The sequence below is a fragment of the Tasmannia lanceolata genome, unplaced genomic scaffold, assembly GCF_043159265.1.
Source record: "Tasmannia lanceolata isolate RefF3 unplaced genomic scaffold, GAP_Taslan_0.1 ptg000005l, whole genome shotgun sequence".
Classification (NCBI taxonomy): Eukaryota; Viridiplantae; Streptophyta; class Magnoliopsida; order Canellales; family Winteraceae; genus Tasmannia; species Tasmannia lanceolata.
In genome coordinates this window covers 14,767,003-15,052,562 of record NW_027518682.1, presented here as the reverse complement: position 1 = coordinate 15,052,562, position 285,560 = coordinate 14,767,003, and the positions used below count along the sequence as shown (strand labels likewise).

At 38.7% G+C, this 285,560-nt stretch overlaps 19 protein-coding genes, 1 non-coding gene and 3 pseudogenes across 47 annotated transcripts in view; 10 read left to right on the top strand and 13 right to left on the bottom strand.

Annotated features, from left to right (window-relative positions):
• Nucleotides 1-24,806, top strand: part of SPK1 (guanyl-nucleotide exchange factors;GTPase binding;GTP binding protein) — a 55,410-nt gene extending 30,604 nt beyond the window's left edge. For both annotated transcript variants that reach the window (XM_077379824.1, XM_077379825.1), the window contains 15 exons: nt 59-96; nt 394-538; nt 5,539-5,665; nt 6,752-6,945; nt 12,620-12,750; nt 14,640-14,715; nt 14,937-15,047; nt 18,798-18,980; nt 19,387-19,530; nt 20,434-20,607; nt 21,066-21,413; nt 21,770-22,102; nt 22,444-22,629; nt 22,762-23,736; nt 24,370-24,806. In XM_077379824.1, coding sequence (XP_077235939.1) covers nt 59-96; nt 394-538; nt 5,539-5,665; nt 6,752-6,945; nt 12,620-12,750; nt 14,640-14,715; nt 14,937-15,047; nt 18,798-18,980; nt 19,387-19,530; nt 20,434-20,607; nt 21,066-21,413; nt 21,770-22,102; nt 22,444-22,629; nt 22,762-23,736; nt 24,370-24,624 — 3,420 coding nt within the window. In that variant the 3' untranslated portion in view covers nt 24,625-24,806. The remainder of the gene's footprint in view (nt 1-58; nt 97-393; nt 539-5,538; nt 5,666-6,751; nt 6,946-12,619; nt 12,751-14,639; nt 14,716-14,936; nt 15,048-18,797; nt 18,981-19,386; nt 19,531-20,433; nt 20,608-21,065; nt 21,414-21,769; nt 22,103-22,443; nt 22,630-22,761; nt 23,737-24,369) is intronic.
• A 1,508-nt stretch (nt 24,807-26,314) lies between these two features.
• Nucleotides 26,315-32,752, bottom strand: LOC143877650 (protein NCA1-like). The gene is made up of 8 exons (XM_077379823.1): nt 32,594-32,752; nt 30,288-30,566; nt 29,954-30,185; nt 29,640-29,785; nt 28,371-28,458; nt 28,115-28,261; nt 26,743-26,892; nt 26,315-26,662 (listed from the first exon to the last, which is right to left on the bottom strand). The coding sequence occupies exons 2-8, from the start codon at nt 30,548-30,550 to the stop codon at nt 26,588-26,590; spliced, it is 1,101 nt and encodes a 366-aa protein (XP_077235938.1). The 5' UTR covers nt 30,551-30,566; nt 32,594-32,752; the 3' UTR covers nt 26,315-26,587.
• Nucleotides 32,753-41,168: 8,416 nt separating this feature from the next.
• Nucleotides 41,169-51,031, top strand: LOC143877648 (aldehyde dehydrogenase family 3 member F1-like). Of its 2 annotated transcripts, XM_077379819.1 has the most exons (10): nt 41,169-41,460; nt 46,308-46,376; nt 47,329-47,425; nt 47,734-47,940; nt 48,111-48,235; nt 48,703-48,807; nt 49,236-49,408; nt 50,109-50,199; nt 50,418-50,567; nt 50,677-51,031. In XM_077379819.1, exons 1-10 carry the CDS (start codon nt 41,266-41,268, stop codon nt 50,914-50,916), a joined length of 1,452 nt encoding a protein of 483 aa, XP_077235934.1. In that variant the 5' UTR covers nt 41,169-41,265; the 3' UTR covers nt 50,917-51,031. The 2 variants fall into 2 exon arrangements, with proteins under 2 accessions (XP_077235934.1, XP_077235936.1); XM_077379821.1 differs by lacking the exon at nt 48,703-48,807.
• A 2,982-nt stretch (nt 51,032-54,013) lies between these two features.
• On the top strand, nt 54,014-55,543 carry LOC143877649 (NAC domain-containing protein 68-like). Its single transcript, XM_077379822.1, has 3 exons — nt 54,014-54,280; nt 54,459-54,742; nt 54,852-55,543. The coding sequence occupies exons 1-3, from the start codon at nt 54,100-54,102 to the stop codon at nt 55,257-55,259; spliced, it is 873 nt and encodes a 290-aa protein (XP_077235937.1). The 5' UTR covers nt 54,014-54,099; the 3' UTR covers nt 55,260-55,543.
• Nucleotides 55,544-62,869: 7,326 nt separating this feature from the next.
• On the bottom strand, nt 62,870-65,202 carry LOC143877647 (pentatricopeptide repeat-containing protein At5g15010, mitochondrial-like; annotated as a pseudogene).
• A 4,694-nt stretch (nt 65,203-69,896) lies between these two features.
• On the bottom strand, nt 69,897-72,831 carry LOC143877646 (uncharacterized). Its single transcript, XM_077379818.1, has one exon. The coding sequence runs from the start codon at nt 72,388-72,390 to the stop codon at nt 70,606-70,608; it is 1,785 nt and encodes a 594-aa protein (XP_077235933.1). The 5' UTR covers nt 72,391-72,831; the 3' UTR covers nt 69,897-70,605.
• A 4,256-nt stretch (nt 72,832-77,087) lies between these two features.
• On the bottom strand, nt 77,088-79,476 carry LOC143877644 (beta-amyrin 28-monooxygenase-like). Its single transcript, XM_077379817.1, has 3 exons — nt 78,178-79,476; nt 77,665-77,852; nt 77,088-77,553 (listed from the first exon to the last, which is right to left on the bottom strand). Exons 1-3 carry the CDS (start codon nt 79,136-79,138, stop codon nt 77,254-77,256), a joined length of 1,449 nt encoding a protein of 482 aa, XP_077235932.1. The 5' UTR covers nt 79,139-79,476; the 3' UTR covers nt 77,088-77,253.
• Nucleotides 79,477-86,826: 7,350 nt separating this feature from the next.
• On the top strand, nt 86,827-89,524 carry LOC143877643 (beta-amyrin 28-monooxygenase CYP716A378-like; annotated as a pseudogene). The gene is made up of 4 exons (XR_013250692.1): nt 86,827-87,111; nt 88,095-88,606; nt 88,731-88,918; nt 89,118-89,524. The product of XR_013250692.1 is annotated as a beta-amyrin 28-monooxygenase CYP716A378-like (transcript).
• A 1,493-nt stretch (nt 89,525-91,017) lies between these two features.
• On the bottom strand, nt 91,018-102,389 carry LOC143877642 (putative apyrase 1). 2 transcript variants are annotated; one of them, XM_077379816.1, is made up of 10 exons: nt 101,678-102,389; nt 99,810-99,938; nt 99,621-99,677; nt 98,703-98,795; nt 97,329-97,534; nt 96,714-96,805; nt 92,104-92,318; nt 91,725-91,914; nt 91,492-91,639; nt 91,018-91,211 (listed from the first exon to the last, which is right to left on the bottom strand). In XM_077379816.1, the coding sequence occupies exons 1-9, from the start codon at nt 101,996-101,998 to the stop codon at nt 91,527-91,529; spliced, it is 1,416 nt and encodes a 471-aa protein (XP_077235931.1). In that variant the 5' UTR covers nt 101,999-102,389; the 3' UTR covers nt 91,018-91,211; nt 91,492-91,526. The 2 variants fall into 2 exon arrangements, with proteins under 2 accessions (XP_077235931.1, XP_077235930.1); XM_077379815.1 differs by having other exon boundaries at nt 91,018-91,639; nt 101,678-102,384.
• A 3,933-nt stretch (nt 102,390-106,322) lies between these two features.
• On the top strand, nt 106,323-116,879 carry LOC143877641 (uncharacterized). Of its 3 annotated transcripts, none has more exons than XM_077379812.1 (3): nt 106,323-106,473; nt 106,553-107,607; nt 116,576-116,879. In XM_077379812.1, exon 2 carries the CDS (start codon nt 106,728-106,730, stop codon nt 107,592-107,594), a length of 867 nt encoding a protein of 288 aa, XP_077235927.1. In that variant the 5' UTR covers nt 106,323-106,473; nt 106,553-106,727; the 3' UTR covers nt 107,595-107,607; nt 116,576-116,879. The 3 variants fall into 3 exon arrangements, 2 of the variants coding, with proteins under 2 accessions (XP_077235927.1, XP_077235928.1); XM_077379813.1 differs by having other exon boundaries at nt 106,337-106,490; nt 106,678-107,607; XR_013250691.1 differs by adding an exon at nt 112,604-112,712 and having other exon boundaries at nt 106,338-107,607.
• A 10,981-nt stretch (nt 116,880-127,860) lies between these two features.
• LOC143877639 (zinc finger CCCH domain-containing protein 53-like) lies at nt 127,861-132,171 on the top strand. 9 transcript variants are annotated; one of them, XM_077379805.1, is made up of 10 exons: nt 127,861-128,351; nt 128,536-129,625; nt 129,768-129,959; nt 130,067-130,252; nt 130,342-130,430; nt 130,519-130,734; nt 130,829-130,961; nt 131,170-131,355; nt 131,456-131,542; nt 131,698-132,171. In XM_077379805.1, the coding sequence occupies exons 2-9, from the start codon at nt 128,625-128,627 to the stop codon at nt 131,487-131,489; spliced, it is 2,037 nt and encodes a 678-aa protein (XP_077235920.1). In that variant the 5' UTR covers nt 127,861-128,351; nt 128,536-128,624; the 3' UTR covers nt 131,490-131,542; nt 131,698-132,171. The 9 variants fall into 9 exon arrangements, with proteins under 9 accessions (XP_077235920.1, XP_077235926.1, XP_077235922.1 ...); XM_077379807.1 differs by having other exon boundaries at nt 127,863-128,351; nt 130,067-130,246; XM_077379804.1 differs by having other exon boundaries at nt 127,865-128,351; nt 130,516-130,734; nt 131,456-131,519.
• Nucleotides 132,172-146,269: 14,098 nt separating this feature from the next.
• On the bottom strand, nt 146,270-150,726 carry LOC143877638 (ABC transporter F family member 4 pseudogene; annotated as a pseudogene). Of its 2 annotated transcripts, XR_013250690.1 has the most exons (3): nt 150,570-150,726; nt 147,067-149,703; nt 146,270-146,734 (listed from the first exon to the last, which is right to left on the bottom strand). The product of XR_013250690.1 is annotated as an ABC transporter F family member 4 pseudogene, transcript variant X2 (transcript). The 2 variants fall into 2 exon arrangements; XR_013250689.1 differs by lacking the exon at nt 146,270-146,734 and having other exon boundaries at nt 146,798-149,703.
• Nucleotides 150,727-156,162: 5,436 nt separating this feature from the next.
• LOC143877637 (histone-lysine N-methyltransferase ASHH3-like) lies at nt 156,163-171,929 on the bottom strand. 11 transcript variants are annotated; one of them, XM_077379791.1, is made up of 17 exons: nt 171,640-171,929; nt 170,064-170,120; nt 169,914-169,991; nt 166,172-166,316; nt 163,396-163,507; nt 163,041-163,140; nt 161,852-161,930; nt 161,520-161,691; nt 161,291-161,371; nt 161,007-161,190; nt 160,854-160,881; nt 160,591-160,684; nt 159,736-159,827; nt 159,419-159,470; nt 159,251-159,336; nt 156,596-156,684; nt 156,163-156,494 (listed from the first exon to the last, which is right to left on the bottom strand). In XM_077379791.1, the coding sequence occupies exons 3-15, from the start codon at nt 169,950-169,952 to the stop codon at nt 159,252-159,254; spliced, it is 1,263 nt and encodes a 420-aa protein (XP_077235906.1). In that variant the 5' UTR covers nt 169,953-169,991; nt 170,064-170,120; nt 171,640-171,929; the 3' UTR covers nt 156,163-156,494; nt 156,596-156,684; nt 159,251. The 11 variants fall into 11 exon arrangements, with proteins under 11 accessions (XP_077235906.1, XP_077235905.1, XP_077235908.1 ...); XM_077379790.1 differs by having other exon boundaries at nt 169,914-170,120; XM_077379793.1 differs by having other exon boundaries at nt 156,163-156,468; nt 169,914-170,120.
• Nucleotides 171,930-175,849: 3,920 nt separating this feature from the next.
• LOC143876688 (3-oxoacyl-acyl-carrier synthase-like protein (Protein of unknown function DUF455)) lies at nt 175,850-178,311 on the top strand. 2 transcript variants are annotated; one of them, XM_077378375.1, is made up of 4 exons: nt 175,850-176,409; nt 176,496-176,615; nt 176,914-177,147; nt 177,597-178,311. In XM_077378375.1, exons 1-4 carry the CDS (start codon nt 176,221-176,223, stop codon nt 178,074-178,076), a joined length of 1,023 nt encoding a protein of 340 aa, XP_077234490.1. In that variant the 5' UTR covers nt 175,850-176,220; the 3' UTR covers nt 178,077-178,311. The 2 variants fall into 2 exon arrangements, with proteins under 2 accessions (XP_077234490.1, XP_077234491.1); XM_077378376.1 differs by having other exon boundaries at nt 175,866-176,409; nt 176,917-177,147.
• A 1,624-nt stretch (nt 178,312-179,935) lies between these two features.
• On the bottom strand, nt 179,936-193,673 carry LTA3 (Dihydrolipoamide acetyltransferase, long form protein). The gene is made up of 19 exons (XM_077379789.1): nt 193,488-193,673; nt 192,316-192,372; nt 190,184-190,238; nt 190,072-190,105; nt 188,557-188,606; nt 188,398-188,442; nt 188,184-188,257; nt 187,640-187,709; nt 187,033-187,443; nt 184,583-184,643; nt 184,466-184,510; nt 184,291-184,374; nt 183,236-183,312; nt 183,089-183,151; nt 182,860-182,930; nt 182,689-182,749; nt 180,533-180,593; nt 180,361-180,441; nt 179,936-180,277 (listed from the first exon to the last, which is right to left on the bottom strand). The coding sequence occupies exons 1-19, from the start codon at nt 193,595-193,597 to the stop codon at nt 180,219-180,221; spliced, it is 1,569 nt and encodes a 522-aa protein (XP_077235904.1). The 5' UTR covers nt 193,598-193,673; the 3' UTR covers nt 179,936-180,218.
• Nucleotides 193,674-195,234: 1,561 nt separating this feature from the next.
• LOC143877635 (UDP-D-apiose/UDP-D-xylose synthase 2) lies at nt 195,235-203,798 on the bottom strand. The gene is made up of 9 exons (XM_077379788.1): nt 203,371-203,798; nt 203,130-203,222; nt 202,898-203,005; nt 197,596-197,710; nt 197,222-197,355; nt 197,034-197,135; nt 196,826-196,918; nt 196,605-196,740; nt 195,235-195,775 (listed from the first exon to the last, which is right to left on the bottom strand). The coding sequence occupies exons 1-9, from the start codon at nt 203,653-203,655 to the stop codon at nt 195,660-195,662; spliced, it is 1,182 nt and encodes a 393-aa protein (XP_077235903.1). The 5' UTR covers nt 203,656-203,798; the 3' UTR covers nt 195,235-195,659.
• Nucleotides 203,799-205,769: 1,971 nt separating this feature from the next.
• Nucleotides 205,770-217,259, top strand: LOC143877634 (Lecithin:cholesterol acyltransferase family protein). The gene is made up of 6 exons (XM_077379787.1): nt 205,770-207,100; nt 207,379-207,601; nt 208,527-208,810; nt 209,416-209,761; nt 216,330-216,595; nt 216,681-217,259. Exons 1-6 carry the CDS (start codon nt 206,649-206,651, stop codon nt 217,162-217,164), a joined length of 2,055 nt encoding a protein of 684 aa, XP_077235902.1. The 5' UTR covers nt 205,770-206,648; the 3' UTR covers nt 217,165-217,259.
• Nucleotides 217,260-220,494: 3,235 nt separating this feature from the next.
• Nucleotides 220,495-228,024, top strand: LOC143877633 (F-box protein PP2-A15-like). The gene is made up of 3 exons (XM_077379785.1): nt 220,495-220,940; nt 221,574-221,692; nt 227,389-228,024. Exons 1-3 carry the CDS (start codon nt 220,644-220,646, stop codon nt 227,843-227,845), a joined length of 873 nt encoding a protein of 290 aa, XP_077235900.1. The 5' UTR covers nt 220,495-220,643; the 3' UTR covers nt 227,846-228,024.
• A 4,459-nt stretch (nt 228,025-232,483) lies between these two features.
• On the top strand, nt 232,484-234,380 carry LOC143877632 (homeobox-leucine zipper protein ATHB-22-like). The gene is made up of 3 exons (XM_077379784.1): nt 232,484-232,620; nt 233,028-233,323; nt 233,896-234,380. Exons 1-3 carry the CDS (start codon nt 232,569-232,571, stop codon nt 234,124-234,126), a joined length of 579 nt encoding a protein of 192 aa, XP_077235899.1. The 5' UTR covers nt 232,484-232,568; the 3' UTR covers nt 234,127-234,380.
• Nucleotides 234,381-237,268: 2,888 nt separating this feature from the next.
• LOC143877631 (bark storage protein A-like) lies at nt 237,269-240,639 on the bottom strand. Its single transcript, XM_077379783.1, has 6 exons — nt 240,272-240,639; nt 240,110-240,177; nt 239,272-239,427; nt 238,043-238,252; nt 237,786-237,965; nt 237,269-237,547 (listed from the first exon to the last, which is right to left on the bottom strand). Exons 1-6 carry the CDS (start codon nt 240,507-240,509, stop codon nt 237,392-237,394), a joined length of 1,008 nt encoding a protein of 335 aa, XP_077235898.1. The 5' UTR covers nt 240,510-240,639; the 3' UTR covers nt 237,269-237,391.
• A 1,701-nt stretch (nt 240,640-242,340) lies between these two features.
• Nucleotides 242,341-244,809, bottom strand: LOC143877630 (sequence-specific DNA binding transcription factor). Its single transcript, XM_077379782.1, has 2 exons — nt 243,808-244,809; nt 242,341-243,126 (listed from the first exon to the last, which is right to left on the bottom strand). The coding sequence occupies exons 1-2, from the start codon at nt 244,594-244,596 to the stop codon at nt 242,548-242,550; spliced, it is 1,368 nt and encodes a 455-aa protein (XP_077235897.1). The 5' UTR covers nt 244,597-244,809; the 3' UTR covers nt 242,341-242,547.
• A 3,669-nt stretch (nt 244,810-248,478) lies between these two features.
• Nucleotides 248,479-248,551, bottom strand: TRNAR-UCU (transfer RNA arginine (anticodon UCU)). Its single transcript has one exon. It is a non-coding gene; the product is annotated as a tRNA-Arg (tRNA).
• Nucleotides 248,552-249,771: 1,220 nt separating this feature from the next.
• On the bottom strand, nt 249,772-268,141 carry LOC143877629 (pyruvate kinase 1, cytosolic). Its single transcript, XM_077379781.1, has 16 exons — nt 267,818-268,141; nt 267,568-267,664; nt 267,174-267,271; nt 266,596-266,751; nt 265,132-265,209; nt 264,681-264,812; nt 262,569-262,649; nt 262,266-262,337; nt 262,044-262,133; nt 257,044-257,188; nt 256,765-256,853; nt 253,375-253,470; nt 253,172-253,239; nt 252,906-253,005; nt 251,124-251,183; nt 249,772-250,238 (listed from the first exon to the last, which is right to left on the bottom strand). The coding sequence occupies exons 1-16, from the start codon at nt 267,884-267,886 to the stop codon at nt 250,086-250,088; spliced, it is 1,584 nt and encodes a 527-aa protein (XP_077235896.1). The 5' UTR covers nt 267,887-268,141; the 3' UTR covers nt 249,772-250,085.
• Between the last annotated feature and the right edge of the window lie 17,419 nt (nt 268,142-285,560).

Sequence of the window (285,560 nt, the reverse complement as noted above, 5' to 3'; positions counted from 1 at the left end):
ATTATCCTTATTTCATCTCTTCTTCCTTATTACTTTTTTCACTTCCTGCCACTTGTAGGTTGCTGCTTTTCGAGCCATGGTCAATATCTTAACCAGGTATGCTTTATTATTCTGGACTTTTACTTTATACGGTAATACATACTCCCATTTAAATTATTGCTCAAATAAATTAGTACCATTTTTTATGAAAACAGTACCCCTATTTTTTGATAAAATGGCAAACATACACCTACGTAGTTGCACATGTCAACATTTGGGTGAATTTTTGAGACACTTCTAAAACTGGCGTGTCTTCACATAAATTTTTGTTAACTTTTTTGTTTCTTATAATTATTTTTATTGCAAATCATCCGATCACCCTTTTTGCGTTTGATATGAGAGTGAATTCTGCAGGGTGCAGCAGGAATCATCTGATGCAGCTGAAAGAAACCGTTTTCTCGTTAACTATGTGGATTATGCTTTTGATGACTTTGGGGGTCGGCAACCACCAGTTTATCCTGGCTTATCCACAGTGTGGGGAAGCTTGGCTCGGAGTAAGGTATTGCACGACAACTTCCTTTGTGATTGATACGTGCTTGCTATTGTCATGATCCATGTCCGCCCTCAAACTTGTTATGATATATCGTTGTAAAATAATTTACGGAGGACTGATAAACTGAAAGGCGCCCTTGCAAAAAACCAGTTATAAGGGCGGCCTCATTGGTCCATATAAGCAATGTGCATTTGATTTTGTTGTTGCCAATGCCATTTCCATATTTTTTTTGTGTCCTTGTAAATACACTTTCTTGAACATCTTGTTTATGTTTTATTTGTTATGAGGAAAATGATTTCTTCTTTATTTTACTAGATTCATGGACTATTACAACACATTCTCTCAATCTGTTGTTGTGAGGCACAAACTTTGTTAATTATTGTACTAGAATGTTGGTTGCTAGTACCTACCAACATAGTTTTAAATTTCGGCCGAATTACCGAAATTTCGACTGAGATCGATATTTAAAACCGAAACCGAAATTTAAAAATTTGATCCAAAATTATAAGATTTTCACTGACATTACCATCGAAACCAAAATCGCCACCGAATTTTCGTTTTCAGCTGAGGCCGAAACCGAAATTTCAATCCTTGCGTACCGTGCCATGTCAGGCATACAGGCTTCATTTAGAAACATCTGAATTGCTTGGCTTCTTTCTCTTTACATTGTTGGGTATAACCTTGTTTCTAACCCCTTCACTTTCTTGAAGCATTGGTCGTACATTTATACAAGCAAAGTTCATTAACAACCTATAATTCAGCAACAATGGTTGAATAGAAGAATTGGCTCAACCGAGATCCAAAACTAGTCCCTAAGGAGATCTAAAAATTATGCTAACATCAATGGTGGGTCCTACATGGCTCTATTCATCAAGAAAAATGGCGGATTTTCGATTAGAACTATCTGGTTGCATTCTTTTTTAATTTTAAAAAAAAAGAACTATCTGGTTGCATAGCATCATCATCCACTGTTGTGTGCAAAAGCCAATTGCCCCAAGTTGGCTTGCCATACTTGCCCAACTACTTATCCAAATTAATGTTATTATGACAACAATTTTTTCACATTTCATTAACCCACGACCTCGACCATGTCCTCCCTATGTATTTCATTGCCCATGACCTCTATCAAAGGTTTTACCGTGGCCTCTTCCACTATCTACTCTGTCTGTAGAAGTTGTCGTGGCAGATCCATCACCAAAAACTGGGAATACCAATGAGTAATAGAAGGAATCTCTTTACCAGGTAAACCCTGTCCATGAAATGGGTGATATTAAAGGTTAAGACACGAGAGGAATTTTGCTACTCTAAAGTCATCTTGTTGTCTCTTTAACTACTCTAAATCATTGGGCAAAGGGTTAATATACATTCAACACTTCCCACATAGCTCTTAGAGACTATATTACTGACTGATGTTTTTATTCCCCTATCGCAGCATTAAAATATCCGTGAACAATTCATGAACATGGCACCAATTGTCTCCTTGAAAGGATCTCTAATTTCCCGGCAATGTTAAAGACATCATACATGCATTCACTCGTGATTCCGTGTTGTATCCTAGGTTTTAAATTTCGGTTCCGATTTTGGTTTTGGCCAACACAGAAACGAAAACGCTTCGGTTTCAGTTTGAACTTTCGGTAGAAATCCTGTAAAATCACGAAAAATATATGGAAACACATGCAAACGATAGAATTTGAAGATGAAAGTTCATGAAATGCTAGAATAGGCACAAATACACACTTGGAAGCCATCATATAATCAAGACATGCATCCATCATACTTTAACAACATCAAATACCTAGTGACATGTACTGTTGCGCATGTATGATAATTCAATACATACCGCATTTCACATGTAACTCAAATTAGAGAAATTATATGGTGTAAGCCCTTATAGTCGAGTATTTTTCAAAAAGTACTGTACGAACCACACTATAGGATGATCCAAACCGTCCATGTGATAGGCCACAACGTAAATAGGTTGTGCCCAAAAAGTCATTTCTATAGGATGATCCCAACCCTCCGATCTATACAGGAACTGCATATTATGGAAACCTCTATAGATCGGAGGGCTAGGATCATCCTATGGATATGATTTTTGGGGAACAACCTATTTATGTTGTGTTCCATCACATGGACGGTTTGGATCATCCAATAGTGTGGTCTGTACATTACTTTCTGGAAAATACGGGACTATAAGGGCTTACACCATATAAAATCTCAATTAGAGAAATATTTACATCATTTCATTTGTAACTCATATTAATATTTATACATAATGCATACACCATATTTCACATGCTATTCGTATGAATATAATTATGTAAAATCTACTGATATAGCATACCACTAATACACTAACGATTTTGTTTCGGCATGTGTTTCAGTCGAGGTGAAAACAGAACTATTTTGGTCGTTTCGTGACGGTTTCAGTGGAAATTTAAAACCTTTGTTGTACCCCCAACCAAGTCACCATCTTGTACTTTTATGTTTGCCACTTTTAATATCTATTATCTGATTCATCGGGACCTTCCTCAATAAAGGACTTTAATTTTTCTCTGGCACCCAAGGCTACCTTTATAGATTAGTCGAAAGAAGATAGTTGGGCCTTTTAATTTAATCAATGCGAGTTGTAATCTTAGCATTTCCATAATATTGGGAGGGGTAGGTTTTTTGTCATTCTCCATATCACAACTAAAAAGTGCTAAAAATCACATTGTTTATGAATCATAGACTCATAGTTATATCCAGTGGAAATACCACACACTTGAGATCAGAATTTGGGACCATGTTGAAACATGATCTCGTCCACACGAACGATAAGAATACATTTTAGTGTCCCAGATGTCATGCATATAGGGATACATACATGGGATTGGGAACTAACGAGCAACTCGAATCTCTACTTTTGATCAACAGATAACTTCTCGCACTTGCTTGAACACACCATCATTGTTCCTCTTTGACTTGATCTCACTTAAGAGGAACAAGTTAATTTGGACACATTCAGATGCACATATGCAAAGCTCCTATCTATTTCTGTGCATAACAATAGATCTTGTGCTTATAAGATTAGTAAATGAATGGAAGAAAAGAAGAGGAGAAGAAAATATGGAAAAAGAAAGGAAGGGAAATTGGAGTGAAGAGAGAAAAGTCGTGTGCTTGGAAGGGAGCATAAACTATAGTTATTAATTTCATTTTTTTGTCTGGAATGGACAATTTCGTTCTGTTTCAAAAAATAAAAAATAAAAACAGAGATACGGCAGGCGAAGGATTTCATTTGAAAATCCAGTATGATTTGTTCAGCCGGATGAAAATAGAGCAAAACACCCTGTTATGGACGAAACCACATGGAAAATTGTCAAATTTTCCTGTTTCTTATTTTTGCGGCAAATATTTTTTATTTTCTATTTTTACTAACCGTTTTATGATTGGTTGAAGGGCAATTGATGTTTTTAACCCTCCCAAACGAATTGTAATTTTAAAAATACATCAAATCCCCTCATTTCTATACTTTTGCAAAACCCATTTCTTCCAATTTTTTATTTTTTAACTGTTAAAAGTATAAAAGATAAATAACGCCTTTCTCCAACAACTTAAGATTTTGGAGAAGTTGGTAGGTTAACATGGTATCAGAGCCAAAGGTCTCGATTTCAAAACCTCCCGGATAGCAAAAATCCACATGCAATGGTCGGCCCAAAGTGGGACCACATGTGTGCCATGTGTTTGCCAAATAGGCCACACTGCGGGGGAGTGTTAACGTATAAAAGATAAATAACGGCTTTCTCTAACAGCTTAAGCTTTTGGAGAAGTTGGTAAGTTAACAAAATCAAATCCACCAGTCATAGTTTCTTTTCTAGAACAGAACACTGACGCATTATTTCTTTTCTAGAACGGAACACTGAAGCAGACATAGCACTGGAATGTTCCGTTCCAGTGAGCAAAACAGAACTGCCATTTGACTGGAATTAATAACTAAGAGCGTAACACACCTTGCTAATTTTCTTCTTGTATTTGTTCAGTAATAAATTATGACTATTACAAGTATGCCATCAATAAGTGATAAGAAAGAAAAAAAGCTGTTCTACCCTTATACATACAAATAACCATAGTAAATATAATTAAAATAAGCTTCTACACATGTATAGTCCATTAATTGAATTTGATGTTATTAACTCGAAAATAACTAAATTAACTTTATGTGTACATCCATATACATTGCAGATAATATACGCAACTTACACGTGTGTGTACACGTGTGCGCGCACACACACACACACACACACACACACACACACATATATATATATATATATATATATATATATATATATATATATATATATATATATATATATATATATATATATATGAGAAAACTGTTGGTGAGCTTAAGCGCACCAAACCTATGGTGCGCTTAAGCTCCCCAATCGCATGGGGGCCCACTTTGTTAGGTGATCCAAAGCATTCATTTTAAAGGCCTTATGATAGATAGAGGGTGTACCAAAAATCAGCTCCATAGGATCATCCTAACCCCTTCATTTGTGGAGGACAAAAATGGGCAGATTTGTGTCTGTCCATTTTTGTCCTCCACAAATGGAGGGGTTAGGATGATCCTATGGAGCTGATTTTTGGTACACCCCCTATCCATGTAAGGGACTTTAAAATGAATGCTTTGGATCACCTAACAAAGTGGGCCCCCATGTGATTGGGGCGCTTAAGCTCACCAAAAGTTTGGTGAGCTTAAGCGCACCAACAGTTTCCTCTATATATATATATATATATATATATATATATATATATATATATATATATGAAGGTACCTTATATTTTCACCCAAACTTTTTCATGGTTGTTACAGTTCCCAAGAAGCAATTGGAAGATTCTAACCATCTCAAGGAGTTTAAAATAAAGCGAGGGGTGTCTATCTAAGATAGGAGCTCTAAAATCAGTACATTTACGTAGTGTTTATTTCTTGTGATCATTTCTGTTGCATGCTTGTTTTGCAGGCTAAAGGTTATCGTGTTGGACCGGTTTATGATGATGTTTTAGCAATGTCATGGTTTTTCCTGGAGCTTATTGTAAAGTCCATGGCGTTGGAGCAGACTCGCCTTTTCTATCATAGTCTTCCTTCGGGTAGTTGTATATTTGCATCTCATGTGGGCATGATTAAATATAGTTTTCATTGGGGTCTTTAAGTAATATCAATATAATAGTGGTACCGCAAATTCTGCATTAAGAAATCTTACATTAGATATTAATAATTTTAGCTAATTTTTGTTAATAGTACCATACACCACGAATGAATTTTTCCATGCATCACCTATGCTACGTTATCATACTCCTCCAAGTTTCTCCAACTTCTTAGTTTCATTTGAATTTTCTTAAAGGTCTATAGGAGCTATATCTGTACTTTTTAGCTTCTATACCTTATGGGAAAGTTAGTTTACTAATTGGGTGCATCTCGGCCCAATTTGGTTGATTGGGTTTGTACTTTCTGTTTTCTTCTAATCTTCTTGTCTGTAATTGTTTAATGATTTTCTTGTGTTCTGCGTATATATTATCTTATTGATAAGCACTAAATTGGGTTTAATTTGTAGTATTTTTCTATATCAAGCAATAGTTTACTGGCGTGTTTCAAATTTTCATCTTGGATAATTATTTCATTGGGGTAAGTTCATGTGCATGTAATGCATATCACTATATGTAAAAAACTTTGGCACGATCATGGGTACATTTTTTGATACATGTGACTCGGAAAATTGAATGTACATCTGTACAGTGGAGTGATTATATTGATAGAACATAGTATTAGCTTGCTTTTGTGCAAAACATTCTATAATGTTACATAAATAGGCATACATCTAAACTTTGTGATTGGAACTCCAAAGTAGAGGAGAACTAAATTAAAGATTTGACCCAATAGCTATGTCGATGAGTGTGTCCACCATAGCAATTTATTAAAAACAAGGTGTTCTTTTTAATTGATGTATGAGTTCTGGGCTTTTTCCATATCTAGATTACTGTTTTGTTATTATGACATTGAATGCCAGGGGACATGCTAATATTTTGAGACAAGTTTGTTGTAAATTAATAACTGGCTTTAATCCTGCATCTCAAAATAATAATAATAATAATTGGCATTAATCCTGGCTTGAAGTCTCTATTTGTTATGAGTGTATCAAGCTTGCTTTCTTTCTTTCTTTCTTTTTCCTTCCATAGGTGAAGATATTCCACCATTGCAATTAAAGGAAGGTGTATTCAGATGTATTATGCAGTTGTATGATTGCCTTCTCACGGAGGTACACGAGCGCTGCAAGAAGGGTTTAAGCTTGGCGAAGCGTTTGAATAGCAGTTTGGCCTTCTTGTGTTATGACCTTCTATCTATTATTGATCCTCGCCAAGTGTTTGACCTGGTACACTTGTTTTACATGGAAATTTCTTTTAAAATTTTGATAGATTTTATTGGTATTATTTGTTGAGATGTACGTTGTAGGGCTTTTCATAGAAAATTTATTGAATAGCATGATGGGGAATCCAGTCATTGACCTGATAACACAGTATAGAGAAACTTTGTACTTCACAATTTGTGATCCTGGATACTGGGTGATTGAATTTGTCGGATTCTGTCCATCTTCAATTGATTATTATATCACATTCTTGCTTTTGAAAATCCATGCACCTACAGATATACTCCTGTTCTATTAAATTTTTCAATAAATATCATCTGGATTTGTGAAAGGGTGGTCCCAACATTTGTGAACTATGTTGCTAGAATCATGAACTAGTAGAAGTAGAGTTTCAAACAGTAACAACATATTCACAAATCTGATCTTTGATAATTTTGATGGTGAGCTTGATTCATGCCTTGAAAAAGTAGAGTATTTTGATTTGAAAGGTATTGTAATTATTTAGCTAGTTTCTTTCTATTCTTTTCTTGAACCCTACACCTCATGACAACAGAGCATCTATTGGCTCAAACCACTGGAGCATGTAAGAGATTGGTTCTTTCTATTCTTTTCTATTGATAAATTATTTTGTTCCTGTTCACAAAAAAGAAAAAAGGAACAGTTAAAGCATTGTTTTTAGTTTGTTTCAATCTCCTTTCTGTAAATATGAATTAAGTACCTATTTGGATGGTAGCAGATGTTGATGTATTTAACTCAGATATTGCAAGTTTATTTTTTATTTCATACTTTGTTGTTACTACACTATCTGCAAATATGGAAGCATGGTACGCTTACACTTGTATGTCATAGTACCCAGAGTAATAAAAATTAGAGATGGGATAATCCCTGCTCGACTCTCTCTCTCTCTCTCTCTCTCTCTCTCTCTCTCTCCCCTTTTTACTTTTCATTTTTTGGAACGGTAGTGACAGATTTATTATTTAAATAAGAGAAAATCTTATTTGTAAAGGAGTGAAGCTCTCATTTGTAATTCCTGAAGCAATCAAATATAAAATTGTCTACCATTCAAAAAAAAAATCTTCAAAGGAACCGAGGTGGCTCTATGGAATTCTCTGGTCCTTCATGGAAAGCAATTTATGTTAGGCAGAATCATTAGCTCGTCTTCAACCTGCATATAAAACTAACTCCACTTCTCATCCATCTTAACCATTGAGTGAAGTCCATTCAGTCACAACAGACTTCATGTTCTCCTTTCTGGTTCTTCTTTCCTCTCTGCTTTCAACCTTGCTGGACCACCCTGGTCCCTGGTCCGAATTACAATATCCCTTTATTCAACATGTTGAAACAGTCTTCTCAGATTCTCCTCTAGCCCAGCATAGGATATCCCCAAAACTTTACTAGTCTCCATAGTTTGGTTCACGAATAATTCCATTCTGTCCCCTTAGTGAAGCTGCCAAGCTAAGTTGTTGATCTGTTTCTCTGACTACTGACAGTATTCTCGTCATACTTCCCTTCATCTTCTTCCTTCTGCCTTGACTCCTTTAAGCTATCTCTTCTTCCCCTTCCTTTGTGCACCCCTCTCAAACTCTCCCATGTCCACCCATGGGTGTAGATTCAATCTCTGCATTTGGTTTGGATCCAGTTGGCTGCCCCCGTTCTTTGATTGTGCCACGGACATTTTTAGTGCTTCCTCCGGTTTCACTCGTGACTGCCCGAATCCTGTCCTGAGATCCACCTTATGTATCGACATTGATCAGGCTTACCCTGGCAATTGTCCCTCCTCCACGAGCCACTGGACCAGCTATCACTGTCTTAACTTGCGCCACCACCCTGCTTTTTTATTGTTCTTCCTTCACCTTCTACTTGCGCTGGTAATGGTTCTACCCATAGAATTTGCTGGTTTGCAGAAGTTATCAGTCCGTCAAACATTTCTGGCCCAACTCTCAGTCATTTCGGAGATCTTGATCTTTCCTCCCTACAACGATCACCACTGACCATTCTACATCACCGAGGATGGAATGAGTTCCAGCATGCTCTCCTGGATCAAAGGAGATCATTTCTCCAATGATATGAACTCTCTCAACCAAACCTCCAGCTTCCCTTCTATTCTCATGCATCGTAGCCGTTTGATCACAAGTAAAGGAACCAGAATACCTGGTAGCCAACCCACTTAGAAACCCAGTCCACCACACACACAGCTGAGTCGAGCCACCCAGGAACCGCTCCCAGCCCATGGCACCTTGATTTTGGGCCCACCCAATCAAACTCAAATCATCATCCACCATTTTATCCCTTCTTCCATCCACATCTCCACATTTGTTCTCATCTATCAATGGGTTTCTGCTCTTTGAAACTACCTGCCACTGGTTCTCGCCATGCGTCCTTGACTTATGCAGAGTTCGGTCAGATATCTCGATTTCACTCCTCTTGCCCTCACGTCATTGGTTCTCCACACGTGTCCAGCAAAAGTGATCGCACCGCCGACTCGTTCGAGCTCTGCATGTGATTAATTTTGACAGGCTATCGTTTCGGAATCGTTTCCTTCCGTTTCTCCCGCATAGGATAGCTTCAAGCCTTAAGGATTTTGAAAACACCTGGTTCCACTATCGTGCGGCTGCCGAACTTCCATCGCCGAGCTGCCCTTTCTAGTCCTACCACCCGGTGATCTCATTTCATCTCCATTGCCCCCAGATCCACCAACTGTCCTGCCTTCCTCCTTCCCTGCATGTGGTGGAGGATGGACAATACCGGCTTTTATCTAGTATCATGTATCATCGATTATAATCGAGACTCTCAGCACCTTCGGCGTCTCCTTCGTTGTTTGAAGCATAATCCCCCCGTCTTTATAACCTATTCCCGCTTCGCATGAGGGTTCCAAAGCTAGCACTTTCCCAATCTTGAGGCCGATATCTCTGAAGTTATTAGCACACCATGCATGCGGCAGAAGACCACTGATCTCCCACCAATAGGCTTTGAGCTAGTTTGGAGACCTTAAGAACCAGAGATCCATTTCAGCAAATGGATTACCTGACCTGCGCATCCAGAATAATTTCAAGGCCTTCGCATTCTGATCTGTTGGAGGTATTATCAAAGCTTCCAAGTAATCTATCTGATAGATCGGTAACGTGCCCTGGAGACCACTGGTGCTTTCCAGCCATAACTTCACTGACTCCAAAATTGCCATTAAACCTTGCTTCCAGCTTCCCTCATAGGCCTTTTTTAGCATTCAGTATTGATTTCAAAGGACCCACTTCGTCCCCACGTTGCTCATGGTAAGTATTCAAACTCTCTTCAGCTGGAGGTCTTTTTGGTACGTGTTTCTGCATCGTATCTTCCAGCTTCCGTTCGTAGTGTTTCCACCATTCCTTCTTGAAGTATTCTGGTAAGATGCCAGATTCTGGTCAGCCGCCGACCAAATTTTCCAGCATTTCCAGCATTTCCAGCATTCCGCCCTCCTCTTGAAGTTGACGAATGCACATTTTTATCATTTCCAGGATCCCAGTCCATCCTCCTTCCTCCTTTCAGCATTTACCAGTCGTCTTCCTCTTGTTCCCCCAGCTACATCACAGTCTTTCTCTTGCCTAAATTTACTCTGAACTGTTTTTAAGTCTCTCTCGGGTTTCAGTCGCCATTCGAACCTCACCCAGATAGCCGTCTTGCTTGTGCAATGTTTTCTAAATGTTTCTGTGATTATTTTGGAATTTTATGATGTTTTATCTTAAAATTCTATCATTTGTGTAGGTTTCCATTCATTTCTGTGATTTTATAGGGTTTCCACCGAAATTTCCAACCGAAACCGAAACGTTTCCATTTCTGTGGCGACCGAAATCAAAACTGAACCGAAGCTGAAGTTTAAAACCTTGCGCCTTGCTCTGAGAACATGGAGCCTGTGACTAAAGGGACTTCACTCAATGGTTAAGATGGATGAGTGGAGTTGGTTTTCCATGCAGGTTTATAGACATTATTGTGGAAATCATAGATTGTGGCATGGTCATCCAGGTCTATTTCAGTCGGTTCTTGATGGAGTCGATACGAGTTGAGAAAACTTATTTTATGGGTTGATGCCCAAGGTAGCGAAGGGGAAATTACCTTGAGAAGTTTGTAGCAGAGAGGAGATTTTTTGGATGAGTGGAGTTGGTTTTCCATGCAGGTTTATAGACATTATTGTGAAAATCATAGATTGTGGCATGGCCGTCCAGGTCTATTTCAGTCGGTTCTTGATGGAGTCCATACGAGTTGAGAAAACTTCTTTTATGGGTTGGCGCCCAACGTAGCTAAGGGGAAATTTACCTTGAAAAGTTTGTAGCAGAGGAGATTTTTTGAATGACAACCCTTGACATTCTTCTGCTCCATTTTGTTTTGTTTTGTTTTTTTTGTTTTTTGTGGCTAACACAGGCTGCTATGGAGTATTATCACAAAGAAATAGTTGAGCATTACATAGGAGTGTGTTTGTAATTTCTCTTTTGAAGAAATTTGTTGTAAAGGTTGATTTCAGCACTTCCAAATTCATAGATTCGAGATGCTAAGTAGTTAATGAGACGAGTAGATTTTTGTACAATCATATTTTAAGCCCCCAAATGAAGCTTTCTTTACTTTCAATGGTCTCTCTCAGAAGCTTGCACTCATGGTTGCAACTCACAATATTTTTTAGTGTCTCATACCGTAGATGCTTCAAAGTTGGGACTGTCAATGGGATGGGTACATGTTGTGTAAGAAATCCTATAGCTGAGGTCAAGAATGTCATAAAAAGACAAAATAGCATGGAAGAAGCTGTGGAAAAAATTTGCTACTTGGTAAATGGTAAAAAGAGATGTAATATGTCTTCTCTTGCCAAAATGATAGATTAGTGAAAGATGTACTGTCTTTTCTGTCTTTCTTTCTAGGTCCTACATTGCACACAGACAAACCTATTTATGAGGGGTTGTTCATGGGTGTTGGGATTATTTAGATGATCTGTTACAATTGTGCTAATACCAATTAAGAAATATAATGAGATGATACCTTTCACTTGTGGTATCCGTATGGCAGAGTAGGACAGTAAAAATCCTACACACTAATATCTGTCTTACCGTTTAACATAATTTAGTACTTATCATAATATCATATACTTTCACTGAAAATAATCAAGAAGAGAACCCAAATTAGGGGACATATGACAATAAATAAATGTAGATGTAATCCTAATTTTTTGCGCTATCATGTTTCTTGATGGTTTTTGTTCTTTGGAGGTTTCTATCTTGTTTTTACTGGTTTAATTGGAGTGTTCTAGTGCTGCCCTGGAATTTTGGTTGGCATGATATGATGTTCTTATCTCATTTTTTCCTTGTGTTTTGTGGTTCATTCTTTTTAATAAAATCTTATTATTGATAAAAAATCGAAAATGAAGGAAACATTATTGCCAATAATTCTTGACGGACATTATTATTTTCAAGATGATTTAAAGATTTCTGTAAATCTTTCTTACAAATTTACTATGTTTTTTATTCTTTCGGGGGGTTAGGCTGTGTTTAATCAAACTTGTGACCTCATTGTTGCAACTCCAAATTGCTAGGGCATGAGGCCGCTTGATTGTGGAATTTGATGACTATTTCATTTTCCATCAAAGTATTATAGAACTCTCTGCATCTTGTTTTTGCTATTCCTTTGGGTTTCATTTAAATAAAAATGTTATTATTTCTTGCAGGTATCCTTATACTTGGACAAGTTTGCTGGCGTTTGCCAATCTGTTCTACATGACTGCAAGCTTACATTTTTGCAGATTATATGCGATCATGATCTTTTTGTGGAAATGCCTGGAAGGGATCCTTCAGATAGGTATCAAGTTGAACTGTGTGACTTCGTAGCAATTTGAAATACCAACAAGTTTAGTCAATTTAAGTCTGTAGTGTGCTTTTTTTTGAATGGTATCTGTAGTGTGCTTGTTTTGAACATTCATACATATGTGTACACGTGTATTAGTGTATGTTTGTATATGTTCTCTCTCTCTCTCTCTCTCTCTCTCTCTCTCTCTCTACCTGCATGTGTAGGTATCAAGTGCGATTTTGTAGCAATTTGGAATACCTACAAGTTTAGTCAATTTTGGTCCCTAGTGTTCCTGTTATATGTTGATTTTTACATTAATACATGTGTAGATGTGTATTCGTGTATGTATGACATTCTCTCTCTCTATCTGTGTGTGTGTGTGTATTCGTGTATGTACACACACACACACACACAGAGAGAGAGAGAGAGAGAGAGAGAGAGAGAGAGAGAGAGAGAGAGAGAGAGAGAGAGAGAGAGAGAGAGAGAGAGAGAGAGAGAGTCTAGCCACTTTCACAGCCGTTAACTTCCCTGCCAACTCATTGGGACAAACATGTCTCCTAATTTTTATATGACGTGGCAAACTTTATATGCAAAACATCCCCATGAAATTTACTATATTCAATTCTGGGTTTATATGTTTATAGATCAACATAGAATACAATGTTGCACTAATACTATAAGCCTGAGAAACGAGCTAAAATGTTCTTTAAGTATTCAACTTTATTGTATGCATGCTTCAAAGCTACATTATTGGAAGCTTTTAAATGAAACAAGAAAACGGTGAGCAGATGCATTTTACCAACAGGCCTCTAGAGCACGAAGCTTTTGAACATTTCAAGATATTTATCTCCATTACCTCCCATTATGGACAATATTATAATTTTGATCCTTGCTTCACGGGTTAACACCTAGAGAGGGTACATCCATGGTTTTAAATTTCGGCCGAAACAAAACAGAATGACAGAAATATTTCAATTTCGGCTGCCACCAAAACGAAATCCACTTGGATTCGGAAAATTACAAGATTTTGCTTGAAATTTCTGTATGTCATTAATGTTTCGGTCAAAACATGCAAAACGTCCAACCATTCAAAAAGAACAAAAAATGCGAAACATGCAACTTTTCATATAAAAAAAAGCAAAGTCCCCATCAAAATGTCGACCTTTCGACAGAAACCTTTACAAAAATCAACTCCACTCGCAGAAAAGAAAAGGACAATGAGACTCCTTTAAGATATTTCTAAAAAAACGACAAAAAATAAAAAGAAAAACCAGTGGCGAAGAATCTTACCTGGATTTCGTCCGTGATTTCGTACAGAAATGTTTCTGTGATTTTACAAGGTTTCGGCCGAAATTTCGGACCGAAACCGAAATGTTTCCGTTTCGCTGATGATCGAAATCGAAGCCGAAATTTGAAACCTTGGGTACATCCTTATGGTGGTTACCTCATGGATGAACTAGTCGGATCTAAGATGATCTATTATGCCCCTTTGTTATATTCAACTATGTTAACTAACCTAATACATGCAATACCTGAAAGAGGGAAACATTATGCTTCTGATATGAGGAAAAGGAAGAGCAGAATCCATGGATGAGAGAAGTCCTCAAGAATAGAATCCATTTATATTTTGACAACATATTTGATTTTTTCATGGACCAAAACTGTTTGATCTCTGGTTTGTAATTGGGGCTTTATATTCTTGGTCTTGGTCGATGTTCGAGAAGTTGAAATCTTGTCACAATAAATTTTCTTAAGCTTATGTTTCCTGGTCAATTCTTTCCAATTCATGTTTTGTTTTTTTCTTCTTTTTGCCAATATGCCAAAAGTTATGGTTTGTGATAGAGCAGTTCACTCCTTATGACTGGATATTTCTCTTGCTTAAGTGCTACATTTTTGCACAGGAACTATCTTTCATCTGTCTTAATACAAGAGGTTTTCCTCACTTGGGACCATGACGATTTATCTCAGCGTGCCAAAGTGAGCCATTTACCTTTTATGGATATGCTCTTTTTTTTCTTTTTTCTTTTTTTGAAAAGTATGGATATGCGCTGTTGTAGGCAGTTTTGTTTTGTACTTGTCAATGGGTGAATTTATTCAATAAGATATTGAGCAATTCTCATTGATATTGTTATTTTCGTGTCAACATTATTTGATGTATGTCACATCATTCATAACACCTGTTTTTTTGCTTCTAATAGGCAGCTCGGATCCTGGTAGTCCTTATGTGCAAGCATGAATTCGATACTCGGTATCAAAAGCATGAGGACAAATTATATATTGCCCAGCTATATTTTCCACTTATTGGACAGGTACAGATTTTGTTTATTTTTCCTGATTTTTTAATTTATTTTCGCATATTCTGAGGTTTAGCTACCCAATGGATCTCTGCATGTTACAAAATTTATAATTACAAAACATACAGTCAAAATATTGAAGGCTGTGACTAGGATACACAAGTCAGTGGCAGGAACATACACAAGGTGCCCCTCATTGCCCTTCCCTGGCAAACTTTCTGTGCCATACTTCTGAACAATTATTTGATAATACAAAGGGCATACTATTCTATAATCGTAGTTCATGTGTATAAAATATGGAAAACGTACAGAAAAGCTTAAGTAAAATTTCTTTAAGTCATGCTAACATATGTCTAATGCTAAATGACCTCTTGTTCTTGGTGATTTCTCGCCGCGTGAATTTCTTGATAAAATCTCAAAATTTTGCTTTTTTCTCTCAGGATATTATTGTTAATTATCTGGATCGATTCACTCTTCTTGTTTTTTGGAGGATGGCAAAACTTTAGCTTGTGCGGGAATACTTGGCTTTACACCTGGATGAGTTTTCTGTTATCCAAACCCTGATACTTTTTTTTTAAAAGGTAAAACCCTGATACAAACCCTGAAGCTCAGACACTCCACCCTCTTCTTCTGTAATCTGACACCTTCTCTTTGATCTTCTCCTGTTATTCTTTTCTACAACATTCCCAGCAGCAGATACAGAGATCTCATTATTTTCATCACGAAAAGTATCAGGGTTTGGATAACAGAAAAAAAGGGTTTGTATCAGGGTTAGAAGTGGAATTAAAGAGGCTATTCCTACACGTTGAAATCAGAGAGAAGCAGATGATTGACTCTGAAGAGGAAGCCAGGTCGGAGGGTTCAAGTAGATATATTAAAGAAATCAGAAATGGTGCGGCTTCATTTTTCTGTCACTTTTGATGGATATTCGACTGATAGAGCAAAAGGTTGACGTAGAGATAGAGGGGGAGACTCCAAGGGGGGTCTTACAATTGACAGAAGCCTCATGAAGATCCTGAGCTGAAATGTGAGGTATATGGGTTGCAGAGTTAGCTAGGATTTTGCCGCTCGTGATGCGGTGGGATCGGCAGGTGGTATACTTGTTATTTGGGATAGCTCAGCCTTTGATCTATTGTATTCCCTCAAGGGGTCTTTTTTCGATGACGGTGGTGGTTAGAAAGATTGCGGATCGGTCCTCTTGGATTTTCACAGGAGTTTATGGGCCAAATTAGGGGGAGGGGTCTTTTTTTTACGACGGTAGTGGTTAGAAAGATTGCGGATGGCTCCTCTTGGATTTTCACAGGAGTTTTATGGGCCAAATTAGGCTATAGACCGTTCTCGTGTTTGGGAGTAGTTAGATGATACCAGGAGCTGATAGTCGTTCCCTTGGTGTCTTAAGGGGACTGTAACGTTACCAGATGGTCCAGATTCATTGAAGAAATTTCCAGGAGTAGGAGCTACTCTGATATGGTGGCTTTCTCTGACTTAATGAGCTTATTGCTCATCCTCTCGGCTCTCACTGGTGCGCAGTACAATCGGTCTGGAAATCTCGATATGATTAGAATTAACAAATTTTTCATTTGCCTGGAGTGGATTTCTCGGCATCCTGATGTATATCAGTTTTGCTTTGCATAGGTTCATCTCATATCACTCTCCCTTAGTTCTTGACTGGTGGAGAGACTTAGGCATCTGGTATGGGAGATGTAGTGATTCATAAAAAGGTTCAATATGTAAAATCAAAATTAAAGGAGTGGACTAAGGAAAATCATATGACAATGGCAGGAAGGAAAGCTTCAGTGTTATCTCAGATTCAGGATTTTAATAAGGGGCTACTTCCGTTTTGGAATTCTCACTCCTACCCAACTATTGGTGTAGATTCTACTATAACCTTCTTTAACTCATAGTTTTTGTGCCATTCATAGTTTTTGTCATTTTGCAGTTTTTGCAAATGCGTCACTAAATAAGTTACTTTTAATATTTTTAGTAAATTAAATTCATATTTTCATATATTAAATCTAATTTATGTAGACTCCTGCTAGAGCTTCCAGTCTCTGAATTGTTTATAATAGATGCCTCCCACACCAGCATCCCAGTCCACTCTTGCACTCTTTCCCACTGTGTGCAACTAAGAGTAGTCTAAGTGATATAAAAGCTAGGAACTGCTTGTTATTATTTTTATTTTTATTTTGAAAATTGACAATTTCATTGATACTACGAAAATTACATTGGGGACCAGGGGTCCCTACTTGCATTACATAGAATCAATTAAGGGTGGCTAGGAGCATGCTCTTAGACCAGTAAAATGCCAAAAAATGATCTTTTGGGTCAACCACTACAACGAGTTCTACACTTACATGTGCTGCCAACCGGCCGAATACCTACTTCACTTTCCTTTCGAATTCTTTATCTACTACGACAGCTGAAAATGCCTTCACCATTCCCCCTTCCTTTCCTTTACATTGCATAATGGTCTCATTTGAAAATGCCATATTTGTGGACCCCATCAAATCATAGCCGTGACCTGCCACGTCACTCAAACTGCTCCACCACTTTCTAGCCGGCTAATTCAAATTTTAAAAATCCCGCTCAACGGCCAAAAGCTATTGTGGGCCTCTAAATGTGCACGATAGCCAATCCGATCATCGACGGTCTCCACTTTGCGCCACCGCCCGTTCCGGGAGATCCCCATTAAACCACCCAGCCAAAAATCCTAATTTTTACCCTAACTTCTTCCCCTTCATCTTCACCAAAACCTGAAATCCTAATCCTACCCTTATTTTCACCTAATCCTAGAGCCCACCATTGTTCACCCTAATCCTACCCTTCTAGCCCCAACCTTGTACCTCAGTCAAACCCCATCTTTATCCTCCACATCCAACCACTTCCTTTTTTTTCCCCCGAATCCGACTACCCTTTTTCACACTCCTGCCATGTCCACCACTTCCGACAGCTCATCGGCCCACTTTCTCCATCCGCCCAACCCAGATCTGATCCTTTCCCCAACAAATCCGGCCCACTCGGACCCAGATCCTGCCATTTCACACCTCCAGCCACCATTGCTGCATCCCCTGCGAGATCTGCCCAACTCTTGGCATTATCCGACCACTAACACCTCTCTTGCCCATAAAGGGAGAGAACGGGAAAGATCAAAAAATAGGAAAGATCTAAGAGAAAGAGAGACCAGAGAGGAAGAAAGAGGGGGGAGTAGAAAAAGCAGAAAGAGAGAGAACAGGAAGAGATAAGAAAAGTGAAAGAAAAGAAGATAGGGGGAAAAAGAAATATCAGGAAAAGAGAGAGGGAGATCGATTGAAGAGAGAAAGATCAGCGAGAGATGGGGGAGAAAAATAAAAGAGAGGGAGATACGGAAGAGACGAGAGGGAGAGAGAGACGAAATAAGAGAGAGAGAGAGAGAGAGAGAGAGAGAGAGAGAGAGAGAGGGAAGAAAAACGCCTCCCTCCCTAGGGTTTCCATCGACCTAGGGAGGGAGCTCCAAAATCGCCTAAAAATCGCCTTCAAAATCTAGAGCGTTTTTGGACATGGCCACACTTATTTATCGTTGCACTAAGGCTTGAATAGGAACTGCTTGTTATGAATTTATGATACTTTCAGATGAAACTCAATTTATCCATTATCATATTTTTTGAGCTTTTTACATGGAAATACATGAAATCCCTTCCAAGCATTACGTATTGTAATAAAGTAAATTGATATTAATTTCTTGTGGTTCGATGTGTAATCAAATCTGACTTGTTGTGCTACTGGCAGATACTTGATGAGATGCCGGTATTCTATAACCTAAATGCAGTCGAAAAGAAAGAAGTTTTGATTGCCGTCATGGAAATTGTACGCAATCTAGATGATGCATCCCTTGTCAAGGCATGGCAACAAAGCATTGCTCGAACCAGATTATTTTTCAAACTTTTGGAAGAAAGCCTCATTCTTTTCGAGGTTCGCATACCGAAAACTGCTTAATGTGCAAATTGTTTGCATTCTCTTTATAATCACTCTATTGACATAATTTATTTAGAGAAGGGGTACAAAAAGGAATCAACTTGAGACTGTTGATTCTGAAGTTTTCTTGTGTTTACGATGATGTAGGGTAACTTTGGGTTACTGTCCCATATAATCTTCTGTTATAGGCTGCCATTAAAATACATGACCAGCCTCTATTTGCCGTGTCTTCTGAATATTTAGTGTAAAATCATGTTTTTACAGTATAGCTTTGCATTCAGTTCCATTCAATGGCTTTGTGTTTTTAGTTTCCTGCAAACTGACATTGACTTTAACCGTCTCTTCAATTTTTTGGTCTATGTATGATTATTATCATTCTAATGTCATATATCATATATTACAGCACAGAAAACCAGCGGACGGCATGCTTATCGGCTCTAGTTCCCGCAGCCCTGATGGAGAAGGCCCAGTTTCCCCTAAGTATTCCGATAGGCTTTCCCCTGCAATTAATAACTATCTCTCTGAGGCATCTCGGCAAGAAGTTAGGGTATGCTTCATTTTTTTCAAATCCTCTTGTATAGTTCTTTCTATTATTTTGATGCTGTTTTTTAGATTGAATCGTAATGCCCTTGGCGTGTGGAGTATCAGGGTAATTCTATATGCTATATTTAGTTTCTTCTATGTTACTAGCTTCTTGAATAGGTGTCGTATCCACGAGTAATAATTTGATTTTTAAAGTCAAGCCCTCAGAAGATGCTGTTATTTGTAACTGTATTTGGATAAGAATAGTGATGGCTCAAGTATTTATTTATTTATTTTACAAATTCTCGTGCAGTAGCCACCTGCCTAAACTTCTGGTTTCAACTTCCAAGAACTTTATTAATCTATTACATCAACAGTGATTAAGAACTTTGGTAGCGAAGTGCGAAAGTTTTATTAAGAACTTTTGGTAGCTACACTCTGAAATCCTCAGAAACTGAGTGGGCAGCTATCTCATGCACACTAACGGTCATCCTTAAAATGAGAATGGGAAAAGGGAAGGTAAAAGACTAAAATACATTGATCCTAACTATTCAGAGGAGCTTTGATTGGTGAAACTCGAGTGAGTGCTACCAACCTCAAAAGGACTAATATTCAATTGAGATCCAAAAATGAACTCACAACTTAATTGTAAAATGATAAATAATAAACCTACTACCCATGTATAAGAATCACTAATGACCATGCGTGTTTAAATATGTCTATCTGTTTCCCGTTGCATCAAATTACTTGAACTCTTACAACAAATGGATGCTATTCTCTTCACATAGTTTCTTAGACTTTAGTGGTGGTTGATTATCATTACTTGCTCAGAAAATCTTACACCTGTTTCCCATTGAGTTTAAAAGGCTAGCACGTTAGAAGTCTCTCATGTAATAGTGATGACCATTCCTTGAACTCTCTAATGCAGTCTCAGACAACACCAGAGAATGGTTATTTATGGCAGAGAGTTAGTCCGCAGTTAAGCTCTCCTAGTCAGCCATATTCTTTAAGAGAAGCACTTGCTCAGGCACAGTCCTCTCGCATTGGAGCTTCAACCCGAGCACTAAGAGAGTCTCTACACCCCATATTGAGGCAAAAATTGGTATGTTTCTCCATATTGTTCCTTTAAAGTTTACCAATATGTTGTTCATAAAGTTGGGTTGATATCTTATGTCAAAACAACCAATTACTCCAAAAGTTTAAGCCGCTGGAAATGGCGTTATTTATTCTTTTATACTTTAACACCCCTCCCCCTCTCACATGTGTGTGGGGGTGGGGGTGGGGGGGGGTTAAAGTTGGGTTGCTATCTTCTGTGAAAACAACCAATTTCTCCATTTTGTTCCTTTTGGGTTTGGCTTACATGTGGCCCCTCTTTTGGGTTTGGCCATTGAATGTGGATTTTTGATATCCTGGGGGTTTGAAGTCAGGACATTTGGCTCTGATACCATGTGAAACAACTAATTACTCCAAAAGCTTAAGCCGTTGGAGATGGCGTTATTTAATCTTTTATACTTTTAACACTGTATGAGGTTGGGTTGATATCTTCTGTATTTCATTCAGGAACTTTGGGAAGAAAATTTGAGTTCCGCTGTCAGTCTCCAGGTTTTGGAGATAACTGAAAAGTTCTCCATAGCCGCAGCTTCCCACAGTATTGCTACTGATTATGGAAAGTTAGATTGCATTACATCCATATTTATGAGCTTCTTTTCAAGAAGCCAGCCGTTAGCCTTTTGGAAAGCTTTATTTCCTGTGCTTAACAATGTCTTTTATCTTCATGGAGCAACACTGATGGCAAGGGAAAATGATCGCTTCTTGAAACAAGTTGCTTTCCATCTCCTTCGACTTGCAGTTTTTCGAAATGATTCTATCAGGAAAAGGGCAGTTATTGGACTCCAGATACTCATCAGGGTAGGCTTTTACTTTGTTCAAAGCAAGGTTAAAATTTTGGTTTCAGTTTCAGTTTTGGACATAGCCAAAACCGAAATTTTGACCGAAATACCGAAATTCGGTTAAAAAACACAAATTTCATTATTGTGCCGAAATTTTGGGAAAAAAAATTAAAAATTCTCGAAATTTCAGCCGAAATTTTGGATTCAGGCTGAAATTTCGGATTTAGGTGATTTAGGTGATTTCGGTGTCAGTCCCAACTGAAATCTGAAATTTCGGTATTTCGGCCGAAATTTAGAACCATGGTTCAAAGGATGTTTTACTTTAACCCTGCTCGTGCCACTGTTTTCCTGTAATCTTTGTTTTTCCTTTTGCAGAGTTCCTTCTATTATTTTATTGACACTACACGGTTGAGGGTGATGCTGACAATTACACTGTCAGAGTTGATGTCTGATGTACAAGTAACCCAGATGAAATCCGATGGATCGCTCGAAGAGAGCGGTGAAGCTCGGCGTCTTAGAAAATCTTTGGAGGAAATGGCAGATGAGGGTAGGAGCCCTGACCTTTTAGGAGAGTGTGGGCTTCCAGAGAATGCTCTGGCAGCATTCCTTGAAGGTTCAACAGACAACAGGTGGTCCTGGTCAGAGGTGAAACATCTCTCTGACAGTTTGCTTCAGGCCCTTGATGCAGGCCTTGAGCACGCTCTTTTGGTAAGCCATCACATTTTCTGCACTTTTTCAATCTTGTTGGAATATGAATTCAGTTATATTTTCTTTCCAAGAAAGATAATTGTGCTGGTATTAAACACCTATCCGGATTTGGTAACCACATATCCCTAATAAAATTATTTACTCTCTCTCTCTCTCTCTCTCTCTCACACACACACACACACACACACACACACACAGCTGAAAACAAAAGAAAATTATAAAATTGTTATTTTTCCTAATAAGCGCACCGATGCATGTCTTTCTTGGTGTGGCTTTTGAAGAAATGGAGTGTCCTTGTTACATAGGTCATGATGAAAGGGGCTGCATTGCCATTTTTGCAGGGTTCTGTGATGGCTGTAGATAGATATGCGGCTGCAGAGAGCTTTTATAGGCTTGCAATGGCATATGCACCGGTCCCAGATCTTCACATAATGTGGTTGTTGCATTTATGCGACGCACATCAGGAGATGCAGTCCTGGGCTGAAGCCGCAGAGTGTGCTGTTGCTGTCGCCGGTGTCATTATGCAGGTGATTTTTTATTTTTTTGTGCAGAACCAAACAAGACATGCTCCCCTAAACCTACCAGACACATATATGGATACATACCTGGAACGACCTTTTCAGACCTTTGTAACTTCTACCTTTAATTACTTTATTCAGGCCCTTGTTGGAAGAAACGGTGCTGTTTGGAGCAGAGATCATGTGGTAGCTTTGCGGAAGATCTGCCCCATTGTCAGCAGTCCGATTACTGCTGAGACATCTGCAGCCGAGGTAGAAGGATATGGAGCATCAAAACTCACAGTCGACTCTGCAGTGAAATACTTTCAGCTTGCAAACAAACTCTTCTCTCAAGCAGAGCTTTTCCATTTCTGTGCCAACATTCTGGAACTCATAATTCCAGTTTATAAAAGCCGAAGGACATTTGGGCAGCTTGCAAAATGCCACATGTCTCTCACAAGCATCTATGAATCAATCTTAGAGCAGGAGTCAAGCCCAATACCATTCACAGATGCAACTTACTACCGAGTGGGATTCTATGGAGATCGATTCGGAAGGCTGGATAGGAAGGAATATGTTTACAGAGAGCCACGTGATGTCCGCCTTGGTGACATGATGGAAAAGCTGAGTCACATATATGAGTCGAGAATGGATGGAAATCACACCCTGCATATAATACCGGATTCTAGACAAGTCCATGCGGAAGAGTTGCAGCCCGGAGTTTGTTATCTGCAGATAACAGCGGTGGACCCCGTCATGGAAGATGAGGATCTGAGTAGCAGAATAGAGAGGACCTTTTCTCTCTCAACTGGTGGCATCCGTGCACGTGTGTTTGATCGTTTTTTGTTTGACACACCATTTACAAAAAATGGAAAGACTCAAGGGGGGCTAGAAGATCAGTGGAAAAGGCGCACCGTTCTCCAAACTGAGGGCTCATTTCCTGCTCTAGTGAACCGGCTCTTGGTGGTGAAATCCGAATCTCTCGAGTTCTCTCCGGTAGAAAATGCTATTGGGATGATTGAAACCCGGACAGCTGCACTCCGCAATGAGCTCGAAGAACCCCGCAGCTCTGAAGGTGACCAACTCCCTCGGCTCCAGAGTCTACAGCGGATACTCCAAGGCAGTGTTGCAGTTCAGGTGAGATCCCATGTTCTTATTGTTAAAAGTGGTGGCTCATCTTCATTCTTGGCTACAAAACCCTGGTACCACTTGGATCTGCTACTTGACAGCTGGGTTTGGCCAAGATCCAAGCATGGGTTACCACGCTTGGCACTTCTACCGATTTCATTGAAAATGCCTTAGTCTATCAGCCATCCACAACTTTTATAAACTCATTCTAGTTTAGGAAAGGTGGAAACTAAAGCACTATCTGTTTTCCCACTTGATATTTTTTTGATTGCTTCTCGTTGGTTGTGGATGTTTTGGTGATTTTAGACTCTTTAAGAATCCCCTCTAGCCACTCATTATCAAGAAAATTATAATGTTATGTTTTCCTTCTCACCTTTCTTAAAACCCATCCCTATTGATCTACTGTTTTTTATTCAAAATCTAAAACCCACCAAAATTGTAAACTATGTATTTTTCTCCAATTCTTAACCAATCCTACACCCTAAGCTAAGCATTAAGCTCGACTGATGTTTCTAGCTTTCTGAAATTTCATCAGTTTTCTCCTCCCCAATTCCACTTTGCATTTTTTTCTTCTCCCCAATTCCTCGTTGCCAAGCAGTTCCCAATTGTTTGAAACTGATTTAAGCTATTCACTTTTCACAGGTAAACAGTGGAGTTCTTAGTGTGTGCACTGCCTTCTTATCGGGTGAGCCTGCGAACAGGCTCCGGTCACAGGAATTGCAGCAGCTTATAGCTGCATTGCTTGAATTCATGGCGGTGTGCAAGCGGGCTATCAGAGTCCATTTCAGACTGATAGGGGAAGAAGATCAGGACTTCCACACACAGCTCGTGAATGGGTTTCAGTCCCTCACCGCGGAGCTCTCTCACTACATCCCTGCCATCCTCTCAGAGCTCTAAGATATGCTTCTTTCAATTGTCCATATGCTTTGTATTCTTTCAGGCTCTGCTTGTTCTAGGCCGGTGTTTGTGTCATTTCTCAAAATGTTTTGGTAGTGTACATGTCAATTTGCATGGCCTCTGAGATTTGATCTTGTTGTAACAAGTGCTACGTTTAATTTAAATGTTTTAAATCTTATTTTTTCCTTTTCTATGATATTTTTAGAAAGTACCACCAAGGAGACGAAGGGAAAGGATTTATTAAGAAAAATGAAAATTGGGAATTGGAAAAATTATGGTTACATTCAACAACCACTCTCCGTTTGGTTGCCGGAATATTTTTGGTTCTTGAGATTTTTGTGGAACAAAAAACTTCCTGGGAGATTGGTGGGGAAAAAAACTCCCTGGAAGTATCACGGTAAATTGAACTGTTGGGAAGAAAAAAAATTCTTCTCACAAGCTTATTTTTAGTTCCTGGAGTTTGTCTTTTTCTTCCTTCCTGGGGTTTCGTGCGGGGTTATTTTGGTTCCTGGGATTATTTTGGGCCCACCAACCAAACATGGGTTTCCTGCGGAAATTCCACAAAAGTCCCAAGAATCAAAAAAATTCTGGCAACCAAACTGTGGCTCAGGTGACCCGCTTTGCTTATTTCTCCAAGACACTGCAAGGGCAGTGGAGAATGAGATTTCTGCCCTTTTTTCAGAGCCATTCTGAGTATGCTCTTTTTCGGAACCCTTGCAGAAAACGATTGCCGAATTAGCCCTTGGGAATGCTAGTTATCCAGATAAACAATGTGCTCAAGTTCTCGTAGCGAGCTATTTGATATGCTAAGTGTGTTTTATTCATCAATTGCCACGTACACTACTGCTGGGTGTCCCATTGAATCCTTCTGACGTGAAGTACTTCAGCACCTCAGCAATCATTGATACACTGCTGCTGGGTGTCCCAAGTAACCAAAATGGGTGGATATATCACTTCCCAAAACAAAATATAATGGCATAAAAACTCATGATAGCCTATGGATTTTTTTGTTGGTTTTTATTTTATAGAATAGAGGAGATGAGGTTAGTACATGGGAAATTAGGGGTGCAACTCGGGCCGGGCGGGTCGGGTTTTGAATAACCCAACCCTCCCAACCCTACGTGAGAAATATCTCTCGTCTGGTTGGGTTTTTTTCCGGAAAACTTACGATTCCCAAACCCAGCCCTACCCATGATAATTCTCCAGTCGAGTAGGGTCAGGTTTTTTCACATTGAAGCATTGTAGGAAAAAAAAACAAATCTTCACACCAAAAATCTCTAAATTTATGTAATCAAGTGTATAAATATAAGGAAACTATATTTCCACATCACAAACATGATCACCTCAATGAAAACAATTATATCAATATATTGAAAAATAATTTGCCATGTTAATCAAGAGATAATTAAAAATGTCATAGTACACCTACATAATAAGTACATAAGTAGGGTCAGGTTTCGAGTTTTTTTTTCTTTAAATCCGACCCTACCCGAGACCCATCATTTCTAAAACCAACCCATGCTATTATCAGGTCGGGTCGATGCAGGTTGGGTAAAACCCGATCCAAGTTGCACCCCTAATGGGAATGCTGCAAACATTCCATAAATTAGCTGAAATTGATGTTGACGGTTAGATTATGGTAAATTCGGCCATTTTTTAAGTACTCTCACTGAAATTCCAGAGAAAGAGAGAAGAAAAAAAATAATTCAAGATTTTCGAACTCCTTAAACGTTTATAAGATTGTAAGAAGCCTTCATGGCTTTAGCCTATTCATTCATCCCTCAAACAGTAACCTTTGTACATATGGAAAACTAATAACTGCCAGGGGAACCAGTATCAGCTGGCTAAGGAGCAAACAATGTGAAATCACGATTTATCATACCTTTGGCTTCTCAAATACCTGTGGAATGATATCATGCTTATATATTACAAGTACATTATTCATCTGTTCAGCAAGGAGAACTCAGACGGATGAAACGTTCACTGGGTTGGGATCTACTGCAAGTTGGCTGTGAAGAAATTCGAGCACTGAAAGGCGCTGTGTATGAAACTCATAAAGAGTCAGTGGAGATTCAAGGAACTAACAGAACATAAACTACAACAGTAGGTGAATTTTACCCGTTGCTCTAGAGCAGTATCTTTAGGATCCAATGTCAAGGACTCCAAGCATTTTATGGCTTCTTGGAATCCATCAACGGCTGTGCCCTCATTGCCAAGATTCCTGTCAACATCAGCAACTTTGGCGAGGGATACTGCCACATCTACCATCTGAATTCATGAAGAACTAATGAGCAATGGATTAGGAACAAAGAGAACAATAGCACCTTGCATTAGCAGAAATTTAATGTGCATTTTCGACCAAGATTATTATTCTTCTTTTTTTGTTGAGTGACAACTAAATAGTGTTAATAAAATCAAAAAGTACATTGAGAAAAATGAAGAGAGGCCAGATAGGGACGAGCTGTCCCCTTCTATTATAACTAAAAAAACAGCAGCACATTTACACTAGCAGTTATCATGGGAATCAACTTCCATTTACAACCTCCGGTCTTTCCAGACTCTCCTGTTAGTTCATCCAATCCTTGGCCCATGAGAAAGCATTGATGCCCATGACAGGACGTCACTTGAGCCCCCCTCCCCCAAAAATTTACTAGACACTTCCACATTAAATACGATGATCAGAGAGAAGAGCTTTCACCTTTGCTTATTTTGAATTAATGATACCAGTCGGGGATCAGATTATGAGTGAACTCACCCAATCGAAATTTAACATTTTTTATCCTGTATCAGTGGTATCACATGTCGAGTTTGCTCGCCACCATCATCCAACAAAAAGCCGCACTTCCAAGAATGCCACACTCTTGCAAATCGCAGATATCAGATGCATCAAAAGGACTTCACTAGGAAGAATCCTTGAGGATCCAGAGCCCACATTCTATTGTAAGGACTAGTTCCTGCTTAAATTGTTCTAACAGTCACTTGGAGAAGAAAATAAAAGCAAACCAATTGCATGCCAACAGGTACATAAAGTGTTTAACGTGGCTTGAGGTTTCAGGTGCAATTTATGAAACTGAAGCACCCATTCAACTTAAACAACATCTAGCACCTGCAATAGCATGTGGCGTGATACAAGTTATTGACAATTGACTTCTGTTAAAAGTAACACCTTCAACCTTGTAATTGGACCGGCCCTGGCCGGAATCGTCCCAACAGTTTCTCTAGTTAAAAAATGTTATGTAGAGTAGAACTGGTTCTTGGATTTCCTGATGTAAATACCAATGGCAAATATATCCTTCACCTATCATTCATCTACTTTCAGCACCAACAATGGTATAAAATAGTCTTAACTTAAATCCAGGGATAAAGCCAGTCTACTGGAAGCATGCCAGTGTGTGCGCGCGCGTGTGTACATATGCTTTGTGTATTGGCAATAACCTCAAATCAAAGTAAATACAGATTTTAACTGGCTGAAAAGTGATAAATTGCGAACCTGAGACGAGACATTTGGATTATTTTTAACTGCATTACGTCGGACATCGAGCGATCGAAAATAGTAAGATCTAGCACTTTGAAGATCTTCATCATAGTATTTAAGGTCTCCGATTTTATTAAGTGAGACAGACAGGGTGTGCACCACCTGCAGTGAAATATGTTCCCCAGGAATTAAGCAGCAGCATCTAGAATAGTTGAACTAATTCGATGTCTCTGAATTTTGAAACAATTTAGAGGCAAGCACTAAGAGTAACCTCCAGATCATGCGCAGGTAATTTTGAAAGGAACTCGACACTCTCTTCATAATAACTAATTGCGGGACCAGCATCTCCCATTGCACGACTGCAATTCCAGCACACAAGCATGTAATGAAACAGTGTCATTATTTTGCAATGGAGGTAAACACACAGATATTTAGGTTTTCCATAAAGAAATAAATAATACAAATGTCAGGAATGAAGGTGCATTCGTATAAAAATCATTAGGTCAGGAAGGAATTCAAGATGGAACACAAAGAATCGCTCATATACATCCAGACTATATATTATAGCCAAAATTCAAAGAAAAATCACATTTCAAATAAGATGGAAAATATTTGGAGATTGTAACCAAATATAATTGACCAGAAAAAACGTGAAAAACCTAGGGCAGTTTTCTATGATTTAAAAGGAAAGTAAAGGATGATAGCAGATATGGGAATTACATTAGAGCTAAGAAAGCCATAGCATAGACATCTGCAGCCAATGTTGGAAACTGGTCATTGCATATGGGTTGAAGGGACTCCAAGGACACAATTGATTGGGCTTGTACATGAAGTGTGGGTTCTCGGAGACTCGCAAGTGTTGTTGATGAGTGTAGAGACGAGGACATTATCTTTTCATCATATTCCACAATCGGGATACAGGATAAGTTGGCCAAATCTGGATCTTATAGAGATAAATTGTATACAGGGCAATCCCCTTGTAATCTTTTCTAGTTTTCTTTAATAGAATTGTTATTTTCTTCAGAAAAAAGAAAAAGAAAAGAACACCCAGCTAATGTTACAAACATCAAGCAATATGTTGCCTTTGGAAACTCTTCTGAAATATGAATAGGTGCAGAGAGTTGACAGTGACACTCAACGTAAAGATACTGTGAAAATCGGTAATCATAAAAAATTGCTGTTTCGGAGTTTGGATGTTTATATTTACTATAAAAATCAACTTATAATGGGTAAAGAAGAAAAATCACCAAATAATGCAACTGGATTGATCTAAATGGTGATTTTTCTAAATCATATGGCACCGGGCCGGACTAAAAGTTCGTTGCATAAATATTATGACAGGAGTATTTGGATGAGTTAGAATTCAAAAAACAATGACTGAATAACCCATCAGGTGCGCCATGAAAGCCAACTCTTTGGAAACTGAATACTGAACACCAATATGCCATTTAACTATATAGATTGGATGCCTACGGCACCAATGCTTCATAGACTCATGGAATACATGCTCTGCAATAAGAAAGAACTGAAGAAGTCATACCAGCAGTCACCTAACATTCCAAGAGCTGCACCAAGTTGTGAGCATAACTCTGAGGTGTTACCCGTCCTTTCCAGTTGCTCCCGCATATCTTCTACACAAATACTAAGCCTTGATTTGGCACTTCCTATATTCTGGGCAAGAAATGCCTACGCAAGAAACAAACACCCATCAAACTTTATTAATCTGGCATGCAAACGTAGTAAGCAAGTAGCATACCATCTACCAATAATTTACATGATGACAAATTATTTCACTAAATTGCTAGAGACCTCATAGAGAAGGAAAGGCACATAACTCTCGAGGAGCAAACTCACCCTCATAGCTTGTTGCACCAAGAAAGCTCCCCTCTCCATGGAAACATCCTCATATATCACATTTTTATGCTCACCTCCTCCTTCCTTTGGATCAGTATTAACTTGAGATCTCTTGATTCTGGCATGTCCTTCAATGAAGCGTTCAACGACTTCTTGAAGATCAGTATCGGGCTCAATTTTTTCTATGTCAGCCCCACACAACGGGCAGTCCTTAAAGCGTGATATACATGCTCTGGTAAAACAAGAAGGTAGCAGGCAGTAATGACCAAAGAAGCCAAACATGGAAAATAAACAAAGTAAACAAAAGGAGGGGCTTGCTACTGTAACTACTCACTTGCAAAATTTATGGGAACAAGGCATGCATTTGCTACTCTCAAATAGAAGGGCGTGGCATACCAAACAGCTGAGCGGTCCCAACTTAAATGACTGAGAATCATACCCAAAAGGGCATTTTGGAGATAATACGGCAGAATCATCACCATCCTTTTTACCTGTGTCACCATTCTCTGCCTGATGGTTATCACTGTTTTCCGTAAATTTCATAGGACAGACACCACCGGCATTTCCTGCTTTAGAGAAAGGACAAGCGGAACTCATCTTGATCAACGACTCTCTGTTACAAAAATACATTATGGTAAGTAATAGTGAATTTGCAAGAGTGAGATATGTAAACCCTTCAAGACTATGAACATTACAATCTGAATACCAACTACCTCAAAGAATTGCAATTAACAGTCAAATGTCAAACCACACATCAGCATATATAATAGGAAAATGATATGGAGACGGAGAGTACCACCTAGCAGGGGGCCTGCAATGAGAACTTGCCATGTGTTCAAAAATATTTTACTTTTTAGTGATTTCTCTAAAATTAAGGGCTGGCTCACGTCACTTCTTATGTTGTGGAGTGAATCTATTTATTTGGTCCCCTTTTAGGTCCGACTCTCGGTTTCCCTAGCATTATCTTTGTAATATGCAAAAGATCTTTCAGTAACAGACCCTAACAACATAGAAAAATCCAACACATATGTAGAGATCTGTAATAGAGATGTGCTTCATTTTCAGTTTTGATGTGTCTTGTTGTGTGGAAGAAGTTTGTTGTATATTACACATCAAAAGTAAAGTGGAATGTCTCTACTTTACTAGTTCAATTTAAATTTCCAACTTGTAGTCGGTATCTTTTCTCTTTTTAAGACCGTGTTCTTTCCTTCACGCTTTTTTTTTTTTTTTTTTTAATGGCTTTCCTTCTCACATTTTCTGTTAATAAATGCAACAACTTAAAAGCATATTTTCATTAGATAAAGAAATTTATAAAGAGATGACAAATATCAATTAGGGCATATAATTACAATTCAAACACAGTGCTTGTGCATTTCAATTCATGGTTTAACCTATATATGGTCAGCTAGAGATGCAAGTAGGCCAATTTAAGGCAGAAGTTTAATTGGTGATCAGATCAAAACCAATTCTTTATTTTTATTTTCAAAACAAGCCCAACCCACCAGCTCACCTTGAACCCCCCTACAGATGACAGAACAGCTCAGGTGGATGAACAGATCAGTTCAATTTACTGACATTTTGGAAAGAACTACCATATAGACGCAAAGTACTCATTTTCAGCCAACATATTGCATTGAACTAATTGCCCTCAACCCAAACTGTCATGGAATAAAAAGTCTTCTGTTTTTTACTTGAAAGAAAAGGTTACTTGACCATCTCTTTTTTACAATGTTTGGTCCACAAACATTCTAAATTGGCACGTATATTTGCTAGTCTATCAGTCATATAGCAATTTTGCTACTCTATGTACATGAGAGACTTCCACATCAGCAAAAGAGATGCTCATTTCAAAATTACAATGCTACTTAGCAAGGTGAATTATACATCTTCGCATATGTTAAAAATCTGACCTCTTGAGAGGGAAAAAAATCCTTAATGCTACCATAATGCATCATATAATGAATATTTGAAGATCCACTAAATTAGCTTTCTTTACTGATATACGCGGTGTTCCGAGAATCCAACTTGATTTTAAAGATGTAGGAGTACCAGATCTACGTGACGTGATCACAAAATTGTAGAAAAATATGAAGAATAATTATAATAGCCAAATAAAAAATATTCTAACATACCACATGAGTTATTTTTACATTCAGTTCATTTCCAACCATAATCCAACACGCAATATAAATCATACTTAAACCTGCTAGAGATTAATTATAAAACCCTAAAGCGATTCCAAACATAGGCGAAACGAATCATTTGATGTGATTTGAATGAAAAATTCAAGTTGAATCTCGTTAGGTTTTTAATCATATTTAAAATAAAATAAAACGTAGCGATCTAGAAGAAGAAAAAAAATCTAAGAAAATGCCCCCATGGAATTACTCCGATATCGTGTTTAGAAATCAAATAGAAAGAGACAAATATCGGAGAGGAGAAATAAGAAACTTATTTCTGAAGAAAGAATCGAATCAGAAGGAAACCCTAACAAGACCTAATTTCAAGTGAAAATGAGAAAGGGGAAATCTGAGAGGATGAATAGAGGAGAAGAGAAGAAAATCAAACATATACCGGAGAATAGAAATAAAAAAACACTAGAGAGAGAGAGAGAGAGAGAGAGAGAGTAGTCGGTGGTACCTTCGAGAACGAGGAGAATGAAGAAAGAGCAGGTGGAAATTTCGAAATCGAAGCTTCTTCTTTTCTTTTTCTTTTTCTTTTTTTCCTTGTTTTTTTTGCCTTTCGGGGGAGATGAGTGGAAGTGGGAAATCTCGGCCTCTTTTTTCCTTTTTTTTTTTTTTTTTTCTGTTTTAATCTTGTTACGTGATTATGTCTTTTTCTGCAAGGAAATCTGATTCCCCACAAATCATTTTTACATGATGATCCTAGCCCTCCAATCTATGGAGGTTTCCATAATATGCAGTTCCTATATAGATCGGAGGGTTGGGATCATCCTATAGAAATGATTTTTCGGGCACAAATTATTTACGTTGTGGCCCATCACTTGGACGGTTTGGATCATCCTATAGTGTGGTCTGTAAAGTATTTTTTGAAAAATACTGGACTATAAGGGCTCCCACCATATAAAACTCTTCACACAACCTGTTTAGATAACAGCACGCCATACTTTATTAACCAAATTTCGGATTGGTTATTGGGAGCATAGATTTAAAACTTCCCCACGTCTTCTTGGACTCCCCCAAGTAAACTCTCTTTTCCCTTGTTCTGCGCTTTGCCCTATATAGTCAATAATAACTCCTTCGATTCTCTCGAATTATGACTCTGTCAACTGAGTACTCAGTCGCGTTCTGAGCTATGTCTGCACTGAGTCGACTAGGATTTTTCTTGGCCGTATTTTGACCCCGCATCTACGTTTTTAAACACTGAATTATAAGCATTTTGGGAATCATATAATCCTCTGAAAGCAAATTAGAGAAGTGAACAGTACAGATTGGAGCGCCATTATTGAATGTCATCTCGTCTCGTTTCAATCTAGTCAGTCGTATGGGAGGAAAATATTTTGGAAATTTGAGTTGAGCTTTTACAGTAAAATTGTAACGCCCCGGATTTTTAGAAATACCAACTCGGTGCGTAGAAGAATATTACATCATCTTTCTCAAAAACTTTCATTATTCCCAAGATCTCAAATACAACAACTACGTTTAAAGGGTTTACAGAAATTAGGTTTAACTTATTACATCTTAATTCAAGACATAGTTGATACATATTTAAAACATATTTGTCCTTTAGAACAGTTCTGGATTCAACTCTAGCATTTCTCATCTTTCATCTATACTTCACCTGGGGGTTGGAACAATAAAACAAGGAAAAAGGGGTGAGCTCAAATAGCCCAGTAGGGTATAAACAACAAGTGATGTAGAATTGTCAAACTCATAAGAACATGATATTTTGCAGATAGAGCATCTCACATTATAAACATGGAAAGAAAGAATAAGCACAACATACTTTCCAAACGTATAGAGAAAACTTACAGAACTTGATATCAAGAATTATATATAGAATTATATATATAGACTTCATTAAGCATAGATGCTTTCATTCATAGCCATATCTCGGCCCATTCATAGCCATACCTCGGCTCATAATCCTCTAGATTTACACTCTCTAGAGTCGTCTTTACCCACGTGCACATGGAGGACTATAACACGTCCACCCGTCATCATATCATAACTCAGTCCATATTCAGAATTAGGGTATCACAAGATAAACTCTAAACATAAACATATCTCACGGAAACAAGTTTCGAGGATACAAAATATAATTATAGCTTTATTAGTAAAATCATTTATCTGAAAGGAATGAGGTCTGAAAGAAAGGATTCCTCTTGGATTCTCATCAGTTGTGGATCTTAGAATGATAGAAACTCTTATAGCAATTGCGTATAAAGAGAATCAAAGAATATGAAATATTCACATCCAGTATATCAAAAGAGAATCAATGGAAGAAAACCCTTACATATAGCAAAAGAGAATCAATGGAAGAAAACCCTTACATATAGCAAAAGAGAATCAATGTAAGAAAACCCTTACATATAATTTTCTGGTCACAGGTTTGTTTGAGCTTACACCTAGGAGTGGATAACCTGTAAATATATTCTAATTTTATCAAATTCATATTTTAAGGCAGTGTCCTTTCTGTCCAGGTAATGTCCATCTATGTCCAAAATAATGGTCCCTGTGTTCAGTGTTCTTTCTATTAAATTTTTAAGATCATGGGGCCGAGCATGCATTATTCATATGGACCCCACATGTTACTATTCATGTGGACCTCACAGGTTACTATGCTCAGCAGTTCACCATTCTTTGATTTAGTTTATTTCTTGGCTACTATGCTCAGCAATTCGCCTTTCTTTGATTAAAGTTTACTTTACGGTTACTATGCTATCATTTCACCGTTCAAATAAGATGGGCTACTATGCTCAGCAGTTCGTCTTTCTTTGATTAAAGTTTATTTTACGGTTACTATGCTAGCATTTCACCGTTCAAATAAGATGATAAAACTTGCATAATCTATAGCGAGTTATCGCCTCTTATGCATGCTTTATCCTAATACTTACATAGGTGGTAGAACCAACCATATTACCCAAAATAAATACTTTAACTATCTATATGAAAGACTTACCTTGGTAGTGATGAGGTGGATTTCCTTTTCCTTCTCCTCTCTCTTTTTCCCTCTCTCTCTCTCTTACTCTTTCTTCTCTCTCGTTCTCTTTTCTCTCTCTCTCTTTTTTTTCTTCTTCTCTTCCTCTATTTATAGGTATTTTTTTTCAACTACAGTCTTAAATTCACAACTACTCTCTTAAATGCTTTCACAAAAATATAGGAATAGTAAAGGTATAAATAAATGAATAGTAAAGGCTGCTTGAATAGTAACAGGATGATTAATATTATTTAATTATTATTTTCGTCGGTGAAGCGCAACTACTCATTAATGATAGTGGTTGTGGAGTGACCCGCTTAACCAATGAGTTAATGAAAGTGGTTGCGGTGTGCCCTTCTGGTAGTGGTTCCTACTAGTGATGGGTCCCGCTGGCGTTGGGTCTCGCTATTTGTGGGTCCTGCTTGTTGTGGGTCCCACTGGTGGTAGGACCGGCTTGTGTGGGGCCCGCTGATGTGGGACCCACTGTTGGTGGGACCCGCTTGTGAATAGTACTCGGTGGGTCCTACTGTGAATAGTAATTTTGAATAGTTTATCTCAATAGTGAACTTGCATAGTATTTCTGCATAGTAATCTTACGTAGTATTTCTGCATAGTAATCATGCATAGTGACTATTGTGAATAGTAATTATGAATAGTGACTATTGGTAAATATGTGTAAGTACATACTCATTTTTAGTTGACATCTGGGGCGGTGGTTTAGTGGTAGGAAGCCGTTCAATCCTCGCTCAGCGTTGGGTTCGAATCGCGTACGCCCTATTATGCCAAATGTCCTCATGCCCGATTAACTCGGGGAAAAATGAGTAATAGCCGATGATTACCCACCTATGAGGCCATTTATATATATATATATATATACATATATATATATATATATATATATATATATATATATATATATATTTTACCGGTTATTACAAAAATCGGGGTCCGATTCGGGTTGGTTCGAATTCATTTTTTTATTAGAAGCTGAACCTGACCTGGCCCAGATGGCCCAACAGGATAACCCAACTGATCTTAGATGCTCATCAGTGTTACTTAGATTCATAGTTTCTATCTTGTGTATATGAGGCCGACTGTGATTGAAATGTCATTAACGATGTAAACCTCTTTTAGAACCTAAAAACTAGTATGATTGCGTGACCCTAATTATCAGGTCAGGATCATCCAATCATATAAATTTTTTTAGCAAAATTTCAAAACTTAAAAATTAAATCTCCTCCATAAAATTGGTTTTTAAATATAAGAGATCAATTTGTTTCCTAGACGTTAAAACCCGTTTATTAAAATAAATTGTAAAACCTTATCAAATCTTTTCAAAATTAATTGAAAATATTTCTCTAACATTCCAGTAACTGTCTCAAAATTAAATGTAATTTTGATTCAAATAATTGGTATTGGACTCACAGTCGGTTAATCTTAAGAACGAAGGCTGTGTTTGGGTTGCGGGAATCAAGAACCGGAATCAGCTTCCTATTCTAATTCCTATTTTGATTCCCTTGGAAATGGAATGAAAGCAAGTTAAAATAAAAATTTCATTACTACGGGGCACAGAATCAGATTACTGCTTCTTGGGGTAGGAAACAAGTTCCAGAATTTTCACCCTTAATTTCTTTTGGTGTCATTTCCGTCTCTTTGATCCCTTCTTTTTCTGACCCAAGCACCAGAATTGGGCGAAATCGAAATTGGATGCCGATTCCAGCGCCTGTTTCCGGCAATTCAAACAAAAGGAAGATATTCTAGTCAGGCAGGAGGCACTTTCTCTTATTTTCGTCGTCTCTAATTCCGATTCCAGTGCTGGTTGTGCATTTTTAAACAGATCTAATTCGGATCAGATCCACTTAATTATCTCTGGGTCACATCTCTTATCGGCTACATCCTATTAAGAGTGCTCTTTAGATCATATTTTCAGTGTGGGTCACGATCCATTTTTAAATGGAAAAGTGGATAGGAGTGTCCTAGGTCAATAATATTCCTACCTTGTACAGAGTATAGGATTTTGATAAAAAGGTTGAAATTTTTTGTCCAATATTGGTCTATGGGACTAATCGAGAAACTTCTAAATAAGTAAAATAGTGCTTATAAACAAATAAAGTCATGCCTTTATTGAAACATAGGCGGGCAGATATTAATGATAAGTCCTAATCAAGAGCTAATAAAATTTCCCTTTCATGGTCTTCTTCACCCACGGCGGCACGGCATACTTCACACCTAACAAGCCAAATTGGCAATCTATGAATGGCTTAGGAGATACTTATTAATTAGTTCAACTACATTGGGGGACATTTATCACAAATCATATATCTAACGGCTGTGATTCCCGAAAGGTCAATTTTTTTTGAAAAAAATTGACAAGCATTCCCTCTATTTTTAATTTTATTTTAAAAGAAATACATGCCCATACTTGGGGACGGATAAAAGCTCCACTTATGAAAAGAATACCACTATCTTTTTTATAAATTGACAAGCATTCCCTTATTTGAGTTTTTATATGATGCCCGACCGTCAAAATCTCAAGGGCTAGGTGGTCCTAGCCAAACCACCTGCCCTTGGATTTTGATCCGGTCAAAACACCTTTTGAGATTTTGACGGTCGGGCATCATATAAGTTCTCATTTGAGTTTTTAGGTATACTCGCCAATCGAGGGCTGTTTGGAACAACCACACAAGTTTGTTGGGACATAGTTTTCCATAATGTCGGTTCTTTGTTAGCCATTGCTTTAATTGTGGTCCATACCTTTTAACGAACAGGTATCGTCTAATTAACACTTAATGCCCGTTCCATCACAATTTTTTTTCGTTTCCTGCACTTACTTCCATTTCAAGCCCCATTTTCTCAAGTAAAACGAGTTTCCCTCTTCCTAGCAGCTCTTATATTGCATAATACTATATGAGAAATGTTACAGTGGTCCTTGCGAAAACCATCTGCAAGGACACCCCATTCGCTCCACTTCATCAAAGGGATAAATTATTCCATTACTTCTATATTGTTCAGTGGTAATATAATGCCACTTTGATAATGTGGATCCAATGGAAGCATCCTTGCGACTGGTTTTTGCAAGGGCGCACTTCAGTTTAGCACTCCTCATACTATATTACCCTACTACACTGTTGTGAAAATGACCAATTCATGATTTGATGAGAAAGAAATTAAGGGCCCGTTTGGATGCCCAGAAGAATTTGATTTGGATTTCTCACATTTGCAGCCGTTTTTGCACTGTGATTTGGATCCGGATCAAATCCTTCAATTTTCAAATTACCGACTCACAGTGAAAAAAAGTAAATTTCCAAATATGCTGTGGAAATAAGAAATTGGAAATCCACAGATCTGGCAGTTTCCTTCACCCTCTTTGCTCCTCAACCTCTCCCCTCCACTAGGAATTACCCCCTTCCCTCTCTCTCTTCCTCTACATGAGCTGGCAGATTTATTCATTTTGTATTCAAAACTCAATTCCAAATCCAAATACAAAATCTGAGGTATCCAAACACTCATTGGGTGTGTTTGGATCGTTGAGATCAAGAATTAGAATTGGCATCCTATTATGATTGCTATTCCGGTTGCCCTATAACTGGAATGGAAAATATTCTAATAAAAATTTTCGATAAAATGTTAATTCCGACTGAGGCAGAATCAAAATATCACCTCTTAGGGTGGGAAACAAATTCTGGTATCTTTTCCTCATCTATTCTGCCTCGGATTCCAATTCCGCCTCCTTATTTTGTTCATTTATTTGAACCAAATGTTAGAATCAGGCAGATTCAAAATAGAATGCTAATTTCAATGCCGGATTATGGCAATCCAAAAGGCACCCAAAAGGCTGTAAGGTTATATAAAACTCAACCCTATATCCAAACTAAGCATAAAAATTGTAGAGATTATTTACATTACAAAATTATCCCTATTCTATTCTGTTCTTTTCAAAACAAAATATCCCTATTATGTGCTTTGGGGGTGCTGAACAAGGCCCAAGGATACCCATATACCCTACCATCACTATCCGGGCTTTGGCAGCTAAGCTTGGCCCCAATCTGGCCAAAGTGGTGCACTCGCCCACTTATTAGATTGCTTTTCGAAACCCTATTCACTCAATGCATTCATTATAGAGGTTTTTGCAAAAAGAGTCTTCCACTATGGACTATTTGCAAATAGAGTCGTGTAGTTTGATATTTTGCAAAATAAGTCATGGCATTTGGCAACATTTTGCAAATCACATAATGCTAATTGTATCTGGACGGAATAAAACCGGGAGATGATTTTTAATTAGAAAAGGACAAAACTACCCTTTATTCCCTAACCGTAAACACCCTAATTTATTTCCTAAATCCAAGTACGAGAGGGAGACAAAGAGACGCAGGAAGGGTGAGAGAGGGAGAGTCTTTAGAGGGAGGGTGCCCATTCCCTTATAACCCATCCACATCCATTTCACATGTCCGATGTGGGACTATTGCTTTTGCGTGGAACCCCAACAACCTCTCCCTCCGCGCGGTGGAAACGTGGGAACCACGAGATCTTCTCCGAGGGAATTCCATCGTCCTCGGAGGCACACCGGAGTTACCAAGATTTTCCCGGGAGTTACCACGTCCTAGCTCTGATACCATTTGTAGGGAATTTAACCGGGTAGAACTCACCCCTAAAAGCTAGCTATTAGAAGGAGGGTGCCCATTCTCTTATAACCCAGCCCCATCCCCATAACTTTACCGATGTGGGACTATTTGCTTTTGCGTAGAACCCCAACAATCACAAATTCATTTTTTTGATTTGCTCAACTGTAATTCATTCTCAATTTCTTGAGACAAGTAAATTTTTTATTTTATGATATGGTTTCCTACAAATCGACCCAAGTTCCATTCCCAAAACTAACAACAAACAATACACGTTATTTGGATGTGGGAGTTACAAAGAATTGGCAAGCAAATGAATGCTTGTGTGCCACGTTACATCAAAGAATGCCTCTCAATGGGTGCCATTATAATAACGAAGTGGGTCACATAAGTTAAGAATGAGGGAGATGATTTTTACCCCCAAGGATGATGCAACCCTAAAGTGGGCCCGACTAATGTCCATATTGATGATCTGACTATTGAACAATATAAGCTTCTAAAGGGGGATAAAATCTTTCTTCTTTTGGCTGTCCCATGTTAACTTATCAACTTGTCCAAAAGCTTAAGTTGTTGGAGAAAGGCGTTACTTATCTTTTATACTTTAACACTCTCCCGCACGTGTGGCCTACTTGGCAAACACGTGGCACATGTGGTCCCACTTTGGGCCGACCATCGCATGTGGATTTTTGCTATCCGGGAGGTTTGAACTCGAGACCTTCGGCTCTGATACCATGTTAACTTACCAATTTGTCCAAAAGCTTAAGCTGCTGGAGAAAGGCGTTATTTCTCTTTTATACTTTAACATCCCACGTTCTACATCATCACCAAGAAGGACGGCCTCATATGCCCCTAAAAAGTAGGAAAATGCTAAAAAGAAAGTCCCTTTTATGCTCCTACACAAAGTGCCACTCGTTAGTCCATCCTTACTCGCTGTTGTGTACGAAGAGTAGTCATAAATATGGTAGAGCCGTAGTGGTGGTGGCCTGGGGAAGTAATGAGGCAAATATATCAGTTCCTTTATTTCTAGTACTTTATCGTTGGCTATAATAAGGGATGGGCAGATGATAAATTCGCACCCCTGTAGGATAATTAGCACCCCTTTAATGTGAACTGAGGTTAAAAAGCATCAAAGTCTGCCCACATACCATCCTTTAAAGGGGGGTGAATTATCCTATGGGCTGTGCGAATGTATCATGTCTGTTTGTATCGGATCAAATACCATGTTGGTTGGCCCATGGTTTTCTACAAGATCAGCGGTCTTGATTTGGGATACATGCCTCTTATGCCATATAATACAAGAAAATTGACTGTTACGGTCGACCGTAAAAGTCACTTTCTGTGGTACTAGCTCTCCGTGATAATGAGGTTTGGTGAGGGAACATTAAATACTTCCAACTGCATGAAGAGTAGTATATATGAGCAATCAGATTGAGTTGAAAATAGTATTTGTTACGTACCAATGGCTTTTTCTTTCTGATATTTACATCTTATGTGATTATCTCTATTAGTAGTTACAACGAGAGAAAAAGGAGTATGGAGTTGTTGGATATAGACCAAAGTATGGAGGAGTTGAGGGAGAGTTTCAAAAGCAGGAAGACAAGAAGTATTGCATGGAGGAGATCTCAGTTGAAGGGTCTTCAGGGGCTTCTTGAGGAGAAGGAAGGGGACATTTTTAGGGCACTTCAAGAGGATCTTGGCAAGCCCTGTGCTGAATCTTATAGAGATGAGGTCAGCACATAGTTAGCAAAACACCATTTTAAATGGCATTTTTATTTTTATTTTTATTTTTATTTTGAAATAAAAAAAAAATCGTTTTGAAGGTTATTCTTTTAATACTTCCTTTAAAATGTTTACAGCAAAAAGAAAACTTTATTTCTTTTTTAAGTAAAATGTTTAAGAGGAATGATAGATGCAAGGGCCATCTTTATGCAAGGCCGGAGAAGGGCCCTTGACTAGATCCACATCATTTTTAAAGTGGTAGAGAAATTGATCGATTCAAGGGCCCTTCTCCGGCCCTTGCATAAAGAGCCCCTCTCCGGCCCTCTTTATGCGATTAACTCGCTAACAAAACAACACAAACAAATGCTAGTGTGAGGGATAGTAAAGAGAAATGCTCACCAAAGAAGAAGAATCAAATCTGTCGTGCCTTTAATTCAAGAGGAGTTACCGAAAAGGAAATGAATGCCGGAAATGTAAAGATAAAAGATAAAATGCTGAGACATGTATGATGTTTGGTTATAGGATCTCTTCCTCTAAGGCAATTGTTCCTTTTTATGCATAAAGAGGGCCCTTGCATCTATCATTCCTCAATGTTTAAAATGCATTTTTGGCCAACTTTTTATCGTTACCCTCTTGTAGATAAAATTTTAAACATATTAAATGGATGTTTTGTGTAAGTTTGTTGAGGAATTATTGAGCAGCGGTGTAGCATCAGATCTCAAAAATAGTGAGTCCTTTATTTTTTTTGGTGGAAAATCCTTTTCAAAGATTCTATATGAATTTTTATATGAAAAAAGAGACCTAGATAGTTGCCTTTCATAAAATTGTAAGGATGGGGGAGGATACCTATGCTTCATTCTTCTGGGGGTGGGAGAAAAGATAAACTGATTTGATTATTAATCCAAATTAGAGTTTGAAACTCATGTAATTCATCTCTTCTCTTCCTCTAAGGCAGAGACTTTTGCTGTGACCGATGAGGGCGCCCTTGAAGTTAGTTTTTGCAAGGGCGCCCTTCATTCTATCATTGCTCCTGTTTATTTGACCATTGTATTTAATCCTAATTTTTTCCGTCCTTTCTTTTGGCAAAAATCACGTTTTACAAACTAGCAGTCTACCACTGCAACTAAAATTTTCTTTTTCTTTTTCTTTCTTTTCCCATTTCTTCCCTTTAAGTAGAAATTTTCAGGGCCCTTCAACAGTATTTCTACCCTGCGCTGAATCTTATAGAGATGAGGTCAGCATATAGTTAGCAAAACACCCTTTTAAATAGTTGTATTTTGTTTTGGGAAAAAAAAAAAAAAACCTTTTGTAGGTTCGCCATTCAATGCTCCGTTTTAAAACGTTTATAGCAAAATAAGACTTCATTTCCTTTTTAAGGAAAACGTTTAAAATGCATTTTTGGCCAACTTTTTATCTTTAACCTAACTATATTTTGTACATAAAATTTTAAACATATTCCCTAAAATGGGGTGGGGATACCCTATGTCATACAAAAAACAAAAAAAATCTAAACATATTAAACGCATATTTTGTGTTTCTGTTTATTTGACCATTTTTTACTACGTGTTTTTAACCAATACCTTACAAAATCCGAAATGTTTCCATCCCGTCTATTGGCAAAAATCATGTTTTACTAACTACCACGGCAACTAAAAATGTCCTTTTCTTTTCTATTCCTTTCCATTTTTTCCTTAGGGCCTGTTCAGTTGCGTGCAGGAAACGGAAATGAAAATGAAATGACGTGGCAGAAGGAAACGGAAAGGAAAAGAAACTGCTAAGAAAGCAGTAGGAGTGCGCATTCAGTTGCCAGGAAACGGAAAAGAAACAGTAAAGAAACAATAGGCATGCGCATTTAGTTGCAAGGGAAAAGGAAAAGAAACAGCACAGAATATGTTATTTACCACATATAAAGCAAGTTATGCCCCTTAAGTACTAACATAGCAGCAGCACCAGCCATTAGTAGTGCGACTGCTTGCCCAACTAGCTCATTTTTATTCTTCAACTCATCTTTTCGCATCAACTCTTTCTTCCTCCTCCTTGTAGGATGACGGGGCATCTTACTCTAAAGAAGAAGTTAATAACTCAATGGAAATAACAACACAATAAAAAACAACGCATCTTAAACACAACCACAAACAATCACACATCCATAAACCCTCCCTTGATAAAACCATCCATAAACCCCCTCCCTCCATAAAACTCTCAACAAATCACACATCCTTCCATAAACAACCACTCCATAAACCATCCATCCATAACCTATCTGTCCATAAACAACCCCTCAATAAACCATCCATCCATCCATCCATCCAAGCACATCCGAACAACACAACCACATCTACCTTAAATACATTTAACTAAATAGAACTAGAAAAAAAATAACTGTGAGTATTGATTACCTTGGAAATGATGGAACGGATCTTGACAATGAAAATCAAATGAGAGGGTGACCACCTGCAAAAGAAATGATAGCAAACCTGATTCAAAAGCCTAAACAAATAAGATCTTAAAAATTTAGATCCAAGCCATCAGAACATTCACCAACATTCACCATCAAATTTGAAAACAATCAAATATAACATTCACCCCTAGATAGTGTTTGATCTTAAAAATCAAATGCAATAAACAAACATAAGCTACAAAAATCAGAAGATTCAAAAATATGATCCAACAACCCTAGATAGTGTTGGATCAACATCCCAATAAAAATCAAATGCAATATATAACATTCACCAACATTCCCAAAAAAATCAAATGCAATAAACAAACATAAGGTACAAAAATTCAGCCAAAACCCCAAAAAAGAACCCTAAAGCCTGGAAAAACCCAAAGAAGAACACCAATATAGTAACCCTAACCCTTGAATTTTCAGCAAAAACCCAATATAGTAACCCTAACCGTTGGATCTGAGATAGGGACGAAGTTAGAGGACGAGAGGCGGTGAAGTAAATGCGACGAAGAACCCTAGACCCTCGGTCTTGGATCTAAAAACCAGCACATGATGAACCCTCGAAGAGGTTCTACAAAAAAACAAGAAAGAAGAAAGGGAAGGTACAGAGGTAGAGAGGGAGAGGGAGAAGGAGATAGAGAGAGAAGATCTTCTCTTACCGTGCCAGAGCTTCGGCGAGGCTGGGAGCTACTCGAGGATGATGAAGTTTCATTGCTGCCTGGTAGGGTTTCCACTTCTCTCGAGGAAGATGAAGTCTCGACGGTCGCTTATTTTTTTGTTTCCACAACGACGTTATTCGAAGAAAATAGTTCATTTCCGAGTCTTTGTGACGGATTTTTACTCGAGGAAAGTGGGCCGCCACGATGGATTTTACGGATTCCACGTAAGACTTTTAAAATCAGAGCATTTCCCTTTCCCGACTACAAAACGACCATTTTAATGCGTTTCCATGGAAAATAACACTCTTTTCCTTTCCGTTTCCGTTTCTAGCGTGCAACTGAACAGAGCCTTAAGGCTGTATTCACTTCTTTTTCCTGGTGCTATTTTCCCTGGAAAACAACATTTTTTTCCCTGACAAGACAGAATTGGGGTGTTCACTTCTTTTCCAGGAAAAATATTATCAGATGTGGAATTTCTTATTCAAAAGCTGAAAAGGAGGTGGAAATTGACTTTTTCCCTGTTACTCGAGATTTGGTTTCCGATTAATTATATTGGAAAGAGGCTTTCCAAGGAAAACGAAACATTTTCCTTGACAATTTCCTTGGATTCCTTTTCTTTCTGGCATGTCACATGGAAAGGAAAGGAAAACGAAATCCTTTCCTTTCCTTTTCGGGGAAAAGAAGTGAATAGAGCCTAACCGGAAATTTTCAGGGGCCCTTCAAGAGGAACAAAACTTGGCTTTAGACCAGCTAGGAGGAATTTTCCTCCAACCCCTTGCTATTTCTCTAATAGCAATTAAAGGGTGTGGAAATATCAATTCCTTCAGACTGGTTTGGAGCCAAGTTTTCTTCCTTCAAGAGGATCTCAGCAAGCCCTATGCTGAATCTTTCAGAGATGACATCATTGCATAATTAGCAAAACACCGTTTTAAATGGTAATTTTTCCTGAAAAATTAAGCATTGTAGGTTTGTCGTTTAATACTTTGTCTAAAATGTTTACATCAGACAAAACATAATATCTTTTTTAAGGAAAACGTTTAAAATGCATTTGTGGCCAACTTTTTATCTTACCCTCACTACATTTTGTAAATAAAATTATAAACATGTTAAACGCTTTTTTTTGCTACTTTTTTTAACCAATACCGTATTAAATCCGAATTTTCTCCGTCCTGTCTTTTGGCCAAAATCACATTTTACTAACTAGCACTGCAACTATAAATGTCCTTTTCTTTCTTTTTCTTTTTCTTTCCTTAACTTCCGGGGAAATGTTATTGGGAAGTGATCTGTGGGCCCTACTACACAATTAGCTGCTTGGGCCCATTTATCCAACGGTCTACATCAGATCAGACTGTAAGCGGTTGTGGGTCCACAACAATGGGATGATCCTAGGGTTGTTCTTCACGGGTATAGAAATCCTTTTTTTTTTTATTGAAATGGCAGGATGAATTCATTAAAAAGGAACGATGGCCGAGATAGACCGCAACCAAAATTACAATAAAACAAAACAAGCCTCTCAAGGATCAGATAAACCCTGGCTTACTATCCCTATGGAGAACAACCCCAGTTCGAAAAAATGATATTTTCATTCGGACCGAACTCTATTTGGGATGGGAGTGGAGCCCATATCTGGTCAGGTGGTGGTCTACAGATCAATAGGCCCAATTGCTATAGATGTCTGCAGAAAGTGAGGTCACTTTGGCTTTTTTTGCTGCTTTATATGTTTCTTACCTTGTAGTGTTCGTTTCTAGGTTGGCACTGTAAAAAAATCTCTGAATCTTTCGTTGGCGTGTCTGGAAGAATGGACTTCAAGCAAAAAGGTAAGATTTTGAGTTTAGATAAGAGGAATGTAGAGAACAAATAGACATAAGAAATAGAGGGGTGTATCAGTTTACTTTTCACAGAATTTTTATCTTTTAAGAGATACTACATTATGTTCATAGTAAAAAGGGATTTGCTAGGTAATTCCGTGGAAAGCCATTTCGCGGCTCACTTTTGCAGCAGAGAACAGCCACACACACTTTTTAGTAGATTTATTCTTATTCATTTAATTCATCTGAGGTGGCTGTTCTCTCAAGCAAAAATGAGCCGCAAAATGGCTTTCCGTGAATTTGCCTAGCAAATGGCTAGTAAAAAATGTTATTTATGCTCAAGAGAACAGTACAAATTAAATGAATAAGAATAAATCTCCTAAAAAGTAGTCTGTGCGGCTGTTCTCTCCTGCAAAAGTGAGCCGCAAAATGGCTTTTCGCGGAATTGAGTAAAAATGTTATCTATGCTCAAGAAAACAGTACTAACCATGCACAAAACACAGTGCTTAAGCACTTAAAAGATAAAAATAGAGATGAGAAGAAGCGAGAGCTTAAAGTCGTGGCTTGCTTATAAAAAATTATATTTATAAGATAATTAATAGCATTAAAGAAATTTACATCTCTAAGTTATTTAATAGCTAAAGGAAATTTATATATTTATAAGGTTTTAAATAACTTCGAGGGTGGACTGTGTATGTATATATTTGTGTGTATATAAAGGAAAATGATATCAGCACATCCATGTTTTGATAATTGCACAAACCTAGCATGTCTTTTCTTTTTAATTGACTTTGTGAAATCTTTTTGGAAACTGTAATAACCTTTGACATCTCTTTAAACAATAGAAGACAAGATTGGTTTGTGCAAATATCAAAACTTGGTTGTGCAGATAACATTTCCCTTACACACACACACACATATAGACGTGCATGATGTTGATTGTGAAGTGTCTGGTGGGCAGGTTCGACTGCCGATGGTCCTATTTCCAACATCAGGTGAACTTGTGGCAGAACCTCTTGGCGTTGTTCTCATAATCACCTCTTGGAATTTTCCCTTGGGTAAGTCAAAATTATCATTGCTTTCTTCTTCTTCTTCTTGTTGTATGAAATTTATTGACATATAACAAAAACCATTGCAAAACAATAACAAATTCGACATTTTGTTCTTTTAAATGTTAGTATCTCTAATATGATCTACATTTAGGAAGTGTGCAGATTAATCATGCCCAGTCAATTGGTGAGCATGACTAGCTGGGATAAAACATTTTTCCTTCCTTTTAAATGACAACAATGAAATCCTACCCCTTTTTCTGCTTTCTGCTCCTTCTTTATCAAGACTAGTTTGTATGGTGGGTGTGTCTCTGCAGGGCTAGCCTTGGAACCATTAATAGGAGCCATAGCTGCAGGAAATGCAGCAGTTGTGAAACCTTCAGAGCTCTCTCCAGCATGCTCTTCTTTTCTGGCCACCAACATCCCTATCTACTTGGACAATAAGGCTATCAAGGTCATACAAGGAGGGGTGTCCGTATCAGAACAACTCCTTGATAAAAAATGGGACAAGATCTTCTTCACAGGTGACTTCATTTCCATCTTCTTTCTCTCCAACTTACCAAACTATTCATTTTATTTTCTTTCTCCACTTTTGTGAGCTCTAATATCTATGTCCTTAATCTGCCTAGAAATTCAAACTCTTCTTCATCAATCAAATAATAAGTTACTAACACAGTGATATATAATTTTTCAGGTAGTGCACGAGTTGGACGTATAGTCATGTCTGCAGCCTCAAAGCATCTGACCCCTGTTATTTTGGAGTTAGGTGGAAAATGCCCTGCTATCTACGATACCCTCTCGAGCTACAGGGATACAAAGGTAGAGTCATACACCTAATGGAGATAACTAGTGACCAATACTTTCTCCCTCATTTTAATCTGGCCATATGGGCCACTTATATGCTAGAGAGTGATATTCACACTGCCGTTATATATTTTGATAATGGTACTAATCACTCTGTCTTTTACACTTCTTTGACTCGCTAATGAGAGCTTTTCGGGAATTATGATAGCTTTTGATAGCGGGTTAAAAAGTGTAAAACGATAGCCTTTGATAGCTTATTGACCAATTGGCTATTGGACTTTTGGGTGCTAATTTTTCCTTAGAAAAATATGTGCGTACTTCATATATGAACCTAGAAATAGGGGTCTAGAAATAGTCACTTTGGTAATTAGGGGTGAATTCTTGACTCCCACGTCAGCTTATCCTAGATGGCAAAAGTGCCACGTGTGCATGTTTATATCATTGTCATACACTTTTTATCATTTTTCTTTTATGTTTTGAAGATTGCCATCCGAAGGATAACGTTGGGGAAATGGGGGCTTTGCAGTGGCCAAGCGTGCATAGGAATTGATTATCTGCTCGTGGAGGAAAGAAATGCTTCTGCTTTGGTACTACTACGATTGCAAATCATATATATGCCCTTTAGGGCCCGTTTGGCTGCCGAGAAGAATTCGATTTGGATTTCTCACATTTGCAGCCCTTTTTGTGTTCTCACAGTGAAAAAAACCAAATTTCCAAATAAGCTGTGGAAACAAGTAATTGGAAATCTACACCCTCTTGGCTCCTCAACCTCTCCCCTACGGTTGGAATTACCCCTGTCCCTCTCTGTCTCCCCTCAACATGAGCTGCAGGATCTATTCATTTTGTATTCAAAACTCAATTCCAAATCCAAATTCAAAATGTGAGGTATCCAAACGGGCCCTTAATTATCTTACTAATCAGAAACAAACGTCAGTTGTCTCTCTCGTCTGTAATTTAATTACGAGTGTAATTAACAACAATAATCTACAACTTGATTTCTTTTCTCCTTTCATAGGTCAATATGTTGAAGGACCGTATCCAGAGGAACTATGGTAATGATCCTCGAGAAAGCAATAGCATGTCAAGGATTGTGAACAAGCACCACTTTCAGAGACTCAGAAATATACTAAAAGATCCAAAGGTCGCAGCTTCTATTGTCCATGGTGGTTCCATGGACGAAGACACCTTGTAACTCTCTAACCTTGTCTTGTGCATTTCTTTTTGAATGGCAGAGAATTATATTAATATGAGAAAAAGGACCATGGGAAGCACCTCGGCGATCTAGATGACCAATACATGACAACAAGTAAAGGGATAAGAAAGAAAAACATCACTAGAGATTTTCAAGGCTGCCCTAGAGACCACTTCGCTAGGTAGTCTATCGGCGTCACTATTAGCCGATCTTCTTACATGATGAAAAGAGATTGAGGATCCTGCCACTAGATCAAAAGTCTCATCTATCGAATATGCGTTGGGCTCAATCATTCTAATTTAGCCAATTTCTAACATGTCTTATTTGATTTTCTTTAACATACTTTTCTATCTATCGGACAAAATATAATGGGTCTCATGTTAATTTTAAGGGTGTCTTTAACAAACCCCTCATAATAATATATACATATAAATGGATTTGATATCCGCATTACCATATTTTGATAATGGCACTGTTAACTCTGTTTTACACTTCTTTAATTAGATTTTCATGGCTATTATAATAGTCAATATGCTATCAACATCCAATCAGATCAGAGAAATGTAAAGCAAAGTTGAGTAGTGCCAATTTCTAAATATGGTAGTGTGAATATCAGTTCCACACACACAGTGTGCGTGTGTGTTAGAATTCAGAACTTTTGTGAATCCTTCTGTTTTTTTTTTTTTTTTTTTGTAGGTTCATAGAGCCAACAATCTTGATGAATCCACCTCTTGATTCTGAAATCATGACCGAAGAGATATTTGGTCCAATTCTTCCAATCATCACAGTGAGAATTCTTCTTGCTCCCACTGTTTTTATATCATACAAAGTATTTAATTATATCTCAAATTCTCAATAGCCATTTCTTGCATTTTATATGTCTCTTTTTTTTCCATTTGATCAAGTGAAGTGCAAATGAAACAAATGGACAATTGAATGCTAAACATGTGAATTATATCATAAGACTTTTTTCCCTACTTTCTTGAATCCCTCTTGTTTTTACAGTTGAAGAAAATTGAAGACAGTATAGAGTTTATAAGCTCGAGGCCTCAACCTCTTGCCATCTATGCCTTCACAAAGAATGAAACTCTGAAGAAACGTATCGTATCAGAGACATCTTCAGGAAGCATCACGTTTAATGATTGCATTATTCAAGTATTTCACGCACTTCCCTTTCCAATTTTTTAATTTTTTTTTTTACTCTAGTGATTAATTCTTACAGAATTGTCTGAATCCTTTGTACTTTGTCTTCTCAATCCTGCAGTTTGTAGTTGATGCATTACCATTTGGAGGAGTTGGTCAGAGTGGTTTTGGTAAGTACCATGGAAAATTCTCCTTCGATGCGTTTAGCCATGAAAAAGCAGTGCTTAGAAGAAGCTTCATTACTGAATTTAGCTCTGGTAGCCCACCATGGAATGATTTCAAGCTCGGATTCCTCAGAGCGGCTTACAATTTTGATTACATTGCACTATTCCTTATGCTTCTGGGTTTGAAGAGATCATAAACAGATTGCCCTTCTTATGTATAAGCTCTTCTAGTATTAAAAATAAAATGTTTCTTGTGCCATACGTGGGCAAACAAGTTGGGATTCAAAATTGTTATAAGATGTTCTTTGTGCTTGCCTAAGGCTACATGCCTACATAGTCAGGAAGTTAGCGTTTTGTACCTGGTTTTTCTTTTCGTTTTTCTTTTCCATTTTTACATTTTGGTTGCAGCATAGTTTCATTGCTATGTTATTTCTCTGTTTATTGTAACATATTGAAATGAGAAAAGTGTTTCTAGTGCTTAGGGAGCTCCCTAAGCACAAGTGACTTAAAAAGCCACCGATTGGTTCGTATGGCGGGTCCACCTCTGTGCTTAGAAATACTTTTCTCTATTGAAATATATCTTTTACAACCTTATGTTTCTACTAATTGGTAGAACTTTTCTTTTCACTTTTCACTAATAACTTTGGGAAGTGATATTTACTCCCCTTTTCATCACCAGGGACACCCGGCAGTAGTGTATCAATGACTAAATGGGCGCTAATGTACTCGACGTCAGAAGAATCCAGTGGACTTGATTGCCAAGTACACTGGCGCTGGGTGTCCCTGATAATGAAAAGGGGCGTAAATATCACTTCCCATAACTTTTCATTGCATTTCTTCCTTCAGCTACTGGTCTAAGCTTTTTATTTTATTTTTTTAACCCGGAACTTAAATTTATTAATAAGGAAATAAAAGTCACCATAGGTGGACATAGAATCTTGCCTTTAACCCAACAAGATACAATAAGAGGAAATAAAAACAACAAGGAATACATAGTTGATCATGTCTAACAGCTCCTCTAGAGTTCCCAAAAACCTGTTGGTGTTGCAAACATGATTGGCCAAGCTGTCCTCAACACGATTAACTTCCTTGAAAATGTGAGTAACAACAAAATCTAACTAAAATAGATAAATAGATAGTATCTATTTAAGTTTGGTGTAAAAAGATAAACTCTAATTCCTAGTGATTTTGACTATGAAGTTTTTTTTTTTTTTTAATTTGATAGGTAATCTAGGATTGAACCTCAGGCATCCAAGTCAAATAATAGAGCCTTGACCATTGAGCTAGAGGCTCAATTGCCATATGAAGGTCTTTACCCCCCTCGTTTTGTAGAGATCCTGAGGCCTCTGATGTTCAACGCACATATGATTTACGGCTATTATTTTTTGCCATGTGTCCTACGCAACTGGTTGCTCCTTGTGGGTACTTCAATAAAATTGGAAGGCTGATTATTTCCATGTCAGCACTTACGTCATTTCTTGGGGGGGGGGGGGGGGGGGTCCCATTGATTCGATGGTCCCACCTGCTTTACTAATGGAGAGTCATCCGTTACATCTTAGGTGCGGTAGAAGACATTATATATGTCAAAAGTGCAAGTCAGTGCCAAATTTTTAATTTTGAAAACGGAAATGATATATTCGCCCCTTTTTCTTTCTCGGGCCACCTCCTTAGGTGTAAAAGGGTAGTCATAAATACGAAAGAGGGTGTTGCTGTCAGTGGAAAGAAAAGGGGGCAATATATCACTTCCATTTTGAAAATCATCCACATGCAAAAGTCTGTAACAAATACTCTAGAGGTGCAACTTGGATCGAGTGGGGTCAGGTTTTGCTTTTTCTCTAAAAAAATGAAATGGAAATGATATATTCGCCCCTTTTTTCATACTTGGGCCACCTACCAAGGAAGAAAAGGGAGCCAAAATACAAATAAAAGAACATAATGAATTTTTTAATTAAAATATTTATTTTAATTTTTCCCATTCCATTTACCGGAGAATCAGAATAGGATGCCAATTCACATTTCTGATTCCGGCAATCCAAGTCAGCCTAAAGAAAATCACATAGAAAGAAGCAATCAGGATATAAAAAAGGGGTCCACATTTGCCAAGGCTAACAAGAGTAATCCATGGCAACTCATTCAAATTAATCGGCCTGATGCCACTCTCATCATCTAAGAAAACCCTACCTAATTAGCCCCCTCAAAAAAAAATAAAAAAATCCTTGAGATGATTGGCCTTAATGTCCATCGACTTGAGCTCACTCAGCCTCCTGTATGTTTCGATAATTGCACTAACTCCTCATGTCTTTCATTATTTAAACAGCTGGCCTGTCAAAGGTCATTACAGTTCCTAAAACGCTCTCAAAAGCCCATTAAAGAAGAAAAACAAGCTTTGTGCAAATACTAAAACATGGTATCAGCAGCCATTCTTTTTAATCTTCGTCATCAGCATGGATTTAAATTTTGGTTTCGGTCGGGCCGAAAGCTTCTTTCTTTTTTTTTTTTTTTCCAAATTTCAGTCATTTCGGCTGAAACAACCAAAATGCAAACTGAAATCCAATACTTTCAGATTTCGGTTATATCAGTCCCAACCAAAGTTCGAAACCGAAATTTAAAACAACGGTCATCAGTATACGCGGTCTCTCATGACACACTTGTATAAGAGATCCAAGCCGCTTATCTAGTGGGCCCCACTGCCAATAGCCCTAAGTCCAAAATCACACCCATTAAGACAATCCTATCCAGGAATCCAAGGATGCCAGATGAGTAAGAGAAAAGAGTTGGCCTAAGGGCTAAGGCTCTCTGTATCTTTTGAATAAGATTCATTCAACAAGACAACATGTTTTTAATTGCTTACAGAGAGATGGAGAGATGATGACGAAGGAGGGGTGACGAGTGAGTAGAAGTCGAACAAGAGAAAGAGAGAGAATCAGACGTAGGCAGTGACGTATTTAGATTTCCAAAAAAACAAACGTGGGCATCGAGAAGATGACGTGTCTTATCCCCTCCGATTCAATGTATTTTGAATGCCATTTTTATTTTAAGATCACGTGGCTCAAAAAGGCCTTAAAATCGCATTATCAATCAATTATTAAAAAAGGAAGTAACCAAGAAAAGGGGAGATGAACGTGACCATGTGACATTGGCGGCTAAATTCGACTGACCTTTGACCTTTGACAGTCTTCTCCAGCCTTGACCCCACCCCTTAGAAAAAAAACTTTCTATGAAACATGTGGGCCCCACTCTCTCCCCACTCCCAAGATTGATATATACTCTTATATATTTATATAATCCTCAAAGCTTCTTCACATTCTCATTCTCAGCAGAAACAAGAACAAGAGAGGGTAGAAAATACAGAGATAAGAGCCAAGTTTTAGTTTGATAGAATGGGAGGAAGAAGAAGAGATGCAGAGGCTGAGATGAATCTGCCACCGGGATTCCGATTTCATCCCACGGACGAGGAGCTCCTTCTTTATTATCTCTGCCGTAAAGCCAGTAATCAGACTCTACCTGTTCCTATCATCGCCGAGATCGATCTCTACAAATATGATCCGTGGCAGCTTCCAGGTTCTAATCTAAGATTACCCATTTCTTTTGTATAGACATTTCTTCTCTATGTAGACTGATATTAAAAAAATGGGTGTCCCTATGAAAACAAGGGTGTTCTAAATGTTAGTCTGGATCTGGGTTCTCTGTTTCTACTGTGTATTGATCTTTTTTTTTTTGGTGAATTTTATTTGAACAGAGATGGCTTTGTTTGGGCAAAAGGAGTGGTATTTTTTCTCGCCTCGAGACCGGAAGTATCCGAATGGTTCCAGGCCGAACAGGGCCGCCGGAAGCGGTTATTGGAAAGCAACGGGGGCTGATAAACCGATCAGACCCGCGGGAAGCAGTAAGCATGTTGGCATTAAGAAGGCTTTGGTTTTCTACGCAGGAAAAGCGCCCAAAGGAATCAAGTCTAATTGGATCATGCATGAATACAGACTCACCGATCAAAATCGACTTTCCAATAAGAAAGGCAGCTTAAGAGTAAGCAACAGCATCCAAGAACCTTCATCTTCTACATTTTTTCTTCTTCTACTACTACTACTACTACTATAATCTCAATTGGGCTGATGTAAATCTCTGGATATTGCAGTTAGATGATTGGGTTCTTTGCCGGATTTACAATAAGAAGAACAGCTATGAGAAAATACTACAGAAAAGGGAACAAGCGTCTCCCGAAGAAACTACAGATTCATTTGAGGTGAGTGAAGACACGAGATCGGGTGATTTCAGAACTCCAGAATCAGATGTTGATAATGACCCATTTATGGAGCTCGACAATTTGGGTAGGCCAGAGGATTTCCCATCTCAGACTTTGGATGGGGTACAAGAACTAAGAATAGATGCAGCAGGAAATTTTAAGACGGGAGATATTCTGAAAGACGATAATGAATGGTTTGCAGATTTGAATCTAGATGATTTGCAGAATTCTATAGCGGTTTTTGGTGGGACAACAATGACGGATGTGATGTACCAGGATTACTATTTCTCAAGCCTCTGATCTCCACAGTTAAAGCCTAGCCAGATCAATCTGCTACCATTTTAAAAGAAAGCACCAGAACCAGTGTACAGTCTAGAACTACAACAAAAAATAGAAGAATTTAAATCTGAATTTCCTATGCGTAACCATTCAGATTCTTTTAACAAAGATCAGGAAAATTTTGCCGGGTAAGAGGGTGGCGGCAAAATATCATTAGCCAATAGGAAAATCTGTTGTACATCCTATTTTATTATATGATGTAAAAAATCATTTATTTAGAGAAAGTAGCACCACCTTAGATCTGAGCTTATTTGTCAATACTTTCATAATGCTATGTTCTTCTGTATGATAAAAAAAGAACTGTTTAGGCTCCAATTGGTAATGGAAGTATGATCAACAAGATCATGGATGACCCAAACCAGATGCGGCAAATCAACTAGCGAAGACATTGTCTGCTAGTATTCCATTGAGTAACAATGCGCTTCAATGTCTTGTTTTCAAAATCCCTAATCAAGACTATGTTCAAGTCGATTCTGTCTCTAGTATTTTCTTCCCTCTCCATCTCTTCCCCTAACTCTGAGCCAGTTCAGAATGATACATCTACTCGCAAGCAATATTTACTTAATTAGAAGTTTAGGTTAGACATGGATAAGGGACTGATTTGACTGAATAAACTGTGCATACATACACTAATAGTGGACAGAACGTTTTAACTTTTTCCAAAATTGTAACTATACACATGCACATAGGACCTAGGATGCTCTGATGGGCGGCCATGCAAAATGGATCGTGACCCAGACATAGAAAATAGGATCTGAAGAATGCTACAGATAGTATCCGACCAATAAGGGATCCGAATAGATGGTGTTTTAGACATGGATGGATCCAATCCAAGCTGAAACGGTTGATACTCCTAGCTGCATACACCCAACAATTGTTGATTAAAACGCCCTGTAACTTCAGAAGATCACGTCTCCTAAGGTGGCGGTATCACCGTCTACAGGTCGAGTCACGAGATCTCAAGTGCAAGAGCTGAATCAGTTGCAGGCTATAATGTAGAATATGCGCGGGATGCGATCCTTAATAGTTCACTGTTGGCGGAAGCCAATGTCCCGGGGTCCCGGGGACTCATTCTGACTGAAACAAGGGGTGGGTCTTTACCAACTTCAAAATCAAAAGATATTTGGTAAGAAAAAAGAGGGGCAGGGCACTCTTAATTCTTCATTCGAAACTAATGAATGTCGGGTCGGGGGTTTCTGCCTTGTTATCAAAAAGGGGAGTTGGGTAAAGCAAACTCCCTCCTTGGACGAGCACGGGGCTTAGTCAAGTAGAACCGGGTTGCGCTGCTTGATGCTCCGATCGAAAACAAATCAGATTCTTCATATTATATCTGACAGTGTTTAAGAACTCAATTTGCATAACTTAAAAACTGTGTGCGTTTACTAGACTCTATCAAGCCTAAGGTCCAAGTAAAAGGATGCCATGCTAAAAAAAAAAAAAAAAACCAATAACAGTATAAGCTTTTTAAACTTGAGTAATCAACCAAGTTTCAGGTCAACTCGGTGTCGCGTCTTCAACCTACCATGGTTGAGTTATGAATTTTTCGAACCTTGATTTGATACCAAACCAACCACAAGAGCATTTTCGAACCTTGATTTGATACCAAACCAACCTCAAGAGCATTAACTTCCACATTCTCTACTAATATGCATATCATCTCTAATGGCCATTTTTAGTGACAAAAGTACCCCTATATCTTTCATAAAATGACAATCATGCTCCTATTTAGGTACACATGGCAGCATTAGGAGGACTGTTTTAGAGGACCTTGACACAAGCATGTTTTAGGAGGACTGTGTTTTAAGGTCGTTGGAATCTATCATGTTCAATGTGTCAGAAATTCTTAATCCACGTGATTGTTATTGGAAGACTTTCTCTTTCAAGTTGCCATAACTTGTGAAGAATATGACCCAACTAAAAGAAAATTCTTCATTTCACGTGATTATTGCTTCCAGAATCTTCACTTTTCATATCACAATGAATTTCAAGAGAGGTACAGAACTTACCATTCAACAAAGAAAGCTTCGGAACTTCCAAAGGAAAAGTCAAGTCCGAATCATATCATAGGAACTCTAATCTGACCATAAACTCATGGTGAAGGAAATTCTCAAATCCATGTAATTCTTCTTCAACTCATCATGGTTTTTCAAGAAAGTTAACTAAGAGACTATTCATACACAGATCTCATACTTCACAAATCTGGATATTTGAAGATCTCAACTTTTTTTTTTCCGGTTTTCTTGTGTTTTATGGTGTAAAAGTAAGAAACTAGAAAAAAATAAATAAAGGTAAAGTATTATGCAATATAAAGAAAAGATAAAATATGACACTTGGAATTATTATGCCTATAACTTGTATAATTTTTTATTAGAGAAATAATATATTCTCCTCCTTTTCTCCCTCTTTCATCGAGACTTCCTCGGTCTCGTTTCTTAATATATTATCTATTTGCCCTTTAAAAAAAAAAAAAACTCAAAATTCTCACATTCATGTTATTGTCACATATCAAGTCCCTCTTTCAAGCTTTCATGATATTTCCAAGAAATCGAAAGCAACTGAACATGTGAAACCAGCCCTTAGGAGCTTGTCAATAGGGGCCCTTGGGAAGGAGTCCTTATTGAGCTCAACTAGACCATCATTTATCTGACCACAAACCTAAGGTGAAGAAAATTCATAAATCCGTAAATAGTATTTGGGATTTTAGTGGAACTAGTAGTCAACAAGGAGGTGACAAGGGTGGGATATGTGTAGACTTGTCTAGAGAAGATTAGGGGAATTTTGGTAGTGTGTTTGGTTGGATGTCAAAGGATGTGGAGAATGGAGGGGTGTCATTAACAAAATAAATAGTAGAAGAGAGAGAAAGAGAGAAAAAAGTAATGATTACACATGACAAGGCATATTCTACTCTTCTCCCCTCTACAATCCACCAAAAACAAGGTTTTGCATTGGAAAAGTAGGAGAGGGGACAATCCCGCCACATAGGCGCCACCTAAGCAAAAAAGCTAATAATGATCTCTCTTCCATGTCTAGTAGTCCAATGGAATTTGAGCTAAAAATTGACAACCAAACAACATTTGGTATTTCATATTCCTAAAAATGCTCAGTCGTCTACCTAGCTTTTTCCAACCAAACAGATGGGAAATTCCTTGTTCAAATCGCGATGAATATTGAAGAAAGCCACTAATCTGCCAAATAAGAGCTTGGGAACCCTTTGATCTCATTTGCACCTCCTTAAACCTACCATAACTTTTCACGAAAGCTACTGAAGTGATCACAGGAACCCGGGAGCTTCTTGGGCTTGCCGATACCCTCCATTGACCGGATTGAAAACAAAGGTGAAGAAAAATCACAAATCTTTGTTACACAGAATTCCTCTTTCAATTCACCATGACATTCGAAGAAAGCATTAAATAATCTTTGAAAGCCTGGACCTGGACATGGACTACGCGGGTTGAGTCCACCAAATAAATTACTGATGACAGTGGTTTTCAATCGACCAAGCTGATTCCTTTATTAAATCAGACAACTATTTTGAGTTTTTGATTGACTAATAAGGCCAAAACTGAGTCGACTCAGATGAGTCAATGACTGACTAGATAAGGTTTTAAAACATTGGATCAAAATCAGATCCCAAGAACCTATTGAGCTCATCGATGTCCTCCTTTAATCTGGTTGCAAACTCGTGGTTAAGAAAATCTAAAACATACACACGATTCTTGCATGTAAAATTCCTCTTTCTAGTCACCGTGACATGGCAAGAAAGCCACTGAAATTATGAAACAATACATTACTAGCCTATTGAGTTCATAGAAACCGTCTAATAACCAAAATCTCAAGGTGAAGAAAATTCTCAAATCCACACGGTTGTTATATTTAGAATTCCTTTTGTAGCCACCATAAACAAAGGCATCCTTCAATACCATTTGTTGGTCTCGACTTATAGCTACATAACTGTAACTATCACCCAACTTTTGATGCAGCCAATCCTTGTTGGACGATTTGATTTCACTAAGGCCACGTTTGCATACCCACAAGATTTAGATTTGGATTTCTCACATTTGCAGTTGAGATTTGGAACTGGATCGGATCCTTCGATTTCCAAATCAGCTACAACAGTGAAAAAAATCTGATTTTTAAATCTTTTCTGCAAGACATTATTTGGAAATCCATATTTGTGGCGATTACCTTCACCCTCGCTGCTCCTCCACCTTGCTGCAGCAACAGCAAGACGTCCCTCCCTCCCTCCCTCTCTCATACAACATGAGCATGAGGATAATTGATGTATTTTGTATCCAAAACTCAAATCCAAATCCAAACACAAAAACATGAGGTATCCAAGCATGGCCTAAGGGTACAGAAGATCCCTCCAATTCCATAGGAACCCTATTATGTTGGGTTCATGCAGCGACAATCACGGACCTTATGAAAATCTGGTGCAATGATCTGTTTTGAACTTCAGGTTTGATTCTTTGGGAGACGATTCCCCTTGCTATGATAAAGGAAATCTGGAGGGAAAGTGAACTCCCATACTTTCGAGGATAGATGCTCTTATATGGCTTCGGTTGCATGGAAGATTAAGTTCAATTTGGTAAATTGGCGTTGACATGGAATAATTTTGGGGCTATTCGGTTGATCAGATCCTTAGAAATTGGCAGACATATGGAAGGGCAATGTGCCTGAGATGAGAATCAAGGTGATTTGGACTCATCCTCTTCCCAACTCCACAAAGCTGAATCTTGAAAGTTGGGTAAGGGGGATAAGAAGTGGAGGGGGACTCATCCAGCATGATTTCATGGGCTCATTGGAATAACTTCGGTCCGTGGAGGTTAGCTAGGTTCATTGATGAGATTTATGATATGGGTAGGGGGCAGGATATGGTCTTTGCTCATATCCCGACGACCTTACCAACAAACTAAGTCGGGTCCCGGGAGTGTCTAGACAGCAGATGTATCCAGGGTTTTTACTGATCAGTGACTTATATTTGTAATCAGTTTTTGTTTCCTTAATAAAGCATTATTAATTTCTTCAAAGATAAAAAAAAATTTCATGGAACCGTACAGATAGTTGTCCCCGTGTAATGATTGAAAGCTACATTTATCAACTCATAAAGGAGAAAGTGGTATGCTTAGATTAAACACAATGGCTATGGATTTTGCCAATGAAAAACTACACAATCCTCAAAGACATGTCTTGGAAATCTTTACAAAAAAAATTTAAGAACTCCCAAGAGCTTATTGTAGATACTTATGGACTCATGTACTAGGTAGCTAACAGAGAACAAAATATTTAGCAGAAGTAATTTTGAGTCTCAGGGGGGGTGAAATTGAAAGATAATGGAGGTGGAAGCAAGTTCCGTTTATAAGGGGATGAAACCGAAGGGCTGAATGTGGGATTTGATTCTTGCACTAGACAAGAGAAAGAAGAAAAGGATATTAGGGTCCACAGGAAAGCCTAAGAAAATTCGCGGTTGCAACTAAAAACTTCATTCCTCATCCTCAAAACATCATAACATAGCCAAAGCCAATAGCATAACCTTCCTTAACCTTAATTTCCCTATCCTTTATAGAGATAGGCTTTACAATCCTTTAAAAAAATCATAACCTATTCAAATACACTTGCCTATTCACAGACACTTGCACAAAATTAGACTGCGGAACCAACAAGAAAAGCAAGAAAAGTCAAAATTAAAATTTGCTAAAACATTTCTACCGACATTGTTCAGCCTCAGTCATCAATCAATGCTCTGGTCCATTGATCAATGAAATGCCCATCAATCGCCAATCTGCATCTGTCTACTTCTGCTCTGCATTGTCCATCGCTCGACACTGGGATTTCTCAATCGATGCTATGGTCCATCGATCAATAGTGTGGCCTCTCAATCGATGATCTAGCATGTTGATCTGGCTTCTGTCCAGACACATTTAAACGACAGTTGTTTCCAATTCTTTTTCTTCACCCTCTGAGATCATTCTCCTCCGAAGTTAATTTCTTGTCAACGGAGACATCATGGCGACGACCTACGATTCTAAGTACGTCGTCGTTTTTCCAAACAAGATATGTGGAATGAGAACACTTTGAAGGTAACCCTAGTGGTAAATCATTGAGATCGTCATAAGTAACTTCCTCCAAGATTGGATGCACAATGGTTGAAATTTTGTTACAAATCTCATCCAATCAATCAATCCATGCTCCAGTGGATCAACCCGTTTTCAGTTGATCGATAAATTCCAACATCAATTGATCTGCTGTCGATTTGCTTGTTGCTGACAAAATATCTTTTGTTGTAGTTTCATCATCTCTTGTTGCTGTTGGAATGTTTTCCACAACTCTAGATGTCTGTCCACAAATGACTCTCGAACAGACTTCTTCATAGAGATATCTTCTAGACAAAGATCTGCTCGTTTCTTGGGCACCATGGCTGTGCTCCGATACCAAATAACATAGAACAAAATATGTGACGGGAACGATTTCGATTTCACAATCTCAAGGGGATAAAACCGAATGAAAATGGAGACAGAATCTGATTTTCATGTCTGTTAGAAATATGAGCATTATCTGTGTTATATGGACTACTCTTTATTAAGGGTGTTTTAGTATTTTGGTTATTGTTTGTATATAAGCCAATGTAATGATTCTGTGAAGCTTAATGATGGAATAAATGCTTTTCCCCTTGATATGAATTCCTCTCCTCCATCACTTTTCTACCATATTCATATTTTATGATTGAAGATTTCATTACAGTGTCCATTACTGTGTCTTTGCGTCCAGGTAACATAGCCTTCTCTGCTTTAAAAATATCAGTTCACTGATATTTCATCACATCGTAAACTAAATCACTTGAGAGTTGAGATAGCATGATTACAGTCTCAGGAGAATACAGATCATAACACGGTAGTGCACATGACAATTCCTTATTTTTTATCCACAGGAGCCACCAATGAAACAAAGCAACCATATTGGGCAGTTAAGCAGGCCAACCTCTGTAATTTAGACATGGACACATGGGTCGGTGTCAGATATGTGAGGAGTAGGAGGGACCTCGAGAAACCCATCCATATAGATATATGATGATATTGAATACTATATTACTGCACAATTTTGATTCATTAAAGCATAAGATACAGATGTATCTAAATAACTAAAACTGCATCAGAAGTATGTAAATAGTATATAAACAATGCTCAAACACCTCATTAATGTGGTGTTGGAATCTTTGTCCTTGAGTTCTCATTGAACACATTACATGCTCAAACTGGTTGCCCCAACTCAACATACTGCTGGAAAATTGGTGAAACCACACATAATATATTTAAGGAAAAGAACCTGGCATTTAATCAAAGGGTAACTTGAAGGGATACAAATCCTAGTTTTTTGATGGGTCTAGAAACCAAAGAATCTATAAATTGGTTTCTTCACAACAACAATTTACACACAACAAAAATTCCCAGCCACTTCATTACAAGCAGTTAATAAATAATGCGAGTGATACTACATGCATGATTTAGGGTGCCATTGGTATGGGGAACTCAGCCTAACATCTTCAACAATTCTTATATAATTTTCAGTTAATGTAATGCTAGGTGTAGCTTGATTTCTTCTTGGAAATTTCAGGTCCAGCACATATTCTTCTTTGTAACATGCCCAAGCTCAGGCAGTTCTTTACAAATACAACCTATGAGCATAATGTAAGCAGATAAACAAGAAACTATCGTCGACTTTTAAGCATAACAAACAAAAGAGTATCAGTGAACCAAAATTTCCAATCTCAGAGTTTTAGATGGGCAGAGAACCCGTCATAAGGTGTGAGGTACTCACCGATAAGGAGTTTTTTGCACTGATTGGTACTGTGGCTACCAAAACGAGAAACCTCGCTCCCTGGTGACGCTTCTTGATTCGGGTTGTTTGAGAAAATCTCTGTCATGGCGAATGGCATTAGATGTGCTTCCTGTGCTCCTTTTCGAAGGATCACTGTCCTTATTTTGTTTCAACTCTATCTGAGGCCTTGCAGTTCCCTAAGCAGAAACCCAGGCTTCAAGCATCTCATCCGTCTTCTTTTCCGGGGGAAATCCTTTCTCCTTCATTTCTTCATAATACTTGAAGGCCTCATCCAACTTCCCATTCAGAAAGAGCCCGTGTATCAATACAATATACGAGCTCCTATCCGGGCTCATACCATTTGTAACCATCTCATTCCATAGCTTGAAAACATTTTCATGCTGTTTCCAACGGCAAAATTTCCGTATCAGCATGATGTAAGTATCATTTGTAGGGTGACAACTTGTCTCTTTCATTTCCCCCAAAAGCTCAAACACGTCATCCGCCGTCCTAACAACAGCAAAGAAGGCATGGTAAGTCCTAATTGTAGGAGAGAGACCCCTGCGCAACATCTCATCAAACAGGGCTCGTGCCTCATCTATTCTACGTGCCTTACAGAGAGGTTTGATCAGAGAATTGTAAGTAACAACATTAGGAACACAACCCTTCTCCTCCATTGTCTTAACCAGTTTGATAGCTTCTTTCACGAACTTGCCTTTTGCAAGCACATAACAAACCGCATTGTAAGCCTTCCTATCCGGAGCAATGTCCAATTCCTTCATTTGATCGAACAGATTTAACACATCACGAAGGCTACCAGCTTTAGAATAGCAAGACATCATACTCCCATACGAGACAGTGTCCCGCTCAATGCCTCTCCTCCCCATATCATTCCAAAATCTCTTTGCCTGATACAGATTCCCAACCATATTGCACCATCCATTTAATATAATGTTGAAACTCTTGGTATCAAATGGGAACACACTCTCATTACAGAAGAGCAAATGTTCAGCATCTTGCACGTTCTTATACCGACAGAGCGCACATAGAAGGTCTTCAAACTCGTCAATCCCAACCTTAAAACCATACCTTTTGAAGCTATAGAAAGTGCCAATTGCCTTCCCAACATCATGAACAGCACAATATTTCCTTATTAAGATTAAGAGTGTTTGGGGAGTGACAAGAGATGGGCCATCTCTTCCACCCCTCATCTCATCAATCAAACCCCATGCCGTGTCGAATTTCCTCATTTTTCCAAGAATTGAAATCATTGTATGGTACTCGCGGATCGAATTGGTGTAACCTGACTGCTTCCCAGCCCATAGGAAGAAAGTATATGCTGCTGCCCAATCATTTCGAATCCGAGAGAGGACTTCTGATACCAATTCTGGTGAAACAGGTACATTGCATCCCTCGAGCTTGTGTTTAGCCTCAATTCCATCAGATTTGAAATCACGCAGACAGCCCAAAATTGTGTCTACATTTGGAATCAGACTCTCATCTACAATACCCAGTTCAGTCTCTTCAAAATAATTGCCATCATTATCATCATCTTCATCAGTCCTACCATCATTATCATCATCATCTACCATATGGGTACTTAAAAATCTACTTAGAGGAGAGAAAAGGGGATTGGAGAAACTAGAAATAAAAGGATCCTCGAGAGTTTTATTGCCAGAAGGTATTGAACCGGCAATATTTCTCAAATTTATGTGTTGGTTCGGTTCAATTTTCGGTGGGATGAAATGGGTTTGAAATAGTGAAGAGAAAATTACACGGTTTGATTTTCTTCTGATAGTCCACATGTTTAGAGGGAAATGGCCTTAGAAGAACGCACCTTTGAGAGAGAAAGGTAGATCTTGAAGACGCATGCCTTGGAAATTCGAGGAGAAGAAAACTAGTGAGACGGAGTGAAATGGACTGGGCATGGATAGAAAACCTCCACTACTATGCTCAGGAACTATTTGTAAAAATGACGCAACGAAGTAGTGGCGAAACCCTTTAATCGGGTCCACGGTGTGATCTGGGTATCTCATGTGAAGCTGAATACTGATGCAAATGGCCAACGTTCAATATGCAAAACCCTTTCGATGGGCGGCTCTAGTTAGAGTAGTTTTGGGCGCGATCAATCCAAAATGGAGCCTTTCACGTACACCGTCTTGGTCACCTTACATGTAAAGTGGAACCCACAAATTATACTATCTATATCGGTACGAGAATTTATATGATGGGTGGCTGTGAAAACACGTGAAGTCTAAAAAAGTAGGTACGGCTCACTTTTTTTTATGATCCAAACCGTTCATCTGTTTGGGCACAACTTAAATAGGGTGTGTCCCAAAAATCATTTCCATAGGATGATCCTAACCCTCCAATCTGAACTGATCTCAAAATGGAGATTTCCAAAAATCATTTATGGAATCTTCTACAGATCGGAGGGTTAGGATCATCCTATGGAAATGATTTCTTGGGCACAACCTATTTACGTTGTGCCCAAATAGATGAACGGTTTGGATCATCGAAAAAACTGGGCCGTACCTACTTTTCTCAAACTTCACGTGTTTTCACGGCCACCCATCATATAAATTCTCGGGATGATCAAAGCAGTTGGGTGGGTGACGTGGATCCAATGGAGAGCCCTTGTGGCTGGGTTTTTGCAAGGGCACCCTTCACTTACTTCTTGTATAATTTACTCAAATTTTCCCAATCAATGGAATTTACATGGCATTAATATGATCCGGAACGTTCATTAAAAAGGGGCCCATTTTTCATTTTGTGTTTTAATTTTGGGTATTGATTGCAGAGAAATGGATAGTAAGGACTTGACTGGTATGCTTCCCCCTAACATTGGGAATTTAAGTCACCTTCTGACAATGTAAAGTGAGGATATTATAATGCTAGGGCTCTTTGGAGTAGAGAGATGCTTAAATTCTGGTTATTTCTTCCATTTTGGTGTTCTTCACAATGATGTGCCTCGGTTTGTTGCCGCTTGTTACAGATTCCGCTATTGCTTTGGAATTAAGGTGCTGTTGAGTCAGTTGTTTAGTTTACACTGAGATTCCTTGTCGTAGGATTTGTAATTGAGCTTAACCGTTGAGGTTTGTTCAGCAGGTCATTTACAGCATGACTAGCTGTTCTTCGAAGTTTTGGTTAAACTCAGGCACTTTTAGCTACCATGAATTTATTTTTTTCATGATAAATCAGTGTCTCCAAGTGGAGATCAGGGTGACGTGGCTAAAAATGATGCAGACGCATCTTGTGCAATGTTACCGGGGTTGCCCTCCCACCCTCTGACCCATGAACCGGGGTTACCGACCCGAAACGTGGGTTGTTTGCGACCCAGATCACCAAAAATAACGACCCGGACGATCCACGGGAAAGGGAGAGATGCATAGAGAGAGGGAACACTTTGGTGGACTGGGCAAAGAGAACTGCAAACTAGTGCAGTAGTTTGTGCATGTCAGTGGCGGAGCCAGGAATTACACATAGGGGGGGCAAGCTTATACAGGGTTATACATAAGGGGGGCAGGCCTTCAAATTTTAAAGGAGGCTGGGCCCAATTGAGTTGGGCCTATTAAGGATTTGGCCCAACTCAACAGGGGCAACTGCCCCCCTTATGCTACATGTAGCTCCGCCCCTGGTGCATGTTTTTATGCTTTTATTTCAGAAATAGGTAGTTATTTCTGTTTGGTCTCATTTAAGATTGAGAATGCAATATATGCAGGTACTTAATTTAGTGATGTTTGGAGATCTTCAAATTTTATATGTTATGGATTGGATTGGATTGGATTGTATTGGAACTGGAATTTTCATTTTGAATATATATAATTGGCATACACGAGGCTTTCGGTTGTGTTTATTAAATGCATGTAGTATGGACTATAAAATGATATTCTTGTAAAAAATATACGAAATTATATAGAGAGTATCAGAGCGACCCAGATTTTGCACTCCAAATCGACCCGCGAGCCAAAATACCGAACCGACTTAACCTACACCGCGTACCAGGCTACCATCGTATCCTGTATCCGTTCCCATACCGCGTACCGGAACGGGCCGCGTTCCAGGTAACCTTGATCTTGTATTGAGATCGTTTTACTCCGAAGCTCCAACCGGAGAGAAGTATTAGAAAACAAAAATATCTAAAGGATTTTATTTAGTAATCTTTACCCCTATCTTTACCTTGGTATTAGTTAGCAGTTAAATTTTTTTAGGAAATTCGGTGTTTACTTTTTTATGGGACTTTAAATGTAGTGGTAGGTTGTAAGGAGGAATCCTTTATTAGTCCATCTTTGATCTTTGTATCTAAATAATAGCCTACCGAGAATAAAAAAATGGACATTTTCGGAGACTTGTTAATTTCTTCTTTCTTTGTGACGATTTCACTAACAGAACCCTATGTTCAAGTTGTAATTATTAGAGTTTGATCTTCCGTTAAAAATCTACTTCTCTCGTCTCATTAAAAAATCAGGAATAAAAAAACAAGAAACCAGTGTCTCAAAGGGATGAAAATTGGCTAAAAATCAGGAAACAAAAATCTATACTCAGAATAGGATCGACTTTTTCCTTGGTTTTAGCCCCTTCTTAGATTCATCTCGATCGTGCCCTCTTAAATCTCTCTCATTCTGCCACTGCCCTGCCCCTCTCTCTCACCGCTTCGATACACCAATTTATCATGGAAAAATAAATCCTGGCCGCCAGACATGGCCTTTATGTTTTGTTGCTATTACTCTGTCATGCCAATTTTCTAGGGGGGCTTAGCAGGAGCAATTTTCTGGTCTGATTCCCAAGGCTGTAATTAATCTCACAAGTCTTTCATTCTTCTATGTGGTAACATGCAGGCTCACTTATTTACAAGGATGCTGGGGTGCCTACCATATGTGGACCTCATATTAGATGCCTAGATTGCCCCATGTGGGCTCCGCATGTGGCTGAGGATAAGTAGGTGTCCACGTAACATACTTTCCGATTATTTTCTATACAACTAAATGCCCCATTTTCCTTTTGTTTATTTTCTCTACAGCTTCCTGACATAACTAAACTTCCATCTCATAGTTTTCCTCTCCATTTCTTTTCCATTTGTCACATTATATCCTTGAACTTTCCCAGTCAAGTGAAGCAACTGAACGGAGCTTAGTGATTTTCAAGCTATAGCATCTAATAATGTGGGGCCCAACAGATGAATGATCTCTATCATAGACAGTGATTCATCTCATTCAGTGTCGAAAGCATGTTCAGCGGATCACCTTCTCTAGCTATGCTCTCTGTATCGGCCAGGTTGGTCTTCCACGGATGTCGGATCTCACAATGAATTAATTCAAAACTGAGAAACAAGATTCATTTCTCAGTTTCTTTCTAATGGATTTGCATCAACTCTCAGTTACAGTGCATGTGGTAGTGGTCCTTTAGTGTTTGTCTACTTCTGCTCTGCATTGTCCATCGATCGATACTTGGATTTCTCAATCGATGCTATGGTCCATCGATCAATAGTGTGGCCTCTCAATCGATGACCTAGCATGTTGATCTGGCTTCTGTCCAGACACATTTAAACGACGGTTGTTTCCAATTCTTTTTCTTCACCCTCTGAGATCATCTTAAGGCTTTTCTTTTACCCTCTGAGATCATTCTCCTCCGAAGTTAATTTCTTGTCAACGGAGACATCATGGCGACGATCTACAATTCTAAGTACATTGTCGTTTTTCCAAACAAGATATCTGCAAAGAGAACACTTTGATGGTAACCCTAGTGGAAATCATTGAGATCATCATAAGTAACTTCCTCCAAGATTGGATGCACAATGGTTGAAATTTTGTTACAAATCTCATCCAATCAATCAATCCATGCTCCTGTGGATCAACCCGTTTTCAGTTGATCGATAAATTCCAACATCAATTGATCTGCTGTCGATTTGCTTGTTGCTGACAAAATATCTTTTGTTGTAGTTTCATCATCTCTTGTAGCTGTTGGAATGTTTTCCACGACTCTAGATGTCTGTCCACAAATGACTCTCGAACAGACTTCTTCATAGAGATATCTTCTAGACAAAGATCTGCTCGCTTCTTGGGTCCGATACCAAATAACGTAGAACAAAATATGTGACGGAAACGATTTCGATTTCACAATCTCAAGGGGATAAAAACGAATGAAAATGGAGACAGAATCTGATTTTTATGTCTGTTAGAAATATGAGTATTATCTGTGTTATATGGACTACTCTTTATTAAGGGTGTTTTAGTATTTTGGTTATTGTTTGTATATAAGCCAATGTAATGATTCTGTGAAGCTTAATGATGGAATAAATGCTTCTCCCCTTGATATGAATTCCTCTCCTCCATCACTTTTCTACCATATTCATATTTTATGATTGAAGATTTCATTACAGTGTCCATTACTGTGTCTTTGCGTCCAGGTAACATAGCCTTCTCTGCTTTAAAAATATCAGTTCACTGATATTTCATGACATAGTAAACTAAATCACTTGAGAGTTGAGATAGCATGATTACAGTCTCAGAAGAATACATATCATAACACGGTAGTGGACATGACAATTCCTTATTTTTTATCCACAGGAGCCACCAATGAAACAAAGCTACCATATAGGGCAGTAAAGCAGGCCAACCTCTGTAATTTAGACATGGACACATGGGTCGGTGTCAGATATGTGAGGAGTAGGAGGGACCTCGAGAAACCCATCCATGTAGATATATGATGATATTGAATACTATATTACTCCACAATTTTGATTCATAAAAGCATAAGATACAGATGTATCTAAATAACTAAAACTGCATCAGAAGTATGTAAATAGTATATAAACAATGCTCAAACACCTCATTAATGTGGTGTTGGAATCTTTGTCCTTGAGTTCTCATTGGACACATTACATGCTCAAACTGGTTGCCCAAAATCAACATACTGCTGGAAAATTGGTGAAACCACACATAATATATTTAAGGAAGAAAAGAACCTGACATTTAATCAAAGGGTACCTTGAAGGGATACAAATCCTGGTTTTTTGATGGGTCTAGAAACCAAAGAATCTATAAATTGGTTTCTTCACAACAACACTTTACACACAACAAAGATTCCCAGCCACTTCATTACAAGCAGTTAATAAATAATGCGAGTGATACTACATGCATGATTTAGGGTGCCATTGGAATGGGGAACTCAGCCTAACACCTTCAACAATTCTTACATAATTTTTCAGTTAATGTAATGCTAGGTGTAGCTTGATTTCTTCTTGGAAATTTCAGGTCCAGCACATATTCTTCCTTGTAACATGCCCAAGCTCGGGCAGTTCTTTACAAATACAACCTATGAGCATAGTATAAGCAGATAAACAAGAAACTATCGTTGACTTTTAAGCATAACAAACAAAAGAGTATCAGTGAACCAAAATTTCCAATCTCAGAGTTTTAGATGGGCAGAGAACCCATCATAAGGTGTGAGGTACTCACCGATAAGGAGTTTTTTGCACTGATTGGTACTGTGGCTACCAAAACGAGAAACCTCGCTCCCTGGTGACGCTTCTTGATTCGGGTTGTTTGAGAAAATCTCTGTCATGGCGAATGGCATTAGATGTGCTTCCTGTGCTCCTTTTCGAAGGACTCCTTTTCGAAGGATCACTGTCCTTATTTTGTTTCAACTCTATCTGAGGCCTTGCAGTTCCCTTAGCAGAAACCCAGGCTTCAAGCATCTCATCTGTCTTCTTTTCCGGGGGAAATCCTTTCTCCTTCATTTCTTCATAATACTTGAAGGCCTCATCCAACTTCCCATTCAGAAAGAGCCCGTGTATCAATACAATATACGAGCTCCTATCCGGGCTCAGACCATTTGTAACCATCTCATTCCATAGCTTGAAAACATTTTCATGCTGTTTCCAACGGCAAAATTTCCGTATCAACATGATGTAAGTATCATTTGTAGGGTGACACCTTGTCTCTTTCATTTTCCCCAAAAGCTCAGACACCTCTTCCGCGGTCCTAACAACAGCAAAGAAGGCATGGTAAGTCCTAATTGTAGGAGAGAGACCCCTGCGCAACATCTCATCAAACAGGGCTCGTGCCTCATCTATTCTACGTGCCTTACAGAGAGGTTTGATTAGAGAATTGTAAGTAACAACATTAGGAGCACAACCCTTCTCCTCCATTGTCTTAACCAGTTTGATAGCTTCTTTCACGCACTTGCCTTTTGCAAGCGCATAACAAACCGCATTGTAAGCCTTCCTATCCGGAGCAATGTCCAATTCCTTCATTTGATCGAACAGCTTTAACACATCACGAAGGCTACCAGCTTTAGAATAGCAAGACATCATACTCCCATACGAGACAGTGTCCCGCTCAATGCCTCTCCTCCCCATATCATTCCAAAATCTCTTTGCCTGATACAGATTCCCAACCATATTGCACCATCCATTTAATATAATGTTGAAACTCTTGGTATCAAATGGGAACACACTCTCATTACAGAAGAGCAAATGTTCAGCATCTTGCACGTTCTTATACCGACAGAGCGCACATAGAAGGTCTTGAAACTCTTCAATCCCAACATTAAAACCATACCTTTTGAAGGTATAGAAAGTGCCAATTGCCTTCCCAACATCATGAACAGCACAATATTTCCTTATTAAGATTAAGAGTGTTTGGGGAGTGACTAGAGATGGGCCATCTCTTCCACCCCTCATCTCATCAATCAAACCCCATGCCGTGTCGAATTTCCTCATTTTTCCAAGAATTGAAATCATTGTATGGTACTCGCGGATCGAATTGGTGTAACCTGATTGCTTCCCAGCCCATAGGAAGAAAGTATATGCTGCTGCCCAATCATTTCGAATCCGAGCGAGGACTTCTGATACCAATTCTGTTGAAACAGGTACATTGCATCCCTCGAGCTTGCGTTTAGCCTCAATTCCATCAGATTTGAAATCAGGCAGACAGCCCAAAATTGTGTCTACATTTGGAATCAGACTCTCATCTACAATACCCAGTTCAGTCTCTTCAAAATAATTGCCATCATTATCATCATCTTCATCAGTCCTACCATCATTATCATCATCATCTACCATATGGGTACTTAAAAATCTACTTAGAGGAGAGAAAAGGGGATTGGAGAAACTAGAAATAAAAGGATCCTCGAGACTTTTATTGCCAGAAGGTATCGAACCGGCAATATTTCTCAAATTTATGTGTTGTTTCGGTTCAATTTTCGGTGGGATGAAATGGGTTTGAAATACTGAAGAGAATATTACACGGTTTGATTTTCTTCTGATAGTCCACATGCTTAGAGGGAAATGGCCTTAAATGAACGCACCTTTGAGAGAGAAAGGTAGATCTTGAAGACCCATGCCTTGGAAATTCGAGGAGAAGAAAACTAGTGAGACGGAGTGAAATGGACCGGGCATGGATAGAAAACCTCCACTACTATGCTCAGGAACTGTTTGTAAAAATGACGCAACGAACTAGTGGCGAAACCCTTTAATCGGGTCCACGGTGTGATCTGGGTATCTCATGTGAGACTGAATACTGATGCAAATGGCCAACGTTCAATATGCAAAACCCATTCGATGGCCGGCTCTAGTTAGAGTAGTTTTGGGCGCGATCAATCCAAAATGGAGCCTTTCACATACACCGTCTTGGTCACCTTACATGTAAAGTGGAACCCACAAATTATACTACCTATATCGGTACAATGCTTCAACAGAGATGCCCATTTGGATGCAGCCTTTGTAGAGTAGTGGGGTATGTACTCAACAAGGAGACAGTACAAAGGAAGGGCGATGATTTTTTCACCCCCACTGTAGGATTATGCGCCCCACTGTTAACGTGATTTGAAGTAAACAAGCGTTAAAGTCTGCCCAAGTTCACGTTAGAGAGGGGGGGGCAGCATAATCCTACAGGGGGCGAAAAAATCATCTTCCAAAAGGGATGATCAAAGCAGTTGGGTGGGTGACGTGGATCCAATGGAGAGCCCTTGTGGCTGGGTTTTTGCAAGGGCACCCTTCACTTACTTCTTGTATAATTTACTCAAATTTTCCCAATCAATGGAATTTACATGGCATTAATATGATCCGGAACGTTCATTAAAAAGGGGCCCATTTTGAAGATATCAGGCCAAAACGAAATGAATGTTGACCCTTGCTTTATTTCTTTCAATCCTCCATTTGCAAGCAGGACTGTTAGGACCATTTGATGAGTTCTCCTTTAGAGGGTCCACTAGATAGATGGATGGTCTACATCATATTGACACAAGGCTTGTAGGCCCAAGCATACCCTTCAGAACTCATAATAATTCGGTGGTTCCTTGCACTTGGACCCAGTTCGGTTGCTCCCCTAGGGCTTTGTTATTTCAATGTAAAGTTTTTTTCTGTTTCTTTCCTTTTAATTTCAAAATTCGGCAAGCAATGTAATGGTCAAGTTATTCCTTTTCATTTCTCTTTTGCATTTTGTGTTTTAATTTTGGGTATTTTCTCTTAGGCACTTTTAGCTACCATGATTTTTTTTTCCATGATAAATCAGTGTCTCCAAGTGGAGATCAAGGTGAAGTGGCTAAAAATGATGCAGACGCATCTTGTGCAATGTTACCGGGGTCGCCCTCCCACCTTCCAACCCGAAACGTGGGTCGTTTGCGACCCGGATCACCAAAAATGGCGACCCGCGGGAAAGGGAGAGATGCATAGAGAGAGGGAACACTTTGGTGGACTAGACAAAGAGAACTGCAAACTAGTTTAGTAGTTTGTGCATGTTTTTATGCTTTTATTTCATAAATATGTAGTTATTTCTGTTTGGTTTCATTTAAGATTGAGAATGCAATATATGCAGGTACTTAATTTAGTGATGTTTGGAGATCTTCAAATTTTATATGTTACGGATTGGATTGGAACTGGAATTTTCATTTTCAATATATAAATGGCATACACGAGGCTTTCGGTTGTGTTTATTAAATGCATGTAGTATGGACTATAAAATGATATTCTTGTAAAAAATATACGAAATTATATAAAGAGTATCAGAGCGACCCAGATTTTGCACTCCAGATCGACCCGCGAGCCGAAATACCGAACCGATTTAACCTACACCGCGTACCAGGCTACCATCATACCCTGTATCCGTTCCCATACCACGTACCGAAACGAGCTGCGTTCCAGGCAAGGTTTAAAATGTCGGTTTCGGTACCGGTTTCGGACCTTGAAATTTCGAAATTTCGGTCGAAATCTGATATTAAAAAAAAAAAAGCAATATTTTATTCATTATTAAATTTTGGTCGAAATTTTGGTGAAATATTAAATTAATATTTAAAAAAAAACAGATTTTTTGTGTCAAATTTCGGAAAAACCGAAATTTCGACCGAAATAAATAACCATTTCGGTTTTGTGTAGTTTCAGTGTCGGTCTCCACTGAAATCCGAAATTTCGGATTTCGGTCGAAATTTAAAACCATGGTTCCAGGTAACCTTGATCTTGTGTTGAGATCGTTTTACTCCGAAACTCTAGCCGAAGAGAAGTATTAGAAAACCAAAATATCTAAAGGATTTTATTTAGTAATCTTTACCTTGGTATTAGTTAGCAGTTAAAATATTTTAGGAAATCCGATGTTTACTTTTTGATGGGACTTTATCTTAATGTAGTGGTAGGTTGTTAGGAGGAATCCTTTATTAGTCCATCTTTGATCTTTGTATATAAATAATAGCCTACTGAGAATAAAAAAACAGACATTTTTGGAGACTAGTTAATTTCTTCTTTCTTTGTGATGATTTCACTAACAGAACCCTATATTCAAGCTGTAATTATTGGAGTTTGATCTTCCGTTAAAAATCTTCTTCTCTCGTCTCATTAAAAAATTAGGAAACAAAAAACAGGAAACCAGTGTCTTCAAGGGATGAGAAGTGGCTAAAAATCAGGAAACAAAAATCTATACTCATAATAGGATCGACTTTTTCCTCTCTCATTCTCCCACTGCTCTGCCCCTCTCTCACAGCTTCGATACACCAATTTATCATGGAAAAAGAAATCCTGGCCGCCAGACATGGGCTTTATGTTTTGTTGCTATTACTCTTTCATGCCAATTTTCTAGGGGGGCTTAGCAGGAGCAATTTTCTGGTCTGATTCCCAAGGCTGTAACTAATCTCACAAGTCTTTCATTCTTCTATGTGGTCACATGCAGGCTCACTTATTTATAAGGATGCTGGGGTGCCTACCATATGTGGACCTCATATTAGATGCCCAGATTGCCCCATGTGAGCTCCACATGTAACTGAGGATAAGTAGGGGTCCACGTAACATACTTTCCGATTATTTTCTATCCAACTAAATGCCCCATTTTTCTTTTGTTTATTTTCTTTACAGCTTCCTGACACAACTAAACATCCATCTCATAGTTTTCCTCTCCATTTCTTTTCCATTTGTCACATCATATCCTTGAACTTTCCCAGTCAAGTGAAGCAACTGAACGGAGCTTAGTGATTTTCAAGCTATAGCATCTAATAATGTGGAGCCCAACAGATGAATGATCTCTATCATAGACAGTGATTCATCTCATTCAGTGTCGAAAGAACATTCAGCGGATCACCTTCTCTAGCTATGCTCTCTGTATCGGCCAGGTTGGTCTTCCACGGATGTCGAGATCTCACAATGAATTAATTCAAAACTGAGAAACAAGATTCATTTCTCAGTTTCTTTCTAATGGAGCTACTAACTCTCATAGGTGGATATAATTTCTCAACTATAGACAAAATGTCATCATTCATTGTCCCCAAAATAACTTTATTTACTCCCCATATACGCTCATTAATTTTGTATTATTCCTCATGCCAACTCTTACCTCTTTAAGTAAGGTGAGAGTTAGAATTGTTTTACCTAATGGGTGCTTGTAACTTTCACCCTCAAGAGTGAAACTATTATCCCTCACTTTTGACAAATCACCCTCATTAAAAATCCCTTATTAATTCTCTTACATTTAATAACTTGTTACCTTTTGAGAAGTCTCAAGCTTTCTACCAACATATGTGTGTCTAAACTTTATCAAGTTGAGTGAAAGGTTCATAAAATTCATTTTATGATAAAAAATTCAATAGTTTCTATTCACTAACATTGTCGAAGAGACGAGGTTGACGCATTCTATGGGGCTTAGTCACTTATTACCATCGAACATGTATCCTTAAGATAGGATAATGAGACCATCGTATGTTTGGCCTAAGCTAAATCACACTAATGAGGTCAAGCCATTCTCAAGGAAGAAACTCACCGATGTTCATTTAGTAATATGTCCATATCAAGCTGGTTCACCGGAAACTTCCTAGTTAGATGGACAGCTCTCTTCTGAAGCTAAGTTCTTCTTACTTCCCAAATTTAGGGAAGGTGTGCTTCCTATATGTTTCCTCTTAATTAAGAGGATGCTTCCTATTTAGGTGATTTTTTTTCCTGTAAGAGTGATTCTTTCTTTTCATAATGTCGCAGGAGCTTATTTTAAAAAAAGTGTATTTAAATCTTTAAAACTCATCTAAGTTTCAAATAAAAGGATTTTTTTATATAAAAACATAACATTAAATCTGCATGAATAAAACATGTGAAATTATAAATCCCTAAAACTTGTAATTTTAATCAATCTTTAAGTTATCTTTAGTACATGTAATCCCTACCTACATTAATCCAAGCCTACTATAAGTCTGCTATTTTTGTACATTTCATGTTAGCTTCCAATGAAGCTTATTTCATGCTTTATGTTGAATTTTAATGATGCCTCCACACGTTCCATTTTTAACTTTCTTTAGTTTTTTTTTTTTGCTTTCTGCATTTTCTCTTTTCTAAATGTCTTGCTTTCCACTTCCGCTTCTCGCACTCAGCTTCCTACCCTGACAACTATAGTTCCAGAATTCCAACACCACCAGTAACTGTAAACTGATTTAGCAAACTAATTAGGTATTTTAAGATACTTTTCTCATAGTTTCATAGCCTATGTAGCAAACATTGAATCATGTGGGTTGATAGTAAATACCCATGCATTTAGTAATACAATTCTCTTAGTTTCATAGCCTATGTAGCAAACATTGAATCATGTGGGTTGATAGTAAACACGCATGCATTTAGTAATACAAACTTAATTGTGTACAGTTACCTTATAGGTAGAATGGAAAACAAGGGTATGGCTTATGAATGGTGAGGTTGAAGGCGAATTGGAAGTCCTTCTATTGGCATAGGCATTGGATCAAATTGTATCTTCTCATTAGGAGACACTGCCTCCCATCGGAACCTCTTCACTACATTATGGAGAAACACTAGTATTTCTAGTCGGGCAAACTCGTTCCCAGGGCACATCCGAGGTCCCCCTCCAAATGGTACAAATGTATAAGGCATGGGTCCCTCCCCTTCGAATCTTGAAGGATCAAATTTCTCTGGTTCTGGGAAGTAATTGGGGTTCTTGTGCGTCGAACTAACACTCCAATGTATCTGTAGAGATGAAGATTGAGTAGTCATTGGCTCAGGGACCATAATTAATCACCCTATGAAACAAAGGATGCAGATAGTAACATTGCTCATGAAGTTATAATACTGACTCACCTTCCAATCCTTGGGAATGGAAAAACCTTCGTAGGTGATGTCCGCTATGGCAGATCTGAAAGTTCCTTGAACAGGCGGCGAGAGTCTCAACACTTCATTGGCCACGTTCCATGAATACTTCATCTTCTTTATGTCCTCCCAATCTAGCAATTGACTGGGTTCTTTTTCCATTGCAATCTCCATTTGCTCTGATGCCCATAACATAAAACAGATTCAAAACCATTCATGGGCTTCTAACTCAACCTTTCTTGAAATTTTAGAACCATTTTACAGTCAATAAGTGTTCATTGTTCCATACTTTAGTAAACTGTGTGATTTTTTGTCAAATAGGATTCAAATTGAACCACAAATCGATTTTCCAGGGAATACAACGAAAAAAGTAGGATTGAATGAAAAATGCAGAGTTTGAACCACACTTAATTCAATCATCAGTATGGGTTCGAACGAAGTAATTAATAAGAGAATGAAACAATTAAGAAAACCATGCTACCCAAAGCAGTTCTGTTTTCCTACCTCTCAAAACTTCGTCGTAGATATTCGGCATGTCGGCAAGATATTTCAGTAGCAAAGTTATGGTACAGGTGGAAGTGTCATGACCAGCAAAAAGTAACAGCAGTATGTTATCCATGATCTCCTTCTCCGTCATAAATCGTCCGCTCTCATCTGCAGTAACAAGCAAATATGATAAAAGGTCTTGTGTTGGTGACACCTTCTTCTCCAACAGAGCCACTCTTCTCTGCCCAATTATCAATTGAAGCTCTCTTCTGATTACATCTGCTGCTTTTTTAGACCGGTAAAATCGCGTACCAGGGAAATTCAGTGGTAACTGCATAATTCCCTTAAGCAAAATATTGAATTCTTTGAAAAGCTTCAACACTTGATCTGGGTCTTCGATGCTCGCAAAGAGATAGCAAGCCAAGGCAAAGGTGGAAGCCTTAATAAGATGAAAGGCTTTCACCTCGCCTTTCCCTTCCCATTCGCTCTTCATATGGCCTTCCACAACCTCATCCATTGTTCCCACATACCTCTGGAGAGCTTCTGGCTTGAGGAACGCAGTGAGCAATCTCCGCGACTGCTTACCTTGATCACCAGTTGAAGTGAGGATAGAGGAGGGAAAAAGCTTTTGAACTGATGTTGGCCACCATGTGACAACAAGCTTGTTCTCATTGGAGAAGAGGAATTTGTTACCCGCAGGGCCGCAGAATACGGCCATTGGTTCGAAGAGAAGTGAAGTCTTGAAGACCTGCCTGTGGTACTTCTCCATCCTATCTCTAACAAAACTCTCTGGCTTTCCATCTCGGCCCGATGATAAGAATTCGAAAACTTCGCCTATGATGGGCCAACCAAAGCTCCCTGGGGGGAGATTTGCAGTGTCTTTTCCAACTTTGTCTCTGTTAAAAACAAAGAAGAAGCAAAACCCAAGAGCAACAGCAGACAGAGCTATGAGAAACAAGTGATAAGGAACTAGTTCCATGGGTGCTGGTGTGATTGTAGAGATTGTTTACATGTAAAAAGAAAGATTTGTATCAAAACAAAGGTTTGTGATATTGCCACAATAAATCTTTGGAAAATTTGCTTTCAGCTGGCCAATATTTATTTTATTTTATTTTATTTTATTTTGTGTGTGTGGTGAGCATAATTAGCACAACGAAATACTGCAAAAATATCTCCAGCTCAAAACAATGCATAGGAAAAAAAATGTTCCACGTCTCCTTTGGCATGTGAGGATATGAGTGGGAGGAGGAATTTAGGCTAAACAATGAAATGAGAAAAAAGTTCTTCATATTTCAAGCAAGTTGATTACGAGTGGGATATGAGTGGTTACTGGTAGGAGTAGTGGCTACTGGTCAAGGGGTTAGTAATCGCAGTTAGATTAAGTCAACGGTCTAGATTGAGTCTTAGTTAGAGAAGGGAGTTTAGAGGTTAGTACATAGTTACATACCTATGTGCAATGGTTTGGATTCAAAAAGATGAGAACAACAAAACAGTGGACTGAAAAGGGGGTGAAGACAAAGTGACAAACATTAAAAAAGCAAGAGAAGTAATGCACAAGGATCGATGGAGATTTTGGATTGGTTTTTTGCATTATAAAAAAAATGAGTGAGCCAAAAGAGGAGAGGTATGGCACCTCATACATGGTGGCATGGTGCACATGTTGTGGCCATTTCAAAAAAAGAGTTTTTATATGGTGTCCGACCGTCTATCACCCTTGAAATTTGATCCAAGAGCAGGCACTTTTTAAGATGCTGATGTTGGATTAAATGTCAAGGTTTGTACGTTTGAGTGTTTGACGTGTGCCAACTTGACGGGACTTCACGGTCGGCCACTATACAATTTCTCTATAAAAAAAAATTGATTCTGATCTGTATTGGTGCCTGCTTTCCATGTAAATAGAGACTGATGAAAATATGAGAGAGGGAGAGAGTCACCGAGTTCACGGTCGGCCACTATATAATTTCTCTATAAAAAAAAAATTGAATCTGATCTGTATTGGTGCCTGCTTCCATGTAAATAGAGACAGATGAAAATATGAGAGAGGGAGAGAGTCACATAGTTCACGGTCGGCCACTATATAATTTCTCTAAAAAAAATAAAGACTACCAAAAGCACAGTGGGCCCACATTGTTTGAATTATCCAAAGCGTTCATTTGATGAGCCCTGACATAGATAGGGTGTGCCTAACAAATCAGCTCCATCGGATCATCCTAACCCTTCAATATGTGGACGAACCGTCAACTGAGGGGGTCTACCTTACACAAATTGAAACCACATGGGGTGTAGTTGTCACGTTTTAAACTATAGGGGTAGAAGTGGATGTGTCAGAAACTAGAGAGGTGTAAATGTAATTTTCCCAAAAAAAATTGATTTTGATCGGGATTGGTGTCTGCTTCCACGTAAATAGAGTGTGACTCTTCTTGTAGTTTCCTGATGAAAATATGAGAGAGAGAGAGAGTCACAGTTTTGGTAATTACAATGTCTCTTGTTGTGTCCGGATGGAGTAGGAGATGGATAGATGTAGGGGGGCCAAAATGCACCGCAAATAACACCGGCAATCGACCAACGACAAACACACGAAAATAACCAAGATCTTCCACAACAAGATGGAGAAAAATATATGCCAACGAACTACATCTACAGAGGGAGCAAATCACAAGCAATCACAAGAAGACAAGAATATGCGTGGTTCACCACAATGGGCTACTCCACGGACAAGGCAACACAAAAACTCCACTATTTAGAACCAATAGTACAATCTTACCTCCACCGGTAAAATCCACCGATAAAATCCTTCTCTCCAACCTTCTATACAACCGCGAAGCAACCCTCAAATCTCTACACCGAGTATGAAAAAAATCCCTTTGAAAAACCCTCCAATACAATGCTTCTCTTGCAAATAAGAAATTACTATGGAGAAGAAGAAAAATGGAAGAAGAAGAATACACCTTGATAAACAAGACGATGAGGAAAATACCCTTTTTGCTTCACCACAAAAAAAAAGCCTTCCAAGAGCCCAAGAGAAAACCCTCTTCTTGCCCTTAACTTTCTCTTCAACCTTGAGCAGAAGAACCTTACTTTTGCTTCACCACAAACGCCCTCCTAGAAGCCCCAAGAGAACCCATCTTGCCTTACCCTAGCTTTCTCCTCAAGAAGAACCTTGCTTTTGCTCCACCACAAAAGCCCTCCTAGGGGCCTCAAGAGAAAACCCTCTTATCTTGCCCTAGCTTTTTATCCTCTCTACATTTTTCCCTTCTTCTTCAAAACCCTCTCTTTCATATACAATCCCAATATATAGAGAGAGAAACACATCCCACTTAAAAGGCTCAAGTGGGACCCACTCCGAGAATGAAATACAACAGGTGATTTTGTATCACCAACTCAACAATAGAGAGACTTGGGTCTATGGCCAAATTAATACAAAGCAGTTGTGCAACTTATAAGAGAGCTTGAACATGTGGGAAGCGAAGGTGGGTTCGCTTGGACGCTGGGTGCTTTTGGGTTCGATCTTACAGACTGTGAGCATTGGGTTTTGTAAGGACTGGGGATGATGATCTAGGTTTCATAATAATCCAAGGGTGGTCCAAATACAATGGGATAAGAAAAGGTGGTTCGCTTTGACATTACGTGCTCTTGGGTTTGATCTTTCGGATTGTGAGCATAGGGTTTGTAAGAACTGTGTGTGTGTGTGTGAAGAAAGGGAGGGAGAGGGGGTGTTGGGGGATTGGGGGGATCAAGGTTTCATAATCATCCAATTATGGTGGGCCAAATACAATGGGATAAACTTGTGGTTGCACACCAATTCAGATTCCTTTGTTTCCTCATCTTTGATGACAACTTGTCCTTGATAATTTTGGATAGGGTTTCAAACCCATGAAATGTTTGATTGTGAATGTTATTAACATTATAATGTGGATGGGCTAATGTGAATGTAGATGGTTTGTTTGGTGGTTTCATTTGAATGTGAATGTAGATGATTTGTTTGGTGGTTTAATGTGAATTAACAAGGATTCTTAGCTATCTCCTCGCCTTTGCTCTGTTCGGTTCTCCTTTCTCCTGGTGCCTCAGTCTGACTTGAGTGTTGAAGGGTTCCCCCGGTGTTCCAACTCCAGGTGGTCTTTAACCTTTTGTCTGTGGACGCAGGTTACAGGTTGAGCCAACCACCGTGTAGAACCCAGCAAGAGGCAGGACCCCCTTATCTGGATTTAAGCAAAAATATCAAGAAAGCCTTGTGTAAGCAAAAATTACTTACATATTAGTGCTAACAAATTAATTTTCAAAAAGCTATTATCGAAGTGTAAACAGCCATTATTAAAGCAAGAGAACACGGATATTTAGTATTCATCTTACTACCCCTAAGAATAGTCTCCAATCATATGCTTCATAAAGATTACAATAATCTAATCACGTTTAAAAATCTATGGCAGCGATTGTCTCTCCCGCCTAAACAAACCAGCTATGATTCTATGTGAGATCAATGAACCATGGCTCGACCAAAACCGCTTTCAATCGATACCTTTGCATCTCGTCTTCGGCACTATCATCTTGCCCATGAACATAATCTAGGTACCCGTGAGGATAACAACAGTCATACTTCTGCCCCCGTATGCTTATCACACAAAGCGATATCCAGATCCTCATCTCCTCTCCAAATAGACCAAACCATTTCTTTATACCTCCGAAATAATCAATTGAAAATTCTAAATAATCCGATTAACGACCACAAAATAAGAGCAAAATTTTGGTTTTATATTTGCAAAGTGACTACAATTTTAGTGAAAGTGAAACTTTTTAAGTCCATATTTCGCACATCTCTTCCTAGAAACCCTTCCATTTGTTTTGCTTTTGAAGCAATTTTCTAACTCCCACCACCCATGGGGCCCACCCTGGTCCCTCAGATATGTAAGACCCCAATTAAGGCTTCAAACAGTCGAATAGGTAATCTAAAACACTGACTTTTGTGGGCCATAATCTTGTGGATGGAATGTCTGTACCGCATTCGATAATGCACGTGTCTTGGACGGTTATGATTTTTTTTTTTTTTTTATCAGCATTGATTGTCAATGGACCTAATACATGAAGATCATCATCCCACGTTCAAGAACTACAAAAATCAATTGTGTCATTGGTGGGCCTTCTTCATCATAGCAGTTTCCAAATCTATAAGGGAAGTGATATATTCGGCCTTTTGTTTTTACTTGGGACAACCTCATGTACTGTATTTATGACTACTCTTTTACACTAGAGTGGGCTGTCCCAAATCCCAATTTAAAAAAAGAGGTTGGGGGGCGGGGGTATAGCATTTCGTATCAATACTTTCCTAAATCTCTCCCCTAAAAAAACGAATCATACCAAGAATTTGTTTCCTAGTATGATCCAAACGCTCTGAGAATGTTCTGAATTTGTTACCTACTGGTTAGCAAAACCCTAAACCGACAGGGAAACCCTCCAAAGCTTCTACTTTTCAACAATGAAAACTTGTAACGGAGTGAATGTTTCTCCTTTATCTTTTTTTAGAGTGAGAGAATCTTAATTTTCTTTGGGAAATGATATTTCCCCCCTCTGAGGGATAAATCCCCCCTTAACATTATTTGTTATGTTTTAAGAGAAAAGCGTTCCTACTGCATCGCAGTTACGCTCTTTAGTGGTTTATAAAGCCTTTCATTCGTCACTTCTTGTGGACCCGCTGTACGTATTAAAGGGGGACCCGCTATACAAACTAGTAGGAACGCTTATAAACCACTAAAGCAAAGGGAGCGTAACTGCGCTGCAGCAGGAACGCTTTTCTCATGTTTTAAAGGCAAAGCAAAACGTTAGGGGGGCATGTCATTTCCCTTTTCTTTTCTTTTCTTTTCTTTTCTTTAGTTAGGGGGATTCAATGTCCATGAACTCATGGCATCAAAAAATACCTTACACCCAATCAAGGAAAATTAACGAAAAAAGAAATAAGTAAAGGGAAGTTATATTTTTTTTTCCCCATTTTCTTCCTTAGGCCACCTTGCTTTAACATATTTATGGTTACTTTTTTACACTTAGAAGGGGGTAGATCAGGGAAGAAAAGGGCAAGTAAATAAGGTATTGGGTAGCAAGGGAACACATCTCGTCTCGAATAGCTCACATGTGGCATGTGTCTTGGTGGTTAGGGAAATGATATCAGCTCAACTATATTTTGATATTTGGACTAACCCTTCTTGTCTTTTATTATTTAAAGAGTTGTCAATGGTTACTACAGATCCCAAAAAGCTCTGATAAGCCAATTAAAAAAGAAAAGACAAGCTGAGTTTGTGCAATTATTAAAACATACTTGCTCTATATCATTTCCCTTCTTTATAGTGGCAAAACATGGTCATAATATCCAATAATAAGGGCATAACATCCAATAATAATCATGTTATTGTAACTTAACAAAATCAAACCCTATGAAATAGTACCACATGCATACTATTGAGTCTGCCAATGATGGACCCACTTATATGCCATCAGTGCCATCGGGACCGTTCCCAATGTAAAGATGTCTTGGCCAAAACACTTAAAAGTTAAAACATTGCACATATTGGAATCTGGACCCTTGCTATTACCTGATTGCTGTCTATATGAATGCTCTCTAGTCTCTATATCATACTGACGCCACATTTGTGGGCCCAACGATTTGAGTGTGATTTATGAAGCTTCATCCACACACCCCACGTGATGTAAGCATGATCCATGCCCTTTATCTAAAAGGGCCCCACCCTGTAGATGCCATACCTTAAAATTACTGCCATCGAACTTGCTTAATCGTTGGATCAAAATACTTGGATATGTCTCACTTCTTGGTGTTTTCAGGCTATAGCGTCTATAGTGTGGAGACCAGCATATGAAGGGCCTCGATCACACCAACTAATTAGGAAGATGGGTTTTCCTTTGTTTATAGAGAATGAGAGAGGGATACTCCAATTGTACCTCCTCTCCTCACTCTTCTCCAACCCATTCTTGTCTCCATTCCGATTAAGATAAATGGGTCCTTAGGTTTAATGAAAATCGTATGAAATTAATGATATTAACTAACATGATCTCAGCCATTTATCTTGCTAAGGTCACACTCACGGTTAGGATATTTTCCTAGCATCTGTAAATTTTAATTATTTTAAATTTATTGAAAAATGAATTATTTTAAAGAGGGGGAACTACTACACCCTGCTGGTGCGTTTGGATTGCTAGAATCAAGTGCTGAATTCGGCTCTAATTGTGTCGGATTCTGATGTTTGATTCAAAAAAATGAACGGATTCAGGGGATGGAAATGACACGAGCAAAATAAAAATGACGGAATCAATTTCCCACTCTAAGAGATGGTATTTTGAATTTGCCTCGGTCGGAATGAAATTTTATTAGAATTTTTTTGAATTAAATTTTTATGTTAATTAATATTTTCCCTCTACACGGAAATAGAAATAGGATGAAATTGAAATATGATGTTGATTGAGATTCCTGACTTCAGCAATCCAAAGACGGCTGTAGGTTTGTGTTCACCTTGTAACTACAATGGTGCCAAGTAGATAAACATGAAATTTTGTTTGTATAAAGAAAAGCTTAGGAAAAGTCCCCTCTCGATAAAGTTTAATTATTAGTAAGATCGGAGGCCATATGCCTCAAATGACTTTAGGTTTTCCATTCTATTTTGTCATTTACTTATGGAATATTTTTTTCGTGAGCTTTGGAATATGCATTTGTCCCTTGGAGGCTTTAGAAGTGGTGTATTTCGCATCTCCCAAACGGGGTCTTCTGCACGAACAGTTCAAAAACATTTTCACTTTAGGTGGGGTCGTATTTCGGGGTGCAAGTTTGGCCCTGTCAGCCCTGACCCTGTTGGCCGGATTTTCCAACCCTGAGGGCGGGTCAGGGTTCATTTTTTTAGGCCATGACTCAGGTCGGGTCGGGTTCTGGGTTAATGCCTCGGGTAACCTGACCCGGCCCGACCCTAAGTTTTCTATTATAGAATTGAACCATTTGTGCATGTTTCTTTTGCTAATGTTTTCTATTATCTTGGATTGATGTTTCTTTAGATTATTATTATTAATTGTCTATGCTGCCCGTCATGTTGTTGAATTCATATTGTCTTATTTTGTTCCATTTCTCCGTTTTTTTATCATTTTGTTCTATATGATAAGTGGTTGCTTTATTTTTGGCACTCTTAACAAGTATTTGCACTAGGGTCAATTAGGGCCAGCACTGAGCCCTGTAGGGCGGGCAATGGGTTGAGGTTTTTCGGCCCTGACTCAGGGTCAGGGCCAAGATAATGGGTCCCAGGGTTGGGCTAGGGTTTTGAAAAACCCTACCCAACCCTACCCGGTTGCAGCCCTAGTCGTATCTGTTAAAGGGAAATGATATATTGGTCCCTTTTTCTTCCCTGGGCCACCTCGATGTAGTGAAGAACGAATATATCATCAATTCTCTTGTTTAAAAGATTTTCCAGAAGGATATGTTCGTGTTGCCGGGCCCACTATACACGTATGCGGCATTGCGGGGATTAACACTACCTATATTCTCCGGGTCCCACAAGGGACCGTCGATCTTGTGCCCAATATACACGTGGCATTGCGCGATTAATACTAACTATTAATCTCTCTCTCTCTCTCTATTTATGTCCGAGCTCGCATTGCATACACGAGTAACAGCTAACAACTTAGGAAAGACTTGAATGGAATCGCTTCAATATCAGTTGGTGATTTGCCTCTTTCTGGGTCTCGTGGGTTTCACATCTCTCGCACTTTTCAGACTATTTTCAACTGGAAACAGACGCGACCTTCATGGCACCCGGCTACCGCTGAGAAGCTAGGGATGGCCACTCATCTGCGAGACACCAAAATTCAAAGATCGTGTCGAGAATTCGTACTAAATCGAATGGAGAATTACTCCAAAGAGATATTCAAAACATCGCTCATCACGTTCCTCAAACCAGAATCTCTTCAGAGGTAAGCGTTATTCAATCATTTATACTTTAACACTCCTCACGTGTGTCCTTTTTTTTTTTTTGGGGGGGGGGGGGGGGAGGGGGTGGGGGGCGGGATTTCTGTAATATCAAGGAGTTGTCGCCTTGATATTGTCGCCGTAGGACCTCCTATGATCAGCCGGTTGCTCTATCGCATGTCAAACAACCAATCACTCCAAAAGCAATATCAAGGAGTTGTTGAGTTTTGAACATAGGACCTTCCGTGAGTGAGTTCGCTCTATACCATGTCAAACAACCAATTACTCCAAAAGCATAAATTGTTAGAGTTGGTATTATTTAATCATTTATACTTCAACGCTCCTCACATGTGTCCCCTTGTTTTTTGGGTTGGCTGGGTTTTTAAATAATACCAAAGAGTGGTTGGGGGTTTTATGTAAGATCTTATGTTGTCAATCATTGATCTAAGATTGACAGTCTAGATTGAATAATGAGATTAAGTGTGAAATTACTGGAATTACCCGTTTCCACAATGATCAGTAAAGGGTATAAGGGTAATCAGTGCATCTCATCCCTATTGAGAGATGAATGATTAGTGTAGCCTTAGATTCAACTACATCAGTAGATTAAATAGATTAAGACAAATAGAGTTTATTGTGGGTGGAACCCTAGGAGGTCTTTCCATATAAATAGAAGGGTTGGTCTCTGCTGCCGTCTAACCTGTCATAAGGAGATATTCCTCACAAGAGATCAGACAAACTAGAGAGGCCGTAGAAGATCATCCCATTTGATCCACCACCATGGGAGATCGAGGTAAGTTTCATATTCCTTTTGTATTCTAGTTTATTTGCACGGCTTGATTTGCATAGTTCCAAAAGATCTAAAGTTTAACATTTTTAACTCATGACCTCCCGTGAGGTAGTAGCTCTATACCATGTGAAACAAACAGTTACTCCAAAAGCTTATGCTGTTAGAGTTGGTAATATTTAATCATTTATACTTCAACAGGTGTGTAGGAACCATGGACATGGTTGCGCAACACCAAATCCAGAAAGAATGGGAAGGCAAAGGCAAGGTTAAAGCCGTTAATCTCGTGAAATCTTACACCTTCGCTTTGGCGGCTCGTCTGTTGGCCGGGATTGAAGACCCGGATCAAGTTTCAAAGGTCTATGACCAATTCTTCATCTTCATGAAGGGGTTGGTAGAGTTACCTCTGAATTTTCCTGGTACGCGATATTACAAGGCTATCAAAGCTGGGGGGAAAATAAGAAGAGAATTTGAAGAGATAATAAAGGAGAGGAGAGTTGGTTTGGCAGAGAAGAGGGTGTCGCCGACAAAAGACCTGCTATCGTATTTGCTGGTGACGGCCGATGAGAGTGGACGGTTTATGACGGAGAAGAAGATCATTGATAACATGTTGATGATGCTTTTTGCTAGCCATGATACTACCACTTGTGCTACAACATTCCTGGTGAAATATCTTGGAGAAATGCCCCACATCTATGATGAGGTCTTAAGAGGTACATCTTACAACTCTCATGCTAGTCTGTGTAAATTGATGGGGATTTTTTTTTTTTTTTTGGATTGAATGGCAACGATTTTATCAATAAAAGCAACCCTGAGGAGATTAAGATTTTGGATCAGAGCAAAGTGAGATTGCAATGTCAAAAGAGCCTGGAGAGTTACTAAACTGGGAGGACATACAGAGGATGAGGTATCCGTGGAACGTAGTTAATGACGTGATGAGAGTCACTCCGCCTGTTGATGGAAGTTTCAGAATTGCCATAGCTGATTCCACCTATGCAGGTTTCAACATTCCAAACGAGTGGAAGGTAAGTAATTCTTTCTGTTTCATGATCATTGTAACCATCTCAATACAATTTACTTGACAGTAGTCAGTTTTGGACTCACAATCGGTTCCCAAAATCCAAAACAAACAGGGCCAAAGTTTTGTTGATAAGAAAACAAGTTAATAGCTCGTGCGTAAGAACATTAAGAATGCTATTTACTAGTCACTCTTCATATTTACAGATATTTTGGAGTGTAAATTCGACGCACAAGAACTCGAGTATCTTCCCAGAGCCAGAGAAATTCGATCCTTCAAGGTTTGATGGAGATGGGCCATCGCCCTATACATACAATCCCTTCGGAGGGGGGCCTCGGATGTGTCCAGGGAGGGCGTATGCTAGACTGGAAATACTTGTGTTTCTTCACAATGATGTTAAAGAGATTCAGATGGGAGGCAGTGTCGCCTAATGAGAAGATAAACATGGAACCACTGCCGACACCAGCAGAGGGACTTCCGATTCGATTACACCTTCGTTAGTCCAATCATATATGTAATATCTACGTCTCTTTGAAGGCATTTAGCAAACTTCAGACATAAACATCCTGTTAATAACATGCTGTGACTGCCATGGAAATCCAATGCATTTTCTTTCCATTGTTTTCTTGTGTTTGTTAGTGGCCTAGTTGACATGGGTATCTTCTTTCTTTATTAGTTCTTCTTTCTTCTATTTTTTTCATCTACTTGGTGAAGCTAATATATTGATCTATTAAAAACTTGGAAGTCGAGGGGTAATGAGAGTCTGACACACAAAATCTGGCTTCACAAATAGGAGACCTAAGGCTCTGTTTGGATTGTAATTCTCAGGAAATGTTTTCTTTCCTCAGTTTAGAAGGAAGTTATTACGATTAATTTAGAGGGATATCATTATAAATTGATGGTCCCACTGATTAAAAATTGAATAGGGTTGGTTGAAGTTATGTTTTCTCATGTATAAAAAAGGAAGGTAATTTTAGAGATATTTTCCCTGCAATCCAAGCAAGGGCTTAGTGATTTTCCGGCAAGAATATAGCAATCGATTTATTTGGTGTTGAAACCAAGATTGAATATAAGTAAACTAGGAATCCACCAAAGTAGAAAAACACTAGACAAAGGAACAATCACACTAACTGACAAGTTTAATCGTCTAAAGCAGAACTAGAAGAGGTAGAACTAGGCCAGGAAGAATGACCATCGATCTAATCTAACCGTGCAGGATTAGAACTTATCTTGATCGGCCATGGTGGTTTATCAATCTGGGATGGAACTTCTACGTTCTCTCTGGATAACCTGATCTCTAATGGGAAGATCTCCTTGTGGCAGAGACCTTTTATATATATAAAATAATTGTTAGTGTTCTACTTCTATCCATCCATACTAGAACTCTAACAAACTACTACTGATGTAGTTAAACTTTGCTTTACACAAAACATTTGTCTTAATAGGATAAGATGCACTGACTACTTTTATATCCCTTAAAAATCACTTAGTCAATACGCAAATCTAGTAATTTCACACTTAATCTCACTTCAATCTAGATAATTGATCTAAAATCAATGATTGGCCACATAAGGTCTTACATAGTCGATTGATTGTTTTGTTCCGCTTTTGCATATATCAGGTTTTGATTGTTTTCCCGTTTATAGTTTCTCCTAGCTTGTGCTTTTTCTCTCTGTTGTTCTTAGCTACCTAGGTCATCGAGGTTTGCCTTTTCTCTAAGGCTCTGTTTCTTTTTACGTAAATTCTACCATTCAAAAAAATCATGATTATAGATAAGGAGGGATCGGAACTGTTTGATTTCCTCCCTCCGTGATTGTTGTTATCCCTCTTTTGCTTCTCTTCTTTTGCATATTTTGTATTATTTGGGTTGACCATCTCGGTCTTCCTCTTTTTAATGAAAGCTCTCTTTTTAACATTAAAAAAAAGAGACAGGGCTCTGGCCAATTGTTGCCCAGATCAAATCTTTGAAAGGAAGATTCTTTGATTCTTTGAAGAATTTAATGGAGGCTTTCTCATGTGTATTTTTTTCTCCAACAATTCCAGATTGGTGTTTTGATGTATTGAGATTCATTCAGAGAAAGAGATCTGTGGGATTTAATGAGAGGCTTTCTTATATGTATTTTTTTCTCCAACAATTCCAGATTGGTGTTTTGATGTATTGAGATTCATTCAGAGAAAGATGTTTTGATGTACACAACACTAGACGATACACATTGAAAACTCAATACTAATGAAAATCTGAGATTTTCATTTCAAGAAAAAAAATGACAATGATCATCAAATCCCGTCGCTTGTCTCACCTGGAAAATGGCCGATCAATCAAATCTGTCAGAAATTCTGAATTCCCTCCATCTGTGACAAAAATTACAAATGGAAAATTGATCGACTCCTATATTCTGCCTCACATTTGCAGCACCACCACTAAATCGTGCGAGATAATGCAATCTGCTTCTATAGCATGGTTTAAACTGATTCTGAAATTCTGAAGTGTATGGGAAAAGGAGTGTGGAGAGCCATTCTGAGCATTAATGAAATGGCAAAAAGCAATGCCCCAGATCTGTGGTTGCTAAAGCCACGTACCTTGCAACAAAATTGAATATGATTCACGGATGACGCTATGAAATTGACGCGACTTCAATGGCACTACCAAGAGGCCATGCGGCTTCGACTAGGGAATCCCCGTACTTCACTTTCTTTACCAATGTGATATCTTGCCAAGGATCTAAGGCTGTTAGGAAACAAAAAAAATTACTGTTAGAATCAAGATGCCCATAGAGGTCCTAATATGAAACAATCACAAAATGGTAACATACCAAATCCATCTATGAGCAATGTGTACTGATAAACAAGGTCCATGCACAAGTAAGGCAAGGTATCCTCCTCGACCTGAGGAAATGCAGCCTTTGCATTTTTGAGATTCAATTCGCAGACACGTTTGGCAGCATCTTTAAAGTCCACAGGCTTAACTTTGGCAAATGGCTTGTTGGGATCCACAAAACCAGCCTAAGCATGGGATGATATTTATAATTAGCATTAACAAGGAATCTTCTAAAATTATGGGCAAGAAAGAGGAAAAATAAGACAGATGCATGACCACGAGAAGAAAGATGAATATAGGTAGGTCCCAGCAATGAAGAACTGAGAATGACAAGAGAAGGAAAAGGGAGGGACTTTATTTAGAGATTTTCTCACCTCAGCAGCCCTGTCGAAGAAAAAGGAAGCAATGAATAGATTTTTCTGCCCATCTCCACCACCACCATTCCATACACCCCCGAATGTGCACTTCATGTGTGTACACGTTGACTCATTGACTTTGAGAGCCTTGACGGCAGCCCTCTTGCACTTGGTAAAGGTGACCCCATGCGAAGCTGATGCTTTATATACTGATCCACCATACTTGTAAGACCCTTGAGAGAAAATAACAAACTTTTCAGATAAGTTGTGATGTTATCATTTGCGCGTCACAACAAAGTGGAGGTGAAAATTGTCTAAGGGCATGAAAAACACATGAGTAGCATCTTTAGGACTTCTGATGACAATCAAGGTGAAGTAATAGAAAACTGCAAGCTGTTCCAGTTTAGCAGTTTAATTCAAAGTTGTTCTGACATGAGATTTGCCCAACTTGGATAGTTAATCATGCAATTCAATATTTAGCCAAAAAAATAACTTCATCCAAATTAACGAGCTAGGATTTAAAATCAAGTACCGAGGACCACGAAAAAGTTCAAAAACAGAACTACAAAAATCAGTAGTGTCAAGTCATGCTGGAGAGAGAGAGAGAGAGAGAGAGAGAGAGAGAGAGAGAGAGAGAGGTAGATGATTCCTCATACTAAGGTCCTAGTAACCCAAATCCTAATAAAACAATGCCATTTTTTTTCTTGATACTAAAGTTGAGTTTACAGGATGTGAATAGTTTCAAACTGCTCTCTTGGGAACCAAAGGAAAGCCAATGGCTTTGTCATGTGTGAGATGCCTCTTTGAATACGGATTTAAATTTCCATATTCTAGAATGTCAATTGTTGATTTGTCAAGATTTAGGCCAGTTGTTACATTCATCACATAGAGTATGAGTTGGATACTCCCACAAAGTGTTTAAAACGCGGATGCGGTGCGGAACACGGCCAAAGAAAAATCCTTGTCGACTCGGCACAGACGCGACCAAGAACGAGGTTGACGCGGCTAAGTACTTGGTTGACACAATCATAACTTGGGAGAGTCAAGGGAGTTTTTATTGACTCTATAGGGAAAAACGTGGAACGCGGTGACAAAATGCGGAACACAGCCAAGGGAAAAGGGAGTCAACTCAGGGGAGTCCGCGATGACGGGGGTGTTTTAAAACTATGCTCCCACATGTACATCTTCCCCAAGAATACTAATCTGAGAAAGAATAAATGTATTGGGGAATGTGTTGGACCATTTAATGGTACACTGTCCTTTTGCAACCATGTATGGATGGCCGTCATTAAAGCTTTTGGACTGTCATGGGCTCAACAAAGATCCATAAAGAATACCATCTTGGAGTGAACCAGGGGCCCATTTGGAGAGGTGGGACGGTCTATGCGGCAAGTTGGTGCCATTTGCCAGTATATGGCACTTACGGAATGAAAGGAACAACAGAATATTCGAGGACAGAAATCGCATCTGGGGTAAGATTGTCTTAGACATCAAGGTTGACCTCATCCACTGCAGTTGGAGTGGTAAAGGTGCGTCGTCTTACAGTGTTGGGGAAGTGCAAAAGGAATCATCTACCTCTTTGAACAAAATGGCATTATTTCTCTCTAGAAGCTGATATATACCCCATATGTCAGAATCCTGAATTTCGGGTTCTGGCCTCGTACATGTTGTTCAATGTTCCATACTTGCACATGTCATGGTGACATGATTTGGTTTCAGCATAAGTAGCTAATCATCTGTAACATTTCCAGATTCTACTTTTAAATGAGTGAATTATACACAAGTTTCTTAAGAACTTAGGAAGGGGATATTTGCATGAATCTTAAGCTGAGAGGGAGCAGGAGTTTGTTGTAGCTGGAAGCGTGAAGAATGAGTCGGGAGTTGACCATGGTCGGTCTCCGATCAGATAAACCTTCAAATCCACGAAGGGTGTTCGACGAATCCACGAAGAACAACACAAAACTTTGACCCACAAGTCCCTTTCCTACTAAAACTCTACTTTCTAATTTCTAAACCTATGGACTCAAATTATAAGAAAAGGGAACAAGCCATATTCGTTTAAAACTATTAATAGCTAGAATAAAAAAAGAACTCTAAGTCCTACTACAAGAAGGAAACAAATAAACTAAATAAAGAAACTCTATGGGTGCGTTTAGATTGTCGGAATCATGAATCGGTATCATTATCAAATTCCAATCCAATTCCAATTCCCCCAGTAAACGTATAACGATTTCAATTCTATTGTTTGTGCAAGCGCTGGAATTTATCCTAGGAATCAATCGCGATTCCGATTCTAGCGTTTGGTACCGTTCATAATAACATCGGAATGGAATCAAAATTTCAATAAATATTTGAATCAATAATACTCGTGTTCTTTACTAAAATGTAAAATCTTATATTAAGACATTTGACACTATATAAATGCCATTACAAAGACTACTGCCACCATAAAAATTACAAGAAGCAACTAACATGGGACTTTATTTTAATCCCATTGTCTTTGAGCTCAGTTAACAGAGATACAGAGACATTAAAAAATGAAGATATTAGAAAATGGAGATAGAGAGAGAGAGTGATAAAAGGAATTTGAAACAAAATAGCATTCTTGATGCAGAAAATTTCAATGATACGGAATGATGAGATGCATTAAACTGTTAGAAAATCTGGAACAGAAACACTAGAAGCAATGTGAAATTTTATAATTGATCACAGAAAGCCAAGACCCAACTACCAAATAAAAATTTGAAGCATTGTGAAAATCTACAAATGAAAAAACCCAAGATGCAAAGAAGGTTGAGGGACATAAAGACCAGCACCAAATGTGCTATCCAGAAGCCAATATATAGCCCATAAATCAGAATCCTGAATTTCAGATTAAGGTCTCCTCCATGCCATAAACTGTACCATTCTTGCCAATGTCATAGAGACATGGTTTGGTTTCAGCATTAGTAGCTAATCTCATCGGTAGCATTTTCCAGAATCAACAAAAAAACCTTTTAAATGAGTGAATTAAACACACCTTTATTAAGAACGAGGTACTGGGTATGTCAAACAAGTTGTCTGCTTGATTTTTAGCTATTATTGCCAAAGAGGCATTTCATCAAACAGGTACACGTCTCTTTCTTTTTTGATGACATTCTCAAATTGGGTGAGATAAGCAACAGCAAAAGCAGGAAAAAAGAAAAGACAACTCTCATTTACCACATAATAACATCACAAAGAGGCTGAAGAAATTAGCGGTGTCATCAATCTATTCCTAACTCTAGATCATCTACCAGATATCCAAGGACCATATTTCACCCTATTCCAGTCTATGGAAACCTGGAGGAACTCACCACAGATTCTGGTAGGTTTTTCCATTCAAAAGGAGGAAGAGAGGAGAGAATAGTGATTCGTGTGAGGGAACTTAGATTTTTATTTTGAGAGAAAGAGAGAGAGAGTCGTGCGAGAGAAACTCTCTTTATTTCTGATTCCGGGAATCAGAATACCACTTCATGCGGCGGGTATCGGATGACCCTCCTGACTCCCGCATAAATTCCGCCCGGATTTATCTCCACCCTCGCTAATCTGATCCAAACACCGGAATCCGAGGAATCGGATCAGGATACCGATTCCTGATTCCAAATCCCACAATCCAAACGCGCCCTATGTAGCAAGAGTGCAAGACTCTAAATAGGAAGCAAATAAAGTAAACTAAACCCACTTCCATGAATGTGTTGGACTCTTGGGAAATTTTCTTTTTTTTCAAATCCTTATCTTTAGCAACAAGGAGACATGGGAGATGTGGCTACGTCAGAGTTGGTGTTGTACCAGAACTATTAAACGAAAGCAATATAAAAGACATCCAGTTCTAGAGCACGATTCCCTTTCATATAAAATACTTTCTTGACTTCCTTGACTAAAAAATGGCCTCTCAATTTCCTTTCTAAGATCACTCTCAATAGAATCAAAGCGACTGCCTTAGGCTTTTGGAAGTATCCCCCATCTGATGTGTAAAGAGTCCCATAGAATCTAACAATCTCAGCCGAATAGCAATAAGAAACTAACACTGACTCTCATCTCTCACAAAGATTTGGATGAAATTGATTCTCCTCTTGGCACTAGCAATACTATGGAAGTACGTTTTAATTTTGATCCCCCTCCTTTTTTTGAATGGCAATGGAATTTTATTAAAAGAAGGAGGCACAAGCCCTGGGACCAGATGGTCACTAACAATCCAAAACCAAAGAAGAATGAAGTAAAAGGAAGAAAGAAAAATAAACAAACTAATATCATGGGGTATGGGGACTGAAAAATCTCCAGGCTAGCTCTGTGTATCCTAGAATGAGCCAACCTGTCTGTCTCACTATTGGTTGGGCGCCAAGTATGCTGGAGAATCAGAGAATGTACTCAACTCTGTCCAAGATATCCTCTATCACACTGATGAACCTCTAGAGTAAGCAGAAGGAGCCAATGAATCCACGATTATTTTTATTTTTTTTGAGTGGTGAACCAATTAATTCACTGTTAAATAAGCAACATTGCGGGTTTTACTAGTTTTGACCATGATGAAATATAAGATCAGTAAAGAGAATCATTGATAAAAGATCTCAGAAATCCAAATGCATGAATTACTATTTCCAACATACCATGATAGCCATCCAAAATGCATGAATTATCAGAGCCCTCCACACCCTTCAGAATCTCTGCTCGAGCTGCTAATAAACCATAGCGCAGGTAACTGCAACACCAGTGAAAAAAGAATTGCCAGGTGACGCTATTGGATACGAAATTTACAATAAGTTATGTGAAGTTAGAGAATCTTTTTGTAGGCACTGAAGGTCATCTTCATCCAAGATAAGTTGGAAAAGTTTTATAAGACAACCTCATTTTATCTCTTTGCTAGTATTGCTTACCAGTTTTCTAGTTCATCCAAGCTAAAATTCACTTGTCCCCATTAGTGGGACTGATGGGACCTCGTGATATGAGGTCAGGACCACCTGTGTAGTGGGGGGTATGGGTCCCCTCAATAACACCAATGGATGTGGTGAACTACAATTCCCGATATGACTTCCAAACAAGCATGCATGCCTAAAACTGGTAAAGGCACAAGCAAAACCAAGAGGCAAAAAAAAAAAAAGCGGCATGTCTAACACTTTCAAAACCATCTAAAATTATGGAAGCCGACTCCAAATCATGATGACATTAGAAATCAAGAATTCTATAATCAATAAATTTCATTCGCCAAGGGAGAAATGAAAAACCTGTGAACATAAAGATAATATTTGGTGCCCTTAAGAAACAATTCCTTCACATATGAATCCTCCCCATCTGTCATTCTTGGAGACTTTGCAGCATCCTTCTCTGAAATAGCATATGCCATCTGGACAGACCCACCTCCAAGATCAACCACTCCAACTGTATTTGAGTATCTCTTTCCCAAATTCCCCAACAGATAGTTTATAGTGACCTGCACAAGATGAAGTAATTTCAGCCAAAATTCCATAACTAGGACTGCTCATGTAAAAGACAAAATTTAATAATCCCATAAGAAAAATCACATAACAGGATAGAAGTGGTATCAATATCCTATAAATCAGAGTTGCAATACCAAAGAACATAAATCTGGAACAGTCAGGAACACAACTAGTTTGGAAAATCAGACTCACCAAAAAGCCCCGGTGAGTGAGGGAGTCACTTTTTCTTAATGATCAATCATTTAAAAATCAGTGAATAGAAAAAAGTGATTCTCAGCACATACTCAAATTTGAAAGAAAAAAAAACATCAAACCAAGGATAGTTAGAAGACTTCGTCTAATGGATAACTTAGTGCCCAGAATATGTTTACTAAATCTAATCTCCTGGAGCCTCACATCCAGATTTATCAGTTGATTCCTATCCATTTAGTCCAAACATAAAAAATCAAATCAGTACACACAAATGCTAACTCACCCAAACCAAGCACTGAAAGGCAACTTGGGTGGTCAGAGGAAACATGGAATAAAAAGTTACAAACCACCCCCTTCAATGGTGAAACTTTATGCCTTCAATTAAATATTTTTGAACTAAATAACTAGGCCTAAACTAACTCTACCACACTAACAAGCATGCCATATTTCAGGACGTGCAGTGGTGGACTTAGAGATTTGATTACCATAGGATTTGGAAACTAGGAGAATTTTGTTGCAAGTTGCATGTTTTTACAATTATTAATTTCATTTGGGCAAAAAAAGAACAAAGGTAGAAAAAAAAGCATTTCAGGAGGATAAGCCAGAAACAATCAGGCATCCACAGCTTATGGCAGCCCTAATATTTGAGCTAATGGTTCTGAGTGACAAAAGGGATTCAAGGCCATTAGCAACCATCCATAATCTGATCTTGTTAAGTAAGGGGGAATCAATTGGTGTTCAATAGAAAGAAAGATTATGGTATTCAATGAATATTACAACCAAAGTATATTTCACATTAGAAGATTCATGACTACTCCTTTTCCAGTTATTCCCACCAATTTTCGCCCATGGTTGATTGATAAAATGAGAATATAATGCAAGGATACATACATAAACATGTAACAAGCTGAATCATGATTCTAGAACACGAACTATGAAGCATAAAGAAAGCAAATTCAAATAACATACCCACTGAAAGGCGCCTTCCTGAGTTCCATCAAGAACAGTGACCCAGTCTGATTGGAATTTCAATGAGCTCTTGTCTTCAAGAAAATCTTTGACCTGTAGAATGGCAAGTTCTAATCAATCAGACCATGCTCAGAGTCTGTGAAATCATCCATCTTAGGCAGGAGTCATGCTATGACGATTACTTTATAGTTGTATCCCCTTCTGTTACCCAAGAACAGGTATGAGTGTCAAGTATGATAGGTATGAGTGTCAAGTATGATACTAGTGCCAGAACTTACTAATTAGACATGAAATTCCAGCACGAGTACACAAATACAGATAAGTTTATTATTTCCTGCACAAAATTTGGTAGGTTTGGAAATTTTAAATTTATGAAAATTTTTACTATAACAAACTAACATAAGTACAGAACAATTTAAATATGCCGGTTTTAAGACATTAATAAATATAAGGTATAAAGGAACAAATTGAGCTGAAGTCCAGCAAAGTAACGCAGTCAATTGAACCAGCAAACAGGAGAAAAAATAACAAATTTAAAAGTTTCTTTGTTCCCTTTGTAATTTTTTCATTATTATTTCGGTGAATAACTAATGAAAGCCTTTAATCATTACACAACCATCAAGTGGGGCATTGCAACTTGTTGTCCAGGCATAGCAAGAGAGCATTCACCACAGACTTATTCAAATATGTATAATCCAAAGTTTTGCAAAGGTTGGCAACAACATAGGTTAGTGTTTGAAAAGAAGGAAGATATTCATTACATGGACAAGATATCCTATAAATACCTTTACCCTAAACAGGCAGACACACCATCAAAAATGATGTGTTTGGACTTTGGAAAAAGACAAACAGCAAAAGAAGACACTGTTTCATTTAAGCATTCACACATAGGACTCGAGATCATAGAGGGCCAGTTACCGCTTGCAAAATCTTATCAGATGCATCACCTTCCAATGCCCTCAGACCTGCAGTTGCCTGGATAAACACAAAAACATGTACAATGGTTAAAGGTGGCCTAAAGTTCAAGCAACAACCTTAATTTCTGGACAGAAAGCAGTACCCTTTGCATAAGCTCCTGAAAAATATAATAATCTAGAAAATAATTACCCCAACTCTGACTGGTGTCTTGTGACGCAACTCTTGTGGAACAACATTTTCAGCTTCCACCAAAAGAGACTTAAGTGACTCTGCAGCAAGCTGGGGATTGCTAGCATATGCACTCAAACCTGGTTTTAGCTGCAAAAAGGGCAAAAATAAAAAGGGATGATAAGAAGGATGTTAAAGTATAAAAGATTAAATAACGCCATCTCCAGCAGCTTAAGCTTTTGGAGTAACTGGTTGTTTCACATGGTGTCAAAGCCAAAGGTCCTGAGTTCAAACCTCCCGGATAGCAAAAATCCACATGCAATGGCCAAACCCAAGAGAGGGGCCACATGTGTCACGTGTAGGCCAAACCCAAAAGAGGGGCCCCACGTGAGGGGGAGTGTTAAAGTATAAAAGATTAAATAACGCCATCTCTAATAGCTTAAGCTTTTGGAGTAACTGGTTGTTTCACAAAGGGCATTTATTTGGTGCAAACAGACCTGGCAGAACTACAAATTTGAAAAGGAACTACATTGGCATAGAAGAGATGTTTGAAACTAATTATTTGGAAATTTTAGAAGTCCTCTGTGAGTCCGTCTAAGGATTTAACAAGGACATTCCTAATTGATCATTAAATGTAGTATTTACTAAGGCTCCATTTCTTTCGACATAAAAATGGACGTAAAATTTGTGTTATGTTCATCAACAAATTTTACGTCCATTTTTAGGTCGAAAGAAACGGAGCCTAAACAAAAAACCTCCCATCAGCATTCCAATCACATGCCACCTGAAGAATTGGTCTTTATGCTCTAAGATTTTCAGAAGAAACTTTTATAACCTGATAACTTCAATTCCGCCGTACTCATGTAGATGATATTTTTGTCTTGGTAGTACAATTTTATATAATGTCCTCAGGCAGAAGGGAGGGTTGGCTCAAAGCCCACCCGTACCTATCAAAACTATATGACAACGGTTGCACCGGAATAATAAAGATCAACAGCATTGGGAACGAGCACTAAGGTTTTCCAGTTAATTTAATACAAGAAAATGTAGAAAAATTGAGGCGACGTGAAGTATACGTCTGAGACTTTTCAAAAAAAAAAAAAGTATATGTCTGAGAATAATGTATCTTGGACAGGGTAAGAGTGTCAGTGTTGGCGACAGATATAGGTTACTGGACACAGAAACTTCAAGGTGAGTGACCGGGACCACAATTTAAGGAAAATACAAAATATTTACGAAAGTAATTTATACGCCTATAGCGCGTCCAACTGTCCAAGTACGCCGACATGCATTTCAGCGAAAATATGCATAAACAGCTAAATAACACAAAAAAAAGTGGTTCTCTGGCTGCATAGGTCTGAATGGATTAATTATATGCATACTTCTGCAGCCAACTATAAGGTAAAATACGTAGCATTGCACTCTAATAAAATTCGAGAATAATATATAATAAAACCCAGCTTGTTTTCAGTTCCAATGATTGCTGGCAAGACAACTGAAATAAAACATAGGGATGCAGGATCCCCTAATACAAGAAGACTAATAGTTTGAAGTTCAGAAATATGCAATTGCAAAACAAAAAAAAACAAAAAAACCTAGAATCAAAGATAAATGTGAAAAGAATAAATGAAGGAAATGAACAGAATCTGAGACCGTGCAAAGCATATGACATTGCAAATCCATATTCAAACAAAAAGATGTGAAACAATCAGATCTGTAAATTGAACTAACACAGCAGAGACAGACTGAGAAGATTAGAGCATTCAAGACTCATCAAATTACAGATCCCCAAAGTTCAAATTTCCAAATGCCTCAATTTCGATAAAATTCCAGTCAGACTAGTAACAACCAGGAAGCCACACTTTACAAATGTGTGGAAACAGAATTACCTGTTTGAAGAACTCAAGCTCTTTGCCAATAGGAAGTAGATCCAAATTCTCATCAAAGCAATAAACATGAACCCTACTTCCAGAGCTCCCAGCATCAAATATAACAGCATAGCTCTTGGACGCAGCTCTCCGCAACGGCCTTCGGCCATCGAGGACAGACATGGAATCATCAGAAGAAGAGGAGGAGATTATACCGTCGGGAATGCGGGGCATGAGGAAGATGACAAAGGAGATGAGAAGGAGAGGGATTGAAACTACGAGGATTACGCTTCGGAATCTGTAGATCTTGTTTGGGAGGGATTCTTGACGAGATCGTTTCATTTTTTCCTGGTGATCGGAGGAGGCGAATGAGGAAGATTGAGTCTGGTTTTCGAGTTCTAAGGAGGAGGGAGATCGGTACCTGATCTGGCCGTTGGATGGAGCCTTTAGAGAATGGGAGGATTCCTGTAGAGGCTCCAGCTTCTTTCTCGGATTTTAGCCAGAGTATTGTGGGAGAAGATCTGGATCTTGAATTTTGAAATTCCAATCTCTCTCGAATCGATACAGAGAGAGAGATAGATAGATTGAAATGAAAGATAGATATTTGAGAAAGGGAGTGAGATACTGAGATGCGATCTCCCTCTTCTGCTGCAACGAACGAGGGAGAGGGGGGCGAGAAGACGAAAGCGCGTGTGGATTTATAACTATCTGTCACTGGCATTGCTCTGAAAACTTAATGTACAAGGTAAATGATATAATTTGGCCATTTTCTTCCTCCAGCCACCCTTTTCAGTAAATCAGTAATGTATAAAGAACAGTCAGTAAGGGTGGCCCTGCGGAGAAAGGGAGGCACATTTATCACTTCCCTTTTCTTTCTTCTTCCCACGCCTTCAATCTCCACGCATCACGGTGAGAAAATATATCCTGTCACTTTTTTGGGTGATCCAAACCATTCATTTGTTGGCCCTGATGTAGACAGGGCGTACGGTGTGCGCCCAGAAAATCTTCTCTTAGGATGTTCCTAACCCTTGATTTGTGGTCGTTTAAAATGCTATACACCATAAGATGATCCAAACCGTTCATTTGATCCCAACCCTCGGATCTATAGAGGTTTCCATACTGTGTTGTTCCTCTATAGATCGTAGGGATCGTCCTATGGTGTGCACCGTACAGTACACTTTGAAAAATAAAAAATACTGGACTATACAGGCTTACACCAGATAAAATCTCTGTTTCTCAGCCCAGCTTCACCTGCATGCATGCACGCCCGTCCACTAAATCTCACATTTCTGTTTGGGGCTTTTTAACTCAAGTCATTTTCAGTTTTCACGATCAATGTTAAGAGGCTACTTTTGAGTCCTACAGCAGGACAAATATGTAAAATAAGATCAACATCTTGTGTTGCATCATGAACTAACCCTGGGTCCCATCCGGAACAGACTTCCCATGCTTAAGGCTCTACTAAAATCCAAAACAAATAGAGCCTTTGATTTCCACAGTGGAATCATAAATAAGGCTTGATGGATCCAGGGCCTAAGATCATTAGATCAAGGATGACATTTTGAGAACCGATTGTGAGTCCAATTCGGGTAGAGCCTTTACCATAAAATTGGGTCTGCATGAGGTTGATTCCGATTCATTTCTAACCAAAAGCTCGAACCAACCCGACCCTAATTACGCTCCTAATGAGACTATCGTCGCTATCAATACTATCCAATGTCATAAGACAAAGGATTACAAAAATGAGAAATGAATAGTTTAGCTTTTCCTAATGTGAGAAATGCTAAACTGAAGGACACCCTTGCAAAAACCAGCCACAATAGGCCTCCATTGGATCCACATCACCAATATGCATTTATCATTTCTTTACTTTTGCATTTTCCGATCTATTACTTAATTTTGCATTTTCCGAGCTATTATAAATGCATATTGGTTACTAGGATCCAATGGAGGCACCCTTGCGGACGGTTTTTTGCAAGGGTGCCATTCAGTTTAGCATTCCTCTCATGATGGAACCCTAAATGCGGGTTTATAAATCAATTGCCTGAGATCACATAAGTCAAGGTGTTCTCAGAGGCATTTGGCCAGAGTTGTGATCTAAAATTTATGCTCACCATTAGCCTATCCGATCGATCTTGCAAGGGTGCCTTTCCCATTCTAGGGCGGGACTAATCCCTATGGATGCACGCATAAAAGCCTACCAAAATCAACGGTTTAGCCGGTTTTTTTTTTTTTTTTTTTTGAACAATGTACAAAGCTCGATCGATCAGGTGGTTAGGATTATCCAATCCATATGGACTCATCGGAATGAGCCGGACTTATCCGATCACTGGACCAGATCAAATCTACATAAACGCATGTTGGCTCCGTATGTTACTGTTAGGAAAGAGCCTAACAGCCACAGTCCTTGAGTATTCTTCAATCAACAATTATTGTTGGAACTGCTTGGAAGAAGTGCAGTTATCAAACAAGGAGTGCGAATATGATATGTATTTTTTTTGTTTGTTTTCATAACTCCTCCATGCAATTACAAGTTATAGAAGATTTGCTTCTCTTGCTCGATCGTGGATTCACTTGAAGTTCATGCACTCATCTTTTAGGTTATTGTATGGAAACTGCTAAAAGGAAAATCGGTTTCACACTCCATCATAGAAAAACGCGTATTCGACCTCACTTGTGGCTGGTTTAAGTAAACCAAATGACAATCATAAGCAATCGATTTTAGATTATTTTATGGAAAATGCAAGGGAGAGTTTCTCTTACCTTCCAGCATAGAGAAACGCTTATTGGGCTTCACTTGTGACTGGTTATAGGTAAACCAAATTCCCAAATTAAATATACTGAATAACTAATTAAACTACGTGCCCGATGGAGTTGCTCTCTCCTAGGATTGGCTACCCAACTTGGATAATTTTACCTTGAATAAAGGCCTAGAATAGGCTACCTTGCTTATATTGGAGGCCCCGATTATGAGCATGCTTAGGTCCTGTTTGCTTTGGATTTCGAGAACTGATTGTGAGTCCCAGAATATTATTGGACTTAAGTTAATGTTTAGGCCCTTTTCGTTAGTTTTGGGCACACAATTGGCTGTCACAACCTAAAACGAACCGGGCCTTAATTTTGAGTTCAATATTAAGTTTTGGACTCACAGTCAGTTATCAAAATCCAAAACAATCTAGGCCTTATAGAATATACCATTTTTGTTTGGGACCCATTATGATTGTAAACTCCGGCATATGATCCAAGAATTAATTTCTTTCTCTATTACAAGATTGGAAGGGGTCATGCACTAATCCCACCTAACCTTATGATTCGGTCTCTCTGCTTATAACATTTTTTTTTGTTACAATTAATATAAATAATTTATTCACCATATATGGACTGGGACGATGGCATGGTTTTAAATTTCGACCGAAATCCAAAATTTCGGTGGAGACCGACACCGAAATCGATAAAAACCGAAACGGTATTTTATTTTGGCCAAAATTTCGGTTTTTTCTAAATTTGACCCAAAAAATATGTTTTTTTAATATTAATTTAATATTTCACCGAAATTTCGGTAATTTCGGCCAAAATTTAATATTGAATAAAACATTGGTTTCGGGTTTTGTACCGGATTTCGACCGAAATTTCAGGGTCCGAAACCGATACCGAAACCGAAATTTTAAACCTTGGACGATGGATGGTGTTAACAATCTTATAACACTCAAGATTTAAAATTAAAAGATAAAAATATGCAAATAATTGATTTATTTTGCATATTCATCGTTCGACAAGATGATCAACAGATCATGCGACTGGCTAGATTTTACTAGAAAAGTATACATTATTACATTATTAAGGAAAAGAAATGTATGTGACATATATGCAGAAAATCTTAGTATGGAATTGAATCAAGATATATAGGTTATTACATAAGGAACTAGTCATTCGGATTCAATTCCTAACCTTACTTCATGAGCAATTTGAATTTTCCTTTCAAATATTACAAAGTGACTCTGGCAAAGCCTATCTATCATGGGGCTCCCTAGATGAGTAATTTGGATCATCAAAAGGGAAGTGATATATTCGCCCCCTTTTTCTTCCCTGGTCCAGCCCTCCCCTAGTTCATTTATGACTCCTCTTTTACACTACAAGGGGTTGGCCCAGGAATGATAAGCGAATATATCATTTCCCCTATCAAAATCCACACGGGATTTGAATATGTAATCCAGATTAGGCGGAATGGACATCTCATGCGTAAGATAAATGTTTATAAAAATTAATCGATTAGCATTCATAGGTAAAGCCCAATTTAGGCATGACCGATCAAAGCTAAAGGATCATCTGATCAAGGACAGATCTGTAGAAGTTGTATGAATCAGTGGTATGGATCACTTTTAACGTGCCACATGTGGGACCAAAAATTGACTGTTAGGAAGACCCAAAAAGCGACCGTCTTTTTAGCATTTCTTGAATTCCTCTAATTTTATGACCACATGCATGATGCATCCTTTCACCATCCCCCTTTAATTCAGGGGAAAAATGTCTAAGCTTTATGGCTTAAGCTTGAAGATTAAGCTATAATGGTAAGTGAAGATTCATTCTCTTTGTTTTTTGTTGCTTGCATTATTGTGCATCCATTTTCCACCGTGTGCGGGTCTCTCTCACATGACTCACGCTGTCCCACTTTTCACAATACAAGATAAGATCCAATGTCTTTTCTATCAAGGAAAGCAAAATTTCAACAGACGAATAGATAAACGACGCACAAAAGCCAAGTCGCGGTTGGCGTGGGGGAACTGTTCGACATAATGCCTGAAAGAACTTGCAAATTGGTATGTAAATTTGAAAGGTAACTTTCTTTGTCCCCTTGCTCTTTGTTAGTGTAATTAGTTTTAAGAAAGTTGATTTCAGATTCATCCCGGATTCTGTGGCTGGTACTCTCTTGCGAACTGATTGACACAGTTTGCACAAATTCGTTATGAAAGAATCTCTTACTTGCTTTCTACCTGCCATGATATCAACAATACAATGTCTAGGGACCCAATTTGGAGACTCTGCAGAGAGTAGGCAAGGGAATTAAGAAGCCATGGCGTACTCTTACTCTGAATTTAATGAAGTCGACTTCCCAGAATACGATCCCACTCCTTATGGAGGTGGCTTCGATCTCGTTCTCACATACGGTAAGCCCCTTTCACCATCCGGGAAAATCTGTTATCCTCGGTCGAATTCGGAGCCAAATTCATCCAGTTTGGATGGATCCTCTTATGGGTCTGTACAACCACCTTATGGACAACACCCAGATGATCACGAGAGGCCCCAAAATGGCGGCGGACTGACTCGGTCGTATGAGGAAGAAAGGCCCTCTGATGCGAGCAGTGGGAATTGGCCTCAAGGTCCCATTCCTGTTCCCTCTCATGGCTATGACTACAATGGAGAAAGTATTTTTGGGTATGGCTATGGAAATGGCTATGGCTATGGCTATGGCAATGGCCACGACCGTGACCATGACCATGGCCATGGCTATGGTGACTACAATAAGCCTGTTGAGACATATAATGGTAAAGAAGAGGGATATGGTTCTGGAAGGGAGGAACAGGGCTATGGGACTTATGGGTATGGTCTGTTTGATCCTCAACCTGCGTATGATTATCATCCGGATCACATAAGCCCTTATGCAGATCCCTTCAGTAATTGGTCCTGCGTATCTCAAGATGATGGGAAAAAGTATGATGGGCATGATGCGAATGAACAAAACTACGAGAATCAGTGGAAGGGGACTGTGGATTATTTCTTTGGATATCCGCATGCCTATGGTGAAAACAGAGATGAGAGCCATAGTTATGGGAACCCTACCTATGGCTATGAAAGGCACAGCAATGAGCAGGCCCATTATGTGCAGGATGAGTATATTGAACCGTCGTGGTTTCAGAAACCAAGCTACTATGATGATTAACCGGTCCAAATATGTGAGTAACCACCCTTGTTTGAATCCTACTTACTTTTTTTAATGGAACCAAAGGACCTTTAAGGTGATACTGGTGTGGCTCAATCAATGAAAACAATTCAAATTTGATTAGTTTGTATCCATTGAGCCACACTAGTATCCTATATTCTTTTATTTAGACATTTGCTGTTAGTTTTAATCTTTTGGCGGAAAATTCGGTAATGTGTTAAAAAGTGAAAAAATTGGATAACGCCTCCCAAGGCAGGTGTTAAGAAGAGCCTCAGAGAGGGAAATAACTACATCAGACTTGTTTTGTGAGAAAGACAAGGCTCTCTATAAAATGTTTTACACCGTCATCCCACATCCTACATCCAGAAGACATACGTTGAGATGAGTCATTTGAAATGTTCTCTATCTCCTGGAATGAGTACTGTCTCCATACCGGATTTTGATATTTTGTATTCTCTTTTTGGAAAACCAAGAAATATCTTCTCAAATAGGATCAAACAAGATGTGCAAAAAATGTAAAGAAAAAAAATGCAAGAAACACAATCACACAAAGCAAGAGCACTGGATTTATGTGGTTCGGCAGTGTGCCTACGTTCAAGGAAGAAGAGTTTCACTATTTCGATTTAGGTTACAAAACTCTCCTTCCCTGCCAAGAAATTACAAAGAAAACATTGCAAAACATAACCCTAATATGTGGCTTATATATCAATGCTACCACATCAAGTAAATTACCAAACTACCCTTTAGCGTGAGCTGACCTCGCAGCCCGACCTGTGTGTGCATTGCGCACATTAGTTCGTCGGAGTCCTGTATAATGCCACAATACAAGACATCTGCACTACATTCCTAGCCTTGTTTTTTTGGCCTTTTTCTTGTTATATCATCTATTTTTTTCTTAGTCATTTGAATTTTTTAATTTGAAAAAGGAAAAAACTGTTCATTTCTTTATGCATTATAATGTCCATGTTTTTGTGCCTTCTTTGTTGCATATCTCCAGTTTGTCACTTCTCATCATTTGTGAATTACTCATCTGTTGTTTCTTTTCTATTGATTTTCTTTAGTACTGATATGCCTCACAAAGGACCAGATGTTTTGGGTGTCAGTGAGCTCCTAAAAGAAAGAGAAGTAGAAAGTCACTGTTTTTGCAAGTGGATTTCAAATAATCTATGAATTTAGGATCTTACAGATTATATACTATCAAACACCTGATCACTACATTTTTTTGCAGCTTTTAGTAATCCTAGGGCCTTATCTGATTTTTCCTAGATGAAGTTTCTGATTCAGCTAAGGAATTGATCGTGAGCATGTACGCTCTGTATACATGTTAACCCCATTGTCTGAGAAAGAGAGGCCCTCCTATGAGGACAGTGGGAATTGGCCTCATGATCTCATTCCTATTGCCTAACATGGTTACGAATACAATGGGGAAGGTATTTTTTCATATAGCGATGGAAATGGCCATGTTTTTCGGTATGGATATGGTAGTAGCCATTGCTGTAACTATCGATATTTAAATGGCCATGAGTGATCATGATGATGACCATGGTTATCAATGTGTCTATGGTGACTACAATGAGCTTGTTGACTAAAATCAAGCTGAATAAGAGGGATATGGTTATATAGGGGGGGAAATGGTAATGTGCCTTATGGGAATGGCCCGCTCGAACCTCAATTTGCATATGATTACCATCCAAATCATGTGGAGCCTTATGCAGATCCCTTCAGCAGCTGGCCTTGCTTATTAAAGACGATGTAAAAAACTATGGCTGACATGATGCCAATGAACAGAGTTACAGAAATTAATGGAACGAGAGTGCAGAGTGTAGGGTTTAAAGTCACTAAAATCCTAATGTGAGCCTTAATTAAGGTGCACGTTAGGGAGAGAAAGATTGAGAGAAATGTAAATGATGAAACCCTAGAAAGGAATTCGAAAAGATAAAGATGGAGGGTAGGATGCTTGAGAAAGCGATTTTTTGGATTGAAGTAAAGAAAAATAGGGTTTGTAAAGATAGGTATGAATCTCGAAGGTAGAGAAAGTATAAAATGGAGAAGAGAAGAGTAATGGCTGAAGTAGGATGAAATACCACTTTTGGATCACAGATCTTGGCCTTTGGCTTTGCTCTTGATTGATCACTCCCTTTAACACCGTTAACTAACCAACTTCTCCAAAAGCTTAAGCTGTTGGAGAAGGCAGTATTTAATCTTTTATACTTTTAACACTCTCCCTCATGTGTGGCCCCTCTTTCTAGGGTTGGCCTACATGTGGCACATGTGGCCCCTCTTTTTTGGGTTTGGCCATTGCATGTGGATTTTTGCTATCAAGGAGGTTTGAACCCAGGCATTTGCTCAGATACCATGTGAAACTAACCAATTACTCCAAAAGCTTAAGTTGTTGGAGAAAGGCGTTATTTATCTTTTATACTTTAACACTCCCTTGCACGTGTGGCCCACTTGGCAAACACATGGCACATGTGGTCCCACTTCGGGCCAACCATCGCATGTGGATTTTTGCTATCCGGGAGGTTTGAACTTTGAACTCGAGACCTTTGGCTTTGATACCATGTTAACTTACCAACTTCTCCAAAACCTTAAGCTTTTGGAGTAATTGGTTAGTTTCACATGGTATCAGAGCAAATGCCTGGGTTCAAACCTCCTTGATAACAAAAATCCACATGCAATGGCCAAACCAAAAAAACATGTGCCACATGTAGGCCAACCCCAGAAAGAGGGGCCACACATGAGGGGGATTGTTAAAGTATAAAAGATTAAATACTGCCTTCTCCAACAGCTTAAGCTTTTGGAGAAGTTGGTTAGTTAACATGGTATCAGAGCTCACCACACTGTCCCATATCAACACAGCAAACCCATTGTCGATCTAAGCGGCCTTGGCGTCCGTTCGAAGGTCTTTCGGAGGTGAGCATCTCGCATGCTCCATAATGATTGTGAACTGCCATCCAAGTACTTCAGTCATTGACCAGCTCTTCACCCTGAGCATGTCTGCTAGTTCGTCGAGGTCATAAACACCTTTTATACTTACCAACTTCTCCAAAAGCTTAAGCTGTTGGAGAAAGGCGTTATTTATCTTTTATACTTTAACACTACCCCACACGTGTGGCCCACTTGGTAAACACGTGGCACATGTGGTCCCACTTTGGGCTGACCATCGCATGTGGATTTTTGCTATCCGGGAGGTTTGAACATGAGACCTTTTGCTCTGATACCATGTTAACTCACCAACTTCTCCAAAAGCTTAAGCCTTTGGAGAAGATGGTAAGTTAACAAACACCATGTAAAATCAGATGTAATATTAATTTGAAGATCAGATGAGATCTGTAGAGACAACCATACATGGGGTGTCATTTATTAATCTCGAAAATGGAGCATACAATACTGCATAAAATGACTAAAATATGCCTTCATGATATTTTCTAACATAACCAACCTTTGTCTGAAATTGTGAATCCTGAATTCTTCTTATATTTAGACATCCATTGTTCCTTTTATTCCTTTGGTAGATAAATCTGGTAATGCAATGGAAGGACAAGAACTTGGATAAAGCCTTCCAAGATAGTTGTTAAGAAGAGCCTCAGATAGGCATGAAAGAAGTACATCATACGCGTGTGATGAGAAAGACAGGGCACTATAACATGCTGCGTGCATGCAATCCCACATCCAGAAGACACATGTCCAGATGAGTCATTTGATATATTTTTCTGTTGGGATGAGTAATGCCCCTTTAGCAAGCTGAAGTATTACATAAGAATGTCAGTTGCCATGTCTTGTCCTTCTTGATGATTATTGATGTATCAGCTGATGTCCATGTTTGCTTAATTTGGCCTGGAAGTAGACGTTTGCACTTTGTTTGCTGCCCGTAGCCAGTTTGTCGCTGCTCATCATTCATAAACTAGTCATCTGCTATTTCTTTTGTCGGGATTGTCTTGAGGATGAATATGCCTCATAAAGTGCCTGGCGTTCTGCAGTGCACTGAGCTCCTAAAAGAAAGAAAACCAAGAAGTCTCTGATATTGGGCTTGACGGCTCTAGTTTGGGAAACCCTGGTCCGATGGGGATTGGTGGAGTCCTTAGAGATGATTCGGGTGAGGTTAGATGGGCGTTTGAAGGTCCCTTAGGGCTTGCCGACTCTAATGAGGAGGAGGTTGTGCGGTGCTTGAAGGTTTAAGACTGACGGCGTATGAAAATTTGGTTAAAGTGGTGGCGGAAGGGGACTCCTTTAATGTCATTCGGTGGCTTAGTGTGCCCCAAGTTTACCCTTTGAGGTTAGCTCTTTATTTCGATGAAATTCATGGCAGTGTTGGTTCCTCGTTGATATGTTTTTGCCGAATTTGGAGGTCTGCCAATGGGGCAGTGGATAACTTAGCGAGGTGTGGTGTATTGCTGGAGGCTTTGGAGCAATACGATTTCCTTCCTCCTTGAGCTCCGTTTGATTTTTTTTCTTCTTCTTTTGTACTTATATGTTCTTCTTATGTTCTTTTATCTGTATCTTTGTTTTGGACCATCTCGGTCCTTCATATTAATGAAACTTTTGACCATTCAAAAAAAAAAACAAAAAGTCTCTGTTATTGGAAGTGGATTTGGATTGATCTCTGAAATTAGGATCTTATAGATTTGTGTGGTATGAAACCCCTGAACACAACAATGGTTGGATTCACAGATTTTAGTTTGCCAGGGCCTTGTATTGTTTTTTTTCTAGATGGAGTACCGTTTCAGCTAGGGAATTGTTCATTAACATGTACATCCTGTCCAGTGTTTTACAGTTTTGCTCTCCTTCCGTTTTTCTTCTTCTCCATCTCCCTCGAAGTTTTCAGGTCATCAACGACCTCCCTGGATCCTTTTCTTCTTCAACTCTCCTCTTTTTCCACTATGCATTCCAATTCCTCTTCATCTAGTGTTTCTTGCCCCACTAAAACCCAACTGTGGGATGTGAGTAATTCTCAATGGGTGATGAGCTGTCTGTTTGGGTTATTGATATATTTTTATTGGTAGTTTCAGGTTCAAGTTGTGATGCTTTTAGACTGAGGAGTTTTGCTGGAATGTTTCCGTCTCATACTTGTCAGACATATCTAGTGAATAGGATGATCTGAGACGGAGAATAGAAAAGGTCATGACCATGTCATCTTCTTTTTCTTTTTTGAATGGTGCCCATGTCATCTCTTTTATATGCTGTTCCAAATTCTTGTTTTTTTATTATTTAGTTTGATTTTCTGTAATGAAATCCTTTCACCATTCAAAAAAATATATTTAGTTTGATTTTTTTTTAGGGTATTAGACGGCAAATAAATACATTCTGATGGAGCTCCATTGCTTATCCACAGCCAGAAAAACAGTAAATAAAGAAAAACTCCAGCCAAGTACTGCACAAACAATCTGCTAGAGGAGGGCATAGTTTTCTCCCATGTGAAGATATACCCAATTGACTCCTCTAGCCAATGAATCTGCTGTTTCTAGGAATGTGTCTAAAAGAATGATTCAAATATCTGCTAAGCTCAATACTTTATGTTACTATAGTAGCCAACTTCCTGGCCCATAATTATTGATCTTTTCGTCCTTGCTATCACATTAGAAGAGTTGTCTTCCATCAACTTCTCACAAAAAAATTCCTTACAAAGACTGCTGAGGGGGCCCCAACTCTGCTTCATTCAAATCCTTAAACATCAATCAGACTAGGCTACATCTTAATCATCTTCCCTGGTGATTGGTAATCACCACTCTGCTTCTGGCCGAGCCCGGATTTCCCTTGAACGTCCTCTTCTTTCTTTTCTTTTTTTGTTCTTTTACATTCTCATATGTGGTTGACCAATCAAATGATGTCTTGCACATGTAAATGATTAATTTTGAGATTGAGACATTTTAATACCTCGGTAGTTGATGCAAAATCTAAGTGAGCCATCATGCTTCTTTTGGAAAAAAACACTAGTGCTCCATATGGGGCCTTGGAAGGTTGGATGCATCCAGCATCCAACAATTCCCTTAGTTGTTTCTTCAATTCTTCCAACTCGGGTGGTGCCATCCAGTATGAGGCCATTGCTGGGGGTGGGGCACCGGGTATTAGTTCAATCTTGTAATCTACTTCCCTCCTCGGTGGAAGCTTTTTTGGCAACTCTGCAGGCTTCACAACTTTGAATTCTTCAATGATAGCTTTCACCTCTAGTGGCACCTCCCTCTTGTTGTGTTGCTCTTCCTCAACCCCCACCATGGTAGCAAGTTAAGTGACTATACCGTTCTTGAACCGTTTCCCAAGCTGCATGGCTGAGAGCATAGTTTTGTTCACCTTAGCCCCTTGTGTTGCAGAATTGCAGGGACCATGCGAGGAGACTTCTCCATTATGCATACTGAGTTTATGTGGGGCATAAGAACTGCCTTTACTTTATTAGAAAATCCATTCCCAGCACCACTTGAAAGTTATCCATCGAAGCAACAGTCAAGTCAATTTTCCCCTTCCAACCTCCCATGTGTCTGCACCCCACGAGCCACACCAATATTGGTTTGGCTTCAAGTCCAGTCACTTATCTTCTACTGAGACAAAGTTGTGGGTGACACCCATGTCTACCATAGCCCAGGTGCTCTTCCTGTTGATGCCAACTTGGACATACATGAGTCATTTCATTAGTTCCTTTGATTCTTCAACCGACTTGGCCGTGACACTTAAACAACTGTAGTGATCCCATTTGTGTTTCCTCAACAAAATCCTCTTCTACGGACTTAGCTTTGAGAACATTGAGGACCTTCTTCTTTGGGCAATCCTTTGCATAGTGTGGCCCCATGCACATGAAGAAACTAACCTCACATGTCTTAGAATTGCCTCCATCCTCCTTTCGGTTGTCTTTGTTAGACCTGTATAGGGATTGTTTGTCTTAGCCTTCCTTACCCTTATCCTTTTCTCCTCTACCTTTGCCTTGCCAACTCTTGGAAGACGTAGACATAGAATAACTAGTCTTCTTGAACTCTACCAGCTTTGTTGCAGCCATGGTTGAGGCAGTCTTGTACAACCCGTCTCTCTAATTCTTGCTCAGACCAATGTTGCAGTCAATCCATAAAGTTGAAGAACGATTCCTTCTCGGGCATATTGAGCACTTCCACCAAAAGTGTAGAGAATTTCTTTACATAATCTCGGATAGAGCTTGTATGCTAGAGTGTCTTCAAGTTCTTCCTGGCCAAAAAGTCTACATTTTCTAGATAGATTTGCCTCTTGAAGCCTTCCCAAGTATCATTAGTGCAGGAGCCCTTCTCAATGTCAGCATGACGCCTTTGCCACCATAGTGTATCAATGCCGTTGAGGTACATAGTGGCAGTGCGAATCTGGGCTTCATCCTCCTTGATCTTGGTAGCTTCAAAACAATGTTCCATTTTCCATAGCCAATTATCTAGCTTCCTAGCATCTCTAGTGTCAATGTAAGGCTTGGGTTAATGAGGTCTTACCTTGGGAGCATGATTCACCTTGAGCTCTCCACACTTCATGATGCAGTTCCACACAACATGGTCTCCACACTTTTCCTCCACTTAGGCTTGGGAGATAGCAACCTTCTCCATGGTAGAACTTTTAAAGGATTCCTTCTCCTTAGCTTGTTTGTCAACCCTTTGATTGAGCATGCTAAGGACCTCACCCTTGAGTTGCTCAAAGACCTCCCTTTGCTCGTTGATGCAGGTCTCCATACGTGTGAGGCGATCATCTATGGCAGCCACAAAATCCACACACTTCTCTCTCTTTTGCTTATGATGAGCATTGCGTCCTGCATCGCCTTGAGCCACCTACGAGCCACTAGAAGCCATAGCGGCCTTGTGTTACAAAGGTCCCCTTGTAACCTTGGCTCTGATACCACTTGTCATAGGCTTAGCAATTTCGTCTACTAAACCCGTGCGGACCTTGCACTTAGCAGCCCAAGGCTTAGCAGAAGTCAGCCTTCTACCCAACTTAGTGCAACAATTAGACTTAGAGAACACACCAAGAGTTCAAAAAGAGAGAGCTTTTATTACTTGGAGAATGCTTACAACTTTCTGAGGTGATCCACAAATGGGAGGTTCTCTCCCTTTTGTAGTGCTAGTACGACCTCCCATTCGGTGAAACTAGATATCCTCTCCATTGCTCAAGTTCTTTCCAGCATCTTTGGTAAGATTGTGGTTTTGGCGTTTGATCTAAGAACATGGAAATTAAAGTCACTTTTGTAAGTTGCTTATAACAACATCATCTCGTTGCTCTCTCTAGCAGCCTCTGTTTTAGTTATGAGCACTTTTTTGTAGAACTTTTAGCTTCCACATTTCGTACTTCAATGTTTTTTGTTAAAAATTAGGTTTTAGCTGTCTAATTTGGTCTTCTCCATAAAGTAGCTATATACAGTGGAGGTTGTTTTTATCAAATGTGATGCACATGAGCATATGAAATTCACAGATTTCTTGTCTTATTTGTGTGGGTTTTAAAGTTGAAGGTTTTTTGCCGATTTATTTCAGTCGTGTATTTTTCAAATGCTTTCAGATAATTACTCAAATATAATAAATTAATTTATTTCAGTCTCGTATTTGTCAAATGCTTTCAGATAATTATTCAAATATAGAATATTATGCATTATCTGATAAATTTCTCTCCATAAATTTCAAGAATTTTTTACTTTGCTTCATGATGGATGTGCCTGGCTGCATTCTGGTCAGAGATACTCTTCTTCATGGACATGAAGCCTATCGTTCTTTTTAATGATATAGGTGAAAGATTTTTTTTTATTTGTCCAAAACTGACAAACTTTCATTGGAGTCTTGTTTCCAAGAAAATCTTATCCCATTTGGGTTACATCCAAGGGATATTTCCATATCCTAAAACCCAATAAAGCTTTATGACTTTCTTTTTGACGATTAAGAAAGATTTTATGACTTAAATTCGTTTTGCTGCCTGCACTAGATACTTGATAGTTTCCTTCATATACAAACTTCTCTCCGTAAATGCCTTTTTGTGATCCTAACATACCAAATCAACAGGATGGTGGTTTGTACAGAAAGAATGATGGGCTGGCATATCTCCACCACTGCAAATACTCCAACCATGATGAATAATCTCTGCCACTTCAAGATGTCGGCGCAATAAAACCCATACATCTATATATGTTTACTCAACATTTCTTTGCTTGCAATGAACCAGTTGTATATACTTAAAGAATCTAGAATTTCCGATTTAGTTTCCAGTTCTTCTTATTTTCAATCACTAGTTTTGTATAGTATTGTTGCTATGGATATTGTCAATCATCTACTTATACACTTCAAATAGTTACAGGTGTTTCGCCTTTATAGTTGATAATCTTTTAATTCATTCTTCCCTCTATTCAGTATAGCCCTTGTTGCAGCTTTCCGGCATAAGTTAGTGGAGGCTACGGCTACCCAGGAAAAATGATAACTAGAGCTTAATTTTTTTTGGTCTATTATTATATTTGAATGGTCTATCTTATTTACTTTCTTTTACTCGGCATATTGAGGAATGAAGCTCTTCATTTGCATTATTACGTTAGTCGTTAGGTACTTATTTAAGTTCTTTCTTTCCATTATTCATGTTAACCATTAAGTGTATGAGGAGCTGGACATTAGTGATATCACTGAGATGGTCCGACTCTGACCCATTGTTAATGAGTAAAGGTTCCATGTAAAGAACTCCACCAAAGGTACAATACTCAGAGAAGGAAAACCTCAAAAGCCCTCTAGTCCTCTCCATGCTTTATGCAGCTAACTACACTGTCCACATGATTCACAATGAGTTAAGTGGCATGCTCCAATGGTCGTTTCTTTGTGGATTCTATCTAAATACCCTCCATCCTGGTTAAATGGGTAAACATGTAGCTATTATTTCCGTCGTCCATCAGTGCTGCTGTCGTTAAGTTAGGTAGACTTCTTGTTATATAGGAAATTGTGATTCTAGAGTTTTGAGGAATATTAAGTTATAATGTTATCACTGTGGAAAGTTAGTTATAAGATTAGACAGTGGAGAAAAGAGAACAGTGAATGCATGGGTGACCGTTGTTTACGTAGGCATAGTAATATATTTTTCTTGATCTATTTAGCGTAGTTATGCATACAAGAACAAGTTCCATGGATTTGCTATATATTTTACATAAAATATGGAAATTTGATTATTTTGCTTAGCAATAGGGTTTAGTCATGAACTTTAGAAATTTAATGTCTTTTAAATAACTATAGGGTTAAGTTATATACTAGAAACTTTAATTGGTTATTTAAATCTAATGCCATGTTATAAAATTCTTAATGTTAGGATCCACACCCCATGGTGGATCCCACCATTTGCATCTTAGAAAATCCACACACTCTTAACTGAAGTTCATTATCAGAAATCCTTGTTTTCCACTTTTTCTACAGGCTCTTTTCTTAATTTTCACTGCATAGAGGTCTCATATGCACAATGTGGCTCAAATTGCTGAAAGCTCTTTACAGCATAGTGTCACCACCTGGAAGCAGTCCTAGCTGCTTGGAATTTCTTTCTTCCAAGCTGTAGATGCTATTAATGTCTCCTTCTTGATAGCATGTTAGTTTCTCGACTATTTTCAAAGACATTCAAATTCTGAGATGGGGGATTAAGTGACACATTTTGTTACACAACAACAGGGCCCTTTGGCACATAACCAATGAATTAATTGCTGATTAACTATGAAGTCAGTCAAGTCACAAACTCAACAGATGGTCCCAACCCATTTCAATGTACACCATTAAATTGCTTGAATTATCAATTGTGAATCTCTCTTTGCTAGCCGTGTTCACGTATATATGATATATGCATGTGTGTTTATGTGTTCTGACTCTTTCCCGAGTGAAGATTGGAAGTGGAGTTACAGTGAGTGAGGGCAATGTAAACTCTAGGCGTTAGAATTATCGATTCAACCAATCTGATCATCTTCCATACATAAATTTATCTAAAGCACCCACATTCATTCTGCCACATTTTTTGGGTTGGTAAAAACTAATACAAGCAAGAGATAATGAAGTACTCTGTTGCTGAAAAAAAATAAAATTTGCCCCTCGGTTCAGTTGAGAAAGAAGAGGCACAATCACTCCATTCAACTGAAAGAAACCATTAAATTCATAGCTTTATGATACAAAATAACAGATTTAAGAACATTGAATTTTAATTGCCAAATTCCGGGTTAAACCATTGGGTCAGACCCATTAACTCAGCTATAACTATAACCCCCATAAACTTCAAAGCTGATTTAGAATTTATCTCATAATTGCACGGAAATTGTTGCGAATTGCAAGGCATTTTTTTTATAGAGGGAGCTGATCACGGATAAGGTAAGTGCAACCCAGTTATTGTTACATCTCTTTTCAAAGGAGCCTTTCTTTTCAGCCGAAAGCGACCTAACCATCACCCCCCTCCTGCAGAAATGCAAGTTGGGTCTCTAGTGTTTTGTCCTTCACATGATTTAATATGATGCTCAGCTCAGGTCTGTTTTCTTTCAAGAGGATCAAAAGGAGACTAATCATGAAATTTGAATTCAAATATCTGATTCGAATTTATTGCCTCGTGCCTTTTTAGATCATGATTCCTATATTGGTTTACTGGTTTACCAACTCGAGGTGAGTCACATTCTCTGACTCAGTAAAAAATAAAAAATTATTGACAGCTCCTTTTGTCTTTTTCTCACCCTTCTTTTGGCACTAGTTTTTATAGGACTCGCAATTATTTAAAAACAAATACGGTGAGGCCCACATTATTCGATGATTCAACTCATTCATTTGTCGAAACAATGGGACCCATACCACGAGGGGAGATTTAGGAACAAAGTGCTCTTTACCGAATTGAAATATCATACAACTAGGAACTTTTTCTTTTTCTTTTTCTTCTTTTTTTTTTGTGTTCCAACTTTTTCTTGGTAAAGTTGAATTAAATGAAACGTTCCAAGTCAAACGATTCACCTCCAAGTAGCTGATGCCTGTGAGGTGCAATGTTTTTTAACAGACCAACCATATTTTTTAACAACCAAAACTATCCTGGTCGACTCAGGCCTCTCCTGAGTCAAACGGGCAATTTCACACAGTAAGATGAAATGTAACCCCTCCACAAAATGGGTTTGTTTCTAAGAGAGAGAGAGAGAGAGAGAGAGAGAGAGAGAGAGGCCTTTATGCCTTGAAGGGGGTGTTGAGATGAGCATGACCTGGAACGGCAGGCTTTCTCATATGTATCTATATACTTAAATTTAAAGTAGTATTACTTAATTATGTCACCTTGCATTATTTTTCTCCTTCAAAGGCAGATGAGAAAAGGAGAAAATGATTAATCATGCATGATTTTAACTAAATAACTCCAACCTAAGATTAGATAATCTACTAAAAGACTTGGGAAAGCAACGCCAATTTATTAATACTTTAAAAAATGAAAACTCGTCATCAACTTGTTCACTTGCCACCAACAACTTGTCCAAGAACATGGTTAGTCAGCTAACTCACCGAGTCCACTCCGGAACTACCCCAACTCATCCCGGATCATAGATCTTTCAGCAAGGGGGAGATTCTAAACAAAAAAAAGGTAATATTGTGTTATGGTTTTGAGTGGGGGCCCACTAGATATGAGACTAGGTAGGACCCAACATGGTATGGGACAGATTTAGGGGGTCTTGCTTAAAGCGTTCCATCAGCTCTTGAGCTTTTGGAGTATTAGTTAGGTCTCTAACATTTGGTATCATCAGCCTAGACATCATGTCCCGTGTTCGAGACACGGAAGGGGCGGCCTGTGGAGAGGACAACATGGGTGGGACCCTGCCTTGTATGGGAAAGGTTTAAAGGTCCTTGCTTAAAAAGCGTTACATCTTTGGAGTTTTCAGCGTATTAGTAAGGTACCTAACATATTCCCACACAGTTAACTGAAGTCCTCTTATTGAATATTTGATCTTACATGGGTCTTCCTCAAAGATGTATGACTCGCTCAATCTACCCATCTAACTCGGAATCTGGTTTATTGGGACAAACGAGTTGCATAGTTTAGAGGTTGGGGGAAAAGACAGGGTCCAAAACGCACACAGATGGGTATGAGGAGCACGTTGAAGCAGAAAGAGCATCAATTGCTGTGTGATCTGTTAGGTGAAAAAAGGAAAGAAAATTGAATTTGGAGCAGACAGGTACGACAGTGCATGGTCACATCCACGAAGGCCAAGGATAGAATCAATTGTCTGCACTCGCAAAGGGTCCTCTTTCCACCCAACCAAAGGGTTAACTTAGCTCGATTCTTTTCTGCCCGTAAAATTCGGGTGGGACATTTTATCAAACATTTTATGGCCACATGGGTTCTCCAGCCTTTTGTGAATCTTTTCCTCTGGAAACTGATATTGGCACTCACCTCTAACTCATTCTGTATTTTAAATTGTTTACGAACTTCTCTCGTTGGCCCTCCTGACGGCTTGTTGGGATTTGTGAGGACTGAGGAGATGATATTTTCAATGAAGAGACAAGAGTGCCTGTATCAAAACATGGAGGCTGTGAATGTTAGGTCGCTTTCTTTTTCTTTGTGATCTGGGTTGCGTCACGGTGGACCCTACTATCTCATTACATATAAGTTGTTTTTAACTACACCATGATTTGCAGTTGGTTTTGAACCTGAGGAAGTAAAAGGGAAAAATTAGCCTTTGGTTTTCGTTATGTAGAAGCTATGAGCAGTCCAGTACTGCATTGGCTTCAATGTAGTGCATGCATCACTTTCCAATCTTCAAATTCAGAAATCATTTATTGCAATTTCCCAGCTTACTTGGCTCTTAACCACTTGTTATCAATATAGTACGTTAAAAGACTCCTTCCACCTAGAATCATGCTAAAACTCGACGGAGTCGACTCAGTAATGATTCTATTAAAACTATGTAAGCAACGATCTTGAATCATCAGATAGTTTATAAGGAAGCGCGTACTCTGAGAATTGCAATGATTATCAGAAGGGAATAGCTAGCGTCCATCGCAAAAGGCATTTCACAGCTCTGTTGCATGGCAGACCACCCACCTCGTGAATGGAGACAAAAGCTAGTCTGCCATGAGACATACCAGCTGCTAAATGCCTTTTGCGATGGACCCTAGCAAATCTGTTATCAAAATAAGGGGATGGGAATATGGGTTTCACTTTCCATGGAAAGTAGGGAATTTTTTCATTGATTTGACGGAGTCTAACTTGAAAATCAAAATCAGATTTCCGAGTTCACTCTCTAGTTTTACAAGGTTGAGATTACATATTCTTTATTGGTGAGTTGAAGGGAAATGGGGAGAGAGTGTGGAGGACATAGGCTGACAGGGTCACATGCGAGCTGAAAACTTTCCAATGCAGATGAATGAGAGAGGTGGTGGGGGCTAGAGAAAGACATTAGTTTTTATTTTAGGTTGGCATATGATACCCTTTTTCATCCTCTCCTTTATTTATGACCCCTTTGTAATTTCTTCAAATGAAAAAGACAATCAAATGATAAAAAGTAACTACCCATAGAAAGAGTAGGAGCCAGAGAGTGAGTGATTTGAATTTTTTTACCAGGAGGTGGTGAAAATAAATGAGATAGATAGAGGTGACATAACACATAAGAAGTGGGTCAGGGAAGGAGAATTCCCAATTATAGAGGCAATTTGATTGTGCTCGAGTAGTGGATCCCAACGTCTCTATTTATATTCAAACCTGACCAAGACGCTGTCTTCGCAAAGGACAAAAGTACGGTGTCATTGATGATGAGCTCCACTAAAAAACCATGGTTTAAAATTTCGGTTTCGGTAACCGTTTCGGACCCCACCAAAAACCGAAATTTCGGATTTCGCCGAAATTTGGTAATTTGGTTCCAAATTCCGGACCCAAATTTAACAAATTTTTTTTTTAATAATAATGTCTTTAAACCGAAATTTTGGACCGAAATTACCAAAATTTGGTAAATGGAGAAAAATTGAATTTCGGAAATTTTCGGTTTCGGTCCCCACTGGTATCCGAAATTTTAAACCATGTCAAAAACCCATGTGGCTCCACAAGCCTTTCTTCTCCCCCTGCTAATTCAAGTTATTATTCAATGAGTGAGAGAGAGAGAGAGATTATTATTGTTTCTTACAAGGAAAAGATTAGTCGTTGAGCATGGAAGGTTTCAAAGAGTTAACAAAGGTTTTGTTAGTCAGAGGGACGGATTGAGAGCCAACATTTAATTTAATTTAATTTATATATATATATAAGATTCGAAATTACCAGTGAGGTGTTAATGCCACAGATTTTGCAAATAATTCCGAACAGTCATACATTTTTTACCCTCACATAGATAGTATGTACAGATATGTGGGGAGGGCAAAAAACGGTAAAAATCATCCACATTGACGTGTTAAATGGACAAAATTCTCTCATTTTCTCTTCTGTGTGAGTGTGTGTGTATATATATATATATATATAGAGAGAGAGAGAGAGAGAGAGAGATCCACTTGGTAATAGTTGTGTGTTAACTAATTCAAAAATATTTTATGTAAAGCTGCACTAAAATGCATTGATTAACCTATTAGGATCATTTGATCAGTGTGAGTGTGATTTTAAGGCTATGGCCATTCAGTGGGCCCATCAATGCTGAACGGTCTTGATCGCTGTGCACGTGTGCAATTTAAACGGTGGAGATGTGCCTGAATATCGAAGATGGTTAATTGCTACACCCTCGTGTTATTATAATTTCCTTCCATTTTACCTTCTGCTTGAACCAAAATCAAATTGCATGGAAATTAAGTACTAGTTAATACTTCTTCATTGTTTGCCCAGAAGATGAACAAACCATCATCCAAACTGGAATTTGTTGCTCCTTCAAATACTGTTGAGGTAATTCTGGAGTGGTTTTTGAAGAAGATGACTCCATCGAAGCTGAATAGAGGTGGCACTTTCTGGGTAAGCGACCATACTTCATGGCCTTATGGGATCATCTTGCTAGAACTTGGAAACTGAAAGGAGACTTTCAACTCTTTGGGCTGCCTAATGGTTTTTCCTATTTAAGTTTACTAACCCAGTCACCCAGATGATTGTGATCAAGTCCTGGAAGGCAACATAGCCAAATATGGGTGCACCCTCTTCTTCTTTGCCGTTGGACTCTAGACATCTCTTTCGAGAAGCTATCTTTATCCCCAGTTCCTACATGGGCTAAGTTACCAGGCCTCCATTTAAAGTTCTGGACTCCCCATGGCATGAGCAAGATTGCAAGTCGAATCGGTCAACCCCTTTATATGGATGCTCAGACAACAGAGGCGACTAGATTGAGCTATGCCAGAATCTCCATTGAAATTGAGGCAGGTGCAAATCTACCAAATCAAATTGAGTTGAAAACTCCATCGGGGGTGATCTATCAGAAAGTAGAATATGATTGGAGTCCACCATCATGCTAGTAGTGCAAAACCTTCTTCATTCGAACTCTTCTTGTGCAATAGCTCGCTCAGAAGTTGAAAAGAACAAAAAGAAATAATGAAGACTGGTCCACCAGAAAAGCTCAGATGAAAGACTGGAGAATGTTTCAATTGAAGAATATTTGAGGGCAGATAAATCCAACTACAATGAGTCATCAAATGATAAGACAAACTCTACAGAAATCAAGGAAGAGGAGCCACAAAAGGAATCAATGTCAATTGAGATCAGGGAAACACATAATAGTCTAAGCTCTCAGAAATCTATATTTCAACCGAGGATCGAACTGCTTTATAGTTCTATACCAAGGGGAGGGCAATGATGATGATGAAAGGCTTGGGTCTGAAACACAGCACTCCCCAAAGAAGAGTCGGAATAGGAAGCTGGTGAAGAAGAACGCCCCAACAAAAGAAAACAGAATTCCTCTATTAAAAAAAAAAAGAATCCCCAAATGTTCAGAAGTTGAGGAAGAGCCAAACAATAAGGAAGTTTAATTAGAAGATGAAAGACCTCCTAGAACATTATGGGCTTCACGTATTTTCTTTTCCCTACTGGTGTAAAAGGTTGGTCTGTCCCTCCCCTAGATAAAAAACTTAAAAAAATGATTTTAATTAATCCCCAAAAAAATAGGATGGGTTAGGCTTTATATCTATTATAGATAGGCAAAACAATAGGGAATGTTGCGGCACTGTATTATTAGAGTTAAATTGAAGGCGGCTTTTGTAAAATTTCTGTCGCAAGCCTTTATCATTCTTTGAATTTTGCATTTTTCAATGTTCTGTTGCAGCTGTTGGACGGAAAAAGAAGTGAAATTTGGTACATATAATGAAAATTTTCACCATGATTGATGTTTAGACTGGCAATTGCATGGTAGCTAGTTCTCTGTAACTGTTTTATCCAGGACCCATCCAGACTGGTTTGACAAAGAAACATTAAGATTGGTCCTGACTTTGGACGAATTGACGATGAATCATGAGTTATTTGAACTTTTGATGAATTGTGTTTATATTTTAATCAAAACAAAGCAGAAATCATGAAAGAACAGATAATAATCTATGGAAATATTAAATTATATCGGAAAGGGGAAATCATTATTTCCTGATAAGTTTAATTTGTGAAATGAAATTTAATTAACTAAACCCACATAAATCAAGATAAATTATGTCTCGGAAAAACTAAAAATAAAGAGAAAGAAAATTAATAGGACCCATACGGCCATACCAGGTAGAAAGGTCCCATGTCATTTTAAGGTGGCCCCACCAGTCAGTACTGAGGGAACAGTGCAAAACAGGAAATTAATGAGCATATTTAGACAGAAAAAAGAGATAGAAAGTAAAGGAAAGGAGAGAGGGCTCCACAAGATACTATTGGAAAAAAGGGGTTTTGAGAACAGATGGAGTTTTGAGGGAACTGAAAATTTCATGCACACAAAGACAAAGACAGACCCATGTAAGAGCTATTAGATACGAAGCTGTTAAAGGCATTAGGAAAGAGATGGAGCTTTGTAACAGTCATTGTTGCTTTACTTTTCACGGGTTCTCTAATTATAACAACTTGTTATATATCTTGGTTCTTCAATGGCAGAACTAACAGTAGGGGAACTTTTAGGGCTAGAATCAGCTGTAGTTTTCGAAACAGAACCCATATTTAGAACTGCAGATTTGGTAATTCTCTTGGATAGGAAGGATTTCATATGGAGATCTAGAAGCTGGTGAGCGTGAGATAGACGGGAGTGTTTGCCTTTGTCTTCTCTTTGTTGGTTTACTGTTGTTACGTTGTTGGTGTAATTGTAGTTGTTGTGGCGTGGAAAAGTATGGGAGATCTTTCGTTTTCTTTCTATGCATGAATGATGAGGTGATGTGACTACCGATCTCTCTCTTTTTTTCTGCCTTTGAGGGGAGGTTTTGCCGTTTTGGGAGAGCGGATTGGTTTGGAATGGAAAGAAGGCTCTTTTCCTTTGTGGGGGCTTTAAATAGAAAAAGTTAGTCTTTAAACTAATTTGAATTTTGAAGTAATGGGTTGTCCTGCTATTAACACCTCAACTACCATCATTTTGTGTTATGTGTTTTAGTACAAAGCTATTTGCAAAACCATGAGGGTTGGTGGGGTTATATGAGAGACACTCAATTACCCACACTTTGGGCCCTACCCATGTTATTTGGAACTGCTTTTGGACCCTCTTATGATCACTAGCTGATCGCGTTGGGGGCCCATAGAATGAATGGTCTTGGATTATGTCGTTGTTATATCGGTGGGCCCAATTATGAGGTACATATATCTAGTGTTGGCTTCCTAGGTATGTCCTAACAATGATGAAATGAATTGTAATCAAGACTGTTGATCTTCTGATCCATCATGAGGCCCCACCCACATGGTCTTGGTCCCATGCCAAACGGATACCCCATCCGTAAGATAAAGGAGTGTAAAAATCAATGGTTATTCCTTTTCTATGTACAACAACACAGGGTTTAAAATTGAGGAGGGGCTAGGATCTTGTGATGAAGGTGGGATCGATTGAAATGAACAGAACTTCAACTTGTGGTTAGTGGGCCCGATCATGTCCACATGGCATATGTGGGCCCCAAAAGTAATCGTTGGGATAGAGGCCAACAGCCAGAGGCCTTTTTAGCAATTTTCATTTGACAAATGATGACGATAATTTTAGTCCTTTTTCCCTTTAGAATTATCACAGGGACAAATTTCATGACGAAACGAGTACTCTACTCCCAATATTATGTCATCAAAGATCACTTCTCTACCAAGTTTTATTAGAAGAGAAGTCCTCATTTATTTGTAATAAAAAAAGGCTAAATCCACCCCCTTTTCCCTTTCTTTCATTTTACATGTGTACAAAGTCAATTCAGGTTTGTTTAAAGCTCTGCTTCCGTTCTCTGCCGGAAATGATATTTCCACCCATTTTAATTGCCTTTTATTAATAATAACTTCATTTTCAGGAAAATACAAATAAAAAGACACTAAAATACAGCATTTTTTGAAAATTTTGAAAAAAAAAAAAAAGACAAGGAAGAAATAGGTGTGTCAATGGACCTGATGGTCAGATAGATCCAATATTGGCACACAAAAAAAAAAAAAGAAAAAAAATGGAATTCATCACAAATTTAGAGAGGAGATGGGCATTTATTTTTTATTTTATTCAAGCCTGAAGCTACCAGTACTGTTTTTATATACGGCTTAGTACAAAAAAAACGAAGTAAAGGTATTTAAATAATTAAAATGATAATAATAGGAGCAATGATCGAGGAAGACACGTCATCGTTGTTTGTATTATAGGAGATAAAGCTGCACCTTCCACTCAGTGGGGCCCACCGTTGATACAATCTATAGCCATCTCTTCTGTTCCTTTTGTGGGCCACTACCTTTTCTCTCTCACCTTGATTAAAGTTATTTTGGGGAGATTAAGATCTCTGAGGGGGGGGGAGGGACTTTACAGGGTGGAATGGTCATGAAGAAGTGGGACCCAAACATGTTTGTAAAACTAAAAAAATGTAAAAGTGAAACGAGATTTACGGCGTAATTATTTTGAACTGATTTGATCTCGTAAAAAATATAGTTGTAACAAACGAGAAAAAAGAGGGAGAGAGAGAGAGAGAGGGTGGGTGAGGGAGCACCAAAAGACGAGGACGTGGCTTTTGATCCCTCCGAGGCGATTGCAGGGAAAGGGGAGACCTCTCTCCCTAAGGCCAACGTGGGAGAGGGTCCACTTTTTCTGTCTCGTCTTTCTTGCTAATAACAATCACAGTAGTGCGACTAGACACATGAGAGAGAGAGAGAGGGAGAGGGTAAAAACCCATAAAGAGAAGATAAGTAAATGTGTTTCATAGAGAGGCAGCAGTCATTTTTACTTGTGGGGTATCCTAGAAACGACAGAGGGAGAAGAGAGAAACACAAGATCCATCCTCTCTCTCTCTCTCTCTCTCTCTGTGTTGTTATTATTATATAATAATAACAACGTATGGAGATGGAGGGGAATTTAGTAAGTGTGAGGGGGAGAGCATTGACCGTATGGGTAAAGGGGAACGTGGAGTAATTGAAGTAGATCTAGATCTAGAGAGACTGTTTTTTAGCAGAGAGTAGGAGGAGAAGGTTAAAGGGTACAGAGACATAAAAAGAGAGGTATAGAAATCACCCACAAAGGCAAGACTCATCTAAGCCACTCCTTAGCCTGCAGAGCCCTACTGTAGTTGGCAGAGAGGCCTTCGTTTGAGTTATGACTTATGACTAACAGAGAGATACTTCTCCACCCTCTCTCCTTCCTTGGAAAAGGAGGACCACCTGTCATCTAATGGATCCCTTTGCTTCTGTTCTACAGTGCAGTGATCAGATAGAAGAAGAAAAAGAGATTAAATTTTTAGCTGTAGTCTGGTGAGTCTACTCAGAAAGAAGCAGATAAAAATTTAATTTGAGAGAAGAGAAGGGCAGTAGGCATCTATCCATCCTCTCTCTTCTCTCTTCTCCTTTTCCCCCTTTCTCTTTATTTCCTCCTTTGTAACAAGCTCTGAAAACTTAATACTTTTCTTGGTTTTTTTGCCTTTTTTTCTTTCTGCAGATGTAGCAGGGCAACTGGGGTTTGAGTAATACACATCAAGAAGTTAGAGTTTTGTGGAAGGAGAGAGGGTTTTTTTTTTTGTTGTTGTCATGGATGCCTATGAAGCTACTAGGATAGTTTTCTCTAGGATCCAAAGCTTAGATCCTGAAAATGCCTCAAAAATCATGGGGCTTCTTCTAATCCAAGACCATGGAGAGAAGGAAATGATAAGACTTGCCTTTGGTCCTGAAACTCTCCTTCACTCTCTCATCTTCAAAGCCAAAAAAGAACTAGGCCTTCTCTCATCAACTAACCCTTCAACACCCACTACTCCTTCCTCTTCTCCTTTCATATCCACCACTAGACAAACCCAAAACTCTTCATCATCTCGCCTTCTTGGCCTTACTATACCCTATTCCTCATCTTCTTGGACTACTACATCTCTTTCTCCTTCCACAGTTTTTCACAATGATTTTCAAACCACTCAAGACGAGTTAATCAGCCCTAACAATTCCTCTTACCCTAACATCAACGGTATCCACATGGGTTCTTCTTCTTCTGCCTCAACCCCATCTTCTTTCTACGGTGGCGATCTAATCGACGAGTTTCAGCTCCAAGATCAGCTCTCTTTCCTCAACGAAGCTTCATCTCCTAATCCCATCCATCCTCATCCTATCGGACCTAAAACTGGGTCCGATTTGTTCTATCCGGACCCTGAAGGTCGAAGTCCGAACACCAACGAGGGCATGCTCTTCCCTTACACCGCAAATTGGGGCGCCAACGGCCATCGCCGGAGCTGTTCTGTTGCCGATATCTGTTTGGGTTCGGATTCCGGCGGCGGGTTTGGGTGGAAACCTTGTCTTTATTTTGCTAGAGGGTATTGTAAGAATGGGAGTAGCTGTAGGTTCTTGCATGGATTACCTGATTCCACCGCGGATCCAGTGGTCGGCGGGGCTGGAAAATTCGATGTGGTGGAGCAGTGTCAAGAGCTTCTGAGATCTAAGAGCCAGAGGTTAGGGAGCGCGTCTCAGCTCATGGCTACCTCTGCTTCTTTCCCTTATGCCACGGCCGGAAAGTGCATGAATTTTCTCCTCCAAAATGACACCCAAAGGTGAAAAAAAAAACTCTACTATTGCACCTCTTCTACCTTGAATTGGGATTGATCCTAGTGTTTTATTTAGACTTGGACCTGCCTCTCTCTCTCTCTCTCTCTCTCTCTCTCTCTCTCTCTCTCTCTCTTACTGTTGAATTAGTGAATTATGCAGAGCTGCGGCTGCCTTGATGCTAGGGGAAGATTCGCATAAATTTAGTACTAGATCTATGAGGATGGAAAGGAATGATTTTTCAATTGGGGGAGGGATGATAAACCCAGGATCTAGGCAGATTTATCTTACTTTTCCGGCTGATAGCACTTTTAGAGAAGAAGATGTGTCCAATTACTTCAGGTATATGAAATGGGTTCTTGGTCGTCTTTAATTTATTTATTTTTTTGTTATGAAGATTGATTTTTTTTTTTTTACTGATAGAAGGGTTTGTTTTGTTTGTGTTGAAGCATTTACGGACCAGTACAAGACGTGAGGATTCCATACCAGCAGAAGAGAATGTTTGGGTTTGTAACCTTTGTTTACCCGGAGACTGTGAAACTCATCCTTGCAAAGGGTAACCCACATTTTGTATGTGATGCTCGGGTTCTTGTCAAGCCCTACAAGGAGAAGGGAAAAATCCCAGACAAGTACAGGCACTCTCTCTTTCTTTTTCTCCCTCTCATCTTTGCTATGTACGTGAGATTACAGCAAAAAATGATATGATATCTCTTTGGTCTCGTAGGAAGCAGCAGCAAACCGAGAGGGGAGATTTTTCTGCATGTACGACTCCTACTAGTCTCGACTCTAGAGAGGCCTATGACCTTCAACTCGGTAAGCTTTTATTCTAACTTGAAATTAGCATAGGCTCATCATTAACATTATATTGGTACTAATGTCAGTTGGGTTTTTGGCTTAGGAGCGAGGATGTTCTACAACTCCCACGAAGCTCTACTTAGGAGAAAGTTAGAGGCTGAGGCTGATTTACAACAAGCAATAGAACTCCAAGGGAGAAGATTGATGGGTCTACAACTACTCGACGTGAAAAAGCGAACTCTATCGAGCCCCCTTCCTTCTCCTGACCCATTTAATCACTCAACCATTCCATCTGATCGGAGCAGCCCAGAAGCCCTAGAAGGTGAATCTTATTCTCACTCTTTCTGAAACTCACTCAAAAATTTCGAAACAAAAAATGTACTCATGTGAAGGAAATTTGAAATTTTGTGGTGTAGAGAACTGCAAGAGTCCCGTTGAGACTATTCCTCCATCTGAACAACACAATCATGAACAGTTTGGTCAGGAATTAAGTGGCAATGACATTGGTATTGAGGAAAGGCCTCATGAAGAAATTGATTTCCAAGAAAGGTAAAAAGGACTACTCACCAGACTTTCTTTTTTCTTACGCAGTAATGTTAAGTAGTTATTAATGCTTAAGGGAAAGAAAAGGCACAAAAAGTAAAAACTAGATGATTGTTTCTTTAGATTTAGTTTTAGTTTTAGTCCCGTTTTAGCTACTGGCTGAATTCCGTTTTGGTCTCTTGTTTTTTTCTCTTTTTCTGTTCCTTTCTACTAGTTTGGAGCACAATCTCCCTGATAGTCCTTTTGCTTCTCCTACCAAATCTATTGGGGACTCTTTCTCTGAGGCTGTAGAGAGCTCTTCTTCTACTTCTTCTAATAACCTAATTGGTTCCTCTTTATTCCCGGCAACATCAACATTGGACATGGCTTCTTTCAAATCATGCTTCTACCAGATGCCCAGGTATACTTCATTAGTACTACTTGGGTGGAATTTAGACGCATTTCTTTCAAAAATTCATGCCATATCCAATAGCTTTTTTGTGGGTTTTGTTTGTTTTCAGGTTCTCATCTGGTCATGGAGCCATAGGAATGTAGGTGACACAAATGGCCTGCTTGCAATTAGGGGTGATTGTCTTCTTCTTACTCGGGTAGTTTAATTAGCTTCCTCTACTCCCTTGGCATAAGTTGATTAGTAAAGTTAAATAGAGAAGAAAATGAAGGAGAATTTCAAAGTACTACATAAGTAAAAAACTTATCCAATGGTTTCATTTTCCTTTGTTTTTTTGTTTGTTTGTTTTTGCAGATACTTACCAGTATAATAGGTCGACTGAAAGCAGACATCATCAATACATATTACATACACATGCATACATACAGACAAATCACTGATTTCGGAAGGGCATGGTTATCCTTCTTTCTCTTTCTCTTTTGAGAAATAACATCTAGGCTCTTGTAATTTTAGTTCTCCCCTTTTCTTTACCAACTCGTGGGTCATTGGAAGAAAGGTAATCTGTGAAGAAAGAGAAGCATGTGTGCAGCAACAGTAGTAGCAGAAGCTGAGGCAGATGAAAAAGAAGAAAGAAAAAAGAGTAGAAAAGAGCATATAACTGCGAGACACGAGAAAGGGGAAAGAAAAGCTCATAGTTCCCAACACGGACAGGATTTTCCACGCCAACCTTTGTTATTTACAAACATAGAGAAACTCTTCCATCAGATGAAACAACAGATTTGAAATGGATAAAAGGCAAAAAAAAAAATTATGAGTTATCTGATTCCACCCCTATTCTCTATCTCTCTACTTGTTCTTGTTTTTTCCTTTCTTTTGTCACGGTGCCCTTTCTTTATCGGTTATTTTTATGGGGAGTCACATGGGTGCTGACATTGAGCTGGGGCAAAGTGGTTGATTATAATTCAATCAGGATGGGCCCACACCCAGTCACCCCCCCTCCCTTTCTCTTTCCCTTATAATTTCCTTTTCATTTTCCTTTTGTATTTATATTAATATTTTATCCCTTTGAAAGAAACCCCTCTCCCTCTGAAGTGGATTGGCAGGGTGTGGGACCCTGCCCAACCCCACACCAATTAAGTCCATGACACTGTACAGAAATGTGCATGTTAGGATTGTTTGGGGATCTTGCCTTGATTTCCCAAGTAAGCAAGTAGGGCATCTTTGGAAAAGGAAAATTTTATCTTTCTTCATCTAGCTTTGATGTCCTTTATTTTTGGGGAAATGATATTTTCGCGACAGCCCCTTCTAGTGTAAGAGAGTAGTCATAAATGCACTAGAGGAGGCTGTCCCAAGTTTTTTAAAAAGGGTGAATGTATCATCACTAGATGGAATACATGCTTGGATGATTGCATGATTTCCTTTGCTTTCTCTCTTGTTTTGAAACAACACCAATCTCGTCTGTTTCAAATCTTGGCTCTTTTTCTCTTTAAATACTAAAAGCCATTTTAATGGTGCCATCCTAGTGCCATGCCCTGATTTTTACAGCTCTCTCTCTCTGTCTCTCTCTCTACCTTTAACGTCCCAATGTGTGTAGATAAAAAAGGCATTCACCTGTAACTTTATTACCCGATGAAAAAGAAAAAGTGCATCTGCCACTTCACTTTGGGAGATGGTCTCTCTCTCTAATAATCATTTTCACACCCCAAATCGATTCTCAAAATTCAACAGAAAGGTCCCAAGGGTAGCTGAAGCTGAGCAGTCACGTGAAAGAGAGTACAAGTGTATGGTTGTCAGCTGTAGTCACTGCTCTGCGTTTTGGACACGGGTGGGGGTTACATGTCTCATCTCATTTTCTCCACACCAACGAGACTAGTGTTTTGACCTCCCAATTTTAATTTGTTTGACATGTTATTTCATGTGTTTACCGACCACATCGTGTAACTACATGCAAATATAAGTTTTATTTATTTTTTTATCTACATGATAATGAATGAATCCCAATGATTCCTCCCGTCTTTTCAGCCTGCTTTTTCTTATTAATATTTATTTATTTCGAGCTGTGTGCAGAGATTCCCACTCCCCCTCACAACACTGATTAGAGATTGAAAAAGCTTACGCCCATTCTCATAGAAAGTTACAAAATGTGGCCGTTTGGTTGGTAGGAATGTGGTGGAAAGTAAAACCTTTTCCAAAGTTTAATTATTTCCTTTTGTTTAGTTGCACAAGGAAAAAGATCTTTCTATTTAGAAAAGAAAGTGCCTATTTTTTGTCTTAAAATTTGTCCAGCTCTGGAAAGAGCTGGAAAACATTTGGTTCTTAGTAATTAGTATATAACTTATCACAGTATATGTTGGTTCAGATTTGCTGGGGGCCTTCTCAGAAAGACATTTCGTGGCTGGCTGTTGCTTGTGAGAGCAGCAACACAGCAGATTTTGTCTTATTCAATTAATTCATCTCAGATGGCTGCTCTCACATCAAACAGCCACCTGCAAAATGCCTTTCCACGATGGTCCCCAGCAAATCCCATGTGGGTTACTACTTACTAGTACTATCATATTTTGAAAATCGGGCGACCTCATCTTGTCTCTCTTTTTTTATAATTTGGCTGCTGAGAGCGTTCTGGGTAACAGCCTTTAATAGCTAGTTAAATAATAAAAGAAAGATAAGATTAGTAGCCGTTGTGTAGGGGTGTAAATGGATATTCAAAAATTTGATTACCGTCCGCATCCGAATCCGTTTAAAACGAATATTATCCGAATCTGTTTCAAGCGGATATTATCCGAATCCGTTTATGAGATATCCAGCTCTTAGCAGATGTAAATCTGGTAAATGGTATATCCGATCCGTTTAACATCCGAATCCGAGAAGTAATTCATTTTTATTTATTATTAATAATATTTATTTTTAGTTTCTAAAAAATAAGTGAATTTTCTTTTTAGAAAAAAAAAACAGAAAGTATTTTGGGTGGGAAATGAAGAAATGTCTCATTTTAAGGGCATTCTTGGAGTTTGAAATGACTTCTTTATAAAAGCAACAAATGTGAGCTGTAGGATGAAAGCGACAAATGGATGATGGTGATTGAAAGAAGATGGCATAGCTTCTAGAGAATTCTAAAGCAAAAAGGCCATCTAGTTCATTGATGGACGGCTTGGATCAATATTTCAACTTAGGGTTATATAAAATGCAATTAAAAGAGGGAACTTCTAAGGTTTGCAAGGAGAAGCAAGAGAGAGGAGAAAAAAAGAGGCCGAGACATCATTTCTGGCATTCCTTGGTGCCCCCAACCCCCACCAAAATCCACCGCCGCCCCTCTCCACCTTCTCACGGCCACCTCCATCACCGCCAGTCACCTCCATCTCTAACCCAATCCCTATCTCCATCCCCATTTCTCTTCATCTTCCACTATCAGCACTCCCCCTTCCCCTGTTCAAAATAGCCCAAGCCCAAGCCCATTCCATCATATACACCAAAAACAAAAACAAAAACAAACAAAAAAAACCCAAAGACCACTACCAACACCATCCATCGCCACCGCCTCTCTCTCTTTCTCTCTGTCTGGCTTTGGCTTAAAAGAAAGAAGACGATCTCATATATTTTAGGGTTTAAGAGTTAATTTTGAGAAGTGAAGGTAGAGGTCTGGTTTTAGGGTTTAGAAAATTCATTTGAGGAGTAAGGCGGAGAAGAAAGATAAAGTGCAATAAAATGTTCAAATTTACAGGATAAACGGATACAGATAATATCCGAATTTGAATCATATCCGCCGGAATTGAATTCGGTAATATATATTAAATATCAGTCAAATCCGAATCCGAATTCGGATAATATACATTGTAATCGAATTCGGATATAGCCATATCCGCTTCAAATTCGATCAGTTTACACCCCTACCGATGTGTAGATTTTATTGACCTTCGGCCACTAAAGCCTTCCATCTTATTCCCACTACTAAATCAACAATAAATATACATGTCGGGTCCATTCTTCTTTTGTAGTTAGTCCTCGCAAGTAGGTCCCAGTAAGTATATTACTCATACCATACATGGATTCTGCTGTCCTTTTATCATTGGGTCATTCAGACCCCAATAACAAATCATGGCATCTATTATTTTTCTGACCATTATGCCCTCTATGTGCAGTCCACTCGTATGTAATTCATTATTTTAGATAAGGCCTGATGGGTTTTTGTTTCAGTTACTCGACCATCCAAAACCCACTAGTAGATCGTAGATCAGTATACAGGCGGGGTTCACTATTTTAGTTGACATCACAATCTATGAGGGGTTCAGACATCACAACCTAAACGTAGTTCCATTTAGACCTGGCAAGAAGTAACCCGGACCTGCGGGTCGAAACCCCCCCCCTAAATTTCTGGGTCCAGGTCACTCATTTGTGACCAGTTTGAAAACGACCAGCGGGTCCACCCGGCCAGTACTGGCCCGGTCTGGGTGGACCCGCGGGTGCCCGTAGAGAAGTGAAAGAACATTTTATTTTATGCCTTTTTCCCTTAGTTTTCATATTTTAATGCATTTTTTTCATAGTTTTTTCATAATTTTTCTATAGAGGTACATTTTCCGTATTTTTTTCATAGTTTTTCTAACTTGAAGCCTTTTTCCAGTAATTTTTCCTCAAAACTTAGTACCTTAACCCGCATGATTATTATTGCTAGCCACCTTTGCAGAAACGTACTTCCCCCATCTAGTTTGCACCACGTCAATGAATAAGACAAATCTGAAAAAAAGTCAACATAAATGACTATCACATGATCACATGCAATTGCAAATGATGGGAGCGAAGGTGGCTAGCAAATCCCTATAAAAACAACAAAAATCTTTAAAAAACAAAAAAGAAATAGGCCCTACTATTATACAACTAATTACTATACAATTAAAAAGAAGGCTTTTTCCTTTCCCAACATCAAAAGGACAGGAGATTCCAAGCGTGGTTTTGGCTTGTCAGAGTCCTATTGTTACATGTGCAACTCCATGTGCCCTCAAAGAACAGTCACAATGTCACAGCATACTATATAATCAAATGGGAAATTATCTCTTGGGATCGTAAGACTAGACCACCCCCACTATCCACCACTGTGTTTTCTTCATCATTATTCTATTTCATATCCAAGTTTCTGTTTGTTTTCTATTATAATCAAATGTAGTTACAGACAAGGGAAGAACATCACCATGAGGCCAACAAAACACAGATTTTCTGTTTTCACGAGATCCCAAGGTGATGAGGCTTCCTTTCCCTTGGTAGGCACGTGACTCTGAATAGTTTCTATCCTAAAAAAACCTTACGGGTAACAACTGGTAGAAGATTCTCTCTTTTTAACCTCTTATTTATGCTCACTTCTTATCTGCTCGATCCATGCAACCTCATTTTATATACAAAAATATTTTCTGTTCTAAACTCTTTTTAAGTTCCCTCTTCAAGGTAACACCTTGAGCTCGAAAATTACCCATTTCAGGTTGCCATAACGCTTCACCTTTTTTTGCCCCATTACGGTCTAACACACACCATAACCAAAACACTGTTGAAACCCCAAACTATAACTCAATAATAATGATGTCAGAACAATGACACTGGTACCATAATTGAACACCCACTTGAACCAAAACTCGTAAGAATCATTGGCAAAACAATCAAAATAGCCCCATAACTGAAAACCCAAATGAAATTCAAATCAAATCAAAGAATATAAAAGACAAAAAGCAATAGTAAGTTCAGGGGGGCCGAGTTCTCCAGTGTCTTCACCTGAGAAACAGTGTTATCATCAATCAAAAGAACCAAATCGGAAACCTTTTATCCCATTTGTGTCCCAGAGGCCATGGCTGTTCGCTTTGAGGTGGGCCTCATTGCTCTCAGTGCAACTTCGATGATGATCCGATCACCATCGGATTTCTCGACGGCAAGAGCCTTAGCGATGAATTTTTCAGAGATGGGTCATTGTAGCCGTGTGATCAATGTGATTGAAAGAAATAGGAGGTGAGAGATGAGGCCACTAGATGCCGTCAACATGATGACGGATTTATTACCTCCCTAATTTAAATTTGATCGAAATGGGACATCAAGACCTCTGAATAAGCCGTTGATTATATCATCTCTAAAACTTCTATAACCATTATTTGAAAATAGTTATATTTAACTTCAAAATCATTTGCATATAAGATTATATCATCCATCTTCACACACATTTAACAATTCGCCATGATCTCATCTAAATAATTTAGGTGTAAAGAATACATTCTTCCCAAGAAATTTCAAATGTTAATTTGTGATTTCTAAGACTTTATAGACCAAGTAATAGGCCAGTAGAAATTCAGCAAAGAATTATTCAACATTTCACACTGCAACAAGTCACATCCCCACTGAGCAAGAATCTCACAGGGCTCCACTCCTGTAATTTTCAAATCCACATATTCTATTTTTTTTATAAGCACAACAACCGCATAAATATTTTATTATTATACATTAATATCATTTGATACAGGCACTTCTTAAACACACCTGCATGTGACCTCAGTAGGTTCCGTTTTCAACAAAATCACTAAGCTGTTATTACATGGGAGTTGTTCCCCATTACAGTAGGGTTCTTTTATATTGCAAGATTAAAGAAAATGTAAATAGGAATTAGTGTTTCAGGCTTTCAGCGACTAAAATCGACGGGAGCCATCATCCAATGATTCAAGATTTTCATCTTGTGAGATCAATTATAAATCGGCCTACTACACTGAAAATGAAAAGATCTTCCTCATTAGACAATCCTTACGACCATCTCTTCCTTTTTTTTCTTTTTATACCATCCAATTACAAGCAACCAAGCAGGGGTTAGCATCATTCGATGGTTGGGTGTGGGCATTTGAGGCTTGGCACATCTACAATGGGGCCAAACAAATATGACAGTTAGGATCAATGCACAGAGGCCCCCACCTCCAAGGTTGCATGCCTCAACAAAACATCATTTTGTTTTAATTGAACACAATAGCTCGTCACTAGATTTAGATGTACCCACAACATAGTCAAGGTAGGAAGCTCTACCACCAAACCTATCATCAAGAGAGCAGCAGTCATTATCACTCCAAAAGCAATGTTTAGTCCAGTGCTCAAGCCACAATTTATCTCAACGAATCTGATTAGATGTCAAAAAACGCATTCCTTTATAATCAAGAGCTCATAGGGCCTAGGGCTAACCTCCTGATCACTGACGCTATCCATCCTAACAATTTATCTAAGCATTCTTTAAAGGCTCTCAACAGACTCAAATTCCTATAGGCTAGTAAATTTTCACCAAACCGATCAATGCCCTGGTGGCAAGGTTCGAAATTTTGGTTTAGGTTTCAATTTCGGCCTCAGCCGAAAACGAAATTTCGGTTTAGGTGTAAATCTTATAATTTCGACCAAAATTTTTAAATTTCGGTTGCCGCTTTCGGATTTCAGTCGAAATTTAAAACCATGCCTGGTGGTAGGAATCTATATATCCAAGGTGCCGTTTCACCTCAAAGCTTGAGCTCTTCTAGAATCTCTGTTGGCTCCTACCACTAATTTCTAGTACAATGATTCCACCAAGAACACAATAAACTCAATCAAGTTTGTGTTTTTTCATGTTTACCCCAAATTTTCTGCAACAATCACTAAATATGGTGGTTTCTATATTTATTTTAAAATATGTAGCTTAGTATTGCATTATACAGAATAGTCATCATGAATCTGCGTCTCAAACCTTTCGAAAATTGTAGCCTCCTCCCCCATTTAAAGCTTTTCCAATTCCTCATTTGCACTTCTATGAAACCTATGTTTATTCATTGACCATCGCCATCCTTGTCGTCAACAAAGAGGGAAGTAGAACTCTGAAACTTATACTTTTTTTTTGGGTTGGTTGGTGTGGAAACCGAACTTGAATCGTTTAACGAGGCAAGTTTGCATCTATGGTCAAGGTTTGAAATTTCAGTTTTGGTCGCAATGGAAATGGAAACATTTCGGTTTCGATTGAAAACTTCTTTGGAAATCGAGTAAAATCATGGGAGCGTATGGAAACAAATGCAACTGATAGAATTTTAAGAAGAAACTTCAAGAAATGCTTGAATAAGAACAAATACACACACAGAAACCATCACATAAGAAAGATAGCCATGCATAACAGTTTAGTAACATTGAACACCGCATTCCGATAATTCAATACATGTCACATTTCATATATAATTTATATAATTAATTATACATAATACATAAACCGCATTCATCATACAATTCATCAAAATATAATTATGTAACACACACTGATATAGTATGTAACTAATGCAATTAACACTTTGGTTTCAGTGCTGTTTCAATGGAGATGGGAATGGAAACATTTTCAGTCGTTTCGTTTTGGTTTTGGTGGAAATTTAAAACATGTCTACGGTTGAGCTTGGTCAGAAGTAGTTGCCAATGAGGTTAGGGCTTCACTGACACAACCTGCCTCTACCACAGCTTGGTCATGGATCCACTATCTACCGTTGATCATGCCCAAGTAGATAGAACCATGGTTTTAAATTTCAAACCGAAATCCGAAATTTCGGTCCGAAATTGGGTATACCCGAAACGTTAGAAAATTTCGACCAAAATTTCGTTTATCCCGAAATTTCGTTGTTAAAAGGAATTTCAACCAAAAATCTCGATTTTGTTCATTATTTTATTTTATTTTATTTTATTGAGATGGTCTGTTCATTATTTAATATTTTCCCGAAATTTCGGCCAAAATTACAGAAATTTTGTACGAGATAAAATATTATTTTAATCAATGTTCTAAAAAGCGCTGGGCGGAGCTGGGCGGCTGACTGACCTCCCAGCGCCCAAACCGCCCAGGCGTTTTGAGGCGTTTTTCATTTTTTTTTTTTATTAATATATTTTCATAATATCTTGCATTTTTTTATATAAAATACAAATGCTTGAATACATAACAATCCAAACCATTTTATGCATAAGCACAAAACATTAAATAATAACAAAAAGTCAAAAACGCCCAGGGCCTGGGCGGTCGTCTCATCGCCTGAGCGGCCGCCTAATAACGCCCAGGGCCTGGGCGGTGCGTTTTTTCTACGCCTAGCGCCTAAGCGGCCTGGGCGGCCGCCTTTTAGAACAGAGATTTTAATTGATTCCATTGGATTTTGGCCGAAATTTTGGTTTGGTGAGAACCAAAAAGCATCCCGAAACTGAAATTTCAAACCATGGATAGAACGTGGCATGATGTGAAGTAGCTGCAGGACGTCCTTGATGCCTTGCGAAGTGTTAGAGCTGAGGTGGCAAGCCTCGCAACGAAGGAGCCATGGGTGCAACTCGAACCGGGTTAGGCCAGGTTAAGGCTAAGCCTAGACCGACCTGAAGTAACATTACTTCAACCCTAACCCAACCCAACCCAACTAACCCAACTAACTGAATTGGAATTGGATTTTTAATGGATTTCGCCGAAGCATTAAAAATTCACCGATTTCGAGCAAAAATTAACCCATCATCTGCAATTGCTCATAAAGTTCCGGCCGAAATATTTCAGTTTCAGCCAAGGCCGAAACGAAATTCACCGGGAATTGAATTTTTAATGGATTTCGCAGAAGGTTGCTCGAAATCTCAATAGCAACATAACTATCCACATAACAACCCCCACCGTCAGAGGTTACCAAAATATGGATTCTAAAACCCGTCGATAAATTCTAACAGACTGTATGATAAAAAGAAAAGGGTTTGATTCAAGTACCATGACTGATCCCTTTGCTCAAATCCCTCAAGTTTTTCACCCTTATTTACACAACATTTCCACCGAAATTTTAAACATTTCCATGGAAATTTTAAAAATACCAAAATTTTTAACCTAATTTTAGACGTTTCTCGTCTCTTGTTGTGAAAATTCGTTTCAAGAGATTCTCTCGTTTCCTTTATTACGCTTGGATGTGTGATTCTGATGTTGGTTGTTCTAGGCATTCCAGTCTTTTCAACCCTGGGATCTACTGCTAAGGCTTCCATTTCATCTTTGAGAGTACCAGATGTCTTTCATATGACATTAGGTCGGAAAACCTAAGACTTATGCGACCATTCATATACATGATTTCGGCCAAACTTTCCAGCCTAATTTTACCGAAATTTTTAACTTATTTTTACATTTCCACCAAAACCGAAATTTAAAACCTTGATGAAAACTTTGATTCGCTACACAAAGCACCCTGCCCTTTCATCAATTTAAATGGATAAATCAATTGAGGGGATGGAGAGATGCCTCTTGACCTAATAAAGGGGGTTGTCACAACCAGGATCAACGACTGCGAGAAGCAAAACGAAATCAAGATTTGGCAGAAAAAGAAGTGGTTTCTGAACCCATTGAGATGACCCAAGTATATCACTATTTCGATTCTGCTAATCCCTGAGAACAATGTAGTGACGTATGATTCATATTCGGAATAGCTCCAATCCAAGGGACAAATCAACGTTGGCCGACCATTTATATTTGATTATTATGCCCATCAAACCACAAAACCCGGGTTCGAGCAACCAATTTCAAGATTTCAATCAGAATTGGAAATGACACCAAAGTTCCCTGCTGCCGGATCAAAGTGATGGATGCCATGGCCCTGAAATCTACCTCTGCACTGGACCTTGCTATTGTCCTACACATCTTGCTACCTTAGAAAACTAAACATCCATTCACCATAACACAAAAAACTATAACCAATTGTATGGTGTCTAGATCTCCTAACCAGACTGCATCAGAATTTAATCTTTGTCCTGACACCTCTCATAAAATAAGCCATAACCCATAGTTCCGCTTATGCATCTCATAATCCACTTTGTTGTCTATAAATGCTCCTCTATGGGATCATGCATATGTCTGAGGCGTTAATTTACCTACTAAAATATCAAAGCTTCAGTCCCAGCGTAAACGCCCCTTATGGTTTCAATACTAGTACTAGCAGCTTCCCTACCACCACCTCGCCCAAGATCTATTCCGGTTCCAGTCGAAGAACCACCGGGCCGATTATTGACCCAGTGACCGGGGTAGAGCTAGTTGGAGAGACATTACCTAGCCTTTGTCCGCATCAATGGTTGTCCCACCACCGGAGCAGAGGAAGCTAACCGAGTTGACTAAGAAGCAGTCGTTTACCCATATGCTGACAGACTTGCAAATGTAATATGAGGTCTAGTGAAGGTAAAGGGAGAAAGAGCACACCTGCCATACTACAATACATAAGGATCTTTATCTTCTCCCCCTCCTTACTAATTACATTTTATAGCAAACAGCAGATGTACAATACATTTTCTTTGGGTCATTGCGACCCCTTCCTTGGTCTACTTAATCTCAACATCGAGGAAGTAGCACAATTCTCCAAGATCTTTCGTATTGAAATCTTGCTTCATATTCTCTTTTTCAACTTCCAGTAATTATTATATCGTCGACATAAACTAAGATGAGTGTCATACCTTATCGAGTGTGTCTAACAAATAAGGAATTATCTGATTTAGTCCTTTCTTGAGTAGTGGGAAAATTGGGATAGGTCGGGCTGAGCATTTGCTAAAAACGAACAGGAATCAACAGGAACTCGACTCTATTTTATGGTACAAGCTCAACCCGAATTCCCAAAAATCGACCCGAGTGGGCTTGAAGGAGTTCACCATATCGCGCTACTCTTTAATGTGGCTTCCCATAAAGAGAGTTATCAGTTACGCATGTTGTAGAGAAGATCCTGGATACGATGGAGGGACACATCATAGAGTTTCGACATGTTTGGAAATTGGAACTCTGATGATATGCTCGTACAAGGGTAGACTAGGAGATATTGTTACTTGATCATTTTCCTCCTTGAGGATGTTTTGGATTCCAGATTGCTCTCATTTGTCGTTCTTTCCATAGTTGTATTTTTCTTTGATTGTATTTCCCATTTTCTTCTCCTCCTTTGCATTGCTTTTGTTTGACCATCTCAGTCATTGGTGCCGTTGCAATAATGAAATTTCATCATTAAAAAAAGATGGTAACTTTTCGGTTTTAAAAAAAGATATAGGAAATAGGTGGTTTTGAAGGAAAGAGAGTGAAGGTTGGTGATTTGAAGATCTCACCTTTTTAGGGTTTCGAACTATGACAAAAAGAATTTTGGGCATTTGAATGGTAGAGAGGAATGATGACGATTTTCGAAGGGTAGAAGAAGGGGATTAGGGTTTCAAATGATGAGGAATAGAAAAGATGTGAACTAGAGTTTTTTTTTTTTTTGAAAGGATGTGAACTAGAGTTTTTGATCAAATGAATTTGAATGGAAGAAAGAAAATTAGGGCTGTTGAATTTTGAATCGGAGAGCTGGGAAGATTAGGGTTTTGGAATGAAAGATGAATAATATGAAGCTTACCTTACGAATGAGGAGAAAATAAGATTGTAGTGCAACATTTTTTCCTTAATAAGATAAGATATTAAAAAACCCAGGGGGATTTAGGACCAAGGCAACCCCATCACTTTCAGAAAAAACAACGAAATAAAATAGAGATAATCAAATGATGCCATAAGAGTCTAAAACAAATAAGCATATCCCTGAATGAATCAACTTTTTCAAGGTCGTCACCATGGCATTAGCTGAACGAGTGAGGTGGTACAAAGAAATATCAATCCTAGCACAAATATCACAATTTTGCAACATGCCCAAATATTTGTTATTAGCCCATGCAATGACACGTTTGCCAGGTCACCTTCAACCCTCACACCTTCCTGTTTGGATTCTCAAAAATAAGCTTAAGTCCTTCAAGGGGGAAGCTTAAGCCCTTCAAGGAGGTCCTTGATTTCTGCTCCGTTCGAATTAGCGATGCCTATAAGGTCGGAGAACAAGCGGACCATATCTCCTATATCGTCACTCACCACTCCACCAATTCCAGTCGGGCCAGGATTACCTCTTGAATACTCCTCAAAAGGTAATCTCATCCCGTTCCTTTTTTTAGACCATGTAAATTTTGTAAGAAGAAGACTAAGGATGCCCAAAACATGGAGCGTGAATTCTCATTTTAACAACTAAAGGCTATTACATCACTTAGATACTCACAACTTACAAATACTAAAACACCCTTACGACATATGAAACTCTAACATTATATTTGTTCTAGACCTGCTTTGATGCATAAAAGCCCACTAGTTGTAACCAGGCAAGGTTCTTGATAGGTGGAAAACATTCGGTGGTACTAAGCAACCCAATAGTTGACATCCATTGAAAAACGAGGGAGATTCTTCAAACAAAAGAAGGGCCACATCATCTTTTTTGGTTGGCCACAAAAGATTGCAGAATGTTATGATAACATGATTTCCCGTTAGTTTGGCTATTCAAAAAGTTCCCAAGATATGATCCCAAATGTCCGCTTGAGATAACAGTGAAAGTAACAATGTCCTTGCCTTGTGGCTGTTAGAAAAATATCATGCGACTTCGTGCATGTTTGAGCAGAACAGCTAAAAACTAAAGGTAATCCATCATGCCTCTAACATTAGGACATCTATTTTGGGAAGCATATAGTTTTAAATTGAAGTATTGAATAAGAGAACCGGAATGAATTAGAAAAATATTGTTTTTATTTCCAAAGTTGCTGAATATCCTTAATTGGAGATCTTTGGATAGAAATGCAATGACAACACTAAACTAAGGACTTGCCCAAACCGTATGGGCCCAGATGACCAAGATTTTGCTGCTCCAATCACTTGCATCTTACAAGGATCTCTACAATCGATCGTCCTCCACTATTTTTCGCTAAAGGCTTAATCTTCATCGTGCTCCTCAGTCACATAAGTTCACTAATTTTCACCAGTCTTCATCGAACTTTGGTCTTTTAAACCATCACCACCTTCCAATTGGATTTGGTTGTTGTTTGCTCTACTTTAAACCAGATTTTTAATTCACCCGGCTGTGGTCAATGTAAATCATATGCATCAATTTACCCATATGAAGCATTAGATCAAATAAAATCTTGCTGATTGAAATTGCACCAATTCCATGCCATATCCACATCCACTTCTTGTCAACATAGAGAAAATTGGCATAAATCACAAATTATGGATGCCAAATGAATTTAGACACAATCTAGTGTAGCCAATGGAATCAAATCGTGCTTCAACAACAAAAATGGAGCAAAACAACCACAAATATTGATAGAACTGAAATTTAAAAGAAATTGAGTTTGGGAGAGATCAAAGGTTATGACTTAGGAAGGCTTCAAGTGCTGTTAACTACATAAATTTTCTTCTCCGCCCTTATAAAATGTAATCTGATAGAAATTTACTTACCAAAAAAATCCCACAAAGCATTTGCAGTCATTTTCTTTGTTTAGACCATAGTTGCTTGAGTGGGGAACATGTACGAGAAACGATTTGGGAAGCGAGTAGTTTAGAAAAGAAAAAAAGGGTAAGCGAAAAGTTCTAAAGAAAGTAATAAGAAAACATATGGGACATCATCCAAAGTCAACATGAAGCATGTAATAAGACACATTGGAAATGAACAAGAAGTATATAGAAAGAGTAAGGCTACAGTAGGTTAGGGTTAATATTAGGTAAGGATTACAAGTAGTAAAGAAGACTTCGTGACTTATTAGAATTACCAATTTTAGGGATTCATAGTTTCATAGTTATATCCATGTAAATTTAATGTTAAGTTTTTGGAAATAGATGTATATAAGTTTCATTTGAAACTTAAGATGATTTTTTAAGTTTTAAATATTCTTTTTTAAATAACCTCCTTCGGTATTATTAAAAGGAGAAAATACTATTTTAGGAAAAAATAAGAAGTGTACTTTTAATCAAGAGGAAATGCGTAAGAAGCATGCTTCCCCTAAATTTGGGAAGCACGAATAACTTGGCCTCTGAAGTAAGCTTCCAATCCAACTATGAAGTTTCCAGTAACTATGGTTTACACAGACAATCCAAAATAGAGAAGATTGAACTATGAAGTTGAAAAATAAAACCCAACGCTAGACAATAAAAGATTTGCACGACGCGTTTCAGTATACATTACTTATGTCTTGTCTTAAACGTCATCAGGTCATTACAAATGGAGAGCATCCTCAATATTATGTTATCAGTTCTTATGAAATTACATAATGAGATCGAGTGGACGAAATTAAGTGTTACATGCAGAGGGGCATGCTACAGATAATGATTAAGTAACTCAACCCAGAAGTTAAACTATAATATAAGCAGTCAATACTACTTGCACATCAGGTTTTCAAGGAACATATCACAGACAACAACAGGTCGTACATCCAGCATTAGAAGCAATTTAGCCCCACAGTTGACATTGTTCCATCATGATGTGAAAGGTACCCCGATATGTCAATGCCAATTAGATCTCGCGAATGAACATAAAGTGAAAAGGTAATGTACTGAACAAATTAGGATTGAACCAACCGAAATCACCTGCATGATTTTGGATTTATGTTTTTATATAAACCAGACAAGAAAATATGAAAAAAAAAAGCAGGAAAAAACAAAACCTCTCTGTCAAAATTATAAAGTTTATACTTCCTATGATTCCGCACTTTGGAAACACAAGCCTCACAAATTACAACAACAAAGGTCGACAGACATGAATTATTCATATCGTTTATATAGACTGGCAATCATCAGTATTAAGTTTCCGCCAATGTAAATAGAGTTCAATATTTTAGATGAGTTGCAGCACCACGACGAAAGCCTAAAAAATACAAGAAAGGAAGGAACTGGTTATTATATAATAAAACAATAAATACCTCAGACAAATGCCGCGCCATTAATCATCGACCTCTGCTTTGATCTCTCTCTGCAACTCGTCCTTATACTCCTCAAACGTCCCTGGGAACGTCCTCACAGTCCCATCTTCCACAACCCAGATTTCACTCCTCTCTTCATCCTCACATACATGTGATATTAGCCTCGAATCATGACTAACCAATACAACTCCACCAGTGAACTCTTCCAGAGCTTCAGCCAATGCATCAATGCTCTGCATATCTAAATGATTTGTGGGTTCATCCAATAATAAGATGTGGGGCTTAGACATGGAAATTGAAGTAAAGACAACTCGCGCTTTCTGCCCCCCTGATAGTTTGGCAATAGGAGTAAGATGGTTATGGCTTGGGAGCCCAAATTTCCCAAGTTTCGCACGGACCGCCTCCTGTTTGCTAAGCCCTTCTTGGTCAGGATGAAGCCTTAGAAGATATTGAACTGGGGTCTCTTCCATTGTCAACAAATCTACGAAATGTTGGGAATACCTCCCAATCCTAAGCTTCTGACTCCTCCTCACTTCACCCTCAGAAGGAACCAAATCACCAGCAAGCAAATTGAGCAAAGTGGATTTACCTGCTCCATTAGGCCCCACAATCGCAACCCTAGTCCCCATATCAATACCCACATCAACATTTGAAAGCCTGAAATCCTCCCTATTAGGATAACTGAAACTAACTTCTATGAGCTGAAGTAGAGGCGGCGTAAGCTCAGTTGGCTCAGGGAAGTGAAACACCACACTATAATCACGCCATCTCTTCGGTGCCTCCGGCTGTATCTCATCATCATCCACCTTCCCCTTAGCCTTGCTCTTGTTTGCTTCCTTAGCTGCAGCAAATTTAGCTCTATCCTTAACCTTCTCTTGCTGAACCCGATTACCCGTCCTCTTCGCAGCCTTCACTTGTTTCTCATAAACCTCAAACTTCTTATTCATCTCCTTGCGTTTCTGCTCATACCCACTTTCAAAATCATCAAAATTCCCCCTATAAAAATGTAGCTTCTCATCATGTAAATGAATAATCTCATTACAAACAGTGTTGAGAAAATCGCGATCATGTGAAACCACAACCAAAGTCTTCTTCCACCTGCAAAGGTACTCTTCTAACCATAAAACCGCCCTAAGATCAAGATGGTTTGTGGGTTCATCCAACAAAAGCAAAGTAGGCTGAACAAAGAGTGCCCTAGCCAACGAAATCCTCATCCTCCACCCACCACTAAAAGACCTAGTAGCCCTCACCTGCATCTGTTTAGTAAACCCTAAACCCGCCAAAATCTTCGACGCCTGAGCTTCCGCCGCATCCGAACCCATCACTTGCAATTGTTCATAAAGCTCCGCGAGCTTCTCCCCATCATCCCCATCATCATTCGCATCCTCTCCTTCTAAAGATGAGTTCTGAATCAAAGCCACCTCTCGTCTAACCTTCATAAGCTCTTCATCAGCAGACACAACAGCCTCTAACGCAGACTTATCATCACCAATTACTTCTTGTTCAACCAAAAGCACATCAATATTTTTTGGCACAGGGATTTTTCTCCAAGCTAAAAGCTTCAAAAGAGTAGATTTCCCCTTCCCATTAGGACCCACAAGGCCATACCTTTTCCCATGAGATATTTTCACAGACGCGTTCTTCAGAAGCTCCTTTCCGCGAGCAGAGACTGAGAAATTCTCAACAGTGATGTCCTTAACATTAGCATCAGCCTCATCTTCACCGTCCAAAACAGAGGCCTTGCTCCCAATCACGACCGTGAACGCATCACGATCGTCCCTCAGGGCTTCTTTCCGGGCCACCACGGCGGCGTGGGCCGCCATTTGATCTTTCTTCTCTCTCTTTTTCATCTCCTTATCAGTTGTAGAAATTTGGAGGGATTTTGATGAGGCTGCTCGTTTTGTAGAAGCGTCATCTGCCCCGTCGGATTTGGATTCTTCGTCTTCTTCTTCATCGGAGGGTGGGAGATCGATTCCGTCTGTGTAAGAAGAGGGTTTTGTTTTGGGCTTGGGCTTGGGCTTAGATGTAGATCCTTTGGGTTTTTCAGTTTTCTGGTCCATGCTAGCTAGCATGGCTGAAACAGACATCTTTTCTTTCTTGGGTTCTCCTCCTCCTCCTCCTCCTCCTTTGGAGTCTTTGGTGTGTTTGGGCTTTGGCCCACTCTCATCAGTCTTCTTTTTTCCCATTTTTTGGAAGAACGGTGATTTGGATTGCAGAGATATGGAAACGAAAGTCTGGTTAGGGTTTGAGTTTGATTTGGGAGGACGAGGAGAGACCAGAGATGGAAAGATTGCGTGAACAGACGTTACACGAGGGAGAGAGTTAGAGAAATGAAACCAGAAGATGTAGAATTAAGAAGACGGAACCCAATTCAATCGAAGCCCAATCCAGAACCGATCTCAATAAAAAGTAAAGTTAGCGCACGAGTGGGATGACTTTAGCGGGATTTGGATGAAAGGCGTAGAAAAGTTTTTTACACGTAAAAGGAAGGCGTGGGCAGGTGGAACGCTGGAGTCGGCAGTGGGTCCGTTCACTTGTTTTCTCGAGAAAGGAAAGGGATCTGACGTGGCAAAAAGGAAAGGAAAAGAAACTGTGCTGGAAAAGAAATCCTGCGGCTGTTCACTTACACAGGAAAACCTGGAAAATCCAGAGAAAACGTTTATTGTGCCTGTTCACTTGCCGAGAATATAGTCCAAAATATACAACCACAACCATCAATAATTCATTCAACCACCAAAAATATACTCCAAAAACCCCAATCGCAAGAAAAAACCCAAAAAAAAAACTTCCAAAACCTCAAGATCTCAAACCCAAATTCAATAGATAAAAGGGGAAACTCGAAAAACCCCAAAAAAAGGAAAGCCAAATAAGACATGAAACCCCATCAAATCCAAATCCTATTGTAACATAGCCAAAATAAACACCACAAAATCCGAAACCCTTTTTTTTTTTCTTGCAAATCCAGCTTTTTATCAAGACATGCTTCAAAACCTAAAAACCCATTTTCTTTGCAACCCTAAAAATGGAAGATCAATATCAATAAAGAGAGGGTTTTTGCAGCCCCAAAAATGGGTTCCAGCACATACTTAAGATCAATGTGAAGATCAAAGAGAGTTTTTGAAACCCTAAATACGAAAAATGAGAATGGGTTTTGCAACCCTAAAAACGCAAGTTAGGAGAGGTTTTCTGTAACCCAATAAAAAGATCGAACAGGGTTTCTGCAACCCATTTCACAAGATCGAAGAAGCTTTTTGCAAACCCATTTCTGAAACCCATTTATCAAACCGATTTCTCCAAACCCATTTCTGAAACCCTTTTTTGCAAACCCATTTCCAAAGATGGGGACCCATTTCTGAAACCCCATTAGCAGATGGAGACCCATTTGACGAGAAACCGTAAAAATCTGAAGATGGAGACCCATTTCCGAAACCCCATTTGCAGAAATGAAAAAAAATGACGAAAAAAAGGATAGAGACTGAGAGAGAGAGGCTAAGGAAAGGTACCTTGCTTTGGGTAGTCTCGCCGGAGAAGGGTAGTCTTGCCGGAGAAGATGAACTTCCGAAGGTTGGGCCTAGGTTTTCTCTTCCTCGCGTGGGCTAGAAAAAAAGAAGCCCGACTTTTTGCCTTTAGGTAAGTTCTGAACCAAATATCAAGGTTGTTTTGTGGTACAGCTAGTGCCGACTTACATATGCATTCACCATATAATTTCTCTTGTTAGGCACTTTCATAACATAAAATTACTGGGCCCCACTTGTATCTTGTGTGTCTGATCTGATCCGTTGATCTTAAGGGTGAGCATAATTCTGGCCAACATGCCGTTGGGTACAATTTGATTGGATGATCCTAAGCCCTTGATCCTTCTTGTCTAGTATAGGCGTTAATTTTTATTTATTTTTGTTTAGGCGTTAATTTTGTAGTCCATTGTCTTATACACTAGTAGTCAGTTCAGGATGAGGTCAAGATAATGTGGGTCCCATCATGATGATCTACAAGATCAACGGTCTTGATTTCATATATGAGCCCTCGTGAGTCGTGATAAAGATGCATCAGGAAAGGCCAAAATCATAAAATCTCATTGTTTGAAGTTCTTAATTGCCTGGAGTAAGGTCATGATCAAATCCAAGGTATTTATATTCTATAATAGTATCACCATAAAGGCCATGTGTTGGCATCCATGATTTTTTTTTCATGGAATATTAGCTTACCATGTGCTGGGAGAGGAGTTGGAAGAGTGGCAGAGGGAGAGAATTGAGAGGCCATGAGTGAGGAGATGGTGCGAAGTGGCTGGGAAATAAGGAAAATAAAAACTCTATTTTGAAATCCGAGTAGAGTTTTTCTTTTCCCTGTTTTCAACCACTTCTCGCCTTCTCCTCACTAAGTGCCTCTCGATTGTCTCCCTCTCCCAGCCTCCTTATCCCTCCACCACTTGATAAACTAATATTTCATGAGAAAAACTCCCTTGGCTGACGACACATAGCCGTTAGGTTCTGTTTGGATTGAGGAAAAACATTTCTTCTAGAATTTTTTTTTCTTAGAAATTTTTTATTTCTACAATTTAGAGGAAAATTATGTGACTATGGCTTATTTTGATGAATTTCATTATATAAATTGAAGGTCCAGGTAAATAAAATCGTAACTACTTTAGTTCAAATTATATTCGAAAAGCAAAAAAAAAAAATCTAAAAAAGTTTTTTTATTTTTTTTTGGTGGACCTTTGGGTTGCATAACAAAGCCTTGAGCATTGAGCTAGAGGTTCAATCCCTGAAAAGTTATTCTTTTCATACTTTTCCAAGAAATTCCTGCAATCCAAACAGGGCCTTTGAGAAAAGAAACGAAATCTCTCAACTTCGATCGGAAATGAAATCCAGCCTCTACGGGAAAGTAAGACTTCCCACGTCATTACCACATCTGATTTTTGGGTTTCGAGTGAAACCAAGAGAACAGCGCCAAACTCAATTTCTTGGGTAAACAAGCGGAATTTTCCTTTATTTTCCTGGCTAAGAAAGCAAGTGAACAGGCCCTGAGGGAAAAGCAGTGTTGAAGGGACGAAAATACACCGGATAAACGGGATAGAGTGGGAAGATATAGGTAGACAATTGAAAAGAATTTAGGCAAAAGATGTTGAGCAAACTTGCTCCACCTATTTTAGTCATTTCACACGCCCACTTTCTGTACGAATTTTAGTTTTGACTTATGCTGAGGAGTTTCTATTTTGATTAAAATTAGGACTTCTAATCTCTGTAAAATTAATAGAAGTTTTTTGTATAAATACTCGTGAGTAGGGGTGGCAAAATTGGCCGAATCCAACTGAAACCGACCTGAAACCGAACCGAAATTTTGGTTTCGGTTTGGTTAAACCGATTCAAATTTCGGTTCGGTTTACAGAAGATCTACTGAAGATCGGTTTGGTTCGGTTCGGTTTGGGGTCAAACTAAACAGGTTGCCCCCGATTTCCAAGGGTGGCGAAATTGGCCGAACTGAACCAAAACCGAGTAGAAAACCAAACCAAAAATTCGGTTTCGGTTTGGTTAAGCCAAACCGATTCAAATTTCGGTTCAGTTCGGGGGTCAAACCGAGCTGAAACTGTACCATTGCCACCCCTACTTGTGAATCGAGACTTTCCCCGAAAGGAGAAGCTATTTTATTGGGATGAAAGTTTTATTTTGTGTTTGAGCTTCGATGAATTTTGGAGCTTGTGGCCCATCACATGGACGGTTTAGATACTCCTATGGTGTGGTCCAGTACATTTTAAGAAATACGGGACTATAAGGGCTTACTCTATATAAAAACTCCTATTTTATTGGGATGAAAGTTTAAATTTTGTGTTTGAGTTCGATGAATTTCGGAGCTTGTTCTCTCCTTTTGTTTTTTACTAATGTTTGATTATTAAAAATGGTAAGTACTTATTAAAAATAGTAAGTCTTTATTTAATAAAAAAGTAAAAATATATCTACTGAAAATAGTAAGTTTGAAAGTAAGGCGATTTAGATTAATCTTACTGTCATAGATTGAAATTGATTCATCCCTATTTTCCTTCTTACATGCAGGAATCTTATTGTCATAGATTGTAATTGATTCACCCCTTGAGTATCTCCTGTCATCGAATATGGGAATTATTGATAATAGAATAATCAGCTAAGGTCTCTCCCTCTCCCTCTCCCTCTCTCTCTCTCTCTCTCTCTCTCTCTCTCTCTCGGAAGAAGAAAACTAAATCCTTGAAACCTTAAAATCTTTTTTTTAAGCTATGATTAGATTGATAATGGTGCTCCTTGGTGCAAGTCTGCAAGACATAACAACATTTGATATGCACCGTAAGCTCTAAGAATGACTTGTCACAAACTTGAAACTTCACAACTGAGCTGCTGAAAATGTTCGCTATCACCGTCAAAATCAAGGTAAATCAAATCACTTGGGATGATCCAGTGGGTGTCAATGGACCCGGACGGTCTGATGGATAGTCTGAATCCGACGGTAATAGACATGATCTAGGCACATTAGAAGGATCCATAGACATATCTTGGATCTTCTTCATAAGATCCGAAAAATTTTCGGATCGTGATCAAGAAATGGCGAAAAAATCCGATGGATAGTCACAATCCGAAGTAGTTTTACTAAAATACCCTCAAAATATTTCTTATACTAAGTCTTAAAGGAGGGGTATTTTCATAAAACGAACTAAATATTGCTTAGCTTACGACTCTCTACTTCCTTCCTTTTCCAAACATTTTTTTCTCTTCTTTTCCTCAATCGATTTTTCTTCCTGTCTATAAACTTGCCACTCGCCCTCAACAAGGATTAGTTACTAGACAGTTTTATAGTCATGCACCCTCGAACATTGGTGTTCTTTCCAACAATAAAATCTATTCTTCATAAAAATCATGGGTTGTTATTAGATATATTGATTATTGACTAAATTTTTTTCTAAATTGAGGAAGTTTTGGAGTTCATTTCCAATGTAGAAAGCTGAGATTTTTTGTTGTTTTGTAAGTAAGGCCTTCTAGGACACTCAGATGGACAATCCAATTTGAAATGGATCGTGACCGGGACACATGAAGTAGGATCCGAAGAAATCTCCAAATCCGATCTGATAAGGGATTTGAAGGGATCATGACTAAGACATAGTTGGATCCGATCCGAAGTGGATATGTTGACACCCCTAGGATCCACAGATAGTATTGGCGGGAGAGAAATAGATATTGGAAGGAATAAGGGGCCTCGTACTCGTGGAGAGACTGTTATTGGAAGGGATAAAAGGCTCATATTCGACACATTAAAAGCAGTGAGGTCCCGTAACCTGGGTATTGGCCATTGGGTAAGCGCCCTTAAAACAGCAATTGCGCTGCGCCTAAAAGGGATAAAGTTTAGAAGCAAAAAAAGGGAAATATATTTTCACCCCCTGCAGTGAGGATGCGCCCTACTCTTAGGGCAACTTTAACGCTTTTTTTACGTCAAATCACGTCAAAAGAGAGGCGTATCCTATCTGCAGGGGGTGAAAATATCATCTCCCCAGAAAAAACTTAATTTCATTATGATTGAGGGAAATAGGAAGCAGTCGAAGGCACACATACACATGAGAGAGAAAAAAAGTAACATGAGCCACCACGATTTAAGTTTTGTTTTCAAACAAAAACAAATCACTTCGAAAATTTTTTCCTCAAGAAATGTTTTTATGTTTTTCCAGCAATCCAAACAGGGCATAAATAAACCAAGGTTTTAAATTTCGGGCAAAATTTCAGCAAAAATTTAGTTAAAATATAATTTTTTATTTGTTTACAGAATTTCAGCCGAAATTTAGGCCCAAAAACCGACATTTCGGGATTTTAGAGGAAATTCTGGGATTTCACAAATAGTATGATAATGGACACAATCACCTAAGGAATACATTAAGCACAATCAAGAGTGTCGTGCGCCTTTGCAATTTTACACTTCGCATCAAAGCACTGAGAGTAGAATACAGACAACAAACTAGAGCTCTCTTCTACTTCATTAACAAGCCCCCATACTCGAGAGATGAAGTCATGAGAAATGATAATGGCACTGTTACGATTTGTAAGGGATTTGATCTTCTTAGAGGGAAGATCAGCATCCTGACCCACTTTGAGGGAAGGGTCGTCCTCCTCTGTGCACAAAACACACTATTTTGGGATAAAATTCTCATTGAACAAAGAAGGCTAAGTACAAGTTATTTATTAAAAATCCCTAACCCAGATAAGCCTTATCTCTAAGACTCCTAACTAACTAAATAACTACAAAGCAAATCTCAAAATAACAAATATCTCAACCGATTTTACTTCAACCAAGGTGGGGCCCAAATAATCACGTAACATTCCTCCCTCCTTGAAATCAACCTTGTCCTCAAGGTTGGTTCATTGGAGAAGATAATCTCTTCCGCCAGGGTCCCAAATCTTAGTGGGCATCATCTTCACGAAATACAAAGTCGAAATCAATGGTTAAAACAACTCCATCTTCCAACCAATCTCATCGTGTAGTTCATCAAAGATCCTTCAGTGTGTTTTCCTAGAATGATTTGGATGTCGATGCATAAATGGCTGTATGTGAAGAGGAACGGTGGACTATTTGGCGACGAACTTTCTTTCATGGCTTTTTCAGCTTTTCTTCTAGCTGGTTTTTTTCTCTTATTTTCTCCTCTTTTTCTATTTCGCCGTTTCCTTTTTTTTTACCGTCTTTTCTTCGATTTGCTTTCTTTCAACTTCGCACATTTCCTTGATCAGCATGCTGATTTTGTTGAGGCCTTCTGCAAATCGCCGTTGCTCTTCTATCATTCTCGAAACAGAGACTTTCATCTTCTGAAAATCATCACACAGGGAATCCAAAATCTCCAATGATGAATCCATGGCGCAGGACCGGCTACTGTAATACCAATTGTTACGAACCTAAATCGGTTTGTAATGGATTTGATCTTCTTAGAGGGAAGATCAGCCTCTTGACCCACTTCGAGGGAAGGGTCGTCCTCCTCTGTGCACAAAACACACTATTTTGTGGATAAAATTCTCATTGAACAAAGAAAGGCTACGTACATAATTTCTAAGATGGATTTATAAATTTGCACCAATTAAGGTTCCCCAAACACCAGAATCCTGACTACCGGAGAATTTTAAGACTTTTGTAGAATACATGAGGAATTCCATTGGCTTAAAGTGCCCATACAACCAAATCATGTACAAATCAGTCATCCTGACCATCCAAAAAATGGGCCATGGCCAAAAAGCACCATTAATTAGTTTGACACTCGGCAAAAGTTACAAGCAACTAGTCCAGGATGCATAATTTAAGCACAGTTTTTTTTTTCTACACATGGCTCATGAAAGAGGTGACACCATATTTGCCTAATTTCTAGACAAAGGGACAGTTTCCATGTGCAAAACCAGCACATCCTGGGTTCTGTATTGAAGACAGTATATCAGTCCCTGTAAGATAAAAAAATAGTTAAGGGATAAAATTTCCCCCCCCCCCTGCTCTCAAGAGAAGAGTATAGATATCTAAGATGAATCATGTTCATACTTCATACCGTGAGTTGATAATACAAGCAGAGGTAGCTGCTTGGCCACCCTCTAATGTGATGTCAATAAATAGAATACAAGAAAATCATGTTGCATCCTTCAAAAAGAAAGAAACATAAAAGACATCAGCAAATACAGCACAAGGATATCTCACAAGTAAAAGGATATCTCACAAGTAATATGATGTTAAGATTTTAAAGAAATGCTGAAAAGAAATATGAAATGGGTTCAAAGTCTCATTTATGTGACTTGTGATAGCAAGAATTGCAAGCAGAAGTCTTCTTAAAAGTCATAGAAACGGAGAGATCACTATCTAGCAGATCAAGAAGGCGATAATGTGCACAGCATGGCATCTTGGATTCAAATACAATCACAGTAAATCCATGACTGCACTGCTCAGTCAAAATTGCAGTGAAGAACAAGAAAAAGAAATATTGGAGAAGTTTTGAGAAAATGCATGATTTAACAAGGACCATATCTCAATTTTTAGTAATATTACAAAGGAAAATGATATGGAATGCCCTAGTAGGATGACCAAGAACAATGGGTCATGGGTGTGGACATTGTTTTGAAAATATTACGACTTACGATTCGATTTTACGATTCAAATCAAATCTTATGCGTAACAATTTGAATCCCATGATTGAATCTTAAGCATAGAACCGATCAGAACCCACCACCTTTCTTGCACATCCCACAGCCAAATCAATAATTTCTTGAAAACTACGACTTCTTTTCTGTTTTAACAACTAAAACCCCTTCTTCTTTTCTAACCGACCACATCGTCTTCTTGTACTTTTTAAACAAACAACACCACCTTCTTCCCTTCCCTTTAACAGACCTTGTTGTTTTTCTCTTACCTATTCTAAGATCCCTTCTTGAGAACCGAATACTCCCTCAATCTCTTTTTTTTTTTTTTGAAAATTGACATATATTCATTGATACGATGAAAGTTACATTAGGGACCAAGAGTCCCAACAAAGGAAGCAGGATTCTTCCCTAGGAGCCTTCAATTCCCACTTTCGATTCCCGCTTTCGATTCCCGCTCTGGCAACCTTGAGCAGGATTCTTCCCTGGGAGCCTTCGATTCCCGCTCTGGCAACCTTGGTCCCAACTATCTTTACATAGTATCAATTAAGGCAATTCAGGGCATACCCTGAATCACCAAAAGAGCCATATAGGCCTATGAATCCTACGCATTCCATGAGCATATCGTACTCTACCGTTTAAGCAACGTAGTTTCTCCCTATCCCGTATCACTACTGTCCCTCCATACCTCCATCATCTATTTTTAATCAATCACCCGACCCCTATAATTCCAGATCATCACCTCCTCACTCCTTAGAACATAGCCAAGAAAAAGGATTTTCAGGCAACCGTGCCTTCATAAGCGAAAGACCATGGTCTCTCAAGCTTTGGAGGATCTACTTCTTTCCTCTAGCACACCTGAAGTTTGACGTTATATGGCCCAGTTCCACCTACTATTTCACCCGCATATCTATAACCAAACCTAGAACGCTACTTGTATATATTGTAAATTTGACCACTATCCATAACATCCCAAAAGTCCCGTCCTTTTCCAAAACTCCAAAACAAAGATTCCCCCAAGTTTCTACCCCAAATCTCATTGATAGAATTCTCCGTTACCCTCGAAATTTACATTCAATGATATCAGAAATTATCAGATTTTCTCCTATGGCAAATGTCCTGTGCCGCCATCTTCTTCCTCTCCATCCCCAGACCCCTAATCTTCCAGATTATGATCTTCTTTTGAGAAAAAGAGTGCCCCTCCCACAATACCCTCTAACCTTCGCGCATCGCAAGGCTTTGTGCTCCCTTTTTCCTTTTCCCAAGCTTTTTGATCTATGTTTCCCGGCTCGATCCCTGGCATTATTCATGCTCTCTGCCTCCACTGTCTAATCCGAAGAAGCTGCTTTGGATTGCATCGTTTTCCACTGTATCTGATTGGGAGACAGAGAAGCTGGAGGGACAACGCCAATAAGGGGACTTCCAACTCCAATATTCGAAGGAGAATGAGTTAAGATGGTCCGGAATCTGGATTATGGGCCCGGACCCAATAATATTAATTCTTCTCCTAGTATTCGCCATTTTATGGAAGAATTTTGTATTTCTGTCTCCTTCTTTAAGCCAATTAACCCTTGATTTTTGACGCCATCGGATCTCCTCTCTTCGTAGAATTTCTTCGTAATTTTCCAGAAGCAATAACCTTTCCATTTTTTCAGCATGCGAAAGTGAAGCAATAATCTTTCCATTTTTTCCAAAAGCAATACTCCCTCAATCTCTAGCTACCCAAAACCCTTTAACCATCCCTCAAACGTTTTGAATACCAATCCCTTTTCTTGATAACCCACATTCCCTTTAATTTTGTTTTCTTCAACCTCCCATGAATCTCATCTTGATTTGTTTAACAACCTTCCCTTAAATAATCCTTACAAAGTACATAAGGAACATTATACATAATGGTATCCTGTTAAAACCACAAGCTCAAACAAGAATAGTTACATGATATCTACAAAAAGTTAGCAAACGGTCTTCTAACCAATAAACAAAAAATGGTTTATTATGCACAATATCAAGACGGTTTATAATGCACAATATCAAGACGAATAAGTCACATAAATAGAATGCTTATTGCGACATACCTCATGATAACATCAAAAGGTCAGAGAAACTCCCAAGTTGCCTTTGACAAGTCAATAATTGCTTTACTTCTATCCATAAAGATAATCTATCATAAAACACAAGCAAATAATTTATTCTCATAAATTTCACCTAAATCTCCCAGCGACCAACACAAAATTACCACTTACAGTGTGTTTTCTGGAACTTCTGTTGAAGTGTGATATATATCCTGCATACCACCTAGAACATTTGCTATACGACTCAGCATTAAGTCATAAAATAAATGTTAAGCATGTAAAAAACAAGAATCAATTTTGAAATCATCAAAGAATAAAAGAACGTGAAAACATGTAGCTGAAGCATAAAACTTATGCTCCGTAGAATATCCTGCATACCACCTGGAATATTTAAAATAAATACTACGGATACACGTGTCAGGTGTCAACACGGATACGAGGTGTATGACATGGCAACCCCTAAAAAAACTAGAAACGGGGAGTACAACCATGTTTTGATAATTGCACTAACTCATCTTGTCTTTTCCTTCGTAATTGGTTTGTAAGAGCTTTTTGGGAAGTGTAATAACCCTTGACAGTTCTGTAAATAATAAAAGACAAGATGAGTTAGTACAATTATCAAAATATGGTTGTGCTGGTATCATTTCCCTAAAATAAATATGGTATTCATTTAACAAACAATAAATCTTCGAATCGAGCAACTATAAGTCTCAAAGAAGTGTCTGTTTAGTATGACGGTATGAAGGCTATTTGATTAATGTATAAGATCAAGTCCATAAAATTAGAAGTTAAGAAACCACGGATATTGTGGTTTACATAGGCATTATCATTGAGAAAAGTTAGGAAGGTGACCAGTTAATGTATATGATCATGTTTATCCCATTTCAAGTTGCATGTTTTGCAATATCGTATTTCTTCATATGTGCATCAACAATCAACATGAACTTTTGTCACTTTAAGACATCATGGCAAACTCCCACCAACATTGCCAGACATTCTCAAGAGATGCTTCATCTACCTTGGTAAATGGTAAAGGCCATAAATCACAGTCATATACTGCAAAAGTAAATCAAGTAGGCATTGAAAAGCTTTTATTCTTACTATTACTTAACCATCGAGAAGTAACATAATTATTCAAGTCCTCACAATTTTCTCCCTCAAGAATTAATAAAAAAATAATGCTTTACTTAACCATGGAGAGGTAACATAATTATTCAAGTCCTCACAATTTTCTCCCTCAAGAAATAATAAAAATAAATAAATAATGCCAACCTTTAATGCACGATAATTCCATTATAACATATAGAAGAAAACTGGAGAGGAGCAAGAGATTCCAGCTATACCTCTCTTCACGGGGGCACCTTACTTTAACAAACTCACCGATACAGTTCTGAAAGCACAATTCTCTTCGATAAGGCGAGCCAAAATGCGAACTCCCTAAGTATCACAAGTAAAAGTAACTCGGCATAAACGAATAATGAACTAATGATTTCAGAATCCTCAAAGCAAAGCCATCTCCTATCACTGGAAAACTTCTCTTTCTTACAGGGGATCAGAGTAATTTAATAAAGCACGACCATGGAAGTAAATGAGACAGAACAGATACCTCTATCCAATACTCCAGTTGGGAAACCCTTTCAAAACAGAAGTTTGATCTAGTTAGTTCGACTTTGATAAGAATGTTGATAAGAATAAACAATCAATGAAAAATTGTATACAATGATAACACTCATCTTAACTATATCAAGTAGCCGCTTACTTCTGAATCTTTTCGAAATAGAAGTGCTTTAACAGCTGGAGATGAGGCTGCCACCTCGCAAGCAACAAGCTTTAGTGTTGCATCAGGAGATGACAAGTTAGGCTTACCAGGCTTAGTACCCAGTTTTTGCCTGCAGCCCAAAGCTCCACAATGGCAATTTTGATCTGCTCCAAATTGAACAAACCTGAACATTCCATTGAAGTGATGAATTATTAAGGAGAAAGAATCTAGGAACATGAATTTGCGATTTGCACGATCATGAAATGCCTTATAAGTGCTCATACTGATAGTCATAGGTCACATCCTCGCCCCTTCTTATGTTACGAATTGCAAATATGCCAATTCTGGTTTCACCATCAATCCTCCTACAAAAATAAAAGTATATAAGACACACACACACAGATATATATATATATATATATATATATATATATATATATATATATATATATATATATATATATCTATCTATTCATCGTGAATAACAAAACATTAATAAGGACAGTAAAGAACCATTTTTGCATTTGGGTGTTAGGCTGGCAACTGTGATTTATGAATCTTGACTTGTTGCCCTTGTATGTGGCATCAATCACCATATCCCGATTAATTTCACATAAATAGAAATTTGTTTCCCCGCGGTGTTTCATTTTCCAAAGCCTTTCTTCACAAGTTATATCATCAATAACTGCAATGATATAAGGAAACAAAAATCATCAACACAATATAGTCCATTACGACCCCCCCTCCCACCAATCGACCCGCACATGCAACAAGACACGCACGCACGCACACTCTTTGCTTAAATTTTAACGGGAGACAACTTGGAAATAATTGACCATAATCACCTTCTCCAACATACTCTATTACAAACTCTCCTTGCTTTATATCTTCATCTGCCACAAGTCCCAATCCACATTTCTCTGTCTACAAGTAACACCATAACCAGTTAAAGAAATTATGTGTATACAGATGCTATAGAGACAACATACACATATAGCACATAAATCCAATAAATGATCAAGTAAGCATTGGTAAGTCTTTTTATTTTTTATTTTTTTGAACAATGGTAAGTCTTATTTTAGAAACAAAGACAAAGAGCCTGGGTTTTTATTCTCCTACAGAAAATAAGTCACTAAAACAATATGGTATAGGCTTATCCAGAAATGCCATTCTGCAAAACATCATTCATGATAAGATACTATCCTTTTTTTATTGCCGGGGAAGAGTAATCCCGCATCCCCCCCCACCCCCACCCCCCACAAAGGAAACCCTAAGGGGAAAAACACAGAGGAGCTGCATGGTGGAGGATTGGGGGGTCACGTGCTCTCCAAACACAGGGATATATGGGTCAGTTGTTCTTTGCTCTGTTAATTTTTCTTAAGAAGGTATCTCCCCTACCCTAGGAGGTATTACTAAACGCCAAGAGATCAATCAAGCTTGTGACTTTTACACTGTTTTAACTCTTATCTGTAGGAAACAAAATTCAGATTAACGGGCATTGGCATTCATTGACATATAAGCTGGAACCATATGCCTGATCAATAATTTGTAACACATACTTGTAGACTTAGTCGGACGAGTTTGATCTTCCTCCATGCATCCCTTTCCTCTAATGCCTTTTTTATATTCTATTTGATACAAAGAAATCTTAATACCAAAAGTTTTATGATTTTTAGAATAATAGAAGAAAAACAGATGCATGATATCAAGAGTGCAATAATGGAATTTGAAGACCAAGTGTATCATTCCCGTCCCATAAAGTACAACATCACGGGATAGTTTATCTTGTCATTACGAAGGCTTATGCCAGGACTAGCCAGGTATAAAAGCCCATGCTCAAAAGCATTAATAAATTTATATTATATCTCCCATAGTATGATATGGGCCCCACTAGTAAATCTTTTATAGTCTCTTTATAATAAAAAATCCAAGTTACTCAAAGAAAACAATAGGTACGGAAAGCATATAAACGAATCTCTCACTCCCGGACAAGAGGAAGAGAATTTGGGTAGAATCATTTACATGGAAACATACCTTCACTAGTTTCATCTTCTTCACTATACGATGTTGAAATGGTTTATTGAGACATGAATCCCCACATTTACAACTTGTGGAGCAGCTAGATAATAGCATTCTGAAAAGGGAAGAATTATTCAAAAAATGCACAGTATTTTTATGCTCGATAAAGAAGTTAAAAAGAGAATTTAGCATCTAAAGTTAAGGAAGACTTTTATATAAAGCCTTCAAGGTAAATCATGATTACATTGGATATTCCAAAATACAAAAAACAATGAAATGAAGTTAAATCCAAATGATAGATGTCAATTATCCAATAAACTTTGACATAATATGAAAGAGAGAATCTATATTTAACCAAGACACAACTTACCCACAAAGGCAATCTCTATCGCACACACTTGATGAGCCAGGTGAAGGACCGCAAGAACAGAATATCCCATCATCCCCAATGGATCTTTTGACCTTTTTAGTGAGATACACATCTTCAAATAGTCAAGATTAACAAAAGAACTCATTAACCTTGTGCTGTAAACAAAATCTAGGAATCAAGTTATCTTTTTGACCAAGAAACACGATCAAAAAAATTATTTCCATTAAATGAAAGTTAATTTATCAGCAGAAGTTAATTTCATCTCTGGTCTTTTAAAAGGTAGATAGGTACTTCATGGTCATATTGCAGATCTTTTTGAGGCTTGGATATACGCCCCTGGCTTCCTAGACGTAGAATGTTGTTGTCCTTTGGTTGACATGGAAGGAAAAAAATAGGAGTCTTTAAAGGTGTTTCTAGCAGTACACACAACATTCAAAGGAAAATCCTTTGTGCGATTATCCAATGGGCAATGAGCCTCTGTATTTCCAGCGGTTTTCCGGTGACTAGTTCTACAATTCCAGAGAAGAGATCTAGCTGAGCGGTTGCAGGAAGTAGCACCCAGCACAAGGTGGAATCCTCCTCCATGATATTTTAAATAGGCCACGCACATGTATTACAAAATTTTTAAGTAGGGAGAGAGCCTTTAAGTCATTAGAGGGTATTTTAGTCCAAAAGTGTTAGGCTTTTGTTTAGAGTTTTATAACTTTCTAGTTATCTTAGGTCATTTTAGCCCAAAAGTGTTAGGCTTTTATTTAGAGTCTAAAACTTCACACCCCCACACCCCCTCACACAGAGTTTTAAAACTTCCTAGTTATCTTACACCCCCACACACAGAGTTTTAAAACTTCCTAGTTATCTTACATGCACACGCACGCGCACACTCGCGCACCCGCCCGCACAAGCTTCCTAGTTATCTACTCCATCAGCCCCAAATTTTTTGGATGATCCAAACCATTCATTTGATAGGCCTTGACATTGATAGAGTAGACGGGTATAAACCTCAATCGATTTGTGGAGGTTTATACCCGTCCATTTTAACCTTCACAAATCAAAGGGTTGGGATGATCCATGGAGCTGATTTTTTGGTCACACCCTATCGATGTCAGGGCCTATCAAATGAATGGTTTGGATCATCCAAAAAATGTGGGCCTCCTGTATTTTGGGCCGACGGAGTAGATATGTTATCTACTCTATAGAGTGGAAACTCTCTCTCTCTCTCTCTCTCTCTCTCTCTCCTCTCTCTCTCTCTCTCTCTCTCTCTCTCTCTCTCTCTCTCTCTCTCTCTCTCTCTCTCTCTCTCTCTGTGTGTGTGTGTGTGTGTGTAGCGTCAGTACACTATTGTTTTATGCTATGATGGAATGGATGAATGGATGCTTGAATCAAGATTTTGAAACTTTCTCTGGTGTGGAAGTGATGTCTACATGGTATGATCCTAAGTGTTCCCTTGGTGCGATGCCTCAGGATTGCTAGTGTGATTCTACCATAATCTTCTTTTTCAGAGAGTAAAGCCTTGAAAACCCCTTAGTATGATGGCCTGAGTCTTGTTCAAGTGATTCTAACAAAACTATCTTGATCTCCTTCGATGTATGCCCAAGGAAAACTATTCATGTGATAAAACTGGTTTTGTTGGTGTGACTCCAATAACTATTCTTTCTATTTGATCTCACCACTCAATATATATATATATATATATGAGGAAACTGTTGGTGAGCTTAAGCTCACCAAACTTATGGTGAGCTAGCTTGCCCAATCACATGGGTCCCACATTTTGGGAAATGATCCAAACCATTCATTTGCAAGGCCTTATCATAGATAGGGGGTGTACCAAAAATCAGCTCCATAGGATCATCCTAGCCCCTCCATATATATATATGAGGAAACTGTTGGTGCGCTTAAGCTCACCAAACTTATGGTGAGCTTAAGCGCCCAATCACATGGGGGCCCACTTTGTTAGGATGATCCAAAGCATTCATTTGAAAGTCCCTTACATAGATGGGGGGTGTACCAAAAATCAGCTCCATAGGATCATCCTAACCCCTCCATTTGTGAAGGACAAAAAAGGACAGACACAAATCTGCCCATTTTTTGTCCTCCACAAATGGAGGGGTTAGGATGATCCTATGGAGCTGATTTTTGGTACACCCCCTATCTATCATAAGGCCTTGCAAATGAATGGTTTGGATCACCACAGAAAAGTGGGCCCCCATGTGATTGGGGAGCTTAAGCGCACCATAAGTTTGGTGCGCTTAAGCTCACCAACAGTTTCCTCTATATATATATATATATGTGTGTGTGTGTGTGTGTGTATTCTTTCTAATTGTCCTAAAGTATTAGTTTTGTTTTCTATTCAGTTCTCTCTTTATCTTTCATTCCAATCCTTGGTTCTTTCTTTTCTTCGGTACCAACTCCTTAGCTACGATCCGTTATCATCTAGGTTCAGATCCTACGATTTTCAATTAAAAAATCCTTCCCATAGATCGTCCTACATCATCGGGCATGCTGCTCTCAAAATGTTCCAACAATAGCAATAAAGCTCCCCATAAGTAAAAAGCATATATCATATAGAAACCAAGATAATAATAATAGAAATATGCATCATTGTTCATGGACAAACAGAAACCTAAAAGGTGGTTCAGAAAAGCTTTCATAAGAAAAAGAAAAGAGGCCATGGTAATGAGGCTCATGAACACACTATTTCCAACTTCTAAAGGTAAATTTCAACCAAAAATTATCTCACAAGCAATAAGAACTTCACAAGTACTCTTCAGATGGATACTGTGCTTTATAAATGTGTAAGACATTGGCTTCCCTTTCTTCACCCAATCTGGAAGTTGAAATTCAACATGCGTCGGAGGACAGGGAAGCTCAAAATCATGCAACATTTTCAGGAGTACATCTCCAGCACTGTTCAACTCAGGAATCTGAATAACCAAAGAAATAGGGAAATGTATTTAGAATGCAAAAACACCCACCCGAAATAAGCACTAGATATTACAGAAAATAAAAAAGAGTAGAAATAAATCCATCCAAAATGGCAAACCTCTACTAATCAGAAAAGGGAGTTAAAGAACAATACAATTCATAAAGATCCATTAAAAAAAAACTAAACCATAAAGCACTAACATTAGTAATTAAATAAGATGGCACCATTCTCTTGAGCCTTGAGGTTATGAAATACTGACCAGATAGAAGTAAAAGATAAGAGCTTGTCAGATAGAAGTAAAAGATAAGAGCTTGTCATTTTCCTCCTGGGAGATTCAGAATACAACTAAAACCTACTAGAAGCTTTAGCAACTGTGGCCCAAATTCTTAGATACATAGCACAGAAATTGCCAACAACAGAGTTGCACTCCGCTGATGAGTTTTTTTTTTTTTTTTTGAATGGCTAAGGCATTAAAAGAAAGATAGTCCGAGAAGGTCTCAATACAAAAAAGAGAACAAGCAAAAGGATGCCTAACAAAGCAAAATGAAATATAAAAAGCTGTTGAGTCCTCAAGGAGGATAAAAATCAAATATCAAAATCCCAAACCCTGTCCACCCCTGAACGGACAAGCCAATCGACATCACAGTTAGCCGAACGCCACATGGTGATATGTTGTTGGTCATGAAACTACTAATGAGAAAGTACATGGTGTTTGGCCACAGAAAACAGCATTTATGTGAGGACAGTGGGTATATCCAGGCGGGACCACCATTCAATGGTCTAGTACAGTTCATTCAATGTGCTCTGTCATGAATGAGCCATGCCCCAAAGATATCCCCCCATAAAATGATATTATCCCTTTAACAATGGACATTCCCATTAAATGTGGACTATTGGAATATTTTCAATTGTCCGTTTGGAGGCCCACAATTACACAGCAAGGGTTAAAAGGGGGAAAGAATCATTCAAAAAAATGGAGGAGATTTTGGAGGCCTGGCTCAACCACAATCCAACCACCATATGAACTGTTTGGATCAATGAACGATGGTCCCCATCCGTATAGACTGGATGGGCAAACAAAAGGTTATTTAGTGAGTTCAAATACCAAATAGATCCTTGTAATTAACTGGGTACTAATGCAGATAACTTTGACTTGAATCTAAATATTGGAGAAAACAGTTCCCAAAAGCGATTAAAAATCAATCATGAGCCAGTGAATAGACCCTTGAAACAAATCTACAAAATCATCAAGCATCATTTGCAATGGAATATATATATATATATATATATATATATATATATATATATATATATATATATATATATATATGAGAATAGAGTTCCTAAGGTTAACCTCATATAAGCTTATATGAGGTGGCGCTCACAAAACATAAGGCGCCCACTTTGTTTGGATGATCCAAACCATTCATTTGCAAGGCCCCATCATAGATAGTGTGTACCAAAAATCAGCTCCAATGGATCATCCTAACCCCTCCAAAAATGGACGCAAAAATGGGCAGATTTGTGGGCAAAAAGTGTCTATCCATTTTGCACTCCACTTTTGGATGGGTTAGGATGATCCAATGGAGCTGATTTTTTGTACACACCCTATCTATGATGGGGCCTTTCAAATGAATGCTTTGGATCATCCTAACATTCTGGGCCCCTTATGTTTTGTGAGCGCCACCTCATATAAGCTATATGAGGTTAACCTCAGGAATCCTTCTCTCTCTCTCTCTCTCTCTCTCTCTCTCTCTCTCTATATATATATATATATATATATATATATATATATAGCAGAAGAGAAAAGGAGAGAATTATTTGAATTTCTCCCAAAATTCTATGAGAATTACACATCACTTTTTTTTGACTTTTTTTAACAAAGGCACCCATTCAACCCACATATTTTCAATCCTGCCCCCTCCTTTATGCTTTTTAACAAAGGCACCCATTAAAGCCACTTAATTTCAATCCTACCCATTTTCAAAATTATTTGAAAAAGCAAATCATTATTTACTAGCCACCTTCTCCAAAGGCTACATCACGCCCATCCTTTGCAATTATTGTATGTGTTCAGAGATTTGTCTTATTAGACGTGGTGAAAAACTGGACGGAAATACTATTTCTTAAAAGGTGGCTAGCAATAATAAGCACCGAAAGAAGCTAGCAATAATAATCATTATTACGTAGTAAAGTTTTGGAGGGAAATTACGGACAACGGGTACCTGTATATGACAATTACGGAAAAAACTACAAAGAAAAGGAATCGAAATATGACAATTACGAAAAAACTACTTTTTCTTAGTAATTTTTTTAGGATATTACGAATTCAGCACACCTTTAAACATATTTACGAATTCCGGGCACCTGAAGAGGAACAACATATGATGGAAACCTATATAGATTGGAGGGCTAGGATCAGCCTATGGAAATGATTTTACGGGCACAACCTATTTCTGTTGTGTTCCATCACATGGACAGTTTGGATCAACCTATGATGTGGCCCGTACAGTTCTTTGTCGGCCCGTGCATCACACAGGGTTTTTTACTAGTGTGTGTGTGTGTGTGTGTGTGTGTATATATATATATATATATATATATATATATATATATATATATATATATATATATATTGTCAAACACAGCAAAAAGAACAAACCCAGGAGCTTACAAATATCATAATGTTTTACTAACTCATAACACAAAGATTGTTAAAGATGAAATAAAGGAAACAATTAAACAACCCAAATGCCCGCTATGGACTTGCAAATAAGAAGAAGAAGAAGCAAAACATAATTCGCACTTCTAAACCCAACAATCTAGGAATTCAAGAGCACCTGACTGAAGGAGTAATTCTAAGACATCATAATCCCAATGAACACCTTTAAAGTTCGAAGTCCTTGATTAACAGCCTTCAAATCTTCCAAAACCAAAACTGACAATGACACATGTTTCCTGGCAGGTCCTTGATAAGAACTGACAGTGAGTCATAGCTACAGGAAATCTACGTTTAAATTTTCCAGTAGGAATCACATAGTAATCCTAAGGCCTTACAAAAAATATTGGAACATAATATTTTCCATGTTCTTCCAATTCAATATAATTGCCGGATGGGTTATACGAAAAACATTCTGCATAGTCTGTATTGTCCTAATGAATCATCATATGTTAGCTACATGCATATATGTATGACATATTTATGTTACAAAGTACATGGTATTTGTAACTATTTCCAAACATGATTTTTAAGTTTTCCTTTTTTCAGATTTTTAAGTTTTCCATTTTCCAACTTTATAAAACCAATAGTAGGATCCACTACAAATCATATCAAATGAAATGCATCGATTTTGGCATGGTTGATATGTGCTCCAATATTTTAATTCTTGCTCTTGGCAAAAGTACTTTGTAATTATCCAATTCTGCCAACACCAAAGTATTTTGAATGATTCTTCCACATCATCCTTTAATGCGAAATCTTTTTTTAACAGTAATTACAACAATTATTTTCTAACAGTACAGAAAAGAAGAAATGTAGTTGGGCATCAGATTTTTCCCACCTAGAACATATAAAGAAATGGTAACAATTTTTACTTACCCTATTCATGGCTGGTATGGCCTCAAAACAATCACCCATCGAAAATGGTGAAGATCTTTACATATTGACCCATCTCGCCTAAAAAATTCAATTACCAAGGAGGTTAACGTTAAGGAGTACACATTAAACTTCAGTTGGATGGCATCATACCGAGTTCATTAAATCATTTTCAGTTATAGCGATGCAGCTCATTTTAGTGCAATTATTCTGCAAAACAAAAATTGAGCTCAGATAGATAATCACCTAAGGTAGAGTAAGTAGCAGCACACATAATCATGAGATATACTAAAGTCCACAAAACCACCAAAGGACAAAGCTGCTGTAAACATCAAACTAACTTGTACAATTATTCCAAACATCACAGCATTAGGTAACGAAAAACAAATCTATCATAACATAAAAGTGAACCTCAGGATTTGCGCCGGTAAAGACATAGCCATGATTGCAATAGAAACACAGTGGACTAAGAAAACACCTAAGCAGTGAATTAATGTTGAAGGTTATTCTCTTGTGTCTTTTATTATTTTTAAGATTATTATCCAGTGTGCATGTGTTTCGATGGGAAATAGATGATTAGTATATGACAAGTTTGTTAGCAAACAATTATTATTATGATATTAAATAATTAATCATAGTAGTTTCAATTTAAATTGACTATTTTATTATTTACTAGTTTATTTATAATAAATCTTCCGATTTACGATACGATTTAAGATCCGATACGATTCGACCTCTAAAAGATTTATGATTCGGTTCCTCCCGAATCCAAACTTCATAACTACTGTGGGTAACAATTTATTGAAGAAAAGAATGGTCATTGAAATCTCAGCTCAGCTCAGCTCCTGAGATTTCTATATCCAGGATTTTTACACAACTTTGTTCTGGAAAGTAAATCCACAGATCTGACAATAAATAAAACTCGGACTTGCTGTCATGTTGATGAATATGTCTTGATCGGAGGGCACAGTTAGGGTTCCAAAACACAAACTTGGCCAGAGATTCAAAAGGAAAACAAAAAATTACAACCATTTTCTTGATCGGAGGGCACAATTAGGGTTCCAAAACACTAAAATTGGCCAGAGATTCAAAAGGAAAACAAGAAAACACAACCATTTTCTTGATCAGAGGGCACAATTAGGGTTCCAAACATTAACTTGGCCAGAGATTCAGAAGGAAAACAAAAAATTACAACCATTTTCTTGATCAGAGGGCACAATTAGGGTTCCAAAACACTAACTCGGCCAGAGATTCAAAAGGAAAACAAAAAATTACGACCATTTTCTTGATCAGAGGGCACAATTAGGGTTCCAAAACATTAACTTGGCCAGAGATTCAGAAGGAAAACAAAAAATTACAACCATTTTCTTGATCAGAGGGCACAATTAGGGTTCCAAAACACTAACTCGGCCAGAGATTCAAGAGGAAAAGAAAAAATTACAACCATTTTCTTGATCAGAGGGCACAATTAGGGTTGCAAAACACTAACTTGGCCAGAGATTCGTTAACTTAGAAAAACTACTGCGCTTGATTACTACTTTTCAACGGAAACACGAAATTAGGGCATCCTGATGTCAAGGAGTTCGCAGCAGGATTTACAAAAAACAAGACGAGCAGATTCCTAATCGCCGAGAAGAAATGATATTTCTTACAGAAGGAATCTAGGAGAAAATAAAAAATAAAAAAAACGGAGAGAAGATCTAGAAAGAAAAGAAAAAAAAATGCTTACTTGACCGGACTTTCTTTTAGAAGATGTCCCCTAAATTCGGGTTTCAAATCATGCCTGCCCTCGAGAGGTGTCTGGGAACGGAGATTGGGAGTAAAGGGAAAAGCTTCCAAACCCTGATTCAATTTTCAAGATAAAATCTCTCTCTCTCTCGTCGTTGAAGTTCAGTTTCTCCTCTGTTGTCTAAACCGTGTGAATGTCCCAAAATTCTAAAAAGGGCAACCTTCAAAAGGCTGAGTGGAAATTAGGAAGCTACTCAAAAATGGAAACTAAAAAGATCCGTTTTGAGAAGTATTTAGGAAACTACTCTTAATATGGAAACTAACCCTGTAAAACTAAAATGCGCTTACGTTCGGTAAATAATAACTGCCAGTAGCGCAGTGATAGATTCACGGGAAAAGTACGGAATGTGGCTGATGTTTGGGGGTAATTATGGATCGCGGGCACCTTTTAAAACAAGAACAAAAAAGGGCTAATCTTCAACATGAGGTTAGAAAAATATCCTGTTACCCTTCTGACATCGACAGAAACGTCATTCAAGTTCATTTTTCATTACTGCCTATTAAATTGGCGCGCTTCACGAGGCTTCTTTTAGTTCGTTTGAATGCGTAATTAAATCGAAAAACCTTGGGTTCGTTTCTATCTTCGCTGTCGGAAATAACTAGAGATGGATGGATGCTTGACACGTGTTGAAAAATTTTTTTGAACGCTGACAATCCAAAGTCAATCATTATATTTTCTCACTTCTTTTTTGGCTTAGAACGGTAACATTATTGAATACGTCTCTTTTGGCTTTGGGTTCGTTTATATCTTTTCACTTCTCTTTTGGTCCTCACTTCTGTTTTGATTTATAACGATAACGTTATTGAATACGCATCTTTTGGCTTAGTACGGCGACGTTATTGAATACTTTATTATTTCTCACGTCTCTTTTGGCTGAGAACGCCGCCGGATTCAGGAGTACGCTAACGGAAATAGGGTGTACGCCGGTGGAAATAAAGGGGTACGCGGGCTGAAAGCATAAATAATGTGGTAAGCCGGCGTAAATAATGAGAACCAAATGAGAAGGAAAAATATTCTAAGCCAAAAAAGAAATAATGGATACGCGCCGGTAAATAATGGGGTACGCCGGTGTAAATAATGGGATACACCGGCGTAAATAATGGAGACCAATAGAGAAGGAAAAAGATTATAAGCCAAAAGAGAAATAATGGGTATGGCGGCGGTAATAATGGGGTACACCGGCGGAAAGCTTAATGAGGTAAGACGGCGTAAATAATGAGGACCAAAAGAGAAGTGAAAAGATTCAAAGCCAAAAGAAGAATAATGGGTACGCCGGTGTAAATAATGGAGACCAACAGAGAAAAGAAATGATTCTAAGCCAAAAGAGATGTATTCAATAACGTTGCCGTTCTAAGCCAAAGGAGAAGTAAGAAAATATAACGTTGCTCACTAAAGTATTCATTAACGTTAGAGTTCCAAAAAGTTAAAATTTTTCAACACGTGTCAAGCTTCCATCCATCTCTAGTTATTTCCGACGGCCAACATAGAAACGAACCCAAGGTTCTTTCGGTTCAAATACCCATTCAAACGAACAAAAAGAATCCTCATGAAGCGTGCCAATTTAATAGGCAGTAATGAAAAAGGAGGACTCTGTCGATGTCAGAAGGGTATCAGGGTCTTTTGACCACCCGATTTTGAAGATTAGCCTTTCGTTCTTGTTTTAAAAGGTTCCCATAATCCATAATTTCCCCAACATCATTCTTAATTCCATACTTATCTCTAGATTAACCATTCAAACCCTTTACCGATTGTGACGTTACAACCGGTACAACACTGTACCACCAGCTCTCTCTCGGCCCCTCTCTATGCTCTAAAAAGAATCACTTGGTTGTTAAAAAAAAAGGGTCAAAAAAGACGAGTACCTTTCTCTCGGTTGTAAATCTTTTCTCTCTTTTAAAGGAATCTGGTCCGGGTCTGCCTCTTACCAAAAAAAATATCACTTGGGCCCACTGATTAGAAGATCCAAACCCTTCATTTGTTGGGTCCCAGTGTAAATAAGCTTTCCATATAAAATCAAGATGATGTAAACTCTCCGATCAGCCTCTATAGATCAGAGAGTTATTGGATTACTGGAGAAAGGCGTACTTTCATTGGGCTCACCTTGTTCACAAATTTAAACAAATTGGACCCACCAACGGTTCATGTTGGAGAGATAGCGGGTGTAAGTCTTGTTTTATAAAAGAATTTTAAAGAGGTAGAGGGAGAGAGTGTGCTGGTTGTACGCTGTAGGGGGTGAATTTATCACCCCCAGGACCAAAATACCTTAATAAAGGGTTAAAAACTCAAACAAAAATGCCACTCACCCAATCTTGTCAACCCACCGCCGCAGGTGAAAAATAGCGATCAGAGTCCATCTGCCAGCCAATACGGCATGGAAGGAGAATCCATCCATTGGAGGCTCTGGGTATGTTATGCTCACATTTGGTACTCCTAGATTTGTTTGACTGCCAGTAAAATTTAAAACCTAAGGAAGTTTTTAGTAAAATTTTTGTCCCATCCCATGTTTGGTTGCCTTTTAGCACTAGAGTTTTTTTAATCCCACTCTTGTAATGATTGCTTATGAGTATGACATGGACTCCTTGTCCCCTCTTTTTCTTTCCTAGTGAATGATGTCCGCTCTTTCTCTCTCTTCCCTCTCTCTCCTCCCTTCCTATATTTGGTAATGACGCCCCTAAATTTTGACAGGAATTTTATGAATTGTAGGAACAAACAAACCTAGCAAATTACGTTGACTTCACTGTTGGGATTAAAAAGCTCCTAGGATGAAATTTTTACTGGCAACCAAACAGACCGAACAAATCTTGATCGAATCTATATTTGTTCAGTTGAAAGATCTTTAAAGGGTAGTGATAAATTCACCCCCTTCATGATACCATTAAAAAATGGGAAATGATAAATGCGCCCCTTTTCATCACTTGTCCCCTGCAGTTGGGTGTCCAATGTGATGAAAAGGGGCGCATTTATCATTTCCCCAAAAAAATGTCTCCCCCCTCTACCGGCCACTAGTTGTTCTGATTGCTCTCTCTCTCACACACACTCACTCAACCCATCATTGGGCCCAACTGAATTGTTTAGATCTTTGAACAAGGTAGGCCCAACCTATAATTATTCTCACAACCAGCATTCTCTCTCTTAGAGGACGAATCCTTAGTGAGGCACAACAATTCGGTTTAGATTTTTTTAAGGTGGACACCATAAAAAGTATTTAAAAAAAAAAAAATTCACCTGCGCCCACTTTGTTCGAAGATCCATACCGTTCATTTGTTGTGACCCAATGTACATAGGCCTTAACCCGAAAATTATCTTGCTAAGATGATCCTAACTCTTTGAACTGTAGAGGTTTTTATGACGTGTCGTCATGTTAGATTGAAGGGTTAGTATCATCCGATGGAGATGAATATTGAGGCACAACCTATCTACGCTGAGTTCAACAAATGAATCGTTTGGATCTTCCAACAAGTAGCCCAATGAATTTTCCAAAGAATATGTGTTATATGATGTACATAATGCCGTATAATAGGTGGCTTCCAATGTGTATTACACACCACGTCCGTTTGTAGGCGAGCCTATATTTTGAAAAATACAATAAAGCCCACCTTGTTCGAAGATCCAAACCATTAAGTAGCTGGGCCCCAATGTTTATAGATTGTGCCCCAAATTCATCTCCACCGGATGATCTAACAATCTAATTTGTAGATAAACTATACCATATAGAAATATCTATATATCGAAGAGTTAGATCATCAAATGAAGATGACTTTCGTGGGACAATGTATTTACATTGGGGCCTAACAATTGAATGGAGTTTTAACCCTTCAAATTGTATCAATATGACTATCCCTCTTATCAAATAAGTTCTCTCATGCAAAAGCCAACTGTGAAATGGCCTTACGGTCGTATGCTAGTGGGGCATCAACCCTTGATATTTGATCCAACAACACCTCACTTTTTCAACTTTTTAAGAGGCTGGTGTAGGATCAAATATCAAGGGCAGATGCCCCTTGATAAATCCCTAAAAAAGTTAAAGTTCCAGTTTCGTGGATCATTGAGGGGCAGTTTGGATACGCAGATTTTAGAATTCAGGTTTTTAGTTTGAAAATAGTGTAAAAGATGGTTCATGATCAAGCTGCTGCATGCTGTCCTAGCAACGTTTCTTGGATTTTAAATAAGAAAACCAGGTTTTAAGAATCTCATGATGGGGGAGAGGTTCTTAAAACCTAGTTTTCTTACTTAAAATTCAAAAAACGCTTTTCAAACTAAAAACCTGGATTCTAAAATCTGAGTATCCAAACGGCTTAGAGTTAAAAATAATTCAAGGGAAATGATATATTCACCAACTTTCTTCTCCCAGAGACCCTCTTGTAGCATAAAAGAGCAATCACAAATACACTAGAAAGGGGCTGACCCAGGATAAATCACCTCCCTAATTCAAAGGTCGGACTCGGCTAAACCGTTATATAGGTTGACAACTATAAAAATAAATTGCAGGGCTGTGTGGAACAAAAACAGCGGAGTAAGAAAATGAGCCATCCCAAGCATCATCAGACGCTAGTAGAAGCGGCTTTGGAAGTATTGAATGCTGCAGATCCCACAGAGAAGGCCAGTCTGGGCGAGGCCGCGGCCACACGATGGCTCCAGGGAACCATCTATGAACCTTATCACCATTCAATCGATTTCCCTGTTCCCGATCGACCCTCCCGTCTTTCCAATGTCAGAAAAATAACGTTACAATTTTTTTGTTTTCCTTCTTTTTTTCTTCTGACCCTCCACCTTTTTGATGAAATGCCTCTGTGCAGGTCAAACTCGTGTCTCCTCAACTTATGCCCAAGCTTGGCAAAGCCGGAAGTCTCCATAGCCGACAGGCCATTCTCCACAGTCTCGTTCATACCGAGAGCTGGGCCATTGATTTGTCTTGGGTATATTGCTACTCTTTAAGTATAGATGATTAAATAACACCAACTCTGACAGCTTAAGCTTTTTTGGCCTAATTGAGTTTTTTCACATGGCATCAGAGCTATTGCCTCATGGCAGGTCCCGGGTTCAAAACCCAATAACTCGATATTAAAAATCCATGTGTACGGCCACATGGGTCACGTGTAAGGCCAACCCAAAAAAGAACTTTAACGGCTTAAGCTTTTGGAGTAATTGGTTGTTTCGCCTTTGGATGCCACTAGATAAATTGATTCTATTGACTTGAATTTGGTTTCTTGAAAGCAGGATATAATCGCTCGTTTTGGCAAGCAAGAGTCAATGCCGAAGGAATTCTTCACAGATTTTGTAAAGGTAGCCCAAGATGAAGGCCGGCATTTCACGCTGCTCGCCACCCGACTCCGGGAATTGGGTTCTTTTTACGGGGCATTCCCAGCTCACGACGGTCTCTGGGACTCAGCAATGACAACTTCCAAAAATCTTCTGGCACGCCTCGCCATTGAGCACTGTGTGCATGAGGTGTATTATCCTCCCTTCTATGAGTTATTCCTGTGAAACAACCAATTGCTCCAAAAGATTAAACTATTAGAGTTGGTGTTATTTAATCATTTATACTTAAGCACTCCCCCTCATGTGTAGCCCCTCTTTTTTATTTTTAATATCAAGGTGCTGTTGGGTTTTGAACACAGAACTAGCCGCTGGGCAATAGCTCTGATACCATGTGAAAACAATCAATTAGTCCAAAAGCTTAAGCTACTAGAGTTGGTGTTAAATATCATTTATACTTCAACAATTCCTACCAAAACTAACAGAGAACTAGCACTTAATTGCTAAAAAGTTTGCTGAATTAGCTTGCAGCAGGCTCAAATTTGTCGAGAATTGTGCATTCTCATTTCGATATTTGCAATGCAGTTATGTTGTTTGCTTTGTTAATTGATTGAATGACTGATAAATTGGTCGGAAAACAGGCAAGAGGGCTCGATGTGCTGCCGACAACTATCACTCGTTTCCGAAATGGAGGTGACGACCGTACTGCAGATTTATTAGAAACAGTGGTGTACCCAGAAGAGATTACCCACTGTGCTGCTGGTGTGAAATGGTTCAAATATCTTTGCTTTAGGACTTTCATGAGACCCCAAAATGCTGTATTAAATCCTATTTGTTTAAGCTCTCAAAACATGCGGATGAAACAAGAAGACATCTTGGAAGAAGAACAAGATGGAGATTCTATGAACAGCCCTCTTGAATCTCGATATGGAGTTAATGGAAACATTGCAACAGAGGGTAGTGATGATCTTGAGACAGTAATCGAGACGTTCCATGCTACTGTTAGAACATACTTTAGGGGGACACTTAAGCCTCCTTTCAATGAGCAAGCCAGAAAAGCAGCTGGCTTTGGGCCGCAGTGGTATGAACCTCTTGCTTTTAAAGTAGTTAGACCTGAATAGGTCCTTTTTCTTTCTGGCAATCTTCCATTTCAGAAGACAGATTGCAATCCAAAGTGGTTTTTGTTGGGTGTACTACATTGCCTATCTCTGTTGTTTCATGCCTTTATAATTCTCTTTTATAAGTGCAAGCTAAATAATAAGCTGTTCACTGTTGGGACTAGGTCTGGAAGGCTGTTTGGTTGTACATTTTGGAAGATAGTCAAGCTAAGTAATAAGCTGTTCTCTGTTTGGACTACTCGAAGGCTGTTTGGTTGTACATTTGGAAGACTTTATTAGTAGTTTACTAGTAAAGTTGTGTGTCATGCTACGCTTGGCTGCAAAGCTTGGCTGCAAAACAGAGCTAAAACCCCATAAGACTACCTGTAACTCCGTTGCCTGCTGAGGTAGCACCCTTTAACTATACTACTATTTTTTTTTAAAAAGGTAGTTTTTTGGTAACTACTCACTATTCTACCAATTGCACTTGCCCACTAATCTACGAGGACACGGTGGTTATTACTCTGGGGGCCTATATCTTGGGTATATTACTCTGGCTGAGATCAGAAATATGAGATGGGTCCTAACTTTCAGCGTATAAATGTTTTTTTTTCTTAATTTTTTTAGATTATTCTAAAGAAAAATACGGGCCGATAAATCTAAAATTGCTGACAAATTGGAAATATTAGTGTCATTCCCAATGGTTGCCATGATGAATTTTACAAATTTGCACAAATATGGCCTGCTCTGAATACTTCTACTTGGGTTGCTACAACTGGCCTTCTTAACGGTCGTACACTCGTACGTTAAGTAATATGAGAAGTTGTGTTGACTCTAATACCAAATGTTAGATGTCTAATCAATACACTAAAACCCCCAGAGAAGTGGTGTTGGCTCTAATACCAAATGTTATATGTCTAATCATTACACTAACACACACACACCCCCCCATTTTGGCTAGGCCCTTAGGACACTTGAGATCATATGAATTTAACTTTTTCATTGGTAAAAAATTGACTTTTTTTCCAGTCAAAATTTCAATTTATCAGCCAATGTTTTTAATTTATTAGCCAAAATCTCGGGTTTAGCAAAATTTGCATTTTTTTCCGAGGAAAACAATTTTGTTTTCTTTCCTTTCCTTTTTTTCCCCCCCAATTTATCCTCTCAGCCGTGAGGATAAAGACCGAGACGAGATTCAACCATGGAATTTGTTTATGAAGAAGTACTGAATATAGGAGTTTCTATATGGTGTAAGGTTTTACAACTATACGGTAGGGATGCCACTGAAGAGTTATTTACCAATTTACCATGATGCAAGAATTGTTGAGGTTTGTGCAAGACAGGAACATTAAGACAAGCTACAAATCAACCAAGATGGTTCTGTATTCCTTTTCTAATACCTAATGTTTTAATCCAAAGGCCGAAAGTCTCAGGCTTGATAGAAAGCGTTGGCTACACCCTTAAACCACTTAGGATCTTAATAATTTGATCTTTTCATCGTCCAAAATTTTGATCCGCCTGTCAATGTTTACAATTTACACCAAATCTCAGGTTTTAGCAAAATTTTGCATTTGTTTCCCAGTAATTTTTTCCAGGTTTTCTCACATTTTCCTCAGCCATGATGATAAATACCGAGATTAAAAACTGTTGGTCTAAATGTCATTAAACCCTGGTATTTGTTTTTTAAAAGGTTTTGAATAGAGTATAGACCATATAGGGATCATATGCACCATGAAGCATGACTTGCCTTCATTTATTAAGCAGTAGATCGTCCATAACTGTCCCTACACTGGATTCAGTAATCCGCAGAGAATAACAAATAACTTTTCAAATGAAATATCAGATCTACAGCTTCTACTGAAAATCCTCTTCACAAAATTGGATACCTCAACAAAACATTTATTCAGGATAAAAGATACCTTGGCTAAACTTGATAATCCGATATTTCAATTCTCATTCATACCGAGCTGAGACTACAATAAACCCCCCAAAAAAATTATTAATCTAAATAACACAAGGAATGCCAAACAAGCAGAGCTTCCATCTGTAAAACAATTACAAAGTGAGATTGAAAAGACGACCTTACGCAACGAAAGGCCGATGGCTGGCATGTCTCTCTGAGTCATCTATTGACTCAAGGGCTTATAAGTTATAACTGCCGTGCTTTTATAGGAGAAGTCTCCGAATGTCTCTGAAGTTTGCAGACAAAGCAGAGAGGAACCTACCTGCAAAACGAATGCGTGTTAAAATTCAAAGGCATTGAGCCAAAATATGCAGACCATAACTTCTCCTTCTAGTTATTATATACCTCCAACATTGCCATCAAATACTCGATGATCAGCAGATAACGTTAAGCTCATTATCGTAACAACTCCAGGTTTCTCCGCTCCTGGAAAGAAATGCCACAAGCGTTATATTATACTGCAGAGAATGTAAAAATTATAGGTAATGCATAATACAGGAAATAGTGAACATCTTACCATCACTTCCAATCACAGGTTCAACAACCTTGTTGCCTCTACCCACAGCCAGGATGCAGGCCTGCAAGGCATAACAAATAAATTTCTTATTATTATATTTTTTTTAATGGCACAAATAGATTTCTTATTAGTTGCCAGAAATAGAGAAATGTGGGAGTCAGAGCAGGAGCTAGTGGCAATGTAAGTACAAAACAAGTCGGGAGATGATAAATGTGGGTTTATTTACGAGGCATGCTCTCAACAAGATCAGCCAGCTATTCAAAAAACAAATTATAAGGCATGCTCCCTTTTAGTGATATCACAAGCATCTAGGAGTTGTGAGATTCCAAACCAGAGCATTTCCCATGATAGAAGATTTGGGCAAAGATAATGACCCAATTTTGGATAGAATCATAATCCTTAAATTCATATTTGCATACCACTTGAGGAAGGACATACTCTTTCAAGAATCATAATCTCTCATTTGAATACCACTGCCTTAAAACTTGAGAAAGGAAACACTCTTTCAAGAGTCATAATTCTTATATACATATTTGTATGATTTTTGCTGAAGTCAATGTGTGTAGTGGGCCCCATCGTAGGGCTCATGCCTCTTTCTTAGATTTATTACGTACTGATGGGACCTATCCTTATATTGTTACTTATGAGTGGCATGCTTGTACTGTTGGAGGATAATGACGTATAATATATATTTTTTAATTTTCTTGGGGTACTTTGAAGTTTGAACCTCACGGAATCTCCATTCCCCCATTCTCGACTTTCTCTTCCTTGTATCATTATCATGTTTTAACATGATATCAAAGCCTCTCGATCAAAGTTAGATCCATCTTCCATTCATACAATCATCTTAACCCTAAAACCCACGATCATTACACCTTCAAAAAACCCTAAACCCTATTTCTTTTTTCCTTCGAAAATCCAAAACCTTCTTTTTCCTAGTTCGCAACCTCAAAAACCCAAAATCACCATAAACCCTTCTCTTCCCTTTCACGAATGCAAATCCTAAATCAGTTTAAATAATCTGTTCCTCCTTCCAAAATCCCAACCACCTCTCATGCTCAACCCTTAAACCCTTTTTTTTCTCTGTCTAATATCTCAAAGGAGGGGAAGGGTTCTCTAATGGGATGGGTTTCGAGTATTAGATTTTGCCTTCATTTTTTTGAGTTTGATGGGTTCTTTTTCATTAGTAAGCCTTTGGGCATGGGAATGTCGTCTGCTATGGTGAAGGAGAGCACCTCTTCCACACCTTGCTCAAGATCTACTAACTCCTAGCCTTCTTCAATTGTCATAGCTCTTTTGCAAAAACACGGGCATCAAACAACACTGACTTGCTTGGGCCTCCCTTGTCATGTCAAAACGAGGATCAACTCTCCTTTCGTTTCTAAGGCACGGTCATCATGAGCAATGAGTATTTTCATCAGTGTAATACCGGAGGTTAGTAGCAACGTGACACATTAGAAGGATTTTGTCCAATTAAACATTAACCTCTTCGCTCAAGAGCCAAACCTCCTTTGGACAAACATAAGCCCTCGGCGCCCATTGTATCCATTTGCAGCCTCAGGCTTCTTCATGTTTTTGAGGAGATGAGAATAGTATGAGAGAGAGAGAGAGAGGAAGTTTGAGAAGAGTATTTTAGTCATTATAAAAACAAAAGAAACGGACGGGCAAGTGGGTAAAATAAAAAATAGGAAGTGCCGATATCAGTTCCCTAAGAGAATAATAATATAATAATGGGTATCTTAGTCATTTGAAAATTCGTAGGTTAACAGAAATTTTAAATGATAATTTTTTTCATAAATGGAAATCCTCCTTTTGGCAATAACACACTTTCTCATAACCTATTTGGCAATGCGCAACTTTTTATGAAATAATGCCAAAGTAGATAGCTGTATATGATTTTCTTTATAATTTGGTATGATAACTTAATTATGCAACTGTGGTGTAATAGCAATTTTAGTAACACATCTTATAGAACATGTCAGATATCTGTATTCTATAGTTATCATAGATTATTAAGCTACTAAGCTAAGGACCACACCTTATAATTACTGTCCGTTACTACGATGGACATTACCAAAATGAAAAGTAACACTAAACTTGTTTTAGATATCAAGAATTGGTGGAAGGCAGCAATCTACAGGAGCAAAGCCATGTACCTGGGGAGGATTTATAATTGCACAAAAACGGTCCACTGGAAACATTCCTAGATTTGAAATGCTGCACAAAAATGTAGAATAAGAATGTAATATAAATATCCAGCTATGTCAGAAGGATAAAATGATAGGTAAAAGCTACACTAAACTAGAATAGAGGCAAGGAGAACTCACCTAAAAGTCCCTCCTTGAAATTCGCTAGGGGTAAGCTTCCCAGCCCGTGCCTTTTCAGCCAACTCTTTGACCTAAAATGCAGAAAGCAAAAATAATTAGCAAGAAAGGAAACACCATTTAGCTTTTTAGCATATGGAAATAACCATATGGTAGGGACCCAACAAAATAAATAACTTAATAGCAGAATAAACCAAAAAAACGTATGGAATAAATTCTGTTCTAAGAGTACCTCCAAGGAGATTGCTGACACAGACTTCTGATCTGCATTCTTTACAATTGGAGTCATCAACCCCTACATCTCAGAAATGGCTAATGAGATCAAATGATCTGGGTATGTTTTACTATGTCTTTCATGAAAAGCTAAAAGTAGAAGTACCTTCTCAGTAGCAACTGCGATTGATATGTCGACAGAATCACACAAAGTGGCCTCTCCTTTCTCGTCATTCCAATAAGCTTCCAATGTATATTGGTAAATAATAAAACTTCAGCATCACTCTAGGCAGAGTATAAAGTATATGAAAATACACATGAATGTTATATTTATAGTAAAGATCGACAGAAGTAGTCCCAGGTGGACGAGATTTTTCTGGATTGTAATACAATACGTATACAAGGTGCATAATAGTGTGAAGCTAGGATGGGGTTCAATACATCGATATAAACATACATATATTAAAACTTTAAAGTATACAAATGACAAATTCAAGAAAAGTCTGATTTTATGAATTGGAGTCTACTTCTGTCACAATTGCAGTTAGTATCAGTCAATGGAACAGACTGTAAAAATTGGGTTTTTAAATAGTCTTCAATTTCCATTTCGAAGGCACCACCACATCTATCCAGTACAATAACATTCCAACTCAACTCAACTCAGTACAATAACATTCCACTCAAGTTTTATTCATGGAAGGAGCTTGTATGTCTACGCGTCACAATAACATTCCAGATTGCTAGTCCTGTTATCAATCCCATCCTAAAACCTCCTATTCATGTGAAAAAAAGAAAAAAGAAAAAGAAAAAGAAAAGAAATTAAACAGAGAAGCAAGCATTTCAAGTGCAAGGCAACATTACAAAAGTATGTTTTATAAGAAGTTATTTTTCTTCAAAAGCAATTTATGGCACACGACTACAAGATCTTACTACCAGAAGTGGCATGGTTGTAAATAGTAAATTGCTTGTTATGGTGTAGAATTAAATCCATTAAAGAGCTCTACACCTGTTATCAGTGCAGATATATGCAGGATATCTGAATAACTAACTATCAGAGTATAACCACCGCAAACACAATAGTAAAATGACATGATGGAGGAAAGGTAGGAAAATTCTAAAAAAATAAGCGGGAAAAAAGAACCAATAGTACAATGTCCTTTTTTATAAAATTCCAAATCCCTCAAAAAAGTAAATTCACACTTTGTATTCAGGAACTCGCACCATTTGCTTCAGGTGCATTTCTCAGAGCAGTTGCAACAGCTTTGATGACAATGTCATTTACTGAAACTTTAACATCATGCTTCTCTGCCAGTTGTGGCCACAAAGAAAAAAGTGGTGATTTAATATAAAGCAAAGTATACAAGAGGTTAAACTTCTATAATTCCGTGCTCCATACCTTTAAGTTCCTTTCTGAAAGCAAGCAGAGGATCAAGTATAACATCTGTATCAACCATCATATATTATAAATCATTGGAAGTTGATACAACCAAGTTTTCAAGAAAAGCGTCCATACCTGAAGATAAATATAAATGTGGTATACTTTGTTTTGATTCCAGCAACCGCTTTGCTATCACCTGAAAACAACTAGAGCCCCTACAGCATCATTCACTATATATTTGCAAGCTAAAGATAAAAAAAAATAAGATGAAACAAAAAGAGTAATTCCTGGGTTTCTTATGGTTACTCAAATTTAAATATATTTGTAGCCTTTCGAAAGAGAAAATTGTAAACTCATAGTTACAACTTACAACCATGCCACTAAGAAATTAAAAAGACCATAGGAACTCCAGCTTTTAAATAAGAAGCATCAACCTGAAGTGTTTTTACTTTGGGCAGACAAATGAAAATTTATAGGCTGTAAGACCTGGTTTTAGTAGCACACCATTACAACAATAAAATTCAGTCAAATGAATATAGGCAAATCGAAAAATTAAAATGTGAAATAAATCTTGGATACTGTCATATGGAAGACGAGTGAAAAGATTAAACAAAGTTTATCATGAGTCTTGATGTGGTTGGACTTTGTAGGAAACAAGGATTAACAACAACACATTCCTTTTTGTTCCCACGGATAGAAAGTTACAGATGAGTGTTATTCAGCAAGATTTCAAGACTGAATTCTCTGTGGGCAGGAGCGGGAAACTGACCTTCATGTTAAATGGTGTACCACGACCAGATTACAGACAAGAGTCTGGAGATAACCTTGGTTGGAAAGTAAGGAGATTAAAGACAAATTTTCATTGTGGTTTCCCAATGGGCTATGAGTCTTCCTTTCTTCAGAGGAATATCAGTGTCTTTGCTTTACAGGTCCTGGGAGAAAATAAAGCTTAGTAGATATTAAAGAGAGGGACCTCGTCCCAGTTGGGACCCTACTCGCTGGGAAGTTGAATCTGAACTCCAATGGCTCGAGTTTATGAAACACAGGTCTGATTGGTAATGGGGGCCCTCTCAGAAGTCAAACAGAGAGGTGCTTCAGGCTTTCTCGGGGCCTATTGGCAAGGACTCTAATAAGGCAGATGTGCATGCGCGTCTTCGAGGGTGATTCCCTTAATGTGGTCAGATGGGTGAGAGGTGCTTTCAGTTACCCTTGACGCGGTGATTTGACATGTTTTGGAGTTCTTCCAACTCAGACACTGACTTTCTAGCCAGATCAGGGGTTGATAGAGTCGATCGAAATTTTCATCTCCCTTGAGGAGCTTCATCTTCTATTTGTACAGCCATTTGTTTTCTTCTCTGTTTTATTTTCCTTTTCCTCATTTGTTTGTTGGTTTTGACCTCCTTGGTCACTGGGCTCTTGCCCTTTTATTTAATAAATCTTCACTGTTCAGAAATAAAAAGTTAGCCAGCCTTCATGTTTCAAGGAAAACTTTCCTATTAAGAAAAAAGAGAAAACAAGCAAACTTAAAGAGAGAGCAATAGGGAGACCCCACAATAGATAAAGAGGAAGGTCACAGTAGATAAAATAGGAAGCCCATTAAGTCTCTCTCTAGCAGCAGAACAATCCTGACAAATGACCAGGGACTAAACAACTCATCAGTGACTAGATGCCTCTCCTAGCGTAACACCTCACATAACGCAGAGACAGATTACAGTATCCCCAAACAATCTGCCACATTGGACAAAACCCCAGAATCAGAAAGGTATCTATCAATGTAGTTAGGAAACACATTCCGCTTATAATTGACTGATATCATAAGCCTTTGCGGCTCCTATTCTATGTGGATGCCACCAATTAGTAGGCTTTGGCCCCTTCTATAGAAAATCTTTTCAATCTGAATAACCTCACATTTAGATCCAAAAATGATCACAGAATATGAATGATGTCATAAGCCTTTGCAGCTCCTCTTCTGTGCGGATGCCACCAATCAGTAGGCTTTGGGCCCTTCTATAGAAAATCTTTTCAATCTGAATAACCTCAAATTTGGATCCAAGAATGATCACAGAATCACATGCAGAACAGACACCAACAACCTCAGATGGATCAAAGACTGCAAGTTAACTTTTAAATCTGAAGTTCTTTCCCCATGATTATGTAGCAGTGAGGCATTGGTTCTAAACACTAGGGTAGAAAGTAAAAAGTACACAGACGTCCATAGGTTTACCAATATCAGCAAAAATGGAAGGAAAAAGGGTAATGATACAAATGGATTATTTCCAACAATTTAATTAATTGCACAACAAATAGTTAACGATGTAGATATATGCATGAAGAATAAATAAAACCAAGTTACCAAAAAAATTGTAAAAAGCAACATAATTTTCAACCTAAGAGGCACTTGATATTTGCAATTACGTTTAGAAAATCAAAATAGAGAACTTTTCGGCAAGTACACAACTTACATAAGAAGGCCATACATAAGGAACCTACTAAAAGAACGCAAGATAAGATTTTACCCTTCTTCCAAAATAAACAAAAATGCAAAAGCAGCAAGTAGAAATGCATAACAGTGCAGTGAAACCTGCCTTGCGGATTTGACTGTTTGGCAAATCTTCATAAGTATCCACAAGATGTGAAAGAGGCCTGGACTCTGAATGTGGCGTCTCAGCAGTTTTATGTGGCGTTTGAGATGGTGTAGATGCCTTCTCTCGTGAAGGATCTGAAGTTCTTGGAGATCCATTTCCAGACTTGACTGCCGCTAGTACATCACCTTTCAAGAGGGTCCCACGAGGGCCTGATGCCTTCAGTGAAGATGCATCTAATCCAAATTCGATAATCAGCAATTTTGCTGATGGGCTAATTCTATCAAAACCTGTATTCAGTGCCCTTCCTTTGTTTTCGACCTCAACATGAGGTGATTTTTCTTCTTTGGCTTCTAAACCACTGGTAGTGGGTATAGTAGACGGGACTTTTTTAATATCATCAGGATCTTCAACCTTGCAAACCAGGACACAGCAATTTCAGTATACAATATGCCTTCACATAGTTCAATTTAATGAACTCTTTTGGACATAAACCCAAGTAATTCTTACTCACGGAAGAAATCAATCAAAAAGAATGATGTCAAGAAGTACTCCGTGAGAGGGAGAAGGATGAAATACATGTACAAGCAATATCACAACTTGAACTTACGGTTATTGCAATAGGTTGTCCCACTGCCACATCTTTTGAACCTTCGGGAACTAGTATCTTAGCCAAGAACCTGTAGTATGCAAGGATAACTAAATATTATCATCATTAAACAGCAGAGACAAATTAATAGATGAAACTTCTGAAAACATAATAATGCAGAAAATGAAAGCAGGGCAAAGGGTATTTTAATATCAAGAAAAGTAGTAGGCCCTAGACAGAGAAAAATATAAAAGAAAATAGCTTCTCTAATAGATTGCTTTTTTAGCTTATAATGCGTGGAAAAAACACAAGTGTTTACCAACGTATAAGTTACCACATTAATGACTATAACCTAAGACATTAACAACCGTCAACAAAGATGGAAGAAAGCCGAAAATGAAAACAAAATTTACTTTTAGGAAGTAGCTGTAAAAACATGACAACACTCAAGTTAAAGAAAATTCTGAAGACAGGGAGCTAGGCTCACGCTATGTGTCACTGCAGTTTCCAATGTGAATCTTCATTATCTCAAGTATAAAGTCAACAATCAAGTGAACAGAATTACCCCTCTTCGAGGCACTCAAATTCGACGGTTGCTTTGTCGGTCTCTATCTCACAAATCACATCACCCACTTCTATCTGTTAGAATAAGAAAATGCTCAAGAAAAATGGACTTGAAGATGAAATAATAAGTTGTGATAAATAAGGATAGAAAAACACAGCTTGCAGCAGGGAAAGGCAACAACCATTACATGATATCAAATTTAAATATAACAGACCTTATCTCCTTCCTTCTTCCTCCACTTCGCAATGTTACCTTGATTCTGTGGAGGATCACACAAAATCAAACCATCAGCTTCTGATATGAAAGGTGAGAATCAGCATGAAGTTATTGTAGTTAAGAAATACAGGCAGAGATGACTTCATTCTCCACTTACCATAGTTGGGGACAAGGCTGGCATTTCAAGAACAATATGAGAAGGAAGTTCTGAAAGAGCACAATAGCATAATGGTAAATGCCAGAAGATAGACCATTAACAATCATAACTGTCACATGGATGAAAGGGTAACATATGGAGTTTTTGAAAACAAGTCAACTCGCACCAATCGATGATTGACTCGGGGAGTTTTTACCTTTCACACAGTGCATCAAAGCATCTTATTGATAGTAAAATCCATAGACCAAGTGTTGGAGGTAAGCTATAATTGGAGAAGCTCAAAACTTGATGTGGAATTCAAACAAAAACAGAAAATAAAAGCAAGGGATTTGCTAGCATCTCTCGCAGAAATGTTTAAGATCTCACTTAAGACTAAGAAATTGCACAAAAAGGCCAGGGTGTATTGATTCGGTGAACAAAGAAATCAGCTAGGTTGAATAAGATAATGGAGAACAGTTATTAAATGCTTAAAATTACTCTCATATGAGATAATTGGAAGGGAATTGATCTAGAGAATGAAAAGACTAAAGGAGATCCTAGGGTTTGGAGAGGAATCAGTGAAGATTAGAGGTGATAGAAGTAAAAGGACAGATCTGAGATATGAGACCAATAAAAGGGGTCCTTGGGTATGGAGAAAATGATTGAGATTTGAGAATTAGGAATACGTCAAGAGGTTTTAAAGCAGAGATGGAATTTTTTAAACTAAAGGAGATCTAGGGTTTGGAGAGGAAGCAGTGAAGATTAGAGGTGATAGAAGAAAAAGGACAGATCTGAGATATGAGACCAATAAAAGGGGCCCTTGGGTATGGAGAAAACGATTGAGATTTGAGAATTAGGAATACGTCAAGAGGTTTTAAAGCAGAGATGAATTTTTTTTTAATGCAGCAGTGATAATCAATTCTAAATCTCCTTCCCTAATGATATCAAATAAAATAACAGCAAATAGAAACATTTCTCTTCTGGTTTCTGCTGGTCATTAACTCGGGAGCTTTTAAAAAAATTTCCTAGCGGATAGAACTAGGAGTTTGGCTAAGTTGATAACGGTTCAGCTATCATTTGCATTTTACTTTTGTTAACTTACCAACTTTCTGCAACCCAAAACTTGAGTCTTGGCCAGAACGAGTAAGTCAGCTGAGTGAAATGGTGAATTTTTCCAAATTGCTCAAATAGAAATACAATGTTAACACAATGTACCAACTAAAACACTAGAACTTTTCAATGAGTCAACTTTAACACAATGTACCACACAAAAGTGGGTCTGTTAATTAGATAAATAATTTAGATCAAGCACAATTTTATAATCATTCAGGGATAGTTCTCTAGTTACCTGCATCGTAAACCTAGCAAATAAAATCATAATGGCTAATATAACGTTAACAACGGCATTCGGAAGGTGTAATAAGAATAATATAAGTCCTATTAGAAGCCAAAACATGCAAGTTTAAGTGATGCTTGCTTAAAACATTAAAAAAGAACCCATAAAGATGGGGGAAATAGAAAGGAAGGATACTATACCAGCAGATGAGAAAGATCGTACTCCAATTTTTAACTGCCACAAATAAGTGGTATTTAAGTAAAAACCTTGTTAGGGTGAATGAAAATGTAATAATACGTTTTGATAACTAACCTTGTCTGCCAAAGGACTTCTGCCAACTCCATTGAACAAGGACAATGGCAAAGGCCTGAAAATTAAGTTACGATATTTATGAGTGACACTGAAATCATAAAAAGCATCATGATTATGAATCAACCAAAAGTAAGTTCTAGCTAGGAACAGATCTCTTCATAGAAAGAAAAAAAAAACTGTTTTTTTCATTAAATTATGAGGGATTTTTAGTTTTTACAGTTTCTTGTATTTGAATTTTGGATTATTTTTGTCAGGGTTTAGAGAGTACATATTGTGGCAGTAGGTAGGATAGGATATTTGAAGCTCTAGAGTTCTGATTTTGAATTGATAAGGCTCAATTTTTCCACTCCCTACCATTGGTCCCACAGGCAACGTACCTCCCTGTATCCTCCATCTATCCTCCTCTATGGTGGGCCCTCCATTGTCTTCCTCCTTCCTCACCACTCAAGCAAGCTCTCTCGAAGTAGCCCATGGCCTTAAACCCGGCCTCTGTCCACACGCACCATGTCCTAGTTTGTTGTTTTCCTCCCAAGTCAATCTTGTGTTAGGGTTCGACCACGACCAAGTCAATTGTTGAAGTCTGAAGCTGGCTTTGGCCTCAATATTCATTCTCGCATACTCGATCTCAGTCTTAGCTGAGAAAACTCTGAAAGTCGTTCTCGAACCGGCATTCCAACCAGAGAAATTGGAAAAAGGGGAGTAACAAGAGCCCTGAACTTCTTGGATCACCTTAAATACCCCATCTAAGGATCAAAAGCTAACCAACCAGTGTCTGCCCCCCATCTCGATGTTTTAGGCAAAAAGCCTAAGAACCACTTACTATCTATCCACTCATTCACTTAAAGGCCTCCTCCCTTGACCATTCCAGATTAATAACCCCTTTAAGTAACTCAGCCCTCTAGTTGATCCCTTCTCCCCTTCCACTTTCACTCTATTCCCTTCCACCTTCCTCCACACAGTCCCATCAATTAGCCATGTTTCCATAGCAGTGTTGACCCTGTAAGACCTCATGGGATCTGAAACCCCCAATAACAGCACTCTGTTGTGAATCAAGGATTAGAGCAGCCGCATTGATTGCCGTCCTTCCTTGAGTCTGGTTCACATTGTCCCCTACCCTAGCTATCTAAACCTCCTGACATTTGTTGCAGTACTTTCTGAAGCGGAAATTGATGTATTCACATCTTGGACACTGCCAACCACCAACCCCACATCTAGGGATTCCCCCATGGTGTTAGTAAGAATCCTTTCGTCTATTACTCTTCGCATCACCATTCCAATTTGATAACCTCGACCACCCCTTTATGTAACTTAGCCCTCTCGTCAAGAAGAAGAATAACAAGGTGCGATGGGACCAAGCATGATCTAATTGATGGCACCATCAGGATGTCATGCTAATATCAATAGTGAGGCCTATATGATGCATTCTGGAAAAAAAAAAGTGAAGAAAAGCATCGTTATTTTTAATGTTCATAAACTATTCTAACTTCTTGGTTGAATTTTAGAATGCCCCTATTCTAGAAAGGTGGAACTAGTGGAAGCTTCTAGAGTTTCCTGAGGAAGTGCAAATTGAAGTAGGGAGGATGAATTAAGATTTGTTTATAATTATAAAGGGTTTTAAACTAGAAAGTGCACTTTTTCATAGAAGATTTGAATGGTTTGTGGAAAGTATCAGCTTGGAAACTTTCATGGGCTTACATGTGAGTAGAAGCTTCCTGTTTTGTTTATAGAGGTGGATGTTAGAATAGGAAACTGAATTTTAGAATAGAAATTGGAGTTGAAATAATATATAAGATTCCTGATTAAATGAGCAAGGTCTTTGGACAATAAAAGAGAGCAATAGATGGGTGAAAAAGCCAACTTTTAACAGTTCTTTGATATTCTATTTACAATTGCATTTTCCCCTGCAGGGTTTGACAGAATTGAGCAACTTAATTCTCTAATCGTTACTCAACATATTGTTTGTTTATATTCTTTTGGGGATTGTAATTTCTGTGGGTGGTTTGATTTGATTCTCTCCATCATACCAGAACTCTCTAGTCTCTACAACACAACCATATGACTGAGTACTGGGATAATGAAAAAATAAACTGGTTCAGTGGGAACCATATGAAGAAAGATAATCAGATGCAAACCTGAGTGTAATCCCACTAACAGTGTCACCGGCCAAGGAATTCTGCACACGGGTGAAGCTGCACATGCAAAATCAAGGATCATTAGTGAAATATGACAACCAGATCCATGCAACATTTCAAGAAAGAAAGGAAAAATGTTATTACTGCACATTCCAACATAGAAGCCTAGAAAAACAATAAAATTTAGAACCCAATAATTTCACAACAATAGATGAAATATTGAGAGCATCATTTACAACAGCATGAATGCCAAGATTACTTCCTAAACTTGAACTTCAGTGAGCTGGCAGTCCTGACCAACATGGCGACTATGACAACTTGGTGACAGCCATGGGAAGTTTTACTAATTTTAAATTTAGAAGGGGAAAGTAAATTTGTAATGGCATGTGCAAAACGATTCAAATTGCCTCCATTTTCAAATGCAAGTACCAGCTCCAAATTTATCATCTTTGCGGAAACAAATTTGGGAAAGAGAATGAGATACCACACAAAGAAATAAGTATTCAAGACCGTAAGGCATAGAAATAGCAATATTACATACTAACTTAACGAAATCAGTATCAGAAACTTGTGTGGCCAAACAGAAGACAAAAGCTATTCACAAATTTCGCAGATTAAAGATATGAAAATGGAATCGAAGGGGTTCTGAAAACATAATAGACGATCAAATTATGTTTGCTTGGTTCTCTTCTATCTATAGAACACCTTTACCTAACCTGAACTCATCAAAATGGGTTTGTATATTCAAAACCTAAAAGGCAAACATAAATATCCAAAGAAAAAGGACTGACAACCATCACACAGGATCAGTTCTGCTATACAACATTTGTCTCAGATGAAACAATTGAGAACATCAACGTGATTCAGATTTGCACATCAAATTCAAACCAATGATGGCCATAAGAAAGGCATTTGAGTCAAATCAAACATCAAAATTCAAATCATAGAGTATAGAAAATTAAAAACCGGAAGCTGAGGCCTGGAATTGCAGTAAAATCCCTTCGAAATCGACCTTGTCCATTTCTGTTCCTTTTCTTCTTCTTCTTTTTTTTTTTTTGTAATTGATTGATTTTGATGCTGAAATTCCCTTTTATCTCAATAATATTAAGTAGATATATAGAAGTAAAATCCAGAAATGATATAAAGGAAAGAAAATAGGGCAAAAAGCGTACCCAGCTAGAGATGAGAGGGTGCTCAGAGATCGAATCCTGAAGAAGGATGAAGAGCGAGAAGTGAAGGGATGGAGATGGCGAAGGCGAAGGCGAAGGCGAGAAAGAGACATCTCTCTCTTATTTTTAATGTTGAGATATAGAATCAAGAGGTCATGGAATGGTTTCTTTTCGGAAGAAATAGCAACGGATTTAGATACCAGGCGGCTCTGACTGGCTTTATGGGAAGGGGTGGAGGAGTGCCATTAACAAATAAGTGGTTTGTATATTATATTAAGAATTAAGAAAAACAAAAGGGTCGCAGACTATGTGGAACGTCTAACATTTTTTCACCTAACTTTTGCCCCAACTGTTTTCATATTTACACTAGGGGTGCAACTTGGGTCGGGCTCAAACCGAACCCGACGGATTCAACCCGATTTTAGCTCGGGTTGGCTCCCAACCCGATTTAATTTCGAGTTGGGTTAGGGTTGAGGCCTTGGCAACCCGACCCAACCTTTATTCAACTGAATTTTTCTGTTTTGCCCAAGGTGAACCCGAACCAACCCGACTCAACCCGACCCGATTTCGGGTAGACGGGTTGGGTTAGGGTTGAAAGATTTAGAGGCGGGTTAGGTTAGGGTTGACCATCCTCAACCCGAGGCTCGGGTTGGGTTGGGTTAGGGTTGAGGGAATGATATCTCGGGTTGGGTTAGGGTTGGCCTCAACTTGATCCAACCCGACCCGAGTTGCACCCCTAATTTACACCCAGTGAGAACTGAGAACGCGATTCATGTAGCTTTTATGACACGTGTGTACAAAAATTTAACGATTTAGATTTCCATATGGAGTAACGTTCTCAGATCATCCGGAGCCACCTGAAATGGGCTAGACTCGTGGTTGCCCACCATATCAACGGATCTGATTATGTACAAGTGGGCATCCATGGGCCTAGAGACACCCTTCTTTTTTCTTTTCTTTTCATCATATATTGACATTACATTACATTATAGTAAAGTTCATAGCTTAGGGCTTGTGCAGATTTCGTCTATTTATTTGAAAAGGGATTGGCCAGGGACCATCACAAAAGGCATTTCGCAGCATGTGAGAGCAGCCACACCCAGCTGCGAAATGCCTTCTGCAATGATCCCTAGCAAGTCCCTGAAAATAATATAGAAATTTACATTTTTAAGGTCTTTCTTAGTTATCATAGAGAAACTCACATTATGAAGTACTTAATAAAGAAGGAAAGTTTACATAGACAAGGTTTCAAAAAACATTTAAGTTTTCCTATCCCAACATTTAGTGCAGTGCTAATATTCTCACCCACGAGACCATTGACTCGATTCCCTTCCCAACTTTTAGGGCTCTTTGAATGCCTTATTCCGGACCAGCCTGTGCTTTACGATGTCAATGAGGCCGAGGTAACTGCTATGCTCTTCGGTCTGAGAAACATAATGTAGGACCTCTAATTGTGGAAGGCAACTCGGCTAATACAATAAATAACATGTGCAAATAACAAGAATTGTGACCCTAGGCATCTTGCTAGCCAAATTTGACAAGATCTGGGATTTGACCGCGGATCACGCATATGAGAAGATCGGAGAATTGCTTGGCGGATGAATTAGGGTGATCCCACAAATGACCGCAGATCATTTGACTATTGCTATCTATGTGACGGATGTTATGGGTGATCCCAATGTAAACAACGTTTGGGTTGCTTGATCTCTCTATATATATTTATGTTAGTGGGACAAACATTAAGCACTGATTCATGCAAGAATCTTTTTGATTGCATACCACATTAAGTAATAAATAATGGCACGCCCTGAATCCTGAGTCGGTCAAACAAAAATTACATACAGAAGGAAAACTGAAAAAAAAAAACAGCAAAAATATGAGGTTTCCCATGCAACGGCACCTCCACCCAAGGCAGTTACCGCTGCTCCAGTGAGACCAAGATAGCATAGGATATCCCCATGGAGTAGATTTCTTCAGTCACTTTTAGATAAACATATATGTAGAATACAAATATCCGGGCACCAAGCACTTAGCAATGGCTACCGATGCCAGGGAACTAGATACCAATATATGTGATTTATCAAAAGAATAGGGCCTCGCAACAATGCCAAGTAAAATGTCAAAAAAATAAAATAAAAATAAAAACACTAAGTCCCCTTAATGCTGGGTGCAATTTTAGCTGGATGCGACAGGTTTGGCAATGGCCCGCTTGATAGCCTCTGAATATGTCCTGTGCTGGTAAGTCAATGTTGATTCCAGCAAGTCCCACAGTGAAGTTTTCGGATTCCAACCTGAATGCCAGTGTGGGTTGGGAAAAAAAATTGTAATGGTCGTCTTTATTGTTCAAGAAAATGAAATTGAGAAAATGGGAAGATGATTATGAAAAAAATAGAAAAAAAGAAACGATAGAGTGAAAGGCACCCTTGCAAAACCAAGTTACAAGGGTGCTCCCATTGGTCCATCTTAGGAAAGTTGATTTATGGTGACACGGGAAAATATGGAAATGGGCATTACCAAACATAACGTTACAAAGACCGTAAATGCATTTGGTTGAAAAAGGACCAGGGAGCAGCCCTTGTAGCTGGTTTTTGCAAGGGCACACTTCATTCTATCACTCCTCAAAACAAACACAAGCGGCTACAAGAATTTAGATGTTTGGTGCTGCCTTTGCTGATCGATTACACAAGAAAAATCTAGGATTCAACCACAAGGGAATTGGGTTTCGGACAGGCGGCCTGAGGAAAACTATCAAAGTTCGATTTGGTGTCCACCATTCTCGCAAGTCCGGGAGAAGAAAGATGGGTCAATAGTTCCATATGAAGGGGCTTTTGTTTGATTAGGGGGAGAAAGAAAGCATAGCACAGTGACTTTTTGATATTTTAAATGACCAACAGTGATTTTTATTTTTGAAAAATGACACCACCTTAAAGCCCCCACTTGAAGAAGAGTGATTTTACAGTGGATGGATTGAGAGTTTTAAAGTAGCCACCTCCATGACTAATAAATACAAGGGCAGTCTGGAAAAAACCAATTAACTTGGCATGGGACTGGAATTTTAAATTACGATCTTTCAATCCAAGACAGAATACTAGTGGGAAACAAAATAGAGTGAGAAAGTACCAAGCTGTTTGTTGATTATGGTCATGTCGGGAATTCGTTTATCACTGTCATCATATCCTTCGCCATAGAACTCCTTGGAGCTTACATCGATGGTTGGTACCTCTAGTGAGGGTTCTCCACTGACTTTTGCATAAACCTGGAAGAAAATAATTTATTGGTGATGAAGAGAAGGGAAGCAAACAAAATGCACATAATCAATTTGCTGACGCTTGCTAGCATACCTCTGTCATCATTTCAGCAAGTTGTTTCACAGTAACTTCATTGTTAGGATTTCCAACATTGAAAATATGACCATTAGCCCTGGCAGGATTTTCCTGAAGAAATGGGAAGCATGAAAGAATTAAAACTAAATAAAATTCGCTTAAAATCATCAACAGCACAGTTTCAATAGTAGCATGAAGGGATTAAAAACTAAATAAAATCACTTACAATCATCAACAGAACAGCTTCAATGGCATCCTTTATATAAACAAATGTTCTTTGGGACACGCCACCGTCCACAAGCTTTAATGGCTCCCCGCGTAGGAGATTCTGTACAGAAGAAGAGTTTTAGTGTGCAGGAAATTATTGACACTAATAACATCTTAAACACCATCTATGCAAGAAATGGAACTTACATTACTGAAGCATGCAAGAACCCTCGGAACACCTTCAATAGGACCATCAACACCCGGGATGAAATCCATCCTTGGTCCAATCCAATTAAAAGGCCTCACGATGGTGAACTCAAGGCCATTTTCTGCACCCTCCGCTATAAACAGTACAAAAATAACAAGAAACTATCAAAAGAATACTACAAATGCATAAATACATGAAGGATCAAAGAGGAAGAAGCCACCCCTCCATGAGTGAGACAGGTCGGGGATCCACTACCATTCCGTCATTAGTTGTCAGGTTTCAGGGTTACCCAAACCGAGTTACCAACCGAAGCCATGGAAGAATACAGCAAATGCATGTCAAACCAAATACTGGGATCAATGAATGTGCCTACCGTATACTAGCCTTTCAATTAGTTGCTTTGCACATGCATATGACCACCTCTGTTTCTCAATAGGACCAAATATGCAGGGAGAGGCATCTTCTTTGAGGACATAAAAGGCAGGGTCCTATCATCAGAAAACACAAATAAATGGAGGTTAGGATAAATGGTAAGAAGGTTTTAAAAAAATAATGGGATTAAGCTTCCTCAGATCCCTTCAGACTATGATAAAAAAAAGAAGATAAACCATAAAAGCCAAGCAGTTGATCCAACTTCTATGGGCAGGTCTGAAATTTTCATACCTTTTTTTATGTTGAAGGACAGAATATTAGTGGAAGGATAAACAATAGGAAAAAACCCCTCCAGGTATAACACAAGGGGCACACTTCTCAAACATCAAATCATATTTACATAATCTCCCTCAATCATAGGGCAGCCTCAATAAGCTTTACCCAAAATAAAATGATGGCTTATGCTGACGTTAATTGAACTCATAAAAAATGGAACCCCTTCCTAGTGGTGCACCCAATCATTACCAAAAGCAACCCCAAAACCAACCAAAGTTTCAAAGAACTACACCAAAGTCTAGAGTTGCTTTCCCTATAAATTTTTTTTTTTACAATTTCTCAACCAATTTCATAACTGGCTGCCACATAAACATTTCCCAGTTTGATGAAGGAAGAATGGGGTCTGCAGGAGACTCCATCTAACAGCACGATAGTTTTTCTAAGGGAGATCCTTATGAAGCACGACTGTTGCAAAATCTTTCAGAAACTTTAAGGTGGATCAAATTCCTAAAAACATGGACAAAACCCGATCAAATGATGACATATCTGTTTAACAATTAAATCCATACAAGTTCCATAGCTGCCAACAAGGAGAAGAGACTGGCTTCAAACATGAAATCATATCTACAGAATCCCCTTCAATCTTAGGGCAATCACAAGAAGCTTTATCCAAATTAAAATGACAGCGTATGCTGGCTCTGATTGTACTTTTTTTTTTGAAAGATGACATATTTTGATTGATACTATAAGAATTACAATGGGGACCAGAGGTCCCACCTGGCAATACATAGCATCAAATAAAACTGGCCAGGGCATACCCTGAGCCAGAAAGGCGAAAGAAAAACATATCGAATACATTGCTTTCAGTTCTTACAAAAAAAAGCTTACCCCGACCGGACCGAGACAAACACCCTGCTTTGATTGTACTCATCAACAAAAGAATCCATTCCTAGCGATACACCCTCACCCAATCATTACTGAATGAACCCCCCAAAACAAATCAAAGTGTCAAAGAACCAAACCAAAGTCTAGAGTTGCTTGGCTAGAAATTCGTTACAAGTTCTAAGCCAATCACATAACAATGTGATACCCTTCTCGAAGGGAGATCCTTAAGAAGCATGATTGTTGCAGAAATCTTTCAGAAACTTCATGATGGATTGATGCATCTAATCAAATTCCTATGTGTTATGAATGAAGGGAAAACAATGCAACACAGACAAGGAACATAGCACTCATTTCCAAAGAATCAAGGATACTTGACCAAGCAAAAATCTAACTGGTAGTATATCAAAAATATGCTAAAGAGACAAACAAAAATCTGACACACCTGCATGCACAAGGTATATGAAGGAACATCTCACTTGTATTTTTTAATTTTTTGTTATAGAAGGCACAGTAAATGTGCCCTTCTATAATAAAAAAATACCAGTGAGATTGGGCAAGCCTTGGCACAACGGTAAGGTTGCTCCAATGTGACCTGGTGGTCACGGGTTCGAGTCACGAAAACAGCATCTCTGCAAAGCAGGGGTACGGCTGCGTACATCCAGCCCTCCCCAGAGCCCGCAATGGAGTAAGCCTCGTGCACTGGGCCGCCCTTTAGAAGGCACAGAAAATGCTTTTGGCAAAATTAAATTTAATCAATTGGTGGTTAGCTAGAATTTAGCTTCTCATGGTCAACCACATGAAAGTAAAAGTTCAAGTTAGAATTTGAATGAAATAAATAAAAGATCTAGACAAGAAAATCCAATGAGGGATCTTGAAGCCAAATCATGGTCTTTGAAGCAAAATCACAATATTCAAGTAAACACAAGGGTAGTTGTCAGCCAGGAAGATCAATGGAGTTGTTTCGGACCGGTACTCGTATGCAGGCCTCAGAAGTTCAAATTTCAAACCTTTTCCAAAGATGGGGTGAAGGGAAAAGCAAGAAGCAAAGGGCTCTCGTGAAACTTAGTCCAGCAAAAAAAACCATCCAGGGACCATTACCCACTCTAAAAGCCTAATCTTTAATGTTCAGGTACTTGTACATCTCTCTCTCTCTCTCTCTCTCTCTCTCTCTCTCTCTCTCTCTCTCTCTCTCTCTCTCTCTCTCTCTCTCTCTCTCTCTCGATCCTCATAATCATAATCCAAAATTCAGAGTCATCATAAGGAATACTCCACCAAAATTCACCTAAGAAAAAAAAAAACTCAAAACTCTAAGACCCAAAAGCCTAAACCACCCCACTTATTTTGATTTCTGAACCTCCTGAATCCACATGACGCACCTTTTCCCACAAGAGTTACCACTGCATAGAAGATCACTACAATTTTATAAAGTCTCTAACAAATTGAGATGAAGATAGTTTGAAGTTACTAAATATAAACATAGTAAATTGGCAAGCAATCCTAAACCAAAATCATGCATCCGGTATAGTGCAGTCCTCCTCAAATTTATTTGACTATTGAGGATCCACCTCTAAGTCCCCACATTGTGCTAGCATGCTCCCAATCTTTAAAGAAGTCCGAAGCATTTAAATGGCTGTATCATCAATTTATTACAGATACAAAGCAATCAGACAGCTATTCCTCATCCAAATACCCTGATGCCACAACTCATCGCAGTCCTAAAAGCAAAATCAATGGCCTTAAACACCAAAGTGAAGAAGAGGAGGGAGAGGATCATCTAAATACCCTAATGCCACACCTCATAGTATCTAAGGGTAGAAATTTTATTTTATTTCATTTTTTATTTTTTATTTTTTTTGAGATGGAAGAAGTGTGTAGGACTAACGAATCTGTTTAAAAAATATTAGTACTAAGTACTAACAACTGAGTATACAAATGTATTGTTAGTTTTGCCATTAAAAAAAAAAAAAAAAAAAAAACCGAGTATAAAAGCACTACACAACACAAAATTTTATATTGATCTCCCTACACCATTGCTAGAGTACTTATATCACAATAAGTCAATAATAGAACTCCAAAGATGAAGAGTTCAATAAATAAACTAGTACTAGAATAGCATAATAAGAAATGTTACCATTAAAAAAAAAATGCATAATGAGAAATGTAAAAGAGTTACCAAATAAAATAAAAGATGGGAACATATAGATATACGAATCTAATTCAATGAAAGTCAACCGTGAACATATATCAAATAAGAATGCACAATAAATATGAAAATACAAGAAAATCCACAAAATAGAAATAGGAATGACTAGAAAATCCATTAATACATGGATCCAGCTTCAAAACATCTAGAAATACAACTCAACTCAACTCTATTAAGCCTTTGTCCCAAACTAGTTGGGGAAAACATCTAGAAATACAAACAATGAAAAAAATGAATATAAATTAAAACATGAGGGGAGTAGCAAAACAGAAAGAAGTTAAAAATAATAAATGTGAACAATGAGAAATAAATAGAACTACATTAAAATATGTCTGCACCAGCTTAAGCCACTCATGCCTTAGTCATCAAGAAACTTCTTCAAGTATAAGCCACCCCAAAAAATTCCCCCCCTTTGTCGAACCTAGTCTCTAAAAAATCAACGTTTTAGCTCCCTCCATACCCTTTTATCATCAGCGAAGTCAACCATGAACCATGGTTTTAAATTTCCATAAAAAATGACATGAAATAACCAAAATGTTTATGTTTCCATCCTCACCAAACAAAATGCATACCGAAATCGAAATGCATACCAAAACCATACTGATATAGCGGTATAATATATCAGTATATAACTATATATTACATAGCCATATTTATATGAATTGCAATATAAATGTGATGTATGTATTATGTATAAATATTTATATGAATTATAAGTGAAGTGTGATGTACTGAATTATCAGACGTGCAGTGTCGATGTCATTAGGCGCTTGATGTTGTTAAACCATTGTGGATGGTTGTCTTGTGTGATTTCTAAATGTGCATTTGTGTTCTAGCATCTCATGAAGTTTCATCTTAAAATGCTGAAGACAAGTGCTTCTCCCACTCGCCAAACGACTCAGACTAGGCCTACGAACAACCATTTGGGGGTGGCGGAGGCATGATGAATGCACCTTAACATGGCATGATGAGTCAAAAAAATATGCAATCTTAATAGAATTTAGAAGGAGCTGCGCACCCCCCACCCACCCCCCCCGGAACCTAAAATCAACTGAATTTGTGTAAGCCCGAGACCTACCTATTCTCATAGAATACCGAACCCCCACCACCTCCTAAATCATTAGGAGTTAGTTAACAAAGCACACTTCCATCCATGGGATTAGACCTAGATCTACTGTCTTTTTTTTTCTTTTTGAAGAAGCAATCTTGACTGCATAGATATGACAATAAGATACACCTTCAAATACATAATCTTGTATTTTGTGTTTTAACAAGCTTTAAATTATATTGTTACAATATAACATTGTTTTGGAAAATTAATGGAGTGCTTTTCGTCCCTTTTTCATTCATTTTCCCTTCTATCAGGCCTGACAAAGGACATTTTCCTTAACCAAAACACCATATATGATATTTAGTTGTATTTTTCATGATAAATCATAGATGGAAGCCAAGAAAAGGAAAGGAAAACATAAGGAGTCAAATTAACTTGCCATGGAATTCGGTGGTTGGCACGCTACCTAGAAAACCAAAGTGTTAAAAAAAGGTGAAAACCGTGCATAGGCAAGTTATAATTATGTGTCCAAGCTAAGTTCAATCATCACAATCTATAAGAATCTACAACCCAAAACCACAAAATGGTCAAAGCATAGAACTAGGTTTCATGACCAAAACAGAACTAGGTCAAAGCCTATAATTGTGACTTCTTCATTCTTATTTTTTTTGAATCCGCATCTGAATATGAAAACCTACAAACAATTTAGGATCCAGGATCCCTTTCTTGGATAGTTGTATTTATTCGTATCAAATTAAAAAAAAAAAAGGAACCAGCCAACCATTACATTAGCCAAGAGAACACTCAAGAAGAAGATCAAAACCAAAAGAAATGAATACTCATAAAGAAATAATCGGACAGAGAGAGAGAGAGAGATGCAAGCATTACCTGTCGAAGAGGATGATCCTTGGGGAGGAAGCTTCCAACAGTCTTCCCATAGACTTCACAAGTAGAGAAGTGAATAAGACGCTTGTTATTTTCAGAACAGTACCTAACCTGAACAACGCATCCATCCATCAATCAACATCACCAAAAAAATAAAATAATAATAACAAGACTCTTCGAATTGCAAAGCGTAATCCGCTAAAAAAAAGAAAAGAAAATTCAGAAATTATCTTACCACAGGAAGAGCATCAATGAAATTGCTGTAAATCGTGTCGAGAGGCCTCGTGTTATAATCGGCAGGAGTGCAGATCGCCGCAAGGTTTATTGTCTTCAAAACAATAAGCCACATTAATGCACAGATTAGAAAAATTAGGGCTCAGATCTAGATTTTCCTATAAAAAAAAAAGGAAGAAAATTAAACAAGAAAATGAGAGAGAGAGAGAGAGAGAGAGAGAGAGAGAGAGAGAGAGAGAGACCAGATCTGCCATTTTGATGAGACCTTCGAGCCTGGAATCATTCTTGATGTTGATCTTATGAAACTGGATTCGATCTCCCCATGGAAGGTTAGGGTTTGAAGGAGTAGGCTCAATAAGGTGCTTGATCTTATCGCTATAAACATCAACGGCCAAAACCTTATGCTGAGTCTCCGCCATTAATTTCTCACAGAGATGAGATCCGATGAAACCTCCGGCACCAATCATACAAATCGTTATCGGCTTGATCGGATTTCCGTCAAGATCTACCCTCGCCGGAGAAGCCATTTTTCCACAGATCTATCTTTCTCTTTCTCGTTCGATCGAAAAATAAGACAATGAGAGGTGTTTCTGCTTTATGGGGGTGGTGTTACTATTTTGGGGGGTGATGTTTCGGGAGAAGCGTCGGAAACTGGAAATTTTCGAGGGCTTTCTTGAAATGGGCAGTTAAGTATTTAAAGAGGGGCGATTATATTTTCACCCCCCCTGTAGTACGCATACGCCCCACTTTTAACATGATTTGACGTCAAAACGCGTTAAAGTTGCTCACTGTTCACGGAATAAGTAGTGGGAATGCGTACAGCAGGGAGGTGAAAATATCATCGCAGAGGGGAATGAGCTGTCCTCGATTGAGGTCACGCGGAATATTTATCTGTGTATTCTAGTTTGATTTAGCACTAGAATTTATGAAAATTTACGGAATGTACCATCGCCGAAGAGGATGGGTTGGCGTATTATTGGAGGATAAGATATATAGGACGAGAGAAGCACCGACAGGAAAAATGCTAAATGCTATCCTAGTTATGCAAGTATTGGAGTCGTCAGGCAGATTAATATGATAAATTCGCACCCCCCTGTAGGATAATACGCAACCCTGGTTAACCCTTTTCAACGTCAATTCACGTTAGGGACTGCGAATAAATCATCGCTGTGCGCTTAAAATCATCTACATATGATACGATCCTAACCCTCCGATCTGTATATATTTGGAAAGACAAGCTGAGTATGTCCAATTACTAACACATGGTGCAAATATCAGTAGCCATCGTTCAAAATGAATATAGTAATAAGGGAAATGTTTTCAACACTACTGTATTTTGATGATCACACTCCTCACTTTATTAAAAAGTACGGTATAGCCGCACCATAACACTCCTCACTTTATTAAAAAGTACGGTATGACCGCACCATAGGATGATCCAAACCGCCGCCCATTAGATGGGCCACAGCCTAAATAGGTTGTGTCTCAAAAATCATTTCCATAGGTTGATCTAACCCTCTGATCTATAGGGTTAGAATTAACCCTCTAATATCCAGTCCCTTGATAGATCAGAGGGTTAGGATCAACCTAGTTGCATTACTTATAGCTTCCTTTGTGCTGCCATGTGACGTAGTTGGATAGAATCCGTGGGGAAAATTTTGAAAAAAAATACTTGTATTTTCTATTTACAACACATATATCCATTATATTATTATAGCCTTTTAAAAAATTTCCAATTTCCCACTAATTTTCTATTTACAACCCATGTAGGGAGAATATCAAGATTTAATGAAAGTATTATAAGTTTGTTTCTAACTTTTAGTATCTTATAATGTTACAACTCTCGAACCCAACACCAAGGTTGGAAGAGTTTTAACTTTAAAATTATTCCAAGAATTTTGCAACTCAAATAGGCAATTTTCTAACCAATTTAACGAGATGTTTACCCAGTTGCCTACCCCTCGGCCTTTTTTATCTTAGATAATGGCTTCTCACTGTGCCCTTACTCCCGTCTCATAATGCCGATTCTCACATGAAACTATCTTTTGTTTACAATGCGGTTGCCTCTATGCCACTTCTCATCATAGTGCCACAGAGACCCCGTGAACTACTTGATTGGTGTGTTTTGGGATATAGTATCAGTGTTCGCTAGCCCTTCCTATGGTCACTTGTCTGCCCATTTGATTTCTCTGTAGTAGGTGTTTCAGTGTAAGAGATCTCACCATTGGATCGGTATCGTGTTGGATTTGATACCGATCCAATGGTTTTAAATTTCAACCGAACTCCTAAATTTCGGACCAAAATTTTGGATTTCGGTGGGGACCGAAACCGAAATTTCATTTTTTGCCATTAATTTCGGTCTGAAATTTCGATTAAATGCCATTATTTATTTATTTTTAAAAAGTGTTACAAAGTTTCGGAAATTTGGTCTGGAATTTCGAACCAAATTACCAAATTTCGAACCGAAATTTCAGTTTTCGGTGGGGTCCGAAACCGTTACCGAAACCGAAATTTTAAACTATCCCAAGAAAATACCATCTCCCTTATTTAATATGGAAACAGAAGGACAAAATCAACTCAAGACGTCTCTACTCCTCTCCATCAACGAAGTACAGAGTATAAAATTAGATCCATCACCATCATACTCATGAGGGCTCCTGCTACACTGCGGAGCTCTCCATTTCTCCCTTTTGTCTCTTTCTGTCTCCCCCACCAAAACCCATTCAATTAAAAGTTAAAACCCCATCTCATTTTCCCTGCTCTGTCCATCTGTACAAGAAGAACAAACACAAATAATGAACGAACGAACGAACGAACGCACAAAAAGGAATAATAAGATGACGATGCTCTCTCTACATAGCTTCGAAAAACGTGCCCTTCCCCTCTCCCAAGCCCCTCCCCAGAACCCAATTTCCCATCCCAGCTAGCCATGAACATGGGTATTTGTGTTCCTCGTAGTGTGTGTTTTTACCGATGATTAGGGCGCGTTGGATTCTCCACTGGTTCATTTTCTCCTTATCTCATTCTCAGAGACATTTCATCAAACATGTGGTCCGCCTTAAAAAAAAAAAATGGGTCCTTGCCTCGGGACTTGTCATCAGTGTATAGATAAAAAGCCCACGATGGTTTTTCTTTCTTTGCTCGTCCTGAATAGACTAGAGCGAGAAAAGTAGCTTGCGTAATACACTAGAAAAGCTTACACGTATACAAGAAAAAAGAAAACTGAAAAAATCTTTTCTTCTCGCATCAACAGTAATCGTGCAACCTTGCGTGAAAGGTATTCGACAAATGTCGTGAATGAAAACGGCCTACTGATTAAATACCACCTGCCTCGCCCTTGTTTTCTTCGCTACCACGAGCCCACCCATCTTTTTTTCTTTCTCTTCGCCTTCCTTTTACGCTGTGTCGAAACGCTGACCACGTGGCTCGAGGGCTTGAGGGCTCTAGGGCTATGAATTGCGATCAATTGCACTCGGACCCATCTCGGGCCTCTGCTCGGATCGACGAGCATTAGCTTGCAATGAATCGATCTGCTGTGATGGCGTCTGTATTGCGGTTCCGGAAGAAGCTTTACGTTGAGCCCGTGAAATGCTCTTTGGGTCCTAATAAACAAGACGAATGTTTTGTTTCTTCTCCTCCTCTTATAGAGACTGTGGAGAAACAAAAACAGAATCAGAGGAAAAAGAGAAGGAAGGAATGGGGGTGTGTTGATTGGTGTTGTTGGATGATTGGGTATTTTTGTACTACATGGTGGCTTTTGCTTCTTCTATACTACTCAATTCCAACTAGTTTTAGTTCACCTGAATCTCCTGGTGAGAAACTAAAAAAGGAAGGACTGAGGGCTTTACATCCGGTAGTTTTGGTCCCCGGAATTGTCACCGGAGGACTAGAGCTTTGGGAAGGTCGGCCTTGCTCTGAAGGGCTATTTCGAAAGCGGCTATGGGGTGGAAGCTTTGCAGAGATTTTCAAGAGGTTTTGAATTCTTATACAGAGCTTGAATTTTTATAAGAAAAGATAGTTACAAGAGTAGGACATAGAACCTTGCCTCTAACCCATCCAGATATAGGATGATGAAAAATAAAAGCCCAATATTTATTTAGTGTGAATATAAGGAATACATAATTGGTCACAGAGTAATCTCAATAAACTGCATTAATGTTGGTATCACAAGCATGATTGGCCATGAAAATGTAGTTGAATTGAATGGTGGTTTGATAGTTTTTTTTTGTAATGGGAAAATGAAAATGCAGGCCTCTTTGCTGGTTGGAGCATATGTCACTGGACAATGAGACGGGGCTTGACCCACCGGGGATCCGGGTCCGGGCTGTCCCTGGTCTGGTTGCGGCGGATTATTTTGCTCCTGGGTACTTTGTTTGGGCGGTTCTTATTGAGAATTTGGCGCGGATTGGGTATGAAGGGAAGAACATGCACATGACTGCTTATGATTGGAGGCTCTCTTTTCAGAATACAGAGGTAAATTGCTTCTTATTCTTCTTTTGTAGTGTGCATTTGATCTTAGGCTGTTAATTTAGAGAGACAGCAGAATTATGATCTGATTTGCAAAAACTACCATTTTCGTTTCATTTCCAATTTTAATTAAAGGTGAGGTTTTAGACTAGAAATGTGAGTTTCATTTCCAATTTTAATTAAAGGTGAGGTTTTAGACTAAAAATGTGAGTATTGAGGGGAGTTCCAGATTCTCCAATGTTCAAACCAAGAAGGATAATGGCACATAGCTTGGAGAATAGCAATGTGGAGTTGTCCATTCTTGTATCTGGAGAAGGGTTCAGAAGTCTCTTGTGTTTTCACTTTTTTTTTTTATAGATTTTAGATTAATCAGAAGCAAAAAAAAAAGGGAAGAACACAGTTTCTCTAGATGAATGTGTTGCTTCTGCTAACTGAATTCATAATGATGACGGAAGATATTAGTTTGTTGCATTGCACTTGTTCCTTTGGTTTGTTAAGAGGGTTTTTTTTTTTTTTGAAAGATAACATTTATTATTTCCAGAATAAAGTTACAGCAAGATGGGGACCAGGTGTCCCCCCATACATGTATATTCCAAAACCCAAGCTATCTGCACTCTGCAGCAATTAACAGCGTCTTAACCAGCAATAATACCTTGCCATTTTCGCTGTTATTCAGTATATTCTGGACATCATCTTAAGTAAATGATCAGCATATATTGATCGTCCTCCAATCTCAACGTGCCACCACAACTCATGTTAAGAGGTTCCCTTCAAGCTGTTGTAGCAAGCTTCTCACTAGATGGACTTGGAAATACTAACACAGAAATTGACACACATGAAAATTTATAGACCAATGGATAGCTATGCATTTGATTTTCGTGTCTCTTATCATGGATCTTCTTCTCTTCAAATTGAAATTCTCAATGAACAGGTCCGCGACCAAGCCCTCAGTAGACTGAAAAGCAAGATCGAACTTATGGTCAGAACCAATGACAATAAGAAAGTAGTAGTAGTGCCACATTCCATGGGGGTATTGTATTTTCTCCATTTCCTTAAATGGGTTGAGGCTCCCTCTCCGATGGGAGGTGGAGGGGGTCCAAGATGGTGTGCCAATCACATCAAATCAGTCATGAACATCGGGCCTGCATTCCTCGGAGTTCCTAAGGTCGTTAGTGGCATATTTTCTGCAGAAGCTAAAGATGTTGCGTTTGTAAGGTTGGTTCCTTCATCTTTCTATGAATGTTATGTCCAGTATATGCTGAGGTTGTATTTTGTAACTCAAAATGCAACTCCGCTTCAACAAGGGCCTTTGAAACCCGGTCAAGTATTCATTGGGTTGTTGGAGTTTGAACAGCTAAATGAATCTGTTTTTTTACTATTCAAATTCTTGCTTTAAATTTTCAAGCATTTCTTCTTGACCATTCGATTGAGTCTTTTGAGTGCTTGATGGAAATTTTGTGTGTAAAGGAAAAAGGTTGAATTTGTCCCTTAAATTTATTCAAGCCTGAATTGAATCTGTTTGCCTTGGCAAGTTTTTTGTGTACTCTATCGAGATTTTAAACACTGCTGTAAACTACAATATTCAAGGTTCAGGTGTAGTTTCTAGTTCCCACAAGAAATTTTGATTGAATGAAGGGATTAAAACTAGCAAATTTTTTCGAGGTAATTTTTACTTATGTGCATTTCAAAATTATGGATAATTTATTGAGACAGTCTGCCTTTTTCTTAAAAAAAATAGAATAACAAGTTCTGTAGTCTGCCTCATATACCTAGTGGAGCCAACTCTGTTACTAATATCATCCTTTATTTGGTTGTGGCAGGGCTATGGCTCCAGGTTTGTTAGATTCTGACATTCTTGGGCTTCAAACTCTAGAGCACATTATGCGTGTATCTCGCACATGGGATTCCATCATATCTTTGCTACCAAAAGGTGGTGAAGCAATCTGGGGCAACTTAGACTGGTCACCTGAAGAAGGCTACAGCTGTGATCTGATGAAGAAAAAATATTTAAAGGCCTCTTTAAGTGAGCAATCAAGCCAAATAAATGAAAGTGATGGAAAGCTAGGTTTCAGGCTCGAAGAGACTGTGCACTATGGAAGGATAATCTCCTTCGGCAAGTCAGCGTCGCAGTTACCATCTTCCGATGTATTGACTCTTAAGCCTAAGGTATGGAACTTAGTTCACTTACTATGGTTCCATTTAAATCTTTATGATCCTGACGAGACATTTACCTAAAATGAAATTGTTCCTAGCTGAATATTGCATCAATTAGGGAGCATTTTTTTGAATATTGGTTACTTGATATGCTAATTCTGTTGACAAAAATAAACGTGATCTGTTTCAGAGCTCTAGTTATGGTACATTACCCAAGAACTGTAGAGAGGGGGCAGCGCTAACTGTTATCACTTAATTTCTGTTACACTATCGAGCTATAAGATGGTTTTGTTCTACTGTGTCTGTGCCTTCCATACATCAGTGTATGATGCTTGCAATTTAAGTTGCAATAACTTTTGACACTTGTCAATGCAAATACCTTATTAGAGGGCTTGAAGTACATATGCAAATACCTTATTAGTTCTTGTAAGATGCATCAATTCTCGGATTAGTTGAGTGATCTTAAGAATAATAAGCCGCAAATAAGTAATCTGCTTAGTTGACTAAAAAAGTAATCTAAGTAATCTGCTTAGTTGACTAAAAAAAGTAATCTGCTTTGGGGCATGTGATTAGACTCTGTGGAAGCTTGGAATGCCACGAGAAGATTGATGCCATTACCATTTTAGAATGTGGTGGTATCAGACCATGATCTGTCGTTGGCGCTTGGATCAAATCAGAATGTTCAGCACAACTATTGTATATTTAGGTTGTATGGAGGAATGTTGACAGGTGACGGGTCATCTCTGCTTTAGTATACTAACATTAGAAGGCAGTGTGTCTGCTAGAAGCTTGAGACATGAATTAACTTTTCTGGTAACTTTAGAACATTGTGTTACTACCCATCTTCTTAAGAGTACGTATGGGTAAAGTGTGTTAACTAGAAAAATCTTTGATTTGCTATAGTATGTAAATAAATCGCAGATGTGGTCCAAGTAACGAATGCCCGAGTTTCCTTGGGTCCCAATTCCAATAAGATTCCCATGTCTCATTAGCCCATAATGTTGGGATTTATCCTAGCCTTTAGATGTCATAGCAATAATCAAGGGCTAGGATCATATGTGAATAGATAAAGGCAAACCTATTTGTTCTGGGAAAACAGATTTCGTGGGTTTTTAAAAACTGAAAAACGTAAACGAGAGTTGAGGGGGGGGGGGGGGGGGAACATGTGAAATAGTTTGCGCGATGTGGAGCCTCCCCACACTCTCCCAATCCTCTATAAGAGAGATCCTCAAGGTCCCCTGCTTGCACACCAAGATTTGCATCATCTCTCTTTTGTTATCCACGTCAAAAGATTGGTAGAGGCCAGTTCCCACCACTGACTTTGGTGGAGCAAAGAGAAGCTTGAGGAAGAGATGTTTCTAGCAATGTTCAAGCTTCAAGATCACTTAAAATGACTACCAGTGAGTCTTTCACTTTACGTTTGAAAACCATAGAAATAACATGTTTTCTTCAAAGTTTTTCGCAAAGATCCATGCCAATCTTCTCTAAGGATGAAAGAAGATTAACATGTGGTATCAGAGCCATGGTTGAGGCGAGAAACGGGGAAGAAAACATGAAAAACGGCGAAAATTGAAGTTTGTAAGTGTTTTCTAGGCAGTTGGAAATCCGGATACCGCCGGAAATTTGACCGTCCGACCGACGATCGGTTGGCGTGGATGGATAGCCGGAAGCAGCACGATTCCAACGCCATCGGCCTTTCATTAATCGGACATCAAGATCTTCTCCGACAGTAAGTCGAAGTTAGACCAGAATAATGGGAAAAAATGTGAATTTATCCAGAAATAATAATATAATATTAAGCTTCTGGGTGGGACGACAACCGAAAGTCGTGGGTGGGTCCCGCTCGTTTAGCCCTTTTAGTATCTACCAGATTATATATATATATATATATATATATATATATATATATATATATATATATAGGGATTTGTGACGCACACGTCGCTGTAAAGTCACATGTATAGCAAATCTATATATATCTTATAAAATAATATTGTTACTTGCCTATATATATTGTAACATATCTATATACCCTCTTTACTTTGTCTCATGCACGTCACTATTCAAAGCGAGTATCAGATGTCTCTTAGGCCCACATCATTGAATCCGGAACATGTCAAAACCCTAGGAACCGGCCCACCCTTAAAAAATTTCACCCAAAAATGGGTATGAACCGAGCCCATCAGCAGCTTTGGGTTGAACCGGCTTAGTTCAAACCGGACAAGAATTAGCACTGGCCTCTTTCTATTTCGGATAAGCATCACGTGATGCATGCGCATTGCTCATTGGATAAAGCATACACGTCAGAGTGACGCGCATGAGACAAAGTAAAGAGGGTATATTCATATAGTTACAGTGTATATATGTAAATAACAATATTATTTTATAAGATATACATAGATTTGCTATTTACGTGACTTTACAGTGACTTGTGCATCACAAATCCCTATATATATAGTTACTGTATATGTAATAACTATATACATATGAGTTAAGTGTTTCTAGTCGGTAGTGTAGATAAGCATATCTACTCCACCGTGTTTAACAGCCGTCGGATTATAAGTGTATCTATCCAAACCGTTGAAGATATAATAATAGAAGGTGGGTTTTAAACAACAGAAACACGATGCAGCCATCCTCTTCTCCGAAGTTGGGTTTTGGGTTTCCGACCGACGCATCCCTCTTCTCCCTCGCTGAGTTTTGGGTTTCCAACCGACGACCGACGCACCGACGCACGCCTCCCTCTCTCCCTCGAGGTAAGCCTCGTTTGGAAATGGGTTTCCAAACAAAAAACCCAATAGAAACCCATTTCAAAGGCAATAGAAACCCTCGTTTTTTTTGGAAATGGGTTTCAAAAAACCGAGGGTTTGTATTGGGTTTTATGTGGGTTTCTACGTGCTAAATCAACAGAAATGGGTTTCTATTGGTGATCCAAAGCTTAAACCCAACAGAAATGGGTTTCAACCCAAAAAACCCAAATGAATCCCATTTCAAAGGCAATAGAAACCCTCAGTTTTTTTGGAAATGGGTTTCAAAAAACCGAGGGTTTGTATTGGGTGGGTTTTATGTGGGTTTCAAAACATTAAACCCAACAGAAATGGGTTTGAAAACAAAAAAAACCCAACAGAAATGGGTTAAAAAGAAAAAAAAAAAAGTGGTGATTCGAAGCTTACCTCGAGGGAGGGAGGCGTGCGTCGGTGCGTCGGTCGTCAGTCGGAAACCCAAAACTTAGCGAGGGAGAAGAGGGATGCGTCGGTCGGAAACCCAAAACCCAACTTCGGAGAAGAGGATGGCTGCATCGTGTTTCTGTTGTTTAAAACCCACCTTCTATTATTATATCTTCAACGGTTTGGATAGATACACTTATAATCCGACGGCTGTTAAACACGGTGGAGTAGATATGCTTATCTACATTACCGACTAGAAACACTTAACTCTCTCTCTCTCTCTCTCTCTCTATATATATATATATATATATATATATATATATATATATATATATATATATATATATATATATATATAATCTGGTGGATACTAAAAGGGTTGAACGAGCGGGACCCACCCACGACTTTCGGTCGTCGTCCCGCCCAGAAACTTAATATTATATTATTATTTCTGGATAAAGTCAGATTTTTTTTTCCATTATTTTGGTGTAACTTTGACTTACCGCTGGAGATCCCGTTGTCCGATCAATGAAAGGCCGGTGACGTTGGATTTGTGCCGTTTCCGGCTATCCATCCACACCAGCTGATCGTTGGTCGGACGGTCAAATTAGAGAAGATTGGCATGGATCTTTGGCGATAAACTTTGAAGAAAACATGTTATTTCTGTGGTTTTCAAACATAACGTGAAAAAGACTCACTGGTAGCCATTTTAGGTGATCTTGAAGCTTGAACCTTGTTAGAAACCTCTCTTCCTCAAGCTTCTCCTTGCTCCACCAAAGTCAGTGATGTGAACCAGCATCGACCAATCTTCTGACGTGGATAACAAAAGAGAGATGATGCAAATCTTGGTGTGCAAGCAGGAGACCTTGAGGATCTCTCTTATAGATGATGGGGAGAGTGTGGGGAGGCTCCACATCGCGCACACTACCCTACATGTTCTCTCCCTCAACTCTCGTTTACGTTTTTTCAGTTTTCAAAAGCCCATGAAATCTCTTTTCTCAAAACAGTTAGGTTTGGCTTTATCTATTCACATTTGATCCTAGTCCTTAAATCCCAACACATATTGCTTCCGAAAGAATACCTATGGTTGAAAAGATAAACCCTAGACTAATAACAGGATGATCCAACACTGAGTCAATCTGTAGTTCTATACCTGTGATAATTTCTAAATGTAAGTTTCATTCAAGTATTGGATCTCACCAAAGGAAAATGTCCCAATCATTGATTACTTTTATGGTAACTTTAGAACATTGTGTTACTACCCAATACCCATATTCTTAGAGTGTGTATGGATTAAGGGTTCCTGGAAGCTGGTTCTACCTCCAACAGTTCCATGAATTTATAGTTGATTTGTTTATGGAGTAGAGCAAGTATATGTGGCCTCTCACGTTGCTCTACTGGAAACAGCTGCAGACAATTTTCATGATGGGTTTAACACTTTTGCTCATGTTTTGCTGACAAAATGAGTTTCAAATAGAGTTTTTTTTTTTTTTTTTTTTTTTTTTTTTTTTTTTTTTTTTTTTTTGTGCTTTCCAAGTAGCTTAGTTTCTATGAATTCAGAGAGCATTTGAAATCTAAATATTGAACTACACGAATAAAAAGGTAGACGCTAGAAATGGCATATGAAATGCTAATAAAGTTGGTTTGAAGTTCATAGTTGATACATCTAACAAGATTTAAGAGGTCTCCCCTTGAATGTGAGTGTTCAGATTTCTAGAAAGATGGATGCTGGAAATGGTATTATTGGGTTGTCACCCAACATTTGTATCAAGTTGCTTTTAGACTTAATAATTGGTATATTTGACAAGATCTGTTAGTTCTCCTTGAATATGAGTGTTCTGATTTGTCATACAATAAGGAAAATGCGAATAGGGAATATTTGTGAGTCTTCTCTCCTTGAATATGCCGCAATTGACTTAGCTCTCATCTCTTTTCATCAGTTGGATGGTGAAGCTTGATGGACTACCAACTTGCTTTTAAACCATTTAAATTGAAGTTTGGCAAGTGGCAAGGGCTTTAGTGAAGATATGTTCTGATTGAAACGTATGCAATGTGAATGCCTCCCAATGCAGCTATTACCCAAATGAAATGGCAATCAATTTAAATATGGTTTGGGCACCAATAACTGGATACCCTGTAGGTTGTGTAGATTTTGCAGTCTAGAGTAGTAGGTTCAGATGGAAATGCTCCAACATCTCTTGATAGAAATTTGATTTTGGTAACTCAAGCAGCAATCGGGGCTATAGATCAATTCTGCTTCCATACATGAACTAGGCATGATCGGTTTCTTTTTTGCATGCCGAAATACAATGTTAGGTACCAAAACACACAAACACCCATGGAGTGATGATCATTTGGACTCAGTCTAATCAGCACCAGAGAAATCCCACAGGTAACTAATATCACCAGTAGTAATGAGAAGGTCACGTACATTGGTCCCCTTGATGATGTATTAAAGACTGATTGGCGACCATTTAATTGTCATATGAGGGAACGTATGCAAATCAAGATGTGTAAGGTTGACAACGAAGGTGAGGTCTGGCCTTGTGAATATGAATGCTATCGACCTACTATGATGTTGGGATAGAACATAGAAGGAAAGTTAAAAATCAAGAATTACTTGATTTTGATATAGCATGAGATTGATCTTGGAAATACTGCCCAATAGGTGTAGTCACTATTGCAAGATTATATTTGGATTGACAAGGAATATTTCGATGAGGCCTTGTTGTAGTCCAATGCAGCATGACTCCAATGTAATACAATGATGTAGGTGGGCCACACTTTTGCTTGATTAGGAACATGTTAGGCCCCACCTTGGGTACCTTCTAGTTCAAAATCGCATGCATCACATGATTCTTTACAATCCATATTTTTTTGTATTTGTACCTGGTAGGTGGGTGGCTTGGATTGAACAAAGGTGCTGCCCAATTATTTGATACATGGATGCTTCATTATATGACAGTGAGATTATGCTGCCCAGTTATTATTACCTATTTACCTCTCTTTGGTTTAGGCCCCAGGGTCTCCTTTGCCGTTTTCATTGATGCAGTGTTTACAACAGTTTGGGAAGGATTCATTCCTCATGTCAACGGGATACTTCTTTCAAGTCTGTTCTTTCATAAAAATTTCTTTCAGAGCTTCTGGAATTTATCTTTAAACTTTACTGGATTTTGTTCTTCGTCGGAATTGATAGATGATCTATGAAATTATGTGTACGGTTCAGTCAAGGAAGTTACTTAATGAGTAAATTTTTAGTAGGAGATGTGGTTCTGTTTCTTCAGCATAGCACCCTCTTTTTTGCTGACCCTTTATAGTTTCTGTCTTGAATTGATCTACCACCTGCCTACAAATTGCTTATTTCTTCCTTTTCTTTCCTCTGATGTAAAGGTCCTCTGATGATTCATAAACAGGAACTCTCTCGAGGTAGTACCACCCTTCAACGAAATTCAATGTGTGGGGATTCATGGACAGAATACGATGAGATGGACCGAGAGAGCATCCAAGAAGTTGCAGGAAACAAGGTTTACACAGCTAGAACTGCACTCAATCTACTGCGATTCATTGCCCCAAAGTTGATGCAGCGTGCCGATTCTCACTTCTCTCATGGGATAGCGGATAATCTAGATGACCCAAAGTATTCCCACTACAAGTACTGGTCTAATCCACTCGAGACCAAGTAAGATCCTCCTTCCATCCAAAATACACAAACAGATCTATATTTTTTTTCATGAATTACTTGTTGACATTTCTATCAATTGCAGGTTACCAGATGCTCCAGATATGGAGGTTTATTGCTTGTATGGAGTGGGCATCCCGACGGAAAGGTCTTACGTTTACAAGCTATCGCCTTCTGAGAGGTGCAGGAGCATCCCTTTCCGAATTGATAGCTCAGCCGATGGGAGTGATGGTGGGTGTCTGAAACGCGGTGTATACTTCGTCGATGGGGATGAGAGTGTGCCTGCTCTGAGTGCTGGTTTCATGTGTGCAAAAGGGTGGCGTGGGAGAACCAGGTTCAATCCTTCTGGTATGGACACTTATGTGAGAGAGTATCGGCATAAGCCGCCTGCCAATCTTCTTGAAGGTCGTGGTTTGGAGAGCGGGGCCCATGTAGACATAATGGGGAATGTGGCATTGATCGAGGACATAATGCGAGTGGCAGCAGGTGCGAGCGGAAGTGAGGTGGGCGGCGATAGGGTTTATTCTGACATCTTAAAAATGTCCGAACGGATAAGTCTGCGGCTTTGATTGTAAGATCATCTTCTAGAGTGAGTTCTTTCTCCACTGTTACTACGAGTTTTCATTTTCATTATAAAAGAAAATAATTTGTAGAGTTCGTTTCAGCCACGTTCCTTCTCTGTGTTCCTTCAAAACCTCCCCCTTTCCTGAATATGTTCCTGATTATGCCACAACAAATGAACATAAAGAGGAGCTTTTGCTCAGGCCAGCAATTCAGTCAACGATCCTGGCTGTTCATCAAATGGATCCTTTCTATTGCTGGCGTGAGGATCGTACAATTCTCGTATAGCCAATAAGAAAAAGACTGACAAATAGAAACAAAAATGGCTGATGGCCCGCGTTCAATGGACAGAACATCCACTGGTTTGCCAATTTGGATGGTCTGAGATCAGTTTCAGTTTTTTGGCTATACCACATGGATCCTCTGGTTGTGCAACTTGTGCAGCCATGCGTATGGTTGAGGCATTTCCTCGAACTAGTGGTGAGCGTGCCGTTAGATCATCAGTAAAACATTTTGGCGGACTCTTAACAGTCGCTGGGGCATCAGTAAAACATAGCCTAAGCCATTGTTAATAACGTCGGGAGACAACTTACCTTCTCTCCCTTTCCTTCCTTTTTCCTCTTCACCTTCTTCCCCACAATTGCTGAAGATAACAATCCTCTGGCAAGATAAACCCTGTATCGAATAGCACCAGAGTTTTAATAATTGCACTCACCCATCTTGTCTTTTCTTTTTTAACATCATGGAGATTTCCTAACCTCAAAAATCACCCAAAACGAAAATAAATCCGAATATTTTTATCAAAGAAAAATTTGAGCCATGATTCACATTCAGTTTGGATGGAGGGTTGTCAAGTTTCCAAGAAATGGACCCACCCAAAATGAAAAATTTGGATCATGCTAATGTCAAATGTCTATGAAAATGCCTAGAGATGCGGTATAAACTAGATTGCTCTCTTTAAGATGATTTTAAGCCAATGAAAAAGAAACTCTGGTGCAATTGTCTCAGCCCAATCCCGATACAGTGATACACTGTCCATCCCTTCATGATCTACGCAGTCAGAGATATTTGAACCGTACAAGCAGGACACTCTAATTGCTCCCACCAAGTAGAGATGAGAGAAAAGAAAAAGAGTGGGAACATCAAAGAGCACTGTGATTTTCCACTCTCGATTTCCTTAGTTGCACTCTTTTATAAATTAAGAATCAGTAAAGAAAAATGATATATGGCAACAGAGTGGATAGATCCCTCCTATGGGTCTATTACATGTGCATAGGCCCTTATGTCCCTTTTCTCATTCATGGTCTACAACATGTGCACATGATTCCTGCCGAATGGATATCCTAAGCGTACAAAAATCAATGCTTTTCCCTTCGCCAGGGTTGGTGGATGAAGGGTTGATGGATGAAGCGACTAAAGTCATTCGATCAAAATAAAAATTGGAGGAAATGGATCGGCAGTGTTGGCAGATCGGATTAACGGACATGATCACATCCTCATACCATGGGTGGGCCCAAGAGTTGTCCGTGCAATCAAGGGCTCATGGCTCCAAATCATTCATTTGTTACGCTCTGATGTTTCTTCTCGATCGGATGATCCTAACCCTCTGATTCTTGTTGGTTTAAAATTGATAGTACAACATAGAAACTACCACAGATCGGAGGGTTACATCATCTTATTGAGAAGACTTTTCGGGCAAACCCTATCTACATCGGGGCCCAACAAATGAATGGTTTGGATAACACAAACAATGTGGGTCCTGCTGTATTTTTGGGCTTCACCTTCATGCTCAGTAACACAGCAATATAAATCCGAGATAATATACCATATCTTTATATCTTATACTAGCAAAAAAGGGCCGACAAAGAATTGTACATACCACATCATAGGTTGATCTAAACCGTCCATGTGATGGAATACAACATAAATAGGTTGTGCCTGTAAAATAATTTCCATAGGCTGATCCTAACCCTCCAATTTATAGAGGTTTCCATAATTGTCGTTCCTCTTAAGGTGTCCAGAATTCGTCAATATTTTTTCAGGTGTCCTGCATTCGTAATATCAAACTTTCCGTAATTTGACCCGCACATAGTGAATAAGGAAAAGTAGTTCCTGATTTCCATGGTTGAACCAACCTGATTTGCAATTTCCTCAACCGGACCCAACCTGATTTCCAATTCAGGTTGGGTTGGGTCGGGTTGACCCGATTTGATATGGTATCAATTGTTGACCACCTCAACTCAAGCCTGGTTGTTTTGGATTTTGAGAACCAATAGTGAGTCACCAATAATAAGTTTTTAACTCACAATCGGTTCTCAAAATCCAAACCAAACAGGGACTAACATTTAACAAAGGGAAATGTTATCTGCACTACTATATTTTGATGATCACACTCTTCACTTTATTAAAGTACAGTATGGCCTGCACCATAGGATTATCCAAACCACCCATTGTGGACTGTGGAGACTATTTCAATGTTGAAAAAGAAAAACACATATACAGAACTTCTTCAGATGGAACCCAAATTCGGGTTTCGGGTTGGGTTGGGTTGCTCGACAGCCCAACCCGACCCGATCCGATCTCCAATTCAGGTTGATTTTTTCCAACCCAACCAAACTAGATTTGCGAAAAAGCTTAACCCGACCCAACCCAAATTCGGGTTGAACCCGGCCCGTGCGGGAACATCCAAGTAACAACGATGGTTTCAAATTATATATAGTGCTAATGTCCTCACTACCATATTTTATATTGGCACTACTCACCGTATTTTGATGATCGCACTCCTCACTTTATTAAAATGTATGGTATGGCGCGTACCATAGGATGATCCAAACCGTCCATTAGATGGGCCACTGCCTACATAGGTTTTGCCCCAAAAATAATTTTTATAGGTTGATCCGAACCCTCCGATCTATAGCGGGTTATAGATTGATCCAAACTGCAGATATGATGGAATACAACATCAATCGGTTGTGCCCGTAAAATCATTTCCATAGGTTGATCATAGCCCTCAAATCGATATAGGCTGATTCTAGGCCTCCAATCGATAGAGGTTTCCATAATGGTTGTTCCTCTTCAGGTACCCGAGTATTTCATTAGTAATATAAAGTAGTTCTTTTGTCATTGTCATAAGTCTCTACCTCTTCTTCTTGGTAGTTTTTTTTCGTAATTGTCATACACAGGTACTCAGGACGGTATGTTTCGTATGTAGATTACGATTTTACCCTAAAATAATTTCTCATAGTAAAAGAGTAATGCACGTGTAAGAAAAGAAATTCCTTTTTTCTCTGTAAGATTCCTCGATACTAATTTTGGAGTTAGTTAATTAATAAATAGGCCGAATGTTCCAGTCAAGCAAAAGCAGAGGCAGCAGGTAGAGTCCCCAAAGCCTGAAAACAAATGAAAAAAGGGTTTCTGGGTAACTCTTTCTCGAATTGAGAAAGGGGGGGCGAATGAATGGGAGAATAGGAGGAATAGGAAGAGGAAGATGGGTTCTTCGCTCTCTAATCTAACAGAAAGTGGAGGGCCAGGGCTCGGAGACATACCGGAGAGTTGCGTGGCCTGTGTCTTTTTATACCTGACCCCTCCTGAGATATGCAACTTGGCTCGGCTCAACAGGGCTTTTCGTGGTGCGGCCTCATCTGACTCTGTTTGGGAATCCAAACTGCCCCCAAATTACCAAGATTTGCTTGATAAGTTCCCTCCTGAGCGCCATCTTAATCTCTCTAAAAAAGACATCTTTGCTCTTCTTTCTCGATCCGTTCCCTTTGATGATGGCACAAAGGTAATCTTTCCCCCTTTGTTTTGCTTTACATTTATCTTCTTTGTTCTTCTATTTGGGGCTCTGATTCTCTTTTTAAAATCAGTTTGTTTTATTATATTTTTCTCTTTTCTCTGTCAGTAGTTCTAAAACTGCGGAAGATCTGCATCAGAACAAGAATCACAATTTCATGTTTTTTTTTTTTATAACCCTGGCTAATCAGGCAACACAGAATCTCTCTCTCTCTCTCTCTCTCTCTCTCTGAAGTAGTTCGTTCACTTCGTTCTGCTTTCTTTTGACAGTGGGATCTATCTATTATGTGGACGGCTTTTAATTATGATGGTTTGCTACGTAGCTCACCGTGTTTTACATCCATCCCAGATCAGATCCTAAAATTAGGGCTTTCTTTGTTTGGAAGGGCTGTGCTGTTTAATAGTTGGGATTTGTTATTTCATTTTGCATCTTTTGTTACTTTTTGTTGAATCAATTGATTTTGTTGGAGGAAAAAAAAATGAAATTGAATTATAGGATTGTGTAAGTTTAAATCCCTAAGTTGAAAGATGTCTGCCCTCTGTAGATTTGTTTGCTGGTGGTTTTTGAGTTATGATGAGGTTTTGCTTTTCTTCTAAATCGCTGGTTGATGCATTACTGCTTCAGGAGGCTTGGCTGGACAGAGTTACGGGTGGAATTTGCATGTCTATTTCAGCCAAATCAATGTTGATAACTGGGATTGAAGACCGGAGGTACTGGAATTGGATTCCTACTGAAGAATCTAGGTATATTTCTCACCATTGCCAAAAAACTGTACCTTGGCATTCCTAATGAGACACGCAAGGGCACTGAATAGCTTTCTTACTTGGTGGGTGGTTACTCATTTATTCTGTTTCAAATATTGGTTGCACCGTTGCGGTCAGTGTTACTTTTTTTGTTTTTTTTTATTGTTGAGAAAATCCGCAGGGCAAATACGATCGGATCGTGTACAAATAAACGGAAAAGTAAAAATAAACACAAGCGCAAGATGAGCACGGGGATTTTACATGGTTTGGCCAAGATGCCTACATCCACAAGCGAGAACATGATCTTCCACCATGAGAAAACAAAATACAAAGATTACAACAGGACTTACCCACAAACCCATGAACCCGTAAACGACAACCCTTTCCTTGTCCTCTCAACCATGACTGTACGCAATAGAACTCCGAGAAAACTCGAGAAAAACCCAAGTGATAAACCCGAGAAAGAGCCCCCCCCCCCCCCCCCCCCCACCCCCCCCCCCCCCCCCCCTCCCTCTCTCTCTCTCTCTCTCTCTCTCTCTCTCTCTCTCTCTCTGGTCTCCTCTTTGCAGCCGCTACACAGAGAGCCTCTCGCCAAGATAAAAACACCTCTCTTATATTTTAGGTTTTACAAAACCTAGAAAAAACACACTTTCACGTATTGCCTTCCCACCAAAATCATAAAACCTAATTATATTCGGTAACTAATGGTCGTGGGAAACTAGGCAACTTTCCCAACATTTATGCCAGCAGATTCGTATTAGTTGCTTGAATCTTTAGAGCTTCTCATATATGCTTAGCTTTGTATTTCCTCTTCAGTCTTATTGCTGCTTCTGTAGTTTCACTTTTATTAGATCATGCGAGTGAAGGTATCTCAGTTCTAGTTCAAAAATTTCAGACTTCTGAACTTTTCTGGGTTTACAGTAAGTTTCTGTTCGATGATTTGCATCCGTATCAATGATAACCTGGCCTTTTGGGATTGATCTGACAGAGCAGTGCTTCTCAAATATCAAATGGGACCATCAGCCAACTAGAAACTAGTCCACAGTGACCTAATTATGATCCGACTTTTCCATTTGGCTGCATATGACAGAGGGACCCCAATCTGTGTATTTATCCAAGTCATTTATCCTGCTTTGGTTGGTTTTACTTTCCAGACTTTTCTTGTTGTACACATATCCGAATACTGACCTGATGCAGTTGGTCCAAGGGTTGTATTTTGTCATATCCCTTCTAGAGTAAGTTGATTTTCAGACTTGATACTGCAGCTGTTGTCCATGAATTAGTTGAAGAGTCAATGATGAAACTGACTCTTTCAGTTTGCTCTGATAAAGCACTACTGATTGTGTCTTGACTGGGACCTAAATCAAATAGAAATCAGTCCACAGTGAAGTCAATTCCCATCCCAATTTTCTATTTAGCTTCTTATGATAGAGGGGAGTGGGGAGAGGTTTTTTGGGGCAATGATCCAGTCCATGTCTCTTCCAACTATGTAATCTGATTTGGTTGGTTTTGCTTTCCATACTGGACTGAGCAAATACTAGAACTGCATCTGCTTGGCCTGAATGGCAAACATTTTCCTGGGCCACAAAGTTCTTACACTCTGACTTGGAGATTAGGAACCTTCTCGGATGTGCACAAAGTTCCTTGATTATTCTATTAGGAATTGGAATGAGGCATAATAAATTGGAATACATCCAAAACATGCTTGTTGAGAGTATATGCCCATGAGAGAGAAGTTGGAATCATCAACCAGAAAGCCTGCTTTTTTTTTCTGTCCAGCAAGGAAGTGAGATTTTTTCGATTGTCCTTGAAGCACATGAGCTATTCAATACTTGATTGGAAAATTGGCAGGTGGAAGGCTATCAATAATATTGTAGTCATGATTTTATCATCAGTTTGAACATGCTGGGAAATTAACTACAATTGGATCTATAGTGGACAGAGCTGCTAGAATGAGGGACTACTAGAGCACTATTTCTATCCAGAATGATGATCCCTTGTTCGAATGCCTGCCATTAAGAAAAAGGCCCCTTGTTGTTCGAACCAATTATAGTGATGAAAATGAGTTTAATCTGAGAAGGGGAAATTCTTCCTTGAATCTTGTAATGAAGATTTCAAAGCTGATTGGGGAGAAGGTGAATTTATTAAACATTGTATCGTACCAAGTTGAATTTATTAAACATTGTATTGTGCCAAGTTGGTGTTTGTGTTATTGTTGATAAACCGGTTTAGTAAAAAAGCTGATGGTTCTGAGTTTTGATTTGTTAAACATTGCATTGTGCCAAATTGCTCTTTCTGTTATTGTTGATAAACCACTTATGTCAAAAGCTGATGTTCTGAGTGTTGAGAGATACTTTAAAGGGTTCCATTTTTGCAAAATGTCTGATGGCTGTAGCAAGCTATATCATGGACATTCAATTGCTGGTGTATCTGTCCTTTAGAGAATGGTCAAGAAGTTGCTTAACCAATCACAATCCATATGGATCAACAGTGGGTAGATTTGCAGAGACTGTAGAAACTTGAAAAATACGGAGAGCTGGTGATGGGAACACTTGAAGCCTTACTTGATCTAAGAAAGAACACTTGAAGGCTTGACAATGAAAGCGAGTTTGAGGAGACTAATGGGGTTTTTTGAGTTAAGAATTGAAAAGGTAGAACCATTAAAAAAAATAAAAAAAATCGAAAAGTAGAATATGGGGTTCAACCAAGATCTATATGTAGCAATTATTGTGGTAGATTAGGCCATTTCCTGAATGTCTTTCCTCAAACCACAACATATTGGGAACTTTAGACAAACATATCGGAGAGAAAAATGTGTAGCCATGAATGGTAAAGATTTGGTGGAGAAGCATGTAAAGGATGTCATATCCAACTTAGAAAACAATTGGATGAGGCGAGAGGAGTGTTTGGGGGTTAAAGGAAACTTCAAAAGTCTGGGCTAAATGGCGGGGTGTCTTTCGAAGGGCAATCAGCCTCCTTTCCTTTGTAAAGTGAAAGGGAATAGTGGTGTTAAGATTGTAAACAGATCTTGACAGCAGTTTCCTTCAATTTTCAGATGTGCAGAAATTACCAAAATACCCCTACGGCCTAAATCTGGACTGTTTTGACGCAATTCCTGCTGTTGGACTCTTTTTTTTTGTTTTTCTTCATTGATTATTATTAATTTCGCATGCTTTTGTTACATCTAATTGATAGGTCTTACATTACTTTTAGTTCTTTTAATTGGTTGCATGCGTAGGCCTAGTTTCAAACTAATCCTTCTATTATCAATTCATCTTGCGAATCTTTATCGCTTTGATTGATTTGTATACGGTTTAGTTCACGCTTAATGATGATCTTTACAATTATGCTATTTAGGTCTCATTATTGCTACTGTCCATAGACTAATTAGTTGTTAATTCAGCCCTATGTTAGTTGGTCAGTGTTTTTTTAGTTTTCCCCGTAAGCCCTAAACTGTCCTAAAGTCTTAATCCCTAAATTAGGCATTGTCCTGCATCAGTGAGCTTTAGCGCATGGGAAAATGTAGGTGGTTGTTATGAATGATATGGAAATAAGATGTAGTGTGAGAAGTTGAGTAAAATATTGGGTTTTCTTAATCTGTGTCAAATTAGTTACTGCCAAATGATCCTTAACCACACAAGATGCATGGCAAAGCTTTTGATTTTATTGACTGAAGCTTGCTAATTGATCTTTGGTTCAGTGGGGTAATTTACACATTTGAACAATTAAGAATACTCAATTTCATATAAGTTGTATGACATTTGCCTGGCACCCTATTTCCTCAATATTAAAGTTTCCTTACGACTCGTTGTTTATTATGTCGCTCTTCTTCTCGCATCATGGTTTGAGTGTGACGAATCTTGCATCCCTGGTCCTAGAAGAATTACCCATTTCATGCCTTGAGTTAGATTGTCGTATTCTTGGTCCTGTTGCCCTCAATGGGGTCCCCCTGTTGCCCTCAATGGGGTCCTATTTTTTATGCTCGCTCTGTCGGCTTATCCTTGGTTAGAGGCATTACTGTGGCAGTTGTGCTTGATTACTACTCTTTGGGTCTATAGAATGAAAGTAACAACAGGATGTTCCAAGGTGTGATGCGCTTGTGCAAGGCAATCTGTGCCTCAGTTTTTAGCTTGGTCATCACCTGTGCTTTGTTGGGGTGTACAGAATCGACCTTATAAGGGCTCGGGGCTTCCAGAGATAGCTCGCTGATGGTGGATAGGCCTACTTGTAGATGATGTTCTCCACCAAGATCTTTTAAGTTGAACTCGATGCTTCTAGGCTTCTAGTGTTGGAAACCCTGGGCAGGCTGGAGTGTGGGCTCATCTGGGATTATGCTGGAGCGACAAGAGTTACTTATTTGGGGCCTGCTAGGATTACAGACTCTAACTCGAATAAGCTTATGGTGATTAGAGCTGGCATTGTATTGTTGGCCAGTCTTCTGCTTGGGCCACTTATCATTGAAGGCGATGCTAAGAATTTCATCCATTGACTACGTGATGTGATCTAACCATGAGAGTTTCCATTTTAGGATAATTTCTATTTTGGGACCTCTTTCTATTGATGGCATGTTTCTTCTATTTTGGTATGTAGTTATCCTAGACGATGGGCTATACATATCAACCAGGGCCCAAACCTTATCTTGTTTTGCCGCCTTGATCTGCGTTGCCCCGACAGAGTCAATAAAAACTCATTTGACTCTTGCATTATGACCGCGTCAACCGAGTGCTCAGCCGCGTCCGCGTCAACCGAGTACTCGACCGCATCATGCCGAGTCAACTAGGATTTTCTTCAGCTGCGTTCCGCACTGCATCCGCCTTTTTAAACACTGCTACCCATTACCCATGCCATGACCTATGTAAGTCCACTTAAGTCACTTACGAAAGGATTGTGTCTCATCCACCCCAAAATTATGCACTGGCAGCGTACCGCTAATTCAATGGCGGACAGTTTGGCGAAAGAGGGGCCCTTTTGGCGGACACCTGTGTTGTGTTTGACGGACTTTTTGTTTTTGATGGGCAAGCTGGGGTTAGGCCAGACCACTAACAGAAGTGTGTGACGGACTTGTGGTGGGGAACACATGATTTTCTATTTCTATGTTTTTGTCCCCTTTGGGGGTGTTTCAATGGTCTGTACTTTTGTATTGGAGACACCTTGTCCTCTCTCTCTTGTAAGAACATGATTTTTGCAATAGAATAGTTAACTTTCAAAAACAGAAAAAGAAAAAGAAAGGATTATCTTACTGGTGCCCTCCTAGGACCCGCCGCTTGAAGAGAATCCCGGCCCCCTTCAAATAGAGTGAAAATATCTTCATGGTTTAGGGGTCTCCTAATAGTTCAAAGTGGCATTTTCATGAACGGTTTAGGGGATTCACATTTGTGATTTTCTGGTTTCCACTAAACTGGTTTGAATTCCACCCGTCTGTCTGGTTGTGGAACTTTGTTGAATTACACATTACATCCCATCATGGTTTCCAATTAAACCTACAACATAACAGTATGATGGGCGAGTTTCTGGTTTCTTTATTATTGAACTAGCTATTTGATGTTGTCTTCATAGAGCTTGTGGTGGTTTCCGCTCCCTTCCCCATACCATAGAAAAAGGGACTTTCCTAATTTTTCTCTCGTTTGCTTTGTCATGGCAGGTCTAATACGCATAAACATGACCCAAATTACACCTATCTTTTTCTTGCTTTGCAGGTTCCATGTGGTAGCTTATTTACATCAAATATGGTGGTTTGAAGTAGATGGTTCGGTGAAGTTTCGCCTCCCTGCCGGTGTCTACAGTCTATCTTTCAGGCTTCACCTTGGAAAATTCTCCAAAAGACTAGGTCGCCGTGTTTGTAATTTCGAACATGTTCATGGTTGGGATCTAAAGCCTGTACGGTTTGATCTATCTACTTCAGATGGTCAGCAAGCATCATGTGAGTGCTGTTTGGATGGAGATCCCGAGAAGGATGATGCTAATGGCAACAATAGACGCGGGTGCTGGATAGAATATCAGGTAGGTGATTTTATTGTCACTAACTCAGACACAGAGACAGAAATAAGATTTTCCATGAAACAAATTGATTGCACACATTCTAAAGGGGGACTTTGCGTAGATTCTGTATCCATTATCCCCAGCAATCTGCGACAGAAAAGAAAGCTGTTCTGATTTGCGAGTGTGATACATCTCTTGATTGTAAAAGTATTTTCCTTTACATGGATGTAATTGTGATGATGGGTGTTGTTGGGTCTTTATTTCATACTTTGAATTGCTAACCGCAGATGTGCCGTAAACATTCTGTAATTTATTTTTGTTTCTCACAATTTATGAGCCATTTTTGTTTCTTATGTCGTTGTACATCTTTTAATCTCCTTTTGCATTTACCACTATCCCTGTAAGATGCTGTGTGTTCTCTTGTCTGCTAGATTTACTGAGATGCTCTTGGCCTTTCAGGATTAGACTATGGAGATTATCTATATAATCACTCATATCAGATCAATAAACGGGTCTAAACTTTACACAGATTCTTCAAATCGGCGCACCACCCGGGTGTATGGAAACTTTTTAGTGGAATTTTAATGAATTATTTTTTTGCTGTGGGAAATCGGCGCACCTTCCGGGTATATGATCAAGCTTGATTTTTTTTTCTCAATTATTTTTATCTCACTATGAAACTGCAAGAGTTATTTATAGAAGAAAAAATGGTGAGGGATGTCCATTTTTTAAGCAGAAAAATCATAAATTTATATGTGATTTAAGGGTGTTTTTGTCGTAAGGAGTATGTAGTGTTTACTATTTAATGACTTTTTCGAAACAGTTTCAAAAAGATAGAGGTAAAAATAGTGGAGTCCTTTGGGACTCTTTTCCCTTCTCATTCCTCATTAGTAGAGGTTTCTATACTGTGAAGTCCTCCAACAGATCGGAGGGTGAGGATCATTCTATTTATGGAGATGATTTTTTGCGTACAGTCTATTATATTGTGGCCCTACAAATGAACGGTTTGGGTCATCCTATGAGGTGTTCCCTACTAGGGGTGTAAACGGATCGAATTCGAATCGGATATGGCTATATCCGAATTCGATTACAGTATACACTATCCGAATTCGGATTCCGATTCGAATTTGACGGATATTTAATATCTATTACCGAATTCGTATCCGTCGGATCTTGTTCGAATTCGGATATTATCCGTATCCATTTATCCGGTAAATTCGAACATTGTATTGCAGCATTTTATCTTTCTATAGTCGTCAATTTACCATCAATGACTATAGCCTTTTTGCTCTAGAATTCTCTTGAAACTATGACATCTTCATTCAATCACCATCATCCATTTGTCTCTTTCATCCTACAACCCACATTTGTTGCTTCATAAAGAAGCCATACCAAATTTTAAGAATGCCCTTAAAATGAGAGATTACTTCATTTCCTGCCCAAAACACTTTTTGTTTTTGTTTTTTCTAAAAAGAAAATTCACTTTTCTTTTAGAAACAAAAGATAGTGTGTCATTACTAAAAATAAATATTAATGATATTATTAATAATAAATAAAAGGGATTTACTTCTCGGATACGGATGTTAAACGGATCGGATATACCATTTACCAGATTCGCATCCGCTAAGAGCCGGATATCTCATAAACGGATTCGGATAATATCCGCTTGAAACGGATCCGGCTAATATTCGCTTTAAACAGATTCGGATGCAGACGGTAATCGAATTTTCGAATATCCATTTACACTCCTATTCCCTACTGTACTTCGAAAAACTGCTGGATTTCATGCACACATAGCATCTAAAATTCACTTGGATAGAGGACCTTGAATGTAAAAAAGTGGCGTAGAAAGGCGATTGATGATAAAACCAGTTGTAGTCAATGCACGTACAGGGACTGTATAGCCTTTTTATACACACGCAAGAGAGTGAGCACACGGCTGTACAAGAATGTAATTCATGTAAACAATATGGGCATGTTTGGATGCTCCCTGAAAAAACTTTCCTTAAAAAAAATGAGTTGTAACTTGGTCCTACATAGCCACATGTAATTTATATCATCAACCTCGGCTCCGCATATTCTGTCCCACATGAACCATCTATGTACAAGCTCGAAGCCTAGAAAAAGAAAGAAAGATCAACGGTATAGCTTTCTTATGGAGGGCTCTTAGAGATGCCTCGTTTGATCAGCGTTCTAGATCATCCAGTCATGGTGGGCCTAACTGCAGTGGGCTACTCTTTAGGTTGCCCACTACGCCAACGGATGGATTATGTGTTCACGTGAATGCAATGAGCCTAGCGCCACTTGTTTCTATATATATCTGGGAATGTTAGGGATTATCTGCTGTTTTTATCTAAAAGTAATAGCTAGCAAAGATCAACAACTTAAGTATTGCTATTGTTTTTGGAATCAATTACTTGTGTTCAGGTATAACAGCCATCCTTAAATTGCCACCATACGTAATTACTTTTAACTTTAGTTTAATTCAAATTAATGTGGAACTTACCTTTTGTGCCATGGCGCTTAGGATTGAAGATCACGAATCCCTCAAGCTTTGACAAACAAGCGCTACAAACTAGAGAAGAGAGATCTTCTAATCTGTACAAGACCTTAGGGCTCGATCGATAGAATCGCAGTCACAATTTTCCTCTCAAATTAGGGACCTTCTCCATGATGGAACTTTAACTATAATGTATGAGTGTTGTTCCCATCAAACACAACGTATATTTATAGATTTCGGCACACACGAATTTGTGTCTTTGGACACTTGAAATACTCATGTGTTTTAGAGTTTCAAAACAATTGGGATTTACCCCTAATACTTCCTTTGTGAATACAACACAAAGTGAATCGAAAAGCCAACATTTTATCTTAAAGTGGGTCCTACCAATGTGGGCCACACCGTAAGATGCCAACAAATACTCCCAAATAATGTACAAGTAACACGTGTATGGTTGAGATTAAATTGGGCTAACCAGGCCTCCTAATTAATAAATAAACGTAGTTTCCGTGTATTGTTGGTAAATCAAGAATCGAAAACCATTTTATTAGTTTTGTAAATCAATTCTACAACTCCATAAACATAGACTGCGTTTGGCTATTTGTGTAATTAATCATCATAATAATAAATCATGAGAAGTATCTTTTAGGACGAGCATTGTTTTTCGTAAAAATTAAAATGACCTCATACGGTATGGACCCACTGCCACGTGTACAGAGATGGGTCCATGAACATTAAAGTTGGCCATCATATTTTTCTGACCTAATGCCCTTGATCTCACTGCCATTGGTTGATTATAGATCATTGATCGAGCATGCAGAAAAAAGATTTCACCTTCAGATGTCTGATTAGATAATAATAGTTTCAAAATTTTCTCAAACTCATCGTGGACTCCCCTGAGTCGACTCAATTTTTACCTTGTTCGAGTTATTGTCCGAGCCTGTATTTTGCCTTATAAAGTCAATCAAAACTCCTTTGACTCCCGACTCATGACAACTTGAACCAAGTGCTCAGCAACATCAACCGAGTATTGAATGGCGTTGTGTCAACCCAACTAGTATTTGCTTAGGCCATGTTTTGAAACAATGAGATAAAATGGTCTAGAATAGATCACCTCACCGAGTACATGTACCACATGTGATCATGATTCTTCAGGGCTAAATTTTAATCTGCTTGTAAAGATTGTTTAATTGATGCAATTTTATGGTACGTCGTTTTCATAGGCGAACTAGTACAGATGGTGTAAATGGGTAGCTGTGAACAATAGTCAAGACAGCATAAAGAGGCCAAAAAAATGAAAACCCAATTAAGATAGATGCTCTTGTTCTGTAATTTATGAAAAGAAATAGAAATGGCATCAGAGGATCTATTTGGTTTACTAATAAATTGCACTGCGATTTGTAGTTTTCGAACCAGTGGTATCTAATTAATGCGAGGCTAACAAATGGAGAAGTTGACGTCTCATTCTCTTCCTAAAATAGTACATTCTCTTCTGTAGTTTGCGGCTCAAAGCCTGGACCGTTATCCCTTTGGAATAATCCATTTCAGAGATCATTTAATGCTCTATTTAACGAAAGTAGAGAGGGACCATGAAGAAAGAGAGAGAGAGAGAGGCTAGGGTTTTTCTTCTTCCTTCCCCAGCTTTGTTTGCACAATGCTTCTTATTCTTCCTCTTGCTGCAAGACTCAGAGAGAGAAAAAAGAGGTTTACAGAGAGAGTGCGTCCTTTGTTTTTGCTTTGGGGGCCAACCCCACAAGAGAGAGGTTCTAGTCCTTGGACGTGTCTATAGTAGACTTGCTTAGGAGCGGGAAGCGTAGAAAGGAATTTTGGCAGTAAAAAAAATGTCAGAAGGTGCAGTGGCTGGGACCAGATCGAGACGACTCGGATCAAAGATCGCCCATCATTAAAAAATAAAAAATAGGGATGTGATATATTCACCCCCTTTTCTTCCCTTGGCCAGCCCCATATGGTGTATTTTTTATAGCCCGTTCAGACACTAAAAGGGTGGAGCAAGTAAGAAAAATGGGATAATATTTCATTTGCCTACACACACATACCCGACTACAGCGTGCGTATGTGACTCTATTCCCCCTCTCCTCTCGCGTGGAGACAAAAAGCTTACAACTCAAAAGTCTCCAAACTCTTCTTATTTTCTGACTGTTCTTCAGATCCACATTATTACCGTGTATTCAGTCAGCCCCACAACTACTCTCTCTCTCTCTCTCTCTCTCTCTCTCTCTCTATTGTACTCTTATGACGGGTATATAACTGGGTCTCATGTGTTTTACTTCCTAACCTACTACTACCATTTCCGGAAGGAACACTGGTAAATAGGCTACATTTTCCTTGCTTTTTACTCTGCTAGTGGTAGTTCTAGTAGAAGGAGAAGCATAAGTCATGGCTTGGAATAGCAATTTTACTATCTACTACGACTACGACCCTTTTCCAGGTGACTCTCTCTCTCTCTCTCTCTCTCTCTCTCTCTCTCTCTCTCTTGTATAGCACTAAAGCTTGCTAGTGATCTGGCATATAACTCGGTAGCTGTCAAGAAAATGAAAAACAGACTTCTAAGACTTGAGAACACAGGACCTAATTTCTTAGGGTTCTGTTTTCAACCACTACAGATCACATCTTGAATGTTAATATACTAGAAAAGTAAACAATCATATATAATACATTTATCTTACTTGTAAACTATATTGGAGTTTTTATTGAGTCTCCACTGACCCATTTGGGTTGCCTCAATCGCACCAACTTTAGAGTAATGTCGAGTTTTTCATTTTTAAGACTATCTCCATTGTTTTTACGTGTGTACATAAGTCTTGATTCTTAAACTTTGGCATTTTTTCTTATCAGGGATAGGGGAAACAATGGCTACAACGAGCAACACCAGCTGCAATCAGGAAAGAAAGAAAAGGTTAACGGCTGAACAGATAGAGTCATTGGAGAGTAGCTTCCAAGAGGAGATAAAGCTGGAACCAGAGAGAAAGATGAAGCTGGCTCAAGAGTTGGGTCTCCAACCTCGCCAAGTAGCTGTGTGGTTCCAAAACAGACGTGCTAGATGGAAGGCCAAGCAACTCGAATGTGTCTACGGTGCCTTGAAGCAAGAGTTTGATGTAGTCTCCAAAGAGAAGGAGAAGCTTCAAGTGGAGGTCAGAAACCATTGTTAAAACTTAAAAACAAAGACAGTTGGGGTGTAAATATGTGAAACAACCAATTACTCCAAAAGCTTCAGCTGTTAGAGTTGGGGTTATTTAATCATTTACACTTCAACAGTCCCCTCACGGTACACGTGGAATTTTAATATCAAGGAGTTATTGGTTTTGATCATACTGGTGCAATTTGAGTAGGGTCGGGTCGAGGTTTTGTTAAAAAAATAACCCAATTTTAAGGTTAGAGTTCAACCCAAATTCCTAAAAAAACACCCGAGTTGCACCCCCTAGAACCTGGTACTTCCGTGAGGCAATAGCTCTAATACCATGTCAAACAACCAATTACTCCAAAAGCTTAAGCTGTTAAGAGTTGGTGCTATTCAAACATTTATACTTCAACAAAATATCATTTCCTCTAGTATTTTAACGCTAGCAAATTCATATGAATTCTAGTATATGCATGCATGGCTTCACAGAGACACACTAATCCAACATGCACTCTAAGGGAACGTGATGAAATCAAGTAGAAATCAACTTTCATTTAGTAATATGTGCTCTATGTTCTGTTTTAGGTGATGAAACTGAAAGCCCAGCTCGAGGACAAAGTTGGGAAGCAAGGCTCGACGGAAGCGTCTGCAGACGAGACTGTTGAAAGCGTCATTGGCGGCCGTACCAGTTGTAACACCCTACAAGGACGCACTTACCACCAGATTGAGGAGTGCAACTATAATATCAACGTGGAAGATTACAACTATAATCCAACCACTCCTCCTTATTGGAGCATTTTGCCAGGTTTCCCTTAGGCGTATTTGCACCTTTGACAAGATAATTTCAGCCTTCTGTGAGTGGATTATTAGAGTTTTAAGTTGAACTATGGATGGATTGCAAGACTTGGGAGTGAAAAAGAAAGAGAGGATTGGAATTATAAGTTAAACTGATGGATGGATTGCAAGACTAGAGTTTAGTAATTTTTATCCTGTGTGTGTGTTTGTGCTCATGTTGCTTCTCTTCTGTCTTTCTTCTTCTTCTTATTCTTCTTGCATTGATTACATTTGTTTTGCAGGACATTTATATTCTATCAAATCCATCTCTAATTGTCCATATAAGGTGAGATCTAGGGTTTGATGGAAGAGAAAACAAAAAGAAATGAAACTTAAACAACACAAACCAAGTACATGAGTGATTGATATGGTGTTCCAGGTTATAAACCTACTTCCACAAGGGGTGGCAATCCCAGAGCGCGCTTCAACTAAATGTTAAGATTTCAAAGTGTTAGGACTAATTGGTATGATGAATGTTCAAATTATGGACATGCAAATGATCAAAATAGGAAATACACGGGGAACAATCGTATAAAAATAAAAGAGGAAAAATTGATACATGATATCAGAAAACTGGACAAGGAAGCCCAATTAAGCCATTATCTTAAAGATTTCTTTTTATTTGAATGGCATTATCTTAAAAAATTTCTACTTCCTCACTTATGCAGGGGACTACATGGAAATAAAATCTCGATAATATATTGCCAAAACTATCGATCTAGGGTTGCTCCCCAAGTTCAATAGCGAATTAGTATGCCCACACTTAATGGATCATGAAAGTGGACTAGAGATAACACAACTCTAGAGATCCTAGGGAATTCTAAAGACATATTTGAAGTGAGACGCTAAGTCTTTTTTTATAGAAAATGAAAAATATATGTAAGTACCCTTTCATTTGAAATAATTATCTTTTGAATAGTTAAAACAAGGGTCTTTTGACAAACCCAACCATATATACAAATAACAAGATCCATTTTGCATCATATGCAATGATACTTTGGTTTGGGCCAAAGAAGCAATGACATTTGATCACTATCAAACTGATTATAATCTTTTCCTGTTTGTGTGGATGTGACTAGAGCGCCTTCTACTTCTAATAGGTCATGAATGTGATTAAAATCATTCTCAAGGAATTCATAAGAAGTGATCTAATTTTTTTTCCGTCGGGCATAAGTAGAGACCAAAGTTCTTGAGTGATCGATCCGAAAGAATAACTCAAAAGATAAAGAAGTATCATAAATATCTCCATGCTCGTTCTAGGTTTGAAGTGCCATTTGTACAAATTAAAATCTCCTTGGAGGATTTTTTTTTTCTTCATGTGGATAGATATATGATCTATGTGGCCTTTACTTAGAAGTACATTTTTCCCATCGATGCTTTCTATATGAGAGAAAAGGATACCATGATCCTGAACTGATTGGAAATCCTAAGTTTCTCTATGATAAGTATCTAGTTGTATTAGTGTTTGCAATTAAATTTTCCGTGTAATACTAATTGATAGTTGAGTGTTGGAGGATCTCGTGAACCCATGGCTATATTATGAAATATTTTCTTTTCCAAGTGAAATCCACTATGACGGAATAAGGACGGTATTGCTTGTATTCATGGTCTTGATCAAGTAATGGCAGGGGAATTAGTAGAATTTGAAGAGCGTACCGTAGGCGTTGCTCTGAATTTGGAATCGCAAATTTTACGAACAGAAGCCCTTATTTTCATATTTGTCATTCCTTATTTCAGAATCTACTCTTTTGAAAGAAAATAAGTCTCTTGAAATTTTGAACCTCGAATTGTATCCCCATGGAAGAAATGTTTAAAAAGTCACCATAATTTGTGAGACTTTATGATACATATAAAATTAAACCACGGATCATACCAATCAAATTACTTCTTTTAAATTTTCATGGAAATAAAAACATTAGTGAAAATTAAAAAAAAGATCTTTGTATATCATCTACTTGTGTCTCTATTGGTGAAATAGTATCTCTCTCCAAAAAACATGTTTTTTCTTACCAACGCACAAAGAAAATATTTTGTTGCAAAGATTAAGCTATTACTGAACAAAGATAAATTGTAATATTAATTATAAAATAAATTATGAGAGCAATTCCGTTTTCTTTTTATAAGGGATATAAACGAATCACTTGTTTTGGTTTTTGACCCCATATTGTAAGGTGGATCTCGAAAGATATGAAAGATCTCCCTCCAAGCCTTACATACGAAGGCATAATATTGAAAATGCTCATTCAATGAGCATTCTCAATAACAGATCTCTGATCTAATCGATATTGATATACCGAGTATCTGTTGATACGGAGTATTCCAGCGATCCCAGTCCGGGGCTGTTGGAATTGGAATAGGTTCGGCAACGGATTTTCATATCTTGAAGCCTGTGTTAATTTAAAATATTTAGAGCTATTCGAGCAGGATCCATTTTCTTTGGAAATATAAGTCTAAATGAAACATCTGAAACAATCTCTGGAGATATTGCACTAAAGTGATTAAGTTTTCCGACTCATTCACACATGGATCATGACTGTGTAGAATCCATATTATGCAAGATGACATTACTTTGTTAATGCTAAAAGAGGGGTGACATAAAAAAATTCAGCCTATTTTCAATGTCATAACGTAGGTAGCACATTCATCGTTATGAGCATCTTCGTATTAACTATTAAGGTTACTGTGCATCATCACTGTCATCATCCTTGATATGTCATCACTATCATCAATAAGATAACCTATAGTCTTATCTAATGAGAACTTTGTTCCAAAATGCTGTCATGTTAACTTTCTTTTGTTAACTTTATTGATTGAATGATGGTATAACATTTTGATTACAAGGGGGACAAGTTGAATGTTGAAATAGTGTGTTCCATTTGCGACGTGATATAATCAGCCCTTTTCTTCCCCGTCCATGCACCCTCTCCAGTGTATTTATGGCTACTCATTTACACTACAAGGGTGTGGCCCATGGAAGAAAAGGGGGCGAAAATATCATCACCTATTTTTTACATTTATTTCCAACTTTCATCACATATGTCCTCAATTCGTTCAATTTTCTTGTGATTGGCACAAGGGTCTTTCTTGGTTCTCACCTTTGATCTATCTGGAGCATCCATCTATATGGCTAATACTAAATATTTATAGAAGAAGATGGTAAATCTTCGAAAAAAGATATTACCACCCCTCCTATATATCTATTCAAAAAGAAAACATGACCAATCAAACTATGCAAAACAACACAGACTTAAGGCAACATCTTTATGAACTGAACGGCTGCTTTAGCAGCATTGATGGCCGCAAGGGGTCCGAATAATTCGATTGCGTTCTTTCCTGCCTGTCCTCCGGCCATATCCGATAGACTTCGGATGACGATCACCGGAAAACCATTAGACAAGCTCGTCTGCAAAATTCGTGACGGATGCTTACTGCTTAAGTTTTAAACCATTGATCTCAATATTAAGGCCCAGTTTGTTTTGAATTTTGAAAACCAATTGTGATTCCAAAACTGATTGTTTGACTCAATTTACGTTTAATTTTGAGTGCAATAATCCGTTTTGGACTCAAAATCGGTTCTCAAAATCCAAATCAAACAAGGGCCAAAAATCAAATTAAAGTTAAAGACATAGGAGAAAACTTGCCATGGCTACAGCTGCACTTTCCATGTCAACAGAGGATACACCATAAGCCTTGAAGAGGAAGTTTCGGTATTCAGGATTATCCACAAAGATGTTGGCGGTTGAGCCTCGGAGGCCCATCACGACCTTGGGCCTTTTAGGAAGGCACACGCTCGAGTTCAAGCAGCGATCCAGACCCATATTCTAAAGTTAATTTGTGTTTCAATCAGTAAGGAGAGAAGAAAAAAGAGAAGGAAATGGAGAAAAAATGTAACACTTGCCTCCATGTTAGAGGCAAGATGGAGCCAATGCGGGGTCATTTCTGCCCACACTAGGTCTTGGGGGGTGTTGGGCTTGGTGATCACGGAATAGTATTCTTCTGGCCAATATCCGACCCGGCCCAACAAATTGATACCCTTCCCTTTGGGTAAATTGTAGTCTCCAATGTCAAAGTGGGCAGCGCTGGAATTTGTCAGCGTCCCGTTGAATTTCTGCCATTGAAAGCATGAAAACAAGCAATCAAATGAGGGTTATAAAAGGGCTAATTCAGGAATGGCCTTATACTCCGCAATGCGTTTCAGAAAACTAGGCCAATTCATAATGGAGTCTATTTCAATCAATTAGGCCCATAACACATTTAGTCCTTGTTCCTTTTGGATTTTGAGAATTGATTTTGAGCCCAAAACTGATCATTGGACTCAAAATTACGTTTAGGGTAGGCTTCAAGATGCAAACATTTTGGGCAGTGTGGCCCTTTTTTTTGGATTTCGAGAACTGATTGTGAGTACATCCAATAATCAGTTTTGGACTTTAAATCAGTTCTCTAAATCTAAGGCCGTGTTAATTTGTTTTGGAATTTCAGATTTGATCAAAAAATTTTTTTTTTTTTTGATTGGTTAGCTGGGTTAGGTGGACCCTTCCAATATAATAAAGAAAGATGATACAATAGTAACAAAACCACTGCCCAATCCTTGGAACAATGTCCAAGGAAAAGGGCAGAACCACTAGGGGTCATGATATCCTTGAATACAAACTCAAAATAAGCAAGAGAAGAAAATACACGAGTTGGATTTGTGCAGTTGGTGGGAGAGCTTGGGAGATACGTGATCGTTATTGTAGGATCCCATACTCAAACGAAGCCATGTTTACTGATCAGAATGTCTATCATCTTCTGGCTATACTTCCTTGTTCTATCTGAGTCAAAAATTGATTAATGGGCTCAAAATTAAACGTAAATTTGAGTCCAATAATCATCCTAGGAGTTTGTAGGTATGAGAGAGTCCCCTCTCTGTCTGTCTCTCCGAGTTTCTACTACTAAGTAGCACTTCTGCTATTCAATCATAGAATCGATTCCGATCAAGCAAGCAGGATATTGTGACTCAGAATCTGTTCTCAAAATGCAAAACAAACATGGCCTAACAGGCCCCAAGGAAATCTATACTGGTCCAGCATAAACTATGTGCTTAAGAATGTTAGTTGGGGTAAAAAGAGGTGAGTGGAAAGAACAGACCAGCCATTCCCAGATGCCGGTTTGAGCCACGAACTTGGGCACGGAGACATCTCCAATGGAAAGGGAACTGTTGACATTGCCTGCGATGCCGAAATGCACAATCCCGAACACATCGAACAAATCCACCATTTGTTGTGTCGTAGCCGCAGCATTCCTCTGCTTAGAAAGAAAAGTAAGTACTACTGTCATAAAATCCTAACCATCCATTCAAAGAACTTTATCATATAGCTTCCAATACTAATGTCCAATTAATAGGAGATGGGAAGTTGATTATTGAGACAAAAGAAGGTGAAAAAAATGTGTCAAAGAGTAGAAAATAAGAAAATCTGAAGTCCTATTTAGGCTTGTCAAGGGATCCGACTACAAGAGAATTAGCTGGGACACATGAGATTTGTCAGATCCGAATCACAGGGTCTCAAATCAAGTTGGATCAGGACCTGGACTAAATACATACTCCGTCCGAGCTGTCCCACTTCTTCCTCATAAAAGAGGGTATAAAGTTTGTCTTGAATACTACCCATAGACAAAAGTAGAATAGGAGGAATTCATAGGTTAGGATCCGGCCCATTAAGTTATGGAAAAAATTATCATGACCCAGACTTGGACTTGACATGAATCGGCCTCACATGCCTTTTGACGCTATTGAACATCAATGTTGACCGTTCACATTTTCTACAATGATTTTAAAGACCACAAGTTGGGAGGAGGCTTCTGATGGGACCCACTAGATGGACGGTGGGTGTCGATGATCGGACCTATCCGTCGGACAAGGGTACGGTGGTCATGAGAGCGGACCCATTTCGATTCAATATACAAAATCTTATAAAATTTAACATACCATTCCAATCCCACACCTCACATAGATGACGTTCTTGCCATGGACCTTACCCGCTCGGAATCTGCGGCCTGCAACAAAGATCAATATTTCAAGAGATCATGAATTTTCTTCCAATGATCAGAAGAAAAGAGAGAAATACTCTAAGAGAGCTAGAGATGGCACCAGAAAGATCAACAAATGGATGTCGAGCGTGAGGATGAAAGGTTCTTGTGGAGAAAAAAGCTTCTTCCTCAGGTGGGTACACAGTAATGAGACCCACATAAGGTCCATGACGATTCATCTCGCGGATCGTTGCACGAGATTTCTTGTCTATGGGTAGTGCCTCAGAATCGCATACAAGCAGCAAACTCAAGACCATCACCACCACCACCCCACGCAATTTTACTTCCTTTGCATCCATATGGTGAATGAATTAATCTTCCTCTGTTAGATGAGAAGGAGAGGATCTTTATACGACTCCCAATCAAAGCAACACTTCTTAGCGGCCTAGTTCCTATTTCGATCATCCAATAAGGACAACGGGAGAAGATAAAATGTGATAAGGGAAGGGACCACTTACCCATTACATTATTGGACAAGTTCCAGTGGCAACTATTAATTGAACATTAAAGGGGGGCGTTTATGTTTAAAAGGGGGTGTATTTATTATCATCACAGAAATTATTGGACATGTTCCAAATGGCAACAGTCCATTGACCATTACAAAGGGGCTTTTATGGTTAAAGTTCTAAAAGAGACAGAACAAGTGAAAGATACCAAAAGTTGCCTCCTGTTTTAATAAAATAAAGGGAGTTTTTCTAAGGTGAAGTTACTGGCCACCCCTTTGTAGTTTAAAAGAGTACTCATAAGTACACTAGAAGGGGCTGGCCCAGGGAAACAAGTCCTTCGAAGTGCTGTTAATATTGTATTCTCTAGTGTTCTAGTGAACACATGACGTATAGGGTAAATGCATAACTCAATTTTACGTAGGAAACAAGAGAAATTATATGGCGCCCGAGCGTGAAGTCCAGTGTTGTGCTGGGGGTACCACCCTTGATATTTGATCCAGCAGCAGCCCACTTCTTAAGAGGCTGCTGTTGGATCAAATATCAAGGGCAGTAGTTTGGACGTACTGTCTGCACTGGACTTCACGCTCAGTCACCATATAAACAAAACTCAAGTTTTAACTGTAAAAGCGTAAAACAAAACTCAAATTTTAGACTAATAAGTATTTTTACTTGGTTGGGGATTTACTATAGTAGATTTTACTCCAGCAGGTAAAAACACTTAAATCTTACAGCATTTGAGTAGAAGTTTTTGTCAATAGGTATTTTACTCTGATAGGGGTTTTTGCTGATATTTTTTTTTACCATTATAGGATTAAAACTCAGATTTTGATTTAATATGGTAAAAATTTAAAATTTACTTCGACAGTATTAAAAACACTCAAATTTTATGCCGACAGAAATTTTTACTGCGTAGGGATATATGTTGGTAAATATTTACTACACTAAATAAAAATCTCATATTTTACTATTTTACTATTTTACTACTAGAGTTAAATTTTATCCTGACATGTACCATACTTGATAGGAATTTATACCAATCAAACAGTATTAAAAAACTTAGATTTTACTCCAGTTGTGTAAAAGACAACTAAAATTTTACTACAGTAGAAAAAAAAACTCCTACCTTAATTCAAGGTATATGCTGATATGTTTTTACTACAATAAGATTAAAACTCAGATTTTGTTCTTGTGCATTTTAACTGTATTGGAAATTTATGCCGATGGATTTTTACTTCAATAGTAAAAAGATACATAATCATCAGAAATCAGAATCACACCTTTTTTCACTTTGAGATCTCCATAAAGGTATCTCAATGAATAAGTGGGCCACTGCAATTTTGCAATTAATTTATGGGAAATGATAAATTAGCCCTTTTTCTTTACATGGGACAGCCAACTGCAGTGTCCTTGGTGATCAGGCCGTTGAGTTCTTGCCACTAGAAATAAATCAGCGCCTCTATAGTCAGATACACCAGAGGTGGCTGTGCCAAGTAAAAAAAGGGGGGGCGATATATCACTTATGTAATTTTTTATACGAGTATTTATCCAAAGTGGTTTGATAATGCAATGGATGCCAAAGTGAAGCCCACCGGAGCCCATTATCCCCAAAGATTTATTCGTGCACCAAACAAAAAATAACACAATCCATGTATAAACTTATTCAAATAAGACAAAACAGTAAATGAGAAGTTAAAAAAAAAAACTCGTGTTACCTTCTAACTTCAATCTACAGATTCTACACAACTAAAGTACAAAAAACCGACTTACAAGTGCAAACAAAACCCGTTACAAAATGAAATGAAATCTAAATACAAAGCCAAAAAAAAAAAAAACAGAACAGAGAAGGACAGCAAAAGAGGTTTTGTACGTGTTTTCTTGACGTTTCTTCTCATCATGTGACTGAAGAAGTGGGGTCAAGCCTCTTGTTGTTACTATTGTTGGGGTGATGGTAATTGGGAAGTTGAAGCTCCAGCTCCTTTTGTGTCAGCAGAAGAACCATTCTCTCATTCTCCAACCTCATTTTCTCATTATCAAGCTTCAATCTTTCCATTTCCCTCTCCTTTTTTCCACTAAATTTAAGCCACTTGAATCTCTGCTTCTCTAACTCAAAACCCTGTAACTGGTACCCCACCTTCTGCTCCTCTAATTGAACTGTTTTTCTCCTCAACCACTCTCTTTGTTCCCATGGGCTCTTTGTTCTGTCCTGCATTATACTCATCACCTCGCTGCTAAGTTGCTGTAATTTCTTCTGAACTGACGGTGAAATCGAAGGCGAAGCGGACCCAGAAACCAATCTCCTCCTCTGTCTCTTGCTTGGCAAGCCTTTATCTTCCTCTTGGCCTTGACCATGTTCGTTATTCCCATCTTCAATGTCGTCTTCATCTTCGTCTTCCTCGTCTTCGTAATCATCTTCTTCATCTTCCTCCGCCTCTTCCTCCTCTTCTTCTCGCTTCCTCTCTAATGAGTGGACCTGTTGGGACAAAAAATGGTACGGTGAATGATCAAAATGGTGGAGACACAAATAGTAAAAGTAAAAAACAGAGAGTTAGAAAAATGGAAGGTATTATAGACTTGAATTTCCCTACTTATGCATCATCGTTAGAAATTTTTAAGTGGGTACATAAAATTTGGATTAGAGTAACACCAATTCCGGTTCGACTAACCAGATTTGGGTTCGAGTTGCAGTAATTTGGGTTCGAGTAAGTCAAAAGATCAGCCCCGTTTTTGAACTAATTCCAACAATCATAGAAAAATAAAGAGAATAGTAACAGAGAAGACAATCATGTTTAAAATGAGTAGTAGTATCTATATGGTGTAGGCCTATGTAGGCCAGTATTTTTCAAAAAGTACTGTACGGACAGGACCATAGGATGATCTAAACCGTCCATTTGATGCCCCCCACATCAAAAATCATTTCCATAGGATGATCCCAACCTTTGATCATCAACCCATCGATCTATAGAGGAGCTGCATATACTATAGATAAAAAAGTTGGGATCATCCTATCGAAATGATTTTTGGGGCCATCAAATAAAAGGTTTAGATCATCCTATGGTGCAGCCCCATGGTGTACTATTTTTGAAAAATATTCTACTTTTAGACCCCCACCATTTCATAAAAGAAGATTTTCTTTGAAAAAATTCAATCCAACCTGATGACATGAATCGACGGCAGGGATCTCCGATTGGTGAGCTCCAGTACTGCTATGGTAAGCACACATCTCCCGGAAAAACAAATGCTTCGAATTGAGTAATTTCCGAACCTCATCTTTCATTTTAGGAGAGAGATCCATACTATCTAAAAGACTCTGATTCTCCACCACTCTACAAGCAGTCCCTTTCCCCAAAATTTCATTAACCCTCTTATACCTCTTATTAAGATCATTAAACTTATCCTCACATTGCTGAGGAGAAACAAAGAAACCCTTATCCATCATAGCTCTAGAAACAGATTTCCACTTCCCTTTCTTCTGTAAAAGCCCACCACCACCGCCGGAAGCTTTCTTTTTATCATTCCCGTCGGCAACAACTCCGGCATCATCTCCGACGTAGTAGACTACCATAATCAGAAGCCTCACCATCCCATCCGTCCATTTCATTCTCTGCCACGGCGATAATCGCTTAACGCCGGTACTACTCGTGTCACCGGCGCCGGTTCCGGAATCGTCTCCGAACGCACCCCCGTCTTCTTCGTCGCTTATTGTTTGTTGTTGTTGTTGTTGTTGTTGTTGTTGCTGCTGCTGCTTTGATTTGTTGTTGTAAGCATACGGGTTTTGTTGTTGTTTTTGGAGTTGTGTGTGGTGGTCTGAGGGGAATGGAACCATGTGGTTAGGGTTAGGGTTTTGTTGGTGGTGGTGGTGCTGTTGGAGGGGTATTTCTAGACCAAGAATTCCGGCAGGAATTCCGGGCAACATTCCGGCCGGGAGCCCGTTAGTTTCCATGTGGGCTTTTCTATTAAAAGCATAAGGAGAAATAAGAGTGTGCGGACCTGGTTTTGTGAAAGTGGTGGTTTTGGATTGGAATAGAAATGATTTGTTGTTCTATTGCTGCTAAAACGTGGAGTCTATTTGAAAGAGAGAGAGATTGTACTGGAGAAGGAGAAATACCGGGGGTGGAGCAGTGGTTTTGAGAGTGGATGGTTTTGGTAGAAAGGTTGATGAGGGAAGATACTGCTCTTGCCCATGGTTTTGTGCGTCAACCTATCTACTAAAGTCCACAGAATCGAAGACTGTTGATTTGGATTTGACCACTCGTAAAAGGGTAGAAGAGACTGAAAAAAACCAATACAATATTTTAGGTTGCTGATATTGGCACTACAACGATTTGATAATTGCACTATCTCACCTTGTCTTTCCTTTTTAAATTGGCTTCTGAAGTCATTTTTTAGAATTGTGAATTTGTGATTACCTTTGACAGCCGGTGAAACAGTAAAAGACAAGGTGAGTTGGTGCTATTTTTAAAATATAGTAGTGCGATATTAGTGCTTTACCTCTAGATATTTGTACTGCGGTGTTTTGATTGTGAGGCGAACTCACCTTGTCCTTTTCTCAATGGGCTGCTGAGAGCTTTTTGGGATTTGTAAATTTGTCTTTTTCTCAAGGTCAGTTCGTCTCTTTGAACATGGATCAATTACCAAAGGGGGACAAAAATTAGGTGAAATTATCAACGGGGGACAAAATATGTCTTGTCATTAAAAGCTGGACAAAAATGCCCTTTTCTTAAGCAACACGTTTTGCTTTTCCCTCTTCTCTCTTCTTTCTCTCTTTTTTTTTTCACCTTTTCATTTTCAACTTTTTTTTTTTCTACATTACCGGTCATCTTCTTCATCATTTGGCCACCATTGGAGGTGGGAAAATTCAAAATTTTGAAACGTGAGTTCATTCCCATCTATCTTTCAATATCTAGGTTTTATTTTTCATTTGTTTTAGGGTTTTGCATTTCTCCGTCTCCTTCTCAATTGAGGATGAGAAAGATGAATTGTAAGGTAGAAAGAAAAAAAACGTGAAAATGAACGAGTGAAAAAAAAAAACAGGAAGTAAAAACGTGTTCATAAGGGACTTGATAAGCCCATTCAGAATTTGGTAACCCCATTTTGATATTGGATAATCCCAACCCCAGAGACTTGAAAACCCCCTTCCAAAACTCCAGTACTCTTGGGCAATTTTAAGGGACTTGATAAACCCATTCGTAAATTGGTAATCCCATTTTGATACTAGATAACCCCAATCCCAAATACTTGAAAACCCCCTTCCAAAACTCTAGTACCCTCGGCCAATTTTCAGGGACTTGATAAGCCCATTTTGAAATTGGTAACTCCATTTTGATACCTGATAACCCCAATCCTAGATACTTGAAAACCCCCTTCCAAAGTCAAAACGTGTTGTATATGCCAAAGGGTATTTTCGTCCAGCTTTTAGTGACAAGACCTCTTTTGTCCTCCGTTGATAATTTTTGAAAAGCATGGGTCCTTTTGATAATTCTGCCTAATGTTTGTCCCCCATTGGTAACATGGACCAATTACCAAATGGGGGACAAACATTAGGCAGAATGTTCAATTGTCAAATCATGACCTTTGGTCTAGGGTAGTATTAACGATTTAGCTGTTCTTTGTGGAACTTAATGGATCAAGGGCTAGGTTCTTTTGGCCAGAATTATGATTGCTTTTATAGTCAACGGATCTGATCACGTAGCCAAGAGGCTTAAATGAAGCCTCTTGGCTTGATGGATAAAAGACATAGGATCATCTGATGACTTGTGTTGACCATTAGATTTGATCACATAGACGTCAGATAAGCGGGATGTCTGTTAGGAAGTAGACAAACAGCCACGCTCTTCTCACAAATTTCCATCAAACAAAATGTTAACAACTTTGGTTATTGTTTGGTAGTCATTTTCCAAAAAGCTTACAAGAAACTCACTTTTACTGAGTCCCTATTTGGATGCACCAAAAAGTAATTGGGTGAAAGTAAAAGTAAAAAGATTACACATTTTCCCTTTCCCACTTTAATTATTTGGCAGTCATTTATAACTAAGATTTTATATAGTGTGGGGCCGTATAGTACATTACTTTTTTTAAAGTTCTATAAGGCCTACTGCATAGCATGATCCAAACTAGGGGTGCAAGTTTGGCCCTGTCAGCCCTGACCCGCCTTGAGACCGAACAGGATCAGGGCTGGATTTTCCAACCTTGAGGGCGGGTCAGGGTTCTTTTTTTTAGACCCTGACTCAAGTCGGGTCGGGTTCTGTGTTAATGCCTAGGGTACCCTGACCCGGCCCGACCCTAAGTTTTCTATTATAGAATTGAACCATCTGTGCATATTTCTTTTGCTAATGTTTTCTATTATCTTGGATTGATGTTTCTTTAGATTATTATTATTAATTGTCTATGTTGCCCGTCATATTGTTGAATTCATATTGTCTTATTTTGTTCCCTTTCTCTGTTTATTGATCATTTTGTTCTATATGATAAGTGGTTGCTTTATTTTTTGTACTCTTAATAGGTATTTGCACTAGGGTCAATTAGGGCCGGCCCAGCCCAATCAGGGCGGGCCAGGGCCAGCACTGAGCCTTGTAGGGCGGGCAATGGGTTGAGGTTTTTCGGCCCTGACTCAAGGTCTGGGTCGAGATAACGGGTTCCAGGGTTGGGCTAGGGTTTTGAAAAACCTGACCCTGTTGCGGCCCTAATCCAAACCATTCATGGGGGGGGGGTATACTTGTGGCCCCTCATTTTAGTTAGTTGTACACGTGAATTTTTAATATCAAGGAATTATTGGGCCTTGAACCTAGGACCTGCAGCAAGACAAAGAAAACATGAAGACAGGAGGAGACGATGGATGAACAGTTATAATCTAGTCTTAAATAAATGAGAATCTATATGGTGCCCGACCTTCAAAAAACAAGGGTGGAGAGAGAAGCCCTCCACCTTTGATTTCTGATCGAGCAAAAGCCCCCTTTTTTGACGTTTTGCTGGATCGGAAATCGGCATTCCTAAGCTCTAATACCATGAGAAACAAGTTACCTTAAAGTGTGTAATCATTTAGACTTCAAAAGTTTCATTTTTGTCTCTCCTGTTGCTCCTAAGCTCTCTTTCTCTCCAAATAAATCGACGACTTTCTCTACCTCTATTACTAAACCAGCAATAGGTGGCTTATGAGTTATGGCTCTCTCAATTAATTGGACGTCTCTCTCTCTCCAACTAGCCCCCTCTTTGCGAACAACTAGGGGTGCAACTTGGTTGATTTTGGGGAATTCGACCGGGCGCTTTTACCTTAAAATTTTCATTTTTTAGCAAAAACTCAATCCAACCCGGCCCAAGTTGCACCCCTACGACCAACTACCATCGGAAGCAAGAAACCGCGTGCTTTCGTAGGGCTTTTATATTTTTAGAGTAAGCAACCAAAGGAGAGTAAAAATCAATTGGCATAAAATCTCAATCAACCAAAATTACATTGAACCAAAATCTCAGTTCTTTGTATCTACTGGGAGTAAAAATCAATTGGCATAAATTCTCAATAAACCTGTATCTATCGAAGTAAAATCCAAAAATTATAATCCTACTGGAATAAAAGTCTATTGCCCTAAATTTTCTATCAAAGCTACAACTTGAGAGAGATATGATGCTACCTAAAAATAAAATAGGTGTGAAAATAATAAATAAAATTATAGGGCTGAAAATAAAATGGAATTTGCTAGGCAATTTCACAAAAACCCATTTTGCGGCTTATTTTTGCATAAGAGGAGAGAGCCACTGTCAAATCCCAAATAAAATAGGAATATAGGAAAAAAATGACTTTGAGTTGGTACAAACAGAGAGAAGAAACACACACGCCCGGTGGGACTCGAACCCACAATCGCCTGATTAGAAGTCAGACGCCTTATCCATTAGGCCACGGGCGCTCTTCTTGATTATTTAGTTTCTTATATCCTACATATTGGATTTTATTCTTTACATAGCTTTCTTGCAGAAGGAATAAGAAACATGTTTCCACAATATCGAATGGGCAGTGATAAATCGACTCCCCATGTGTCTATCTCTCTCCTCTTTCTCTCTCTAACCCAGAGGAGAGAGAAAGACACATGGGGAGTCGATTTTATCACTCCCCTATTGAATTCATGTGCACAATCATCTTTCTATAGTAAATGGGAAATGGTATCTCCATCACCTTTTGGTTGGCTTTTCCTAAAAATGAAGTCATTTGCAGGAATATTCAAAGGAGAGGGTGACAATGTGACATCACATCATTTTAGGAAAAGCAAACAAATTCTGGTAAAAATCACACTTTAAGGCCCTCTTCATTTTGGATTTTGAGTATAATCGGTTTTGGACTCAAAATCGATTCTCAAACCCAAAACAAACTGGGCCTAAGTTGGCAACCTACATGCGCATTGTAATTGAGCCTAAAAAACACAAGGAAATATCAACTAACACAGTACGAATTTTTATATTGTGAACTCTAGACAAGCATATGTAGCCACACAAAAAAACACCTTATTCGGACTCACATTATTGGGTGATCTAAACCATTCAAAAGCTGGGCCCAATGTAGATATAAAGTGATCCAAACACTCCTATCCGTTGAGGTCCCATATACAGTGCGGTCCATTTTAAACATCTACAGATCGGAAATCATCCTATAGAAATGATATTTCATAGTCCCCCTTAAATGTTTGTCTGGCTGGCATGTCAACAAGACCCCTTGTTTGGTTGCCAATATAGCATTGACATCACGGGTTGTCTCTTGGTTTGGTTAATCATTGCATGTCTGCTTACGTGTCACCCTTTGTCCTCACCCTATGAAATCCATGACAAAATCCACAAAAAAGGTTGAATTTTGCAAGGATTTCTTGGGAATCCACGGGTCCCAGCTCCCGTTCATGAAAACTAATATTTGCCGGTACCAATGTTACAGAGAGTAACGCACACGGCCAAAGCAAATCCTAGTTGGTTCTTCAACCTTGAGATCGGAGGTTCAATACCAGCTTACCAACCCCAAAAAAATGTAAATATGAGGACTCGGAAAAAAAATGCAACAATGTAAAAGGAAGTCACCCGGGCAACTTGGGGATCACGTCAAAAGAGTTTTGAAGCTATAAAGCAATGATCATCAAGAAACCAATAGTTCGAAACACACACAGTTTTCCATTATGTCCATCCAGATACAGAGGCAACCCCAAAAAAGGTGCATAGAACAAATAGGAAAAGGGGAAATGCAACATTATTACTCAAAAACACCATGCATTTCTCTTAGCAACAGAAATGCTGAGATATTTTAGGCCGAACACCAATTATACAGATTCTACCAGGAGTTGGATAAATAAACAAGTGCTCCTGTAAAATAGGAATTGCCTCAGTGTACACATAACATGTGTCAACAGCTCTCGGAACCTGATGATAGAAAGTTGAATGCAGTTAAGCCTGGTGGAAAAGGATTCAGTCCTCTAGCTCAATAATCTTGACCACAGAAGCATCCCCCACTTTTTGGCAGATGACGACACGATCATGTGACTTTACTACACCAGACGCCTTGCCGTGGTCAAGAGCAACCTTCAGAACGGACTCATTTGTGGCACTTGTTGACTCAGCCTGAGAGAAATGAATTGAAGGTGAGGATCTCTTGATTGATATTCAAGTAACACAAATAGATATATCAAACTTAAATCGATATACAGAAGGATTAGATGTGTCAGCAAAGCCCACTTGTCTGAAATGCAATCTTTAGAAAGTGGAGTAGCTGTGTTACATAGGCGGGGTCACCAATGTGTGAAACAGAAGGCATAACCACTTCCCAAAACATCCAATCTAGAATGAATCGCCAGAATTTTATCATAGATATCTCAACTCCTAGCCCTGAACAAATTGAAAGACTTGTACCATAGATTTTTGGGTCATTTTCTTTCGATAAAGGAACTCCCATTGTTGAGAAAGAAAAGGAAATGTTCCAAGGAGAGAGTAAAAAAAATGTGAACCCAAAACAGGAGTGAAAAGGCGACGGGCAATTTTGCAAATTTGTAGAACGGCTTTTCTTTAAAATTACAACGTACCTTTACAAAACATGTATCCAGTATAAAAAACTGGTTTTGAAGAAAATTTCCCTCTCCTTTTTTTTGGCTGATTAAAAAGGTGCAAGTATGTAGCTTGAACTGCTCATTGCAACCATTACTACGAATAGGACAGTTGGGCATCCTCTTCAATGATGAGGACGGGGAGTGTTCAGAAACAGCAAGCACAGGAGAGGTCCCAGACTAGGAAGGAATTAGACATCTAATTTTCTAAAAGAAGAAGGGCATCTTCAAAATTGAATTTGGTTTGCAAGTTGTGATCATGCACTCACCTTATTACTGTAACTGAACCATCCAAACGATGGTCATGAATATAACTTACCCACAAAGAAATTATTATAGATAAATTCAGAGATCCATCTAGAGTATCTCACAAAATCTATTGAACAACGAAAAGGATAAAACTTACTGGATGCCGAGGATCTGCAAGCATAGGAAAGAGGCCTCTGACTATAAGTGATTGCCTTGCCTGTTGATTTTATAATAAAAAGGAACACATAACTATCATTAGTTCCAATCTTAACTGGATGCAAGGTATAACAGATGAAACGACTGCATTCCTTAAACATGTTAATTGCATGCAAATAATCTTTCCTAAGTTCATAGAATAAGAGAAGCAAAAGGTACAGAGAGAAAGAGAGAGAGATCATAAGCTACAGTTTTTTTCTTGAGAAATGCAATAACCAACATTAGGAAGCGACCTTGCAGTTTCTTAAAGCTTAAGTTTAAATGTTTAGTGTGGTTGACTAAAACATACTTAGCAAATACTGCTGGGACCAGACAATTTATTTCAGTTAGCAAGGTGTTCCGTTTTTAGGCTTTGGTCTAGATACAACATTTCACTCCCTGACCCTTTCCACAGTAAAAAAAAAAGGAACCATTTATTAGCTAGTGAAAGGCTCAGGGAGTCAGTGCAACTCACAATATTAATCTCAGCAGTAGTAAGAAGAGGGTGTCATAAGTGTGCAGTAGTAGCATCAGCAATAACAATCTAAAGTGTAGATCTAGCAACACCGGGATGAACGATACAAAGAACACAAGTTTCAATGCTAGGATTAGCTGATTTTCCAACAACAAGTAGGTGCACATAGGCGACAAGAATGACCTTGATCTAAGAATTGTTGGAAGCAATGAGTTAGGCCATGAGCATAAAAGTCGAAATTAAGATACCAAGTTTTCACATAGTTTTCTTTAGATAATCATGAAAGAGAAAAGGTGAACGATAAGAATGGGGCATGGTTTTGTGCCAATATCAAAATGAATTTGCAATGAGTCCTTACAAATGGGGTATGTCATTTCACTCATATCACATTTGAATAGTCATAGGAGAGAAGAACTCCCACATTTTTTTTTTTGAAAGATGACATATTTTATTGATACTATAATAATTACAAAGGGAACCAGAGAAGAACTCCCACATTTTATGCATGGACAGTTTTACTTAGGGTTTAACTTTTTTAGTGTCGTGTCTTTTGGTGGATAGGAACACACCTTTTTGAGAGAGAAAATTGGGCTATTGATACTCAAATATATAAATAAATACACGGACAAAATCATGGGTTTTTTGCCAAACCCGAATAACAAAAGTTGAAGCAAAAGATGGTCCATTGTGGGAGATTTGGAGTTCTCACAAAGAAATAGAGCAAGGTTCATGACTGCTGGGTTTTGAAGTTTGACAAGAGTATAAACGAGACTACCCCCTTAGGGTCATACAGCTTAACCCTAAGGGGGTCTTGACAGCAAACTTCAGGCTGTACCTTGCCCGGAGGGTAGTATTCTAATCATAAAAAGAAATTTATTCAGTTAATGCAGCATTTTGAAAACAGGCAAGATGAATTTGCTTATTGTGTACTGTAAAAAACTTGTGCTGATAAAATGAAAGTTGTTCCCAAATCACATTACTTGCGTAGAATTACTTTTTGAGACATACTGTGGCATTGTAATCAATGAAAGAAATTTAATCAGATAGCGAACAAACTTTGGATGCTACGGACAAACTATAAATGAAGTAATAGAGATAAAAAAGCAAGATTCTCATGGTTAGATACTTGCATAGAATTGTTTTCTCAATAAGTTGTAGAAAGTGTAAGAAGAGCATGAAATTATATTTATTCAGTTAATGCACCATTCAAAACTAGTAATAAATTTGCGTGCTGCACACACTTTAAATAGGTAATAGCAATAGACATACCTCAAATGCACCTGTAAAACTCCACCGAAGCTGATTAGTTTTGAGCCGAGGGATGACAACTGATAGTACTGGCATTGTTGGCCTATATTTTGCAATCAATCTGCATTCATAAATATATATTTAGAGGCCTTACGGATGTATAGAGAAGAAGGAATATGCACAAGTTGTGCAAACAAGAAGAATGATGCACAACAAACAGCTCACCACTAAAATTTCCTACACGAGTTATCATGGATTTAATTGCAATCGAAAAGCATCAAGAGTACCTTGCAGCCCTTCCAGATGAGGTGAATACAATAATGACGGAAGCCTTCACCTTGATTGCTGCACGTACCTAGACAAAAAATCACAAATATAGAGGTCTTGGTTGAACAACTAATAATTGAATGCATTTTACAGAAGGACAACAAATCAGTCTATTGCTGTAATAAAAAAGATGCAAAGACAAAATGTGAACACCAAAAATTACCGCAGAGGAAGCAATAGACTCTAAGTGGGTCATTGGTTCTCCAACATATTTCACAGTCTTCTTGAAATAGAGGTCTTGGTTGAAAACTTTCTCTGCCTGTAGACATGGCATTTTAAAATAAGGTCAAGTTATCTATATTAAGTCAACCTCAATAAGATATTGGCCTAAAGAGTCACAAGTGGCAGTGGAGGAGAATGACATTGCACAATGAAACAGACAGTTTTCCATTTAATCATAGTGATAACAGCATCCCATTTTATCATAATAATATTTCATTTCCCACGGCACCCAAGGCAAACCCTACAGATATTACACAATAAAAAGGAATAGATACATAAAAATGATTGAAAATACAAGACAGCATAAATATACGTGAATATACACAAAAGTTCTAAAACACAATGTAAATTCCTTTTTTTCCATGCTTGCCTTGTAGACATGCATGCAACACATGGTACATTCACTGTAACTGATGCAACTCAGCTCCCCAAATCATAGTTTTAAAACTCCCCCGCGTCATCGTGAAGTCCCCCGAATCGACTCCCTTTTCCCTTGGTCGCGCTCCGCATTTTGCCCTACGGAATCAATAAAAACTCCTTTGACTCTGCCAAGTTATGACCGCATCAACTTAGTACTCAGCCGTGTCCATCGCTTTCTTGGCAAGTTGGCAGTGTCCACGCCTAGTCGGAAAGGATTTTTCATGGCCACAATTTGACCCGCATCAGCATTTTAAACACGGCCCCAAATAGAGAACTACGTTGGTTGATTGGCAGTCGCCAACAAATAGAACCAGTAAAATGGAAAAAGTGGTTGTAGACATCAAATTTCGGAGTCACCAACAAATAGAACCAGAAAATTGGAAAAAGTGGTCGTAGACTTCAAATTTCTTCACCAGAATAGGGTTTGAGTAGGGAAACTTCAAATAGTAGCATTACAAACATACTAGAGGAATAAAAGATTGAAAAGAAAACAACTCAGAAATTTTGGGTCATAAAAACAGAGGATTTGCTGATTTGCAGTCACAGACAAATAGAACCAGAAAATTGGAAATTTTGGTTGTAGATACAAATTTCTTCACAAGAAAAGGGCTTGAGTAGGGAAACTTCAAACAGCAGCATTACAAACATACTAGTGCCTAGAAGAATAAAAAATCGAAAAAGAAAACAGCTCAGAAAATTCAAGTTATAAAAACAAAGGATTTAAAAACCTGAGCTTTCAAAAAAAAAAAAAAAACAACCTGAGCTTTCTTCTATTGCTTAGCCTGCTTTGTACTTATAGGCAGTGAATGTAATGGGAAATGACGAACTCCTACTTGCTGCCTAATTTCCCAATTACAACTAATTCACGCTTGTGAAACACCAAAGACCTGGACTTCAATAAGAAGCCCAAAATGATTGTATTTGTCAAGTCTCCTAGCCAAAAAGCCCGCCACCAAACCCCTAACAGAAAATCCAAAGCCCGATGAAGATAGCATGACCTTCTGCTTCGTTTAAGTATTTTATGCCAATCCGACAAGACTATCCACTTTCTTTCCAAGAAAGAGAAACCCCACAAGATGCAAGGCTTTATACTCATCTGGGAAGGTCTAAAGAGGACTTAGCTAAGACCCACAGAAGCTAAACCATTTGAGCACCGCATTCCAAACACTGATCTTAATACAGTGGGTAACTTTATTTCTCATCTTAGATTTCTAAAATATTTTAACATAAGTACCTAGGTCCATCTTTTAAAAAAAAAAAGTACCTAGGTTCTGGATTGCACCAAGACATTAAACTCTAAACCCAGTAGGAAACTTGTAAAAGCTTCGTAACTTCCAAATATTGGGCTCCTAAATTCCCATTATGACTAGAAATAACCTTTGGAGCCCAATGTTACCCAAATTCTCATGTTCCCCTTGAATTCTTCTCACAAAACTTAGTTTTTTCAATTTTCTAGGTTCACTGGTTGTACAGAAAGCAAGATGTCGTCAAAATCCATTTAGATCCAGTTAAAGTATAAAAGATTAAATAACTCCTTCTCTAATGGCTTAAGCTTTTGGGGTAATTGGTTGTTTGACAAGGTATTAGAGCAAAGGTCTTGGGTTCAAAACTCCTTGATATTAAAAAAATCCACATGCAATAGCCAACCCAAAAGTGGGGCCACATGTGCCACGTGTAAGCCAACCCAAAAAAAGAGGGGTTGGCTTAAGCTTTTGGAGTAATTGGTTGTTTGACAGGTCTAATCCAAAGTTAGAGGTGAAATCACTACAATTATTAGGATGGAAAAATGGTAGGGTCCCAAGGTTTTGACAAATTCCGACCTGAGTTAACCTCTACCTGCTGACATCAGCACGCATCAGGAGGAAAATATTGCTGAGATCATCATCCATGCTTCCCCTCAGCCCAAAATTCCATTTCCTTCTTTCTCCCACATGAATATGTATTTATAATTCCTGGATTTATTTGGGGCTGAACAAGGATGTCACTGACAGATGTGCCGATATTGGGCATCATTTGGAACAAATGGAATATCATTACATATAATTCGTGCAGAAATAACTTTGAAAAATAATCTTGTTCAAGAAAAAAGATCATTATCAAATGAGATCTCTACATCAATATTAAGAAAACCCAGATTCCTATCAGGTACAAAATGAGTCAGGAAACGATGGAAGACTTGAACCAACTCTTTATCCATTGCAAAGTGGTGTATAACATTTGGTCCAACATCCTTAGGTGCTTTGATATATCTTAGGTGTTCGACAGCCCAGTGTGTAACCTGTTCTAGAAATGGCCAGTCCGGCCATTTGATCACAGAGGAAAGATCCTTTGGGAAGTGACTCCATATGCCAAGCTTTAGAGTGCATGGAATGAAAGAAATTGTAGGATATTAAAAGGAATATCTAAGACCCTAGGAAACTAAAATTGGATATAAACATATCCATGATCAAATGGGCGACTAGTGACTACTAGGAAAGAATACTAGGAATAAGTACAGTTGGAGAGGTATATTGGAATTGGAAACTAATATATAGGAGGCCGAAAGATTGTGCTAGGTGCACTCCTCTAATCAGCTCCATCAAACTCAACTTCGATGGTTCTTTGACTATCAAAAACATGCTTGACCCATCCAAGTTACTGAGTCAAGACAAATGACATTCAAGCAAAAAAAGTTGGGTCAGAACAAAAGAGTTCACAAACCATGGTCAGAGCAGGTCAAATTAAAGACTAAGCGATCTCTACCAATGAAGATAAAATCATAATGCTCAAAGAACTGATGAAAACACATCATTAGGCAGCACAATCCAAAACTCTGAACTTCACTGAAACTGGAGGATGCACTAGTTTCATTTTGGCATGAAAAAAAAAATCGCCTTATCAAGACTAAGTGGGGATGAGAACCATGACATACCTCAGCACAAATTTTACCAACAATTGAGATAGTCTCAACAGGGTATAATCCACGGAGAGTCTCTGCTCCTAAAAGAATTGCATCACTTCCTGCACCCATCCAAGGAGGACTTAGAATATTAGAATGCCAAAATGCCTGTGTAATTCTTGCCAAATAGTAACTTATATTGTGGGAATGGAGATATCAAAGAAACGAAAACAGTGGTCCAAACACTATCTGAATCCTAATAAACCCCAAACAAATACCATATAGGAAATATTTTCCAGCACCAGAAAATACCATCTAATACAGCATTGGCCACATCAGTTGCCTCTGCACGAGTTGGTCTCAGGTTGTCAGTCATACTGTCCACAACACGAGTAACTACCGCAGGCTTTCCAGCCATGTTACACTTGTAAACGGCAGCCTTTTGAAATAGAAACACCTGCAAAAACAAGAATGGATTACGAATAGGGTCATAGATGAATTCTAGTAATATAAACATTTCTAACTTGCACCAATTACAAAGAATGAAAGACAGCCAATAATATAATAAAAAAAGAAAGATTAGCATCCAACAAATGACAGTACTTTGTATAACAACCAAGATGTCTAATATTTTAAATTTCCACATCAAACATGTACAACCTTCTCCTCAGGCATCAATTCCCGGTCTGACTCCTTTACTCAGAAGGCAGTATGGACATGTAAATTGGCCTGGTTTCATATGTCAATGGACTACCTATGCCCTCGTGCCAAGCAAAATAAAGAATTCCATTATGCACATTTTCATACAAACTTTTTCTTCGAACGACAGTGATTTATCAATAAGAAAGATGAAAAGCCAGCAGACCGAGGTGGTCACACATTTTCATGCTACTTGACACTGGTGAAATTGCAACAAGCAAGCAAAGCACTATCATTCAGGCCAAGAGGAAAGCCTTATCCAAAATTACAATAAGAGGCTTTAGGAAATCCTAACGTCAATATTAAAAACCAAGGAATCAACAGTAAGGTACATTCTAAATTGAAAATGTATACAATCACACATCATATGCATCAAATAAACAAAATGTAGGAAAAAAGTCATTCCAACCATTAATTTCATAATGAAAGTACAATATAATAAAGGAATACAATATAATGATGGAAATTTAATATATTTTCTGACAAAAATAAATAAGATTATTAATTTTTGAAAAGGAAAAGTATTCTGACTCCATTAATCAGTAAATCAGACAAAAATAACTCACACATAAAAAATTTGAAGATAATATGCATTTAATTTTCAAATATATAGTTTTTCCTTTTTTTAAAGGTTTTTCTATCAAAAATATAGTTTTTCCTATTTTTAAAGGTTTTTCTAACCAAAATAAATAAAATAATTAATTTTAGAAGTAAAACCCAATTTTCAATAGTCAAAACCATGCTTTTTTTATTGGCACCCAATTTTCAAAACCATAGTTCTATGAGAATTGAAAATTCATACACTAATCCATGTGCAGGTGAATCAAATCGGTAATTAATTGATGCATTTATATCATAATTAAAGAAAAAGGCAACAAAACATAAAATAAGCATCTACAAAGCAAAATTGTGAAAACCCAAGCATCTCTATGCACTTTGGTAAAAAATTCAACATGCAGATCTGTAATTTACATACTGAAGTGAATTGATAGTGTGTCGGTTGATATGACCAAAATGTTACCGAAATCTATACATGTCGAGCAAAGGATTTTGTTTCGATGGGGATGGAAACAGAAACATGCCGGTCATTTTGTGCCAATTTTAAAAGACATTTAGACTTAGGTATGAACCATATTCAAGACCAAAGCATCACCCACAATCGTCACACCATTAAGCCAATTTCTTATTTATTATAATGTCCGAAATTGATTGCCTGCAACCTAGAGTAAAGAACATTTTTCTCTTCACTCTATTAGCCTATATTCAAGGTTCCTATATAGTAGCCATATGTTGTGTATGATGAGATGTGCATGCATTGCATACATGAACCCACCTTTGATCAATCTGGACCATGCACCTATAAAACTTCCAAATTTTGGTATGACGCTGTAAAATTTCAAGTTTTCAACAAGCATGCAAAGCACCACCCAAGCAAGCCAAGAGGAGAGCCCTTATCCAGAGTTGAAAAACGTAAGATGGGGCTTTTTGCTCACATTGAACCTTGATAAAAAGTAATCATTTATGCAGTTTAACCCATCAGAAGCGCCTTAAGATTTTCTTTATTTAGTATTGGTATAACTAGGAGGGTTTTAATAGTTTGTTTTAATTAGGATTTTGACGAGGACAACCATAACAAGTTTAGGAAGGATGTATCAGCATAGGTTGCCACCCTTCATCTCTCACCTCCATGTAGTTGTTGATGGCATCCTCAACTTTCTTTCAGATAGATCCTGGCTACAGAGAGTAGATCTAGCACAGATCCAGCTTCAGGTCATTGCATCCAACATATATCCAGTTATGTCTCATTCATACCCAAGGTCCACGAAGGATCCCCTTTTGCCCGTGCAACCCGATGTCTCAATCATGTCACCGAAGGAGTTCATGTTCTAGTCATTCCACTAACACGCCACCAAGAGCTCTAGAGATTACCAGGTCTCTTTATGTATAGTACTATAGTACTATGCCTTCACTAAGTACACAAGGGGTGCAATGCATTTTTTTTTGTGTGTGTTTTGTAAGTGTCTAGGGTGTTGTTTATGTGTCCTCTTTTTAAAGAAATGATGAATGAAGGAATTTTTCCAAAGCTATTTTGTGCTACAACTTGCAGTTTGTGGTGACAATCCCCCTTAGGTGCGGTTCCTTCTCTTGGTGTGAAGCCTAGAACATACTAAAGTGATTCTAGTATATTTATCTCCTGTGATTCTTTGATCAAGGTATTTCTTTTATAAAATTTCACTTCTATTTATTATGACTGAATATGTGCTTCATTTCTATATATCTCTCTTTTTCTTCTCTCTTTCCCTCTTTCCATTCGATCTTCAATCTACCATTTCCCTTCGTCTAGTGCTACTGCTAAAACCCTAATCTAGATTGTCTGACTAGTTCCCAGATTTCTAAGTTGTCCCCCCCACCTTGTTCAAATCCCACGTTAGCCATTCTACCAAGCCGTAGTGCTCTAGATTCATAGTCCTAAACTTGACCCTTTTCAATCATTTTTCTCAACCTTCGAGGCCACCCGCTGAATTTAAGCATATCAATAAGCGGAGGAGAAGAAACTTACAAGGATTCCCCTAGTAACGGCGAGCGAACCGGGATCAGCCCAGCTTGAGAATCGCATGGCCATGCCATTCGAATTGTAGTCTGTAGAAGCGTCCTCAGCGACGGACCGGGCCCAAGTCCCCTGGAAGGGGGTGCCAGAGAGGGTGAGAGCCCCGTCGTGCTCGGACCCTGTCGCACCACGAGGTGCTGTCGGTGAGCCGGGTTGTTTGGGAATGCAGCCCAAATTGGGCGGTAAATTCCGTCCAAGGCTAAATATGGGCGAGAGACCGATAGTGAACAAGTACCGCAAGGGAAAGATGAAAAGGACTTTGAAAAGAGAGTCAAAGAGTGCTTGAAATTGTCGGGAGGGAAGCGAATGGGGGCCGGCGATGCGCCTCGGTCGGATGCGGAACGGTGCAGTGCCGGTCTGCCGCTCGACTCGGGGTGTGGACTGTTGCGGGTTGTGCCGGCGGCCTAAGCCCGGGCGGATGATCCCGCCCGTGGGGAGATGTTGTCGGCGCGACCGGGGTGGATAGCGTACGCCTCATGGCGTGTCCCTGTGTGGCACTCGTGCGCTCTAGGCAACAGCCAGTGTGCCCCCCATTCGACCCGTCTTGAAACACGGACCAAGGAGTCTGACATGTGTGCGAGTCAACGGGCGTATAAAACCCGTAAGGCGCAAGGAAGCTGATTGGTGGGATCCCATTGTCGGGTTGCACCACCGACCGACCTAGATCTTTTGAGAAGGGTTCGAGTGTCAGCATGCCTGTCGGGCCCGAAAGATGGTGAACTATGCCTGAGCGGGGCAAAGCCAGAGGAAACTCTGGTGGAGGCCCGCAGCGATACTGACGTGCAAATCGTTCGTCTGACTTGGGTATAGGGGCGAAAGACTAATCGAACCATCTAGTAGCTGGTTCCCTCCGAAGTTTCCCTCAGGATAGCTAGAGCTCGGGCTTCTTCTGTTCGGACCGAGTGGCAGAGTGAACCATCACCGGAGGTAGCCCCGGCCACGAACTGGTGATTCGGAAAGCCCTTCTCAAATTGGTCCACTGTATATGGCGCTCCAACTATATGCAAGCCCTCCCCAAGGAGTACGACATTAGCTCCTCCCGGGAGCAAATATCGCATCTGGGACAAAAGAAGTACAGACGGAAAAACGGACATGAGTCTGAAGATCAAAGTTAGACATCCTATCACAACCTCTAGAACCATCCAGATTTTTTCCATCTGAACCCCCCAGTCTGAACCCTATTCCTTAAAACATTCCATAGACTGAAGAGTTTTGAACAAAATCCAATCATAAGAAGATATGAACCTTTTCGTAGCCTTTCCCCCTTTGTCCTGCATCATGCTAGGTGTTTGAAAATTTCAGCATCTACTGTGACTTTGGTTTTCTTGAGAGTCGCCGTAAGTATATTCAAATAAGATATACACACATCTATCCACACCTGGGTAGTAATAAATCTCACTAATGTTGCAGCTAATTCTACCAAAACATGCCACTTTCCATGACTGATATATGCTCAAGAGCTGGAAAAGGTACTTGACTAATTTGGATGGAAAAAGGTACCAGAGTTGGCTAGAATGACCATTACGATCGGCAATGGTAACATAACCAATAATAAAAAAGTAGTAAAATCGAACCCCGAGTAGCTAGTAAATAAGTGTATATGACACGAAGACAGATAAGCAGATAATGTTCCACGGATAGACACGAGCAAAATTACCAATGGGGCCACAAAAAATAGAATGAAATTTACAATGTGAAATAATGCAGGTGACAAAATAGTTCCATGATTTCTCATACTCGGATAAGGGAATATGATATCCAAGGAAGTCATGAATCTCATGCACCAAGGAAGCAAATACTAACAAGAACATACATACCAATAAGGAGACGTACAATTTCAGCAATTATACCAACCTTATTAAAATGTGAAACCAATATGGCAGAGCATACAACGAAATGGCATTTCCATTAACCCGTTAATGGACAAACCTTATAGAAAATAAAATGTCAAAGATATGCAAATCTTGAGGATCTTAAGTTTACTACTGAATTTCAGGACTCTGACCTTTTCAGGTGGGAGATCTATCCCCAGATTTCCACGAGAAAGAATCACGCCATCTGCTTCTTGTAGGATCTCATCAAAATGGTGTAAGCCCTGTGAGTATGGAAGGAAAATTGCAAATGTTAGTCTCATAGAAACGGTGGTTTTGAAGTTTTAAGTTACATTTAAGGAGCTTTGCCAAAATGAAAGGGGGTAAACTTTCAAACACGAACTTATGCTTCTAACCTCTATGTTTTCAATCTTTGCAAAAATTTGTGTTTGACTAAGGTCACCCAACTTAGAAAGAAAATCACGAGCCTGCAATACAGCAATACAATTCCAATTACTGAATGAAAACATGAAAAATAAAAGGTGAAACAGGTCAGCATTAAACCCTTAATAATTAATTAAATAGGTCATAAACAGGGAAGTTAATCTCAAGCAACTAGAGTTGTTATGAAATACAAAAGCAATTTTAAAAATATACATACTTCAACTATAAAATGCATTTTGTTATGAAATACAAAATGCATCACAAAATTCCCTTACATGGCGAACATCTTCTGCATGTCGGGTATATGATAATGATAGGAAGTCAATATTGTTACGAACACCCCATGTACTTATAACCTGAAATGATGAATGGAACATAATGGCAATGAGAAGCATCCAATAATGAATTAGTCACAAAATCTACTATTAAGGTTTGTTTAATGGTAAATATACAATTAAGGCAAAAGAATACTTTCAGCAAACTAGATCCAACTTCCTTTAAACTTAAGTCCAGATTTTAAAAAGTGGCTAGGGTGACTTCCACGATCAGGAGCATTAAATATAAAACAGTTCTCTAATAATTTCCTTCTCCAAGCATTTCACATGAGAAATCATCAAGTGGCTTAGAAATCCACAAACAAGTGTAGCTAGCAATTGAATCTAAGCCATTTTCTTACTTTAATGGGCCAGATGGGCCAGTTGAACAAAGCCGACAGCGTACAAGCTTATGATAGAATTGCAGCTGTTTGTGGGTGGGTGGGTGGGTGGGTGGGTGCATGGGTGTGGGCAACACATGAAATTTGTTACGCAAATTGAGCACCAAAAGGCATATCAAACAGAACACCAGATGGCATACAGAATAATATTTGCATGGAAATCTGAAGGCCTTTGCTCTAAAAGATTACGACATGACATCACACCTAAAGCATTGCTATGACATACGCTACACAGTGTTCAGGTGAATATCCAACACACAAGCATCGATCAAAGCACCTGATGATGCTCCCACAGTCCCACAATCCTTGATTTATAGACCTATTAGACAAACTTGACATGGATCAACCAATGAAATGATTGCTGGTGAAAAACCAATGTATACTACCATTCAAAAGAAAACAGAAAAAAAAAAAACAATGTATACTCGGTGTTACCATATTAGGATTTAGGGATTGAAGACACAACCACATGGCCTATGGAATGGATGCTATCAAAATATATTGACAAAGCTTTTCTCGCCAATTATTTTACCTTGAAGTGCGAGCCCTGCTAACTTAAAGAGGAAATTGTGCAACTGCTTCATATTTTGAAGTTACAGAGAGGAACAGAATAACTATTCAGCACGAATGACAGCAATTAAAAAGTAGCAGAAGTAATTATTCACTTTAACAAAATGGAAGCGATGTTGAAATGTTCTCTGATTTTTTCTTTCAATAAGAAATTTTTCCCAAGAGGCAACCATTAGGATCCAAATGCTAATTGTACTGTTATGAACCCCTATGTAACTTTTGCTTTCAGCAAAAAACAAAAAAAAACAAAAGGCACCCTTTGTTTCAAGTTTTCATTTTACTTATAATGCAGTATAATAAGTATATTAATCCAACAGCAAACATTTCTTTCATTTTTGCAATATTCTGCCTTTTTTCTTCCAAATGCTCGCTTCCACCAGAAATCAATTGATGGCTTACCTTAGCTACGAAAACACTTCAGCCTTTCGAAGTAAATGTACTAATAATGCAACATAATAATACAACAGCAATTCCCAAGAAGTCAATAAAAATTATTGAAACGCCCTAACTAATATAAAATGCAATGGCTTTGCCATTCTCAAGCTATCATCATGCTTAACCATGTCCTGCAGAAATGAGAACACCAACTAAATAAGGAATACTACAAAATGAGTGTGTACAACTATATCACGGAGTAAGACAATCTAGAGAAAACTGATTCACTGTTTCACCAACAACATTAGAGATATGACAGCATCATATGCCATAACTCATAAAAGACAATGCATTATATAGGCAAAAGGAAACACATCACACAATCAAGTTCAAGTTCTGAAGTGGTGGCAACTGATGGGTTTCATGAGGTATATCAGAATTTCACTACACCGCTGACCTCCTTGAAAGATTTTATAGTTGTATAATCGTGTCCAAACAGAGAATTCATAGAAATGAAGTAATGATCTCTAAGCCATGACTCTCCATGGCATTGTTTGTTTCATAAGAACGTCAGAATAACAAGTCTCAAGAAACTGAAGAACTTGCAAGCACATGGATGAACATCATGGTATTCAGATTGGGGGAGAGAGAGAGAGAGAGAGGGAGAGAGAGAGAGAGAGAGAGAGAGAGAGAGAGAGAGAGAGAGAGAGAGTATTCAGCCACTTACATCCTTGTCTGCATCAGTCAGCGTGGGCAAATCAATTCGAATCTGAGATATGTGCAATGTGAACAGAGATCCTGCTAGAGTAGCAGTGTTCTTTATCACACACACCACGTCATCCCCTTTCACCTCATCTACCTGCATTGTGAAACATCAATACATAATAAGCATACGGCATAAAAGACTAATAAAGCAACACACAGTTAAGCACAAACATCCTATCCAAGGCTTCAAATGTGGCAATTGGCATACACTTTAAACAGACTCAACTTGAGTGGGTCAGGAGCCAAGTCACCTCAATTGAGTCATGGTGAATCAAAGGAAAAGCATAAAAGAAACTATGGATGGGTTAGCAAGTCAGCCCGGTCGACTTGCTTAGGCCCCTGATTAATATGCCAGATCACCCAATTCTGACTTGACTCACGCACCTGGCCAGTTGGGGTAAGTGCAATCTTACCTCCAGCCAAACCGAAGTAGTTTCACTTCCAGTGAACAGGTATTGACCAATGAAAATCGTGTCTCCTTTCTTCACTGACTGCAAAGCATAAATTCAATTGCTGGTTACATTCAGAGTATGCAACGGAAAAACGCAATCAAGTGCATATCCAATTAGAGAACAATACCGCACCCACTTCACACAAAGAAATAAAACTCAGATATGGTTCCAAAAGTCCAAACTATTTTGTAATAAAATTTAGTGATGGAGGAAAACGATCATGAAGAAAAAGAATAGAGCGAACAACACGTGGAAGCAAGAAGTATCCCACTTGGTAAAATACTTAAATGTAAAGAAAGAAATCTATCTCATAAAGCAAGAGACAGTGCAATAATTCCATTCTGCAAACCAAAAAAAACAGAAAAGATAATTCCATAATGGACAAGAAAACTAGCTTTCGCAGTGGCCCAATGTTCATATGACATCAAAATGCGAGAAGCATGACACTCGAGCTCAAGCATCTTTAAAAGCAGCAAATTAAGTTCACTCAAAGCCTCCTATCTATTTCATCCATTGGAGGTTACATATTGTCTGCCAAAGTTTTCCATCTTGAAAATTTGGCTATGCAAGTTTGTAGTCGTCTGGGACGACGGAGTCGCCATTTTTAGCGATTCGGATCACAAACGTACTGTGTTACAGGTCATGCGACCACTACCACAGGACGCTAGGGGAAGCAGCAACCCTGGTAACATTGCTCATACTATCCATGGCTACATGATCTTCATAGCAATCTATAAGGCTAGCAAGATCAACTAAACATCTTCAGAGGAAGAAGGAAAGAGATGATACACCATCAACTAAGCTACTGACTGTTTTTCAATTTCAAAACAAATTCAAGACAATAACCTCCAAAACCAAGCTATCAGTTCTGTTTTGTACGTTACAAAATAAGTGTAACAAGTGGTAGTGCAGCATATTCCTACCACAAAAATATACCAGACATATGAAGTTTCCATCTTCTTGCAATAGAAGAAGTCAACAAAGGGCGGATCCTATTATCTAAAGAGGCAGTCTTCCTCAACCCCGAAAATGTTAACTCACTAAGTAGCCCCAAAATCTAACAATTTTAGCACATCAGATTTAAACACTAAACCAAGAAGTACTACAAAATGCAAACGCAAAATGTCCAGACAAATCAATCCAGTAGCCTAAATCATCATAAGAAACAACATAGAGAAATCAGATTTTATAACAGAATGAAAATGAAAATTATTCAAATTGAGATGAATAAGGAGGCCAAATAGAATACGCAAAATAGAAATTATGGTTGCTAATTCAAATAAAAAACTAAATATATAAGTTTGTGACTTTGTATCACAGATAATCTTGAATGTTCTATAAAACGTAAACAAAAGTTCACGGCGCCAAGATATCTATATAAAAGAGAGGCAGTTAAATAAGAATATGAAAAAGAGCAACGCTTGCCTTGGATAGTCCACCAAAATTTATTGGTAGTAGCTTCAAAGAGGCTTCTTGATTTTGATCTGGTGTCAGAACAACCAAGGCATCCGCTTCGAGTGAAATAGAACGCTCGCTTTTATTGACTACCTGCAACTCTGGGCCCACAGTATCTAACATAACCTGAACGAAGAGACATGATATGCTCTATCATACCTTTTTTCAAGTGAAAAAGAACATTTTATTCAGTAATCAAAACAGAAAAAATGGTTAGACAAATCACTGGTGCAGCTAAAATGTAAGATCATAAGACCGATAGTAAATAATAAGCACCAATTTCATGCCTGGGTGCTCAGAAAGAAAGAAGGAAAGTGAAAAAAAGAAAACCCCACCTAACAAGTAGGAGATCCTTAAACAATTCAACCTCAAAAATCCCCTCATAAACATCCATTCAAATGGGCCATCAATAGGGAATGCCAAAAATGAAGCATTCAAAGTACACGAGAGAGTGAAGTAAATTACAATCAGAAGCCATAAATTGCAACTGCCATTTGAAGGATTACAAAAAACATAAGATCGACAAGGAGTTGAAAGATCAAACTTACGGCGCAAAGCTTCTTAGTGCTCTTGACCGCTTTTTTTAGGGTTTCCAATGTTTCTTGGTGATAGTCAGTATCTCCCCACGAAAAATCAAACCGTGCCACTGTAGCAAGGGAATTAAAACATTGTAACTCTCCACCACACTCAACTCAGATAATTTAACAAAAAAATAAACAGAAAATGAAAAATTAAGCCCTAACTTTGGTGAAACAAGCACTGATCTGAAACTAATGCAAAGTTCAAACCACCGATCTTGAAAAATAAAAAGAAACAGCTAAACAAAAAACGGAAAAATGCGATGAGCTCGCTGTAATAAGTAGTGAAATTTCTAATCTTCCAATAGATCTGGAGAACATCGTATTAATTAGAGATTAATTAGAAGAACACTAATAACCATACCAGACATTCCGGCGTTGAGGCAGCCTGAAATCACGTCCACGGATCGCGATTTCGGACCCAGCGTCCCAACGATCTTGGTCATTGCCGGGAAGAAACTCTGCAGAATCAACACACGAGAAAAAAAAAATCAAGGTGAAAGACCTAGAAAAACAAATTCACTTGAAAATTGCTTTAAGATTCAATAAACATAAAATTAAAACTCGGATTGGAGAATCGAAGGTGGAAAGGGAAATTTTTTTTTTTTTTTTACCGGCTTAGATGGCTCCAGGATTGAAGCCATCCGAATAGGTTCTTCGAGGAGGAGGTGAGTCGCATGCATCTTTTCTGATAAGAAAGAAAAAAGATCTGAAACAGAAAAACAACGAAAATACAGAGAAATTTTGCTTAGAAGAGATAGAGGAAACAGGTCGTTGGAGAGAGAAAGGCAGTAGCACTAGGAGTAGCAGAAGAAATAATGGAGGAGAAAGACGACTGAGATTTCTTTATATACTGGAAATGATCTCAGCACTAGCTCTTAAAGAACTCTAAGAGCTTTTTGAGACGACAGACAAGTGGAGCGAATGTTTATCAAAACACTCTAGCCCTGATATCATTTCCCTATATACTTTCCTATTATAACTCTTTATTTTATGAGAAATGTTATCCGCACTGCTGTATTTTGATGAGGGCACTCCTCAGTTTATTAATAGTACGGTATGGACTGCACCGTAGGATGATCCAAACCGTCCATTAGATGGGCCACAGTCTAGATAGGTTGTGCCCCAAAAATCATTTCAATAGGTTGAGCATAGCCCTCCGATCTGAATGTTAGAGGGTTGATCCTAACCCTCTATAGATCGGGGGGTTAGGATCAACTTATTGAAATGATTTTCGGGCACAACCTATTTAGGTTGTGGTCCATCTAATTGATGGTTTGGATCATCGTATGGTGCGGGCCATACCTTACTTTTAATTAAGTGAAGAGTGCCCTCATCAAAATACAGTAGTGTGGATAACATTTCCCTATTTTATTTACCTTTTTTTTATTCCGTTTTTATATCAGAAATGTTTTATTCGGGCCCAGGAACAAATGGACTGGAGGTTTGCTTCTAATTTGGTGGGGCCTATCTCGTATCCAATAGGATTACTGGGATCACATAATTGGGGAGACTTTTTAGGGCATGGCCCACAATCAGACATGTCATAAATTGTCGTTTTTCTTCCATTGGGTGTCAGCATGATCTAGGGCATTCGTTGAAAATCTCCTCCAGTAGAAATAAGCTTAAGCAATCAATCAATTGCTAGAAAAATGTACATCAACAAGATATGGATTAAGCGAGAGTGGGACCCACTAATAAAACAAAGCGGCGTCCTAATGAAGCATTCCTCGCTTTAAAAGCATATGCTGTTTCAGGATTCCACTTCCCAATCCCATCCCACTACTATATGTTTCTTGTTCTTTTCAGTCGGTGGCACTTTACCACATTTTTCACGACCGTATAAGCCCGGCCACTGGTTTAAAGTTGAAGGTTTTGCGGAGTCTGGGCTAAACCCTCACGTGAATTTTTCAGTTTTTCTAGAATGAGAAGGACCTCGTGTCGGTTTCTTCAAACGAGAGGGAAAAGTTGGCCTAAAAAGCTATGGTCACTTTCTCTATATTTCATGCGCGGAGATTGGATTCTAGTTTACATGGACTAGGGGGTCTCGAGAGTGAGATGTGTGAGCTTATATAATTTCAAAGGGGCCCACCGGTTCCCAACATACTTAATGGTGATGGTGGTCACACTTGAATCTGCATGGATTGTACTATGAGCACGGTACGGAAAGGGGGGGGGATGAGTGAGCACCCTGTGGCCCTTGGATAGGGCATGGAATAGAATCAATACTCGATATGGCTCCTAGAGTCTACACCAACCAAGGGGCACGTGATGCTCTTTCACCTACTTAGAAAAATGATATTAGAATCTCTCTTTATTAGATGTCAGGGTTAGGCCCCTACCTCTATTAGTTGAGACGAGACCGACACCGAAATCGACCAAAACCGAAACGGTCATTTATTTAGGCCGTAATTTTGGAATTTAAGTTGAAATTTCGGTTTTTCCGAAATTTGACCAAAAAAAACTGTTTTTTTATATTAATTTAATATTTTTCCAAAATTTCGACCGAAATTTAATATTAAATAAAATATTGGTTTCAGGGTTATGTACCAGATTTCGACTCAAACCGAAATTTTAAACCTTGGTTGAGACTAATTTGTTGTCCAACCTTGAGGTAGTAGATTCAATCCCACCTTACCTAGGAAAATTATGTCGTTACTAACTATTCGGTGGCATTGTACTACAATTCTGATGTTGGGGACAGCTAAAGATGGGGTGGAAAAGAAAATGTAGGAGACATTGTAATTCTGTGGTGGAACGCTAGACCGACTGGCGCCCTTGCAAAAACTATCTACAGGGGTGCCCCTTGTAGTCATCATAAGTGTATTTTGCTGAAAAAGGACTAATGGGAGTGCCCCTTGTAACTGGTTTTTGCAAGGACACCCTTCAGTCTATTATTCCTCCATAGAGCATTCCATAATTTTGTGATAGAGAGCATAGTTTTAAGAGAGATACTTTAAAAAAAATATGAAATGACGCCTTGCAAAAACTAACCTTACGGGAGCCCCCATTGGATCCACATCATCAAAATGCATTTATAATAGCACTAATAAAATGTAAAAGTAATGAAATAATTAATGCACTTTGATGATATGAATCCAACAAGGACACCCCTACAGCTGGTTTTTGCAAGGGCACCCTTCAATTTAGCATTCCTCCGGTTTTAAATAGAAAAGTTTAGTTATCACATGAATTCAATAAGATTCTTAAAATACTTGTCAGGTTCGTTTTTTTAAGTTTAGTTATCACATGAATTCAATAAGATTCTTAAAATACTTGTCAGGTTCGTTTTTTTGTACAGGGTTCAGGGTACTAGAAAAAATATGCAAATACTCTTGAACAATTAGTGATGCTAGGGAGATAGGGAGTGGAACCGAGTAAGTCCCCCACATTCCACATGGCATGAGAGGGGTAGTTTTGCCATCTTAAGAGGTAAAAAGGGCAAAAGAGGTACAAGATTGTTAACATGTGAAGAGGCTATTTGTTCAGTTCCAATCTTGGTCCTAACTCAGTTATCATATCATTATTCTTGAACAATTCTTAGACACTTATTGAAATCTCTCTCTCTCTCTCTCTCTCTCTCTCTCTCTCTCTCTCGTGCCAATATTCTTCTTCCCTCTTTTTCATCTTCCTCTTCTTCTCTCTCCTCTATGCACTCTACTTCCCTCTTATGTTTTATTCTTCTACTTCTTTTTTCTCTTCCGAGCATTCTCCGATCTTCCCACTTCTTCTTCCTCTTCTTTTCATCTTCCCCGTCTTCCTCTTATTTGTGATCTTCTCATTCCTCTTCTTTTCCAATGTAGAGAGGATGAAGAACTTCACTAAGAGAAACAAAAAATCTCAGTCATTTTTATGACTCCAGAACGGAATAATAAATACAAAAACTCTACGAAAGATCGTTGAAGGAGAGGAATGCACGATGTTCGAACAGAGGGTGAAATCCCCTCATCATCTCTACATTAAGGTCATTGCTCCCACAATAGCTTGGGCGAGAGCTTTACCAAGTTTTCAATTTGTTTCTGCTCGTGAGTTATGTCATGGTTAGCTGTTGGTATGTAAATAGTCACGGGGGGGGCGGGGGGGGGGGGGGGGGGGGGGGGTGGTTTGCTAGGAGCAGATTTTTAAAGTTGAATTTTGATTGATGAATTTTGGGCAATCTTGGACCAACGTTGATTGGTGGAAACTTTAGAGATGAAGAAGGAAATACTCGATGGGCATTTTCCAAGCCCGATAGGGGTAGCGACTCAAATGAGGCGGAGATGAGGGTGGTGCATCAAGGCATAATGACATCCGATCAACGCAGTTTAAACAATACTATAGTGGAGGGTGATTCCTTAAATGTAATTAAACGGTAGAGGGTTCTTCTTGTCGTCCTTGGGGGTTGCTTCAGTGTGTGTGTGAAATATCCAAGCGAGTTGTGGGTCACTCATTTTCATTCCACCATATAAGGAGATCGGCTAATTCTGAGGCCGGTAGGTTAGCAGGGGAATAGTCCTCTAGATCAGCGTTGGAAGTGTTTGATTTCCTACCACGTGGAGTGTATTTTCGTGGTGGTGTATTCTTATTTTTTGCTAGGAGCAGATTTTTAAAGTTGAATTTTGATTGATGAATTTTGGGCAATCTTGGACCAACGTTGATTGGTGGAAACTTTAGAGATGAAGAAGGAAATACTCGATGGGCATTTTCCAAGCCCGATAGGGGTAGCGACTCAAATGAGGCGGAGATGAGGGTGGTGCATCAAGGCATAATGACATCCGATCAACGCAGTTTAAACAATACTATAGTGGAGGGTGATTCCTTAAATGTAATTAAACGGTAGAGGGTTCTTCTTGTCGTCCTTGGGGGTTGCTTCAGTGTGTGTGTGAAATATCCAAGCGAGTTGTGGGTAACTCATTTTCATTCCACCATATAAGGAGATCGGCTAATTCTGAGGCCGGTAGGTTAGCAGGGGAATAGTCCTCTAGATCGGCGTTGGAAGTGTTTGATTTCCTACCACGTGGAGTGTATTTTCGTGGTGGTGTATTCTTATTTTTTGTTGTATTGTTTTGATCATCTCGATCGGCGGGGGTTCGCATGCTCTTTTGTTTTCATTAATACAAATCTTTGCCATTAAAAAAAATGTAGATTGATTGCTAATAAAAACAAGGAAAAGAAAATGAAGAATAATAAGAATAGAAAAATAAGAGAATGAAGAAGAAAAACATAAATATATGTTGTCACTGAAGATTAAAATTAGGGCTCGAAAAAATATCAGCAGCTCTAATTTTTTTACAGGCCTTAAAAAACTTAATAAGTTTTGCTAGTGTAAAAAAAATTACTCTTAAACTTTTTTACCGCATTAATTTTTACCAACCTCGTTTAAGTTTTGCGGCTCTTAAAAATCTTCAACAAGATTTTCCTATATAAAAAATTTACAACTTTAATTATATTTATTGCGCTAAATTTTTTGCCACTCTCAAGTTAGCTTACCGCTCTTAAAAATTCTATGTAAGTTCTCGGTAACAGTAAATTTTACCACTCTTAAGGAAAATACCATTTTAAAAATCGAAACAAAAGCAGAAAAAAATTAGAGCGATAAAAAGATTTTTATAGCTCTAAAAAAATTTATTGTTTGAATTTTTCGTCAGTACTCATTTTCACCATTCAAACTCACTTTTTAGGTTTTTCGGCTCTTTCAATTTGCCCTCTTTCTACTTTTTTGTTATTTTTTATTTTTTATTTTGTTTTTATTCTTTGTCTTTTTCTTCCCTTAATCATCCCAATCATTGTTTCTTGCTATGAATATTCTAGCCATTATGCTTCGGGAAAAAGTCTAAATAAGAACATAAAGAAGATGATGAAGAAGAAGAAACATAGCATATTTTTAAAGTTGAATTTTGATTGATGAATTTTGGGCAATCTTGGACCAACGTTGATTGGTGGAAACTTTAGAGATGAAGAAGGAAATACTCAATGGGCATTTTCAAGCCTGATAGGGGTAGAGACTCAAATGAGGCGGAGATGAGGGTGGTGCATCAAGGCATAATGACATCCAATCAACGCAGTTTAAACAATGCTATAGTGGAGGGTGATTCCTTAAATGTAATTAAACGGTAGAGGGGTCTTCTTGTCGTCCTTGGGGGTTGATACAATGGGTGTGTGAAATATCCAAGCGAGTTGTGGGTCACTCGTTTTCATTCCACCATATAAGGAGATCGGCTAATTCTGAGGCCGGTAGGTTAGCAGGGGAATAGTCCTCTAGATCGGCGTTGGAAGTGTTTGATTTCCTACCACGTTGAGTGTATTTTCGTGGTGGTGTATTCTTATTTTTTGTTGTATTGTTTTGATCATCTCGATCGGCGAGGGTTCGCATGCTCTTTTGTTTTCATTAATACAAATCTTTGCCATTAAAAAAAATGTAGATTGATTGCTAATAAAAACAAGGAAAAGAAAATGAAGACTAATAAGAATAGAAAAATAAGAGAATGAAGAAGAAGAACATAAATATCCGTTTTAACGCTCTTAAAATCTTTAATAAGTTTGTCACTGAAGATTAAAATTAGGGCTCAAAAAAATATCAGCAGCTCTAATTTTTTTACCGGTCTTAAAAAACTTAATAAGTTTTGCTAGTGTAAAAAAAATTACTCTTAAACTTTTTTACCGCATTAATTTTTTACCAACCTCGTATAAGTTTTTCCGCTCTTAAAAATCTTCAACAAGATTTCCCTATATAAAAAATTTACAACTTTAATTATATTTATCGTGCTAAATTTTTTACCACTCTCAAGTTAGCTTACCGCTCTTAAAAATTCTATGTAAATTCGCGGTAAGAGTATATTTTACCACCCTTAAGGAAATTACCATTTAAAAATCGAAACAAGAGCAGAAAAAACAAATTAGAGCGATAAAAAGATTTTTATAGCTCTAAAAAAATTTATTGTTTGAATTTTTCGTCAATACTCATTTTCACCATCCATACTCACTTTTTAGGTTTTTCGGGTCTTTCAATTTGCCCTCTTTCTACTTTTCTGTTATTCCTTTACTTTTTTTGTTTTTATTCTTTGTCTTTTTCTTCCCTTAATTATCCCAATCATTGTTTCTTGCTATGAATATTCTAGCCATTATGCTTCGGGAAAATGTCTAAATATGAACATAAAGAAGATGATGAAGAAGAAGAAACATAGCAGATTTTTAAAGTTGTGTTTTGATTGATGAATTTTGGGCAATCTTGGACCAACGTTGATCGGTGGAAACTTTAGAGATGAAGAAGGAAATACTCAATGGGCATTTTCAAGCCCGATATGGGTAGCGACTCAAATGAGGCGGAGATGAGGGTGGTGCATCAAGGCATAATGACATCCAATCAACGCAGTTTAAACAATGCTATAGTGGAGGGTGATTCCTTAAATGTAATTAAACGGTAGAGGGTTCTTCTTATCGTCCTTGGGGGTTGATTCAATAGATGTGTGAAATATCCAAGCGAGTTGTGGGTCACTCATTTTCATTCCACCATATAAGGAGATCGGCTAATTCTGAGGCCGGTAGGTTAGCAGGGGAATACTCCTCTAGATCGGCGTTGGAAGTGTTTGATTTCCTACCACGTCGAGTGTATTTTCATGGTGGTGTATTCCTATTTTTTCTTGTATTGTTTTGATCATCTCGATCGGCGGGGGTTCGCATGCTCTTTTGTTTTCATTAATACAAATCTTTGCCATTAAAAAAAAATGTAGATTGATTGCTAATAAAAACAAGGAAAAGAAAATGAAGAGTAATAAGAATAGAAAAATAAGAGAATGAAGAAGAAGAACATAAATATCCATTTTAACGCTCTTAAAATCTTTAATAAGTTTGTCACTGAAGATTAAAATTAGGGCTCAAACAATATCAGCAGCTCTAATTTTTTTACCGGTCTTAAAAAACTTAATAAGTTTTGCTAGTGTAAAAAAATTACTCTTAAACTTTTTTACCGCATTAATTTTTTACCAACCTCGTATAAGTTTTGCCACTCTTAAAAATCTTCAACAAGATTTCCCTATATAAAAATTTTACAACTTTAATTATATTTATTGCGCTAAATTTTTTGCCACTCTCAAGTTAGCTTACCGCTCTTAAAAATTCTATGTAAGTTCAAGGAAAATACCATTTTAAAAATCGAAACAAGAGCAGAAAAAAAAAATTACAGCGATAAAAAGATTTTTATAGCTCTAAAAAAATTTATTGTTTGAATTTTTCGTCAGTACTCATTTTCACCATCCAAACTCACTTTTTAGGTTTTTCGGCTCTTTCAATTTGCCCTCTTTCTACTTTTTTGTTATTTCTTTATTTTTTTTGTTTTTATTCTTTGTCTTTTTCTTCCCTTAATCATCCCAATCATTGTTTCTTGCTATGAATATTCTAGCCATTATGCTTCGAGAAAAAGTCTAAATAAGAACATAAAGAAGATGATGAAGAAGAAGAAACATAGCATATTTTTAAAGTTGAATTTTGATTGATGGATTTTGGGCAATCTTGGACCAACGTTGATTGGTGGAAACTTTAGAGATGAAGAAGGAAATACTCAATGGGCATTTTCAAGCCTGATAGGGGTAGTGACTCAAATGAGGCGGAGATGAGGGTGGTGCATCAAGGCATAATGACATCCAATCAACGCAATTTAAACAATGCTACAGTGGAGGGTGATTCCTTAAATGTAATTAAACAGTAGAGGGTTCTTCTTGTCGTCCTTGGGGGTTGATTCAATGGGTGTGTGAAATATCCAAGCGAGTTGTGGGTCACTCATTTTCATTCCACCCTATAAGGAGATCGGCTAATTCTGAGGCCGGTAGGTTAGCAGGGGAATAGTCCTCTAGATCGGCGTTGGAAGTGTTTGATTTCCTACCACGTCGAGTGTATTTTCGTGGTGGTGTATTCTTATTTTTTGTTGTATTGTTTTGATCATCTCGATCGGCGGGGGTTCGCATGCTCTTTTGTTTTCATTAATACAAATCTTTGCCATTAAAAAAAAATGTAGATTGATTGCTAATAAAAACAAGGAAAAGAAAATGAAGACTAATAAGAATAGAAAAATAAGAGAATGAAGAAGAAGAACATAAATATCCGTTTTAACGCTCTTAAAATCTTTAATAAGTTTGTCACTGAAGATTAAAATTAGGGCTCAAAAAAATATCAGCAGCTCTAATTTTTTTACCGGTCTTAAAAAACTTAATAAGTTTTGCTAGTGTAAAAAAATTACTCTTAAACTTTTTTACCGCATTATTTTTTTACCAACCTCGTATAAGTTTTGCGACTCTTAAAAATCTCCAACAAGATTTCCCTATATAAAAAATTTACAACTTAAATTATATTTATTGCGCTAAATTTTTTGCCACTCTCAAGTTAGCTTACCGCTCTTAAAAATTCTATGTAAGTTCGCGGTGAGAGTAAATTTTACCACCCTTAAGGAAATTACCATTTAAAAATCGAAACGAAGAGCAGAAAAAAAAATTAGAGCGATAAAAATATTTTTATAGCTCTAAAAAAATTTGTTGTTTGAATTTTTCGTCAGTACTCATTTTCACCATCCATACTCACTTTTTAGGTTTTTCGGCTCTTTCAATTTGCCCTCTTTCTACTTTTTTGTTATTCCTTTATTTTTTTGTTTTTATTCTTTGTCTTTTTCTTCCCTTAATTATCCCAATCATTGTTTCTTGCTATGAATATTCTAGCCATTATGCTTCGGGAAAAAGTCTAAATATGAACATAAAGAAGATGATGAAGAAGAAGAAACATAGCAGATTTTTAAAATTGAGTTTTGATTGATGAATTTTGGGCAATCTTGGACCAACGTTGATTGGTGGAAACTTTAGAGATGTAGAAGGAAATACTCAATGGGCATTTTCAAGCCCGATATGGGTAGCGACTCAAATGAGGCGGAGATGAGGGTGGTGCATCAAGGCATAATGACATCCAATCAACGCGGTTTAAACAATGCTATAGTGGAGGGTGATTCCTTAAATGTAATTAAACGGTAGAGGGTTCTTCTTGTCGTTGTTGGGGGTTGATTCAGTAGGTTTGTGAAATATCCAAGCGAGTTGTGGGTCACTCATTTTCATTCCACCATATAAGGAGATCGGCTAATTCTGAGGCCGGTAGGTTAGCAGGGGAATAGTCCTCTAGATCGGCGTTGGAAGTGTTTGATTTCCTACCACGTCGAGTGTGTTTTCGTGGTGGTGTATTCCTATTTTTTGTTGTATTGTTTTGATCATCTCGATCGGCGGGGGTTCCCATGCTCTTTTGTTTTCATTAATACAAATCTTTGCCATTAAAAAAAAATGTAGATTGATTGCTAATAAAAACAAGGAAAAGAAAATGAAGAGTAATAAGAATAGAAAAATAAGAGAATGAAGAAGAAGAACATAAATATCCATTTTAACGCTCTTAAAATCTTTAATAAGTTTGTCACTGAAGATTAAAATTAGGTCTCAAAAAATATCAGCAGCTCTAATTTTTTTACCGGTCTTAAAAAACTTAATAAGTTTTGCTAGTGTAAACAAAATTACTCTTAAACTTTTTTACTGCATTAATTTTTTATCAACCTCGTATAAGTTTTGCCACTCTTAAAAATCTTCAACAAGATTTCCCTATATAAAAAATTTACAACTTTAATTATATTTATTGAGCTAAATTTTTTGCCACTCTCAAGTTAGCTTACCGCTCTTAAAAATTCTATGTAAGTTCGCGGTAAGAGTAAATTTTACCACTCTTAAGGAAATACCATTTTAAAAATCGAAACAAGAGCAGGAAAAAAAAAATTTAGAGCGATAAAAAGATTTTTATAGCTCTAAAAAAATTTATTGTTTGAATTTTTCGTCAGTACTCATTTTCACCATCCAAATTCACTTTTTAGGTTTTTCGGCTCTTTCAATTTGCCCTCTTTCTACTTTTTTGTTATTTCTTTATTTTTTTTGTTTTTATTCTTTGTCTTTTTCTTCCCTTAATCATCCCAAACATTGTTTCTTGCTATGAATATTCTAGCCATTATGCTACGGGAAAAAGTCTAAATAAGAACATAAAGAAGATGATGAAGAAGAAACATAGTAAAATTGGTAACGAGCCATAAACAAGGGAGAACGAAGATGATGAGGACGAAGAATAGAAAGAAATGAAAAATCAAATCTAAAGCCGAATTTCCTTTGGTTGGCATGCTTTGAATTTCTTGTAAAATATGATATTTCAATTCCTTGTCAACTATTTTCATAATTTGTATTTTCTGTACTTGTAAAGTAATAACTTTACATGAAAATTATAACACTCACTTAATCATGCTCTTCATTTGGAAAGTGACACGTGCTCTAGTAACTCAGTTGGATAATGAAACCTCTTGGTCATTTCACTCCATTTTCTTTGTCTTTTCATCGATCAAACACCATAACTTCCTATCAAGGTTTTAAATTTCGGTTTCGGAATGTGTTTCGGTCAATTTCGAAATTTCATTCGAAATTAGTTGAAATCCAAGAAATGGCTATTTTGTCTCCTAATTAATTTTGATCGAAATTTCAAATTTCCAAAATTTCTAAAATTTTGGTAATTTCGGCTAAAATTTCGGGATAATATCAAATAATCTAGATTTTTGGATGAAATCCCTTAAATTTCAGACCGAAATTTTGACTGAAATTTCAAAATTTCAGTCGAAACAAATGTTTCGACTTTAACCTATTTCGACCGAAACCCGAAATTTAGAACCTTGCTTCCAATCAAAATCCCCAGTAGTCTCCAAGGATTTCAATGCCATACTAGCAAAAGGACAAGGGGTTTTTGCTGTTGCGACCAAGTTTTTAAATTTCGACCGAAATCCGAAATTTTGGATTTCGGTGAATAACGAAATCGAAATTGGGTTAACTTGAATTGTTACTTTATTTCGACTGATATTTCGAAAATTCAGGCGAAATTTGGTTTTCCTAAATTTTAGGGAAGATCAGGTTAAAAAACTAATTTTTATTCATTATTTACTATTTCCCTGAATTTCGGGCGAAATTACAGAAATTTCGGGCGAAATTACAGAAATTTCGGGGATTTTGCCCGAAATTTCAGGGAAGATATAATCAAGCTTTTTTTTTATTTCGTTGGATTTCGAACGAAATTTTGAAATTTCGGCAAAAATTTTTATTCATTAGTTTGGTGATCTACACCATTGATTGCTAGCTAGGTCACATAATGGATGGGATTCGTACAAAACTTTCATACACAAGACAATCTAACCCCGTGATAAATGGAGATTCTACAATGGTCTTCTAACTTTTAAACCGTCCATTTGGAAACCACAAATTTTAAGGGCTAAGATTGTCATACATGTATGATTTTTAGGGCATTATATGTGCATTATGGAAGCCAACAGATGATTTGTTCGATCCTTGAACACGTGATTTGCTCTAGTACGTTTGCCTCCTTCAGAGTTTAGACCCTATAAATTCTGAATAATTTAATTTAATAAGGATGTACTGATCCGGTAAAAATAAATTAAAAGTATTACGTAATTATAACCAGTGAAATACTTAATCAACAAAAAAGAAAATTATTATCAACAATATTAGAATAAAGGGTTTTTGCTAACGTGTGCTCTAAGGGTACTCGTTAAGCATCATTTAATGGCTATTGGGAACATGATTTTACACATTTTTACACTTCGACACCCGTTTTGAGATTTTTTTCATCAAAGTTTGTGTAAATTCATGATCCCTAGGGCAATTAAATGATGCCTAACAAATGCCCTTATAGCAAAACCCTAGAATGAATGTTTTTCTTTGCATTATTTATAATTTACGTGCAAAATGAGATGATTAATTAACAAGTAACATATAGGTTTCAAACATGTATTAAATTATCCTTGATTTGGTACTACTATAAATACAATAATGTGAGTGCTCTCTCTTTGGTGATAACTACCCGAGTTTTATTTCCTTTGGGGTTGCTTGCTAACCCCTCTTCACGTCAATCTCTATCCTGGATTAAAAAAAAATATATACCCAGAACAGTTTTGTTATGCCCAAAATCGGTTAACAGATATGGCAGTGACGTAAGAGCCGAGCTGGGGGGAACTAGAGTCCGGATGAGCTGTGTGCTGCACAGGAGCAAACGAGGTCAGAATGACCGACCCGGAGTGTACTCCGGACAGGCCCTTCGACACTCAAGTCAGTATGAGCCGGAGTGAAGAGGGTGTTTTTAAGAGTGGTGGGTGAGAATTTCAATACCCTCATTTATGAGCTTTGAAGGCCCCTTTTATAGGGAGAAATTGGGGTAGTTGGGGAGTTAATGCTCCAAGACAGGTGTCGACCAGCTATAGGTTCAAGCTCACCTACTCTGTGTAATTACCAAACTACCCCTGCTGACGCGGGGTCTGCGGTGGGCCCCTCTCGAGACATGTGTCGGCAGCTAATAGGCTGGTCCGCGGCGAGCCCTCCTTTAGCCACTTGTCGGCAGCTAATAGGCTGCTGTGTTTTTACACCCCATCAGTTGCCCCCCAAGTTCTCCAAGTTATTATGGTGACTTGGGGAAATGTGGTGAGTACATCTTCTGGTTGGTGGCGGTCGGGGTCCGGCCTGTGGGGCAGTCCGGAATTTGGAGCAGTCCGGAACTTATCAGTCCGGATTTTGTCAGTCCGGATTTTGGAGCAGTCCGCATTTTGTCAGTCCGGATTTTGGAGCAGTCCGGATTTTGTCAGTCCGGAGCTTAGAGCAATCCGGATTTTGGAGCAGTCCGGTGCTTATCAGTCCGGATTTTGTCAGTCCAAAGCTTGGAGCAGTCTGGATTTTGTCAATCCGGAGCTTGGAGCAGTCCGGATTTTGGAGCAGTCCGGAGCTTATCAGTCCGGATTTTGTCAGTCCGGAGCTTAGAGCAGTCCGGATTTTGGAGCAGTCCGGAGCTTATCAGTCCGGATTTTGTCAGTCCGGAGCTTGGAGCAGTCCGGATTTTGTCACTCCGGAGCTTGGAGCAGTCCGGATTTTGGAGCAGTCCGGAGCTTATCAGTCCGGATTTTGTCACTCCGGAGCTTGGAGCAGTCCGGATTTTGGAGCAGTCCGGAGCTTATCAGTCCGGATTTTGTCAGTCCGGAGCTTGGAGCAGTCCGGATTTTGTCAGTCCGGAGCTTGGAGCAGTCCGGAGCTTATCAGTCCGGATTTTGTCACTCCGGAGCTTGGAGCAGTCCGGATTTTGGAGCAGTCCGGAGCTTATCAGTCCGGATTTTGTCAGTCCGGAGCTTGGAACAGTCCGGATTTTGTCACTCCGGAGCTTGGAGCAGTCCGGATTTTGGAGCAGTCCGGAGCTTATCAGTCCGGATTTTGTCACTCCGGAGCTTATCAGTCAGGATTTTGTCACTCCGGAGCTTGGAGCAGTCCGGAGCTTATCAGTCCGGATTTTGGAGCAGTCCGGAGCTTATCAGTCTGGATTTTCTCAGTCCGGAGCTTGGAGCAGTCCGGATTTTGTCATTCCGGAGCTTGGAGCAGTCCGGATTTTGTCATTCCGGAGCTTGGAGCAGTCCGGATTTTGTCAATCCGGAGCTTGGAGCAGTCCGGATTTTGTCAATCCGGAGCTTAGAGCAGTCAGGATTTTGTCAATCCGGACCTTCGAGCAGTCCAGATTTTGGAGCAGTCCAGAGCTTATCAGTCCGGATTTTTTCAGTCCGGAGCTTGGAGCAGTCCGGATTTTGTCAATCCGGAGCTTGGAGCAGTCCGGATTTTGTCAATCCGGAGCTTGTAGCAGTCCGGATTTTGGAGCAGTCCGGAGCTTATCAGTCCGGATTTTGTCAGTCCGGAGCTTGGAGCAGTCCGGATTTTGGAGCAGTCCGGAGCTTATCAGTCCGGATTTTGTCAGTCCGGAGCTTGGAGCAGTCCGGATTTTGTCACTCCGGAGCTTGGAGCAGTCCGGATTTTGGAGCAGTCCGGAGCTTATCAGTCCGGATTTTGTCACTCCGGAGCTTGGAGCAGTCCGGATTTTGGAGTAGTCCGGAGCTTATCAGTCCGGATTTTGTCAGTCCGGAGCTTGGAGCAGTCCGGATTTTGGAGCAGTCCGGAGCTTATCAGTCCGGATTTTGTCACTCCGGAGCTTGGAGTAGTCCGGATTTTGGAGCAGTCCGGAGCTTATCAGTCCGGATTTTGTCAGTCCGGAGCTTGGAACAGTCCGGATTTTGTCACTCCGGAGCTTGGAGCAGTCCGGATTTTGGAGCAGTCCGGAGCTTATCAGTCCGGATTTTGTCACTCCGGAGCTTGGAGCAGTCCGGATTTTGGAGCAGTCCGGAGCTTATCAGTCCGGATTTTGGAGCAGTCCGGAGCTTATCAGTCTGGATTTTGTCAGTCCGGAGCTTGGAGCAGTCCGGATTTTGTCATTCCGGAGCTTGGAGCAGTCCGGATTTTGTCATTCCGGAGCTTGGAGCAGTCCGGATTTTGTCAATCCGGACCTTGGAGCAGTCCAGATTTTGGAGCAGTCCAGAGCTTATCAGTCCGGATTTTTTCAGTCCGGAGCTTGGAGCAGTCCGGATTTTGGAGCAGTCCGGAGCTTATCAGTCCGGATTTTGTCAGTCCGGAGCTTGGAGCAGTCCGGATTTTGTCAATCCGGAGCTTGGAGCAGTCCGGATTTTGTCATTCCGGAGCTTGGAGCAGTCCGGATTTTGTCATTCCGGAGCTTGGAGCAGTCCGGATTTTGTCAATCCGGAGCTTGGAGCAGTCCGGATTTTGTCAATCCGGAGCTTGGAGCAGTCCAGATTTTGTCAATCCGGAGCTTGGAGCAATCCGGATTTTGTCATTCCGGAGCTTGGAGCAGTCCGGATTTTGTCAATCCGGAGCTTGGAGCAGTCCGGATTTTGTCACTCCGGAGCTTGGAGCAGTCCGGATTTTGTCAATCCGGAGCTTGGAGCAGTCCGGATTTTGTCATTCCGGAGCTTGGAGCAGTCCGGATTTTGGAGCAGTCCGGAGCTTATCAGTCCGGATTTTGTCAGTCCGGATTTTGGAGCAGTCCGGAGCTTATCAGTCCGGATTTTGTCAGTCCGGAGCTTGGAGCAGTCCGGATTTTGTCATTCCGGAGCTTGGAGCAGTCCGGAGCTTATCAGTCCGGATTTTGGAGCAGTCCGGAGCTTATCAGGCCGGAGCTCGGAGCAGTCCGGATTTTGTCATTCCGGAGCTTGGAGCAGTCCGGATTTTGTCATTCCGGAGCTTGGAGCAGTCCGGATTTTGTCATTCCGGAGCTTGGAGTAGTCCGGATTTTGTCAATCCGGAGCTTAGAGCAGTCCAGATTTTGTCAATCCGGAGCTTGGAGCAATCCGGATTTTGTCATTCCGGAGCTTGGGGCAGTCCGGATTTTGTCATTCCGGAGCTTGGAGCAGTCCGGATTTTGTCAATCCGGAGCTTGGAGCAGTCCGGATTTTGTCACTCCGGAGCTTGGAGCAGTCCGGATTTTGTCACTCCGGAGCTTGGAGCAGTCCGGATTTTGTCACTCCGGAGCTTGGAGCAGTCCGGATTTTGTCACTCCGGAGCTTGGAGCAGTCCGGATTTTGTCACTCCGGAGCTTGGAGCAGTCCGGATTTTGTCACTCCGGAGCTTAGAGCAGTCCGGATTTTGTCAATCCGGAGCTTGGAGCAGTCCGGATTTTGTCATTCCGGAGCTTGGAGTAGTCCGGATTTTGGAGCAGACCGGAGCTTATCAGTCCGGAGCTTGGAGCAGTCCGGATTTTGTCATTCCTGAGCTTGGAGCAGTCCGGATTTTGTCATTCCGGAGCTTAGAGCAGTCCGGATTTTGTCAATCTGGAGCTTAGAGCAGTCCGGATTTTGTCAATCCGGAGTTGGAGCAGTCCGGATTTTGTCATTCCGGAGCTTGGAGCAGTCCGGATTTTGTCAATCCGGAGCTTAGAGCAGTCCGGATTTTGTCAATCCGGAGCTTTGAGCAGTCCGGATTTTGTCAATCCGGAGTTGGAGCAGTCCGGATTTTGGAGCAGTCCGGACTGATTTTTGTCGTGTAGCGAGACGCGTCATATCCAGTCCGGCTTGGGCCGGATTGATTTTTGTCGTGTAGCGAGACGCGTCATATCCAGTCCGGATTTTGTCAGTCCGGAGCTTGGAGCAGTCCGGATTTTGTCAATCCAGAGCTTGGAGCAGTCCGGATTTTGTCACTCCGGAGCTTGGAGCAGTCCGGATTTTGTCTATCCGGAGCTTGGAGCAGTCCGGAGCTTATCAGTCCGGATTTTGGAGCAGTCCGGAGCTTATCAGTCCGGAGCTTGGAGCAGTCCGGATTTTGTCATTCCGGAGCTTGGAGCAGTCCGGATTTTGTCAATCCGGAGCTTAGAGCAGTCCGGATTTTGTCAATCCGGAGCTTAGAGCAGTCCGGATTTTGTCAATCCGGAGTTGGAGCAGTCCGGATTTTGTCATTCCGGAGCTTGGAGCAGTCCGGATTTTGTTAATCCGGGGCTTAGAGCAGTCCGGATTTTGTCAATCCGGAGTTGGAGCAGTCCGAATTTTGGAGCAGTCCGGACTGATTTTTGTCGTGTAGCGAGACGCGTCATATCCAGTCCGGCTTGGGCCGAATTGATTTTTGTCGTGTAGCGAGACGCGTCATATCCAGTCCGGATTTTGTCAGTCCGGAGCTTGGAGCAGTCCGGATTTTGTCAATCCAGAGCTTGGAGCAGTCCGGATTTTGTCACTCCGGAGCTTGGAGCAGTCCGGATTTTGTCAATCCGGAACTTGGAGCAGTCCGGAGCTTATCAGTCCGGATTTTGGAGCAGTCCGGATTTTGTCAGACCGGAGCTTGGAGCAGTCCGGATTTTGTCACTCCGGAGCTTTGAGCAGTCCGGATTTTTTCAATCCGGAGCTTAGAGCAGTCCGGATTTTGTCAATCCGGAGTTGGAGCAGTCCGGATTTTGGAGCAGTCCGGACTGATTTTTGTCGTGTAGCGAGACGCGTCATATCCAGTCCGGCTTGGGCCGGACTGATTTTTGTCGTGTAGCGAGACGCGTCATATCCAGTCCGGCTTGGGCCGGACTGATTTTTGTCTTCTAGCGAGACGCGTCGTATCCAGTCCGGCTTGGGCCGGACTGATTTTTGTCGTCTAGCGAGACGCGTCGTATCCAGTCCGGCTTGGGCCGGACTGATTTTTGTCGTCTAGCGAGACGCGTCGTATCCAGTCCGGCTGGAGATGACCAAGTTTTATTGAACTTGGGTTTTTGCAAGGGTTTGGTTTTCTGCCAGGGCCCGTTTCTGACTAGAAGTGCGCTTCCGATCTTTGTGGAGACGAGCCGTGGCGAACCAAGCAGCGAGTACCCTAGTTTTAGTGAACTGGGTTTCCAAGGAGCTTTGGTTTTTGCATCCGGACTGGTCCCGGACCAGGAGTGGGCTCCCGGTCTTTGCGGAGACGAGTCGTGGCG

Excerpts from the sequence above, each read along its gene's own strand:
- LOC143876688 (XM_077378375.1), top strand. The coding sequence starts at position 176,221 with ATGAGCCATCCCAAGCATCATCAGACGCTAGTAGAAGCGGCTTTGGAA. Across the intron at positions 176,616-176,913 it reads GGGCCATTGATTTGTCTTGG|CAGGATATAATCGCTCGTTT; the intron begins GTATATTGCTAC and ends GTTTCTTGAAAG. Across the intron at positions 177,148-177,596 it reads TTGAGCACTGTGTGCATGAG|GCAAGAGGGCTCGATGTGCT; the intron begins GTGTATTATCCT and ends GTCGGAAAACAG.
- LOC143877629 (XM_077379781.1), bottom strand. The coding sequence starts at position 267,886 with ATGCATGCGACTCACCTCCTCCTCGAAGAACCTATTCGGATGGCTTCA. Across the intron at positions 264,813-265,131 it reads CTACTTCGGTTTGGCTGGAG|GTAGATGAGGTGAAAGGGGA; the intron begins GTAAGATTGCAC and ends TTCACAATGCAG. Across the intron at positions 251,184-252,905 it reads GTTTTACAGGTGCATTTGAG|GCAAGGCAATCACTTATAGT; the intron begins GTATGTCTATTG and ends TAAAATCAACAG.
- LOC143877632 (XM_077379784.1), top strand. The coding sequence starts at position 232,569 with ATGGCTTGGAATAGCAATTTTACTATCTACTACGACTACGACCCTTTT. Across the intron at positions 232,621-233,027 it reads CGACTACGACCCTTTTCCAG|GGATAGGGGAAACAATGGCT; the intron begins GTGACTCTCTCT and ends TTTTCTTATCAG. Across the intron at positions 233,324-233,895 it reads AGGAGAAGCTTCAAGTGGAG|GTGATGAAACTGAAAGCCCA; the intron begins GTCAGAAACCAT and ends GTTCTGTTTTAG.
- LOC143877635 (XM_077379788.1), bottom strand. The coding sequence starts at position 203,655 with ATGGCTTCTCCGGCGAGGGTAGATCTTGACGGAAATCCGATCAAGCCG. Across the intron at positions 203,223-203,370 it reads TCATCAAAATGGCAGATCTG|ACAATAAACCTTGCGGCGAT; the intron begins GTCTCTCTCTCT and ends ATTGTTTTGAAG. Across the intron at positions 195,776-196,604 it reads CATAATCAACAAACAGCTTG|GTTGGAATCCGAAAACTTCA; the intron begins GTACTTTCTCAC and ends ACTGGCATTCAG.
- LOC143877649 (XM_077379822.1), top strand. The coding sequence starts at position 54,100 with ATGGGAGGAAGAAGAAGAGATGCAGAGGCTGAGATGAATCTGCCACCG. Across the intron at positions 54,281-54,458 it reads TGATCCGTGGCAGCTTCCAG|AGATGGCTTTGTTTGGGCAA; the intron begins GTTCTAATCTAA and ends TTATTTGAACAG. Across the intron at positions 54,743-54,851 it reads ATAAGAAAGGCAGCTTAAGA|TTAGATGATTGGGTTCTTTG; the intron begins GTAAGCAACAGC and ends TGGATATTGCAG.
- LOC143877630 (XM_077379782.1), bottom strand. The coding sequence starts at position 244,596 with ATGGAAACTAACGGGCTCCCGGCCGGAATGTTGCCCGGAATTCCTGCC. Across the intron at positions 243,127-243,807 it reads CCGTCGATTCATGTCATCAG|GTCCACTCATTAGAGAGGAA; the intron begins GTTGGATTGAAT and ends TTGTCCCAACAG.
- LOC143877639 (XM_077379804.1), top strand. The coding sequence starts at position 128,625 with ATGGATGCCTATGAAGCTACTAGGATAGTTTTCTCTAGGATCCAAAGC. Across the intron at positions 129,626-129,767 it reads CTCCAAAATGACACCCAAAG|TGAATTATGCAGAGCTGCGG; the intron begins GTGAAAAAAAAA and ends CTGTTGAATTAG. Across the intron at positions 129,960-130,066 it reads GATGTGTCCAATTACTTCAG|CATTTACGGACCAGTACAAG; the intron begins GTATATGAAATG and ends TTTGTGTTGAAG.
- LOC143877637 (XM_077379790.1), bottom strand. The coding sequence starts at position 169,952 with ATGGGTGATTGTTTTGAGGCCATACCAGCCATGAATAGG. Across the intron at positions 163,141-163,395 it reads GATAGAGATTGCCTTTGTGG|AATGCTATTATCTAGCTGCT; the intron begins GTAAGTTGTGTC and ends TTCCCTTTTCAG. Across the intron at positions 160,882-161,006 it reads TATTTCGAAAAGATTCAGAA|GGTTTCCCAACTGGAGTATT; the intron begins GTAAGCGGCTAC and ends CTGTTTTGAAAG.
- LOC143877646 (XM_077379818.1), bottom strand. The coding sequence starts at position 72,390 with ATGTGGACTATCAGAAGAAAATCAAACCGTGTAATATTCTCTTCAGTA.
- LOC143877634 (XM_077379787.1), top strand. The coding sequence starts at position 206,649 with ATGAATCGATCTGCTGTGATGGCGTCTGTATTGCGGTTCCGGAAGAAG. Across the intron at positions 209,762-216,329 it reads TATTGACTCTTAAGCCTAAG|GAACTCTCTCGAGGTAGTAC; the intron begins GTATGGAACTTA and ends ATTCATAAACAG. Across the intron at positions 216,596-216,680 it reads TCTAATCCACTCGAGACCAA|GTTACCAGATGCTCCAGATA; the intron begins GTAAGATCCTCC and ends TATCAATTGCAG.
- LOC143877642 (XM_077379816.1), bottom strand. The coding sequence starts at position 101,998 with ATGAAACGATCTCGTCAAGAATCCCTCCCAAACAAGATCTACAGATTC. Across the intron at positions 99,939-101,677 it reads AGCTTGAGTTCTTCAAACAG|CTAAAACCAGGTTTGAGTGC; the intron begins GTAATTCTGTTT and ends CCCTTTTTGCAG. Across the intron at positions 98,796-99,620 it reads CTGATAAGATTTTGCAAGCG|GTCAAAGATTTTCTTGAAGA; the intron begins GTAACTGGCCCT and ends GCCATTCTACAG.
- LTA3 (XM_077379789.1), bottom strand. The coding sequence starts at position 193,597 with ATGTCTCTTTCTCGCCTTCGCCTTCGCCTTCGCCATCTCCATCCCTTC. Across the intron at positions 188,443-188,556 it reads CAGCCTTGTCCCCAACTATG|AATCAAGGTAACATTGCGAA; the intron begins GTAAGTGGAGAA and ends GATCCTCCACAG. Across the intron at positions 180,442-180,532 it reads ACCTGTGATTGGAAGTGATG|GAGCGGAGAAACCTGGAGTT; the intron begins GTAAGATGTTCA and ends ATTTCTTTCCAG.
- LOC143877648 (XM_077379819.1), top strand. The coding sequence starts at position 41,266 with ATGGAGTTGTTGGATATAGACCAAAGTATGGAGGAGTTGAGGGAGAGT. Across the intron at positions 47,941-48,110 it reads GGACAAGATCTTCTTCACAG|GTAGTGCACGAGTTGGACGT; the intron begins GTGACTTCATTT and ends ATAATTTTTCAG. Across the intron at positions 48,236-48,702 it reads CGAGCTACAGGGATACAAAG|ATTGCCATCCGAAGGATAAC; the intron begins GTAGAGTCATAC and ends TATGTTTTGAAG.
- LOC143877644 (XM_077379817.1), bottom strand. The coding sequence starts at position 79,138 with ATGGAACTAGTTCCTTATCACTTGTTTCTCATAGCTCTGTCTGCTGTT. Across the intron at positions 77,853-78,177 it reads CTACGACGAAGTTTTGAGAG|AGCAAATGGAGATTGCAATG; the intron begins GTAGGAAAACAG and ends TATGGGCATCAG. Across the intron at positions 77,554-77,664 it reads CCATTCCCAAGGATTGGAAG|ATACATTGGAGTGTTAGTTC; the intron begins GTGAGTCAGTAT and ends TCATCTCTACAG.
- LOC143877631 (XM_077379783.1), bottom strand. The coding sequence starts at position 240,509 with ATGGATGCAAAGGAAGTAAAATTGCGTGGGGTGGTGGTGGTGATGGTC. Across the intron at positions 239,428-240,109 it reads TGAGGTGTGGGATTGGAATG|AGGAATGCTGCGGCTACGAC; the intron begins GTATGTTAAATT and ends CTTTCTAAGCAG. Across the intron at positions 237,548-237,785 it reads AAAGTGCAGCTGTAGCCATG|ACGAGCTTGTCTAATGGTTT; the intron begins GCAAGTTTTCTC and ends CGAATTTTGCAG.
- LOC143877641 (XM_077379812.1), top strand. The coding sequence starts at position 106,728 with ATGGCGTACTCTTACTCTGAATTTAATGAAGTCGACTTCCCAGAATAC.
- LOC143877633 (XM_077379785.1), top strand. The coding sequence starts at position 220,644 with ATGGGTTCTTCGCTCTCTAATCTAACAGAAAGTGGAGGGCCAGGGCTC. Across the intron at positions 220,941-221,573 it reads CCTTTGATGATGGCACAAAG|GAGGCTTGGCTGGACAGAGT; the intron begins GTAATCTTTCCC and ends TTACTGCTTCAG. Across the intron at positions 221,693-227,388 it reads ATTCCTACTGAAGAATCTAG|GTTCCATGTGGTAGCTTATT; the intron begins GTATATTTCTCA and ends CTTGCTTTGCAG.
- LOC143877650 (XM_077379823.1), bottom strand. The coding sequence starts at position 30,550 with ATGAGTTCCGCTTGTCCTTTCTCTAAAGCAGGAAATGCCGGTGGTGTC. Across the intron at positions 29,786-29,953 it reads TGGTGCAACAAGCTATGAGG|GCATTTCTTGCCCAGAATAT; the intron begins GTGAGTTTGCTC and ends TTTCTTGCGTAG. Across the intron at positions 28,459-29,639 it reads GGAATGTTAGGTGACTGCTG|TCGTGCAATGGGAGATGCTG; the intron begins GTATGACTTCTT and ends CTGGAATTGCAG.